Here is a 225,701-nt window from a genome sequence, read left to right as displayed (position 1 = left end):
TGGGGGGCCAGGCCATGTAGAGCCTCAAAAACAAATAAAAGTACCTTAAACTCAGTCCTATACTTGACTGGTAACCAATGCAGGGATGCCAGTATAGGTGTGATGCTGTCTCTCTTCCTTATGCCAGTTATTAGCTGAGCAGCAGCATTCTGCACTAGTTGCAAGTGAGACAGGGATGACTGGCTAACACCCAAATAAAGGGCATTGCAGTAGTCCAGACAGGAGGAAATCAGAGCGGTTGTGACAGTCTTCAAGTCATTGAATGAGAGAAGTGGTTTCAATTTGGCAATGTTTCGTAGGTGGAAATAACAACCTTTGACAACAGAATTAATTTGTTTATCAAATTTTAGAGCCGAATCAAAAATAACACAGAGATTTCTGGCATGAGAATGAAGGTAAGGGGCCAGGGGCCCTAAGAGATTAGCTATACCCCCACTGGAGTCGGAGGGACCAAATAAAACCACTTCAATCTTACTAGCATTTAACTGAAGATAGTTTTGTGCCATCAAAGTATGTTTGAATGAACTGTACAAGTAAATAGCACTGAACTCAAATGACTGGTCTTAAACAAACTGACAGCCCTGCGTCTAGACAGTGGACGGAGTTGAACTGTGTGCAGGGGTGAAATCAGGACAGATGTCAAATGGAAACAATACCATCTGCATGGATCGGTTTGCATATAAGGACAGTCATTTCGGTTGACCTGTGTTCAGTCTCTTGATGCCACCTTGGTTAAGAGAGGCTGCACCCTATTCGGCCGAATAGCGAGACTTTGTCTCTGTTTGCTGATTGCGGTTGGTTGTTCATTTTAATTTGATTTAATTTGATACTAGATACTAAATTCCTTAAATCTGAGAGCAAGCTCAGTGTTGTTAATCAGCCTGTAATTTCTTGTTCCTCACCACACAGCAAAGTTTTTTTTGCTTCAACACATACAATGGTGGTGCAGACAACCATCAAAAGAAACATACTTTATTGTAGTAACCTGGGCAATGTTTCGAAAAGGACGCATCATCTTTGCTGAAAACTTATGTTTGATGCTAATTATAAAGTGAAACGAAATGACAAGTGGTGGTCTGAGGGTGCATGTATGTCAACACTATCACATTCATGTCATTGAATTAGTTTCCATCAAAGTGTGTGAGAAAGTTGTCTGAAATGATAACCTGTCAAAAAATTCTTAGATGCACTAAATATGATGTTAGAGGGGAAATAAAAGACCAAATTAAGACGGGCTGTAAATGCACCTACAGTTTATTTTACTCAATTAAAATCAGAAGATTTTATTGGCTCTTGCAATCCAGTTTCTTCTTCATTTCATGGCTCAGTTTTCCAGTACTTTGCAAGTTTAGGGGATCGGTTGCTTAATTATACATTAAAATAATCAGAAAAATCATTCATGTAAGTGCAGATTGAGGAGCATTTAAGCAACATTTAGTTCTTATCTTTGGTCCAATAAGGACTAAAATGAAGTGTTTTGCCTCTCAAGACTATCCAAGTTCATTTTGAGCAGTTTAAGGTGTTTATCAGTTGATTATGTCACAATACTAAAGAATGTGAGCCACTGTCAACCTGAGTTCATTTTAGAGGAGTCATGACACAAACTTGCTACCATATATATACTTGAAGCTTTAATTACTGTAATAATCGCAGCATCTGTGTGGTTTTGTGCGTGTCTTCTTTAGAAGTGTGTCAGGTTGTTTCTCAGAAAGATGTTGACATGTTGGTGGTTTGAAGTGGCAAAGAGGGCTATAAAGATTCTCTGACGAGGGACGGAGGTCTGATAGCATCATGACCCCTCACACACAAACAAACACACACACACACACTCAGAGTATTTACACATACAAAAATAACACGTAAGAAAGTATGTCATCAGTACTGCTCTCAGAGGGTTGGAGTTTAAAAGCAACCAAACCCACCTGAAGACGATCATTCTGCTGTTACCAATAAATATCATCTGTCAGTTTGTGCAGTCAATCAATCAGCTACCATGAGGATCCTGACCATCACTCTCCTCCTGCTCTTAGTGTGTCTGTGCGCCCTCCCCAACAGTAAGTACTAAACATCATAACACTTCAGCTGCCTCTGTTGAGCTTTCTCTCATTTTCTTATGTTTTAAGGTTTTAGGCCTTGTCTTGTCAGAGAACTTGGGCTAGTTCAGGATGTGAGTCTGTAAAGACACTGTATGTGATAACTGGGTAGTACAAGTTAATTAGACTTTAACGAGTATGTGTGTATATTTATTGCTAATAATTAGAGATGCAGCAATGTGGAGTTTCAGGGCTGAATTGATAAACCTTTATCTGTGTGTTGTAACTGAAACTGATAACCAATAATGTTAATCAGAGCACAATAAAGGCTATTTTTATGTTGACAGGTTTATTTTTCTAATATATCACTAATGTTTATGGAGCATTTACCATCTATTTATTGTAAACTTGTTTGTAATAATCAAACATCAGACCTTGTCTACTTATTGACAAGCATATATAAGCTACAAAAATCATTCACTCGTTACCAAAAGCCTTTCAACTCCACATTTTAGAAAAGATTCAGGTATTTTATTTCCTGTCTCAGCCTCAAAGTCTACAAGAATTCAACTTACTTAAGATATGTTGCTAATTTGGCTCAACAATTAGTGTTTGTGTTCAGCTTGTTCATAACAATTCACTATTAGCTTTAGATTAGATTTTCAGTCATCCAGGTCATCGTTCACCCACCGGCCAGTTTATTAGGAACAATTGTGCAATCTAATGAAATCCAATACAACAGCTCTGCCATAAATTCTACATTTATGAAGCTTTTACATTTTCAGTTTTTGTTGACATTGTCAGACAGGTGATAATTCTACTTTATGTTTACTATTGAGGTCGTAGTGGGTTGTGGTGGTGCACTGGAGTGCATTATATTGAATGCTACTCCTAATGTTTTGTCTACTCTGTTAACATACATGAGGAGGGAAAAATACAGTGGAAACCGCATATAGTGATCAAGGTTACAGTGATCAACCGCTTATATGGATCAAAAAGCTCAGGACAGAATCAGCCCTATACAAATGCTGTTTAAATAATTTGATTACAGTAATCAATAGTCGGCTTACAGTGTTCCTTTTGGGTCTCTTCATACATAATAACATATAGAGAAAGTAAAATTAAACCACAGTAATTCTATTTTCTTTTTACCTTACTCCGATAATATACCTATGATGTGTATTTAGCGGCTGCTGCATTATTAACATTTTCTTCCTCTCATTCACCAGCTTTCTTTCTTCCACTGCTTTTGAAACAGTCAATAACATTCAGTAAATAGCGAAGCTGCCCGTTTCATTACTTTATATTCATGTAATAAATATACAGATGCCAATTAAATGGTAATCTTCATGAGAAATTAAGAAATAGAAATGGCTTATAGTGATCAATTTGATCCGGACAGAAGTGATCACTTTAAGCGGTTTTCACTGAATTACTAAATGTAGAATTCATGGCAGAGATGTTGGATTGTATTGGATTGTATTAGTTGCACATGTGTATCTAATGAAGTTACCAGTGAGTGTAGATCAGTGGCGGCTGGTGACTCAAAAAATTGGGGAGGACAGGAGGAAAACCAACATGGAATCTTACAACAAACCACATCAAACTATATCATTGTCCCACCTGATGAAATCGGAGGGGCAATTTTATATGCCAATAAAACAATTTGCTTGAGTGGTGAAAAGGCTGCTTCTTTAAAGACATTTAGCATATACATATTGTTTCTAAACAAAGAAGAGCTCATTTTAGCCATGGAGTGGATCAAATGTGTCATTTTACCAACAAAGTGAAATTCAAATTTATAGTATTGTTCTATTGTGACAACAAATTTATGTTCTCATCAAAAACAGACAATATATCACATGATTTACACGTGTTTCCTATATAAATTCTTAGTATACAGACATATATAAAGTAGCACAAAGCTTATAATGTGATACAGGTTCAGATCAGTGCTGAAAACTAAAAAGATTGAACACTAAAAACATCTAAAAGTGTAGGTTCACATCAGAAAGTATTAATGCATGTATCAAATACATGACTTACACAAAGCTGACATGTTAACACTAGGGGTGTTAACATGAACACAAACCTCACGGTTCAGAAAGTAACACGGATTTGAGTCACGGATCAGATCATTATTAGGATCAGCGGAAAAAAAGGGGGAGACAAATAAAACTTTGTTTTCTATTTATCTGCAACACACTTACAGCCAGAAACAGCAAGGAACTTTTGCCCATGGTCTTAAATGAAAACAACATTTAAGATGTCCAATGTTTAAATAAAAAATATTCAATGCTCAGTTATTGCAATATGAGGCATGAAACCTTCCTCTTTTAAACAGTGAATGAAACAGCTTCTATCCACATCATCAAAACTTGATAAACATTCACCGCTAACGTTAGTTAGTGGCTCAGCTGCAGCACATTAAACAGCAGGTAAACACGACTCAAATGTCACATCGGACCCGTTAGACACTGGTTTGATCATTGCTCTTCAAAATCCCTGTTAACGTTAGCGACATGCTGTCTGTCTATGACTTGTACTTACAGCAGTTTGTTTACTTTGTCTTAAATGAGACATTAAATTTTGCAATTAATCCGCAGTTCATATACCTGCCGAACCATGGGGGGGGGCGATCCGTACGGATCACGGATCAACTACAATCCGTTACACCACTAGTTAACACTTGTTATTCTAGTTACTATAAGCTTATTACTCAATATACGGCTCAGCTTAAAACAAACTAAGGAAACTGTCAGAAGCAAGCAGCCAGACCTCCTGCACTCATTCACTAATCATACAACATCAACAGGTGACTGAACAACCACTCAATTAAAAACGAATGAATGAGTGAGTCCAGACAGCTCACTGTAACTTCAACAAGCAAACTAACGTTACCCACAACACATTATATGATCTCTGCTGCATTCTTGTTTAGGAGATAATTCACACAACTGCCACACAGAGAGACATTTAACCATCAGAGATTAAATTAGCGACCAAAGAGACAGAGAGAGAGAAGCTGTATCTGACGCACGTTATCTGACCTCTTCTTCTTTCTATTATGGAGATGAAGTATTCATGTTATAACATCCATTTGTGGCTGTTGGTCATCTTGTTTGTTAGTTTACAGAACTTTATGGCTGCTGCTTAACCAGTCTGATATCATTAGCAACAATGACAAACAAGCTAATTCTCCTGGTTGTTTCTCCGGTTGCTTCTCTCTCCAGCTTCCCCGGTCCTGCTGCTGCTGCGCTACACAGTCCAGATAATTTCTCCCGTTAGCTTAACAACAGTCCTTAACAGTCCTTCCATGGATGTATAAAGAGTCTTTCAGGCTGCTACTACAAGCCAGCTGTTGCATTGGCTAACGCAAGGAGCTATCTACTGCTGCTACTCTGCCTTATAGTGGAGAAAATTGAAGATGAATTCTGGAAACTATCTTTGGATCAACTCAATGTCAATATTACATTCTGGTTGTTGATTGGTTAGAGAGGACGTCCTCCCTTGGAGCATCATTTTACATGTCATGGCCAATCACAGATTAGCATGAAAAAAAAAAGAAATACAATAAGTCCAATGTAAGAGAGCCCGCCCTGCGGAGGACAGCAGGCACCTGTCCTCCTCTATCCCCCAGTCCACCTCCACCAATTGCCCCCCCCCCCCCCCCCCCCCCCCCCCCCCCCACACACACACACACACACACACACCACCACCACTTCAAACACTGCCCTTTCTCCTCTCGACCTGTAGGTGTCGCTGTTGAAGTATTTTAAACAGAATTTCAGTAATAGATTTTTTCCAAAGAACAGAGAAAAAATACTTTATAAATAATACTGAGACTTGTAATGGTTTATTTCAACCAAATATTCTTTTTTATATTTTGATCTCCCTTTTGCCTCTCAAAAGATAGAGGATCAACTTCCTCTGCCTCTATGGACCAGCCTCCATTGGTGTAGATTCAAAAAGTCAAGAGCAACTGGACTTGTTTTAAATTCTTGAAGATATTTTCAAGAATCTAAAACAAGTTCAGTTGCCTTTGACTTTTTGGATATACAGTAAAAATTTGCTATTAGCATAACAAGTTTAAAACATGCTGTAGATAATATTTTGTCAAGTTTTCTATTAACATTAATATTATCCATTTGTATATTCTGTTAAGTAAACCAATAAGAAAAAAAAGAATTAAAAAATCAGACTATACTTCTGGAAGTAAAGTAAAAACCTGCCTCTATTTATTATTTTGCAAGAAAATGCATCTAATTTGTAGAGTTTAGAGTATAAAAGTGGAATAATTATTCACCTTTTCAGTTTTAAGTTCTAATGCAACTAATTGATTTTTTTTCAAAAAGTTACAATAAAGAAACAATTGTTAAAATTGCCACTTAATAATTCAATATGCGTATATCTCTAATCTTCTATCTTTAGCACATTTTCAAACATAGTTGCATAGTGCTTGTTCTACTGTTTACATTTGTTTACAAAGTAAGATCTGTGAAACACTTTGAATCGCACTGACCTGTATGAAAGGTGCTATACAAATAAAGTTAGATTGATTGACAATAAAAACCAACAGAGGAAACAATAAAACAATAAAAATAGTAAAATAATTTGATTACAAAAAGTCAACAACAGTGAATTTAAAGGTCTATATTTATATTCTTGGACTCTACTGGAATATATTTGTATGATTTACAGCTAAAAGCTCCTTATTGATCCTATACTGGCCCTTTTATGCAACCTCTTGCAGCTGTAGAGTCTTGCTTCAATAAAAACTACAAACTGGGAAAGACCTACGTTTCTAAGTTTTTAACCCCTTTAGAAATGAATCACAGCCTGATGTCTATATGAATAAAGAAGTATTAGTGTTGAATCTTGGACCGATCACGTTGTCTGGGTACCTCCCAGTGTGTAACAGTGTGTCATGTTTGTTGTATTGATGAGTAAAAAATTAATTCACAGTGACTCTCCCTGTTTGTGTGAAGGTCTGGCACTTTCTCCCTTATTTTCCTGCTGCACGACAGCCTATGCTCTAAGGAAGACTGATATTGGGCCAATCAAGGCGTGTTATGAACAGCATCCACAACCTGTTTGCCGACACCATGCCTTCCTGTACGTACAGCATGTTTTTTTGAACATGTCTTTAAACATACTAAACCTGAGTGAATCTGTATTCATCTCTTCCTAATGTCATTACTGTAATCTGCTGGAAAACTAGTCGAGAAGAACTTCATGATACCAGAACACCACTCAGTGACATGAAATCATAGCTGTTTCAGGGTTAAATATACTGTATTACAGGATACTTGAGCTTCATTCAGGTTTGGTTGCATAAAGGAATCTGTCAAATGATGAATGTTTGTCTGATATTCGACACTTAAGACACTGCTGTAACAACAGCAGAGGAATACTGGGCTCTCTTCAAGTCAATATTTAATAAAAAAAAAACACAGTGGGACTAATGTTTAATAAGGTGTTGTGGATAGAAGCATCAGCCAACATTCAGGTAATAATAAAAATGTCTAATTGTTTCATTTCTCTGTTTCCTGTTTCTAGGATTATAACCGCCAGCGATGAGTATAAATGTCTCAATCCAAATCTCCCGTGGCTCAAAAAGGAGATAAAGGAGGTGAGAATTAGCTGTTAAAATCTGCTGGGTTAACAAATGTGATATATTACGAGTACATAGTGTGCTATAGTTAGAAGGTCTGGAGAATCAAAATAGTTTCGAACCTTGCAGGATATGATGAATTTCATTTTTACCATGTTGACAAATTTCACATTTTTGCATGATCAACTGACCTGTTGTGCGTTTACTAAAATATTTTAGGTTTTGCTGGCTAAAAAATTGGAATTAATTAATTAGAAGTGTTCCAGTTAAACAGTCTCTATTTTCCCTATGATTACTGCCAAGCTGTAAAGTTCTCTGAAATTATTTGAAACCATAAAAACAAAATACTGTATTAACTGAACTTTTCCAGCCAAGGATTGGTTCACACTATTTCATGGTCCTAATTACTTCCATGCAAGTATCCTGGAAAGAATAATATAATTTGGTACTGAATTTAGGGAAAAACAGAAAATTCCCTCAATTCTTCAATTTAAAGCCAAGTAAATATTCATTCATTATTCATTCATTATTGAAAATTACATGTTGAATTGTATTCTTACTAGTGATGTGCAGAGAGCCCAGTATTTATATTTATATTTGTAGCAAAATTATTTATATTTGTATTCAAATAAAAGTGAAAATAGGTGAAAAAAATCCAGGTTTTGTTTTTATCATGCTTTTAATTTTAGGACATTAAAGTGTTAAAATAAGTGTTAAGTGTTTTAACCTTTCTTTCTGCCTCTCTGCACCACAGGGAAGATTGAGGTGTCCTCCAGAATTCTCAGGCCGAAACATGCAACCTGTGCAAAGTCACAGATTTGAAGTCCTGGATGAAGATGATCTGGAATAAAAACAGCAGCCCAGAACAATTTCTGATGATTTACTACTTATTGCTTTTACTGAAATATCAAGATGTTTCAAGCAGAGTTGTTCTTTTTTGGGAGAAATAAACCTGAAGCCAGAAATAAATCATATTAAATTAATTTGAAAAGTGACTGACTGTTGTTTTTCTACATTTATAAAGTTCACTTTTAGTACAGGAGTTCATAGTAGCAGAGCAGATGGACCCAAATGCAGGAGACATCAGGCACAGGAACTGAAGAATTATCTTTATTAAGTCTCAGAAATGCAGGCAAAGCAAAACTGAACAGGACAGAACAAAACTGAGCTACAAAGGATCCAACAAGACTGAACTAAAACACAAGACTGAAATACTAAATGAACTAACGAGGAGATGAGGTGCAGGTGGGGAGATGGGCTGAGAAACTCAAGTGAGGGGAATGAGGAGATGAAACAGGAGAACAGGAAAGAAGCTGATAGGCTGGAGAAAACACTGAGAAAAGGGCAGGGCCTACGAGGCTGAATGCAGGACAGGTGTGAGGGAAAAGCAGGCTGGGGAAGAGCACAGGAAGACAGGAGGGAAACAGTGCAAACAGACAACCAAAAACACAAGCAGGCTCAAGAAAGCCTTAAATACCAGCAGGCCAAATACAAACAAGAAACACTACAGAGCTACGTGGGCTTAAAGTCCCAAAACATAGATCTGCTCCATGACCCAAAAACTGATACATCACCAGTTGGAGGGTGAAAAGTATGAAAAACACTAAACCTGCAGCTCAGAGAAACCAGCCTGAAAACACATTCTCACAACAATCTTGTCATAAAACAAATATTCTCATTATTAACCAGGTGAAGACAAAAGTATTTCATATTTCACTTCAGTTCTGTTTGCTCTTCCAATCGAGCACATGTATTATGAACTAGGCAGTAAAATGTGTGGACAAAGGTTCAATGCAACAAGCATCAGTATCTCCACTGGTCCTTAAATATAATCTGCAACATATCTTCTCTTCTGTATCTTAACAGAATACAATGCAATGCAATGTGAAGCAATGATATACACTTACATGTCATTCCATGTTATCTGAGCTTATGATGAAGTAACATCTGTCAGTTACTGATATCAGTAGTAACTAAAAACCAGCTGAGCTGCAGTGGAAGTTTAGTATAGTGATCACAGTTACAGTGATCAACCACTTATATGGATCAAAAAGCTCGGGGCAGAATCAGTCCTATACAAATGCTGTTTAAATAATTCGCTTATAGTAATCAATTGTCCGCTTATAGTGTCCATTTTGGGTCTTTTCATACATAAAAACATATGGAGAAGAAAAAAATTAAACAACGGTCATTCTGTTTTCTTTTTACTTTACTCCCATAGTACACCTATAATGTGTATTAAGTGGCTGTGGCACCATTATCAGGCGTTGCAACAGCTCCGCAGGGTTGTGTGGAGGTGTGGGGTGTGGGTGTTTATTTGTAACCACCGTGAAACAAAATATAAGAAAATATCATTTTCTTCCTCTCATTCACCAGCTTTCTTGTTTCCACTGCTCGCTCTCCTCATCCATTTTCTAGCTTGCTCAACCACCGCTTCTCTCTCTCGCCTTTTTTAAAATGAGTCGAGAAGCCGTGTTGATCATCGTCTCCTTAACAGTCATGTTGCTTGATTTCTTATATCAAACTTAACCATTGAGATTAACTACAGCCTTGACTAAGAAAGATATCACATGAATAAAGAAGAAGAAGACACGGATGTGAGAGTGAAGTTCCTAAATTTAGATATTTTGGGGGGAATTCTTAGAAGGAGACAAATTATGGAACTGAAAAAGTGCTCAAAAGGCTCATTTATTAAGTTATTGTAATAGAGAATGAAAGTAAACACAGTGATTGAACTCTAGACAAGCAGCAGAGGTCAGTAATTGTGATGGATGTTATCTCGCTTTGTGGAAGTGGGTTTTAAGCACTTTTAGCACAATATTGATTTGATCTCCTTCAAATTTCCAAAAAAGATGCGAAACATAATGTGTGTTTTCATTAAACATACTCAAGTGGATGTAACAAGACTGAAAGAGGCTTTTCATCACCTCTTTCCTCCTGAGATGTATTTATAATTTTTTAAGTATCGGTTTTGTCTCCTTCGTCCAAACTGACAAGTTATTATACATTTTTTTCTTGTTGTAAACATTTATTGCATTATTAGAATAAAAGGAAACACAGGGATACACGCAACATGTGTTGTTGCACTCTAGACAGGCAGCTGTGTTGCTCTTTTTGTTCTTCATTTTTTGATGTCCTGGTGGAGTGGAGCTCTGTAACGGTGAATTGCAGCCAAGTGCCAACCTCCGAGGCTGAAAAATGAAGCCAATGCGGAAGTGCTAAAAACCTGCATTCTATCTAATGGCCATCAGGGGGCGACTCCACTGGCTGCAAAAAGAAGTCAGATTATATGGAATTCTATGAGAAAATGACTTCTCACTTGATTTATTACCTCAGTAAACTGTTTCCTAATGAGTTTATGGTCTCAATCACTAGTTTCAAGTCTTTTTCAACACAGAATGATGTTCATTTTGTAATGGACCCATTTAGATGGAATTAGACGATAAAGCAGGATATGCTTTAGGACGTGGCTACATTGTGATTGACAAGTGGCTACCACGGTGACAACGTTAGTTATGTAACGTAACCATGGCGTACAGGCATAGCTGCTGCTATTTGTGTTTTCAGTTCACTAAAGTTAATTGTAACATTGTGGTCGCCTAAATAAAATCTTGTTCAGCATTTGGTTGTAATAAAAGACCCATCAATGAGGTTTGATGGGTCAAAAAACAGGCCAAACGGTTTTAGGCCTGTTTTTTGCTAGCAAAAATTAGCATTAGCATTAGCATTATCACTGTTAACCATAGATTGTAAATGCACCGTGCTTACCAAGCTAGCAGCCAAGCGTTTAAAGAAGTCATATTCTCCACATTTCCAGGTCTATATTTATATTCTGGGGCTCCGTTGGAATGTCTTTGCATTGTTTACAGTTAAACACTCCTTATTTATCTTATACTGGCTCTTTGTGCAGCCCTTCAGTTCAGCCTCTGTCTGAAACAGGCAGTTTTACCTCCCATCCCTTCCTGATGAGCCCACTCTGTCCTGATTGGTTTGCTTCTGGAAGCTTCCTCCGACTCCGGAGACTACATAAACAAACAGTAGTACACGTTAACAACATGTGGAACAACCTTAGCGGCAACATTAGCAACAAAGACTACAGAACGGACGCCATTTGTGGGCATGTGAAAACAATCTAAGTTTTGGAATTTTAACCATGTTCAACATTCAACATTATAAAAGTATATAAATAACAAAAATTCACAAAAAGCATGTCTCCTCTAAAACTTTATCACTAAAACATATCTAAAACATATCATATTAGCTGGAGCCCAGTGTGACCTTTGACCTGATGAGCACTGAACCAAGCATCTTGTGTGGGGTCAACGACCTGAGATCAAAGGCTTCAGTACTAATAATGTAGTGATGTTACATATAACTAGAAAAAGCAATTTCAGAAGAAATTGTGTGTGATTGCTGAAAGCTCAATAATACTAAAATTCTACCAAGACTAACGTTGCCTGCAGGAGATCCAACTAACAATTTCATGATTATAAAACAGCAGTGCTGTAAACTGAGCTAACATGTGACACAGCGAACTGTCAGATCACATTTTCATATTCGGACTTTTAATTGCATAAAAAATAAAGGTTGCAGCTCTTACATCCTTATAATATTTGGAGCGCTGGAGTCACATTGCATGATGGTACATAATAAACATGATAAGCAACTTTGTTTATAAGAGCAGATTTATGAGGAGCACTGCTCTCAGAGGACATCGAACCCAGAACTGTAATCTAACAGGGAAAGCTGAGCATAAACAAGGCGAAACCACAGAGCCAGCAGGGGAATCATTGAAACACAGAGAACAAATTCACATTTTGTTGAGGAAAAATTGATTTGTGAAGTTTCTAGCTCAGAGGTTTGAACATTATTAGTGGTAGCAGGACTTGCTGAGCATGAAGAAGTGAGAGGAGACACACAGCCTGCAGTGGCCTTGTGGCGACATTTTAAGGTATATGTGCTTAATGAGTTAAAACTGGGGATGGAGACATGTTTAGAATGTTTTTTCTGGTCTAAAAATATCTCTGCTCTGCACTCAGTCTGATCACGACACACAGATGAGGTCTGAAAACTGCTGTTGGACTTAAATTGCTCCAAAATTACAAAAGGTATCACAACACAGAATACAACTTTGAAAATTCAAAGTTTTATGAACATTTTAAAGGAGCAGTGTGTAGTGGCACCTAGTGGAACAGACTCGGCAGAAATGGAATATAATATTCATAAGTATGTTTTAATTAGTGTATAATAACCTGAAAATAAGAATTGTTGTGTTTTCGTTACAGCCCGGCTCAATTCAATATTACAAAGGTAAATTTATTTTAAAGTAAGTACTCAAAACAAACAAAAATAATAAATGGGTGGTGTAAGTCTGTAAAGTTAGTAATGTAGGGAGTGGATGAGTGAGTGAATGGTTAGTGGGTGTTGTATTGTGAAACAAAGGAAAAAGCAACGCAGCAGTGTGTCGGGGGAGAGAAGACAGACAGACACACCTGCTCAGGTGTGTCCAATAATGCTAATCACTGTTCCCTCAGGAACCTGTTCCTGCTGACAGAGAACACAGCAACAACAAGAAGAGCAAAGCAGAGAGACTGTCACACCTTTATATCTACATAAAGAATCCACCATGTCGCACTGCCATGTTTCTAAAGTAGCCCAGATTAGACAAACCAAACACTGGCTCTAGAGAGGGCCATTTTTTTGTAAGTTTCATGGCAACTGTAGGTTCTCTTACATGCCACTAGATGCTACTAAATTCTACACACTGGTCCTTTAAAGTTTGAATGGGGTCTGTAGGATAGGGGACATCTGAGCAGTTGAGTTTCAACTCCCTTAGTCTGCCGTTATACATTTTGATGTTTAAAAAGTAACATAAAATTGCTGGAATATGTTAGAAAACAGAAAAGTAATAGCACACAACTGCTGAATGAGCTGCACAGTTTGACTTTTGAATGTTTTTTGCTTTCAGCAATCACACAATAATAAAGATTGAAGAGGACTTAAGTGTGATTGATCTCAATATGTCATCTAAGTCTGCCCTTAGGAGGATGAAGGCGAAGGAGAGTCACTATGAGTGCATGACTGAGTGAATGAGTCAGTCAGTGAATATCAGTGAGTGAGTGAGTTAATGACCGAGAATAACTCAGTGAGTAACTGAAATGTGTGTCAGATCTGTGACAACACCCATGAAGACATTACAAAGTTATGTGTTTCCACTTATGTCATCATTATCAGTTATTTTCAGCCAAGGGAATCTGAGGGTGGATCTGCAGCAACCACAGCTGTCCCATTAGTCAGGCCAACACAGACACAGGAGTAATAATCATAATAATAAAGAGCCTAAATATTATTTAAGTTAAGCAATACTTTTATAAAAGGGATCTCATTTTACACATAAAATCAGATGATTAGTTGATTAATTTCATGATTAGTACAAGTACAGTTACCAGTTGTATGATGTCTTAAGTGGCTCCGGAGAAGCTTTGTTATCTGAGGAAATAACCCTGGTGATGTCATTATGACGTCATCAGGTTATCTCAGTTTGGGACAAGAAATGAAGACAACAAACGTTAAACAGAGAGCCTTTGTCACACAGTGGAGGTGTGGATTTTGAAAGATGTGGTCAAGTAACACAAAGGATGGGTCTGACAAAGAGGTATGATTATGCATTATGGGAAGTGTAGGATTCAGCGGTTTTTAAACCTGACTCATAGTAGGAACTAAAAGTCAGGACATTTCAGTTGCTTCAATTCTCACCATTCATTCAAAAATCTGTCTCTTCTGAGTCACAACTTCACAGAAGTGCAGTGGGTCACTGGAGAACTACTTTAAAATCACCACCATACATAAGACATTGTGGATAAAAGAGGAACTTCACCAATATTACACATCAAACTGTGTTTCCAGGCAGTGGGGACTTCTACTGCATGCGAAAATAGTAGTATAAAGCTTTTGTGTCTCCAGAGGAAGCTGTATGAAATCTGATAAATGGCCTCAAGTGATGTCACATGAGTCAGCGTCAGTTAGGGCTGAAGACTACAAGTTTGAAAATGACCAGACCTCTGTAGCTCTTCATCTCTGCTGGAGGCAGCAGCTCCAGGATACATTATATCTCTGTCGGCCGTGGAGTTGCATTGTGGGTTATGTGCAATGCTAAATCGGCGGCGTACTCTTAATGGATTTCATTCTTGTCTCTGAATGTCCACCACGCCCCCTCGCTTTCTTTGCCAATCTAAAAGCTTAACCAAGTCAAATTCAACTCAATTAAAATCCACTCCATCTGAATGTCTTACAGCTTGATGGGTGAAGGACACATTGACGTCTTCTTCTGCAGAGTTGAGATCAATAAAAATCAGCTTGTGAGGACAAAGGGTGGGATGGATATATAAAGGGTGTGGACCAAATGTACCTTCAACCGAGGTACATTTTCTAGTGTTTTCCAGTGTTTTCAACTGCATCTTAAAGTCCTACTATGGGGAAGTCTGTCCAGGGTGTGAGGGAAGGTGGTCTATCTCCACCGTGCAACCAAAGATTCATGTGTATCTCCACAAAGATGGAAAGAAAAACAAACTAAAACAAACTTTGCTTACCAGAGAAAAACTTCACTCACAAAACTTGCAGCATGCTCATGTAAACACGGACAAATAACAATCCCTTAAATAGCTCCTACAATCAGTTTATGAACCATATCTCTCTCAGGGGTGTCTGTAAGACATTTAACAAGCAAATAACAATGTTACTTGTATCAGTAGACAACATATCTGTACAAACATGACTTTAAATATTGCTCTCCAACTTGCCAAGAAAGTAATCATATCAGAAATAAACAAATTATAATCAACAAAACATTTTATCACAATAATCCCCCCCCCTCATATTTCCTTTAACCCATTACATCCTTGGTGGTGTGACCTACAGTCCATAACCAAATGATATTCTGTTTACTGTCATAGAGGACAAAAGAAAATATTCACATTTAAGAAGCTAAAACGTAAGAAATGACTCAAAACAATAGTTGCTGATTAATCGACTAATCATTGCAGCTTTATAGTGTGTCGTCCACACACAGAAACGAGGCTTCTCAAGCCCGAAAACAGCCAGAATATTGTGTGTCTTGCTTATTCAACGTGGAACATGTCTTGTCTGATTGAGCCAAGAGTTCATCTGTTATAACCCACTTCACAGACTCTTAGCCTGACTGAAGAGCTGACGCAAGCTGTGCCTCATCTGGAGGGGAGATGAGGGATGGAAAAAAAAAAGGAAAGGAAGATCAAAAGGGAGGACAACAGATATGAGAGGAGTAGTAAGAGAGAGCACAGATTGATAGAAGGGTGAAAGGAGGAGGGATAGATGGAACAGCAGATGGAGGCTAATTGAAAAGATGGAGGTGAAAGAGAAGTACAGGACACAGGAGGACTGTTGTCTGTGTACTGTTTCTGGTGAGTGGATGATCCTCTTGTGCTTCTATCTTTCTGAGGACAAAAACCTTGGGAAGTTTCTGGATAAAGGACGGGGTTAGACTTCTGGTTGTGAAGGTTAAGGGTATGGATAGATTTCGGGAATCTATTATTGCACAAGCAAAAATGTGCAAATATGTGTATGTGGTTCATTTTCCCAAGGCACAAATGCAAGTCATGCAGGCACAAAAGCACAACGTCAGGGGCACTAAGGGTGTTTGAGAAAGTTATCAGTACAATATTGACCCAAATCTGTCAGAAGAGTTCCCAGTTTCCAGCTGCAATACTGGAGGTTTACTTTAAAGTTTACTGAGCAACATTGCTGCCAAATGACGTCTCTGTTCAGTTTTGTTCAAACAGACACAACAGTAGGCTGCAGTATGTCTGTCTGCAGCTGAACATTTCACAACCCATGGAGGTTTTCATTTTTGAATAACATCAAATATCTAATTACTTTTGTTGTTTCTAATATGACAGTTAAATGCAGAAAACACAAATATTGCTCATTTTTGAAAATGGAATAAGTCAGACTTTGAAATGTATAAAATACCTTGACCTGCTTTTCAGCACTAGTGGTTTCCTCAATCTGCTGCGTGTGGCAGCAAACAATTCAGCTGTGTGGCAAAATAAACACAGGGCTGCAAACAAAGTCACTAACATACAGGTTCAACTAGTGTCTCGATCAGACATGCAGGCCTCCACCAACAAAAAAAGACAGCCCTGATGTTTACAGCTGCAACAAGTCGATCGACAGAAATTTAATAGAAGACTGTTTTTTAAAAGTTTATCTGAAGTTAATATGAAGCTTCAGCATCCAAATGAGTCAAATCAAGTAGATATCTTTCAACGTTACAGTCTTTTTAGTACCAAAGTCCCTCTTTTTGTTACTATACTTCCACCTGCAGCTCAACAGGGAAACACTGTCCGAGGAAACACAAAGAGGGAATTTGATGCTAAAAAGACTGTAAATGTGTCAGATATCCACTTGATATGACTGCTGAAGCCTCATATAAGCTTCACATCAACTTTTGAATGACTGTGTGGACACACTGTGGATTTTGGCCTCAATCGCTTACATTGAAAGCACATTTGAAGGATCTTTTAATATCCAGTAGGAAAACCTCTTTCACTGTTCATATGTGCACCTGACTGTTGCTTTAAGATGCACTTAAAAAATTGTGAAACTGTCCTTTAACACAGACCCCAAGGTTTTCTGACAAATTACGGACTGAACTGTGAGCACAGGCTTATTTAACTCTATAACACAGCAGGAAAGGTTTGTTTGTTGTTTATAAAAGTATTTCTCAGAGGCAAAGCTGTTCTGAGAAGTTTTTATCACCTTGAAAAGGGCAAAGAGTAAAAGAAGAAGAAGCTCAGCCCAAAATCTGCACTTTTCTCATTGTAATCTGACATATTGATGAATATCTCAGAAAACTGTACAGTACAACAGATGATTGACATTTTTTTTTACCATCACTCAGGATGAACTCTTCCAGCTGATTGGACAAATGCGCCCCTCGTTAGCCTGTGCTGCTGCTGTTTGTGTAATATTTATATCTCATATGTTTCTTACAAGTTTTCCAGATATCAGTCTTGCTTGTCTTTGTCTCTTCTGACTTCACCAATGAGATAATGTCAACCTCTCAGAAATAATTGCACTCCAGTCGGCCCCAGTCCAAAATAAACAGGACCCCTCCCAGAAGAAACACGAGGCCTCCCAACAATGAATTAGTTTCACCCTCAAGTTTGTTTCTTCTATTTACCAGCGGAGGAACATGCGCTCTTCCTCATTGACCTCTGACCTCTCATAGCATGGGTCAGTGTGAACTGTCAAGTGTGGATAAACACACACTGCCATGGTGGGCTTACTGTGGCCAACGGAAATATAAACACTAGATAAGAACAAGAAGAAGTGAGAGAGAGTTTAAAACCAGAGTTCTTTTTAGTTTGTGGCAGAAATACTGTAGAGAAGTAAAGTTTTTCACATCAACTAATCTTTCTAATCGTTCATGACAGGTTTGCATCGCTTATTCTTTCCACTTTGTGCGTCTGATGCAGGTTTCAAACATGATAAACAGAATAAAACTCAAACTTTTTATGCAAGAAAGACAAAGAAACCAGCCAGCTGTAACGGAGTGTTAATCGATTGTGTGTTTTTATTTTTATCAATAAAGTTGAATCCTAAAACAGCAGCACTGGGAATAATCTCTGCAGGTTTCAGACATTTTATTCAATTTATTAAATATTCTTTTGGTTACAGCAAAGAAATATATAAGCTGGTATATAAGACGAGGACACACCTTCCACAGGAGAATCGAGATTAAAGGAAGTGTGAGAGCATTTGAAAAAAATGGCTCCAACTCATCAGAAATAATATCTTAAGCCCATGAAATGAACAAAATTAAACAAAAAAATTAATGTCAATGTTGCGTCATAATGCAGCTTTATTATGAATCCATAAGCTCTTATTACTTACTCTCTTTTTATTTGTTTTTATGCTTTGTTTGTTTCCCAATTTCTTATTTTTTTTCTTTTTTTTGCATCTTTTCTTCCTCCTGTTTTTTAATCTGTTTTGTTGTCATTGTTGTTGTTGTTGTCTGTGTATTTGTTTGTGTGTTTACTGTCTCATTTCTGCAACGGCATTTGTAAGATTACGTGAGCAAATTACAAGACTTTTTTTTAAATACTAATTTTTTACGCCTTTGTGGTCAGTTTAAGTCATTTTCCGCTTAGTTTCATGAGGAGGAATTGGTAAATTAGCACAAACCATCATTACTGTTGCTATGGTTACCTGCGGTTTATTGTTTTTCTCAGTTGCTTTGGCCATTTACCATTATTTTTACCATTTTTACCATTTGTAAATGTTTTAGCACATTTAGGCAAATGATTATGTACAGTTGTGTATAATTTGAACAATTACTGGCTGTATATGTCTTTGTAATCAAAATAGATTATGTTTCAATAGTTTTACTCTCAAAAATATGTTAGATTTCTTTCATTGTGTCAGTAATCACATGCAGAATGATCCATCTAACTGTCAAAATCTGCCGAGTTCATTGATGCACTGATATGTAGACGTCTAAAACTGCTAAATTGATAAATTTGTTATCAGGTGAAACTCGAACTTCACTTAAGAACGCACAGTTTTTCACATCTTAGATCAACCGATGGCACCTGCTGTCCAGTCAGCTTACAGCTGTAAGTCATGGGTGTAAAACACAATCATGGAACTTGAAGGCAAACAGAGTTACTACAGTTTGTAGTAACTTTGGGCGAGGCAACAGAGGTGTGAAGTGGAGGTGTGAAGTTTACCATCAACGACAAAATCAGATGTCTGTGCCTGCTGCAGTGGATGCTGCTTGTGATGACATAACAGAGGAAGTGTGGAAGTGTGCAGAGGATGGTTGCAACATGCGAGACGAGCAGTAGGTGTGAAGCCAAACAGAAGCGGCAGGATGTCCCGTGATTCCAAGTATGTTACTACACTGCTGCATATAGATATCAGATATTTTTCTGTTTACTGTGCTGTAATGTGTTTTGTTTTGACCATTGCAGGAAAATGAAATTGTTTTTCCTCACATTGCATGCAAATCTAAGTGATCTTTTGCTTTACACAGTGGAAAATGTCTACTGGTACAGTAGACATTCAGTGTTAGAGACGAGAGAAAAAAGAGAAAAACTGTAATACACTTTTGTGAGTCAGAGCAGCAGCTGCTCTATTTGTTTACATTTGCTTCGGCACATTTCTCGCAACATTTTTCAAGTTCTCAGCACTGAATATGCATTTCCCAAAGCAGCTCATACATGCAGGAAAACACTATAGTTAACCTGCAAAAAGCTGTAACTCACCCAAAACCTTTAATCCATGCTTCAAAATTAAGTTATTGCATCAATGAATCGGTCAAAGCCACTAAAATGACACGTTCTTTTGACACTGTTTAAAACTAAAATGTTTAGATGTTTGGTCGGAGTGACCGTGGACTCTGGAAGTTTGTTACTCATCTCCTGATCTCCACAGTCTTGTCCTCCATGCTTTCACTGACACTGAATGCCTGCAGTACCAGACTGTTGTTTTTCTGAAGCTAACTGACTGCTGTTGTGTGTCAAAGTGACTCTTCAGATGCTAATTTCAAGAATACAAGGTTTCATATTCCACCATGTAAAGCAAAAGAGCTTTTAGATTTGCATGTAATGAGAGGATAAACATCTTTATTTTCCTGCAATGGTCACAAAACACATTACAACACAGTAAACAGAAAAATATCTGAAAATTGAAAGACAACATAGGCCGACTATATGCAGCAGTATAGTAACATACTGGGAATCACGGGATATCCTGTCACTTCTGTCTGTTTGGCTTCACACCTACTGCTCGTCTTGCATGTTGCAACCATCCTCTGCACACTTCCACACTTCCTCTGTTATGTCATCACAAGCAGCATCCACTGCAGCAGGCACAGACATCTGATTTTGTGGTTGATGATGGTTGATGAAACTTCACACCTCTGTTGCCCCCGTCCGATGTTCATCTGAGCAGCAGCTCCTCCATGTTCACAAACTGTAGTAACTCACCTGTAGGCTGACTGGACAGCAGGTGTCATTGGTTGATGTAAGATGTGAGAAACATTTGTAAGTTCCAGTTTCGCCTGACAACAAATTTATAAGTTTAGCAGACTTTACGACCACTGAAACATGGACTCGGCAGATTTTGACAGTTAGATGGATTAATCTGCATGTGATGACTGACACAATGAAAGAATTCTAACATATTTTTGGGAGTAAAACTATTGAACTGAGAAGAAACATAATCTATTTTGATCACAAAGACGTATACAGACAATAATTGAAGATAATTGTACATAATCATTTGCCTAAATGTGCTAAAACATTTGCAAATGATAATAAAGAATGAGAAATGCTCTTTCTGTAAGAAAATGTTGTGAAGAATTTCACATATTTCCTGCACTGGAACACCTGGTTGTGTGTTATTGTTTACATGAGAGACAGAATATCACAGAAAAATCATCAAAAACAGAGTAAACAACAAACATAAACACTCTTTTCTTTTCATAATCAGTTTTCAAATACCAATTCAGCATTTACATGTTTATGTATGTCAGTATGTGTTTGCACTAGAGCTGCAACAATTAGTCAATTAATTGATTAGTTGCCTACTATTACACTAATCATCAACTATTTTGATAATCGATTAATCATTTTTTAAGGAAAAATTTCCAAATTCTCTGATTCCAGCTTCTCAAATGTGAATATTTTCTAGTTTCTTTAGTCTCTATGACAGTAAACTGAATATCTTTGAGTTGTGGACAAAACAAGACATTTGAGGATGTAACGTTGGACTTAAGAAAAGCTGATCAACATGTTTCACCATTTTCTGACATTTTATCGACCAAACAACTAAAATAATCAACAGATTATATGAATTATAATGAAAATAATTGTTAGTTTTAGCCCTAGTGTGCATGTGTAGGTATGTAGGTATGTGTCTGCATACCTGTGGGACAAAAAACAAACATGACGGGTTCTACATGATAAAAGCTTTTATACATAAAACATATGTGGAGTCACAGGTTTACAGTTGTGGTCAAAAGTTTACAGATGACATCGATGCTCAGTCTCGACCTCGTGTGCATGTACACAACCAGCGTTTAATACACTCGACTGTATAAAAAAAACCAACACATAAAATACATAACAGTCAGTCTCTGTACAAGGTAATAATGTTTTATTTTTGGCTGTTTTGAGTAGAACTGAAACCCTGTTTGTGCCATTTTGGATAAAGTCCAGTGTTCTGTACATGTTCTGTTACGCTGATGTGTCTGTTAGCTGATATGATTCTTTTAACTGAATTTCACATATTATACAGAGTCCTCCCTCGGAAAAGTCTGGAAAACCTGCCAGGAAATGTTATTCCCCACCCATTTTCATTCAGTCGTTTATTTAATTTAACGGCAGTTGTGATAAGAAGGATTTCAAATAATTTCGTCCCACTAAGGTGTAGACGAGTTTCAGATGCTTTTCCACCCTCTCAAGTGAAATTATAGCCGGAAAGTGAAATTGAAGGCAGATTAAATCAGAAATACAGAACTCTCGCCTTTCAGAGTCCCATAGTGGTTGATTTCTGACTTTGGCAACAACCGCTACACATGAAAAATAACATAAACAATCAAATGGACCATCAAGATTCACATGAGCTACAGTAATATATATATATATATATATATATATATATATATATATATATATATATATTTCCTGAACTCCCAGATGAAGCTTTATCATCCCATTAGGACAGTAGGGAGGCTCGGGTAAATCTGAGGGGTCTTGAGATGATTAACAGGAAAGGAAAGCAGATAAACATATTTCTGATACACAATATTACATTTAATATTTTCAGAATTTTCTTCAAATATTTGTTGTTTTTTTCTAGTGAATTACTGGATAATTTTTACCAGTTTTGGCTATATAGTAACAAGGGAAAAAAGTAAAGTTTTGGTTGAACTGGTCACTACCAGTATGAAACCAGGGATCACAATTCATTTTGAATGATCTCATGCGTTTCCTATACGGAGCTCCAGGAGGCTGACGAGATCAGTTATTTCCCAGCTGGTCGTTTACATCAAACATAAACAGATCTGCCAAGTCTGCATCATGTCATTTAAAGAAATAACTTCATGATTGTCAAAATCAGTGATTCTCCACCTCATGGTGTAATTCCTTTGGTTATCAATAAGATCAAATAACATATTACTAATATATCATTTTTGTGTCCTGTTTTTAAGCTTCATTGTGGTTTGATGCAGGCATGAACTTACTATTAAAGTTAATAGTTGTCTTTTTACCTCCAAAACTGATGTATTTTTGGAAGTTAAGCCTTCATTTTCAGCCTGTAGGTTGTTTGTATGATGTTTGATCATGTGAAATAGTCCAAACAGAAAAAAAAAATGTTCTTGTAATTGTTTGGGGAAGTTTCCATTCTGCATGATATTGCAGGCACTGTTTCATGTGTGGATGGTTTGGAGTTGAGAGATGTTGGGAACCAGTGTGATAATACGTCTTCAATAAGAGTTCCTTCACCTCAGAAACTCAGTCCCTGCAGAAGCAAATGATATGTTCTGTAAAAGTGTCCTTGAGTTAGACTTCTGCATTCTGAGTCGCTCTGAATACGAGCCGCAGTTCTGTGTTATGGTCAGATCACGACGGTCTCGGTCTGCAGGATGGACTGGGCTCGGGATTTTCGGGGGGACTGGGAGGAGTTTTCGGCGCCGTTTCGGCTGAGTGACAGGGTGTGCTGCCTGTAGTCCCGCCCCACGTAACGCTTGAGAGACAGACTCCTCCACGTCCTCCTCAGCTCACTCTGGACCTTTTTGAAAAACACAAAAGCTCACGTCACGGGTCTGTGAGGCAGAAAATTATACTCATATTCATAAATACAGAAACCTGTGTGTGTAGGCTCACCTCGCTGTTGAGGAAACAGTAGAGGACCGCCACGATTAGACCCTAAAACACACACACATACAACATCAGTTTGTGGTTATGCATGAAGAGTTTTCGATTTAAAAATGACAAGTACTGTGCCAACAAAAAGGCTTCTGGCATGAAACTAAAAATGACTTTTAATATAATTATTAGCTGCATATTTTGAAGCTTTTCACCTACAAAACATTAACATTTTAGAGGACATCTGCACTGCCAATGGAGCAACTGAGCATCAGATTAGGGCTGAAGTGAAGCCTTTATCAAATCTACACAACCCTATTTTCCCATCTTGTTGTATCTAAATGACTAATGGGGACAAATACTTTTGAAACTGGTCCAGTATTGAGCGAGAGCGCTTCAGCCTGCAGCTGCGAAACAGGTTGTAATGTAATCATTTCCTGCAACAACTCAACTCTCGCGAGATTTCAGAGTGAGCGAGACTTGGTTAGACATAATAACAAACAGACCGGATTAAGCAAAAGGTAAAGAAAAGTATTTTATTTCTCTGGATGATCCTTTCTATAATGTTGTCAGACACTTATAATAACAGTCTGAGCCTGTCAGAAATGAAAGTCAAGGACTTTTAGTGGACGCACATTGACGGGACGCTATTGCGCCGTCGGATTACACTGCAGCCTGTTTTGCAGCTGCCGGCTTTTCAAAAGTGACCTTCCTTACGCTGGTGGTTCTGTACCTGGAAGGATCCGAGGCCGAGGTCAAAGAAGATCTTGATGTGTTTCATGTTGTTATCAGTCGGCTCCATCATGTAGACAAACACCACGTAGTTCACCCCAAACAGAGGAATCAGCAGGAGGGTTGACTTCGCCAGACGCCTGCAAAACACACACACACACACACACACACACACACACACACACACATAGTGCTGGATCACATCAAGTTTTTAATATGAAATGTGAATATCAGTGATATCTTTTATACACTTTTATCTAAAGTACATTTTTGACTTTGGATTTGTAATGTTTCAAATTGAGAGCGGCGTTTTGGGAGTGTACCTGTATTGTGATTGCTCGTTTCCTCCAACATCAGTGCAGCGCAGTTTCTGCACCAGGATACGGATGATACTGATGAACAGAATGAAGTTAATCTTGTGGAGAAACACAGCAGAGAGACGGAAACATATTAGCAAACGTCACTTCTTCAACATCAGAAAGATCAGAATCTGTGACTTTGCTAAGCAACAAAATATGTCTTGGTGATTTTAGAGTAATTTTAACAATTAGTATAAAGGCACAGTAAGTACTTTATACTTGTCATCAATGAATTAAAGCAGAGATGTAAATAGAAAAATAAAGATCAGGATGTTTTGATATGAAATGCTGAATGATTGAATCTGTTTTCAGATTTTATCCCTGTGACTGAGCAGCCATTAGACTGTTTATAAATGCTTGTGTTGGATGGTAGAAGCACTGAGATATCACACTATAATAATAAGAAAGGTTCGTAGATGTACTGTATATGGAATAGGGAAGAGTGATTAAGTTTCAGCTAAAGTGAGGCATAGCAGGTGAAAAGGTTAAAGGTTAAAGAGGACATATCATGCATATTTCCAGGTCTGTATTTTTATTCTGGGGCTCTACTAGAATATATTTGCATGATTTCCAGTTGAAAAAACTCCTTATTTATCTTATACTGGTCCTTTATTCAACCCCTCAGTTCAGCCTCTGTCTGAAACAGGCTGTTTTAGCTCCTGTCTCTTTAAGGCCCCGCCTCCTGATGAGCCCACTCTGTTCTGATTGGTCAGCTCCTGTGGGCTCAGGAGGCTACGTAAACAAACTAAAGTAGCAGGATTTCACTTCTTTTTCTTGTTCTCTAGTCGAAATATAAACTTCTCAAATACATCGATACATGTTTGAGCCTGAATCTGATCCGAATAATGCAGAGTGGACAACGTGACCAACCTTAGCGAGAAAGACTAACAGACGGCTGTTTGTTCTGTACGTTCACCTCAAATTTTGGAACTTTCATGTTCAAAATAGAGATCCAACATTATAATAGTATTTAAATAACAGAAAATCACAAAAAAACATGATATATCTACCTTCAAGATGTAATAGAATCCAAAATCTACTACATAACTTCTGTCAAAATATTCCAAACAATGATCAAAAACAACAACAAACAATTTCAGTATTTATGAAGTTGAAACAAGACATTTGAGAGAAATAATCCATCATAAAGAATAACTGCTTCAGTTAATAATATGTGCATTTTAAAATAAATACTGTGTTAGCAAAATAATGTGAATAACAAAATTAAGTCACGTTATTGAACTTTAGAACAGAGTTTCATCATGATAAGATGTCGGTGCGACAAACTGGCACAAAACTCACAATGACAGACGCCATGATGGGCCAGTTTAGGAGTCTGAGGGGGACGGGGTCATCGTTGGTCTCCCAACACCTGGAAACAAGGAAATCAATCAGTGAGGTTTTCACGAGTGTGTCAGTGTTTCTAAAAGCTGAGTTTATCTTTACTTGCTATATTAAGTTGTTCCAAATTGTATTTTGTTTACATGTTTAAGTGTTTTTTTCAATAACATGAGGAAGCCAGATTTTGATATCTACATTCTCGTGTGTTGTTCAGGTCTCTGTCTACAGGATTCACTTTTCAATTAGTCAATAATGAGTAGATTGTCAGAAGATTAATCTGTAATTATTTTGATAATTAAATAAGTGTTTCAATCACTTTTCCTGCAAAGCTGGTTCCAGCTTCTCATATTTGACAATTTGCTGTTTTGTTTTTCTCATATATGACAGTGAATTGAATATCTGAAGGTTTCAGACTGTTAGTCAGACAGAACAAGTAAATAGAGGATGTCACTGTGGCCTCTGAGAAATTGTGAATGCAATTTTTTTCACCATTTTTTAACATTTCATAGACAAAACAATTAACTGAATAATTGAGAGGATAATCACCAGATTAATCCATAATAAAAAAAAGAATCCTTATCTGCAGCACAAATCAAAATAATAAAGTTTTTTTGTCAGAAAACTTTGTATGTCAGAGAAATCTACTTACAGTGGAAGTGATGGGGGACAAAATCCACAGTCCTCCTTCTGTGCAAAAATGTATTTAAAAGTTTATCTGAAGCTAATATGAAGCTTCAGCGTCCAAATGAGTCAAATCAAGTAGATATCTTTCAACGTTACAGTCTTTTTAGTGCCAAAGTCCCTCTTTTTGTTACTATACTTCCACCGCAGCTCAACAGGGAAACACTGTCTGAGGAAACACAAAGAGGGAATTTGATGCTAAAAAAACTGTAAATGTGTCAGATATCCACTTGATATGACTAACTCAGACTGCTGAAGCCTCATTTAAGCTTCAGATAAATGTTTAAATGCATTAAATGACTGGGTGGACACCATTGTGAACCTATCCTTTAAATTGTAGGAGCATGTAATTCTTCAAATTACTGAAGAAAATGAAAATCACCCAAACTGGATGTACACAGTTTTAATCTGATATGTGAAGTCTGTTTTTTTTTTCAGTTTTAAAACCAGCATCAGAGGAAAACTATCTTTATGAATCCTGGCTGTGCTGCTGGAGGCCACTAGAGGCTGACAGTCTTCTTGTTTATTCAAATATCACACTTTGCTCACATTGCTGCCAGAGCAGGAGGTGCAGACTCACCTTGTGTCCTCGAGCTTTATCCTACATATAACCCAGGCCACCGTGAATACAAAAGGGATTCCTGAGAGAGAGAGAGAGAGAGAGAGAGAGAGAGGAGAGGAGGAGAAAGTCTGTTTAGATTCTCAGTCTACCAGACACTGAACATCTTCATGAGGTGCCACACAGGAAATATGATGTCTACGCACAGATACACACATGTACATTAAACAGCCGGGGCTGGATGGTGATGCATTAGGGAGGAAGTGTTGGTAAAGTGGTGATGGATGGTGGAAGGAGGTGTCACATGGCAGCGGCTGAGGCAGAACGGAACTGAGCGAACGCAGAGGCCAAGAGACTGTTTATGACCCGGCTTTTCTTTAAATACTGTACACTGGTCCACTTCACCAGCGTGACGCACTGTTCGTCGCTCTGTCTGTTGCTCTGTCTGTACTGTATGTGGGCGTCGACATGTGAGTGTTGGGTTTTTTGCAAGAAATGTTGTGCAAAAATGATGAAATGGGCTAAATCGTGAGTTTAAATTGACAACATGCTTATAGATTTAAGATATTTTGATTGATATATATTGATATATGGCTCCTTCCCACTACTACCTCAAGTTTTTTCCACTATAACTTATATAACTTATATACTTACATATTACATTGATTTTGCATATATTGTAAGAACTTTGAGTGTATGGGTATATATATATATATATATATATATATATATATATATATATATATATATATATATATATATATATATATATATATATATATATATGCTATTTGTATGTATACTGTATATATAACTGAATTGTGTTTTTTTATTTCTTCTTTTAGTCATGCTTTTATATGCTTTGCACTTTTTTATTGACAATTTTATTGTTTTATTCTATTCTAATTAAAAATATTTTAATATTTGTTAATGCATTTTCTGTGCGTGTAGAGTCAAAGGGCTACAACTGCATTTCATTGTGTAATCCTGTATAAGATTACAGCTTTTTCTCTGAAAATGACGCTATGAGAGCGCTGAGAGTGAACCAGAACAGTAAAGTTGTAGCCGGACAGATGAACAATGAGCTGAAACTCACTATAAAGCTCCGTAAAGCCGAGAGGAGCTGCAGAGTCACTGATAATTCTCTGTAGGTTCATCACTACGAGCCACAACCAACACATTACACACTGACAAAGCAGCCTCTTAACATCCACCCTTTTTTGAAAAAAATGTTGGCATACCCAAATGGAAAAGCTTATAACAGAAGAACTGAAAGGCCAGAATGTATTAGACTTCATTTGAAAGGTGACATCTTCTAGTTTCTGGAAAGGTGCTTGTTTAGCACATCAGTTCAAATATGGCTCAAAAAAGTGTTTTTGGTCCTCGTCTATAATGAGTCATATTTTGAATAATAATAATTAGGACATGCTTTATGCCAGAACTATGCAAGTCACCACATACCTTCTACATCTGGTCAACCACATCTGTATAAAATCCCAGACCTCTAGGTCTAACCTTATGGGAGCTACGGAGTTTTTAGTTGGCGGTGTCACTGGTCTCCCCAAACCTCTCCAAAACATCTCAAAGAGGCCAATTTGTGCCTATTGGTCATTACTGCGTGATGCTAAGCCGCTTACAACTGGCTTAAGCAGGTAACTGGTGACCTGGTGGATGTTAAGAGGTTACTGTATGTCATTTAGGAAAGAGAGAAAATTCTGGTGACAATCAGTACAGTTTATGTGCTGCTTTAAGTCCAGTAGTCTGACCTCCTCACTCATGTTTTCAGATCATTTTTATTCAAGTCAACACTAAACTGGCTAAATATCTTCTTACTTCTCTGCACAATTTTACATCATAGCCAATATCAGCAGTGTGCATTGCTATTTGTCATTGCAAAATATGTGAAAGTTACTTCATGAATTCAAACATTTGTACAATTTCATATTTTTGAGAAAGACGAGATGTAGTCATGTCACTGCATCTCCAAATTTCAGTTATAACATCTTTTTTCTTTTTTGTTTCAAGTTTCAAGGTTGGAAAAGAAATTTATTCCACTAATTTTATACACATTTCCTCAAAAGTCAGCCTGGTATATTTGGTATCTTAGAAAACTTGGGAATCTCAATCAGAAATTAAAATAAAGTTGACTGACCTGCTGCCAAAGTCCTACCCGCCTCAGTGCAGAGGGTTTTAACTTGGTGGGGGGGAAATGTTTGGGGATGATGATCAAAACTAAGAACAAATAAGAGCCAGGTCGGCGTCCTACCCCAGCCGATGAGCATGTACATGGACAGGCGGATGGAGTAGTTGTGGATGACGAGCAGCAGCGTGTGCAGGTAGAGACCCTCCACCAACAACCAGAAGAAGTTGGCCATGACGAAGCAGTTGAAGAACACCAGACTGGCCTTACAGCCCACCTGAAACAACAACATCATTTATTACAACAGTTCAAGCTGAATGTAGTGACGTGAAATAGGATGGTCTGTTTAAATAGTTTTATCTTGTATATTCTGTTTTCTTTTGTATTTATCTGATGTTTTTATATTTATACGTTATGTTGTGTTCATGTGTTTTTTGTGCCCTTCTAGGAACTAATTTTTCAACAGATTAATTTAATGAAGAGTTCAAGAAGATGACTGACTCCATGTTTAATTCAACATCATTCTGTCCATATATGAGTGATTTCTGGAGGAGGATCACCATAAAATAAATCATCTGGGAACCATGAATGTTTTTACCAAACTTTGCTCCAATCTATCCAGAGGATGTTGAGAAATATCACAGAATGAGGGAAAACTTTGACCTGCTGGTGGCACTAAAGGAAAGGTCAGAGGGTCACCAAAATCAGTATTGATCCTCTGGGGAACATGAATGTAGACCAAAGTGGTGGAGCAACTGACTAAAAAGTTTACAACTAAAACAATAAATGATATGGCTGCAATTTTTTACATTTTTCATATTGTCAACAAATCTGTAACTTGTGTATACGTGCATCTATGAATGTGGATGTATCCTGTATGGATGTCTTTCATGTAGACATGTTGTGGATGTGTTCTGTATTTATGTATCTATGTATTCATGTAAGGCTCTGTACAGAATGTGGCAACAAATTTCCTTGAAGGACAATAAAGAATCTATATATCTATCTATCTAGTATTGTATAATATGTGTATCCAAAGCCTGATATATCTTATTCCTCTGCGCTGTAGACATTGGCACGTTGTTTTCCTATAACTAACTATTAAAAACACGTCAGTGAGTCACACCGCTGCTCTGGGTGACATGTTCCTTCATCATGAAGAATTTGGTTATGTTAGTTTGTTTAGTAACGGCTCCAAAGACTAATAACAGCGATCACGTTTTCAGTCTCTGGATAATAGCTCTGTGTAAGGCAGACGCCACTGAGCATGTGCGGGAACGTGGCTTCACTAGCTTGTTGTGCTACAACCTCTTGACCTTTTAATTTTCTTAAAGAACTTCAGTACGAATAGTATTAGTCTATGAAGCCACTTCTCAACAAACTAATGCGTCCAAACTCTTTGTAAATGTAGGAAGAGTTTGCAGAGTTTTTGCACAAGGTCTACAGCACAGAGTAACAAGCTATATCAAGCTTTGGATAATTGTGTTTTCAGGAATTATATCCATCATATTGTATAAGAACTTCAACAGTAATAGAAAAGTTGACCGTAAAAGTCCTTTTAAATATAGTAAAAGTAAAAGTGTGTGTGTGTGTGTGTGTTTGTGTGTGAGGTCACCAGTGAGGGTTGAGTGCCGCAGTCTGTGTTTTCTTCATCGGGGAAGTCGTCTGAGAAGAGCAGAGTGTCTTTAGTCAGCACGGTCACGGCTCGCAGCATGAACGACACAAACAAGTTCAGATGGATGTAGTTCCTCGTGCAATGGAGCCTCCTACACACACACACACACACACACACACACACACACACACACACACAAAAGAATGTTAAGAAGTGTGTTTACAGACGGTGTCAGAGTGTGAATCAATCCAGTGATGGATGTGGTATCTAAACACACTGATAGCAGCCGAGTGAACAGCTGGAGCCGATCCAGGCCGAGCTGCAGCGTTCATCAGTCTCCCACGTTTCTACAACAAACTGTTATCACCCCCACCACAACATGTAGCGTATAGGTTTATATTATATATGCAGAGTTATCCTAAACATAACCTCAGTTAATATATCCAGAGTTATTTCTGCATGTTCTGCAGACAAATACTGATGTGTTTGTCAGTAAATGTCAGATGTTTGCACGCACAATGTCGTCTATTGTCGTGAATGTTTATTAAAATTGATCTTCTGCATAGAAATACAAGACTTACAGAGGTTAAGTCTGTATTTAACTTCACTTGGAGGAGAAATATAGAAAGATAGAAAAAGACTAATATAAGTACAATTACACAGGGATAAAACATACGCAGTAAGAAAAACAGGAGCATTCAAAAACATTGTCCACATTGAGTTTCCTATCTTCCCTCCACACACACAGTTTAAAGACTCGACTCACTGGTTTAACTGGTGTGGTTGTGTGACTGGTGGGCAGGGTGGAAAGGTGAGTGTTATGTGTTTACCTGAACAAACAGATGATGATGGTGCTGGTGAGCAGAGTGATGAAGGACAAGCTGTGACCCAGAGTAGACAGAATCTTTACCACCCTGTAGAAGACCAGCTGGACACACAAACACAGGAAATACATTAAATAAGATTAATTAAATATTAAATGTAGAATAAGAATCATTAAATGTGGAATCTGAGCCTTGTTATTGTATATTTTTTATTTTACTTGATTGAATCATCATTTGTTGAATTAAGTTTGTTTCTATTGATGATATTTAACAGAAGCAGTTATGGTAAGTTATTATTTGTTCAAAATATATAAATCAGTGTATACATATATAAAGGAAATATAAATATAATCTGGTTTGCAGTCGCACTTTCGGTGAAGGCAGGAAATGAAAGCCACAAGGAGGTGCTGCTTTCTGCTTTTTAACTTTACTCATAATTAGATTTTTATTTTCATAAAGTCAATTTAACTTCTTAAAACCAAATAATAAATGAATAAATAAAGATGTAACATTATACTCATGTCCCGCAGGCCCAACCGGTCCCAATATATCAAATATTTATTATATTTTATATTATTATATTATATTATATTATATTATATTATATTATATTATATTATATATGCTCAAAATATACACATTCACACTATTGTCCTTCAAAGGTTCATTTATGATACAGAGCAGGTGTGAAGATGGACGAAGCAAGAACAGGAACATATAAACCCCAAAACTCTTCATAATAAACCGACCTGCATAGAACCACCACAGAATAAACATGAATACAACTCAAACACCCAAACAACACTACAATCTCTCATCTGCGTCAAACAAAACCAAAAACCCCAAAAACCCCAAAAACACAAAAACCCCAGAAACACAAAAACCCCAGAAACACAGAGTCCATGACAGGAAGTCTGTGGGAGGAATGTTTACAAGGTGGTGTCTCAAAAACTAAAACAACTTAAAACATGGGACCAATAGCGCCACCATGTGGTCAATTATTATGTATTTTATGTAACTCATGACCTATGTATTAAAACAATATTTGCACAGTGTGTTCCTTACACAATGCTGATAGAGGCCACATCCATTTACACCTGGAAATAATATCCACCATTTAGGATTTTTTGCTTCTGTTGGCACATATTTCATCTCATCTTCACCAAACTTGGTAAATATCATATTTAGGTGACCCTGAACAAAACTCATGAATTCATTTCAGGGTATCACTTGCTGTTTGTCTGTAATTGGTTGCCAAACTTTTGAAGGTGTAGATGATGCCTGTAACGGGTCAGAACTCTTGAATCCTAAGTTGGATTGCAACTAAATTTGGGAATGTTGAACATAAAGCTGAACTGCACAAGTGTATAACATTTGATATAATTCTACCCAAAATAAAGTAACATTATAAGACGATATTTCTGCACTTCTGATGTGTTTAATAAAATGAATCTTGGTACAGAGGTTCTCCATGAGAATCTGCACCACATACTGAATCATGACACCAACAGCTCCACCCTGTGGTCATAAGTAAAACACCACCATACTACTTATTAACTGCTATATCTCTTAAATATAATATACCATGGTGACCGAATTCTGCAAGTTATACTGATGGGGAAGCTGAACAAGTGTGTTGTATTTGCAGCAATGCTTTGCAAGTTATTTCAGCTCTCAGCATTTTCTGCAGGAAATGCATTTCTAGTTTTATTTAGTGTAGTGATATTTGTATATATTTTTGTTCATTCACACACACACACACACACACAACTCATTGTGTGTGTTTTTGTGAGCTACTTGTGTTGTTTTTGTCATTTATGTGATAGCTGCTGAAACACTGAAATTTCCCTTGGGGATAAATAAAGAACTTTATCTATTTAAGCATTTATTTGTATGTTTATTTGAGTAATTAATGATCTCTGAATTGATTTTTTTTTTTTTTTAACAAATTCTGATCATAGAGAAAAAGTAGAGTAGAAAAAGAAAAACATCTTCCTGACTGAAGAGCTTCTGTTATTTTTTGTTGTTGTTTTGTTTTTAGAGTGGAGAAGATCTTTAAGAATAAGAGCGTGGTCAGAATCTAGTCTGTTTAAAAAAAATCACTAACGCTCCTCAGACTCTTAAGCTTGACACACAGCAGGGGATCTGGACCGTGAAGATGTGTGTGTGTCTGTGTGTGTGTGTGTGTGTGTGAGAACGTCGGTGCCTGGCGTTCATCGCTCTCCCATCATCTATAAACAACATTCCCCATGTATGACACACCATCTGGCAATTAACTGGACACACACAGAACATATATACATTTAGACACACATGAGCCTTTTCACATACTGTTAAACACACGTTTAAATGCATGTAAACAAGCAGCTTTACAGTCACAATAACACATCACTTACACGTACAAATTAACAAATTCATATAAAAATAACACAGACACACACAAGTGGAAAGTCTTGAACATCCACTTATCCAGCTGTTGTACTTAAGTATCATCTTGAGACGCTGTCTGGTGTTTCATGTAAAGATTTCCATGTTTGGAGACTTTCTACATTTCTGTGTCTTCATCTTTCTTGTCTTATTTTACTCCCTTCGTCCCTCCACGCCCACTTTCATCTGTCTTCTTCTTCTTTCTGTCTTCTTTTCTTTTGCTCTGTCCATGTTTCAGTATTTCTTTTCTGTTTTCCTCTTTGCTTTGTTTTGTTTTTGTACGTCCATGTTTTCTTATTTCTTTCCATCTTTCTTTACTTCCTTTGCTCCTTTCTTCTGTTTTCCTCACCTTTTCTTCCTGCTTTAGTCTTTTCTTCCTTCTTTCTGTCAGTCTTGATAATGTTCTTGATGATGTTCTTCTAGACAATGATTCCTTTTTAATTTTGATTCTGTATATTTCTTAACTTTTACATAAAGCACCTGTAAATGTGGCGGTATTTCTCTATAACATTAAATATCCATTATAAAACATGCAAGGTTTGAAAAAAAAACATCCTAAGTTACTGTTTATGAAAAGTTCATCAGGACTGTGTGGGTGTGATTTGAGCAGATTCGAATCCAGATGTTCAGACTTTACTACACTTGCGGACTCGTGGACTTAACGGCCAAGTTTCTGGGACGTTTGCCGTCCAAATCCACCATCCATCAAGTCCACATGGACTGTGGTGGACATCGCCACTTTCACTTCAGTCAAGGGTTTCTTTCACCACTGTATCTGAGGCTAGACAGACAGTCACAGCCTGGCATCGGAGTCTCATTCCTGAGTTTGATTCTCAGGCCCGCTGGCTGGGAGCTGATGACCTGCTGGCTCTGGTCTGCTGCAGCCACACTGCCTTCTATGTCCAAACACATCTCCATCCATAAACTTTGGCTCGCTCGCTCGCCCTTTCTGTCTTCCTCTCTGACATCAGAGAATTAAAGCGATGTTGAACTTTAGCAGCTCTCTGGCCGTGATAGAAGTCTAAATCTGGTGGGCTGCCTTTATATTTTGCTCCAGAGTCATGACCGAGATTAGAGGAGCGTGAACCATATTTGTCTCTGCGTGGCATCGTAGCCATGGATCTCTGTCAGTATTTCAAACTAGAAGACTAAAATATCTAAAGATAATGTGTGTGATTGCTGACAGCTGCTGCAGCTGCTGCTTGCAGGTCCAGCTGCTGAAAGATTTACAGCAAGATGTTTCACTTCACAAAATTCTAAATCTCACAGAGACTCCAGTGATCAAAACCTTGTAAACTATTCCAATATTTCAATTGCACATACTCACAAAATTCTGTTCTGATAGATCTTTGTCAGCATGGTAACTTTTTAATTATTGTAATGTAGCACCGCCTACAAGTGAAACACCATCAAATTTTGCAGGACTGTTGGGGGTTTTCGTGCGAATATGCCACCAAAAATCATCTGCAGTTGAATCACTTACACAAGATGTTGGTGTTACCATGTTTGAATATGCTTAGCGTGTCATATTTAGTTACATGAGCATGAGTTACGAGACAAAAAACAAAGTGCTTCATAACTGACCATATGGTGGCGCTGTTGGCATCACGTTTCAATATATTGATCACACACACCCAGGAGGGAGGACTCATGGTAATAAGTTATTAGCTAAAACGCAATCAATACAACAGCTGACCACAAGGTGGAGCTACTAGTTGCTAACACAATTATTTGCAAATTTAGGTTAAAATACGATTAAAAGCACAATCCATTAAGATAAAAACAGAGCAGTCAGACTTCTTACTTTCATGGTTTGGACTTGGTCTCTTAGTTCTAATGAAGGAAAGTCTTAATGCTACATCTCATAATGATATTTTAGATGATAGTGTGCTTCTTTCCTGTTTCAACATGTGAACAAAGCCAGCTCCATGAAGAAATGGTTTTCCCAGTTCGATGTGGAAGAATTTGACTGATGAGTCCTGACAACAATCCAACACCTCTGGGATGAACCAGAACACCGACTGGGAGCCATTCCTAACGTGAGAAAGTTTTTAGTCTAAGAATAATTCACAAAACATTTTAGCACTAAAAGTACAGCAGCTCCTCAGGCTGAGAAATATTAGAGGAAGTCATTAAAACCTGGAAAAATACAACAAACTTTTAAAAGCATCAAGTTAATTAGGATCAAATCACCAACAAACTGAAACTCTCCGCTACTGTGATGCTGGAAAAATGCAGTTCACAAGGCTGATTAATTTGGAATATTTCAGCCATCAGTCAGAAATATTCATCAAACCAAAATGCTCTTCAGACTGTAATTTATTTTCTTTCTGTTAATTAAATAATCACCAACTGATTTAATGGCCACTTTTTTATGATCCGGTGAAACTGGTGCCATATGAAGAATTACCTCATTAAAGGATGAAGATTTCTCACAATATGAACATGCAGATGCTGTTTATTGCCAAAATTTTATCAATATTGATCAATATTTTAATATGTTTCATGTATGAAGTCTGTGACACAACATACAAAATATATCAAATATTAAAATCGAGTTTACTACTAAAGCCTGGAAAACTACTGCAACACCTTTCCTGTGTGGAATCATTTTAAATATTTATTTATTTATTTATAGTTTTCTATCAGAAAAGAAAAGCTACAGATGATGAAGTTTCTCTTCATCCATGTTTTCATAAACTGCAGCTACCAGGAGAATCGTTGGGAGACAAACAGGTGGATTTTCCAGCGTGTCGGAGACGTTTGACAGAGGTTTGTTATGTGAACTGATGTTCTGTGTAAAACAGAAAAGACAAACGACGTGTGATGTTTGAACGTACTGTAGCGTGACGGCGTCGTCTTTCATCTCCCACAATCCTGAAGCTTGCAGGTGTGTTTAGCGCCGAGTCAATAATTTACATTCTCGGCTCCGATTTGTGTTAAGTTATTTTCTCACGTTGCCACTTTACAGACAAATTACTGCAGTTCAGTTCCTGAGTGGTGTGTTTCCCTCGCCTCGTTCTTCTTATTAAAGTTGGCAGCTTTACTGTTATATCTGCTCTCGACAGCCTGCAACAAACAGCTTTTCCTCCGTTTAATTTGAAGTTCTTGAGTGGAGCCGAAAATAAGTCTTTGCTTTCTGTTGAAGGGAAACATGAGGGAGTAAAAATGAAGGTGATTGGTTGTCGCTTCAGTGAGTTAAAGGAGTTAATCATGTGAATTTTTCGGTCATGATTTATAATAATAATAATAATAGAGAAAATAGTTTTTTGTTATAGTCTTTAATTGCATTGTTCGGACAACTTTATGAACTGTATTATCATTTAAAATCTGTCAGTTAAAAATTAATATTTTTATGTCTAAATTTAAAACATGCAGCTTAACGTTTGTGCCAAAATATCTTAAATATCATAAATACATTCAGTAGTTCAAACGCTGACTTTGTTTACTTTGTTTTCTCTAAAGATTTATCAGATACAAACTTATAGTTCAAAAGATGAACAAAAAATGAGTTAAAGTTGGACGTATTCTGCACATTTCAAGCTCTGTATTTATACTCTGGGGCTCTACTGGAACATCTTCACATGATTCACAGTTAAACACTCATTATTTATCTTATAATGACCCTTCATGCAGCCCATCAGTTCAGCCTCTGTCTGAAACAGGGTTGTTTTAGCTGTTGTCTCTTTTCAGAATCAGAATCTGTTTATCAGCCAAATATGAAAGCGTACAAAGAATTTGTCCACAAACGTCACATATAAGAATATATATATAAGTATGTAATGAAATATTAAAATTAACAAAGTACACAAGTACTAAAAGTGCTCAAATTAAATTAAAAATTTAAAACTTAAAATCTATTTACAGAATGTAATAATAATAGTTTTGAAATGGGATATAAAACTTTAAATATATAATGTCTGTACAAAGATAATATGGACAGTGCAAGAATTAAATGTGACATGTGCAATAAATAATTAAATTACATAACAGTGGAGGTCGGATGCATATGAAATATATATGAGAGATAACAGCACTGTTCAGCTATTTAATAGCTTCTTTCCAGAAGCTGCTCCTGTGTCTGCTGGTGGAGGTTTTTATGGACGAACCCCCCCCCCCCCCCCCCCCCCCCCCCCCCACCCTCCCGCTGAGCCCGCTCTCTTCTGATTGGTCGACTTCAGGAAGCTTCTGCCAGCTCCAGAGGATACATAAACAAACTATAGTAGTCGGATCTCACTTCTTTTCCCTGTTCTTCACTTAAAATGGAAACTTCTCAACATGTTGGATCCTGAATCTGATCAACGTGAACAACCTCAGCGACAAAGATGACAGAACAGACGGCTGTTTGTGGGAACGTGTGAACAATCTGACGTCTTTTGACTCGCAGAGAGCAGTTTTACATACGTCCACCTCAAGTTTTGGATCTTTTACCGTGTTTAACATGTGACATCTGACATCATAAAGGTATAAAAATGATTTTAAAAAAAGCCTCTTTAAAACCACTCAAGTTAAAGATAGAACTTTATAAATCCAAGATCACTAAATGGCATCCTGTCTTGTCTGTTGAAAGTCTGTTGAAAACTAGTCAAGTGTGATGATGAAGACAATCAGCTGTATCTGCTGTGTGTGTGTGTCTCTCTCTCTCTCTCTCTGCGGTGTGAGCTGTGAGTGCAAGCGGTGACGTCTGGTCTCAGCAGAATGTTTTCCAGACGGAAAACCTCCGTCTCTTCAACAGGAAACAAATAGAAGCTTCACTGAGAGTCTGAGAGCGGGAGTCCCACACACCTGAGGGGCTCTGGAGAGGATCAGGAACCAGCTGTGTGTCTCTGTCTGTGGGTATCAGGGCTGTTCAAACTCATCTTTATGTTCTGCTGTTATGTGTATCAGTCTCTGTTCTGGGTTACTCACCTTCTCTTTGTTTTTTGTTTATCCCTGTTAGCTACACTGTTTTAAGCTTTGCAACTAAACAAAAACAAGCAAAACCATTTAAAGTAAGTCGACTCAGATCCTCGCGGTCAGAAACCAGCAGACACATGGATCAGTGTCAGGAGCTGAAACTATTAGAAAACATGAATCCATCAGAGCGGCTGCTGCACTGTGACAGAAATAAAGAGCTTTGATGTCGAGTTAGATCCAAAAAAAAAAAGCAAAGCGCTCCGTGACTGATGTCAGAGGGGTCATGTGACAGTCACAGAGGTATCAGAGGAGAGAATATTACAGCCGACAGCAGGTGATGTTACACCATCAGATGCAACACTGTATGATGCTGGACAGAGAGCTGCAGAAACAACCTGAAATATAGAAGCTGCTGCATCAAAATATGCCAATAAAAATCATAAAATCTAAAAAAAAAAAACAACTCTCACTAAACTGGCAGCCATGATGATGATGATGATGATGATTCCAAAGCTACAAATTAATTCAGATTAAGACATTATAATTTTCTGTTTCTTTACTTTTTCTCCTATTTTTTTTTTTATTGTAGTGACTTGATTTATCGTGTCTGAACAGTTTCAGTAAAGTTTCTTGTGATAGATTCAAAATTTCAACATCAGTTAAAAACAAAACTCAACAAACATCTGATTTTAGTTGCATCTAATGATTCTTGTCAATATCGAACAACATGTCAGTTGTTTTTCCAGTTTCCCAACAGTCTAATACTCAAATATATTAACTTTACTATGACAGAAAACAGAAAACAGCAACAACAATTTGGATAATTTCAGCACTTCATCTGATTTCACAGGTATCAATCCTAGACTCAAACAACGGAGAATATAAAACACTGCAGTGGACGATGTGGATAAAATCCTCTATCACATTATATTTTATTTAAAATAACCAGATATGAATAGATTATGATTGATTCTTCCCCCTTGTGAAGAAAGTCACGACTCGTGCGACCGGTCTTCTATATCAAAGCCACAAATCTTGGCTTGGAATCTGTTTTTATACGAGTGATTCTTGCAAACAATCCGACTCCAGTCGCCCGTTTTTTTAAAAACTCAAACTGTTTTTATACGTGCATCTAAATATGTCATCTGTGAGAATGCAGCTCCAGTTTGAGCCAAGTTCCTGCACATACCGTTATAGTTTATATGAGAATGTTTATCAGTCTGGCATATGTTTCTATACAAGGCAATATTGCACAAACTGCCCCCTTATCTGTTTTCTGTGTTAATCTCTACAATATCAGCAGCTTCAGGAAGGCAAATTATGTATTCGTAGGTCACGTCATCTCGGTGTGAGTCACAGTTACAGTTTTATCAAAGGTATTAGATTGTTGTCTTTACTATCATACGTGTGGAGGATAAGAAAAACAAATTTGCAGAACGCATATATCCATTTACCAAAACCAAGGCTTGAAAACTGCAGCAAACATCTGCAGCAGCCATATGTGAGCATGTTTACACACACGCAGCAAAAGAAAAACAGTCCAGCGATGAGAAAATATAGATACTATAAACAAGGATGTGACAGACATGTTGAAAAGAAAGGAAAAGGAAAAATATACACACACGTACCCGTCGTAGAGCAGTTTTAGATGCAAGATGAAGCGTTTTAAGACCTGAAGAGTTTTTAAGACCTAAATTTCATGATAATCGGATACACAGTTTGACTTTTTGAGAGTTTGAAGCGTTTTATAATTCAAACATTGCTTCAGCCAATTTTTCTCTGCTTCTTCAGAGACATTAATAATTTTTTTATTGATTTTTCTTCATTTAACTTGTTTGTTTGAACATTTTGACACTACAGAGATACAGATACAGATGTTTGGACCTCACATGGTTTCTTCATGGTCTTATTTCACTGCTACAGTCATTTACTGCACATATTCCAACACCGTTGTTGTAAATCTGACTTGTTAAAACCAAACTCTCTTCCTGTTATACTGACATTATTATGACTGATAATAATAATATGATGGATCAACCCTTCTAGACAATGAAGGCAATCTTGTCCAGTCTTTCTTTTGCATTTGGGCCACTAATTTAATATAAAAAGAACCTTTTCTTTTGCACGTAGATAAGTTTGTTTGTCTGTAGACTTGCCTGGTGAATCGAACTGGATGATCCTACTGACAATAATTGTGTGTGTATCCAAAGCCTGATATATCTTCATACCTCCGTTGTTGCTTAAAAAAAAAAAACTATTAAAAAGTCGTTAATGAGTCACACTGTCGTACTGGGTGACACACACACTGTAGTTTATTTTGACTCAATCCTACACATCCTGCTGCCAGAAATACTCACTAGAGCACCAAATGTGGATTCATCCGCCGCTGAAAGTAGTCCCCAACAAATGCACAGTTTAATCCCGTTTGTTTGTTTGTTAAAAACCACAGCGACCCACCGTTTTAGGATATTACTGAGCCTTTTTTTTTTTTTAAATGAAACTATATATTTGTGAGCTGTTTTTAAAGATTTACATCATGTGCTTGGAGCTGAGATAAGTCTAGAAAGTATTGAGAGACAGATGAATGCACTTCTACGTCTTTGTAATTTACAGAACAAGACCGTAAAGTAAAAAGTAAGTCACAGAGAGCAGGAAGAGTGTGTGGCATGAACACAATAATGGTTCCGGATATTCTCTTAAACCTGCATGTTACTCACTTGTTTAAAGCTCAGTATAAACCAAAGGCTCCTGGAATGCAGCCGTGAACACAAGCAATAACGTAGAAGGTCAGAAAATAAGCTCCGTGGCATCACACAGGATGCTTCGGGGCACAAACACACATAAATACACACCGACGCAGTCGACAGATAACACAGTGAAAAGGGCAAACTGTAGGAGGTGGCCCCTTTTTTTCTCTGCAACCACCTGCAACATTCACAGAGGAAGATATTCAGCTGTGCCATTCTGCTTCCTAATCCTCTGAAGAGTTGGCTGAGGGGTAAAAAAAAAAAAAAAAATCTCTCCACTTCACCTTCATCTTGTGAAGAAGCAGATATGGGAACAGACGAGGGCGGATTAGAGAGCAGAGAGTGCCGTTTAAGCCAGTGTCTCGCCGCAGGTCTTCACAAAAGATACATACTGTTTGAAGGTTTAGTACAAATGCAACTGATGGCTCTTTTCCAACACAGGTTCTTTCTTTTTTTTTTTTTTTTAGGGACTTGTGAACTTTACTTGCATTTCAACTGAAGTAACCCAGCTCAGGTTATGGTTCCTGGGCTGTATTTCTGCCAATAAACAGTCTTTTTTCTTGTCTGATGCCCTCAGAGAGACGACAGCATCAACGTCATCAATGAAAACTCATGAAAAATGGTTGTTGACGCCGCGTTTCTGCAACAAAAACAAGACTAAATCTAAAAAACAAGTAACATTTGAATAAAAAAGATGACGAAATGATTTAAGTTTTGTCAAAAAAAACAAAAAACTACAAAACAGTGCAAAAGTTTTAGCCTCTAAAAGTAAAAGAAGTAAACAGAAGAAACTTAAATCAAATCAATATCTGCTGTGAGCAGCTTCGCCTTTAAAACAGCAGCAATTCTCCTCGGTTCACCTGCAAAGGCCGACCAGCCAACACTTTATATCAGCGGCTCCACTGAGGATCTCTCCTGGTCCCTGAACACCTCGACCGAGAGAGAGCTCAGCGGAGGATGTGTCGGGGGCACCGTTGATGAGCCGCATCACTTCCTGGTACGTCAGTTGAAGCGCATCTGACCGGAAGACCTCGCAGCGAGTCGTGAGGATGGCTGAGAAGGTCATTGAGGTCTCGCTCCCCTCCAGTCAGGTCATTTATCAGGGCAGATGCAGAAAGAAAGGCCTCTGTATTGTAAACGACTCCCCCCACGCCCCCCCCCCCCCCCACCCCTCTCATGGACTGTTTGATCACCTGCCAGATGAGGCTCCATAAAATCAAACAACCAGAATGTGCAACAGCTTCTTCCCGCAGACCATAAGACCGTTGCACTGCACATCCAGCACAATATATTACCACTTTAACCTGTTGAGTCTTTTATTAGAGGAAACACTGGGCTGCTATATTATCTCATATTTTATATTATCTGTTTAGGCTTTATTTATTTTGTTAACATAGCACTGTGCTGCTTTTTATTGAGTCTTTTAATTGTGTGTTTCTAGGTGTGTTAGTCCATGTTTTGCACTCTGATCCTGAGAAATTTGTTCTACTGTATGTGTAAATCTATATGGATGTGGTTGGAATGACAAATAAATTTGGAAACTCGGCAGGTCGGTTGTTCCTGCATTTTGGAGAAGTTGCCACTGTTCTTCTGTGGATTTCATCGTCTGAGCTGCTTCTGTCTCTTCATGTTAATCTCAGACTGATTCTATGATGTTCAGATCAGAGACCATCTGTTGCAGGACTCCTTGTTCTTCTCGCTGATGAAGATAAGTCTTTATGACTCTGGCTGGATGTTTTGGGCTCATTGTCTTGCTGCAGAATGAATTTGGGACCAATCAGACGCCTCCCTGACGATGTTGCATCATGGAGAAGAATCTAAAATGCATAAAACTTTTGCACAGTATATATATATATATATATGTATATATATATATATATATATATACTGTATTATGTATTTAGTGCTGGTGCACAAATTTCTCTTTTTCAGAATTTCACCGCTTGAGTGAGAGCGAGAGAAAAACAGAAGAGAGTGACAAGATGATTTCTCCTTTTCATTCATTCAGTGACTCAAACATCAGAGTCATGCAACAGTAAATACAAAGGACGCTGGACGACTCTGTGCTGTTGTTTCAAACCACATTGTCATTTTTTCTACCCGGCTCTTTCAGATGTTTTGGAAATTCAAACAGGAATGCACGACAGCGACTTTTAATTACTAGTTTACTTCCTGGGAATATAATGAAGAAAAGGGTCATGATTCAGTTATTTTCAGCTGCTTATTCTTCATTAAATGTCTTTTACTGTATATAATCCTGCTATGACAGCACAGTCACTCTTGTATTTCTCTCTACAAATATATGCACAATCATTTCCACTGAATTTGCGGCAATAACTTTGACACTTTCACCCAATAAAGACACAAACTTTAGTGTCATTTTTTTGTTAAGAGGAAAAACAGACAAATCTTCAATTCAAGCATTCATCATAAAAACATAAAAACATTCCTCCTCTTATCTATTTTTCTTTCTTGTCCCTCAAAGACACATCTGCTCTGCTCAGTTCTTCTCAGATACCTGCATCCAAAACTTAACATCCAAACCCTTTTCAGTTCGAGATGCCAAGCTAATTTCTCAAAACCACAGTTCGCAATCCTGACCCTGAAGAGCAGCGCTTCCCTTATCTTTAGGTGTATAAACACACACTTCAGATGCACACAAACACACTCAGGACACGATGAAGGAGACGGATGATTTCACGGAGGTCTGAGGAGAGAGCTGTGAGATCGGCTGCAGGTCAGAGATCTGTCAGCCAAAAAAACCGCTCCCCCCCCTTCTCCGTCCACATATCTAACCTTCCTCTTCGTTTATCTCTGTCAGAGCGTCTTCTACGAACAGATAAACACACACACACACAGGGACGCTGACACACTACGCTGATATGAAATCAGCTTTTCGTTTTACCACAGCGTGTGTGAGCGGCGATGTTGAAAGTAACCTGAAATTTATCAGTGATCATGAAAAGCTGCGTCAGGGATACAAAGCAATACAGATAAAGATCAGAGTTAGTTTTAACGAGAGTATTTTGTTTGACTGGCTTCAAGAAGGTTAGTCAGCTCCTCTTCAAAGAGATTGATTTGTTTTTGGTTTTAGCCTCATCCAGAGTCAGTAAGACTGTGTCCACACTACGCTGACTATTTGTAATCGTCTATTTTGGCCCTCTGTCTGAACTAAAACAGCGTTTTTCTCCCCTGAAAATGAAGCTTTTCCAAAACAGCTCTCTTGAGTGTGTAAATCTGAAAATGCAGGCTTGGCGTCGTAGCGTGTACGAGGAAAACTGAGCTTTGTAAAAACACTGATATATCAATGAGAAAACAGATGGTGGTAGTAGTGCAGTGTTTCATTGGAAGAAGAAGAAACACAACCACGATAACAACAATGGCGGACGGCTTCACGCGATGTTGTTCTCTTTATTGTTGACAGCTTGTTTAGAGACTCTACTCTTTATAAAATTACGTCACGCTTTGTAATTGATTGTTAATAACTTGTGTGTCTTATTAAATGTCATATGCACATTGTTTTGCACAAGAAAAGAGGCATTTATGACAGTTTCTTAGCTAAAGCTTCTGTGTTTTTCTTTCTGCAGCACACACAGACGTTACAGACAGATAAACTAGTCTGTGGTCGACCCTTTTTTAAACCAGATCACTGAAACAAGGTCTGTGCACCACAAACTGCATATCAAGCACTTTCTCCTCTGCTACAAGGGAATTCACACGTAGGCTTCTTCACAAAAGGAACACAAAAGGAAACCATTGTGGTATCAAAGCTTGTGCTTAGCCTTTATAGATTATTGCTCTAAATCCTTTCAACTCTGAACAAAAATGTTAAAAAATGACTTTAAATCAAGAAAGCCTAAAGCTCCTGAAGCACACTGATAATCACAAGAAAGGTCCTAAAACCATCAGTTTAGTCTTCAAACAGCAGATCAGCTCAACATGCAAAGTTGGCCTGTATGTGTAGCTGTGAATTACAGGCATGAATACAACTGTTAATGCAACAAATATGGAAAATATAGTTTCAACAATAAATTCATATTTACCCAGAGAAGAGATGAATCTGAATAAAGAAGCATTCATAACTTATAAGACTATTTAATTTTCTTGTTTCCTGGTAAAAAAAACAAAATAAATGAGCGAGTACTTCCCTTTAATTATAACCAAATTACTGGAACTAAAACAATTAGGCAATTAATCAATAATCAGCGAATCATTTAAGTCATTTTTCAAGCATTTGCTGGTTCAAATGTGAGGATTTGTTGCTTCTTTAAGCAAACTGTGATTGTAAATTGAATATGGATTAATTCAACCTTTACTTATAATATATCTAATATATACACACACACATATACATATATATGTTTGTAATAATATATTTGGTTACAATTGCAATTTGAAGACTTTACTGTGGGTTATAGGAAACTGTGACAAGGCATCTTTTACCAAACCATGAACTGATTAACGGATAAACAACAGATTAATTGTTAGTTGCAGCCCTAAAATTAACTCAAAATGACAGAACTTATAAAACACAGCATCAGCTTTTCTTTTTGCAGTGACACCAACTAGTCAATTTTGAGATGTCATCACTTGTGGAGGGTCGATAAACCACCATCTGACCTTCTTTTGCACATTTCTCACAACTTCCTCTTACATAATTTAATGAGGGGTTTTTCTCAGTAGCTACAATCTGATCAGACCATGAACCTTTTCCTTTCTAGCTCACAAACAAACACACACACAACACTTCTGCATCACGCATACATTCTTCATCATCACCACCATCTAGTATCTGCACCCACAGACACATGCATATACATCTCCTGCAGGAAAGCGGGGGATGGGGACTCACCTCGTTGGGTTCATCTGTGATGTTTGACCAGCAGACGAGGTTGACGACGGGGTAAACATCCGACCAACCTCGCTCTGTACAGTTCCTGCTGAGGTGACCTGAGACAGACAGACAAACAAACAAGCAGAGAGATTTATATCATATATATTTATATTCTTACAATCCTCCAGAGCTGAAACTATTAGTCAGTTAATTAAATAGTCGTTTGAGTCATTCGTTCAGGCAGAAAATTCACCGGTTCCAGCTTCAAATGTAAATATTATTCATCTGTGATAATAACTTAAATATCTTCTGATCTGTTGGGCGAACAAATCAAACAATCTGAATATCTCAGCGTGTGCTTGGGGCATTTTTCACTATTTTCGTCCAAGTGATAAAAAGATTAATTGGTAAAACATCATTAGTTGCAGCTCTAGATTATGACTGCTAGCAGCTGTGAGAGTTGCACCAGAGGAAAAGCTGTGTTGTTGTCTGAATCAAAAGGACAAAATGGGATAAATATAATAATATTAACACTAACACAGTCGATTCAGACAATTAAAAAGGAGCTTCACATTGTTCTTATCTAGCTAATTTAGGCTTAATTTCCATTGATTTGGTGTCTTGGCTTGTTTCAGTCTTGGAATAAAGTGTGATACATCACCATACATGACAGAATAACAGAAGGTTTTCCTGTCAACATGTTGTGAACGCAGCATTAGAGCCACACTGCACCGCTAACGTGGCTAAAAAAATGTTAAATAGTTTGGTTAAAACTTCTATCCGTCACCCAAAACAGTCACAGCTGACGACTCTGGCTACTCAGTCTTTATTCATGTGGATAGAAGCAACGTATCCACCGTCTGAACTGGAAATGAAGTAGTCTTAAGTTGATGAGTTACAGCTGTGAACCTATTAAGTAGAAATGTAGGTATAAATAAAGAGGAAGCATAGCAGCAGACTGGAATATTGGAAGTCCTCAACTGTTGGCAGCAGTTGTAACAGATTTTGTTTCTTGTTGTAAATACAATTGATTTGTTCTCTACAACATGTTTACTAATGAGCCTGTTGGCCGGCGGACAGTTTGTTCACATTAACTGAGTTGAACTCTTAAAAGTATTCCAGACGCTATTTGCTTCATTACATTCACTCAGAGGGAATCTGAGGAAGCAGCGTGTGAAACGCAAAGTTTGCTCCTTTTGTTTTTTAATGTAATCCGTTTATAAAATAGTGTCAATCCTGGTATCCTGGTGTGTGCTGGAATACTTTTTTTGATTTACTGGAGTTTATCCTGTAAAATAAACAGATGTAAATACAGTGAAAAAAGACATACACCTTGTCATGTAAATGTAACAGTAATTTCACATGTCTGAATAAACAACTTTTATGTAAAATTATTACCACTGTCGACTCTCTAATAAAAGGTATCTGATCACTTCCTTCACATGATACATTCAGTATAAAATCTCAAGAAACAACCAACCAAGACAACAAATAAATCATCTTTAAACCTACAATAACTGATTTTTTATCCACTTGTCCACTGACTCATCATCAGCTTTTAAGTTGATATGTTGAACTTGTTAGCAAACAGTTGCTTATTTCCACATCCAGCAGTTACGGAGCAACATTATCATTCATTTGGAGTCGTGTGTCTGTCCACCTGGTGAATATAAGTCCAATATTCACTCTCTTTTAGCTCTGTTTTTGGTCTCCACCAACTCCTGAGGGAAAAATCTGGCTCTTTAGCTGCTAAATGCTCCACTATGTTCACCAGCTAGTCTACAGCTAGCTGTAACAGCTTTTTCTCTGAAAACAACGCTATGAGAGACACTGAGAGTGAACCAGAACAGTAAAGTTGCAGCCGGACAGATAAACAACAAGCTGAAACTCACTATAAAGCTCCGTCAAGCCGAGAGGAGCTGCAGAGTCACTGATAATTCTCTGTAGGTTCATCACTACGAGCCACAACCAACACACTGACAGCTCACATACATTGTTATAATAAAAATATGGATTATAGCCGCTTTACACTTAACATCTGTAAATGCACTGTAAAAACGTGTTAAATATTGAGATATTAATAACCCGTCAGAAACAAGGTGCGTAGTCGTTGATTTCCACCATTAACAGCGTTTCACTGTTGTGCTTTTATAACAAAAACTGACACCTAGTTGCTGTTTCTACTCTATACTTCACAGCTCTCAGCAGAGACAGAACAAGCAGTTTTAACGTGCTGACGGACAGGAGAGACAGAATATTTAATATTCACGGTCTCAGTCAGTGACTTTTGAAGTTAAAGCAGCAGTTGCTCTGGTGTGTTGTGCTGATTACGCGCCTCATCCGTTAACTGGCTCGGCCTAATCCTTTCCATCTCTGGGGAGGAGGGAGAGAGGGGGAGGCGGGTCGTTGACAGATGCTGTGGAGGAAAATCACAGAGAAAGTCGGACAGCCCAGATGCCGTCAGCTGCCCCGCGAATAATTAGACTCATTAACAGAAAGAGCCCGAAGAGGAGGAAAGAAAGCGAGGGAGAAGAGAGGGTGGTGATGGAGGAGAGAGGAGAGACGGATCAAATAGAAAGATGGGAGGAAGGGGAGGAAAGGTTCAGGAGGACAAAAGAAATGAAGAAGGAAAGCAGGACAACAGCTTTAGCATCACGAAACTTTCAAAACTTTTAGTTCTTTTGAAAATACAACAGAGTAACAAAATATATAAATATAGATGTGTTTCTGTCAGATGAGACCAAGTCAACAAACATGAAAAAATAAACGCTTCAGGAGTTATTTTTCTTCAGAGTCAGCTCCTGTTGGTCAAGTTTTACTCTTATAGAATGAAATATTTTGTAGTTCTCGATACATTTTACAACTATAACTTTTTTTCTCAACATAACTTAAGGCTTTATACCACTATAACTTTTTTCCTCCCAAAAATCAAGACCTTATTCGTGAAATATTACAACTCATCTCATAACCTTGTAGAGTTTTTTGTAAAATTACAGCTTTCTAGAAATATTATGACATATTTTCATAGAATTTAGCTAATTAGGCTCAAAATTACAACTTTATTCTAAAACTCTATTTTTTTCCCCACACAGAGGCCCTTATATTGTCTGTCTACTGTCAGCTTCAACTGTGTCTCGTAAAAACAACATTCATATACATTTAATTTTCAGTAGCAAACATGTTTGTAGGACATGTGACGCCACCAGAAGTGCATTTTTACAAATATGACAAGTAAATGTTTTATATGAAAGTATCTCCAAACTGTTACCTGTCACTATATTTCATTTGTCGCCCTACCACATCCACTAACTGAAGCATGACTGATGTTTTTATTGGTTGTGTTTAGGCAACACAAAGAAAGTCTAAAGTCTTTCCCTAAATTAACCAAAGTAGCCTTCGCTAAAATCACAAAGGTTTTGTATTCTAACAGCGACTGCTGTAACTGATCCAATTTAGCAATAATACACGAGAGGGTGTGCTTTACCCAGCTAAACCCAGCAGAAACGTCAGATAGGTCGGACCGCCGTGTTTATCTATATATCTTCAAATGTTTAAGTTACGGCTGAAAATGACGACAGAAAAAACAAGTTTGCCGAGTTCACACGTCTCCACAGTTCAAATCAACCACCAGTCGTCTAACCAGAAATGTTGTTCTTGTTGTTGTTGTTGTTGTTGTTCTTACGTGACATCACGGTCTGTAGTTCTGATGAATGACGGAGTAATATTTTTAGTGATGAGGTTTTTTTTCATTTGAGCATGGCGAGGTGTGCTGTCAAGCTGATTTGAGCATGTTCTAAATGTCTAGTTGACCAATCAGATTGCTACATGTTGGATAATTTGTCATAGATTATGGAAAAGAAACTCCATTTTTTCACAAAGGCAGATCATTAAAATTTAATCTGGATGTGAAACAAATGCTGCCAGTGAACATAATCCATAAAAAATGTATCTGACAAAGTGAATTAATTGTAGGCTATATAACATATTTTGTAAAATACGGTTGCTTCTTTTGAAGAGAGTCCTGGTCAAATTGGTAGAAATGCACTTTAGTATATTTTACTGCAGCACGTAATAATCATAGAGCACCCTGATAGGTTTACAGGTGCTAAAAACAACATTTTCTGTGTCACAACATACTGTAATAACAAAGAAAATACCATAATGAGGCAAATAATTCACAAGGACAAAAGCAGAGTTGACAATCGTTTTAGATATTTTAACATTTATCAGAGACACGTTTCAGCCGTTTAGCATTTAAACTCTTCTTTTGAGCCATTTAAGACAAACTTGAGACAAATATTTTTCCATTTCAATACATTTTCTCTGTAAGTAAGAAAACTTTTAGGAAATTGGTTCAGTTTTCATAAAAAAGAAAAATGGATTAAAGAGAGAAAGCGCGCAGACGCTGAAAGTGAAGGTGAGGAAGGTCAAGACAAGGTCAGAGAAAGGGGCTGATGGGAGAGGAAAGGGAAGCAGAGGGAAGGAAAGGAGGAGGAGGGATGAAAGACATGCCAGCTTGTAATGTGCACAGATAAAAGAGGACGGAGACGATCAAAGGCAGACGGATAAGAGGTGATCAACATGTTGGATGGAGCCGAATGAGTCGACTGAAAGACGAGAGTTTGCGAAACGAGCAGCTGGAGGGAAGGAAGCGTCTGGCCGAGGTCGAAGGTTCGGACACGACAGTCAGAACGGAGTCAGCTGGTTCAGTTCAGGACAGAGATGCATGCAGGGAATTATAACTGTTATAACTGGAATTATAATTATTATCGTAGCCTTTCAGTCTGAAATGAAAATCCAAACTAACTGGAGCTGAATGTGAAGACCAGCTTCAAACCAAACAGAACATGATGTTCAAAGCGGGAGTAGAAAAACAAACATTTCAAACCTGAATACAAAAGTCAAATCTGACAAAAAAATAACTAAAGAAGCAACTACAAGCTAGCAGCCATTCAAAACCCCCTAAAAAAACCTACTAAGCCTTAGCAAACATTTTCATCCACTGGGAATGAAAGCACTACAAACACCTTAATAACAACCAGTATGTGGCAAGTTACTTGAAAAATGTGATCATTTACACATTACATATTACTCATTTTAGCTCTGTCAAAGGTGCCTATTAACAACGTCAACGCCTCCACAGCCAGATGTTTCATCTTCTGTGTTGAAAAAGGAAAGGGAAAGGAGACACATTGTTCTCACAGCCTCCAACTCTGAACTAAACCAGCTGATTCTTTTTTTTTTTTAATTTAGATAAGATAAGTGATTAACATGAAAACACATATGACACAGTACAAACGGGAGAAGCCAAGAGAACCAGACAATAACCCAACAACAACATGAGCAAAAATCATAAAATTCAAATAAATAAATAAAAATGTGGCTTAAAACTAGATGATCGTGTGTGTGAATAGGTGTTATGTGTGTTTGTGTGTAAGGATTTAGAGGAGAGAGAGAGAACAAGAAAGAGAAAATAAAAAGGAGAGCTGCGGTGTTGTTGGGGGGGGGGGGGGGGGGGGATCTCTGGTTGGGTCTCACGGACAAAGAGGCGCCAGGATGAAACCAGGATGAGTCAGGACAGATTTTTTTTCCACTTCTATTCAACCACTTCATATTATGTTCGTTTGCTCGGTTGATTCCTGAACGTAGCCTTGCTGACATTAGTAAGCCAGCTAAGAAGACTCAACATGTAAATAAGACAACTCCGGAGTCGCTTTTCTCCTCTTTTGGTATCAAACTTCCAATCCCCTGCACCACCTTACTGAACCAGTTTGTCCACTGAGGATGAACTGATATCAACCATCCATCAAACTACTGGTAAACAAGACAACCCAAGAACTGCCATAGTAATGGAGCGTTACTGGGATTAGTAACTGTAATGTAAATCAAATCGTAATCTGTTACACTACTTGTTACCGATCACATTACTGTAACATGTTAGAAACACTGGTAATAATCTACTGAAGCAACAACCTTGAAAAGCCTAGCAACCAACAAGGTACCTCCTAGCAACCATGTTGATCACCTTGGCAACTACTCTCTAATAAAGACATACAAACTCTTTTATCAGCAATATATTGGCTACCACTGCAAAATGCATTTGTATCTTTAACTTACAACTACCGTACATGTACCAAAGCTGCAACTAACGATTATTTTCACCATCAATTAATCTCCTGATTACTTTCTTAATTAATCGATTAGGTGTTTTGTCTATAAAATGTCGGAAAACAGTGAAAATGTCCTTTATAATTTCCCAGAGTCAAAGGTTACTTCTTTAAATGTCTTATTTTGTCCAAAACCCAAAGATATTCAGTTTACTGTCATCAGATTTATTCTTGGCATATTTGCTTAATAAATGATTATTGACTATGATTGATAATTGATTGATATGATAATAGTTGCAGCACACAATATGTCTTCAAGTACTATATGTTCTTATTTCCTAACTGACCCATGTTACATTTAATTTTGAGATACAAAAGACAGAAGAAAGGAATTGTAAGCAACCACCTAGCAGGTTGTTAGCAGTTAGCTCTTCAGACACGCACATCACAGAAAGAACACATATACGTATGTCTGTAAAAATGTTCTAGTTTGAGTAATTAAGCACCAAAATGACACCCCAAATCCTTCCACATCCACTGTGACAACACAGTTTAGCAGCAAGATTTGTAAAATTCCCAAACTTCCCCAAATTTCTTAAACATGCATAGACTTTTCCACATTCCCAGATATGAGTGTTTACATCACATATGACAATTAATTCTGGGTAAGTGTGTGTGTGTGTGTGTCCATTGTGGATGGCTGGACGAAGGGCCGGAGGAGGAAGTGTGTGTGTGTTTGAGATGAAGCTCACCATTCTTTCCAAACAAAAGTTGGACGGGGGAGGGGCAGGGGAGGGTTATCACCTCGTTGACTTCTGCGTTCCGCCAACAAAAGACGTTGTCCCACTCGCCGCGGCATCCTGGACGAACACACACACACGTTAGAGGCATAATTTAGACTTGTCAGAGCTTCCTGTTTGGCTGAGCTACTTGTTTCTAACCAACTGATCCTGTGCGTGCTGCCAAATAAAGATTCAGGCTATAAATCAAGTCACATAAAAGACTCTCAAGTCATATCAAGTCTATTTTATTTATATAGCACCAAATCACAACAGAAGTTATCTCAGGGCACTTTTCACATAGAGCAGGTTTGGACTGTACTCTTTAATTTGCAGAGACCCAACATTTCCCCATAAACAATCACTCGGCGACAGCAGCAAGGAAAAACTCCCCTTTAATTGGAAGAAACCTTGAGCAGAACCGGGCTCAAGGTGGGCGGCCTTGACCAGTTGGGTTGAGAGAAGAAGACAGAGGGAGAGAGAAACTCTCCAAAACACATTTTACATTTGGATTTACATTCAGTGGTAAACAAAAATTCATTTAAAAGTTGACGTGAAGCTTATATGAGTCTTCAGGAGTCTGAGTTAGTCATATCAAGTGGATATCTGACACATTTACAGTCTTTTTAGCATCAAATTCCCTCTTTGTGTTTCCTCGGACAGTGTTTCCCTGTTGAGCTGTGGTGGAAGTATAGTAACAAAAGGAGGGACTTTGGCACTAAAAAGACTGTAACGTTGAAAGATATCTACTTGATTTGACTCATTTGGACGCTGAAGCTTCATTTTAGCTTCAGAAAAACTTTTAAATATGTTTTTGCACAGAAGGAGGACTGTGGATTTTGTCCCCCATCACTTCCATTGTAAGGTCATTATGAACAGATCTTCTAATGGTCAGTATGAACAGGAGGAATGATTACAGCAAGAAAAAACATGTTTCACTGTTCATTTTGGCAACTGACTGTTGTTTTAAGACTATTTGGGGAATATTATTTTACGGGGAAAAGCAGATCCTTAAAAGACCAAAGCCTAAATGTTATTAAATATTACTAATACTACTCAGTCTGTTCTTACATGAATTATTTAAGCTTTAACTTAAGATATCACTCTTGCAAATTAAGGCAATGATCAGACATTAAATGGAGCTTTGAATTGGTTGTGTTGTGGTTTTGTGCAAAAATCTAAATATATCTTAAATAAAAGAATTTAAAAAGTATTTTTTATTCATTGTGTGATGCAAGATTTTATGACAAATCCTGATTTTTTTATAATTATACTCTCCGGCTGGCAGGAGAGAAGCTTCATGGTGCGTTTGCATTTTATAACTGAACTGATACCAGGACGCAGACTTTTTATTTCTCTGACGTTTTCACATGACAAAAGCATTAAAACACGAGTCTTGCAGGTAAAACATGTAGCTCGTGTAGCTGTTATATCAGTTTAGTGTGGGGCGGCTGTTCTGAGGGTGCGCTTGATTTGACTATAACTGCAGTAACTGAGTATAAGCTTCCTGAATTTGCACTCAAAATGTTGTCAAAACTTTCATTTATAATTTCCACTGCAGTCTCCATGATTATCGCCCAGGAAAGAGGCAGGAAAAAGTGATTAGATATATCAGGAGAGCACACAGTTAAAGCATAACAATAAAGAATAACAATCACTGACAAAACACTCAATATGGAGTGAAAAACAAGAGACATCCGCAGAGTGAAACAGATGAAAGAGCAGGAGGAGTTAACAGATAATTAGAATAGTTATAATTAGAAATAAAATAAGTTCTCTTTCAAATCAAACATCCCAAGATATGAGTGGAAAGTATCGTTCTTTCAACTGCATTTATAACCTTTTGTTTCTCAAACGTAGCTCAACCATCTCATGTGATGCTACTTCAGTACACATTACCAGCAAATATTACTGGGACCACTACAGAAAATTGCAGATGAACATTTAATATCCAGCAATTCACATTATAGACACTACTACTGACTATCCCTGTAACACACTGGCCACAGTTTCACAGATTAACCATAAACGGTCCAGACGTATACGAGGTTTTGACCTCGTCTTGTTTTTTACTTATTCATACATGTTATTAGCAACTAGAAATTCATCAAGAATTATGAGGATATTTATTTTTATTTAAAGCTGAAAATAATTGAAATGTTTGACTTCTAAAACTTGACACTGCATCACTGATCTGACCAGTTGATACTTAACATATCTGATGGTGGTTTGTCCTTTAAGATACAATTCCTGTGAGTGTAACATACTGATAAACACACACGTGTATCTGCAGACGTGTGGGAAAGAAACCGCGGTTCACAAGCTGCAAACCAAACAGATAAAACCTTTTTTTATTATCACTGTGGTGAAACACTCAAACATACATGACCTGTAGAAAATGTACTGTGTGTGTGTGTGTGTGTGTGTGTGTGTGTGTGTGTGTGTGTGTGTGTGTACTTCCTGTGGTGCTCACGACTCTCGAGTATTTGGTCTGAGAAGTAAATAAATGATTCATAGAGTGTTGCAACACCAGCTGAAACAGCGCACAGACACACCCTTCTCCTCCTCACAAAACTGACCTCAGTCAACGCGCACACACACACACACACACACACATGTTTATACTTCTGTCTTTGTGACGACCCTCATTGTTATGGTTTTCCTAAACCACTTACCATCACCTTAACATTGCAATTAAATGCATAACCCTAGTGGTGCAAAGTAACTAAGTACATTTACTTCATTTCCATGTGATGCTACTTTATACTTCCACTCAACTACATTTCAGAGGGAAATATTGTACTTTCTACTCCACTACATTTATTTGACAGCTTTAGTTACTTTTCAGATGAAGATTTGACACAATGGATAATATAACAAGCTTTTAAAATACAACACATTGTTAAAGATGAAACTAGTGGTTTCCAACCTTTTTGTCTTTTGACGTCTTACAAAAAGCAGTGTGTAGTCGGGGTCACATTTCACATGTCTATGAGTTGTTAACAGCTCCACCAAATAGTGATTTTTCCCTCTAAACTTCTCACATGCTTTCATTTCAATAAATGTTCAAATGATCCAATATTTCAGCAAAAATCAAAGATTAGAGAAAAAGTCCAAAAACTGAAAACAGATTTGTGTATCAGAACTTTGTTTTTTCTTCTTTCCTCTCCCATTAATCATCTCACCACCCCTCAGATTTATCTGCTGACCCTTTGGAGGGCCCCGACCCCTAGGTTGGGAACACTGGACTAAACTAGCTAACTGTATATAAAGTAGTGTAAACTAGCTCCACCTCCAGCAGCTACAACAGTAACATGCTGCTCTAACACTGATGCTTCACTATTAATAATCTAATGATGTCTCCCTCCACTGCCTAACCCCAAGCCTTACACTAAACTGAACCAAAACCCAATAACCCTAAAGACAGCCCTTTAAAAGTATGTCCCAGAGTGAGGACCTGCCAAAATGTCCTCATTTCCAAGGTGTGAAACTCAAATTGGTGCTCACAGAGATAGATGTACAACTGCACACACACACACGTACAAACACACACACACACTCAGGGACTTGAGTTTCCACAACTTCAGAGGACATGTCTTTTCACAGAGACTTACCCTAACCTTTCCTTAACCTTAAACCAAGTCTTCACCCTAAAATTTTATGGTTACATTATGGAGACTTGTGTTTGTCCCCATAATGTAGCTGTAGGAGGCAGGTCCCCACAACGTCAGTAATAAAGGTATACATAGTATCTATGTTATGAGGTATTTTTGGAGTTTTTGTTCCTGAACATACCAACACTGTTAGTCATCAGTCATATGATGGGATTTTCAAACAATTCCTTGTGTGTGTGTGTGTGTGTGTGTGTGTGTGTGTGTGTGTGTGTGTGTGTGTGTGTGTGTGTGTGTATACATCTATCTTTATGGGGACCGATTTTAGTCATAGACTTTAATAAACAATGAACTTCATTTACAAAGTGATTTAGAATCAGGAAAACAACATTTCAGGATTAAAATGAGGCAAATACTGAACAATATAAGATAAAAACAGCAATACTAGACCTTGAGAGTGAGGACATCTGACATATTCACTTTGGGACAAACTTCAAAGGGCTATTTGAGGGTTAAGAAAGACCTGGTTTTATGGTTTGACTTCAGTGTCAGGTAGAGGTTGGGGTTGGGCATTTAGTAGTGATAGTCTGTCCTCACAAGGATAGAAATGTGTGTGTACCTGTGCTATTCTGTAGCTTCAGTTGTGTCAGACAGTCATTCTTGGCTCTCTGCATCTCCCAGATGAACTGGCAGTGAGGAAACTTTCCATTAACCTGTTGGGACGGGAGGAAATAAATATTATGAATATTATCTCCAACATGAACAAACCTCCTGTGTCAGTCAAAAGTTCAGCTTCTCGCTCCCTATGTCTCGGGCTACATGCCAGTATACAATATTTGATAAACGTGCTTCAGTTTTCTGGACTAAAGTTCATGTTTCTGCAATCTACTTGCTGCTTTTCTGCGGCTTTGTCTCTGAGGATTCAGGGAGGGAGTTTTTGATAAGTGTGCCCTCATGTCCTCAAATTGTTAGCAGCCAATACATTTATTGCATTCCCTCACTTTAGTCATTTGTACCATCATGATTTCATTTTATTCCAAAAAATTAATTAACTGAAGCTTTCAGGAGTTCCACAAGAGATTTTACAAGCTGCATAACATTTGCTGTATCAACATTTTTACAGTATAATAATGTGTTATCTAGTGCTGCAATGATTAATCAATTAAACAATTGATAGAAAATTTCAATAATCACATAAAATCACAAAAATGCCAAATATTTGCTGGTTGCAGCGTCTCAAATGTGAGGATTTTAAGCTTTTCTGTGTCATACATGATAGTGAACTGAACTTCTTGGGTTTGGATTGTTGGTCAAACAAAACAACAGACATTTGAAGAGGTGACCTTGGGCTCTTAACACATTCTAACAGGAATTTTTCCATGTGGTTAATGTAAGTCCAATATTCACTCTTTGTTAGCTTTTGGCTCTTTATCTGCTAAACACTCCACTACGTTTACCAGCTAGTCATTAACTGTGTTGTGTTTGCCATTTGGTGCTGAGCAGGTAGTGTACAGTGGGTTCTTAGAGCTTTTTCTATGAAAACAGCTGCCTGCTGCGACCAAAAACAACACTATGAGAGCGCTGAGCTGAAACTCATTATAAGGCTCCGTAAAGCCAAGGGGAGCTGCAGAGTCGCTGATAATTCTGTGTAGGTTCATCACTACAAGCCACGACCAACACATTAAACACTGACAGCTCAGACATTATTATTTTTAAAAAACCTATTATAAGCACTTTAGCCTCAACAAAACCTCTCAAAATCTCTAACCCAAACAGTCCTACAGCAAAACTTACAGCAGCTTTCAGCCTAGCTTAAAATCTCTGCCATTGCTGGCCGGTTGCTCAGGGTAGCACTACTTCTTCCTTCTCTCATGTTGGACTGCTACAGTGACTCACTATCGCCTCTTGAGGTACAAAGTGGTATTACGAAACAGGATGGCCGGGGCTAGCTGGTTAGCATGCTAACTTCAGTAGCTATCTCTTCAACACAATGCATAGATGTCTTTGACGTAATGTCAAAACTATTATTTCTTCACATTCTGTTGACAATTTTAGTTAATTTTTGAATGTTTTAAACAAAAATTCTGGCCAAATCTTACATAGCACACCTTTAGTTAAAACGGGAAACTGGGATTTTTCTGAAGGCTCTGATATATCGGACTTGGCACTTAATAATATAGAAGTGCCTGAAAACCAAGCACAAGTCCATCATTCAATGTAATTAAACCCATATTTATTTGATATACTGTAATTTTGTCAATGCACAGTATTTTAAACCATTACACGACCAACTCAGTTATCATACAACCTTCCTGAGTTGTCCTTCCTGAGATGACGTATACGCACGCAAGTCCTTTTAATGGAGAACACACTGACACAGGACCAACAGCCTGGTATGAGTCAGAGCCACCTCACATTTGGCTCACTTTGGACCCAGTTACTGCCTCTCATGTATTAGCATGCATTCCTGTTAAAGGTAATCATCTGTTTCTCTAGAAGACGATTAACCAGAAATGAAAAACTCAAAAGATTTTTAACCCGTTTCCCGAGCTGCTACTCTGTTTCCAAGTAGCCGACCAGCTGCCACCTTTGTTTTGATTCGGACAGTCTTTGGTGACTCTGAAAATACCATCAGAACAGCTCTAAATGTCTCTAAGTGCTTCGCAGACAAGACTAATTATCAAAAAATCAGCCCAAGCATAACACGAACACCTCAGGTAAATACCTTGGTCAAAAAATATAAATAATAAACTGCCCCATCCCAGAGCGCTGCTTTCTGATTATTGACTGAGTAAACAAAACATATACTGTTTCCTATCCAAGTAGCCGACCAGCTGCCACCTTTGTTTTGAGTCTTTGGTGACTCTGAAAATACCATCAGAACAGCTCTAAATGACCTTCTGGCTTTTTCAAACCTTACTGGTTAATTATCTTTTAAAGAAACCAATGGATATCTCTATGACCCGAAAGTATACACAAGAATACTAATACGTGAGGGGGAACAAACTGAGGCTTGTTTTACATGTGCCAGAACAGAGCCTAGTATGTCAACACTGACTCAACCAGACTCTGGTTGTCACCTGGGAAAAAAGAAAGTGAAAATAAAAATAATAGGAAGAAAACAATTTGTTTTGCAGAGCTGTATTTGTGCTACAGAAGGCTTTTTTTTACAATTAGATATAATCATCCAGAACCCCCCCAGCTTTACATTTTAATTAGCCTCATCACGCCAACTGTACCGATTTAGCCACAGTTTATGGTTCTCATGTTTTATCTGATAAACATTACTTTGCCACCTATCAGCCCAGAGGCCGGTGTGTGTGTGTGTGTACAGCTGACTGTAACCAAGGACACACACTCAAACAGAGTGTAAACAAAAGGCAGCGTGAACAAACTACACAAAGAGAAACACACTCAAACCAAATGAGTCCATGTGTCAACTTTACCCCATTGATATACGGAGAGCGTGTATGTGCTGGGAGGTCTGTTTACACAGAGATATATCGGTGCTCTCAGCAGCATTTCAGACCTGTCAGTGTGTTTATGCCTCACACACACACTCCTCAGGCTTTCTTTATGTCCCGTTGGGATTCGTCTGTCCACCGAGCCGATCACTCTTATCTTATTGACCAATTAAACACCACTTCACTTCTATCTTCACCTGACCAATCATAGAAGATGGCTTTTAAAACAACGCTTTCACACCTGTGGATGCTAAATGCTTCGCAGATGAGACTAATTATCAAAAAATCAGCCCAAGCAGAACACAAACACCTCAGTTAATTACCTTGATCTACCTATTGAAGATGGAAATCATCTAGTCTAGAATGCTTCTTTCTGATTATTGACTGAGTAAACAAACCATGTACTGTCACAGTTTACTTTGAACACTGGCATGGGAGTCATCAAATATCTTTATTGGTCTTCAACTTTAGATGGGCAAACACTTGCTATAGAAAGGACACAAGATAAGTAAATGAATAAATAATAATAATAATAAAACAAATGTCAAATTGTATGTCTGTGTCTCTCAGCTCCAAACACACTGTTTCCTGTTGAAGACTTTGAAAACTGCTCTCAAATATATACTTTAATTTTTAAAAAGACCCAACAATTTGGGTCCTAAAACAGCTGGACATTGTAGTTTTTTAGATACCTTTACTCAAACTGAAGGAAATGATGCATTTGTCGGGGACTATTTTCAGCGGCGGATGAATTCACATTTGCTCTAGGGAGTATTTCTGGCAGCAGGACAGTGTGTGTGTGTGTGATTCAGTCAAAATAAACTACAGTGTGTGTGTTCATGCTCATGAAGGAACATGTGACCCAAGTGAAGGAGAGTGACTCACTGATGTGTTTTTAATAGTTTTTGGATAAGAACCGAAGTCTACGGCACAGAGGAATAAGATACATCACTTACCAGTAGATCAATTCACTGCTGGTTTTGGTCTTTTAATGGGATTTGCTCACAATGGAAATACAAATAGAATATGACCAGACTTAACTTAAGGTTCAGCCTGTCTGCTAAACTTCAAATGCACTTTGAATTACTGCAGGACTGTTGGGGAGAAGCTATATTTGGAGACCTTCAACAGAGATCTTAAACTCGTCTAAAATATTTTATCTACTATAACAACACATACTGTACATTGTAAGAGTTACTGGTCACTGTAATCGTTCTTCCTGTCCATACATGGCTGCAAAGTTCAGCCAAAGCTAGTATATGAGGCTTCAGCAGTATGAGTTCAACATTTCATGAAGGTATCCTCTAAAATTCCAGTTTTTTTAGTAACAAATTCACACTTAATGTTATAGTTTCTCCGCTGTGGCTCAGAAACAAAACTCTGTTCTGAAAGCACATAGCAGGAATTTCATACCAAACACTTGATGTGTCTGTCTCAAACTGTTGAGGATTGATTAGCTTCAAGTAAAAAGGATGTAAATTTTGCCCTTATCACTTCCATTAGAGTTTAGGAAGGGATTTCTTTGAGGCCAGTCCGGACTGTGGGAACAATTACAGCAACCTTTCCATGCACATATGGGCGTGTCAGTGTTGTTTTAAGATAGTCTTGGAAAATGTGAACTTATCCTTTAATTGTTGTATGTTGACTAGTGTGCTGATCATCTGGTCCAGGACGTCCACCTCAAATATGAAACAGCAGCACGTCTACTGACTGTTTCGTCAAAACCAGATAAACAGTAAACAAACATGGACATCTTGGACGTGATGTTTAGTCTGAGGTCTTCTTTCTTTCTAAAAGTTATAACAGTGAGACTTCAAAGTTGACTTTAAAGTCCCGATGACTCATTCTTCTAGCAGATATTACTCTCAGCGATGATTTTACAGAAACAGGTCAGTTTGAAACGTCTGCAGATATTTGGCTTCATAAATTTCTTTTTTGTTCCTACAGAAGCTGTTTGGACAATTTATCCTTCAGTGGTTTCAGAGAAAGAAGACATCTGAGTTAGAAAAACAAACAAACTCACAGCGTGTTTGCTTTTCTACCATATTTAACCAAGTTTACACTGACATGTGGCGGAAGGATAATGAATTTAAATTTCAGCGTAAACAAATCTTTGAAATCCAAAATAGTTTTTATTTCTTCTCACAGCCTCATTATTTGCATTAGTGTGGCAAACATTTCAAAAGACAAAGGCTTTGCACACAAATTTGCACACTAGAAACATTTTTTCCAGCCTTCCAGTTAATAAATACTGATGTAGACTTCAGATATTCCTCATGGGGACGCTGTGTTCTTCACCAGGTTTATAGCTCATTAGAAAATTTCTGATTTGGATTAATGTCTTTCCTGATTCCATTTACTTTCTGCTTCTCAAAACAAAAACTATAAATAGAGAGGAGCAAAGGGCAGAGGATAAACCATTTGACCTTATTCAATCCACCGCTGTCTAACAAACAACATAATCTCAGTCATCAAATGAGCTCTAATACACATAAACACACGCAGATCCATTACGAGGAAGTGGACAAAATGTTCTGGATTAAACTAAACTAAAGAAAGTTGGTTTTTTTTTTCCCCTTCCCAGTTTGTAATCCTGAACCTGGTCCGACTTCGACTCCGTCCGAAAATCACTGATCAGACTCGATCTGTTCACAGAGAACAAATCGAATCAACGTCCAGAATAAAAAAAAGTATAATCTGTTTTTAGATGGAAACATAAATGCCCTCAAGCTTTTGTACACTCGTTCTGACCATTAACAGTCAAAACGAAATAAGACAAAAGGGCTCTGCAGCAAACAAGCAGACACACAGGGGCACATGTTAACAAAGATGCAATTATTTTCTTTGCGAGAAGGAGCAGATTTAGGCCAGAAACCCTAATAAGGAGCAAAAATTCAATTCCCACAAAACCCTCCTTCTTCATGCTATAAACTAAAGTTGTATTAACAATCTGCTTTTCTTCATGATGTAATATTTTTAGAGAGCAAGTAAGCAAGAAGAAATATTAATCATAGATTTCATATCAAGCTGCAAAACAGAAACATACTAAGAAAAAATAAACTTTTTTTTTTTTTTTAAAAAAGCCAGAAAAATTTGTCTCGCTGAAAATCCTGATTGATTTTTCTTCAGCTCTGAGTTGCTCTTCGCCTTTCTGCAGTGTTGCATCAGTCTTGTGCTTGAAATGAAATGATGAGGAAAGGAAACATACAGTGTCATCACTGTCACTGTTTATTTTGAACACTCATGTAAAATACTTGCAGGGGAATCATCAGTCTGATCGATTTGGAAATTGAAAATTAATAAATTTGGCCATCATCATCTGTTTCTACAGATCTCAACCCAAAACCCATTGGTTCCTATTGAAGATGTAAATCATCTAGTCTATAAAATGTTTTCAAAAACTGTTAAAAATGGCATGAGATGAGAGTAAGTGTGGTAAAGTCAGCTTGGCCGAATAGCCACGTCAATCATCTTTCTCTTAAATGTGATTGGGCAGGTATTTATTACATAATAAATTCCCTAGTTTAGCCCCGTCCAACTGCAACCCAGTAACAAGGGAAAGGAGAAAAACTTTCTAAAGAATTACAAAGGATATGTCAGAGGTTATGTTCTCATTCTTTTTAGGTGTTTATTATATGCACATTAGATCCCAAATTACATGATTAATAGCCAATCATGGATTTGCCTTTCCAGAGGCTTTAACACTTCTGAACCTTTGTGTGTTTGTGAAACTGAATGTTTGGAAATGGAAAGGTATATTATGATTTGTCATGTGGTCATCCTGGTTATTGTTTCTTCTTCACCACATTTCATAGTACTTTTTACTACAGGTACAGTTACTTTTCAGATGAAGACTTCACATTAAAGCTTATAGAATAAAACATAGTTTTTCTTGTGGCTCCTTACAAAAAAAGAAAGTCCAAAAACTGAAAACAGATTTGTGTATCAGAACTTTGTTTTTTCTCCTTTCTTCTCCCATTAATCATCTCATGACCTCTCAGATTTATCTGGTGACCATTTGTAAGGGACACGACCCCTAGGTCGGGAACCACTGGACTTAACTTCCAAAAAAGTCCAGCTGTAGCAGCTACAACAGTAAAATGCTGCTTACACGCTGATGACTCATTTTTCTGCAGAACCAGTAAAACATTGTTGCACTGCTATTTTTACCTAAATTAAAAGGACCTGAGTACTTCTTCCACCACTGTCAATCTGTCTCCTACTCAAAGACTCTAGTCTTTTTGTGTCTTTGCGTCTATTTTAAACATCACAGATCAACTGGGTTTGACCATAGACTATAAAATAATGGATATAGCCACCGTGACGTTACCCACGGTGGTTTGTGGACTCTCATTCTGAAGTTTGCATTTTGACCATCCCCATCTTGGAGTTTTGGAGCCAGAAGTGACCATATTTGGATGGGAGAGTGGAGCTGACCCTAACACTAGCTGCTAGCATGGTTAGCACAGTGCATTTACAGTCTGTGGTTAAACAAGATAATGCTGATGCTAATATTTGCTAGCAAAAAACTGAACAGAAAAAAACTGAACATCAGCCTCCGTAGAAGGTCTTTTAGTAACCAAACACCAAACAAGAAATGTTCTAAATGTTACAATTAACTTTCATGAACTGAAAACACACGGAAATAGTGACTGCTATGGTTACACCTTTATTCTGTGAATCTGGGGTTACGTTACCTAACCAACGTTGTCGCCATGGTAGCAACTTGCCTGTGGCACCCAAATGTCAGTCAAAGCGTCCACACCCTTAATTATGCAAAACTTTAAACTTTAATAAAACTTAAACAGGTGAGTTATATAAAACTTTACCTGTACAGTTGTCATGAAAGGGGAAATGAGCTATAGAGACCAAAATTGTTTTGTGTACCAGGCTTTAAACCTGATTATTTCTGCTGTAAAGTTGGGCATTTTAACATGGAGGTCTTTAGGGATTGACTTGCTTTTAGAGCCTCAAGTGGCCATTTGAGGAACTGCAGTTTTTGGCGCTTAGCGTTGGCTTCATTTTTCAGCCCTGGAGGTTGCCGCTTGGGTTTGACAACATGTGAATAGTTTAGTGATGTTACTCTGCAGGATAATCCCACTGAGTCTGTCACCTGCTGCAGCTTTGACAGTGAAACATACAAAAACCAACGTGGGATTAAATCACTTCCTCTCTGCTTCGCTTTAATAATCTCACTTTGGGTGGTGAACTCACAGATTCCATGCAAGGGCTGTGATTGTTTTGTTTTTTTAAATATCTATTTTTAAACTCTTATGCAAAGCTTTTTGCTTCTCCTTTACCTTTGTCTGCTGTGAAAATATCAACTTATATTCTTTGACATACAATAAATAACAATTGCCAGTTGTTAGGTCTTAGAAACATAAATGATCAGCACTTAAAATAAAAATTAAAAAAGTCCTGCAAAGCAAGAAATTTGGGGTTTTCTCAACTTTTTCTTTTTTACAGTAAAAGGACACATATCAAAAAATAAAGCAAATTGAAAAAGTTTATATAATAATAGAAAGTAAAACTCAGACTATATGTCTTTCATGGTGTGTCATGTGTCTACAGCCTCCTGATATCAGCTCACACAGCAGCAGGAATCTTCACTCCACACACCAATAAAGGAAACACAAGTCATTAACCTTTAGCATAAGTACATGCTGTACACACACAGGATGCCTGCACACACACACACACACACACACACAGCTGATTGGCTATATTTCTTCACTGCAAAAGTCTGACGTTGTGAAATTCACACTTCTAGCAGATAGAAAGCACTGCAGGTGAGGTATGTCAGGGAAAAGTCTAAGAGTCAACAAATCTCATGTTTGGATCCAAACCAACAATGAACTGAACTACTAACAAGTATTTAGTGTGTATCCAAAGCCTGATATATCTTATTCCTCTGTGCTGTAGACCTCCAGACCTCCAAAACACGTCGGTGAGCCACATCACTGCACCGCTGCACCGGTTGACATGTTCATTTTCTCTATTAATTGATTAGCTGTTTGGTCTTTAAAATATCAGAAAATGGTGAAAAGTGTTGATCACCGTTTCCCAAAGCATCCTCAAATGTCTTGTTTTGTCCCAACCAACAGTCCACAACCCAAATATATTCAGTTTACTATCAAAGACGACTAAAGAAAGCAGGAAATATTCACATTTAAGAAGCTGGAACAGAGAAAAATTACTCAAAATGATTAATAGATGACCAAAATAGTAGTAGTATAAAGTAGAATGGTGATAATAGATGCAGATGTTGTAGTTAACTTAAATTACAACAGTTTCACCTTTACAGTTCGGATCAATTGTGTTTTGAGAGTTTCTAAATCATCAGTGACTGTTCTGCTGATTCTGTCAGACTGACTGACAGAAGATAATAAGTACATCTGTGTTTTAAAGGCTTTTCAATGTCTGTTTACATCTGTTATGTTTGTGGAAACAGCGACAAACAGATTAGGGTAATTACTGTAATCGTTTTATCTATAAAATGTCAGAAAATCTGTGAAAAATGTCCAGTAGGTATTTAGACAGCTTGTTTTATTCAATTATAGCCAAAAAACCCCAAAATATTCAGTTTACTTACAGATGTGACAAAGAAAAACCTCTATTACTCACATCTGAGGGCCTGAAACCAGCCAATTTTTTGGCATTTTTGCTTTAAAGATGACTAAAACGATTCATTGATCATTAAAATAGTTGCTGATTAATATTCTTATGATCGACTAATTGATTAATCAACTAATCATTGCAGCTTTAAAACAGATATTTCTAATTATCTTTTGAAAAACTCACAAAATACATGTTTTCCCACTAAAATTCAGGATCTTATTATCATATTTTCTAGTTTTTTTTTAAAGAAACTTAACTGAGCCCCTTTCTCTCTTTTATGTGAGTGACATCACTTTTACAACTACTGACATAAAATCTGATTAAATCATCCCTTGAAGTCGTCCGATGTTAGTTTTCAGATGTAAAGCTGCAGGGACACTCCTGCTTCTCAGCCAACACTTGATAATAACTTCTATAAAGGAGCTGATGGTCCAGGCTGCTAAAGGAGTCTAAATATAGAGTCGAGTCTACGTGTGAATCAGGCCTGAAGATTAAAAATTCACCAGCAGCTACTGTAGAAAGTGGATCTATAATTAATGTTTTCACGCTGTTAAACAGTGAAGAAACAGACGCAGTTTTATCCAGAGACCGAAGGTAAAGTTTCATCAGTCTGCAGGCTGATAAAAGGTCCAACCGTTGTTTAATTGATGACACTGACAGCAGAAGTGTGAAGATTTAAACAATATAAAGTTATAAAAGCGCCTCTCATGCGCACAAAAAGCAACTTTAAAGGTAGGAATATTAGAGAAAATATAAATAAAACAGGTAAAGTCACTATAAACTCTGTTTTAGGGAATATTTTGCCTCATAATACTATATTATTACTATAAAGTCACTACGGGAGTAAGTATGTTGAGGTATTAGTACAGAAAATACCGTAAAATCACTTTAAACCTCTATTTTTTGAAAGGTATGACACATTATTTCTACATTTGAAAGGTTTGTGGCATTTTAAGATAAAATTACAGTTAATGTGTTAATTGTACATGTAATAATAATATTAATATTAATAATAATAATAAAAGGTGAGGGACTGACCGTGTGGATGAGGGTGAAGCCGAGCAGAAGCAGAGCGAGCCGGTGCGTAAAGGACATCTCATCCAGCGGAGGGTGAAGCCCACCTGAACTGCTGCTGTCACTTCATCTGCGGGTCATCATCAGTACGGAAACACGTCAGGTCAGTGTCACTAAATCTCAGGCTGAGAAAAACATCCAGTCAGACTGAATTTAACGCGCCAAATCTTCTTATTTATTTATTTATTTATTTGTTTGGAGCGTCGATCACCAGTTTTACGCACCGTTTCATTCACTGCAACATCACTGTGGATCAGTTTGGCGCACAAACAAACAAAAAAAAGATTCAGTGTTTCCAAAAAAATGAAGGTTTGAGTTAAATACTCATCCGAGTTGTTTGTGTTAAGAGGAGGAGGAGGAGGAAGAGGAGGAGGTGTGATAAGTCCGGTGTGTGGAGCTGCAGTGAGGCGGTGGTTCGGTTCACTCCCCGTTCACTCTCAATTCAGAGCGCGTCCCCGATACACGTTTCTCTCGGGACACCCCGGACTGGTGCGCGTTCCCGCCGGAGCTTCCTGGGATCTCCGAGTGTGTGTGTGTGTGAGAGAGAGAGAGAGGGAGAGAGAGAGAGAGAGAGAGAGAGAGAGAGAGAGAGAGAGAGAGAGAGAGAGAGAGAGAGAGAGAGGGAGGGAGAAACAACAACAGCGACCTCTTGTGGGAGAACTCAATTCCTGCAATATTAAAAACTCAATGTTACAGGAGCTTATTGGTTCCCAAATGCTGGTCCTGGGGCTCTCATAGGGTCTTTAATTTGTGTTCCACGTCAATCAAACTATGATCACATCTGCTGACTTTTTGTTTAATTTATTTTCTTTAGAATAAAATAGAAAAAAAAACATAAAAAGCAACAACACAAAAGCAGCACAAGTATAAAGCACACGACTGTCCAAAAGTATGAAAAAGATTTAAATAGACACATAAAACATTAAGACACAAACATGAAATACTTAAACCTTAACATCACTTCAGAATGGACAGACTACAGCCTGAGCTGCAATGACTGATCAATTAATCAGCAACTATTTTGTTAATTGAATCATCATTTTATATTTTTTTTTAACAAATATGCCAAAACGAGCTGCTTTCAGCTTCTCAAACGTGATGATTTCATGCTTTTCTTTGACTGAATTTCTTTGGGTTTTAGTTGAATCTGTAAATTTCTTTAAAGGATTTTTTCCCATACTGCTTGACAGCTTTGCATCGACACTATAAACAGAATGAACCTTTATATGAATGAACCATGACGTCACATGTTAACATTACAGACATCTTACATTTATTTAAATTACACAAGATTCACTCTGATGTTTGGTTGCAGGATAAAACTAAACCTCACCTGCAGACATCTGGTTGAATTCACTACATTTACAGATATGTGAGAACGAATAAAAATCAGAGTTGCATTGTGGGTAATGTAGGCGCAAGCAGGTTTTGACAAGAAAGACAAATCCATGCAATAAAAGACATGACGTCTCTGGTTCTTTTGCATCGATTTTGATTTTTTTTTTGTCCATCGTGTGTCTGACTCAGGAGTGAAATGCAAAATCTGTGAAGTCTCTTGTTCCTTGTGGGCTCATTATTTGAATGTTCCTGTTCTTATTATATTGATTTATTACTGACCTTTGATGAATTATCAGTTATCAGTCAGACATACAGTTATTTTCAGTGATTGAAGCAGCTTCCTCACTGCAGCTGAAGATGAAAATAAAACTCTAAAACCTAAAAATGTGAATTTATTTACTTATTTTGTTTTATTTAAAGCTGCTACCAACCACCTCAGAGAACTCCATTAGTGTTTTTGGTCAGCATTAATGTCAGTGGTAGCGACAAAGGTGCATTTTAAGGTCCAAACATCAGATAACATCCACAGGAAGCTGTCACAGTTTAAATGGATGATGGTGGAAAAGAAAGAAGGAAAAAGGTCAGAAGGTCACTGAAAACATGATAAATCCTCCTCTGTGGACCATGAACAGTAGAAGTTTTTATCTGTTTAACTACTTACAGAGAGATACTGTACATGTCAGTGTCTGTGCTGGAGGAAAGGTCACCAAAGGTCACCAAACGTGAATCATCCTTTGAGCATATTGGACGTCGCTGTAAATTTAATGTCTGGTATTTGCGGCGGATGAAAGAACGCAGGAACTTCCCTCCGTCAGCTGAAACCACAGATCATTTAGTCATTTACGACTCTAAATACATAATCGACTGAAGCTTTTACTGCAGTTACAGTCCGATCAGACACACAGGAGGAGAGGAAATTAGAAACAGAAAGTAAAAAGATAAAGGAGGAAGGAAAAAGTTGATTTTTACACTAAACAGTTCAATGCTTAAAGACGCTGAAACTGTTTTATTGTGTCTGTTTCTGATTGTTGCTCTTTTATGAGCATTCCTGTAAATAATGTTTGGATGTATGAACTTGACTTGTCTACTTTTTTCTGGTTCCAGTTTCTATTATCAGCAAGAGGGAGCCAATAAAACCAGTCAGCCTCTGGGAAAACTGGGAGAAGAGAGAGAGGGACGGACAGAGAGGAAGAAGTCTGGTTGAGGTGAAGTAAATACTTCAATTAAGCAATTTTAAGTTGCCAAATAACTGTAAAAGTATTATTTTTTCTCCATAAAGATATATATAGTTATAGTTATTTCCAACAATATAAAACATATTAAGCTGGTTCAACTTAGAAATTTAAGCTTCTCTACTGAATTAACTTAACTCAGGTTTAATAATTCCTTCAAAGTTATCTCATGAGTTTCATCCATTCAACCTTTCTAGAATAATTCAGGTTGGTGCAGAATTATTGTCTTTTGCATGCAGTATCTTGTGCACAAAAGAACAACAAAGTGTCACAAAGCAAAAACAAACACAACCATTAAAATGCAAAAGATACAGATACAGATCTAGTCGGTGGTAACTTTGAAATCCAAACATTTAAAGGCCTTTTTATCAAACTGTGTTGAATTTGTGATTTTCTACAACAAAGAACTGCGGTAGAGATGTAAGATAAACAGGCTGAAGGGTTTTATGAAGACTGCAGGTCTCTTCTCACGCTGTTGTTTGACCCACAGCCGTCACCTGTTATGAATATTAGAGCTGCGTCACAGAACAGTGAAGTGTAGATGATGGTATTTATATATTTTTTTTTAATTTAAAGAGTCACTTCCTCAGTTGTTTCAAATAACTTACAGATGTGGCTGCTGCAGCTGGAGCCACTTTGTACCAAAGTCACACAGCAAGTTTCCATCATGTGTTTTCTTCAAACTACAAAAAAGTAAGAGTCTCTGAGATTAAAACTCTTCCAACAATACATGCTGGGAAGACTGTGATATGGTCAAAAGCTCCGGTACAGTTACTAAATGGACCTTGTAGTCAGACTGTTTTGTCAGAGAGACGATTCAATATGACAAGAGATTATTTAAAAACCTGTAAACATGCCTTAAAGGCTACCAAACAATGCACTGGCCTTGTTTCTCCAAACTAAAACTACATTTCCCATAAATCTTTGCTGCCTCTCTCCAAGAATTGCAGGTTGCTATGGCTACTGTTTAAGAATACAGTTAAATTTGTAATATGTTTTGATATATTTGTTTTATTTTAGGTAAATTTAATTAAACAAAGCAAAATATACAGAGAATGTTTTAAATATGTGTGTAGTCATGGAGACAGAAACCAGTATGAGGAACCTCTGCGGTCAGTTATCAGTTTAAAAGCAGGGAGTCGCTGACAGGAGGATTATGGAGGAGATAAAGAAGAAGAGGATAAAAGATTAAAGAGAAAGAAAGAAGGATCATAAAAAAAGAACAAAGCGCAGCAGTGACGGTGAGTGAAGTGTGTTTGATGATTCTCGCTGAAGTTTCTGGTGGATCCTCGTCGATGTTTTCGGGCTGAACGCAGCAGAATTAAAAATGTTTGACCTGAAACAACCTGCAAACACAACAACCTTCACTTTCTCAGGGATGCTAATTATAGCACCACCGCTACTTTTCAGCAAGACATTTTTGATGTTTTATAAAGAATTTTACTTCATTATTAGCCATATTTAAGATTTTAGGACGTTTAACATCACTTAGAATCGAGATAAATGTAAAAACTAATAGAATATGTATTTAATGTTGGTAAATTACACACTGGAAGACTAACAAACAGGTGATTATTAAAGTGTTAAACATTCAACTGTGTTTAATGAATCAGGAATGATTCAAACCTCATTAAATATCAAAATGACTTGCTGAGACCTGCTGATTGTTTTATAAACTTTGCAGCCTTCTGATTTTACACATCAGAGGACAAACCTGAGAAACTTTTCATCTTTCATACAAACTGTGATCAGTTTCTGAATTGAACGTTTACATGACAAAAATGTTCAGCATGAAAAGCTTCTTTGTCCGTTTACTTGGTTCTAATCATGTGACTATTAATCTGTCCAGATGAAGAACAGCTGGAACCTTTAAAGTACGTATGACTCAAGTTTCTGAGTTAATTTTAAATTATCTTCCAGACTCACTTTTTCTGGTTTCTGGTTTCTGGTTTCTGGTGGAGATGTTTTGGAATTTTAATCAAAAGCTGAAATTGAATCAGTAGGTGGTCGCATGTTGCATGTTTGTTTGTTCGTCAACATCAACAACTCATCTAAATTCAAACAAACTAGGAATGAAATTAAATTTCTTGATCATTTCCTGAAAACTCTTGTTTTCTGTGATTCTTTAATTATTGGAGGCAATCAGGAAGATGAGATTCCTGAAGGGAAAAAAACACAGAGCACTAATTATTTAATGAAGAGCTCTAATTACTAAATCAAGAGCACTATCAAGTCGAGAGCACTAATTATTTAATGAAGAGCTCTAATTACTAAATCAAGAGCACTATCAAATCGAGAGCACTAATTAAATCGAGAGCACAAATTATTAAATAGAGAGCACTAATTATTAAATCGAGAGCACTAATTAAATCGAGAGCACTAATTAAATCGAGAGCACTAAATACTAAATTAAGAGCACTAATTATTAAATCGAGAGCATTAATTAAATCGAGAGCACTAATTACTAAATTAAGAGCACTAATTATTAAATTGAGAGCACTAATTACTAAATTAAGAGCACTAATTATTAAATTGAGAGCACTAATAATTAAATCGAGAGCACTAATTACTAAATCGAGAGCACTAATTATTTAATCAGAGCACTAATTATTTAATTAAGAGCACTAATTATTAAATCGAGAGCACTAATTATTAAATCGAGAGCACTAATTACTAAATCGAGAGCACTAATTATTTAATCAGAGCACTAATTATTTAATTAAGAGCACTAATAATTAAATCAAAAGCACTAATTATTAAATCGAGAGCACTAATTAAATAAAGAGCCCTAATTAAATCAAGAGCACTAATTATTAAATCGAGAGCACTAATTCAATCAAGTGCACTAATTACTAAATCGAGAGCACTAATTATATCGAGAGCACTAATTAAATCGAGAGCACTAATTATTAAATCGAGAGCACTAATTACAAAATTGAGAGCACTAATTAAATCGAGAGCATGAATTATTAAATCGAGAGCACTAATTACAAAATTGAGAGCACTAATTAAATCGAGAGCATGAATTAAATCGAGAGCACTAATTATTAAATCGAGAGCACTTATTAAATTGAGAGCACTAATTACAAAATTGAGAGCACTAATTATATCGAGAGCACTAATTAAATCGAGAGCACTAATTATTAAATCGAGAGCACTAATTACAAAATTGACAGCACTAATTAAATTGAGAGCATGAATTAAATCGAGAGCACTAATTATTAGATCGAGAGCACTAATTAAATCAAGAGTACTAATTACTAAATCAAGAGCACTAATTACTAAATGGAGAGCACTTATTATTAAATCGAGAGCACTAATTACTAAATGGAGACCACTAATTATTAAATCGAGAGCACTAATTATTAAATCAAGAGCTGTAATTACTAAATTGAGAGCACTAATTAAATCAAGAGCATTAATTACTAAATTGAGAGCACTAATTACTAAATCCAGAGCACTAATTAAATTGAGAGTACTAATTACTAAATTGAGAGAACTAATCATTAAATGGAGAGCACTAATTAAATCGAGAGCACTAATTACTAAATCGAGAGCACAAATGATTAAATCTAGAGCACTTATTAAATCGAGAGTACTAATTATTAAATCGAGAGCACGAATTATTAAATGGAGAGCTCTAATTATTAAATCGAGAGCACTAATTACTAAGTCGAGTTCTAATATAAATCAAGGGCACTAATTACTAAATTGAGAGCATGAATTATTAAATTGAGAGCACTAATCACTTAATCGAGAGCACAAATTATTAAATCGAGAGCTCTAGTTTTTAAATCGAAAGCACTAATTACTAAATCGAGTTCTAATTATTAAATCGAAAACTTCAAACACCAAAACGTCCACAGACTCAGGACAAACTAATCACATGACAATAATGATAAAATGAATGAGAATAAACTAAACTCAGACGTTAACATCCCTCTGCGGCAGACTGCTTTTGTACAATCTGCTGTTTCATTTACGTCCATCAAACACTTGAAAATGCTTCCAGCTCTTTTTCCTCATCGTGCAAAAAAATGGATATTTAGCAACCAGTCATGTCGACGCTAATTTCACCGTGATTTAGAGTTTAAATTGTAATGAACTGTAGTTCTATAGTTGTGCTGGATGAATGTACTGATATTTATATGTTGATGTGTGCTTTTAGATTTGTCTGCACAATTGTTAGTGTTATGGAGAGTGCAATGTGTGTGTGTGTAATGTGTGTAAGTAAATGAATGTTTATTATCTGTTGATAAGTCTGTGTACCTGCAGATGGAAATGAGCTATTAGCTAAATCTGGCATAAATCATCTCCTCTTATTTTGAGATTTATGTTTTTTGTGCATGGTCTTTGTTTGATAAAGTCCAAAAAAAACAAATAATACTAATAAAAATAATAATAATAAACAGTCTCGGTTGTAGCCAATCAAAGCACTTTATTGCACTGTATAGTGTGACGGTGAGCCAATAGCAGGCTCTTATAAAAGTGTCATTTAATCTTTTTTATCATGTGTACAAAACAAGTCACACACACTTGTACCGTACAAAATCAACACTATTTACATACAATATACACACACACATACATACACACCTAACACACACACACACACCCAAACACACACACACCATGCGGTCTCTCTCTCCCATCCAGCCTTGAACACACAGACGAGTCCTCTGATGGGATTTCCTTCTTGTTCAACATCCTCCACCTCTTCCTCTCTCTCTCTCTCTCTCTCTCTCTAACACACACACACACACACACACACACACACACTCAGGGACTGAAACATGACCGCTACGCTGCTACCAACAAACCCAAACTGCTATGTTAGCCAAACAAGCGCTAAGCAACTTCTGATATGCATAAAGATTTTTTTTTTCTTCTGATAAAAAGACAAACGATGATAAAAGACGATGAGAACGACGTCGACAAGAAACAAAGAAGAAGAACGATGAGATGATGTCATTAGATACTCTTTTTTTTTTTCTCCACAGGAATGTAAACAAATGATGCATTTTTATGAATTATTTTAAATAACGTCGACACTTTGAATAAAATTTTCTATATAACCTGCAGCGTCCCTCCAAACTGTGCAGGTAATTCTCATATTTCACAGCTAGCCAAGAAAGAAGAAGTTTTTTGGGATAAAGTGATATTTTTAAATCTTATTATAGTTAAATATTTATCTTTAATCTTCTGTATTCTCACTATATTTCAAGAGTCAGTGCACATCAGGTGGTAACTGTTGTACCAAAGCCCAGAGGACGTTCTTTACTGGGGATTCTTGTCTTAGATGAAAAAAAATAAACACTTTCTTGTTATTTGTGTCAGAAAGATGCTTAAATGCAGACTGTTATGCAGGTTTTTGCCATATAACTTAAATTAATCACAACTTTTTTTATTATTTTGCTAATGAGATGTTTTCACTTCTTACCAAGAGGTTGTTATTCTCATGAAATTATGTAGATTTCAATATAAAAATATTAAAATCATTGACTAATATTTAAAATGTGGAAATGTTATTGATAACAGATCAGATCAGGAATCTCCCACAATAACAACCAACGTGCTAATTAATAAGTAGCTGTTGTTCATCAGTATCTGTCTGCTCAGGTTCTTCTAAGTTTCTAGTTTCATTAAGTCAACTTTGTGCTTGAACTTAATTTTTAGGAAACAAACACCGAGCAGAGACTTAATATTTCTAAGTGATGCTGCAGTCTGTTTTCATTTTATAATCACAAAGAATCTAAGTGTCCTGAAATAAAAGACTACGAGATTGTGAAAAACAAAGAAAAAACAACTTTTAAATGTTTCACAGCATCGACTGAGTGAATTTAATTAAACCAACTAAAATAACATTTAGTCGTCGCTATTTTTCAGTCAAAAATAATGTCACCATGTTTTTCAAATGTATTGTTAAAAGTTTTGTATTATTAGAATGAAGGCTGTAGCTACAAGTCATGGACATACAGCATGTTGTTAGCAGTGGTATTAAAGAGTAAGAACCAAACCAGCATCTAACGGGTCCAAAGTGACACTTGCAGGTATATTTACATGTTGTTTAATGTGCTGCAGCTAAGCTAATTAGCTATCTAGCTGCTAACTGTTAGCGGTGCACTTTTCCCCGGTGAATGTTTGTTTGGCGGCTCGTTCAACAAGCTGCAGGATGAGACGTGTGTTCATGTTTGTAAGTTAGATAAGAAGAAGACTTTAGCAGGAAAGCTAACGTGGGTTGTTGTTGTGTAGCAGGATGCAATCAGGCTCAGTGTGACCGTCTGCTCTGAATATGACAGAACGGCAAGTTATCACTTTATGCAAAGATTTGATTGGCTGTATGGAAATAAAGACTCCAGCTATGTAAAAAAACACATATAAATTATTTCACTAAAGATTCTCAAAGGAGAACACAGGACAAGTCATTCACAGAGCAGATATATACGGTGCAGTAGACAAAAAAAAGTTTAATGAAAGTAGTTTAATTTCAGTTGGACTTGTTGAATGTAGAGAGGATGAATCCCTGCAGTGAAGAACGTCTTTTTAGGCCTTATTGCTACAGCTTTCCCATGTAAACTTTATCCGGAGCTCCCTTTATCCCAACAGCAGCTCTCTGATTGGCTGTTTTAAACAAGTAAATGTAAAACAACTGCAGCGACACCTCGAGGCCGTTGAGTCTTCAGTTCCCTTTGATCTTAAACTGGGACTACAACACCTCGTTTCCCATAAACTCCCTTTTAAATAACAATAATCTTCCCTTCTTTTCTTTAATATTCACAGTGCACTTTGCTCGATAAGAAAGAAAGACGCTTTGGGGACTGAATTTCACAGGTTTTTACTGCAAGTAATTAAGTAAGATAAGTGAAAAGCCGGCTGACTGATATGATGAAAAATGATGATTAATGTGCATGTTGGAATTCTGATTAAAATAACTACTTTATTGATAGACATTGCACTTGCTTTTTGCTTAAATTTGTGGTGTTTTTATTTGCCATGAAATAGTTTAGAGGTCAGAAAGATCACAAGAGAACAAAAGTAGATTCAGAAAAGATAAATCTGTGTGATTTTTCTGAGACACTTTGGACACTGAAAACACATCCAGTTGTGTGGGGGTTTTTTTGTGTGTATTTTTTTGTGTGTTTTTTTTTGGGGGGGTGGGGGGTGTTTTTCAGTGTTTCTGCTTTTTCAAGTTTTTTTCATAAAAGCTTTTCTTCTTTGATCGTCTGTGGATAAAAATCTGTTTGTAGTCGGCGTTTGATTCACATTCGAACTACAGAAAACGTCCCTGTTGCACACATGAACACAGACGGATGAACACACTCACATACACACACACTGCAAACACACACACACACACACACACACACACACACACACACACACAGGGTGCGGGTGGAGAGAGCTGCATATAGGGGCTACTATACCTCATCGTGTTTTCGGTACCTCTCCATATAGATTATTATGTCTATGTACAATATTTATATTTTTACAATAATCTGGCTGCCCCTGTTCTAATTGAAATAATACCACAAATCTGGAAATTTTTTTTTTTTTTTTTCTTTTTGAATCGACCAGTAAAACATGATGACAGATACAGTCTTTATTATTTTTCCTCTCTCTCTCTCTCTCTCTCTCTCTCTCTCGCTCTACTTTTACCTCCTAAAAACGACACGCGGCGTGACGAGCGGAGCTGCCGCCCTGTACACAGTGTTTCCCCTATAAGGCTTTCTACAGTGACAAGCTCCTGGTCAACGGTCACGAGATTAAACGGGGGTGTGAAAAATGGTCATACCACCACTGAGCAATCAATCAATCAATCAATCAATCAATCAATCAGCCAATCAATCAATCAACCAACCGGCACAACACGACTTTTAAAGAAAACGGACGACTTAAGACCACACACCATATGCAGGTTCAAAAATACAGTACATCTTGATTTTTGGGGGGGGGGGAAATAAATGAACAACAACGGCGATATGCACGGCATACAAACGCATGCTCGCTCTCTCTCTCTCGCTCTCTCCTAAACACACACACACATACACACACACAGTCACACACACACACACACACACACACAGGCTACATGTTGTAGGCCACGTAGATGGGGTCTAGCTGGTCTTGTAAGAAGCCGTCGCGGAGGTGCATGCGCTGTTTCTCGCCGCGAGAGTTGATGGGGATGACGCCGATGTCCGTCACCACGACGACGCCCACGATCAGGTAGTGCTCCTCCAGCACCGCCTTGGTCACCATGGGAACCAGGTCCAGGGCTTCCTGCTCGGAGCCCTCCAGCTCCACCACCACCACCAGCAGGTTGGTCCAGGGGAAGACGGCGCTGAGGACGACAAAGATTTTATTACTGGATCTATTTTTTTTTTAAGCTGCAGTATTTGACTTGTTTTAGCCACTAGAGGGCAGCAAAACTCCAGATTATAAAGTTGTTATCCAGCAGACACAGAGCGACATGTTCATCCAGATATCTGGCTCTTTAGCTGCTAGATGTTCCACTTTCTTCACCTGCTGGTCTCTAACTTTGTCTTTCTGCTGTTTGGTGCACAGTGGATTTATCAGAGCTTATTTGCTGAAAACTGTTGCCTGGAGACGACACCTCGAGAATACTGAGACTGAACCAGACATTAAATGCACCATAAAGGCAAAACTATGAACTGAAAGAGGCTTAAAAGCTTCACAGAGCTGCAGAGCTGGTTAAAGGAGAAGGTAAGAAAAGTCGTTCACATCAGAGAAACGACAAACATTTGATAGTTTAGCTTCTCAAATAAGAGAACTGAGTTTTTACTTGTATTACATTTTTCTTATATTTTTCTTTTCTTATTATCCTGTAGTAAATTAAATATTTTGGCATTTTCAGTATCTCCTGATGTTTTATAGACCAAACAATTCATCTAGAAAATAATCTGTAGATTAGATTAGTTAGATAAATTAGTTGCAACCCTACAGTCAACACTATAGATGTAGTCAGAAACACAGGTACAGATAAAACCTTTAAATGCTGTTTTTGTGGGTAAAATGTCTTCTCTTGGTTTGAAAATTGGTTTGAAGACTGATATTGAAGTGGTTTGAACTACAGCAGGTGGGTAAATAAACCTTTATGCCCCAAACTGGTGGAAGTTAGAGTTGTTCCAAATGAGGATATATACTATACTTTATATTATGAGACAATAGAAATCTGCCACATCAGATTTTACTGAGAAAGTACAGTATCTAGTCCTTTAAGATCTCTTATTTCTGACTTTGTGCATCAATGTGATGAAGTACTCCTAATATATTAATATCACAATATACAGTTACTGGGGTGTAAACTGAGGAAGCCCAACACACTGGTTGATTTTCACGTGTGTAGAAGAAGAGGACAAGCTGAAAAGCAACGTTTCATTACTCTTAAAACATTTCAAGAAAAATAAAAAAGCAAGAAACATCTATTTGATGTTTCCTTCATGTCTTTGTTGTAACCTACCACTCCATGATGCTCTTGTGCGCGCGGATGACAGAGGTCTCGATGTCGATGGGATGGTACCTCATCCCTCGCAGCTCCATGGCCTCCTCCAGCGCTCCGACCACAAACAGAGCGTCGTGTCTCTCTGTTCACACGACAGAGAGGACAGAGGACAGAGAGAGGAAACGTTGGTGCTGGTGTTGAGAATTAGAAGAGAAAACGTGGGACAAAGAGAGAAAAATGACCTCCGTTGGCGTCGGTGAGCTCGGTGCGGCGCAGGAAGCCCAGGTAGCCCGTCCTCGCCCAGACCGTCTGAGTGTCTCCAAAGCTGAGCCTAGAGTTGAAGTGGTCGGACTGGAGAACCTCTTCTCCGTAACCGCTGTAGTAACCGCTGCCGTTATGAGCGCTGTGCACCCAGATCTGCAGGACGAACACGACAGTCAGAGTCCAAAAATCTGTTATTATATTATATAAATATATTCAAGATGCTGCCTGAAACTGAATTTAAACTTTCAGTAAAGCAAAAAGTGAATATTTCAGAGTGGAGGAAAAAGACAGACTGGCAGCTGCAGCTGAACTAAACTTCAAACTCTTAATGTAAATATGTCTAGAAATAAAACACTCAGGGGAGAGAAGGAGGGAACAAAGAGACAAACAAGAAACACACAGAGGGACACTGAAGAGAAAAGAGAGAAAAGAAAAGAAATATAGACAGAAAATGTCAGAAAGGAAAAGATGTGTGATAATAAAAGGACAAGAATAAATGAAAAGGACAGAGAGAAAAGAAAACATCTGAGAAAAGTTAAGTAAAGAAAAAAGGAAGAGAAACAAAAAGACAAAAGAGAAAAGAAAGAATGAAAAGACAAAAATAAAAAGGAAAAAAAGACAAAAATGAAAGAGAAAATAGGAAAAGAAATAATAATACATTTTATTTATAAAGCGTTTTTCAGGGAACTCAAAGAAAAACATTTAACACACAACATTAATTACACATTAACAGCAGTTGTGAAAAGGTGAGTTGAGATTAGTGATTTGATCGGTGAGGGAGGAGGTCTGGTGCTCGGTCCCGGTGTCAGAGGAGCGAAGGCTGAGAGGAGGAGGAGGAGGAGGTCAGACAGGCAGGAGGAGGTCTGGGTGTGGAGGGTTTAGTGAGTGAGGAGAAGGACTCTGAACTGGACAAGCAGCCGCTGGAGGTTCTGGAGGAACTGGAGTTTATTTAGGACTGTTGATGATGTCATAGAAATAATATAGAAAAGAAAAGGACTGAAAAGAAAAGAGAAAAAAAGAGAGAAAAAAATAAAAGAAACAAACAGAAAAACAAAAAAGAGAAAGTTAAGAAAAAGAAAAAAGACCAAAAACAACACATAGACAAGAAAGAAAAGAAAGAGAAAAGGAAAATCAAAAAAGAAAAATAAATAAATAATATAGAAATAAAAGAACAGAAAGGATGAAAATGAGAGAGAGAGAAAAGACAAAACAGGGGAAAAGGGAAAAAGAAGTAAAAAGAGACAAAAAAAAGAAAAGGAAGAAACAAAAAAGAGGAAGCTGAGAAAAGTAAAAGAGAGAAAGAAAAACAAATGAGAGAAGAAATAAGACAAAGGAAGGAAAAGAAAGACGATAAAAAGAAAGACGGAAAAACAGGAAAATGAAATAAAGAAAAAGAAAAAATATAGAAAGAAAAGGACAAAAGATAAGAAAAGAAAAAAATAAAAGAAAAAAGAAAAGACAGAAAGTAAAAAAACAGTAAGAAAATGAAAGGAAGAACAAAAAGAAAAAGACAGAAAGAAAAAGTAAAGATAAAGAGTTTATTTGTGGCGACCTCTCCGAGGTGCGAGTCTCCCAGCGGTCCTTTGGTCTCTGGGTTTGCGATGATGATGCGAACTCCGGGCAGGATCTGAAATTTTTAAAAAAAAGATAAATAATAAGTCAGTTGCCACGGTTACGGCTTCTCTGTGAGACTTTGCTTCTGTCATGAATACGTCTCACAGATGTTTAACTCAGAGTCACACTTTAAATTTCAAGTGTCAGTTCACGACATCGTCTCTCTGATGATGTGACGTTAAATAAAAAGCTTCAACAGACACAGAACAACAGTTTATAAGAGAGAAACACTCTGTTCCTCCGATAAACAACCTCTTTATCTCTGTTCTCTCCTCCCACATACAGTGAGTCAAAATAAGTAGCGGGCTGATCGATGAATGACGTCCTCTCTCTCTCTCTCTGTCTCTCTCTCTCTCTCTCTCTCTCTGAGCGAGCGAGTATGGAGGAAGAAGAGACACGAACGTCTCATCAAACTCTGAGAACAGATCCGTCGGTGTTCAGGACTGCTGTTAACTCATGAAACCAGCAGGAACCTGATCCATAAAACTGTTAAACATGAGCAGAGCTGCGACGGTTAATCCATCGCCAGCTGTTCTGATGATTGATTTATTGTTTTGAGATGTTTTTTAAAGAGAAAAAGCTTCTTAAATGTGAATATTTTCTGGTTTCTTTAGTCTGCTGTGACAGTGAACTGAATATTTTTGGGTTGTGACTGTTGGTTGGGACAAAATAAGACATTTGAGGATAAATCTTGGGTTTTATTAATTTATAGACCCAAGAACTAATCAATTGATCAAGATTAGATATAATATCTAATGATATTTCTGGGTTTCCATTTGTGAAAAATCACTTCAGGCTGATGTTTATCCATATTTAGAATTTATAACATTTAATAAATGGTTCATAACACGATATAATCCACCTGTAAGCAGATATAAGTGTTTATGAGGCTGCTGTATAAACTGATAATGAATGACTGTAATAAAACACAGTTGTAGTTATATATAATATAATCCTTATATTTACATTATAGTGAACTATAAACCATTTATTAAATGTTTGTTTACTGCTTATAAATGCTAAATAGGGGAACTTAAAGAGAACTTGTTTTGTAACCACGTTGGTTGCTGGTTTATTACAGAAATGATTTTAAGATTTCACTTCATGACCTCGTTCCAGACTTTATCTCTTTATGCATCTCTTTAATAACTTTCCTCTCACCAACCTGTGAGCAGTCTGAGGTCATCAGACAACAACATGTCGACTGTTTCCTGTCGACGTCTGACATTAAAGAGACAGAACAACCTGCCCGACGGATTCAGATTTGCAAAATCAGATAAAAATCATCTTTTAAACTGCTTCTGAAAACACATTTCTGTCAAAAGGTGACCGAATTAATCTCCGGCTTTGATAAGTGATAAATAAATATTTTTGTTATTATTTGTCTTTCAGCTCTTTAGCTCATCAGACCTCACCAATAAAATGTATTTAATAAGAATTTAATAGCATTTACAATTGTTTTATTTATAATAGTTATAGCCTATAACCCTTTAGATCTATAGAGCATTATTAAATTATTCATTTACTGTAATTAAAGTAATTAGTTACAATCATTTAGAGACAGCGCCTCATTAGGAAGTGGTACCAAACTCAAAAATGTTAATTAAGAGGCATTTATATCAGCACATTTAGATTTTCTACACTTTAAAAAAACTCTTTTATGTTATTTAATAATGTAATAATAATAATTTCCTTGTTTTAAAACTCATTTCTTGCTTTTTTAACATGTGACACTGTGATGTATTTAGGTGGGAAAGTATTCAAGAGAGTTTACTGTTATATTCTCTATATACAGTATTTCATAATGTGTTGTTTCAGTGCTCCGGTGTACAAAATAAACAAACAAACATGTTAAATAGTAATGTATACAAGTGAAAAGCCAGATAAAGAAAGGTGAGTGTGGATGTTCAGGTCATCACACATATTAAATCGTATCTTAGACAACAAACATGAACAGCTGATGTTTAATTAAACAGTCATGAATAATGTTTGGTTGTTTTTTAACGGGGAAATGATCATTTCAGCAGTGATTTTGTGTCTCATGTCTGCAAACGTTTACTTGTATTTGTACAAAGTTATGGGACCAATTATTGTTCTGGTTCCTCTGTGCCGACTGTTATATATTTAGACTTTATGCAACGCTGTCAGTTGCTAAGAGATCTGTAAAGAAACTGAAATAAGTGTTGCTCGGGGATCAGATGAGTATAAATGTCATCTTCTCCTGGAATAAAAGCAGCAAATGTGTGATGCTGCTGCAGGAGGACTCAGTATCGTCTCTAACTAGTGCTGTAAATCTGCTGCAAAACAGTATTTTTAAAAGGTTTTTTGGGGACATTTATTGTCATTTTTTTTCTGGGTTTGGTCAAAAACACCTGTTACCGCCTCCTCGATGCCTGAATTTTATTTTTAAGCCCTTCTTTTAAACAGTATGATTGAAGTTTGTCTTTCAGATCAGAGTTCAGTTTAGCTCAGCTTAGTTCAGTCGGTCGTGACGTCACTTGATTCAGCATCATGATCACAGTGTTAACTTCTTCTTCTAGCTAGACTGTTGTCCTTTTAGTTATGGATGAGAAAAGAATTTAAAGGACACATATTCTGCATATTTCCAGGTCTATATATTAATATTCTGAGGCTCTACTGGAATATATTTGCATGATTTCCAGTTGAAAACTCAGCCTCTGTCTGTAACAGGCCATTTTAGCTCCTGTCTCTTTAAGCCCCGCCTCCTGATGAGCCCACTCTGTTCTGATTAGTCAGCTCCTGTCGGCTCCAGAGGCCATGTAAACAAACTACAGTAGCAGGATTTCACTACTCTTCTTGTTCTTTACTTGAAATATAAACTTCTAAAAATACATTTGTACATGTTTGAGCCTGAAATATGCTAGTTGACAACGTGAACAACACACGGAAACAAACTTAGCAACAACAGACGGCCGTTTGTGGGCGTGTGTGAACAATCTGACGTCAACACGAAGAGGAAGTAGAAGTAATTTTTACAAACGGAGCGTTCAGAGCAGGTTGAAGCCCTGACTTTTGACTTGAAGGCGACACATTTTTTTTTACATACTTTCACCACATTTTAACAGTATAAACACAAAAAGCACGACGTGTCCCCTTTAATAACAACAAAAATAAAAGTACAAGTTGTGATTAGATGGTGCGGTATGTGTCTAAAGACAGCTGGGACACCAGACATGTCGTATTAAATGTGCTCTATAAATAAACTGACGTGACTATTGTCTACTGAACGTGGGCGAGACATAAACACACTGTAGGCTATGATATTTTCCTCCTGTGCCATCTGCCCGCCTGTGATGACTGATGTACGGAGGACTCCAAGTCAAAGTCATATTGTTGTGATCAATTATTTAGTTATCTCAAGTATACGACCTTTTGTTTTCTTAAGATAACGAAGCAGTTATCACGAGAAAACTACAAGATACAAACATTTCTTTTAACCAATCAACGAGGTAACACTCTTGGTAACAATCCAATAAACGTGATGCGATGCTCTCCACACCCACGTATCCGCAGACGGGAAGGGAGGATGTTTCAGGGCTCGTCATGGACTCGAACCAGCTGTCTGTTTTGAGTCACCGACTGTGGGAGGACATTCAGTCCGGAGCAGAAATAATCCTCCAATCTTCTGTCCTTCAATTTGCGGCCATTTTTAGTGCTTCTTGTGTGTCTCTGTAAAGGTCTTTTCACTGTAATCTGGTTTCCCTTCATTTAAAATGTTCCTCAGTGGAATAATGAAAGTTTAATTGTAATATTTTGAAAACAACTTCCACTGTCTGATATTAATTCCTTGTTTTTTACATAAATGTCACCCAAACCTCTTAAATGAGGATCCCAGGAGATCGTCTGTGGTTTTTAACATGATTGAACTGACTGTGTGGTTTGTTTTTAAGATTAGATTTATTTTGTTGTGTTTTGGAGCTTGTATTTGGCAACATAACTAGATGTTACTGTATGTAGACGCTTTAAAACTTCTGCTCATCTAAATCTAAATCAAACTCACCTTTCCAGACTCCATTAAAGGCAGACTGTGTGGAGAACCTCGCTCCACTAACCGAACCCTGAAACACACACATGTGGAAATGTCACAACTGTATAAGGTGAAGAGCAACAAAATAAAACAAGTTCCTGTATATCATAATGTCATAGAGCCATGTGTGTAGGATCAAAAAGTCTTAACATGAAAAGAAAACCAAAGAATCCTGAACATTGTCCGTCTCTTGACTCACTTTAATAACACATTTCAGTCCTTTTTCTTATATTTTCTTTGCATTGTTTTCTTGTACATGTGAATAATTTTGTAATATAGTGATTACTGACTGTGTGTCTGCAGCGCCTTCTTTTACCATAGACTATAGTGTAGATTGTGTCATATGTGATTTTGGGAACATTTTCTTATCTAACATCCCTGGAGGGCCCTGTTGTACAATGTGAACCATTTTTATAATACTTACATATCAGTGTCCTGTTTGTCATTGACCTTCATTTATATACATATTGGGAGGAGTTGCCAGCGTCCTCTGATTGGCTGGAATAATTGGCAGGTAAAAAGCCTTTATGTGGATGGTTGTTTGTTTGTGTGAATTTCACCTGATGAAGGTCTGAAACACGTCGTGTTATTAAGGTGAGTTCAAGTGATCGACAGTTTGCTGGATTCTTTAGTTTTATTTTCAAGTGAAGAAGAAGAACCAAAAAAATAAAGAAAGCTGACGAAGACGCAGTCGTACCTGTCATGGCGCAGCGCCCTCATGTCCACATAGACGGTCGTGGGGTCCGGTCCTGAAGTGCCCTGCAGCCAATCAGAATGCAGACAATAAGCATGTGATCAGAGACTCAGTGTCATTTGACATTGTAATTCCAGGCTAAAAACTTTCTGATATATTAGTTTTAAGGAAAAACATAAATTTAACTAAAGAAGCCGAAGTTCTCAATGATTAAACGTCTCAACACAAGCAGCTTCACAAGGACTTTGCCTTCATAGAATTTGCTCTAAAACCTGAAAAATTTTGCAGCAATTATTGATCAAAGAATGAATAAACAAGATCTGATTAGAGATTCAATGTCAACTTTCAGTAGTTGACGTTTCTCGATATTCTGTGTTAAGGACACATTTCAGCTGGTATCTTAAAAGCCTTTACGGTGACTAAACAGGATGTAAATAAATAAATAAATGACTTTACATATTGGTCAAATCATTGTGAATTAGCACTTTGTCTTTGTGCTACAATAACATCATCTTAATAAAAGTTGAGGAGGAAATATTACATGTTTTTCAGCACATGGATTAAGTTAATTCAGTTATTTATGTGGTTGTTAAGTCTCTAAATGCAGAGCTACAGATGAACAATACTCCATTTAAAATGTGTCTTAAGTCACATCATGTACAGCTCAGAGTTCAGACGCTGTGTTTACCTGCAGGCAGATGGCCAGGTTGACTCTGCAGCCGAAGGCCGTGCTGACGGATCGCGGGTGAAGGCCGAGATCTTTGAACAGTTTGGAGAAGGAGTGCGTGAGCGACATCCTGGGCCTCTCCTCTGCCACCACCACGCAGGCCCGAACCCGAGACAGATCCAGACCCCGAGCCTGGACGGGAGGACAAACAAAAAAGGAGGACTGAGGAACATCTTTTATAAAAATCTGTCTGAGGGTTTTTATCATGAAACTGATCAGTTGGTAAAACATTTGATTCCTCTGCGGCTGAAGAGGAGACATGTGGGCGTTAAATGTAATACAGAACGTTTTAAAAGGAGCAAATGACAAAGGTGTGTTTTGTAAAAAAAAAAAAAAAAGCAGCCAAGTAAGAAAAGAACATTTCTACTTTTCACTCAGCGTTCGACCTTCAGTCTCCATGGAGACGTAGAGAAAGATAATCACTAAAATTAACTCTGCAGCTTCCATCAGTGACCAATCAGAGACGTCTGCGGCTTTAACTTCAGCACTTACACGTAGCCTCGGGCTGAGCAAACAGAGAGAAACACTTTATTACAGCTGAGGACGGACGAGTGAAGTCAGTTAGAGTCAAGAGTCTGCAGCTTTTCTTACTGCTCATGTTCAGCTAAAAGACAAACTGAGTGCAGCTGTAAAGATGCTTTTTAATAAAAAGTGATCGTCAGCCACAAGTGAGATCTTGTTGGCCGGTCGGTTTGTCAGTGAACGTGCGCAACTCTTTGCTGCTGCCGTCAAGATTCGTGACGGTTCGACTTTTTCAAACTTGCTGCCTTGACTCACTTAGTGACCATGGCAACCACAGAAACCACAGCGAGAGAGAGAGAGACGTATGACTGGTACGTGAGCTTCCTGAATGATCTTCAAAACAAGAGAAAAGATCTACGAAGAGAAACAGTATCAGCTCCAAAGTCTGATATCCTGTTCGCATGTCTCAATCATCATTTCCTTTATTCTACGTCACAACCAGCTCCATGTAGCAGCAGGATGAGATCGTACTGGTTGGACGGCAGCAGCTTGTGCTCTACAGACTGGTAGGATGGGAGGTAACTGGGAGTCGATGTTGCCGAGCTGAAGCCACGGTGGCAACCGCTCGCCGATATAGTGACATCACTTCTCCCAGCAAAGACCTACCTGACCCCGAGTGTCCTGAGTGCAGATTAAAATATTTGAATCAATATTCAGAAATAACGATTAACAAAAACTGCCCCTGTAGCTAAAATGTTTTGGGAACTATGAAATCCTGCAGGAATTACATTTATGAATAAATGCAGAGACTTAAAGCTCCTTTAGTGAAGTGTTTCCATGACAACTAAAGAACAAAGATGAGACTCAGATTAAAATGCTGTCATTCAAATGTTATATTTACTGTAGATGGATGTCTGAAAAGAGACAAAAAATGATATAGTTTCAGTTTTGTCCATATAGTTTAACTCTGCTTACTATTTAACCATTTAGTAGCTTTAGTAGTATTTTGGCTACATTAACTGTTTCTTAAGTGCCAATAACTTAAAATGACATTGACATCCAATGTAATATTTTAAATATCGATAGTAGTGACAGCAAGTCCTTGCTTTCAGTCTGAATAAAAGTTGTTGTAGCAGTAATGATGCTTCTGAGATCCTAAAAAAGGTTCCTACAGTGAGAAAGAGCTCATAAACTGTACATGAAACCAGTGTCACAAATGTATTTGCAGGTATTTCCAGTGTTGTTGTTGTTGTTGTCACTGACCTTGAGCGCTTCGGTCTGCAGGCCGAGCCCTTTGGTGCAGAGCTCCATGACGCTGTAGGAGCAGAAGGTGTCTCGCACCCTCAGCTGGCTGACGGCCAGCAGCCACAGCGCCGGGTTGGACTCCAGCTCCACCGGCGGGATCAGGATGGACTGGTGGCCTGAATACACACTGCAAACAACACACACACACACACACACACACACACACACACAAACACTTTATTCACAGAGCCCTTTAATGGATACATGCAATAAAAATGAATCTGCTCCTGTTACATAAACAGTCTCGTTGACATCAGAATGTATTTTCCACATAGACCTGAGAGCCAAAAGCACTTACTAACAATAAGGTGCAAATGTGAGTTATTATTGCTTTAAAGTCATTGAGACGTTCTCGTACCCAAAGTGATTTGCAGTCTGTTTTATTTATAAGACATTTCAGCAGCAGGAATCTGCTCTCGCCAAGTTCAGAACTTCTGAGCAGAGAATTTAAAAATCAACCACAGCGAAAGATTTACAGACGATCGAGACGAGAGAGGAAAGTTTCAGACGGACGGACGGCGGAGCGTCGCATCACAACAGTGAATCTCTCTTCTTTTTATTAAAGGAGGCCAGACGACCTCCTGACATCAATCTTCATGTGACTATCAGACACTTCTGTGATGAAACAAGACTGTGGTGAACTGCAACGACAGTATTTGATTATTTTCCTTTCCTAGCAGTGAATTCTTTTATCAGTGATTATAAAGAACATATATTAAATGGCCAAAACTATATGGACACCCGAGCATTGGAGTCAGATTTATGGGCATACAGGTGCTTAATATGCACAGACTTGGAGTAAACAGAGAGAAGCTTCCTGGATTGATGTTTGGATACTCTGCATATATCTGATGGTTTAAATGAGGATTTTTTTAAATAAATATTCATTGATTTGATTTATTGAACAGGACAGTGTGCAGTATTAAGCATAAATGATGCACTGCGCCAGAGTTAGCTTGAAGTTAGCTTATTCACGGGAAACTATTGTGCATTTCGATGGTTTGCCAGATGTGTCTTACTTACCGAGGAACTGCGGCAGAAAACATGTTTAAACAGGCACTTTAACATTATAATAATGTCAATTAATGTGTATGTAAGTGACTAAAAAATACATCATTTAAATGTATTTAAATAATGTACTGCTATTCATTCTTCAAAATTGACAGCTGCTCCTCCTACAGACTGATCTGAATGTGTATTAATATTATTATCTTAACATTATTAACTGTGCATCACAGAATTAGAAGCACTCACAGACAAGTTCTTTAATTTTATGATTTTAGTGTATTATTACCAAAATAAAAGACAGTAGTTATACAAGTATTCATTCATTCAATAATACAATAAAATTATAAAATTAAAAAGTTAAACTTCTATGATTATACATGTCAACATAAATGACATGAGGAGTACTGTTCACTCTATGAAAACAGTTTATTACAGACTGGAAAGTGTGGGCATTTACTAGGCAGGTATGGTTTAATGAAAGCTGATTTGCATTATGGGAAATGTAGGATCCAGTATTGTTGGAGCTTGAAAGTCAGGATTTCTCAGCCTCTGTTGATTCTTTTTTTAATGCGTCTCTCACATAGAAGTGCTTCACTACATCGCTGGCGCACACTTTAAAGACTGATATACATATTTAATAGTGTGTACGTCTGCGGGGGGGACGGACACAAACCTGCAGAGACACCAGAGGACAAAGCCGAGGCCGCAGTAGGGATCCAGACAGATGGCCACTTCTCTGGACGGGTACAACTCACACTGCAGCTTCACCGACCGGCAGAAGGCTCCAACGGCATTATGGGACATCTGGAGAGAGAAGGGTGGGAAGGAGAGAGAGAGAGAGAGAGAGAGAGAGAGAGAGACAACAAACACACAAACACACACACACAGACAAAGAACAGGATAGAAAAGACGGACGGTTAGTTTGTAAATTCACAAGATTTATATCCGATACTTTAACAAATGCATCTCCTTTAATGTAAATTGGAGGAGGATGCAGCCTTCACTCTGATGTTTATTTCATACAGGGATATAAACAAAAGGCTTGACGTTTCTACTGTTTGCCAAATGTGCTTTTATTCTGCTCTTTTGTCATGTTTACTGTCTGTACTGTGTGTCGTTTGTCGCGGCTCTGACAGCTGAATTTTCCTGCGGAATGAAAAAGCGATGAATAAATGAAATAAGGAAGGGGAAGGTGGCCCGGAGACTGTAAGCGGTTTGGTCGGGTGATGAGGATTAACAGCTGAGCTGACCTGAACTCCGGCCAGCATGCCGGTCGTCGACACACTGAAGTCCAGATAGGCCAGGCCGTCGGGGTTGGTGGGCTTATACAGAGCGGGAGGCTTCTTCTTTGGCAGGTCATCTGCAGTACACACACACACACACACACACACACACACACACACACGCATATTTGTTTTATCACACTCAAGAGCACAGTCTGTTGAGTTGCATTCATTTCAGAAATACTGACCTCAAGCTGAACCTAAAACACTACTAACTCAGCTTGAGCTGTAATGTAAGAACATGTGCTGTTGTCGTGGAAACACTGTTACACGGCTGATACTTTAGTCACACAGACCTTTAAAGTAGCTGCTTTAAAATATACCGAAACTTAATTTTTGCAAACATCATCTGGAGTTTAACACAAAAAAACTAAAGTCAGGTTAAGTGAATGTGACCTGAACTGTATTTTACCACCAGTGTTTCCCATACATTGATTTATTTGTTGCGGCTCACCACAATATCAACACTGACCGCCACATATTGATTTTTCTATTTTTTTTTACTATTTAAAACGGGTAAAATCTTATTTCCTTCCAGAGCTGCGTGCAGCTCATCGATTGGCTCTGCCCCTCTTTGCCCCGCTCACTCGCTCTCTCTCTCTCTCTCTCTCTCTTACAAACATGTCTATGAGCATCCCCTCCTCTCCGTGCACGCTCTGAACCAAAAAACATGATTATGCACGAGAGGAAGGACTGTCATGAACACCTCTGCATGAATCTGTCCAAAACTGATGCATTCAATTTAACTCTGATAAGTTCCCGACTCTTCTCAGTAAAACTCTTCAAATAAGTTATTAGCAAGCATGTAAGAAGCCCAGTTAGTAAGGATAGCTATAAGTTAACATTAGAATACAGCTGGGTTGTCGCTGTAATAATTAAATTAAGAGAGAGTGGGTGTCATGCTTTACTAGCACATGTAGATGTATGTGTATAAGGGTGACATGAAACACATTCCTGCTAATGGTTTTAATGTTCCAGTTCAGTCACTTCTTGTATTTTCCAGCATAGATCCATCAAATGTTCAGATAAAATACCTGAAAACACCCGTGTGAGTGTGCAGGGTTTGTGTAGTGCAGGTTTGTGTGTTTGTTTTGTGAGAGACGGGCTGCTGTACCGGTGTCGAGGACAGGCGGCCAGTTCCTGATGTCCACCGTGGCCATGGCCTCCTTGGAGCGCAGCAGCTTACAGATGACCGCCGTGGTCATCACGCAGGCCGAGTGACTGACCTGGAGAGAGAGAGAGAGAGAGAGAGAGAGAGAGAGAGAGAGAGAGAGAGAGAGAGGTCAGAGGTCGTCTACTAGACAGCAGCACTGGAGCTGGAAGGGATTCGGTGCCTCAAACAACAAAGGACATTTTAGCAGAACAGAAGCTTTCTGACGAACGAGACGGATCAACACAAAAAAGAAAAACAATAATAATGTCATGTACTGTCTTAAATGCTTTCAGAACATAATGTTTAGTTCATGCAACAATTATTAAAAAAGTGTTTAAAGGTTCACTATACAATATTCATTCCCACTAGATGTCAGCAAACAACTATTTGCTATGTAAAGACATAGTGGAGTCATGGCAACCTGAGCAGAGAATGAAGTCACACTCCTGTTTCTCATATTACAGCCAAACAGTAGACTAACATACTGAGGTGAGAAACAGGCAACACAATAACAAATAATCTTGATCCATATTTGATCAGCTCTGCCTAGTCTGACAGTTTGATCTGAGTTTACTAGAGTGTGACATCTAGTGAGGCTGAATGTTGTATATCGCACCTTTAAATATTCACTGATAAGCTAAAAAAATCTCAGCGTAAAATCCCTTAAATATTTTTTTTTGATGAGACTCTGACCTCGACAATCATCTTGACGGTGGGCAGGGTGGTGGAGATGTTCTGAGGGTGAGGCGGTCGCACCGTGATGGGAACACAGCCGGCGTACAGGGAGCCGTAGAAGGCTGCGATCAGGTCGATACCTGCGGGGGACACACGGGAAGAGAGACGTGTGAGCGTTTAAAACACTCAGAGTCTTCAAATGTTGTTCTGTAAACATCAGATGTAACATGTACCTGGTGGGTAGACCAGAGCCACGTGGTCTCCCTCCTGCAGACCTCCTCGCTCCAGCAGCAGAGCCGCCACTCGTTCTGCCCTCTTATGGAGCTGCAGACAGGTGAGAGAGCTGGACACCGCCCCCTGCAGGACGGGAGGGAGGGAGGAGTTATAAACTACATGAGGAGTTCAGCCAACATAAATAACAAGTAGTTATCAGCTCTATTTGTTACAAAGCTTCTCTTCTCTTTGTTTTTTTGTGTAGGGTCCCTTCCACATGAATATATGTCATAAAAGAAAATAAAAATAAATCCCACTACAACCCCAGTAACACTTCTACAGCCAGTACACAATCAAACCTCAGTTTTTAATCTCATTTCTCACAGATCATATGAGCTGTTTCTGGACCACCATCTAATTTATTACAGTTTTAAGATGTTTCATTGTGAAAATATCATGTTTGCAGCTAAATGTCGAGGGCTTCCTGTAGTAATTATGTTGGAGGTGTGTCGTAGCAGCAGCAAACAACCAAGAGATAATAAACAACATGTAGTAAAGCGACGTAAAAAGGAAATTATATCTCAGGAAACAGAAACAAAAATTCAAGTAGCAGTGACTAAAATGATGATGCTGGTCACATGACTGGATGTGACTTCTATGTAAAGTATTTACAGTATATAAAATTAACACAGGATCTATTAAATCAATAATTAGTCAATATAAATTGGTAGATATACATATATTCTCGGGTAAATGTCTTAAAAAAGTTATTTTATCTTCTGTATCTATGGCCTCTTATGTTCATATGAATGTAAAATCTAAATTCTTTTTAATTTAAGGAAATATATTTTATCTACTTCAGACTCTTTTGTTGTGATTCAACACTGACTTGGAAAATATTATTTGTACTTTAGTCAAAAAAACAGGATCATATGACTGTGTGTGTCGGATCTTATTTAATATAAACTATAAGTGTGGTAAGAGGTGTGTGTGTGTGTGTGTGTGTGTGCGTGTGTGTGTGTGTGTGTGTGTGTGTGTGTGTGTGTGTGTGTGTGTGTGTGTGTTGTTACCCGGGAGCTGAGCAGAGTGTAGAGGACGTGGTCCGGTGTGGTCTGAGCTCTCCACTGCAAAACCTCCGACAGGAACAGGAACTAGAAAAACACAAGACGTCATCACACACATGAGGTGCGTTGAATTTCATCACCCTGACGTGACAGATCCTGCATCTACACAGACTTTCTTTGTGCAATCTGAGTGTATTTGTTGGACACATTTCATCTTTCAGGACTGAGGCTGAAATTTCAAACACTTAATATAACTTTATCGGCTTTAAATTTGTTACCTAAACTACATAATATGAATAACAGAAGAGCTGCACCGAGCGGTTTCACAGAAGCCATAAAATTCTGCCTTTTACCCACAAATTCTACCAACATCAGCACATAAACTTGCAGACCAGACATGAGGAGTCCACGTCAGTATGTGCTTACTCACCAGCCGCTGCTGACAGAAGCAGAGCGGCTGAATCTCTGCCTTCTGTCCGTCACATTTTAAGTGCTTTTAATCAATATCACAGACTGAGAAACTTCAAAGGAGCTGAGAAACAACCTGCCGATACTTCAGAGCGTCTCAGAAAAAACGCACATACGACTAATGAAACCTCTTCTTCTTCTTCATCATCATCATCATCATCATCAGGGAGTTGAAACAGTGATCTGCCTGTTTGAAAAGTTTATCGGCTGCTTATGATGGTGAATCAATCAGAGCTCCTGATATATGAGTTTATTCAAGATTTCAAGCTTCATAAACCCCAAGAAAACAAAAAAATCTCTCTCGAGGCACAGAGGAAGGAGTCGCTCTTCCACCAAGATAAAAACATGATATTTAATTTATCTTTTTAATTTTCATCATAAAAAAAGAAGGAAGACATACAGTAGAAGCCTGGGCTTTGAACATATACTAGTGTGTGATTGTTTGACCTTGAGGAAGGCTGGCGTGCAGTGATAACTCTCTTTTAGGGTTAGGGTTAGGGCTCTTTTAGTCCTGGTTAATAGTCGGGATACAGACAGGAAGTGCATCACAAGTTCCCAGCTGAGATGAACACTGGGATGTTGCACTTATGTGAGATGCATCTAAACCACAAAGCTTTTAAACTTGTTTGCTTTGTGATGACAAATGTGTGGAGTTCAGAGCATTTTATCTATCATGACATCACTGCTCCTAGCCTTATAGAAAGTGTATGTGTGTGTGTGTGTGTGTGTGTGTGTGTGTGTCACCTGGTCATTGTCATCAGTCTGTCCCAAATCTCTGCCGCTGGCCTGAGCGATCCTCTTCCCTGACACCAGATTCCCCACCATCACAGAGGCAGGACCGATCTCTGCAACACACACACACACACACACACACACACACACACACACACACACACACACACACACACACACACACACACACACACACACAGGATCAGCACAGCAGTCCTAAAGAGTGTCATTCATCAATTTCATTCCTATAATAATCAAAAGACGCAGAAGAAGAAGACGTCCACCTGGCTGTTTCTGCCGCGGTTTGGGCAGGTTGGTGACGCAGGTGTGGGGGCACATGAGGACGTTGCAGGGGTGCAGCCCCCCCTCCAGGTACAGCTGCTTGATCTCTGATAGGTGGATGCCGCCCAGAGGAGTCTTGGGGAGGGTGTTGGCCGGGACCAGAGCCAAGCAGAACACGCCCACCCCGTGGATGCTGTCTATGGCCTTGAGAAGGGAAGAGACGCACGGAGGACAGTCAGAGGACGGAGGGATGATCTGCTGGAATGCGGTTTAGGGTTCATTTTTGTCAATAAAAGGGATTTTTACAGACTGCTAATGACGGATACTGTAAAACAGCCTCGACTGCTTCTACATCAGACTGACTTTTAGTAGAAAAACAGTCTGAACGCTAGAAAAATGAGTTGATTTTCACTGAAAAGAGCAAATTAAGTCACAAATGCTGGTTTCTTACACTCATTTTTCATTCATACATAATCATTTTAACATTATTACAGTGTTTATTACTGAATATATTTATATTACCCATTTCCAGTGTTGCTGTTCTGAATTCTTGTGTGATTTTCTAAATTTTACGCTGCTGGTTTGAGCAGAAATTGCAGCCTCCAGTATCAAATTTTAAAATATCCGTTTTAAACGAACATTAACGTTTCTAGTATTCAGGCAGTGAGTAATAATAAAAAAATGTTGAATGCTGGATTGTTGCTATGGTAACCCTGGTCGAGGAGCTTGCGTATAAGTTTTGATTAATTGCTTTTGTGATCAGTGATTTTTATCTTGTGAGACACAAAGATGGATCTAAGAATCAATAAGTGCGAGGACACAGAAACACTTTGATAATATGATGCAAATCAACTCCATGAACCCATAATAAGGCCTCGTTTGTGAAGCTTCTGATGCTCCGTTTTTGTTGAGAGTTCGTCACGGTGACTTAAAGGGCAGGTTCACAATTTTTCAAGCGTGTCTTAAACCAGCAGTCAGGTAGAAAAACCAGTCTGAACGCTGGAAAAATGAGTTGATTTTGACTGAAAAGAGTGAATAAAGTCACAAATGCTGGTTTCTTACATTCATTTGTCTTGTCTTTCATACATAAACAGCATAAAAACTACAAACAACCACAACCATTATTACAGTGTTTATTACTGAATATATTTATATTTCCCATTTCCAGTGTTGCTGTTTTGAATTTTTGTGTGATTTTCTAAATTTGACGCTGCTGTTTGAGCAGAAATTGCAGCTTAAAAACAAATTAATTTGAAATACCTCCATTATAAAATTTCAAAATATCCGTTTTAAACGAACATGAACCTTTCTAGTGTTCAGGCAGTGAGTGATAATAAAAAAAATGTTGAATGCTGGATTGTTACTATGGTAACCCTGGTCGAGGAGCTTGCATATAAGTTTTGATTAATTGCTTTTGTGATTTTTATCTTGTGAGACACAAAGATGGAATCAACAGGCTGTTAACTGGATTCCAGAGCTGTTTATAAGAATCTCTGTTACAGTTTTAGGGGGTAAAAACTGTATTGTATAGTAGAAGTATTGTATTACTGGTGTCTTGCTGAATGCACATCTCTGTTCTAGCTGCCGTACTTGATTTAGGCTGACAAGTGGAAGTCAACATGAACATCCCGCCTGGTGCGACTTCATCACCGTCCTCTTACTCTTTGCACTGAGCCGTACAGGACGGGACGGCGGCGTGTCAGAAGTGATCTACCTGCAGCACGCGGCTCATCCACTGGAAGCTGTCCTCCTCCGTGGAGTCGGGTCTCTGCTCGGCAACCACCACGATCCTCTCATCCCTCAACACCGTCACAGAGAACACCGCTATCCTGCAGGATAGGACGAGAGGAAAAAGACAAACTCGTTTCTTTCTTTCTCCTCGGCAGCTGTTACTGAGCCGACACGTTCAGGACGTACTGTTTAATATCTGATATCAATCAATCATCCACAGTTGATGTGACTAAAGCTTCCTGACTGCAGCTAGAAAGCAATTTATCTACTATATTAGACAGTGAAAGTAGTGTCTGATATAGTAGTCTAGTCTTCTGACCACTCAAAGCACTTTTATACTACAGGCCAACAGTCTCCCCTTGACACCCATTCACACACTGATGATGCTGCCTTCAGGAGCAGTTTGGGGTTCAGTATTTTGCCAAAAGACTCTTTGGGATCGAACCACTGATCTTCTAATTACTGGACGACCTGCTCTACCTCCAGAGCAACAGCCGCCCCTGAAAACCTTCCTCACCTGCTGTAAAGAGCTGAAACAAGACATTTTTATTCCACCAATTAACTAACTCAGGTCACTTTTACTGCACTTATATTTGATTAAGCACTACACACTTGTGTCATCCTTTATTTTCCTTTTATCTATTTATGTATTTATGTATTATTTTGACATGGTCCTGTGAGGAATGGTGTATTATTTATTCTTATGGATATGATTAGAGTAACAACTGTTATATAATAATTGCTGTTTTAGAAGCTTTTTCTATCCTGATAGTGACAAAATTAAAGAAAAAAATTGAATTTTAGGCCACAAAATTGTTAGATTTGAAGATGTGGAATATCAACCAAAATCATTTTTATTTTATTAACATAAAAAGTATCAAAATCTCACACTAGAAAAAGTAAAAGTTTCCCATTTCAGCTGAAGATATTATTGCACTTTCAGAATTTTCCAAATTAGAAAGAATCGACTAAATTTTGGGCCTATAATTAATAATTAAGTTTCTAATAACATAATAGCAAACTGAGCTGAAACGTACCCCTGATCAATATACATACAGGTATGATTTGTTCTTTTTTTTGTTTGTTTTTCTTTTAAACGCAGCTGAACACGATGCAGGACGAGCAGAAATTTAAACCTTCCTTTTCTATTAAACACTTGTGAATCTCTTCACAAGGAACCGAAGCAGGAAGAATTATCAGCATCAAAAGTATCAAACGTGTCTTCAGAATAAGTAAAAAAGCAGTAGAAAAGTCTTTCAGCCTAATCAATGAGTCTGATAACACTGTCATAACAAACATCACCTCAGATCTGAAGAATCTTTATAAGGTTGTTCTTACTTCCTTTTAGCTGCTTCAAAGTATTTAAACACATTAAGACGTGTAAAAATGTGTAAGAAAAGGAGAGTCAGCAACAGTTTGTGAAGAAACACAAGAACTTCTGATTCCTTCAGATCTTCAGGTTTTTAAGTGTCACAACAGAGACGAACAGATGGAAACTCCACCGCAGATGGATCAGAGTTGGTTTGACGCAGGTGTGTCACTCTACCTACTTCATTCTACTTTTTATTGAGCGTTAGTAGAGCTATACTGGGGGATGTTACTGGAGGTTCAGAAGTATACTGGGAACTCAAACATGCATGAACAAAACCATCTGTACGTACAGGAAAGGAAGGATTTCACACATCATGTTTATTGGAGCAAACAGACAAAACCACACCCTCTTTAATCCTGATATAACATCTACGTTTTATCTGTGAATCAAACTTGTGATAAAATGCTTCATATTAAATCTGTAATCAGTTTAATCTTTTCATGTTTAATTCAGAGGATCTTTGTGTGTTGGCTCGCTGCTTCGGTACCTTTAAATAGCTCCAGAAAACGTCATCAGACCCTGTCGGCTAAAAGATGGATTTCCTCCTCGGTGGCCGTGGACACAATTAAACTTCACTCTATTACTGTTTCTGGATTCATCCACTATTGCTCTACTTTATTAGATTTATTATGTGCGGGGGTATTGCTCATTTATCAGTGTGACAGTAACTGTGCCGGCGTCAGACATCTGGCAGGTTTTCAGCTGCTGTCGATGGGAACGATGTTAAAAACTGTTCAGTTACTCTTGTTGTGACTTTGAGACGTCCCCCTGTGTGTTCAGCAGCGACGACGTGCGTTCGAATCCCTTTTCTCCGCGTTTGAGTCTAAATCTCCTCTCGCTCCGTTCTGAAAAAAAAAAAACACACTCACCTTCCCCTGTAGACGAATTTCATCGGCTCCACCGCCAGCGCCGTGGCGACGATGTCGTCGGCGTTGTGCCTCCGTCCGCTCACCATGATGAGTCCGTCCATCTTGCCGGTGATGAAGACCAGGCCGCCGGGGCCGATGAAGCTCAGCAGGCCGGTCCGCACGAAGGCGTACTCGCTGATCAGCCCCCCGCTGGAGCTCACCGGGTAGACCTGCAAACACACACACACACACACACACACACACACAGGCGTTCAGCTGCAGGGTTGCCATGGCAACAAGCCAGCACTAGAGCTGCATGACAGAGCCAGAATCAGATATTTTCAGACAGTATTTTTAACTTCGTGCCTTTTGTATTGATAATGTCACACTGCTGGTCTTCATAAGTTTAATGAAACAGACGTAAAAACATTAAGAAGAAAACAAGATGAATCGTTCAGTCTATAAATAATCACATTATGCTGGAGTGACATCATTAAATATCTTGATTTGAGTGACCAACAGTCCATAAAACCAAAATTTTCAATGTACCAATACTGCGATTAAGACATTAGTGTGATGTTTACATGGTTTAATAATCCTGTTTACATGTGTCATATAGGTAGTTTGATTATCTATAAAGAGCTGTGACCTTGAGTAGCTTTGTTTACTTCCTGTTGTTATGTTCTATTAGTTTTAGGTCAATAATGTCATTAAATATCCAAAAATATTCAATGTACTATAATGTGAGAGCAAGAAAACCAGCAAATTCTCACGTTTGAGAACCTGGAACCAGCAGATATTTGGCATTTATGCTTGAAAAATAACAAAATAGTTGATAATCTATGATTATAATAATTAATTCGATCAACTAATCAATAAATCAACAAATTGTTGCGGCTCTATTATCACAAAATCTTAACAGACCTGCAGAAATAATCCATTTAATCCATTAAATTGTGATTTTACAACATAAACTCCTCAAACTTCCAGACATGTTGTTTCTTCTCATTAAGAAGAAAACAAGATGAATCGTTCGGTCTGTAAATAATCACAATATGCTGGAGTGACATCATCAAATGTCTTGATTTGAGTAAATAACCCAAAAATATTCAATGTACTATAATATGAGAATAAGAAAACCAGCAAATTCTCACATTTGAGAACCTGGAACCAGCAGATATTTGGCATTTATGCTTGAAAAATAACTTTGATATAAATAACTCTGTGATTATAGTAATGAATTTTCTTTCAATCAACTAATTAATTAATTAACTAATTGTTGCAAAATTGTGATTTTACAACATGAACTCCTAAAACTTCCAGAAATGTTTATTTCTTCTCTGTTTTGCTTTCCGTCATCATGTTTATCATCATTACATCACCTGGAGTCACCAGTTACACATGTGCACCTTTATTTTATGTATATGTACATAATCTGACTGGCCTCAAATAATGAGAGTAAGATCAGATAATCCACATATCTTACTGCCATTACTTCAACTAAGAGCATAATCACATTCACATTAAGTTTGCATATAAACGTAGCCAACGGGGTCTTCTATGTTACACTGATACATGTGTCGACCTGGTATTTAAAAGCATTTTACTGTCAAAAAAAAAAACAACAATCATAAAAAAAACAGACGCCGCGGGCCGCCCGCCTCACCTCAAAGGTGTTCTTGGTCATGCCGGTGAGGCCGTAGTAGGAGGTGCCGGTGGCGATGGAGCAGACGCAGAGCTCGCCGATCTCATCCGTCTGACAGAGCTGAGGGACGCCTTCAGGCTTCACCACACACACCAGGCCTGAGAGAGGGGCGAGAGACAACGAGACAAACAGACACAGAGAGAGAGAGAGAGAGGAGGAAACACTGGTGAGTGAATAAGACACCTTTACTAAAGCTTGTAGCTGTAATGTTCACAAATTAATCTGAGAAATCGCACCTTCAAAAACACAACAATAACAATAAAAAATAACATTTGAAAGTCTCTTTTTCAAACAGTCGCTGCGAGTCGTTCGTATCCATAAAGTGACTTCACGAAACTTCATGAGCCGTACAAAACAACAGGCAGTAAAAGAAAACGAAACGATCGTCCATAAGAGGAAAAACCGCTGCAGTAAGAAAATCACCTCCTGTCTTTTGAGCTTTATACTAAAATACATCAGCAGACTCGTCAGCCCACCTGCTGCCAATACATCTAAAAGACATGAGGGGTAACTATGGAGCGCTGCCTGTTACTTTGTTCTGGAGGATATAGAGTCATTTCAACGTGAAGAGGAAGGAGACTGACCTTTTATTGCTTTGATAAATTATAATAAACTCTTTCATATCAAAAGAAGAGGCTTTAGTTTACTCCAGATCATGTTTAACCTTGTGAAACACCTCAGAGATACGATATTAATCTTCTCCAGCTGAGAGAACTGATTAAATACAGACCTCGACCTTTTAACACAGACTGAGATTTGACTTGTTTCCATACACGAGGAGAGAGAGAGATGATGATGATGATGATGATGATCCCACCTGTTACCGTTTTCACTGCGCTGCACCTGTTAGTCACATTTTTTTTTCAAGAGTTTGAGCTTAAAGTAGGTTGTTCTGACCCGATTATGACGTCGGCGTCTGTCTGTGTCGACCTAGAAGAAGGTTACTAGAGGAGCTGGAAGGAAGCAGTGCAGCGTATTCGTTAATATTTTTGGATTATGTTATTGAGAGTTAAGAAAGATCAATCTGTAAATGAGATTTATGGATTTGAAACGCTCTATTTTGGTAGAAAAGTCACTATTCAGGTTCCTCCTCGATGAAGGTGACACTTAATTCCCCCCCCCTCCCCTTTTTTTAATTCATCTTCTTCTGTGGTGGCAGCAGGTGTAGTTCCCGCGGTGAACACCGGGTGGCGGTGGAGTTCACAGGGAAGCTCAGCGTGATGTTTGATTAGCTTGTGGCAGCCTGGTGCGTTTGATCACCGGGGTTTACACGTTCCCTTCTGCAGATTACCGCCTTCTTTGTGGATTATAGGAGACAGACCTTCACTTCCTCATGTGCGGATTTCTATTTACATTCAATTCATCTGGATAAACGGACTCACAGGGAAAAAACAAGATGAATTGTCTTTGACGGTTTTCTGCTTCGGCCTCACTGACTGAAGTCTGTTCACATGGATGTAATAATACAGTAAATATGAATTAAGGTAATAAAAAGCTGAGAAATGTCGCGACTCTGTCCTCGCTGACATCTCGTTATTCTGTCGTATTAAAAAAGAAATAAAGCTCAGATAAGATTCTTCTCTCCCACAACTTATTTTAAGTTGTTAAATTTGTGATATTGGTTGTTATTACTTATTTAAAACATCACTTTAAGTCTACAATATGTTAGAGACACACTAAGAATACTTTACTCATGTTATTGTGAGCTTAAGAGTTATTTTTAAGGGTTAATACACATCGTGAAGTTTAAGAGCGTCTGAATCAGAGGGGCGCTTCTATTTTAACTGGCGCAGCTTTTATAGTCTTTACGGTAGACGGTGAAGGTTGAGGGAAAAAGACGAGTGAGACGGAAGTTAAACACTTTATTTAAACATTTTATTTATTTTCTCTTATTTTCAAATGCTTCCCTATTTTATTATTACATTAAACATATCAGCCGTCATATATATATGTTCAGTTCTATGTTACGTTGATTTGACAGTCAGGTATTGATTACATGCAGATGTTGATACAACTACGAGGCTACTTAAATATATATCACACTAAATAGTTAAGACATTATGATCTTCTGGACCTTTGCTTCAAGAAATTTTCTCTTTAAATTAAATTTTAGTTGAATACCCCTGCTCTAAATAAAAAATGTCAGTGATTCTAGCTTCACAAATCTTAATATTTTCAGCTTTTTTTCCTGTTTTATCTGCCAGGATGTTCATGAGCTCAGAGACAGTCAAACATGTTCAGATAGTTAGTTTAATATGAGAGAGCAGGTGTGAGTCGTTTCAGGTCTTAAACTGAATGTCAGCGTATAAATAATGTGACTGAGCAGATGATTTATTATGTACTAAAAGCTTCTTTATGTTCTTTATTATCTGTAAAAACTCAGCTGATTGGTTTGCAGTCACATTGAAAACTCTCCTCTCTTTGTTGTTTTTTTTTCTTTCTTTCAGACGTTTGAAGCTCTTGAAAATGTAAAGCAGAACCCACTTAACTCGCCCAGTGATGTGGAGAGAGAGAGAGAGAGAGAGAGAGAGAGAGAGAGAGAGAGAGAGAGAGAGAGAGAGAGAACTCCCGAAATTGGACATTAATGAAACGGAGAGGCGACACACTTTCACACCCTTACAACAAATTTTACGATTTAATGGACTTAATGGATTTTTTGCTATTCGGTGCGTGACACCACTGAAGACCGATAGTTTCACTCTCGCTCAGGTGGTCACATGTTTATACAAGCACACACACACACACACACACACACACACACACACACACACTTCCTCTTTAATTCTGTTATCTCAATCAACATGTAATCCCAATACTGCACAACTAACATTTCTAAGTTCGTCTTTCTTTTAATTCACTTTCTGAGAATCAAGGCTGGATATTATCTCATACATGAGGTTATGTGTTAAGATAAATTATTTTAAAGGAATGTTAACATCTTTTATCATTCAACAAAATAAGCCAGATGTTAAATGTTGTCAGAACACAAGCAGCTGTGCAGGAATTTAACCTTATAATAAATAACTTCTTGATCATCTGATGTAGAAACATTGATCTGATCAGGACATTCAGTTGTGTCTCTGTGCTATGGACGCAACACACAGCTTTAAAATATCATCACACATCAGTGGGTATTTGATGGAGCTCACGCAGAAAAACATTTTAATCAATAATATAATTAAATTAACAAAGACGTCACGTATCTTTCTCTCTCCATCACGTCCTGCTGTGACAAGGATTTTGTGCTTTTGAGAAGTTTCTCCCGACATCAGAAACATCCTGCTTCAACTATTAAGATATTAAAATACAGACCCCGCCCACACACACACACACACAGACACACACACACACACACACACACATCCACACACACACACACACACACAGACACACACACACACACACACACACACACACATGCACGTACCTCCTGGTGTGACGGTGCCGACGTCCTGCACGGTGAGCACTGACAGACGTTCCTCTGTGTCGACTCGGACGACCCCGTAGCTCAGACCCTGCATGGACAGGACGCCTCGGCCTGGAGGCTGGCTGCTGTCCTCCACTGGCCTGGAGACCACACACACACACACACACACACACACACACATTATGTGTTTGTGCATGTTTGCATACAGCAGGTGAGTGTGTGTAAATTTGTATATTTGCATATTTCTGTGTACGTGTGCTGAAATGTTTGCATATTCATGTCTTTTGTGTATGTAAAGTAGGGTTGAGAGATCGTGTGTGTGTGTGTGTGCGTGTGTGTGTGTGTGCGTGTGCGTACCTCCTGATGGCCACCGTCAGGGCCTCGGGGGAGCTGGCGCAGGGACAGATGACCTCGCCTCTCAGCCCTTTAGTCTGAAAGACGTTGAGGAAGGCGTCGCAGGACGAGATGGACCCTGACGGACAGAAACAGAAAGAAACTGTGATCGACTCCTGACATGAGCTCAGAAACCAATCAGCCATCAGCTGAGTTTCTAAAAAGTTGTGATGAATCAAATATATCGTTCCCTGAATGACAAGATACACTCAAAGCACTTTTATCTTAAATAATTACATCACTGGAAACCGTTTCCTTGTGTTTTCAGTGCAGGAATGCAGCTGATCCATCACAGCGAGCAACATGATGCCTTTATGGTTTTATGTTGATGTGCAGTAACGTCGTGATGGAAACACAGTCATGAGCGGGAACCAGTTTGAAAAACCTCACTGGTGGTGACGGATGCTTCAACTTCAAGCCTCGTCTCACACTACATACTGATCAATACAGTGTGTGCTGTAACTTATATTCATAATATGCTGTTTTTACAGTTATTGTGCAATAAAATTTTGTACATTTTTCCACTTTTTATTAATATCACTGAATGGTCTGAAGCTCCGAGCTACATAACAGATCTGCTGACCCCCGTACGAGGCAGCCCGCAGCCTTAGATCCTCAGGTGGGGCCTGAGGATTAAATCTGAAGGTGCTTTTTCCATCAGGACCCCTCGACTTTAGAGCGACCTGTCTGAGGAGATAAGGCTGCAGAATCAGTCACTTCTTTTAAATCACTTCTTAAAACCCAGACTTGCTTTTATGTAATGTTGTCTTTAGATCAACTTTCTTTCTTTATTGTCTTTCTTTGCCTTCAGCCATCTTTCTAAGGTCAGATCTGTTATTGTTTTCAGTTTCATGTCTTTGCTTTTACTTTGTCTGTCAAAGCACCTTGTAAACTCTGTTTTTAAAAGGTGCTATATAAATAAAGTTATTATTATTATTATTATTATTTTTTTTTTTTAAGGCTTTCTTCAGCCTGCTTGTGTTTTCTATGTTTCCCTCCTTTTTTGTTGGGTGCTTCTGGTTATTCTTCTTTATTTATGTGAGAAAGTCTAACTTGCATCAGACTAATCTATGAGCAAAATGAAGACTGGCCTCACACTACAGACCAGTCTAAAACACCTTAATGAAACCAGCTCCTGGTTTTCACTGTAGTGTTGTTGGATCCTTTGTTCAGTCTGCTCCGTCTGCTCCGTTCAGGTCGGTTTTAGCTCAGCCTGCACTCGAGCCTAAATAAAGATAATCTTCACTTCCTGTGTCTGATGTTTCTGGCTTCGCTCCACCTTACAGGACGGGGTTGTGTTCTTTCAACTTAAAATAAAATAATAAAAATATAAAGTTTTGTAGTTGTGATGTCGCAGTGCACTTGCGAGGTTTGAAAACCATCCTCGCTCAGAGCTGCATCATCACCTCACTGAACGCTCGCTGTGATGGAAAACTCATGTCAAGTGTTTCACGTCTGTGCACGTCGATATTGAATTGATACCGACGGCTGCCTCGAGACAGAAAGAAAGAACTTGTTATGATCTGCAGTAATGAAAACATTACGGAATTTGTAGTTAATGGTCCAAACATATAAAAGCACCAGTACGGACCAGAAAATTACATCATTTCCTGGTTTCTAACTGCCATATTTTCAGTTTTTCAACTCCAATTAAGCTCATTCCTATTCCTGTGGAGTGACCCAGTTTCCCCCGATTTCCCAGGAGAATTCATCCATTTCTCTGACATTCTCTATCTCAAACACGCCTCTCTAAAGTCCCCCGTGTCCCCCCCCCCCCCCCCTCCCCTCCCCACCCCCCCGTTAGTGAGAGAGAGCTCTGCTGCTGCGGAAGCTGAGCGTTGACATTACAGGGGTTTGATCCGTCGGCCACCAGCAGCATGCGCAGCGAGCTCAGGTTGATGTCCTTCTGGTCTTTGTGGGCCACCAGAGCCCAGTGCATGTCTCTGGACTTCACACAGGCCACCTTGGCTGCACACACACACACACACACAAACACACACACACGCACACGCGGAGACAGACAGAAAAGAAAATTAGCATTTAATCTATTTGACAGACAGGTGAATGGAGTGAATTGACCGAGCTGACTGACAGGTGGAGTGTGTGTCTGACCTTTGTACTGGCAGACTTTCTGGATCCATGACAGAGGGTTGACCTTCATCAGCGAGTACGGCACGCTGATCACGTGCATCATGTTCATCACGCTCTGCATGATGCACACACACACATAATGACACATTAACATTTAAAGCTGAAAGGACTTGATTTAAAACTTGCACAAATACTCATGTTTCTGACTCGGTTTGTGTGGATTTTAGTCGTTATCACCTGGATTTTGTCATTAAAATATTAAAATACAGGATTTAATTTGTAACAACACTACTGCAGCTCAAATATCACCTACAAAGCTTTAAAAAGTAACATAATTAATATGACGTTGGTGCAAATCTTATCATTTTATCATTTTATTGCTGTAGATCTCCACCCCCGTCTTCATCATTTATACTCCCACCTTCAGTGCTCAGGGTGTAAAATAAACAGGAAACGAGGGTCATGAACTCTGACCTCTGACCTCTAGAACGCAAGTCTTACCGTCAGGATGCCGTGCCACAGACCCACGTCCTTCTTAAAGTCTAGAACGTTCACTATGGTCTCAGCTGCAGACAGAAAAGGGAGAAAAAAAGGGTTAAATCATTAAAGTCTGTCCTGTAGACTCTGTGTGTGTGTGTGTGTGTGTGTGTGTGTATGTGTGCGTGCCTACCCTCGGTGTAGCTGCAGGACTGGGTGAGAGCCTGGCAGTGTGTGAGCAGAGCGATCCTGGTCACCGTGACTCCCAGCACGCTGCCGTCCTTACAGGTTTTATACTGAGAGAGAAACAACAGACGGATCATTGAAACGAGAGAAGAAGGACAAAGTCTAACGAAACCCATGTTTTATCTTCAACTAGGAAAATACAGGCACTTTGAAATGGATGCAAGTTGTTAAGGTGTGGATATGGAAGGGTGCCCAGTAACATAAAATACATTTAAGCAAACTAAGCTAAGATAAAGGTCACTAAACTGCTCTAAACTAAGAAAAAGTGCTTTTAAAACGTCAACAATGAGCTGGATCTGAGGTCTTTCATGTTAAACTCTACTTCAAATATGTTTAATGCTTTACTTAAAGACGTCCTCCACACATGTTTTTAGATAAATAATAATCAGTTGTGTCTAATCTGGTTTTTCCACACAAAAAAAGTCCAATTAACACATTAAGAATATTTCAAATGACATCTTCTTCTTCTTCTCAATAAAAAACATCCAGAATCTATGAACATGAATATTTTTAATTTAAAAAGTTTAACTACTGAACACTATTTGCATACTCATAGATTCTGGATTAGACTGGAGTAGATGACATTTTAAGATTTTTTTATATCAACATCATTGAACTTCTATATAAAACAACCTCTTAAACACTGTTTTTATGTCTTAAAACCCATCTGGAGGCATCTTTAACCAAATTAAGATAAGATAAGATAAATACACACTAATGCTGTAGAAAAATATTAGAAACTAAGCAAAGCAAATATAACATTTTATTAGATCTTCTTCACATTCCTCTGAAATTTGTCTTAATTCACAAGCAAACTGTGTTCTCATACATATGAGACTAAAATGAGGTGATAATTAAACCTGCAGAGCAGAACTTTAACATATAAATGAACATCTGTGACATTAAAATTCTTGCCAAACGAGCCTCTCAGCGCCAGATAAATCTCTCAGTGTTTCACAGTATACAGAGTTTTTAAATCTCATGTCTGTTTGGCCGTTAATCGTGCGTCTCCTCTAGACTTTCCAGACGTCATCAGACCGAATGGATCAAATTCTGTTGACTGAAAACAATTTATCCAGCGTTTTACAGCAGCAGCAGTAGGTTACAGCCAGTATGTACTGGCTATCAGGCGTACTGGGAGAAATCCCGGTGGGCCGTCAAAAATATGTTTTTCCCGGCCGTCTCTGTGTGTGTGTGTGTGTGTGTCATTGCGTATGTGTTAGGCCGTATTCAGAACAAATCAGGCGTTGTGGTGCATCGCCGCAGGGCTGAGCGGAGGTGTGTGTGTGTGTGTGTGTGTGTGTGTGTGTGTGTGTGTGTGGGGGGGGTGGTGGTGGTGTTTGTGCTCTAGAACGTCACCGCTGTGAAACAATCAGAAAATAACATTTTATTGATCCGATTCACCGGCTTTCTTTGCTCCCTCTCTTCATTCACTCTCTAGCTTGCTCGACCACAGCCGCTCCCTCTCTCTCTCTCTCACGTCTCATGAGCCGACAGAAAAGTCTAATTTTACTTTTAACATTATCAAACAAAGAGAAATGTCCTCCCCTCGTCCTGGTGACGCCTCCCTTTACTCTCACCGCCAGCAGGGGGAGACAAAAGTCCTGCACTAAAGCTTTAACATGTTTTATTGTGTTGCATAACATAAAGCTTAAAACATCAACCGGCAGCACGAGCAGCAGCCCTGTGGTTGGTATGACGACCAGAAGAAGACACTTTTTAGCATTAGTTAGCCTGTTAGCTCACCTCTATGTAAGCGGTGTCGTTGTTTGCGTCTTTGATGTGAGGGAACCAGTCTCTGGGAGGTTTGGAAAGGTGCTTCGACTCCGTGACGAACCACAACAACTTGGGCCAACCTGCAGAGAGAGAACAGAGAGGGTGATTTATAATTAACAAAATATAGTTTACAACTCAAGTTTTTAGTTGCAGGTGTCATATTTAAGGTCAATAACACATTTTCAGTCTCTACTCTCTCACTCGTTCTCTACTTCTCTCATTACATGAACAGACCGGCCGAGCACCCCCCCCCCCCCCTCCACAGAGAGAAAACAATCCAGCTATGATTGATGATTTTCAATCCCACCTTTGAACTGTGGGATCTCCCCTGTTGCGCTCTTGGGCAGTCCCTTATGGCAGGCGTCACTGGTCAGCGCCACGGTAACGCCACAGCTGCCCAACAGGAATCCGATCTGCTGACTGCCGGCATCCTATTGGACGATACCATAAATTCATTTAAACACGAGACAACAGATCATTAAAAAATGCATCTTCTTCTTCAGTTACTGAATACTTTGTGGTTTCATCTTTCACACAACCTCTACAAAAACACACATATATATACACACACAAACAGTTCAGGTGTTGCTGATAAAGAAGTGCTGCCGGCTGCACTCCTTCTCCAGCTGTTAACAGAAATTTTATGGAAAATCCTGCAGCACAAATGCAGGATGGAGGGGGGGGGGGGGGGGGGGCGACCGACATGCAGCTGAAGGCATTTTCTGCTGCAGCAGTGATCATTCTGCAACCATGCTGACCCTGCACCGGTCACACTGCTGCACAGACAGTCAGACGTGAGCCAAAGAGGGTCCAGAGTGAATCAAAACTACAGCAGACACAACTGACTGTTAAAATAATTAAGTGATATGACTGAGTTCCTTTCAGAAAGCTTTTTGTTAAGGTGGGAATTTCCATCTTTCAGTGATTGTAGGTAGTCACTAGATCCCAGCGGTTGAAGGCACCAAGATCAACAGTTGTAACCTAATTAGTTGACAGTGTTTGTTCTGTGATGTAGGGCAGCTGGAGGGCTCGTTTCTTGTGTTTCCAACATTTCTGACTTGTTGTTTTTCTGCTCTTTGTTCAGACGGGGGATAATTTCCTCAGAAATACTTGTTGCAGGCAAACAGCTGAAACCGAAGATTCGAAACATTGTTTCAACAGTTTCTGCTGTATGACTGAGATGTCCTCACGAACAGGACTGAAATCAAACACAGCAGGAAGTCTGGAGCTGATTCACTGCTGGGTACCGTGTGAAAAACAGACATGGATGAAGCTCTGACCTCCCGTACGGAAACTAATCAAGCTGCAGATGCTAAAGATCAGCTACGGAGAGCGTTCGATTTGTTGTGCGGGACAGCCCGGTGACTTTTTAAACAACATGCAGGTGGATTTAATGTGGTACCTTGCGACTTAGGGGAACCTCTATGGGAACAGGGACCACCTCAGCCAGCAGACAGCCGTAGAAGGCCACCATGAAGGCCACGGGGTCGTTGTTAGGGAACACCAGCGCCACCTGTGGGGGGGAGGGGGGAGACAGCAGATAGGGTCAGAAACACCATGAACGCATATCAGCCCATTTCTGAATCAGAGTTTATGGCAGAGAAAATAAATCTTATGAACATCTGAGCAGTTTCTTAACAACAAATAGATATAAAGTTGTATCACTGTGAGCTAAATACAACTATTTAATTTGTTAGATGACTAATATACACCCTCAGCTCTTCCTTCCTGTCTGAAAATGATTTTTGACACAAATATCTTGAACATAAGGCACCAGAGAGGTTTAATATGTGAACTTTAGCTGTGTTTAAAGGAATAGTTTAAATCAACAACCCTCTCATATCTGTACTATAAATATGAAGCTACAGCCAGCAGCTGGTTAGCTTAGCTTAGCTTAGCATAAAAACAGCTAGCGGCTCTGTCCAAAGGTCACAAAATCTGCCTCCAACCTCTACAGCTCACTAATTAACACGTTAGATCTCGTATGTTTAAATCTGTCGAACAAAGATGAGGGGTTATGTGCAGGTTGGAGTTCCCGCTGGTTGCCTGGCAACTGGTGCCGGCCAAGAAACGGTCCCTGTGAAACCACAACTTGTCATTTTTTACAAAGGCTGCAACTAATGGTTATTCTCATTATCGATTAATCTGCTGATTATTTTCTCGAATTATCATTTTGTCTATTAAATATCAGAAAATAGTGAAAAGGCCTGTTATGACAAAGAAAAACATTTTAAAAAATCACAAACACCAGCAAATCTTTCAGCATACTGGCTTTAAAAAAATGTCTAAAATGATCATTTGATTATCAAAATAGTTGCTGATTAATTTTCTGTCGATCAGCTAATTGATTAATTGACTAATCGTTGCAGACTTTGTTTTTTTCTACGTATTAAACTAACAAGGTAATTAACAAGATGTTTATTGGTGAGCTTTAGAGCCAGGCTAGTTGTTTCCAGCCTTTATGCTAAGCTAAGCTAAGCTAACCAACTTCATATTTAACAAGCTCTCAGCAAGAAAGCCAATAAGCTCACAGTATTTCTCAAAATGTTGAACTATTCCTTTAAATCATGTGATTACAGCTTTCAAAATAAAAGCTCAGATTCAGACATTTTATATCATTTTCACAAACGAAATAGAAACGTCTCAACTTCAACATCATCATATATAAAAGACAGTCTTACATTGCTGAATATTTGCAAATAACTTACAACATATTGACCAAACTAACGACGCCGCCACAGTGAAACGAGCACAAAAAAAAAAAAAAGAGAAAGTGGAGAAAGTGTGACTCACCCGATCGCCCGGTCGCACCATGGGCTCCTGCTTGCTGCCCAGTTTGTGGAGGATGTTGTAGGCAAGCTTGATGCTGCGAGACCACAGCTTCCCTGTAGGGAGCAGGACACAGGATACGAGGGTGTGAGAGAGAAAGATGGAGAGGGAGACGCACAGGATATGAGTGTTGGTTGTTCTTGGGTTTCTATTTTTGAGGACATGCAGTCGATAAAAGAAGAAAAAACACGTCAAACGATTGAAGAGCTCTCAGCAATCTGGAGACTCATTGTTTTTGGCATCAGTAATTTGAGGGTTGTCTTTATGTTTACTGATACATTTTGCAAATTGAATCCTGCTAATAAAGTATGTGCAGGTCTGCTAAGTGTCTAATCATGGTGTTTCAGAAGCTTTTCAACTTAATGATTAATGTTATTTAGTTTTACTGCTGTTTGATCATGAAAAAAAGACACTAAATCTCAGCTTCAACCTGCAGGTTCTCTTCAGGAAAATGGTTAAAGTATCAATATCTGATCCCTTCTCCTCTGATCGTGACTTATTGAGCTGTTTGACTCAACTTTCTCCCAACTTGTAAAAACTCAAAATGCTTTCTTTTCTTTCACAACATTGCAGCATTCAGCTCTGATTAGTTACAGTGAAGCAAAGACAGGATGTGATCAGTCAAGTACTGTCAGACAGATAATAAAGCATCATAATCAATTAGGTTACTTAACAGTCGCCCCACTTTTCCATACTGTTCTGAGTCTTTATTTCAGACAAGACAAGAACCTTAGATTTTATAAAGAGGACATATTCTGCACATTTCCAGCTCTATATTTATATTCTGTGCAGGGGATTTCCTAACCCTAACCCCCCTAACCCTAACCCCTTAACCCTACCCTAACCCTAACCCCCCTAACCCCTACCCCTAACCTCTAACCCTAACCCCCCTAACCCTAACCCCTTAACCCTACCCTAACCCCTAACCTCTAACCCTAACCCCCCTAACCCTAACCCCTTAACCCTACCCTAACCCCTAACCTCTAACCCCCCTAACCCTAACCCCTTAACCCTACCCTAACCCTAACCCCCCTAACCCCTACCCCTAACCTCTAACCCTAACCCCCCTAACCCTAACCCCTTAACCCTACCCTAACCCCTAACCTCTAACCCTAACCCCCCTAACCCTAACCCCTTAACCCTACCCTAACCCCTAACCTCTAACCCCCCTAACCCTAACCCCTAACCTCTAACCCTAACCCCCCTAACCCTAACCCCTTAACCCTACCCTAACCTCTAACCCTAACCCCCCTAACCCCTACCCCTAACTCCCTAACCTCAAACCCTAACCCCCCTAACCCTAACTCTAACCCTTACCCCTAACCCCCATAGCCCTAACCCCTAACCCTAGCTCTAACCCCTAACCCTAACCCCATAACCCTAACCCTAACTCTAACCCCTATCCCTAACCCCCTAACCCCTACCCTTAACCTCAAACCCTAACCCCCCTAACCCTAACTCTACCCCAAACCCCCTAACTCTAACCCTAACCCCCAACCCTAACCACCTAACCCTAACCACCCTAACCCTAACCACCCTAACCCCCTAACCCTAACCCCCTAACCCCTAACCCCTAACTTTAACCCCTACCCCTAACCCCCCAACCCTAACCCCTAACTCTACACCAAACCCCCTAACACTAACCCTAACCCCCAACCCTAACCCCTAACTCTAACCCCCCTAACCCTAACCACCCTAACCCTAACCCCCTAACCCCTAACTCTAACCCCCCTAACCCTAACCACCCTAACCCTAACCCCCTAACCCTAACCCCTAACTCTAACCCCCCTAACCCTAACCCCTAACCCTAACCACCCTAACCCCCTAACCTGAACCACCCTAACCCTAACCTGTGATTTCCAGTTAAAAACTCCTTATTTATCTTATACTGGTCCTTTATGCAGCCCCTCAGTTCAGCCTCTGTCTGAAACAGGCTGTTTTAGCTCCTGTCTCTTTAAGCCCCGCCCTCCTGATGAGCCCACTCTGTTCTGATTGGTCAGCTTCAGGAAGCTTCCTCAAGCTAGCCTCCAGAGGCTATGTAAACAAAATATAGTAGCAGGATTTCACTTCTTTTTCTCCTTCTTTACTCAAATATAAACTTCTCAAAGCCCAAATCTGAGCTGAAATTGGTACAAATCAGCACACAGGTGGGATTCAAACATGTTGTATATATATATATATATATATATATATATATATATACATATAATAATAACTTCATTTGTATAGCACCTTTCATACATATAATGCAGCTCAAAGTGCTTTGCCTCATAAATCAGAATAAAACATTTAAACAAAAAATACAGTAAAGCAGGGAATAATAGGAATAAAATTTCATAAAAGATTAAAAGACATAAGTTAGATTCAATAAATGCAGGAATACAGACTGCTTATAATATATTATGTATATATGAGAGCAGGCTCTACATTTAGGAGAAAGTGTTTAAATGTTCTTCTACGAGCCATTAAAAAGTTAATTTTGTCTCAAAAGCCTTCTGTCCAGAGCAGCTTGGAGCTAAAATAAACTTAAACAGCTTATTTTAGTGCAGCACAAATTAACAAAGTAAACAAACAGACATGAGGTTACCATATGTGAGGACGTAGAGGGGCTTCCCTGCCGTGTCCAGGCTGGTGAGGCAGGGGGCTTTTGGGGATATGGTTCCCCAGCGTTGGAGTGCAGCCTCAAGGGAGGGAGGCCAGTTGGTGACCACCCCCAGCGCCTCGCCGCGCACCGGCATCATCTCCGCCCCCTCCGGTCGAGGCTGATTGGGGTCCGGCTGCTGGACTGGAGATACGGAGAGAGACAGATGGTGTCATCAGCTCACAAAACCTTTACTGTTCATAGTTTGTTTACGATGAAAACACTCCAAAGTAACTGGCAGCTGTGAGGAAGCTGTAATCACACTTAAATAAACTGATAATTCATTAAGTGTACTTGTTATTAACACAGATGTAACGTGGGGAATGTGTAAACTGTGATTGGACAGCTGATTCTCTTTAATATGTATCTCAGGCGAGTGAGTAGTAAGGATGAGAGAGGAAGGATTTGGCAGGATTCAGCCTTGAGCCATTGTCATAAAAAGTGATTCCTGTGTGAACCGAGAGCTTTAACCGCAACATCAACCCCTCAACTCTACTTTATCTTGCATGACCACACCACAATTATTTACAACACGCCATAAAATGCATTCAAAAGATACTGGAAACTGAAAACATAACACTTTCTCTAAGACACAAGGAGACGTTTCAGCATCGCGGACAAGAAATAAAGACGATAGAAAAGATCTCAAGAATCCTACGGTTTAAATGTAAAAATAAAAGTGAAGATTTTATATGAACCATTCTGATTATCTACGTCATGACTCTTTTCCACAGTGTGACACTGATGGAAATGTAAGATGTCAAAACCTCGTATAAATCTGAACCGTGTATGAAACGCTGGAGGGTTTTCAATTTGAAACGGATACAGGAAATGGCGGCATTCAGCCTGAGGAACGGTGTAACTTCATCACTCAGTCACGGACTTTTTGCGTTTATAGGGGCTGGACCGGCTGTTGCAGTCCAGCCAAAAAATGGCAGCTGTACATATACTAGGACAGTTAAAATCTATGGATACTTCCTGTAGTTTTTATTCCAACCACAAAAGCCAAAACACTAAAAGTAATAACAGTTAAGTTTTTTTTTCAGTTTGGGGTGGATGACTGTTACTGTTATTACTGATTATTACTTCCTGTATTTCATGCCTTAAGCTGCTCCAACATCATATCTGCTCAAAAATGATCCAGGAATCAGAATAAATGGTTTCTTTTTTGCATCCAGATTACCTCTAAGTCTGAGTCTTCACCTACCAGCACAGGCGCTGGAACCATTTAGAGATATTCTGGTGATATTCTATGTTTTCTTACTGTCAACAAATCCCATGAAAAGACACAGACCAACAACGAATCTGTTCCTACTAACAAGTATTGTGTGTGTGTGTGTGTGTGTGTGTGTGTGTGTATATCTAAAGCCTCGTTCCTCTGAGCCCTGTTCATCCGCTGTCGTCCAAAAACGATTAAAAACACGTCAGCGAGCCACACCGCAGTGCTGGATGACATGTTCCTTCACTACAATGAACTCATACACTGTAGTTTATTTTGACTCAGTCCCACACACACACACACACACACACACACACACACACACACACACCGTCCTGCTGCCAGAAATACTCACTAGAGCACCAAATGTTGCTGAAAAAGTCAGACCAGCTGAGTGGTTTCTTTTATATATAATGAAACTATATTTGTGAGTAGTTTTAAAGGTTTATGTCTTCAATAGGAAAGTCAGAGACGGACTAACACGCTGTTGGTTTTGAGCTTTTCATGGGATTTATTGACAATAAGAAAAATATAAAACATCAGCAGCCTAATCCATTAACTTTCCTATTAGAGCGCCGTGGTAGTTGAATGGTTACAGCGCATGATACATAACCACCACATCCCTGGTTTGACTCCGCCTGAGGACCTTTGTTGCATGTCATGCCCCCTCCCTTGTTTCCTGTCTGCTTCTCCACTAACAGCTGTCGATTACAAGGCAAAAAATACCCGACAAAATCTTTAAAAATAACTTTTATCTCTCTGCCTCTGGACTTTAAAAAGAAACTCCGACGGCTTCGAAGTGTGAAGACAGATCAGGTAATGTAACTGAAGACAAACAGAACAGACAGATGACGGCCTCTGACCCTCTAGAAGTTCGTCAAAGTCATCGACAAAGAACTCTCGTAGCGGAGGTCTGCGAGGCTGCTTCAGCGTGTTCACCAGCTGCTGGATCTTAGCCGACACACGACTGCTGACTGGGACACCTACAAAAGGGAAAAACCACACGCATGGAGACATGAGTATCACGGCAGCGACAGCATCACCTTCCCTTCAATCCTCGGTAATTTATGGTAAAAACAGACTAGATGAGGGCCTTAAACACGCCGTTAAGAGCTTCTTAACGTCTGCTGTCTGCGGTGATGAAGATGATGCTGAATACATTTTAAAGTGACTTTGCATATTTAACTGTCCGTAAGCTGAAAATATGCACATTACAAAGCGTAAATGCTGTAAACTACACTTAAAACTTACAGTATGTACTTGTGTACTGGATGTTAGAAACGTTTCTCTGAAGAATATATTAAGTAAAGCGAAGCGGAGGCTGTTCCTATAAGTTTAATAAATATGCATCATGTCTGTATTAGACCTGCTGTATGTAAGAAAACAACGTACACACCGTAAACAGAAAGCTGAAAATACAGCATCAGGAAATCTACATTTTAACCGACGAAATGAAAAATATGAGGCGAGAAGAAGGAAAAGTTGACAGTGATGACAGATCAATTACGCTGAATTAATTTGTGTTCTGTTATTTCAGTTTTTATTTTCTTATTTCTACATTATCACTTATTTTATATCAAACAGCTTTACAAAGAACATCAGTGTTCATGATTAAAGTAGACTAAAAAAAAATGACGATTATTATCATTATCCATTAATCTGTTGACTGTTTTCTGGATCAATCAATTAGTCGTTTGGTCTATAAAATGTTAGAAAATAATGAAAAATGACGATTATTGTTTCCCAAAGTCCAAGGTGACGTCCTCAAATGTGTTTTTTTATCCCGACCAACCAAAGATACTCAGTTTACTGTGATAGAGGACAGAAAATATCCACATTTAAGATGCTGGAATCAGAGAATTTGGATTTTTTCTTCTTAAAAAAAGACTAAAAATGAGTCTAAGTCATTACAAATGGTAAAAATAAATAATCTAAACCGATAAAAACATGTTGTCTTTGTTCCTCCTGCAGGTTCTGAGCCTCCTACGAGTCGCTCGTTAATCTTTGATCATTTCATCTTCAGTTACGATGCTTTTGGGGAAACGATACACAGCGGTTTGCTGGTTCGGATCCCTGCGCTGCACTGACTATAGTGAAGGCAGCAGACTTCCTTTCCTTTCTGTTTCTTGAGCTTGTTCTGCAGTAATTGTCTCACAGCTCGTCTGAGCAGCTCTCACTTATCTCACTGTGTGATTGTGAAGCTGGAAAAGAACAGAGATGCCTCGTCAGCTTTCCTTAAAAGTAAAAAAAAAAAAAGACCAATCTGTTCGTCCAGAGGAGTGACATCAACAGAGTAATTGGTCAGTCCTCTAAGGCTGTGGTCCAATTTAAGCTCACCTCCTGATTAAAGAGTTTCTATTTTTATCCGTCTGTCTTCAGACTAGTTAGAGGCTCCGGCAGGATGAAGGTGTTTAGTCTTACCGTCGCCCGTCTCCATGCGCTCGGCGTTGCCGTACTTCTGCGTGTTCCTGGCGATGGTTCCCATATTGGCCATGTGGTGACGCTCGGTGTGGGAGTGGGACGAGTCCGACGAGTAGCCCGTCACATCCGGGGGGGCCGAGTGATTCTCTGGAGGGAGACGCAGAGTGGAAGAAGAAAGTGAAGCGAGCAGATGGAGAGAGAAAAAAAAAAACAGGCTCGACAAACAGACAAATGGCCAGCGGTGAGACGTTGTTCATGACTGTCGTTTGTTTTATAGCTTCTACACAAAATGAAACACTTTTTTGATGGCAGTTTTTAGTTCATTTGGATCTGAGGTCTGGTGTGACTGGACAGCAATTCAACATCTGTCTTATAGCTTATTAACTGAGAGTACAGCTGCAAGAATTGCCAACTATTAATTAATTGCCAACTATTAGGATAATCAATCATTTGTCATGTCATTTTTTTAAGAAAAAAGTCAAAATTGTCTGATTCTAGCATCTCAAATGTGAATATTTTCTGGTTTTTTAGTCTTCTGTGACAATAAACTGAATATTTTTGTCTTTTGGACTGATCATCTGAGGAACATTTCTCACCATGATCTGACAATTTATAGATCAAACAACTAACTGATTAATAGAGAAACCATTAGTTGCAACTCTAACTGAAAGCACATTTTATGATACAGAGTGTAAATTTTGTACATTAAACCTGCTTTTCCAATCACAATCAGATCACATTTGACTGAAAGAGACAACAGATGCTTCATTTAAAGAACCTAACGTGGTTAATAATAATCGCAAATCATTCTTAATGTCTTAAAATCAATATAAAAATATGTCTTGTGCACCTTTAATATGTCTGTTTGCCATTGAACAGCTGATAATTGGCTGAAACTTGAGTCTGATTAAGACATTTCCAGCCTGCACAGACCTCATGTCAGGTAAAACTTTTGAATATATTTACAGGTGTTGGGTCGGGACGTACCGTCTGACTCCAGCGGTGGAGGCCACAGCATGTCAGATCCAAACTCGCAGGATCGTCGCAGAGATCCTCCGTTCTCGGCTACGCTCAGAGCTCCCTTCCTCTTCAGAGACAGGTGGCCGATGCCTGCGTGAACACACACACACATACACACACACACACACACACACACGGTACAGGTGTATTAAACTGGAGGAGTAAATAACATTAAAACTAGGACAGACAAATCAATGTAACAGTGTGTCAGGTAGAAACGATGAATGAATTATGAATGAAAATTGATTATAGCGTAATAAATGGAGCCATAATAAGAAGCTGCAATGGGGATCTTACTGGGAGTAATACTGTATGACCAGTATATGGTCCATCAGAATATATAGGATTTATATATATACACATAAGTAAAAAAGTACATTCATTCAGATTATTAGATTACATGAACCAACTGTATGAGAGTGTAAATTCTATAAAACTAAAAGCTATAAACCAGATATATTCAGTTTCAGTATCTACACTCAGGAGATCAGAGGCTCCACAGATCTGATTAATTGCAAATTTATTTGAGGATAAAGGTATTTGTACCACTGGAGGACAAAATCAGCTAAAACTTGTATTATTGTCTCATTTTATGGCCCCGTCGTAAAGAGAGGCCATATGTCAAAATGTAGTTTTTAGTTTTTACTGTGCTCTCTTGGTGAATCTTCCTAAATAAAGTTGTTTTTAATCTAATCAACCATCCAACTGACACCATGACGGCAGGTACGTGTGATTTTCCAGAATAGAAACACTGGACAACTGAACTTGGAGGTGAAAAGGAAACACAGACACACACATGCATAGAGGACAGCAGGACGGAGATCAATATGGACCCAACAGCAAATTCATGTCTGTTAGAGCTGCGACGATCAGCTGATTAATCTGTTATTTGCTCCACAGAAAATTAATCGGCAACTATTTTGATAATCATTTAATAGTTTCAGCCATTTTTTAAGCAAAAAATTTGACTGTTTGATGTTTTTCCTTGTCATATATGACAGTAAATTAAACATCTTAACCCTCGGGTCAAAATTGACCCGGGAGGACAACAGGTGTCATTATGTACAGTATCCTGACTAAACTTTTACATATACCAGTCTGCTATAATCCATCAACATATTTTCCTCTGATCTCAACTATAGTTAAAACAATTCATAATTTCTTAGTCAGGATACTGTACTGATACTCCCGGGTCAAAATTGACCCGATGACAACAGGAGGGTTAAGACTTTAGACTGTTAGTCAAACAAAACAAGCAAACTGATGACGTCACTGTGGCCTCTGAGAAACTGTGAATGCAATTTTTTTCACATTTCAGACAGTAAACAATTAATTGAAAATAATTAAGATAATTAACAGCTGTTTGTTGCAGCTCTAATGTCTATACTGTATGTACCCACATGTATTAAAACACACAGTTGAGCTGAATGAAGATATAAAAGTTTAAGATTTGAGTTCTTCTTTTCTCACACACACACATTCACACACACTTACACACAGTCCAACCGACCCGGGTGAGAACCAATCAAATCTTACCGTGGTGTGACTGTGACAGGTGGCTCTGCTGGTGGTGCGACTGGCCCAGGTGCGTGTGCGCCAGGTGCGTGTGCGCCAGGTGCGAGTGCGAGATGTGCGTGTGCGCCAGCGAGTCGGCCAGCCGCCCTGCGTTGCCGCTGCCTCCGCTCTGCGTGGACGAAGACGAGGAGGAGGTGGAGCCCAGGTGGGCGGGGCCTAACTGGGAAGGGCGACTCATCCAGTGCTCCATGCCCGACATGTCGTCGCCCGGCCCCGCCTCCTCCTCTGAGCCCGACGACGAGTCTGAGCACAGGGGGGACAGGCCTAGTGAGAGTCAGTGACCGCCGTTATTCGTTAACATCATGTAAGAAATTATTATTATGTTAAGACAACAATACAGATGTTTACAGTGAGCTGGATTAACACGATTTCACTTTTTATAGTTCTGTGTGGCTGTAAAATGTGGACAAAACCATCAAAAATGTGTCATGTGAGGAGAAAGATGCTTATACAGGAGAGAAAAATCTGTGTTTTCATATCAAGCAAAGCAAACCTGCGATGACTTTGAGACTTAAACTGAAATACTGTGGTGTTTACAGTCACATGGACACTTGTGTGATGAGTTGCAGCTTGTTTAGACTGTAGAAGTGCAGAAGTGTGTTTGATTAACGAGGCCGTCCTGCAGCACACGGCTGAGTTGAGCTCTGACGTATGTGTTGGTTTCATTAGGTAGAATCAACCGTACAGTGTTATGAGAGGAGGGGAAGCTTTCTGCTAAACAAGTTATACAACAATAACCATCTATACAAGTTTATTATATTTATATTTAACATTTAGTGTTAGATATGCAGAATAATTCTTATCAGTCTCATCAAGAAGAACCAAGTTTTAACCATCTGTGGATCAATAATAACACTAAATTCAACATGTCTGTTGATTTTTGTCCTGAAAACCAGTTTATCTGTGTATTAACACCAGTGACTGGACTGGTGTGATGCATTGTGGGATACATTTGGCTCATAATACAACTTCTGTGGTGTGGTGTTAGAAGGAGTGTGAATCAAGTGTAGTTTTTTTATCCATAAATTCTTAAGATACTTGTCTAATTATCTCATTTATATACATTAAACACATATATGAAGGCATCTAACTTGTCACTGTGAGAGGAGAAATACCAGACTGAGCATAGAAGCATCTTTTATGGCTGGAAAACGGTTAAATCGTTTAGTTTACAAACCATTAACTGTGTGATTAGTCTGAATATGGGTCATATCTTTAATCTTTACTCATATCTTTACCTCACAACACTTGCTCATCAGTGTGGATACTGGGACAGAAGTAGGTAATATCTACCTACCTGGATTCAGTATTATTATTGAGCTTTATAACATGTATATTATGTTGTTTGCTGTGTTCGGGTTACGTTTTTACACACAAACTTCACTGGTGTTTCAACGATTATGAGGGAGACTTCTTAATGGAAAAGTCGACGCAAAAGTTCACCCAAAACTACATTTAACTATTCAATTAAAAAGTATCTATATGGTCCGATCGCAGAGATATGAATTTCAATTTCAGGTTCACCTCAAGGACTCAAGGACATGCGTATCTTCAGGACTGGAATGATGAGGTTTATAATAACACTGCGGCAGAGCGGGAACAAATCTCTGCAGCCAGATTCCAACATCTTATGGTTAACAGAAGAACGGAGGCAGCAGATTAAAGGACACGTTCACGACTTTTCAACTGTGTCTTAAAACAACAGTCAGATGCCCAAATGAGCATTAAAACATGTTTTTTCTTGCTGTAATCATTCCTCCTGTTCATTAGAAGATCCCTTCATAATGCACTTCAAAGTTTATCTGAAGCTAATATGAAGCTTCAGCGTCCAAATGAGTCAAATCAAGTAGATATCTTTCAACGTTACAGTCTTTTTTGTGCCAAAGTTCCTCTTTTTGTTACTATACTTCCACCTGCAGCTCAACAGGGAAACACTGTCCGAGGAAACACAAAGAGGGAATTTGATGCTAAAAAGACTGTAAATGTGTCAGATATCCACTTGATATGACTAACTCAGACTGCTGAAGCTTCACAGAGACTTTTAAATGCATCACTTACATTGGAAGCACATTTGAAGGATCTTTTAATAGCCATTATGAACAGGAGGAGCTGCTCGGTTGTCTACATACTTTTGGCCATGTAGCATAGAGGTAATTAGGGTCAGCAACCATTTCTATCTACATCTGATAATGATACATAAATCTGAACCAAGCATTTAAACTGAATCAGTAACGAAACGGCTCAAAGGAAGCAGATCATGATTCACCACTTTTCACTGTTGAGGTTTTATGACCTCTGACTGACAGACTTACAGACTCTCCCGAGCTCGCAGACCCAAAATGTCAATAATTACTCAGCTTAAGTAGAAGAGCCACAAGAACCTGAAAGCTGTTCAAACCTGCTTCAGGCTGCAGAAAACAGAGTTTACTTCTTTAAAATGGGAGTTAATTATCTGACCACGAGGCTGATTGAAGGCAGAGGACGACTCAGCAGCCGTCAGTCAACGTGACTTCTTCTCTAAAACAGTGATGGACGATGCTGCAGGGAAACATTATAAGAGGTAGGCGAGGCTTTAGGGAGACGTCAGGTCTGCTTCTCAGAAAAGGTTAAAAAGCAAATTAGCAGTGAACAAACTTATTACATTTCCTTCATTAAAATCCAATCAAAGCTGAAATGATCCTATCAACTCATATCGGTGGTAAAGGTCAGCTTCGCTGTCCCGTTTCAGCTGACTTCTCGTGGTTAGAGAGTGTACAAAAAAAACACAGAAAATTGCTAATAATCAGTATTTTTCCTATTTGCCGGCGGCTGGCTGCGGCGTTACAACCGTGTGTGGTTTGTTTTTACTGTAAGTCCGTCGGTGAGGTTTCAATGCCTCAGAAAATGTGCATGTTTTGCAATTTTTTGGGTTTTTTTTTTTTTTTAGTGAAACGAGTGTGTTTCTGTCAAAACGTCTGAGAGAAGCAGAGACACAGCATTACAACATAATCCTGTCTGGGCACTGGGCGAGCTGCTCTGGGGTCAAATTTTAGGCTTAACACAACCCAGTTCAGCTGAGATCACCACTGCTTGTGTGTGTGTGTGTGTGTGTGTGTGTGTGTGTGTGTGTGTGTGTGTGTGTGTGCATGTGGATGTATGGAGAACATAGTTTATTATTCTCCTCGCATTTTTCTCTTTCTTTCCCCTTCTTTTATACGACTATTTCAAAGTCTCAGGAAATTTATGTTTATCTAATAATCAAGACGCTGTGGGTTTGACATTTGACCTTTTGGTTGTTTGTTGTGTTGGTGGTCTTTCTTGACATAAGAAACAAAAAACAGTTTCAGTTATCTGGATTCATGAACGTATCTCAGCTCACTGGTAAACAACAATATGAGTGTGTGTGTGTGTGTGTGTGTGTGTGTGTGTGTGTGGATGTATGGAGAACATAGTTTATTATTCTCCTCGCATTTTTCTCTTTCTTTCCCCTTCTTTTGTACGACTATTTCAAAGTCTCAGGAAATGTATGTTTATCTAATAATCAAGACGCTGTGGGTTTGACATTTGACCTTTTGGTTGTTTGTGGTGTCAGTGGTCTTTCTTGAAATAAACAACAAAAGACAGTTTAACAGATTAACTGCATAAGAAACAACCACAGTTATCTGGATTCATGAACGTATCTCAGCTCACTAGTAAACAACAATGTGTGTGTGTGTGTGTGTGTGTGTTTTCGTATGTGTGTCGTCACCTGGAGGTGTGTACGCATCCATGGAGGTCTGCACCACCAGAGAACGTCTTTTGGAAGGCATGGGCACGGCCACCTTCCTCTCCACGTGTCGCGCCAACACGGCCTGCACCGCCTCGGTGTGGACGTCTGAGAGAGAGAGAGAGAGAGAGAGAGAGAGAGAGAGAGACAGAAAAGGGAGAAGACGACATTTTCCCGGCTGAGTTCAAAGTTTTACTGAATTTGTGTGTTTTTGTGCAGGAACTAATCAAATGTCAGTCTTTGGAGAACAACATACTGTAGCTGAAGTAGAGACGTGACAATAACACTAGTAAAATATCAATAAAAACAACTATAACTGCCAATGACTTTGTATTTTCAAGAATTTTTCATTTTCAGCTGATGCGTCAATAGTCTGAACTTAAAATTTCAGCAAAGCTAAATGTGTTTATTTCCACATCCAGCAGTTACGGAGCAACATTATCATTCATGTGGAGTCGTGTTTCTGTCCACCTGGTGAATGTGAGTCCAATATTCACTCTCTTTTAGCTTCTGTTTTTACTCTCTACCAACTCCTGAGGGAAATATCTGGCTCTTTAGCTGCTAAATGCTCCACTATGTTCACCAGCTAGTCTACAGCTAACTGTGTCTGTTGGTGCTGAGCAGGTAGTGTAACTGTGTTACTATGGAAAATACTGATTATAGTCGCTTTAAAGCTTTAAAAGTTTTATAATCCACAATTTCAAACACTTTTTATCTATATTAATAAATCTTGTGATCCACTGAGCATCACCTATAAGAACAGCTGTTTCCTGTTTGTCTATGCGGCGGCGGTTCTGTACCTGATCGGTAGCGTTCGTCTCTTGTGCCAGAGGTTCGCCGCCGGTGGAAACGGGCAGCAGCGGGAGGGCCGAGCGGGGCCCGATGAGACATGGGACCCTCCATTCCTACAGAAATAAACAGACAAGCAGGCGGACAGACACACACACACACATACACACACACACACACACACACACATATATATATATGTATATATATATATACACACACACACAGACACACACAGACACACACACACATGCACATACACGTTTGACAAAAGCAATAGATACAGTGCGAAAAAGAAAAAACAAACATGGAGATGATTTGATACGGCAGAAAAATCAGATTTTTCTGAGTTCAGAAAAAAATGAAATAATTCAAAAAAAAATAACATAAAATAATAAAATAATGTGACAAGTGTATCGCTGCCCTCAGTATTTCATGACCCAGCTACAGCTATCGTACGTCCCCGTGATAAACGATGAACATAAACCAGATTGTGTGATGGATGTGTGTGTGTGTGTGTGTGTGTGTGTGTGTGTGGGCAGCGACAGCGCGTTCAGATACAGAGGAGAGGGCCCAAGCTGAGCTCTAGGGAGTCTTAACCTACATTCACTAATGGCAGCAGCTGAATCGATCGAGTAGAGAACAGGATCATCGCATCTGTATTTGTCATGATACCAGATCGATACTCCAGTAGTGGTATGGGAATATTTTATCTGAGGAGAGGGGCGGGCGGGGTGTGTGGGTGGGGTTGTTGGGGGGGTGGGGGGGGTCAGAGGTTGCTAAATTACCTCCAGCATGTGGAACATATGCCCTGATCAGCTTGGACCTCTTCTTCTCATAACCCTTCTGAGTGATGTCCCCTGCAAACAGATAGAGATAGAGAGTGAGAGAGAGAGACAGAGACGGCTGCGTGGGCTGATTTTGTAAAAAAAAATTTATAAATTAAATGAATCTGATTCACTTGTTTTTATATGTTCAAATTACAATTTTCAAAATAAAGTTCCGAGTCTGGCCTGAGAGGCTTGTAGGATGTCACCCAACCTCCTCTGTCTCTCTCAATCATTTAACGTCTAGACTGTTAATTAAAGATGAAAATGTAAAAAAAATAAATAAATAAATAAAAAATGTGATGAATAATGATGGAAATGTAAAAATGTGCAATAAAGAATAAATGTAAAGCTTTTTCATAGATTGTTCAACCGTATCACATGGTGTTCATCAGAAAGCTCAGTAGAAAAGATCAGTAAGTTGACCTTGAGTCGTCAAGAAGGTCAAGAACGAACCTTCGCGCTTAACTTTAAAAGTGAACGTGGATGAAAAGTTCTGAAAGTGCTACAGATGAAATCAGCATGTCAATAGATCCGTCTCCATGACGACCGAGCCAGCTTCATAAATGGATGAGTGGATGACGGCGTTATCTTCTAGTACGTAGGGATGAGATTTTTTTTATCCTTAACATGAATTAAAGCATCACTAAAGTATTTTCTTTTCATTTTTACCTCCATCTGAGTTTCCAAGTTGTAAGCTGACAGGTTTCTAGCTGATTTTTTTGTCCACTGACTCATCATCAGCTTTTAAGTCGATATGTTGAACTTGTTAGCAAACAGTTGCTTATTTCCACATCCAGCAGTTTCGGAGCAACATTATCATTCATGTGGAGTCGTGTTTCTGTCCACCTGGTGAATGTGAGTCCAATATTCACTCTCTTTTAGCTCTGTTTTTGGTCTCCACCAACTATCTGGCTCTTTAGCTGCTAAATGTTCCACTACGTTCACCAGCTAGTCTACAGCTAACTGCAGCCAAAAACGACACTATGAGAGCGCTAAACAGTAAAGTTGCAGCCAGACAACTAAACAAAGAGCTGAAACTCACTATAAAGCGCTGTAAAGCCAAGAGGAGCTGCAGAGTCACTGTAGGTTCATCAGTATAAGAGACAGGGCTGTGCAATATGACCAAAATCTCATATCCAGATGATACATATCACCATATAGCACATTTTCTGTAAATTCAATGAATAAATAGTTTCTGGTCCGTGTCAGACTTTTCATACCCAACCACGTCCATGTGACAGAAGTAGCCTCTCTTTTTGGTGGTTATTTACCTCATTTATGTGCCCTCCTTTCATTTCAGCTCTGCGTTTCGCTGTCATTTATGGTGGCGCTACTCTCATCTGCTCTCTGCGGTTCAGAGCGGGCGGAGCTGAGCCCTCCGTGTGTGTGTGTGTGTGTGTGTGCTGCACACAGCGCAGCAGAGGAGAGTCAGGCAACTACACTCGTTTCTTTACTGTAAGTGCAATAAAAGCTTAGCAAGTAAAAAGCCAATAAGAGTAATTTATTCGTTTAAAAGTGAAGAGTGTGATTTAATGATGGTGAGTGAGCTGTCTGTATCTGTGTATTTGTAATGTATGTTTGTGATGTAACAATGTCTTTGTATGTATCCTAATAATAAATTCCATTCATAATATGCAACGACAGACATGGTAAATATCGTCATATCTCATAGTCCTAATGAGAGATATAAGATAATATTGATTATAGCTGCTTTAAAGTCATACAAGTTTTTGTTTTTCAATAATTTTGCCAACCAATTTGGTGCTCATTTTGGAGTTCATTGTGTCTGTTTTGTGTCTCCATGGTAACTATTGTTGCTAATGCTAACTCCCCTGTTCTTCTTCTGGGCTTTCCAAACAAACAACTCCTGTGACCCCGAGGACTTTCCCAGGAAAGACAAAGCATTCATGAGCCAGTCAGAGGCTGAATGGATTTAGTTTTACATCAGTGTCTTGAAACTGTCTGATAAACAGGTAGAATTACACCGTCAGAGGTTTTTACTTGTTATGTGAAAAAGACTTTAAAACTTAGTAAAGCAGACTCTTCAGATCAGTGACAGCAGTAGAGACGGGAGGATGGACAGACGGAGGTCAGTGTGGAGGGCCGGCCGTGGAGAAGCTCATTACAATCCCTGAGGGGGAGGTTTTCGTTGCCTAGGCAACCCCCGATGCCTCCCACCCACCCCCCTCTTCACAACCACCACCACCACTTGTCAATCACAGCACCCCAGGGTCCTCACAACAGGGTTAATATGAGCTAATACCTCCTCGTTTGCCCTCATTAAATGCTGCTAAACCGCCTCACACCAGTTCGCTAATTATTGATTCTTATTTGATTGCTACAGAGGCGTTTAACCCGCCAAAACCAAACCAAATCAGATCCAACTGTGAAAGACAGTAAGAGTAAGAGTGAATGTTATTCTCCTTGAAACATGTGGACATAATTAACAGATGTTTTTGCGTAGTATTTTAGTCATTTGATTTTCTCCTTAGAAAATGCCTCAAAACAATGAATCAATTAAAATATTTGGGGACTAATTAATGAATCGACTAATCGTTGCAGCTCTAGTCTCAATACTTTCTGACTTTCCTACTAAAGATGTAAATCAGCTCACAAATATGTAGTTTCCTTGCTTTAAAAAAAAAGCAAATAAATGCACCTCAAACTGGAGGTGCATTTATTTGGGACTATATTTTCAGTGGCGGATGAATCCACATTCGGTGCTCTAGTGAGTATTTCTGGCAGCAGGACGTGTGTGTGTGTGTGTGTGTGTGTGTGTGTGATGTGACTCACTGATGTATTTTTAATAGTTTTTGAACAAAGGTGAAGGTTTGTGTCACGGAGGAATAAAGATATTATCACAGACTATATGTGTTAATAGATCAATTCACTGTTGGTTTTAGTGTTTTAGAGGAAAAATACAGAAGTAGAGCTGCAACGATCAGTTGATGAATCTATTAGTTTATCGCCAGGAATGAATTGGCAACTTTTTTGACAACTGATTAATCATTGAAGTCATTTTTTTTAAGCAAAAATGCCAAAAAATGATCCAATTTCCAGCTTCTCCAGGTTCAGGATTTGCTGCTTTTCTCCGTTTTAAATCACTGTAGAGTGAAATATATTTGAGGTTTTGACTGATGGTCGAACAAAACGACACATTTGATGACATCACCTGGGAGGTATGGAAAATGTGATGGATATTTTTTCAATATTTTATGATAGAAAAAAAACGATCCATTGAAATTAAAAATACAGAATATCACCACTGCAAACTACCTTCTTCACTTTCCATCTTAAGTAAAAACATCTGTCTACAGGGCGAGAAAGTTGCTCTTTTCTTCCCAACAACAATCAGCTTGTTTCAAAAAAAAAAAAAAAAAAAATGTGAGTCACGTGTTGTTTTGTTGTTGCTAGTGAGCTGCTCTGTTTCAAGCTGTTGTTGTTGTTCCGTTTGAAATAAATGAAATTATCACACCTGACCGAGGACAGTTACTCAATCTGCCAAAAGATGAACTCAGCTGTTTGCATACAGATTGTTTTTTTTGTTTGTTTGTTTGTTTGTTTTGTTTGTTTTGGGGTTTTTTTTTGGCTGGAGGGCACAGATGCGGTTGTGCATCTATGCATACAAACAAATTACAGCAGCGAACAAACATGGACAAGTTTTTCAAAAGTGGAATCGCAGCGCAGATCTGGTTTCAGAAAGAAAAAAACCTCTTTTGGTCGAACGACGTGTTCCTGAGGAAGTCTACAAATCAAGATCACAAATCTACACTCTCCAAATCTACACTCCACAAAATAGTGTTGCAAACGCACGACTGGTCGCACAAAAAAAAAAACACACAGTGTAGAAGAAGGAAGCAGGTCTGAAGAGGGAGAGTTTTACTGAGAGACTGAATGACATGTGGCCGAAAAACAGAGAGAAGGAGGAAAAGAATGAGTGTCGGATATCCATGTGTTCATGAATGAGAACCAAACTACTCAGACAGACGGATGGATGGACAGACGGACGAATAGTTGAACAGACAGATAGATAGATAGATAGATAGATAGATAGATAGATCAGATCTTTAAAAACAGAGAGTCAGAGAGAGAAGGGTATGTGTTTCACAATCTGACCATGGAGAACGGCCAGAACATCTGGGTCCAATCTGCTCATCTGTGCTGCTGTGTGTGTGTGTGTGTGTGTGTGTGTGTTATATCAGAGTGAGGAGGCCTTTTCTCAGATCAACCGCAACATAACAACATTCCTGCTTCTTCTTCTTCTTCTTCCTCTCTCCCTCTCTCTCCCTCTCTTTCTCTCACACACACACACACATACGCATGGTCCATGGGGAGACGCCATCTTCCGCTCGCAGCGCAGTCGAGCAGGGAGGGAGTTGCCTAGCAACGGTTCTCCTGGAGAAGGCCTGAGACGGCCATCTTGGATTTGGAGCGTCAGATGTGAGAAGTGGGCTAATGATACCTGCCAGGGGTGAGTGCATATGTTTGTGTCTGTGATGTGTGTGTGTGTGTGTGTGTGTGTGTGTGTTTGTGTGTCATACCGTGTGTCTGTATTGGCAGCCTAATTACTTTCCTCCTTCCTCTCGCTCTCCCTCTCCTCGCCGCTCTCTGACACTCGGCTGTTTTAATGGCACACAGCTGAGAGAGAATCGATAGCGGGCCGACTGCAGATTGGAGTTTTTTTCCGCCCGCTGTGATCGTGTAGCCCGAAAGGTCTGAGCTTTCAACACCGCTAAAAACTCTCCCCAAAACTCATTTTGGCAGGTTCACCTCAAACCCGTGAGGTCGTGTGAAGTAAACATATCATACCTGATGTTTTCTGACTCAGCTCGTGTTTCTCTCGCAGGACATTATCTCCATCTTTGGATGTTTTTCCACCATGCAAAAAAAAAATGACCCAGAATGTGACTAAAAGCTGCATCTTCTGATTATTTCCACCTGCTTTGCTTGTTTGTTCCATCAGAAAAACAACCATCATGATTTCTCAGAGCCCAAGGTGCCGCTTCAGTCCGACCGACAGTCAAAAACTGAAAGACATCATAAAAAAATCAGCAAATATTCACATTTGAGAAGCTGGACGCAGACATTTTTTTGGCATTTTGGCTTAAAATGACGATTACTTGAGGTTCGTTTCACGTCTGTCAACTTATCAATTAATCAACTAATCCTTTCCTTTCTACTGAATCTTATCAATCGATGATCAGGGCAGCATGAGAGTGTTGAACTCAACTGTGTCGATCAAAACTAACTCAAGTACTTCAAACTGGCGACGTATATCTGGTCTTTGATCAGAGTTCTTGATTTTAATTCTTATTTTTTAAAATTTGCTGTTTTTGGAAGAAAAAAAACTGTGAATATATATTAATATTTCTCAAAATACTTTGAGAAAAGTGTTATTTTGGTATTGTATCATTTTCAAACGATACTCAACTCTGTCTGTGATGTTTGATGCATTCTGGGAGTTATTCTGTGATCCAATGTTTTCATTTTTTACCAGATTCTTCCTTAAATCTTCCTCTTCGATCACTTCCTACATTTCCCAGAATGCTCTGTACTCTTACCATTTCAAACATATGTGGTAACTCCTTCTTTGATTCTTACGGCCTGATATTAAAACATGACATTTACTGTGGACAGTTATGATTTCCAAAACATTTTCTGCTTCAAACACACGTCGAGCTGCGTGTTGAACATCGGTATTTGTTTGCTATCGACCAATATAAGTACTGAAAGTTGTCACTGAATTTCTTGTCAGATTTGGAATCTTGTTTACTTTGATCACAAAATTTGAGGAGTTTGGCTTCTTTGTTAAATGAAAAAAAAGGTTTGGAGGAAGCAGTATAGTTATATATTCCAGAGTATTATGTTGGTGTCAGCATCAAGATTCAGGCATCATATCAGCTCATTAGTCAATGAATAAATGTCAAACATTAGCAGCTTTTAGTCTCTCAAATGTGACAATTAAGTGTTTTTCTTTGTCATAAATGATAGTAAACTGAGTATCTTTGAGTTTTAGACTGTTGGTCGGACAGAATAAGACATCTGAAGAAGTCGCCTTCAAAAAGACATCCCGTTAGCTGCAGCCTTAAGCGCTCGTATCAAACAATTTCATCTCATGTGAAGCTGTAGAGATGCGTGTGCTGCGTGTCTGACCGGTTGTCAGGAGGAAGACGAGTAAATCATCAGACAACTCCACTGAAATACCTGCACATACCGTCACAGACAGTTGATTCTGTAACACTTTTGAAGCATTTTCATGATGTATTTTTACTACAAAGAGAAAAGAGATGAATGTCAACCCCCCCCCACCCCCCCTTTACCATCCCCCATCATCCTCTCTGCTTCTCCATCTTTTCATCTCACACCGTTTGTCTCTGCTGTCGTTTTCCTCAACATTCTGCTTTTATTTCATCTCTCTCTCTCTCTTTTCTTATCACATCATCATAAACAGCCCAGTCCACCCACAAAGCCACCATGGTAACCAAATCTACCTCCAGCAGACACACACACACACACACACACACACACACACACACACACACACACACACAGAGGACTGAAGCATGCGTCATGCGTTGGGACCTTGGGCTGTCACACTCACATGCAGGGACCCGTGTGGACTGTGGAGCGTCCACTGCTGGCTGTACGACGCATGTGTCCACTATAGAGCCAGAGGGCCACACACACACACACACACACACACACACACACACACACACACAAAAACACACACACACACACAACGGCAGCGGCAGCAGCCTTGTGTCACGTCCACAACGTCACAGAAACAGAGAAGCAGGGCGTCCTGGTGAATCAGTGGGTTAAGATGCCGTTAATGTAAATACAGCACGACATCCTGGGACATTTACAACTATTGATTATTGAATCTATCACTTACTTTTCCAATTCATTTATTAGTAATTTGCTCTTCAAAATGAAAAAAAAAAACCTCTTTAAAGGATATGTCTAGTGATATTTTTCTCATGTTTGGATCCAAACCAACAATGAATTGATCTACTAACAAGTATCCTGTGTGTATCTTAAGTTTGATACATCTTATTGATCCGTTATTGTCCAAAAACTATTAAAAATACATCAGTGAGTCACAGCGCTGCTCTGGGCGACATGTTCCTTCATCATGAAGAGTTTGGTCATGTTAGCTTGTTTAGAAACGGCTCTAAAGACTAATAACAGCATCATGTTTTCAGTCTCCGGAGAGTAGTTCTGTGTAAGATTGACGCCACTGAGCGTGTGCATGAAACGATTAATTGATCAATTATCTAAATAGCTACAGATTAATTTTATTTTTGACAACTGCAGCTCTACTTGTGAGATGTTCGTTGACATAATTGATTAAATCGCAGCCCCACAGGCAACTCTGTGCTTAGTGAAGCTGTTTTCACCTGAAAAATGACACTAATAGTTCAACAGTCATCAATTAAGACTCTAATTTTCAGTGATTCAGCACCGGTGACGCTTCTCTCTTCACTTTGGTCTCATTAAAAAGGTTAAACTGTCAAATTTAAACAGACAGAAACACACACAAAACAACAAAAGGAGGAAAAACTGCTCAGAGCTTCTTTAGAATCACTTTGCTTCACTTCATTTTTCATGTCGTCGATTACAAAAAGTTTTATCAGTAAGTGTTTTCACTGCCCCGTAGAACAACATGGGGACAGTTTGGCTCATTTATCAAGAAAAACTGCCAGAAATTTACTTGCTCGAGCTTCTCTAATGTGAGGATTTGCTGCTTATTTCTGTTTTGTATCATTGTAAACTGAATATCTTTGGTGTTTGGATCGTTGCCCGGACAGAACAAGCTATCTGAAGACATCACCTGGGAACTTGTGATGCATTTTTATCACTTTTAAAGACTAAAAGACTGGCAGGAAAACAAATTACCATATAAATCGATAATGTAAATATAGCAATAATACATTTTCCTGTGTTTTAGTTCCTTTGGGGTAGAGGTGGGGCATCTGTGGGTGGTTAAAGTAATAATCTCAAACATTTTCATTTAAATAAACGTCTGTTGAGTCACTATCTGTCACTGAATGATGTAACACATTGGTGACTGAGCCTTTGGCCCACTGAGGAAAGCCTTTGCATTTGCAGTATTATGAGTATTAAGAACTTGGTGTCTGTGGTGACATTCCCGCCATGCATTCAAAATCACAAGCACACAGTTAGTGACGTGTTTTCCGTCACCCAGTGGTGGTCGATCCACCAGAGAGGGTAGGCGGAGCTAACTCAACAGCGTTTTTTTCTGGTCTCTGCTGGCGTGACGTCACACAGGCGACACCTGCAATTACCGCTTATCGCCATAGGTGCCGCCAAAGAGAACAAACTTGAATCTTTGAGATTGTTACTTTAAGACACAACATATAACATTAAAGTTCTCAGTTTCCTTTATTGCAAAACAAAAGGACAAATCATTTTAAAAAAGTTTAGAGTCGGTGTTCTGCTGGATCAGGACTTGAAGAAGAATAAAAACATCCTCCAAACATCATCTGGAGAAGCAGGAAGTGGTGCTTTGTGTCATGATGATGACAGTAAACGTGTGTGCTCACGACAACCTGCCAGAGTTGTAGAAGAAGAAGTTGTGAGATCACAAGATGTCACAAAGCCAGGAGAGAGTCTGTGGAGTCGAGGAGTTCAGGGTTCAGGTCAGTCACCTGTTCATGACAATAAATACACTATTTATTTATTTTATCTTACAAATTCTTGGCTTTCTCTTTAAAGCACCAATGTTTTCCTGTTAGATCTCTTCTCTGATTGGATATCTGACTCCTTCTACACTGTGACAACCTCACTTTATTGTTTTGTATTGATTATAAAAGAGAAAAGAAGTAAATCAGTGATGCTACAATTCCAGGGTTTGCCAACTGAAGTCAGTGAAGGTAACATGATATTTACACTCAGGGAAAAAATAGATTTTCTTACATATTATTTTGTGTTTTTTGAACAGAGTGAAGAATGAGACAAACTGAAAATCTAAAATTATCAATATTAGAAATCTGCTCCTTAAAAAACTACAAAAACCATCATCGTAGCTGACTGACAGAGAATGAATTGAAAGCTATTTTGATCAATTTGATCGTTTTGAGACATTTTTTAAGAAAAAAAAAGCCCAAATTCTCTGGTTTCAGCTTCTTAAATGTGAATATTATCTAGTTTATTTAGTCTTCTATGACAGTAAACTGGATATCTTTGAGTTGTGGACTGTTAGTGAGGACAAAAAAGACATCTCAGGTTGCATCTTGGGCTTTGGGAAACAGTGATCAACATTTTTTACCAACTTCTGACATTTTGTAGAGCAAACTAATCAATTAATTCAAAAAATAATCAACAGATTAATCGATACTGAAAATAATTGTTAGTCGTAGCTCTAAATGTGTAAAATGTGTTTCGGTAGATCAAGTCTTGTAGTTGTTCAGGAGTTCTTATGATAGTTATGAACATTTTGAGCGATTTGTATAAATTTAGTTCTGTCTTGTTCATGTAAAACCCTGATATTGATTTTCTGTGATCTTCAGTCAATCAACCTTTGATTCATGTTTTCTGTCAGCAGTCAAATTACACAACACACCCACACATCCAGCCCACAGTTCTGCTCTGTTCTGTCTGATGAGGCTCAACAGGCGTTTGATGGAGACGGACGTCATTTCAAACTGGCTGCACAACAAACGCCTGACAACTGCTGCATTCTGAAGACACGCCGACGCATCGCTCGCCGAGCTGTCACTGCTTGTACTTCCGATTTTAAACCGTCAAACACATGGCTTTTGTTCTGCAAACTTCTATCAAATTTAGCTCACAATAATTGACTATTGAGCGCGTATCAAACCTCAAAACTTTACTGGTACTAACCGAAATGTGCAGTATAGAAAGTACCAAAAAGATGTCATCAAATGTCTGATCATATTCAAAGTCTTGTTTACTTTTTGATCAGACATAAATTTGGATTTTGCCAATTGTAGACTGTATTTTATTTAGGAATAATACAAACCAAACCACAACCGTAACCAGCCCTGTTGACTGAAGCAAAACCTCCATGCAGTAGCATCAAGAGGCGGCAAAGTTACTGATCATCTAAACCGCTGTGCAAAACCGATTGATTGGTCCAATTTCTTCTCAATCGATTCTTGCTGAATAGTTTCTGAACTAAAATCTCAGATCTTGCATGAACAGAATTTTTTTGGCCACTAGTTTTCAGCAGAAACAAGTAGTGAACACAACACTGACATATCATCAGCTTTTAAGCTAATATGTTTAACTTGTTAGCAAACAGTTGCTTTATTTCCACATCCAGCTGTTACGGAGCAACATTATCATTCATGTGGAGTCGTGTTTCTGTCCAGCTGGTGAATGTGAGTCCAATATTCACTCTATTTTAGCTCTGTTTTTACTCTCTACCAACTCCTGAGGGAAATATCTGGCTCTTTAGCTGCTAAATGCTCCACTATGTTCACCAGCTAGTCTACAGCTAACTGTGTCTGTTTGGTGCTGAGCAGGTAGTGTACAGTTGCTTTTTAGAGCTTTTTCTCTGAAAACGACGCTATGAGAGCACTGGGAGTGAACCAAAACAGTAAAGTTGCAGCCGGACAGATAAACAATGAGCTGAAACTCACTATAAAGCTCCGTAAAGCTGAGAGGAGCTGCAGAGTCTCTGATAATTCTCTGTAGGTTCATCACTACGAGCCAAACACATCACACACTGACAGATCAGACATTGTTACTATGAAAAATATTGATTATAGTCACTTTAAAGCTTCAAAAGTTTTATAATCCACAGTTGTTAAATTCAAAATTTTTATCTATATAAATAAATCTTGTGATCCACTGAGCATCACCTAGAAGAACCAGTAGAGAACCAGCGTTTCACATACATTCATTTGTGGTGGCCCACCACAACATCAGCATTGCCCACCACATACTGATTTTCTATTTTTGGAGCTGCGTGACCCGCTCTCCAGCTCTCACCCTCTCACAAACGAATGACAACAAAGTCATCTGTGAATAGCATGATGTTACAGACTCCAGTACAGTAGGTGGTGGCGTGCATCTTTAATGTTGGTTTGTAGTCAGCAGTAAAACCAAAAAAGAAGAAGAGGGGTCTGAAAAGTGAAGCCAATGCGGAAGTGACTTACATCTGCATTCTCTATAATGGCCAGCAGGGGGCGACTCTACTGGCTGCAAAAAGAAGTCCAATTGTATGGAAGTCTATGAGAAAATGACCCTACTTCTCTCTTGATTTATTACCTCAGTAAACTGTTTCCTGATGAGTTTATGGTCTCAATCAATAGTTTCAAGTCTTCTCCAATGCAGTATGATGTTCATTTTGTATATTATGGTCCCATTTAGAGTGAAATAGATGATAAAGCAGGATATGCTTTAGGGCGTGGCTATGTTGTGATTGACAAGTTGCTACCATGGCAACAACGCTGGTTAGGTGAATTTGGCGTAACCCCAAATTCACAGAGTTCAGCCGTAGCCGTTACACATTTTGGTTGCCTGAAAAAGTTTTGTGCAGCGTTTGGTTGAACTAAAAGACCCTCTAAGGAGTCGGATGTTCAGTTTTTCCAGTAAGTACATTTTGTTTTAATGGTTTTAAGCCTGTTTTTCTCTAGTGAAAATTAGCATTAGCATTACCACAGTTAAGCATAGACTGTAAATGCACTGTGCTAACCAAGCTAGCAGCTAGCGTTAGGGTTAGCTCCAACCCCTGTCCAAATATGGTCACTTCTGGCTCCAAAAATCAAAGATGGTGACGTTCAAAATGCCAAACTTGAGGCTGAAAAGTCAGAAAATAGTGACAAATCAGAATTCCCCAGATTCAAAAGTAAGAGCACAAAATTATTCAATTTTTATGTCACTGACAACGACATAAAACTGTGAAAAGCAGTAAATCCTCACATTTCAGAAACTGAACTCAGCTTTAAGGTTATACTACCGCTAAAACATCTCATTTATAAATCAAGAGACATTCACTTCGCTGGAAATTTGCCTCCAAAAACACAGCAGCTTTATAATCACTTTGTTTCATTCACTGATCAACTGTAAGTACACAACATAGAATAATTAATCATGGATTATTCATGAACACCCCTTGTAAAGATGGTAATTTTGCAGTGTGATGCACTGCAGATACAGAAAAACAAGCCTACACTGACCCTGAATGCACCGCTTTAGGGCACAGATGCACATTGTTGTTGTTTGTATGCACACACACAAACACAAACACACACACACACAGAAACCTTAGCTGCACTGCTAATGGAGAAAATATAGAAACTGCAATATGGCATTTTCCAAAATCCCCAAATCCGCAAGAATCTAGAGGTGAAACACATTTCGCCCTCACTGACTCAAATAAATATTCAATACAAAAAAAGCAAGATTTGATACGATGTGAAATATTTAGCAGAGGGGAAACTGTGCCGTCACTTTTACACCTGAGCAGCACTTTGTTGATTAAATATGCATGTGTGGACATTCTTTCATTTTAAATCAGTTTCTCTTTGTTTGTCCTGGTCAGACAGTTTAATATTTAACACCTTCCGACTGATCCCACGAGGTTTTAGCAAAAAAACCAGTCCACACAAAAATCTCCCAAAGACATCAAACACACCAAAAGACTATTTTACAGCTTCATCATATGAAGACTTTAATGGTTACTTTGGGGTCTGCAGGACATCTCAGCGCTGATGTTTGCTGCCTTTTGCTGTTTCTCAACCCAGTAGAGCAGCTTTGAACCAACCGTCCTGTAACAGAAAGCTTGCCGGTTCCCTCCCGTCGACATCCAACAAGTCCATGGACATCTCAGTTTGTCTCGTCTGCTTTCTCTGCTCGCTGCAAGTCACTGTGCATAAGAGCGCCAGCTAAATGCTCCCAAACGCTGGAGAACGGCGCCTTAATGCCTAGAGGTCACGGTAATACGGCAGAGATGAACTAAGCGAGGGAGAGGCTTATCTGCCTCAGCTCGGCTGATTGCTGAGTTTATCTAATAAACAGGTGGAGCACCGGCTCGTCTTCTCAAAGACGAAGAATAAAAAGTTTCATCCCGCAGCCATACACATCAAATCTGACAGGAAATTGTTGCCTGAGGTTCGTTTCTCTGCTTCTCAATAACAGTAATGTTGATGTCCTGTAACACTTATTGGAGAGCAATGAAAACTTTCTTAATCCAGCAGAAGACTTGTTTTACTTTCATGCCAGCAGGCGTTTGGTAGAGGGTCTCAATTTTGCTGAACTGTGATGTGTTTTAGCTCTAATGAGTGACGGCACTGCTGCTGAAATAATAAGTCAATTATCAATCACTGGACAACAACGTTGAACATCAGTTAATGTCATTTATAAGGCAAAAACGTGAGACTTTTTCTGATTCTAACTTCCCAATTGTATGAATTTGCTGCTTTTCTGTTGACAGTTTCTGTTCTTAAACTCTTTCTGAGTTTCAGGATATTCTTGATATTAATGCCAGCATCCTAATCTTCATCTGGCAGGATTTCAAGATGTTTTATTTAATTCAAGAAAAACACCAAAATTGGGGCAATAAAGTTATGATTTTTCAAGCAAAAATGACAAACATTCTCTTATTCCAGCTTCTTAGATGTGAGGACTTGTCGCTTTTCTATGTGTCATATTAGTTTAAATTGAATTAGGACTGTAACTAACAATTATTTTCATGATTGATGTATCTGCGGATTATTTTATCGATTAAAATGTCAGTAAATAGTGATAAATGCCCAATATAATTACAAAGAGCCTAAGGTGACGTCTCTAAATAGCTTATTTTGTCCAGTGAACAATACAAAACCTAAAGATATTCAGTTTATTATAACAGAAAACTCAGAAAACCAGCAAACATCCACATCTGAGAAGCTGATGCATTTTTGACATTTGTTGCTGTCAGTTGATCTATTAATTGACTAATTCAACTCTAAATTCAATATCTTTGTTTCCTTTGTAAGACAAAAAAGAAGAGCTGCAACAATTAGTTGACTAATTGATTAATCATTCAACAGCAAATTAACCACAAACTATTTTGATCACTGATTAATCATTATGAGTAACTTTTTAAAGGGGACCTATTACGCTGATTTCCAGGTCTATATTTTTATTCTGAGGCTCCGCTAGAGTAGATTTGTATGATTCACAGTTAAAAAAAAACTCCTTATTTATCTTATACTGGCCCTTTATGCAGCCTCTGTCTGAAACAGGCTGTCTCTTTAAGGCCACTCTGTTCTGATTGGCCAGCTTCATGAAGCCTGCCCAGGAGCAGCCGTATCAGAGTCGTGTTAAGTTACCGCCGATGCAAACCCAACATTTCCTGCTTTACTGCCTCATATTAAAGGGTCTATATGTAAGAATTTTGAAGCAATTTACATGTATTAATCGCTTTTTATTGCCAAAGAGAGAACAGGTTGTAACGTAACTTAAAAAATTAGCCCTTCCTTGACTTTCTCGGTTGTCTATAACAGCCTATGGACTGATTTCTATATGAAGGCCCCAGGCTGGATTTTCCATAACGTTTTTGCGCCCTACCAAGTGCTTTGCCTCTCTCCTGCTAACGTCAACAAACGACCGGCATAACGACACAACAACACAACAAGAACGGAGTGAGAGATGCTTTGCTGAAACACGGTGCAAAACACAACATTAGAAACCTTCTATGTTATTATGAGAAGTGTAAGCGAGGAAAAAGACAGCACCTGCAATAGACTCGAACACAAGCAACAGGATGTTGACTGCAACAGCCACCGGTGTCACTAATGAGAAGGAACTTCTGATTCTTACAAATAGAACCTTCAAAATCTCTTATATGACAAAATAATGGGAGACTTTTATTGTGAAGAACTTACAGGAAATGAAACATGTTCCTCACCGAATTGGCGGAGCTTCAATAGCGGCACTAAAAACCGGGTGACAAAACAACATATGGAGATATTTGGAGCTCTTTGTTCAGCGGATCAGTAAGAGATTATGTAAGGAGGACTAGTACAAGCAGAAACAGCCACAGCGATGATGATGTTTGATGAAGAGCTGCAGACGACCAGCACACCTCCAACAGGTAATGGAGTCATGGCTGGGCGTGACTACCCTCAAAACAATGGAAAAACACCATGATGTTAGCATAGCGGAGCAGATGACCATATAAAGAAATCCACCACCTCACTTTTACATATGTTTACCTCATTATTTGACACTTTGGCCACATTTAATATGAACATCCAACATTGTAACATTACATATATATGATTTAAAAAATAAGGAAAAATATAACAGGTCCCCTTTAAAGTAAAAAATACTAAACTTCTCTGGTTCCAACTTCTTAAAATATAAATATTTTCTGGTTTCTTTAGTCTTTTATGATGGTGAATTGAATATCTTTGGGTTATGAACTGTTGGTCAGGACAAAACAAGACATCTTAGGTTGCATCTCGGGCTTTTGGAAACAGCAGTCGACATTTTTCAACATTCTGACATTTTAAAGATTAGACGACTGATAGAAAAAACAGCCCTTTGAAAAAAGCAACCTGAAGACATCAACCTGAGCTCTGGAAGCTTCTGATGGGCATCTTTCACTGTTTTCAGATTTTTTTTGAGTATACGATGAATCAGTTATTTTTTTTAAAGCTCTATACAAATGAAAAGGCAAGTTAAAAACTGAAAAAAGAGACTGTTTTTCTTTCCCTCCCGATTTTAAGCCTCTTTGAAAATATGCCATCCATTTACACGGACTCATTTGCAACCGGCCGTGACCGCACACACCATCGACACACAAACCAGTAGCCGACACCTTCTCAGCCTCTGTTTTGATGATCGCCAGTGACAGACACACACACTGACACGTCCATCACACTATCAGGAGGCCCGTCAGGCTTCTTCTCACTGTGATCCACCAATAACCCTGTCAGTCCCACACACACACACACACACACACACACACACCTGAATGTTTGGAGTATTTCATGCGGGTTTGACGTTCGGCCATGACGTTTCCACTTCCTCCCACCGTTTCCATCATTAATAACATCTGCCAGCAGCAGGTTCTGCTCTGATAAACACTCTCGGCAGGATTAGGAGCTCCTATCGGCCTGCAGCTGCCTCGGTGTGTGTGTGTGTGTGTCTATGTGTGTGTGTGTGTCACTGCAGTGAGAGAAAATAAAAGCTTTTATGAATGATGAGGCTGATCAGAAGGAAACGGGACAGTTTGATGTATAGAGGTTTGACTAGTTTCAGGGATTTCAAAGGCTGGGGCTGATGTTTTTGGATTAAAGCTGCGGATTCTTGATTGACTGTGCGCCTGAACGTATAAATTTGACCCTTTTCATGTTAAATTATGCAGCATTTGCCCCAGAATTTACACCCCGAAACCCGGCATCTATTCTACAGACACCGTGGTGTTATTTTCAGCCGCACATCACCGCAGGAGAGGCTGGTTTACACTGCAGGTTTTTGCAGACCTGACAAAAGTGACAGACGGGTAAAAAAAAAAACTGAATCTCCGTCACCTTCAGCCGCCCAGTATTTCATTTTTACTGCAAAGCAAAAGCAACACACAATTAACTCCAGTCTGAGTGTGACAAACCGCAGTTAACACAAATCTGTATGTGACTCACACACACACACGCGCGCACACACACACACGTTTATCCACAGGAAAATGCACATTTCAGGCAACAAGGTGGCTCACATCCAGCATGTATCTAGGCTTCCTCTCTCACAATGTAGGCCTTCCCGAGCCGGTATGAATAAAATATGCCATCCCCATTATATAAGGGAGAAATACCCTGTTCCTATCCGAGATGGGATGTATTGCAATAACGGCAGGGTGGATTGCTGTGATTGAGATTCAATGGCCCACAGAGAGAAATAGAGAAAGAGAGAGAGTGTTTGTTGTATCTGTGTATGGAAAGAGAGGAAGGGGAGGTGGAGGTGGGGGGTGGGGTTGGAGGGGTGTGTGTGAGGAGAGGGGTGGGGGGTGGGGGGGGGTTGAAAAATATTCCCAAGCATCCCTCCTCATCCTCAGCTGCTCTGCAGGCCCAAAAAACACAGAAGCAGGAGGCTGAGATCACGGGCATCAAACGCCAAACTGTCCCTGTGTGCTGCTCTGTCACGCAGCGTTGCATCGCAATGCTATTATTAAACCCGACCACACACACACACACACAAACACACACACATAAACACATGCATGCATGCAGGTAGGCTCCCCCCCCCCCTGATTGTGTCAACATCTCAAGGTCAAACAACGGGCTGCTTTTCGGACCCAAAACGGGCGAACGTGCCGGTTGGGTGTTGTTTTTTTTGACTGCACCGCCGCTGAGACAAAGAGCAGCGGCCGAATCCCGCAGTGTGTTCCCGCTCTGCCCTCATCCTCTCCCGGCTACAGAGAGCTGGCCAGGCCGGTCCCTGGCTGACAAACATCTGGATGGGAGGAGCGGGAGGGGACGAGAGGAGGAGGAGGAGGAGAAGGAGGAGGAGGAGGAGGGGGTCGCAGGAATGAACGGTTAGATTCCGTTAGTAGGTAGGCTCCCGGTGTGGACGGTGATGATGATGATGATGATGATGATGATGGTGGCGGTGGTGATGAGATAACGGGATAACGAGGGGAAAGAGGAGGAGGAGGAGGAGGAGAGGGAGGGAGGGAGGAGGGGGGGAAGAGGCTTTTTTCGCACCCGTTTTATTAATTTCTTACCCTCTGACAGCTCCAGCTCCAGCTCCGCCAGCCGGGCTCGGATCTCCAACGGTATCGGCGACGCCTCACGGTCCGCCATTCGGCTTGTACCGTAGAAAACACCTCCCCGGTTTAACTACCGCCGCCGCCGCCGCTGCTGCTCCTGCTGCTGCCTCCTCCTCCTCCTCCTCCTCTCGGAAAAGGGAGAGCTTCTCCTCGGCGGCCCCTCCTCGGCGAAGACTACGAGGCGTCGAGGGAGAACAAAGAGGATAAATCTGGGTCTCGTCTTTTAACGGGGGCCCGCCATGGCGCCCGGCTCCTCGAAATCGGTAAAGACCCGGCGGTTTGCTCGGTCGGCTCTCTACGCTGCCGTTGCGGTGGTTGTGTCGGGCGGTAGTGATGATGATGATGAGGCTCGCGCAGACCCCGAGTCAGCGCCGTTTGCAGCTTCTTGCCGCTGGGGTCACGTGACTGTACGGAGGAGGGCGGGAGGAGGCGGTGCCGCTCATCACCGGCAGGGGGCGCAGCGAGCAACCACACCTACAGTTACCGCATTAACTACACCTGAGTCAACTGTTTATACGTTTAATTACAGTTTTAATTAGAATTTAACTTATTATTTTAATGTGCTGCACAGTCTGTTCTCTACTTACTGTTTACCTTTTTATATTGATGTAATTTTATTAGATTTTTGGGTAGTTTTCGACATTTTTTTAAATAATTTTATTCCCTTGCTTGCTCAAATCTCTTAGTACCTGTTGTCTCGTCTGTATCACCTAAGGAAAAGATGGGTTCACAATTTTTCAAATCTGTTTTAAACAACAGTCAGGTGTCTAAATGAGCATTAAAACATGTTTTTCTTGCTGTAATCATTCCTCCTGTTCATACTGACCATTAGAAGATCCCTTCATAATGCACTTACAATGGAAGTGATGGAGGACAAAATCCACAGTCCTCCTTCTGTGCAAAAATGTATTTAAAAGTTTATCTGAAGCTAATATGAAGCTTCAGCGTCCAGATGAGTCAAATTAAGTAGATATCTTTCAACATTACAGTCTTTTTAGTGCCAAAGTCCGTCTTTTTGTTACTATACTTCCACCACAGTTCAACAGGGAAACACTGTCCAAGGAAACACAAAGAGGGAATTTGATGCTAAAAAGACTGTAAATGTGTCAGATATCCACTTGATATGACTAACTCAGACTGCTGAAGCCTCATATAAGCTTCACATCAACTTTTAAATGCATTTTTTGCACAAAACTGTGGATTTTGGCCTCCATCACTTACATTGAAAGCACATTTGAAGGATCTTTTAATAGCCAGTATGAACAGGAGGAATGATTGCAGTGAGGAAAACCTCTTTCACTGTTCATATGGACACCTGACTGCTGGTTTAAGACACACTTTTTAAGACACAAAAATTGTGAAACTGTCATTATTATATTTTCATTTAAATAATATATAGGTCTAATAGGGATTAATCATTCAGTATATCACATACAGTATTTATGAATGTTTTAATAAACTCTTTTTTGTTTTGTGTAATATGATTTTAAAATAGACCTTGGTGGCTTTGAAAAATGTATTTAAAAAATGTTCCCAAAAATGTTTTTCTTACACTCCAACTACACCTGTAGCACCTTTACTCCATCTGAAACTTCATCTCATTGTAGGGATTAAAACTCATGTCAATGCATACACTTCAGTTTGAACTGTAGCTGTGATGGAAAAGCATATTATTCACATTTTAAAACATTTTAACTTGATTAATTAATTTTTTTTACATAGTTTCAGAGGCTCCGTATATGTCAAGACAATTAAACTGCTTCAAATGTTCCAACTGCAAATTCTCAGCTGTGAGACCATCTACATTTTCTTCAGATAATTTAGCCTTTTCTAGTCTTTAATGAACATTTTTCATTTTAATCGTATATATGCTGCATTATTAATGCTGTATATTTATATACAGCATGTGCCGGTGAACTGTTTTGTGTTTTGTGACTATTTTTAAAAGCTGTTTAAAATAAGTGACATGTTTCTAGCTTTTCAACCCAGGCCTTGTTAAATATGTTTTAATCATTATTTTATTAATTATTTATGATTTTCCAGACCACAAACTCACCAGTAACTTCTAATTGAGCTTAAACACAGCCAACAACATGTAAAAATATATAGAAATAAATCTCACTGGAGATGTTCTACAAATAAAAATTGCTCACAAATTTCACTTTTCCTACAATTAACACGACTCTGTTTATTCAACATCTGCATGTGGAACCTGAAATGCCTGATGTGATTAAAATTAAAAGTCAAACTGTGTTTAATTGAGTCCAGTATGACAAGCCTAATGTGACAGTGACACAAACTGTTACGTGTGCACCACTTTGTTCTTGTAATACTCAGTATTTCATTAGTAGTCTTCATCGCATTCATTAGGCCTATTGCCTACCAGGAATCAAATCTTCTTCATTCTAAACAAGTGGTGGGATCACATAATGGAGTTTATGAGCGCTGTGATGTGACACATGTGCCATCTGTTGGCTGTAAGAAGGAACCACAACCAGCAGCATGGACGTCATCTGTTATTTACTGAATGTATGATGCTTTTTCTATGTGAGAGTGTTCAGTGCTTTGTGATGATCATGATGAAGAAGCGTCCATGTGATGGTGGAAGAAGTATTCAGATCCTTTACTTAAGTAAAAGTACTAATACAGCACCGTAAAAATACTCCATTACAAGTAAAAGTCCTGCATGAAAAATCCTACTACAGTAAAAGTACATAAGTATTATGAGCTTGATGTAGTTAAAGTATTGCAGTAAAAGTAGTGGTTTGGTCCCTCTGACTGATATATTATTATATATGACATCATTAGATTATTAATAGTGAAGCATCAGTGTTAGAGCAGCATGTTACTGTTGTAGCTGCTGGAGGTGGAGCTAGTTTCCACTACTTTATATACAGTTAGCTAGTTTAGTCCAGTGGTTCCCAACCTAGGGGTCGGGCCCCTCCAAGGGGTCAGCAGATAAATCTGAGGGGTGGTGAGATGATTAATGGGAGAGGAAAGAAGAAAAAACAAAGTTCTGATACACAAATCTGTTTTCAGTTTTTGGACTTTTTCTCTAATCTTTGATTTTTGCTGAAATATTGGATCATTTGAACAGTTATTGAAATGAAAGCATGTGAGAAGTTTAGAGGGAAAAATCACTATTTGGTGGAGCTGTTAACAACTCATAGACATGTGAAATGTGACCCCGACTACACACTGCTTTTTGTAAGACGTCAAAAGCCAAAAAGGTTGGAAACCACTGGTTTCATCTTTAACAATGTGTTGTATTTTAAAAGCTTGTTATATTATCCATTGTGTCAAATCTTCATCTGAAAAGCAACTAAAGCTGTTAAATAAATGTAGTGGAGTAGAAAGTACAATATTTCCCTCTGAAATGAAGTGGAGTGGAAGAATAAAGTAGCATCAAAGTATCAAGTTACTTCCCACCACTGATGTTCAAAACAACATAAACACAAAACATATTTAACTTCAAAGGCACTTCTTTAATATTTGCTCAGTATTATATACATCTGTACAGACAAAGTAACATGTGCCACAACCATAGCTGCTGTCTTTCTCCATGACAACTGTTTTACATTTAAAATTTTATATTTTAAACAAAAGAACATTGGACTCAATACAATCAAATTCAAGTTCTCAAATACAATTCAAGTTCTTAGTGCGGAATCAGCGCTTGCTTACAGACACTAACTAACCTGCCCAGCCAGAAAAAAGCATGCTTCCCTTTATGTGGCGACCTGAAATGAGCCCACCTGTGTCCAAAACCCAGCTCAGTGTCACCTGAGCAGACGGAGACTGGGAGACTAAATGGTGACATCAGCTGGACTTAATTTGTCAACACAGGTACAGATGTTTACAATCGATAAAGCCTAAACACACAAAAGCACTCATCTATCATAAATAAAAATATCACATAAATTAAATCCTAAAATGAAATTAAAAAAAAAAAAGAAAATCATGCAGAGATAAAGGATTGATGTACAGTGCTTTTCAAATCAATACAGAGATCTGATCCTTCCGATACTCACTAATACATATTGGACCTTGGTTCATTACAGGCCTTGACGTCTCACCAGCATTTGAAAGACTAATAGAAACAAACTGGGTGACTCCTCTGGTACTAATATTTAGAGAAAAAGCATCATGTGTGCCCACAGCCGCTCTGTAGACGAAAGAATAACACAGATGTATGAAAAGAAACAAAAACATCAAAACAAGTTCAGAATCATGTCGGAACATCCTGTACAGCGAGAAAAACATCCAACACACACAAACAGCAGGAAAAGAAGTGCCGCTGCCACCAGCTAAAGAAACGAGGCTGAATCGAGATGGAACCTGGTTCTCTAAACTGATCTGAACTATGAACCCATAAATAAAACTAAACAGAAAGTAGCAGATCAAACTGAAACGTTGGGCTTCGATGTCCTGAGTGGTTAAGCGACCCGGGGACCCGCATCAGCCCATCCTGTCCTGAACCAGCCAGCAGTCAGACCCACCCAGTTCACAGCAGTACATGTCAGCAGTATTTATCTGGGGTTCAAGATTCAGACCGAAATTTAGTCGATTTAAAGTTGATGTTCAGTTCAATAAATCCCGACGATCTGCCCTGATTATTACACCACATGTTAACAGGCAGCCTGTTTGTATGATTGGACATTACAACAATACATTCTAAGCTTATACAACACTCATAAAGAAGTTCATAAGTGTCTTTTTCTTCGTCCTATGTCATCACCGTGACAACAGAGCGGGGTCAGAGGCGTTCCCCGGATAGGTCGGGATATGCTCTGTCTCGGAGGAGGCGTGGTCGGTGGGCGGAGCCGGCTCAGCGGGCGGTGCCGGCTCATTGGGCGACGCTCTCTGGCAGATCTCGGCGTAGCTCGGCTTCTTGGACTCCTGGCCAATCAGAGCACAAGGTGGGGTCAGTCTGTGTCACACCTGTCCTCTTCTGCACGTTAATGGCTTTCAAGCAGAGAGCTCAAGCTGATCTAACATCTCCGCTATCCTTCGAATTTTATTTACCTTATCACCTTGGTTTCTGAGCAACAAGACCAAAACACGTGCATGTTAACGATCACGTGATTTAATATCTGTCTTTTGTCGCTAGTGGCCTTCAAATGTCAGACGCTGCTGCAGGTCTGTGTATCCTAAAGTCATGTAATCATGTACCACATGTTCTCAAAAGAGTTGTGGATTATTAGTCTTTTTAGCTCTGAATGGTTCATACAATTTTGGTAATTAAGTTTGGTGATCTGATGGTTTGATGCCCATATCCATTATAACAGGATGTAAAATTAAGTGTAAAACAGTGTATCACATATTACTACTAGTACTAAAACTGGATACTTTTCACTGAAGTCAAAAAAAGCAGTTTTGTTACACAGAAACATCGGAGAAGTCGTACTTGGAAATTTGGAAAATACGTGGCAGGTGATTGGATGATCCATCTGTCAATCACCGTCTAACCTCGTGAGGCAGCTGGTTTCATGAGATCATGTGAGAACGCTCGTAGGACGCTGAACGGTCCGAACCGCTGGTGGTTCAGACACAAGCGCCTAACTTGAAGCTTCACAAGAAGGATTCTCACATGATCTTGTGATGTCGTGACCTCGTGAATCCAGCTGCCTCGCAGGGTGACGGACGGATGGTATCGAACGCTACGGAGTTGTTGAAAGTGATGCTGAGAAGTCTTACTGTGACTGGTTCCTGTATGAGCGGAGCTGGTTTGGCCTCGTTGGTCGTCTCTGTTCTCTCCTTCACATTCCTGCGGAGACAAAGATCCAAATAAAAAAACCACTTTCACACCTCTGCAACAACATCACATGTACATCACGAACCTCATGGCAACTGAAAAACCACCACATGTCCACATATGAAGGACGAATAAGGAAGATAAGTGGGGGAAGCTTGTTGTGCTGTGAACTAACCTTGAGGGATATTAGAGAATGAATCATGACAGTTAATGCAGCAAACTGCTCTGCTGGTAAATCATCATCCAGCTGCTCTCTCAGATACTTACTGCTGGGAGACTGGCTCAGGCTCTCGTGACATCACTGGTACTGGTGTGCAGAGGCTGCTGCTTTTGATTGGACTCTGATGGAATAAAGTCAGTTTAACCATTAATGCTTGTATGTGTGTGTGTGTTTGTGACCAATGTTAAGGCTTTATACAGTGAGGTTTTCAGGACTGTGAGTATGAAAGCTCGAAAGAGAGAGAGAGAGAGAGAGAGAGAGAGAGAGAGAGAGCTGGTTACCTTGACGCTGCCGTTTGCTGCAGGTAGCGTTGCTATGGCAGTGTTTGCCGGAGGAAGAGGAGGGAAGCTCGTCAGTCCAAGCTCAAGAGGAGGAGACGGCTGACGAGGAGGTGACTGATTTGGTGCATTCTACACACACACACACACACACACACACACACACACACACACAGAGAGAGTCAATGCACATTTTCAGCAAAGTGAATATTACAAACAAATGTTCACTGGCTGCTTACACGATTGTTTCCAGCAGATCTGTCCCATGACCTCATGTTCTCTCTCCTCCTCTGGCTGAAGTTTCCTCTCCTTCAGAGCAGAGATAAAGCAGAGTGGTGATATTACTGCAGCTCCAAGTAAATACTGATTTATATTTCTGCGCTAAAGCATCACTCAACCTACTGTATGCTGGAGGGTTTTTCTGTAGGTACAGCTAACTTAAAGAAATACAACTTATGTAGGTTCGTCTTCTCATATAACTCTGTAGACGATACATCACTCTATACTGCAGCACCCACGGCTGTAACTACGGCAACACCTCCATGATGAAGTACAATTCAAGCTTAAATCAAATTCACCAGCTGTACTGAAAACTTTTACTGCCTCTATCATGGGTTCTACATTTTTCCTGCTTATTTTGGTTTCTATTTGCATGTTTACAGTTCGTTTGCTGAATCCTATCATTACCTTTGATGCTGCTTTGGCCTAATCAGATATCACAATGTGCTTTGTTTTTAACAGCCACAGGTTTCTGCATTGACACTCAAGTCCCAACCTTCTGAGAAATGAGTTGATGTTTTGCTACCTTCCTCTATCGGAAGTCGGTGGCACGAGTTGCTTGTGGGGCTCCGTCCTTCCACCTCTGGTCTGACGGCGCATGTTGCCCCGTGACCTCCCTCGACCCGACTTCGGAGAAGAGGAGCGTTCCTCTGGCGTTTGCTCAGACGGGTGAGAGGAGTCGTTCTGATGGACCTGCCAGCGTTCCCCAGAGTTCGACCATCTCGAGCCTCTTCTGCAAGAGATGAATTATGAATGCCAGCCGGCGCATGTTCACACCCACATTAAGACATTTTAACAGCTAATAAAAGAGGAGGCGTGCAACTAGTTTCTTTCCTGACAATTATTTAAACAACAGAGACAAGACAGAATGACAAGTAGCTACCTCTGCCTGTGTGGGTTGCGAGGTTTGAAGTTAGAAGCTGCTGGGAACCCATTCATGAAGTCATTCATCATCTGTGGATGCTACAGACAAAAAAAAACAACAGCTTGATGGAAACTGAATCACACTGCTTATGAACTATTAGCCAAAACAAGGTGAGAAGGGACCACAGAGTTACTGCTCACACATTAAATGAGCCATAAGCAGCAACAGTATCCACAAATCAAAGAAAACAAAGATGGAGGAGCAGAAAATCATTCTTTCTAAGCATGTTTCTATATAATAAGCTCTTCTTATAAAAGACAAATTGTTAAACTATTATCCTACAAAAGAAAGTCAACATAAGAACAAACCTCAGCACACTCAGAGTATTGTGATGCAGCTGAAGGCCACACCTCGTTGGTGAAATCATACAGCTGTTGTGTTGGCATATGAAAGGATGTCGGGGGAAAGTAGGAGCCGTAAGGATTGTTGCAGTTGTCCAGCTGGGCGGGTCTGTAGCCGTTTTTTGGAGCATAGGAAGCGACTGCCATGGTTTTGGCCTTTATCCTCGCCATGATCGGCTTTCCCTGGAACACCCGAACCTCCTCTCGCAGGTACTTGTAGGCCTGAGGACGAACACAGAGCACTGCTAACAGGTGCTTACAAACATTCATCTGAAGTTCTGATGCTCTTCTGATATATTCTTCATATATGTTATTAATGTATCTAATAGGGCTGGGTTAAAAAAAATAAATAAATAAAAACAGCCACGACATCTCTCCTGTTGCACAAACGCTTTGTGAGACAATGGCAGCAGAGTTTATGTTTTCCAGAGGTAGTAGTGATGTTTACAGCCGCCTCATTGACACTGACTGCCTGGTGATTCAATTTAAAATAGAAGTTGTTGTTTATAAGCTGCAACTAAAGAAAGCACTGATCAGGTGACTCAATACTCACTAACTATAGAGTCTGATGAGTTGCACTATATTCTGTTGGCTGCTGTGTGTTCATGTTTAAAAACATTACTTTAATGTAACTGCTTTGGGGTCAATTCTTAATGTAAACATTCATATTTTTAATTATGCACCAGGTAGAAGGTTCCCTGTACAATTTACAGCATTAGTTCTCATATTCAACTGATCCCCGACCCAATCACTATCGAATGGAATCAGGAATCAAATCAGGACCTTGTGAATAGGAATGAAATTGATTTGGGAATTCCGAATCGATACCCAGCCCTAGTATCTACAGATATTCATCTGTAACATCATGATTTTACATATTTGCAGTTTGCTATCTGGTTTATTCGGTACAAACAACATCTATTTGTCCAGGAGGCTCTTCCTGAAGTTTCCTCCATTTTTTACCTGTTGAAGGTATTTTAGGGAGGTTTTCTTTATTTAAATCAAGGGTCTAACGTTAGAGGATGCTGTACAGACTGTAGAGCCTCCTGAGGCAAATTTGTGATTTGTGATATTGGTCTATACAAATAAAAATCAAACTTCTAAAGCACAAACTGACAAATTTTTTTTTTTTAAAAAGTGGACAATTTGAACATTTCATTCTAAAATGATCATTTTGTTCCAGATGAGAAAATACTTTGTCGGTATTCCAACGAACCTGTTAATTTACACTCAAACTTATGTATTTTGATTGTCCTGATAGTCCAAGAGACACAAATACATGTCTGAAATAAAGCTGCTCATCTTCACAGAATTATGTTCTTGTCTCACACCAAATATTATCAAAGTTTTATCTTTAACTATAAGGAATATAAATTAGAAAAAGTGTGTTTAATAGTCTCTGTTGTTGTCTACTCTGATGAAAATTTCTAAACATTAAAGCATAACTGCAGTGATATACAGTACATAAACAATAAGACGACAACATGGTCAGCTGTATTTTACCTGTTGTGCGTCGGCTTCTGATTTAAAGGTGACAAACCAGTTATCGTTGCTCACAAACTCACAGCTCAGGAACTTGGGCAGGTTCTCTCCGTCAAAAAGAGCCTCCACCTCCTGCACGACAACAGAAGTTAATATCCCACAAACTGAGAAGTGTCAGTCTGTTGTAAAAACAGCAGCTGAATAAAGACTGAGGGGAGAGGAATCTGGTTGTGTTGGTGTGGTGGATGGCCTCTTGCCTCACGAGGTGTGGTGTCAGGGATCTCACGCAGGATGACGACACATCGACTCTGGCTGGGTCGGACCTTCTCACCGCACGGAGCCACCTGGACCAGCGGCAGAGCTGCCAGGCAGAGAAAGAGAAAGATTCAGAGACAACAATAAACCTACAAATAATTCATTTACAGTTTATGCTGTGTAGAGCAAGAAAAAATTTCTTTAATACTAATAGTCCTGATTAATTAATAAAACAAATACATTTGAATAAAACAATAAATGTAAACACTGACATTTCAGAATGTCAGAGATGAGGTTCAGGTCCGTGCTGAGACTCTTGATCTTGTCGAGGCTGGCCAGCGTTGAGATTGAAATGTACTGGTCACTGTCCATCTGAGATTTGAGGTACAGGTCGCTGCCAAGGTGCTCTCTGTGGAGGGACACAACAGCTGGTCAGAAGAATCCTCTAAGCAGAAATGTTTGAAGAGGTTACTAAAGGTTATGACAGGTACACAAACATGTTGGACGGCCAAACAAAAGAAAAGACAAGGAAATGAGGTCAAATAATGCTGCACGAAGGGAAAAGACAACCAGATCAGACATAGCATCAAGTATTTTTTGTAGTTTTATCAAAGCTTTTATTATGTTTTTATGCCTCTGATATCACATTGTGTCCCGAATGAAAACTGTCAGTCATCATCTAAATATCTGATGATATGACTTCTTCAACAGGACAAACAGAGATGATGTTCAGAGTTCTTACCTGGTCAAGCAGGACTCCAAAACTGTCCTCAGCTGTTGTGTGATCTCATCTAAAAATCACAGGAAGTCATTACTACATCTGATCTGACAGTCAGTGCTCCTGTTATTTGAAAACTTTTTTTTTACTGTGGTATAATCTGGGAAAAAACACCTAAACTGGACAGATACCTGTGACAGGTGGGTCACTGGGCTCTCCGTTAACTAAGGGAGCTTCAGCAGCCAGCGTCTGGTACTCTGCTGTGCTGGGATCAGTCTCAGTCAGGCCCATGTTCTCCAGCTGAAACTCTGGCACGTATCCTAAAAATGAACCCATCAGTATTTTATCACCACAGCAGTACCACAATCTGCAAACTCCGTTAGATTAATGAAAATCTAACATTGAAGACAGGATTTATCCTGGTTCAGGATGAAAGTAAAAGAGTAAGTTGAGTCTACCTTCATGATTGATCTGATCGCTGGGGAACTGCAGCCACGGCTGCTGAGCCTGTGGGAAAACTGGGCCAGCGACGTCCAAATTAAAGTTGTGATTGGTCCATACCTCAGCGTCAGGGTTAAGGCTGGGGGCTGCAACGGGTTCCTGAAATGAAAAGACACAGTGTGCATAATATTAATCTAATATGAAACATTAAGTCGGATATATACAGAACATTTTGACATGAGTAATTCAGAGAACGGAGCAAATGAATATAACTGTTAACAACAGATGTGCAGGTGATTCAAGTCAAGAACAGACTGAAAATGTCTATTAGCAACTCTCACTGAACCTGATCAATCCAAAAAAAGAGTAAAATACACAGAACTAAATGATATTCAGTCTCACTCTAAACTGAAACAGTAATTGCTGTTTTTTATTCTTCTTCTTCTTCTTCTTCTCTCATTGTTACAAAACTGTGAAAATCATCTCTGTATAAAAGGTCTTGCAGATGTCTGTGTGAATGATCACTTGTTATGTATCATCTTTGTAACAAAGAGTATAAAAGACTGTCTGCTAACATCCAGTAGAAGATATTTAGCTGTTCAGTGCTTGTCTCTGCTCTATTCATCAGTGTATTAATTAACTGTGTCATCTATTGAGTAGAGGTGCGGATGTGGACGATTCAGCATCGATGCAGTGACAGAACATAATCTGGATAATGAGGCCTACATGAAAAACAAAAACACCCCCAACCCTTCTGTTAATTTCTAATTAACAGATTTTACTGTGACAATAAAGTTGTAAAGTTTCCTTCCAGGAGCAACGTCGCTCTCTTGCATTGAACTGTGGGTGAACGTTAGGCTAACGTTAGTTTTATATATTGGGAGATATGACAGGATGAGGCAAAGATCAGAAGCCGGTGATAAAAAATACACCAAGTATTTTGAAAGCGGACATCTGGGCACATTTCGATGAAGAATACAGCGAACCCAACTAATCAGCCAAGAATTGAGGAGGCCCTGTCAACTCTGACATACAACTGGTCCAAACTGGGTCACACAGATACTGGTATTGAAGGGATGCAGCTTATTATATTATAGACTGGAGTAGTCTGATTTTTGAAAGCACTTTCTAAATAAAAAGGGAGCTAAGATTTATCTGACTGCTTGTATGCATCGCGAATCATTGACAGGTGAATCGTAATCGAATCGTGAGGCCGCTGAAGATTCACACCTCTACCACTGAGACACCCTGAACCTCAAGTAAAGTCTGTCTTTCCTCAACAGTATCACATAAAAACAAAGACAGCAAACTGACTTCACTCAAGCTGTCTCATGTGTTGAGTGAACACTTACAGACTGAGTGCAGTCTGTGTGCCAGTCCCACACACAGGATCCCTGAGGCATCACAGTACTGTAGGGATAAGCTCCCAGCAGAGCCATGGAGGGCTGGAGCTCTGAGACCGAGGCCGGGATCAGCTCTGCGTCGGCGCCCGTCTCGCTCTCACCCTGGCCGGGCTCGGCATCGGACGTTCCCTGGGCCCAACCCCCGCAGCTGTCCCCAAGACCCAGTTTGATCCAGGGGTGGGGATAGAGGCGGCAGACGGAGGAGTCCGCGTCCTCTCCCAGCAGTTCGGACACCATCTCCCTCATCCCTCCTTCTCTCTCTCCGTCCTCGGCGGCCGCTGGCGGCTCGTGACCCAGGAAGTGAATCACGTAAGACGGAGTTGAGGCGTGCACGTCGATCTGACCTGGATCCACCGTGATCATGTTGAGGTCCTCCTGGCAGTCTGAAATCGGAGCTCTGTCGTCATCATAGATAATATCATTAGGAATCATGTAAGAGTCACAGATGCTGGTGTCAACGCAGACCTCCATGCTTTTGGGCAGCGTCTGAGTTACTGTAAAATTCTCTGGAGCAATATCGCTGTCAAGTGCAGGTTGCTCCTCTGGTGACATCTTCATCTTGTTAATTTCATCCAAGAGATTTCCATTTGATGAATCTGAAGGTTCAGACAAACTATTAGAGGCTTCGTGCTGTAGGATGAGGTCGACATCTGGCTTCAGACAGTCAGAGGAAACACTGGAGGGAAATATTTCAGAGGTTGGCTGATTGTGGGAAAGTTCTTCCACTGTATCTGCAGATTCAAGCTCGACAGGCAATGAAAAGTGTTGATCAATCTCCTGTGCAACTGCTGCTTCTTCTTCTCTTTCCTCACATACTGGTGGATTTACCTTCAGTTGGATTTGGCTGCATCCACTCTCAGTATTAACTTCAGTCTCTGAACTAAACCTCTGCTCACCTTCCTCAAAAGATGTGCAGGAGGAAGACGGAGGCGGAGAAGAGGAAGTGGTAACAGAATGCTCACTTTCAGCAGCAGGAGGTTGTGAAAGAGGACTGTGACACGAGTCCTCAGTGCTGCTCTCGTGGTCCTGAGGAGAGATGCTTGTATTTACAGCTGTGCAGTCATCACAGTGCTCAAATGTCATGTTACATTTTTCATCACTCGTCTCCGGGTGAGGGCTGTTTTGTGCTGTTTCAGGTAAACCGACTGTAACATCACCACTCTCAACATGTTTGCTGTCCTGACACGTTTCAGGTTGGGGCTTTTTGGTGACCTGTCTGTCATCTCCGCTCATGAGGACGTCCTGAAAAGCCTCATTTTTAAGAGAAACCAGCTCACCGTCAGTTTTTACATCACCGCCGTCAAACTGTTTGTCACAGTCGTCCAACCTGGAGTCGCTTTGCTCAGCGGGTTCGACATCTCGACCGGGAGGCTTAACGCTGCTCAATTCAAACGTTGGATCGTTGAAATTAAAATCTAATTTGTCAGATGTGGTTTTAGTGAAGTCTGAGAGAGGCGTTGGATCTGGGTGGCAGGAGAAGGCGGTCAGCTCAGTGGGCAGTGATGACACAGCGGAGATGGTGGACATCGACGACACCTCGGTGAGGCTCGTATCTGCTGTGCTGCTGTGACCGACGTCCTCTCCCTCGCTTCGGCTTCTGCAGATACTCACAGAGATGGCCTCGCTCTGCGGGGAGGGTTTATCTGGCTCGATCTGTCCTCCAGGCGGAGGCAAACTGTCCTCCTCCTCCTCCTCCTTGTGCGGCGCTTTGAAGTCAAGCTTTGAAGAACTGAGGCTCTGACTGGAAGTATCCGACTCAGAAGTTTCAGTGGCTGGCTGTGAACTTTGGATGTGCTTCTCTGGTATGAGGTCGGACTCATGCAGACAACTGTCCGGAGGATTAAAGCCAGAATCTACAATCTGATCTGATTCTTTCTCCTGGAAGCTGACTGATGTTTCCTTTGTGGCATTAAAGACGTCGTCTGCAGCTCTGCGGTCCTCCAAGAACACACTCTGCTCCTCTGAACACACACAATCCTCTGTAACTATCTTTTCTTCTGACCTCTTCACACTCTCGGCCTCCGCACATTCATTCTTCTTATCCACACATGTATTTTCATCTGTGTTTGACGTCATTAAAGTGTCACTCGTGGATTCATCTGTATCCTTCGCAGCTGTCAGACAGTTCAAATCTCCAGTATTATCAGGGCTGTCCGGTTCAGTCACCTGAGGGTCCTCGCTGGTTATGGGACTGCTGGTCAGGGGCAGCGGGTCGACTAGCTGTGGGGATACAACAGGAAGTGGTACGGTGGTCTTTGACAGGACAGTGGAGGCCTGTTCTGCGGCATGTGACTGTGTAGCTGGTTTCTCATCATGTGACAGTCTGGTCATTTTAGATTCTGTGGCATGCTTCTGGTCGCAGGCTGTGGATGCCTCTGTGTGTGATTGGCTGAGGACCGGAGACTCCACTATGCAGGGCAGAGCAGCTGTTTCTACTTCAGCTGTGTGCAGTGAGTGTGTTGCTCCAGCTGTTTGGGATTGGCTGTGATCATGGTCGTGGTCAAGGTCATCGGCGTCAATGGAGCATATGCTGTAGAAGCTCTGGGTCCTTGTTTTGAAACCCTGACCCAGCGTTGTCGTGACGACACAGACTTCCTCGCCGTCTTCATCCTTGTGGTCAGCTCTGGGGGAATCCCGCTGCGTCTCCCAACGCGTGCTGACCTGTGGCAGTGGTTGGTCACCTGACACCTCGCTCACTCCGATGTTGCTCTGCCAGCTAGCAGAGGGTAACCTGGCGGGAGCTGACCAAGAGCCTGCTGGCTTCTCCTGCCCATCTGGGAGCTGATTGAACCATAAAGCTCTGAGTGTGGCATTCTCCAAAATCCTCTGTCTGGCTGGACTCTGTGTGGGCACCTCCATATAGGGAGCCGGTTCACAGCTGGGCCTGGCAGTGTGTGTCACGCCTGCTGCCGTGTCCGTGTTTGTATGTATGTTTGTGCTGGTTGTGATAATAATAGCCTGCTCCTCCTTGTGAGTGCTCCCTGGTTTGAGATCTCTCTCGCTCCGCTTGGTTTTGTCGCTGCCGACCGAGGCCTCCTCTGTGTAAACTTTGCTGTCCGGTTCTAGAGGTCTCTCCTCATCTTGCGGCGGCTTACACTTGGCCCGTCCGTCTGCCACGCGTGTCTCCTCTTCCTCCATGCACACATGTTGAGCTACAGCCGCAGCGTGTTGCCTGACCTGCTCTGTCACCTCATTCAGCCCATCGTGGAGTGGGGGCTGTAACAGACCTCTCCTCTCATTCTGCAGGCCGGGGTTGAGCTCCTTACTAAAGCAGCACCCCATCTTCTCCGGCCTAGAGTGGGAATAAAACAAACAAGACTGCTATGGCCACACACAGTAAGAGCCTAAACAACACAAGACAAAATCATGCGCAGCTCCTCACGATGGCTCAGCCACATGCAGAAAGAGGAAAGACCCTCTACTCCCTCCTGCTTCGCCCCCTCCCCTTCCGTCCCCGTTTTCCCCTCCCCTGCCCAGAATAGTAAATGTGAAGGGGCTCACATGTCCCTGCCACTCAACAGAGGGCTGCACACCACTTTGTGTGTGTGTGTGTGTGTGTGTGTGTGTGTGTGTGTGAGAGAGAGAATGTATGTGGGAGCCCTAGTTAGGCTACAGTTAGAGAGGGGTCAGCACATGGCCCAGTGGCCACCAATCACAGAGCAGGACTGCGGCAGTGTCCACTCCTCCTTCCTCTCATCCCACCATTCACTTCTCTCTCCCTCCCACTGACATCTTTCCTTTTCACTTACATCAGTTTCAGCTTCAGCTCCCCCCTCCCAGCCTCCCTCCCTGTCTCCCCTGACAAGGCCACTAGGCCCCCCCCCCCTCCCCGGGCCCCAGGCATGCATGAGTGGTTGTCCGGGCCCCAACAATCAATCAGATTACTCAGTGGTAGTTTTTTTTCAATAATACATTTCTATAATGATGCTTTTTTTAAAGCATAATTTGGTTTCCAGACTGAAATCTGACAGTGATTCCGAACAAGTTCTTCTATCTGGATCAAGGACCAGATCAGAGTGCTGTGAAGTTATGATGCTTTAGGTAGATGAATATTAATGATTAATATCAAACTACCTGGTAGCAGTAGTATCCAGGAACCAGCGCTCCAAGCGTTAACTGCACCTGTAGATCAGCTGGACACAGTGGATTCTGGTCTGACGTCATGTGACACGGGCTGTTGGGCAACTTCACGGGACGAGTGCTGCCGCTGTCGATGGTCACCACGGAGACTGGCGGGGGGGAGGAGGAGGAGAGAAGGAAATGAGTCACAACACCAGCTGGCATGATGGAAACACTTGCAACAACTAGATCACTCAATATGGACTAAAAGTGAAAGTGTCCTGGTGAAAACTGCAGGCTGAAGAGCAGCAGAGTAAGAGAGTCATCATCTCATATTTAAGAAAAGCAGAAATCTATGGTGTGTGTGTGTGTGTGTGTACAAGTAACGACTATTTAAATTCTAATTACATACTACTGTGTGTAACTTTTTTAAAATCAATTAATACTTTACTTAAGTATAAAACACTGTCAGAAATACAGACAGAATAGAGACAGATGACCAGCAGGAGTCACCAGAGCCAAACCATAGCTGAACAACCTAAAATAAACTATTTAATTTATGATCATATGACACATAGAAAAGCAAGCAGTTCACATCTGTCAAACTAACCAGTAAATTCTTGTCATTTTAGCTTGACCAGTGATTTAAAGGATGGAGCATTTATCATAATAGTAATCAATTGATTTCAGGTGATCCACAAACACATTAACTGATTCATTTCATTATAATTTCAGCAATAATTTCACACTGATCCTGTTTGAATCACCAGTGTGTACATCTATAACAAGTGTGTTGATTAGAGATGAAGCACGGTTTTGATAATCAATTAGTTGTCATTCTCTAAAGCTGTTTCCAGTTTCTTAGTTGTGAGGATTTGCTGCTTTTATTTTAAATTGAATATCTTTGAGTTTTGGATTGTTTGTTGGACAACTTTGACCTTTCACAACTTGTGATGAGCATCTTTTACAGATGTAACATTAAATGAAAAAATAATTGACAGATTAGTCGACAATGATGATGTGTGTTAGTTGCAGCCCTAGTCACAATATTGTTTATAGTGCTTATTATTAACAGAGTGACTACAGGCCTGTCTAAATAAAATAATCATATAAAAGCAATTTTCTCAACAAATCTAAACTTTCTTTTAGAAATGACATCAGATGGACGCCAAGCAGCGCATTCAGAAGAGATAAAGATCACAAACTATCAGCTATGAAAACAACAGAAACTAAAATGATTACTGAGTTTTTTCTGCAACACGACTAAATCAGCAGCTCAACACTTCACAAGCCAGTGTTACAAAGAACACAGTAAGTCTAGGGCTGCAACTAACAATCAATTTCATTATCGATTAAGCTGTTGATTATTTTTTCAATTCATGGATTTGTCGTTGGATCTATAAAATGTCAGAAAAGAGTAAAAAATGTGGATTACTGTTACCTAAAACCCAAGATGTGTTAATCGTTAGCAACTAATCAATTAATCATTGCAGCTCTAAGTATTTCCATACTGGCACGTCTGATTAAAACAGACACTGTGACCAAGCCTTCGTCCATATATTGGAAGATTAAAACACTTTATATTTGTTGATAAAGAGCTGACATTAACCTTTATGGGATGTTTACATGTTTGACACCACAAATTAACTCCTCATTAGTTTCTGGTCAGCCTCATCTTAACTGACACCAACTGTTATTAAGAATTACATTTCCAAAGCCTCTGGTTAACAAACTTTCCAAACTGTCTTTGAAAATGTTCAAAATATGTTTTTTCTACAACAAGATTAAAACTGCGGCTAAACATCTATCACACAAGTATATTAAAAATAGAGAGTGTGACCAAAGCTTTTATCCACGCAGTTATTAAAGGGTTGAATCACTTTTTATAATTCTAGGTTAAGATAACCTTTTACTTATCTTTCAATAGTTAATTATAACCTTAAAGAGTTGCTGCATATAATTTCACCTCACTTTTTATCAGAATTAATAAAATTCTGATAAAAAGGATCTTTTAATGATTTTTAATATAAAAACATGTTAAACAAATTACATTTCTCACAACTTCATTGACACTTTGCTTACTGTACACACTTTTCTACACTTTTTTGCAGCTAAATATATGTTTCCCATTTAAAACTGATTAAAGCAGACACTGTGACTGAGGCTTTATCCATGTATTGGAGGGTTAAAACACTTTATATTTGTTTTGGTTAACTGGTTGACATTAACCTTTATGAGATGTTTACATGTTTGACACCACAAATAAATGAGTCATTAGTTGTTTCACTTACACTAACTTATTGTTCCAAAGCATCTGGTTGACAAACTTTCCAAACTGTCTTTGAAAATGTTCAAAAACATGTTTTTTCTACATGAAGAAGACTGACTCAGCAGCATAACATCTACTGTACAAGTATGATATAAGTGTGACCAACGCTTTTATACACGCGGTTATTAAAGGGTTGAACCACTTTTTATAATTTTAAGGTGAGTTAACATTTTATCTTTTATCTTTCAGTTGCTGAAAAGAAAAGTTATGAGCTGCTGCATATCGTCTCACTTCATTATTTTAAATCAGAATTAATTAAGGATTATGTTTAATGTGAAAATGTGTTGACAATAATAATAATAATACATTTCTCATTAACTGGACGATTCCAACTCCACTGACACGTTGCTAACTGTTATTAACTGCCACATTTCCCCTCTCATTAACAAACTTTTCTGAACTTTTTTAGCTAAATATGCTCAAAATATGATTCCCAAACAAAACGACTAAAAACAGCATTTGCAGCTGAGTTTTGAAGCCAAACGTCCCTCTAAGTTTCTAAGTAAAATCTTTCATTAGCTTACTTCGATGCTGTTTCGGTGACGGTCTTCTCGGCTGACAACCTCAATTAACCCTTGTTAGCTTTTAGCTGGAGGGAGTTAAATGAAGGAAAAAACAACACGCTTTTTGTGACAAAGTGTAAGTCAAGTTAACCGAGCTGATAACCTTTTAACTTCCTTCATTTAAACGGCATTTGAGGCGAAAAGCAGCAGCTAACCGAACCGCTTTAACTTGCCGTTAACATTAGCTGGTTAACGTCCATAAATCGAACAGTAACAATAACGTTAAACGATGCTAACGGTTACCGCCAGCTAAAGTTAATGTTGTGCTAATATAGCTTAACTTTCTTGAAAAAAAGCGGAATCAATCTCAGTATTTTATTACTCACCTGTCACCTTTCCTCTGCTGTGTTGAAGTCAAGCTTGATTTCTTGCTCTCTTGTGGTGTGTTTGTGTGACTTTCTGTTTGTCTGCTTCCATAAAACCGCCTGTTTAGTTTACCTCCACAAACCACACACAAACTCTCCAGTTGCTATGGAAACTGTACGTTGCAATAAAGTCTGAAAATTAAAATATAATAATAATTAATAATCATAATCATAATAATAATTTCTGCACACCTGCAGGGCTGTGATCAGGATTTTAGAAATACTGAGGTCATGTGTCAGTTCCACAGGGTATGGAAGTTTAGGAAGGTCAAAATAGTTTATTTTTTTATTTTTTTTAAGCAACTGAATATATGACAATATATGAAACTGAACCACTACAGAATACTTGATGTTGAATTTAACATCAATTTATCATTGAAATATTTTACCTTGAAAACCACTTATTTACATGTATGTGGTTTTAATTATAGTAATTAACTTAATTACCATAGCAAATTCACGCATCAATTAATCTGCTTCAATTAATTAATTATTCATTGGATCTATAATATGTCGGAAAAGGGTGAAAAATGACACTTACTGTTACCCAAAGCCCAAGATGTAACTTTTAGAAGAGAGATATTTAGAAGAGATTTAGATTTAGAAGAGATAAAGATCACAAACTATAAGCTATGAAAACAACAAACATAAAAATGATTACTGACAACAAGACTAAATCAGCAGCTCAACATACACTGCACAAGCCAGTGTTACGAAGAATAAAGATTATCATTATCAATTAATTTGTTGATTATTTTCTCAATTCATGGATTAGTTATTGGGTCTATAAGATGTCAGAAAAGAGTGAAAAATGTGGATTACTGTTACCAAAAACCCAAGATCTGACCTAAATGTCTTGATTTGTCCTGACCAACAGTCCACAACTCAAAGATAGATTTTTTATTCCACCTGGGTTCACAAATTCAGATAGAAAATTTAAGTGTCTGTTGCATGTCATCAAGCATTAAACTTCCATTTCTTGGATTACATGAGTGTCAGAACATAATTTAGGACAGAGGTCTAATCTAATCGACTCTTTGTAGACTAGATTTGGTATCCTTGTTAACCTGCACTGTAAAAAAAAAAAAAAAAAAAAAAAAATTAATTTCACAGAAATTTACTGTATTATTTTACAGTTGTTTTTGTTATTTCTACATTAAGTGTAAACACAGTAAGTTATTTTTATTAAAAATATTCCCCAATAAAATAAAGGCTGTAATCTGTAAATTAATATAATGGAATATTATAGTTTATTTTAACAGGATTTTTCAATTATTTAATGGTCTTGAATGTTACGTTACATTGAATTCTATGTAAAAATACAAATAATACACATCCTATTACTGAATGTAATGTAATGTAAAATTAATTTTTTACTTTAAATTTAATGTGTAAAAATTTTTTCTAAAAAGTTAAAAAAAGTGAAAAAAACAATTACCGTCAAATATTGGTAAAAAAAAAAAAAAAAACCTTTAGTTATTCTACGAAGAATTCTTTTTAAAAATACAGATATTTACTGTAGGCATTATCTGCATTTTTACTGTTGTAAAATAAAAACAAAAAAAATATAAAATATTGGTAGAATGCTAAATAAATGTATAAATATGCACAAAAAATTAAAAACATTGCAGAAATACCTAATTTAAATAATGGCTTGTTTTATACAGTATTCTGTTGTAAATTCATAGAATTATCCAATTTATCCTTAAGACTGCCCCATCAAAACACAAATTTCTGGATGTAAAACACAAAAAAATTATGTAAAATTATATTCAAATTATCCTCCTTTAACACCCATTAATGGTATCTTGAGAGCTTTAGGCTTTAATTGTATGTGATTATCTCATCTATTTACAGTAATTTCCTGGTAAAAAATATTGGTTTGATACTGTACAAAAAATAGGATCATGTGAAAATGGCTTACAAAAACATAATTTTAATAATCATTAACTTATATAAACATCATCTGAAAGTAATTACAAGCAACTATCCAATATGAGATTTACTGTATATAAATAGTATTTGACAGTAATTACAAGCAACTATCCAATATATCCATCTGACACTTTTCTTCAGAGGGATATTTTTTGTAGCTCCCTCAATTTGTTTTGTGCATTGCATTGTGGGAGAATATTATCCATCAATAGCACACACAAAAATAAATCAAAAGTCAATTTTGTCACTTTTTCCATTATGAACACACTAAACATTTAAACCTGCTGTATACTGAATGAGTGATCCAACTGTAGTTCTGCAATCTTTTTCATTTTTTGTGCAGATTTATACATTTGTTTAACATTCTAGCAATGTTTTATAATTTTCTTTTTTTTCTTTTATCATTTTCTTTTTATTTTATTATGGTTGGACTGTAAAAATGTAGACAATGTCCAAAGTAAATATCCATATTTTTAAAATAAATCTCTGTAGAATAACTAAAGGTTTTTTACTGTTATTTGACGGTAAGTGTTTGGCAACTTTTGCTGCCAGACTTTTTACCATTTTTTTTACGATTTTTTTTTTTTTTACAGTGTAGATGTTCCGATGGATGATCCAATTAGAATCCTGAGCATTTTTCCAAAAAAAAACAAAAAACAACTGAATTTGATCAACTTGAATGTAGTTCGTTAAATGTTGGACACTATAACCCATGTGGGTTAAGGTTTGGAGAAACACATTTATATTCTTCCAGAAACTTAGTCCACCAGCTAATTGACTTCAAGCTTATTCACGGGACTTACCAACAACTCCAAATGAAGAAGACTGATAACCTGTACCGCCACATCTGCAGTATCAGAGCTGTGGGGACAGTGTCACTTTGGGACTGCCTTTTTCCAGATTTTGGACGGAGGTTTTCATATCCACTGCTTTAAACACTATAATCATTCCCTCACCAACCCTATTTCTTCTTAATGACAGTTCCCTACTGCCGGCAGCTATCAGTCCCCCAGCGCAGACTCCTCCTAGCCCATCTTACAGCGGCAAAGAAATCTGTTCTCCAGCTGTGGTGCTTTCCCACACTTCCACTTTTTTAGCACACGGCTGGATAACGTTGTACATATTGCTATTCATGAAAAATCATATGTCAGGTTACAGGGAGCACAAACTCATACTATAAGGGCACAGTTGGACTGATATGACTATATCTTTCTTTTCTAATCCAGGTACACATCCTTTTATGTTTTATAGCTAACCTGTACATATACCACATGTAAAATCCTTATTTTTGTATTTTAGTGTTATTGCCCAGCTGTCTTTGTTCCTCTTTTGTTCAATATTAAATGGTTCACAACAGAAATATTGGACACTCAGATTTTTACTTAAAAAGAAGAAAAAATACTTAAAATCGAGTTTATGACATTGCACCATGTGAAATTACCTTCTAAAATCCACAATAAGAAGAGTGACCTCAGTGTCCTTAGTGGTGCAGCAACTACAATGCATAATGTCACTTTTACATGAACAAGATAAAAATTTAATGAGAAAAAAATAATTATGTGTACAGTTGACTCCACTGATATCATTCATCAGAAGAGAAAGGTATTTTTCAAAAAGCACATTTTTATTAGATTTTATCCAAATCCAGTACTTCCCTTTGGTTTATGGGAAAAGATACAGGTATAAACAAAAGTGTACTAACCTTCTATTAGATGAACAGAAAGAAGATTCACATGTACATATTATTAAAAAACAAGAGATTAGATTCCATTCATATAATCTCAGACTCGACCAACTCCTGTGAGACAAGGGTTAGGGGGAAACTGTGCACAAGTACAGAGTTCCTACTCAGGCTGAGTGACTCTAGTGCTTTTATCTGAATCTCTCTTGCAAATAATTACTGATATATCTGGAGCTGCATGTGTGATCAAGAGTTAATTCACTGAAGTGTCTGGAGCCCCCATGGAGAGGAGGAATCCTCTCTGTTACAAGTTGATGGAGAGTTTGTAGTGCTGGATCAGGAGTACAGGCTCCAGTAGATGATGTTGAAGAGCAGGTAGGACAGAGGGAAGGCCAGGCGGGAGTATGAGTCGATCATGTAGCTGTGGCTTAGCAGCAGGTCTACGTTTTCACGCACAGACCGCTGCCGGCGGAGGCGGGTTCCCTCCAAGGGACGGATGTCTTGGTTTTGGGTCGGTGTAGTGAGGGGTTCAGAGGTCGGGGTCGCTGCCATCCGGGGGAATGGAGTCAGCTCAATGTCGTTGTCATGGAAACAGCCGTCGAAGGCCATCGCCTGGCTGGCATTGAAGGTGGATGGGAGCTGAAAAGGTACAGAAAGCTGTATTCAGCAGAGGCAGATAACATGATGTTCGATATTCTAATACAGAGTGTATTATTATAGTCACGTGTGCCTCCCTGCCAGTTAGGATTTGATTAAAGGGGACATATCATGAAAATTTCCAGATCTATATTTTTAATCTGGGGCTCAACTGGAATATTTTTGTATTATTTACAGTTTAAAAAACTCCTTATTTATCTTATACTGGCTCTTTATGCAGCCCCTCAGTTCAGTCTCTGTCTGAAACAGGCCGTTTCAGCTCCTGTCTCTTTAAGGCCCCCCTCCTGATGGCCCCCACTCTGTTCTGATTGGTTTATTTCCCGGAAGCATCCTCTGGTTCTAGAGCCTACGTAAACAAACAGTAGTAGCAAGATTTCACTTCTTTTTCTCATACTTTACTCACAAATGTCAACTTCTAAAATACATCCGTACATGTTTGAGCTGAAATCTGAAATATGAGAGTAGACAACTCAAGCAACACATGGAAAACCCTCAGCAACAACCCTTGCAACCAAGGCTACAGAACAGATGGTTGTTTATGGGCATTTGCTCGTCGGAAAGGTAGAAAAAAAACATCACAAACGGAGCCTTCAGAGCAGGTTTTTGATTTTTGACATTTTGCATTTCTACATACGTTAACCTCAAGTTTTAGAACTTTGACCATGTGTAGTATATATAATTGACATGATCATAACAGTTTATAAATGACAGAAAACCTGAAAAAAAGCATAATATGCCCCCTTTAAAGCTAAGATTGGAAGTGTAGGCCAACAGGTATCCTCTACTTTCCACTCCCACAACTCCTGCATCTACCAAATCTCAAACACACCTCTGAAATTTATTTATGCATCTTACACATCCTCAGATGAGATTCTAATCATGTTTATTACTATTGGTCACTTTGTACTCACGTTATTTAGGTCCTGAATTAATTAATCAAATTAAGTGCAAGTGACCATATGTGGATCTTTTTTTAATTAATGTATTAATTGTTTTATCTGTAAAATATCAGAAAATAGATTTAATGTTAACCGACCAACGGCCCAAATCCTAAAGATGCTCAATTTCTTATTATATGAGACAAGGAAAATTCTCAAATCCTCAAATTTGGGAAGCTGAAACCAGCAAATGTTTGGTGTTTTGCTTGGAATAATGACTGAAACAATTAATCTGTTCATAAGCAATCAAAATAGCTGCATCAATATTCTGTCGACTCACTAATAACTAATTGTCTCACCTCTTAAGTATTTCATTACAATTCTGCTTCAGAATCAGAGCAGTGATGTGAAATAAAAGTATAAAGTAATTAAAAAAATGTGAAGTTTACTGGAGGGCAGCATTTAAAGTGCTCCATAGTTTGACCTGATGTAATGCCTCTGATTGGCCACTAGAGTGAGACGTTGTGCAAGTATGAGCTGATTCCTTCTCTGTGTTGATGTGAGGTGTAGTAGTCTCTCCTGTCTCCTGTGCTGACCTTCCCCCTCTTCATCTTCCTCATCTCCTCCAGAGTGGTGCAGTAGTTCACAGCCGCGTACTCGATCACAGACAGGAAGACAAACAGGAAGCTGGTCCACAGGTAGATGTCCACCGCTTTCACATACGACACCTGCAAGCACATACATGAACAAAGTCATGGGTGGAAAAAAAATCTGTTCAATATTCACAATAATCAGTGAAAAGGGAGTAAACTTTGTGGATGTTGCACATTTCAGCTGATTATAGTTAATTAAAATTACAAAAAGAAACAATCCTACTGTAAAAAACACGGGGAGGTTATATGTACAGTACAATGCAGTATACATCAAATTAAGCTCACAGAGCAGCTTCTTAGGGCCCCTCAGCCTCCTGGGAATCCCAAACAAATTCAAAACGTGGACTCCCTTTGGCTGCAGGTCTTGAAAAGTCTTTAAAAGTATTGAATTAAGTTCCAAAAAAGGCCTGAGACAGTATTTAAAAGCTTAAAATTTCATTTACAAACATCTTGAATATTGTTTTCTTGCATGGTGCAGACATTAAAATTAGTTTTATGTGTTTGTGGGCTGCGTGGAGACCACAAGTGAGACTGGTGCGACAGCGGATTGAGCTGCAGGAAACCGTTAAATCTTTTTTTGTTGGAGTCTCAGTCGGCATCATCAGACCTGCAGCAAACACTGTTACTGCTGCAGCTACAGGAGCAGGAAGCTCATCTACTCACTGGGGACAAGTGTCGACTGCAGCAGAAACTTAAATTAATAAAACATTATAAAATTTGTTAATCTATCCATCAATTTTCTGCCACTTATTGGGGTCCAAGTCATGTTATTTGATTGCTGATATTACTAGGAATTATTGTTGTATGCAGCTGCAAACTGCTGACAAAAATGTGATATAAATGCCAATAAACACAATTAATTGTCTTATTGTTTCTACTGAATTGATTGACTGTGAAAAATGTATTGAATTGTATTATATGTGTTATTTGAAAAGTCTTATATTTAATGTCATATCACTGCAGAAACTCTGGTTGATTTTACGTCATAATTTAAGTATTTACAGATAGATCTCTTGATTAGCTTCATGGTGGTATCCATTATTATAACAGATAACACATTTTGGAGGTGCTCCACTAAATTGAGGTAATCCATCATATAATGTCCAATTCTTATTATTTTTTTGTACTTCTTACTGTAAATTGTTTCCACTTTCTATAAGAATGACTCTGCACAGGACAGATGTTATTGAAGTTATAGCAGCTGATTTTTCAAATTGTAGTTTATATTTGCTGTGTGCATTTACATATTTTTCTAATTATCAAATTATAATCTTATAATCCGAGCTCTACATAAATAAACAATAATAAGAGCAAATTGTAAAATCTGTGGGTGAACAAAAGATGGTAAACTTTAACAGATGAATGAAATGACATAAAACTAAAATTCAAGTGAAGGCAAGTAAACAAACTCATGAAGTTACACTCACATACTGTAAAAACAGGATGAGTCATTTAAAAATTGATTTAAAAGATGTTTATGACCTCATTTCCCTGAACAGGTCGTTTCAGAGCTTCAGGGCCCTGAATACAAAGACTCTGTCTGCTCTGGTTTTAAGACAAAAGACATCTGAGGATCTCTAGCTACATACAGGCTCACGGGAGGGGGGGTTAAATGTCTGAAATACAGTATGAAGTGCTTTAAATGTAATCAGTTAGATCTTAAAAACAAACAGGTCAAGCCTTGAGAGCCCACATAAGCATGCAGACATGCACTGAGGGCTTCCTTAAGGCCTCCTGCACCCACACAAACACACAAACACACACACACACAGCTGTTACCTGCGGCATGGAGGACGACACTCCTGTGATGATGGTGGACATTGTGAGCACTGTGGTTATACCTGCAGGAGGAGAAAGCAGAGGTGTGTTTCACATCACAGCACGCTTGTTTTCAGACATAACATCACCTCTGACATTTGGTGGGTGAGTTTTGTGAAGACTGGTCAACTGGTCAGCTTATCTGTCCAGTAACGAGAATGTAGATACCGATGTCAGTCAGAACGCTTCACACACTGATGTCCTGTAGAAGTTATAAAGATTATCTGACTGATCTGACTTAAAAATATTATTCATGTCAGCTTTCAACAACCAGGAAGTTTGTATTTTTCCGACAATCCCAATATTTCTAGCTGAGCAGTAAAATATCACATTTAAAGTGTCTTTAGAACATACAGACATGGATTTCTCAACCTCAAGGCAGCCAAAGATTCCTGTTTAAGGTATCTAACCCTAATTTAATGCTGTTGTGATCATTTAGAACAGAAGTAAGATTTACACTTTGCAAAAACACTTGTTGGTTAGAAATTAACTGTATGATAGTGTGTGATGTGTTGGTCGTGACTCGTAGTGATGAACCTACAGAGAATTATCAGCGACCCTGCAGCTCCTCTCGGCTTTACGGAGCTTTATAGTGAGTTTCAGCTCATTGTTTATCTGCAACTTTACTGTTTTGGTTCACTCTCAGCGCTCTCATAGCGTCGTTTTCAGAGAAAAAAGCTGTAAAAAGCCACTGTACACTACCTGCTCAGCACCAAACTGCAAACAGACACAGTTAGCTGTAGACTAGCTGGTGAACATAGTGGAGCATTTAGCAGCTAAAGAGCCAGATATTTCCCTCAGGAGTTGGTAGAGAGTAAAAACAGAACTAAGAGAGAGTGAATATTGGACTGTTTGCTAACAAGTTCAAAATATCAACTTAAAAGGTGATGGTATGTCAGTGTTGTGTTCACTACTTGTTTCTTATGACCCCAAAATCTGTATCTGTGTATATGTGTGTATATTCACGTATGCGTTACCCAGAGAGACTCGAGCGGGAACGGCCCTCCTGTCGATCCAGAAGGAGACCCAGGACAGGACGACCATCAGCATGGTGGGAAAGTACGTCTGCAGCATGAAGAAGAAGATGTGCCTCCGCAGGATGAAGTTGATGAACAGACGATTGTACCAACCTGACGGAGACACACAGGCTGTTAAGTGTTTTTTTTTAGCTGTAAATCATACAAAAGTATTCCAGTAGAGCGTATGATTAAAAATATAGGCCTGGAAATGTGTGTGAACCATCCTCTTTAAATGTGCTCTATAAATAAATAAATTGACGACTATGATTTTCTGTGAGTGAACCTCAAGATTAAAACTTCATTCAGCTTTCACTGTGATTTATTTCAACAGTCAACCGCTTCCTGCATCTTCCTGAAGACAGAAAACTCGGCCCTTTCAGTGTGAATACAGGTTAGTCCACACACACACACACACACACACACACACACACACACACACACACGAACAAACAAAGACCTGTGCTACTGTAGAAAGCCAGGCCACTGGAGGGTTGGAAATGCTCGATGAAGAACTGAGACAAGACGATCTCATCCGTCCTCAGAGAGTCGTTCCCATTCTTCCAGTAAAGCATCAGGTCGTTCTCATTATACGCGTCTGTTTGGAAAAAGAGAGAAGGAGGTTTTCAGTTTCACAGAAAACAGGAAAGATGAGGTTATCCTTCCGCTCACTCATTTGTTTCTGCGAATTACTTCATGATTTAATAAAACTGATGACAGTATGATGTGTTATGTGTGTGTGTGTGTGTGTGTGTGTGTGTGTGTCTCTCACAGCTCTCCAGCTCCAGCGAGCAGTTCTGCGTGTCCAGAGGGAAGCTACTGAAGTCCATCGAGCAGAGAGCCGTCACAGTGACCCTAAAACACACACACAAACACACACAAAATACAGCTTTCATAACAGTTACACCTGCAGACTTCATCCATTGTGTCCTGGATAGACCTTTCTTGCTGTTGCCATGGAAACCTGAACATAACCGTCCTCTCCTCTCTCTCTCTCTCTCTGTCTTATTTTCTCAATTTATTCAGTTTCAGTTACTGTTTATAAGTCTTACATGTGAATTATATTATTGTTTTTGTTATTAAGCTTTGGCTCAATGCTTGGTGAGTGTTGACAGTTAATTATGGGTGTTTTAAACCTGTAGTTTGTTTGCTCTGGTCTGAATCTTGGTTCCGTTTCTTTTTCAAGTGAACAAAAAAGCATCACTACAAGCCAGATGAGAACGTTCTCTCCTCTCATTGGTCAGATGTGTCCGAGGTGGGAGTGAGAACGTAAAAACGCACATGAAGTCTGATCCTGAAGACGCTTCAAACTGCACAAATATCAAGAGGGCAACATTCTTTATTGTTAGTTCAGGTTGGATCTTGATTCATTCTCCAGATACAAAACACACGAGTACACCTTGTACTCGGTCAGATGGAGATCGGATCATGTTCCCACCACAAATAAACCGCTCCGGAATTTGTTTGCGACCGTACAGAGACCACTTCCTCTAAAGGGTCTCAGGAGGGGAGGGGGGGGAGAGGGAGAGGGAGAGTGGGGGAGGGTGGGGGGCGACAAACCAGAGTCAGATTCAACTGGACTTAACAACACAGGTTTGAAAACACCCTTACTTAACTAGTGCTAATTTACAGTTTGGATGTTGACAAGAACACGATTTACAGGTTGGAAACTCTTAATTACATGAACTCTGATATGACATGAACGCAGCATAAGCTAACGCTAATAAATGTCTATAAGGCAGAAAGCTAAAGTTGCCTGAAGGGCTGAATATGAGACTATGGGATGGATACATTTTGCAGTTCATAACATTACAACTACTGATAGTCAACTGTCACTTATGTTCAGATAACACAACAAAGGGTTAAATTACTGTAAGAGGACACCTGATAAAACATCCTTTTGTGCCTGTAAGTTCTTATTTATATTTCATTGGCAGAATCTTTGCCTTCCAGACTGTCTGCTTTCATCAGTAGCCTACCTCCATCACCTCCATATTTTAACCTCCACCCACACCTGTCCTGTACCTGACGCTGTAGAGGATGTTTCCGTCGGGGTAGACCCGCAGCATGATGTTCTCCATGGTGGTGTCGTGGATGAAGGAGCGTTTGGAGTGGACGAAGAACACGTCAGGAACCCAGATCTTCTTCACCAGCCGTGAGTCAAACGTCCTGCTCTGGTTGTTACGAGATGGAAACGCCAGCCGCTCGTCTTTCCAGTAGTGACGCAGGTATAGAGTCATGGTGAAGTCCTTTAGGAAACGTAATACCAGACAACTGAATCATTTTCAAATCTCCTTATTTATGGAAACATAGGGGAGAACGGGGTAACATGAGACACTTTTTACATTTAATGATTTTACTACAAAATGAAAGTATATTTTTTTCAAATAGTTACTATATATACCTCAGATTGTTGTCTACCCATGGAAATTAAAAGAAGTTATCTAATTATTATGGTTTTAGAACAATGACCCATCAAAAAAAGTTAGTCCAATGGCACAATTTGCCCCAAGGTAGGAGTAAATTGAGCGCTCTATGGGTAAATGGTGTTACCATTAAATACTGATATAAAAATGACACAAAATCAAACAAATTTGAGTAAAGATTAAACTGTGATCTTTCTGTGTTAGCTACAGAAAGAATATTTGTGTAAATGTGCTTTTTTGTATACAGACAGGTGACAAATTAAAGGAAAAACCGGTCCAGGTCTGAATGTTTGACCCCTACAGTAAGAAGGTCTGGTGGCTCTGTTATGCTGTGGGGGGCATTTTACTGGCATGGTTTGGGTCCACTTGTCCCCTTAGAGGGAAGAGTCACTGCTAATCAATACAACGTTGCTCTGTGTCATCACTTTTATCCTATGATGAAACATTTCTACCTTGATGGAAGTTGTTTCTTCCAGGATGACTGTAGTGGAAACTTAAGATGACACAGAGAGCAAGTTGTCTTTCAGAGTTTTATTGCAATATCCAGAATACATATTTGCAAGTCCAGATCTCCCAGTTTGCTTGGCTGAAAAGATATTGAATGAAGTTCAGTGTTGGTACTTGCATATACAGCCACATGCATCACAATCATCACATATTCATCACCCTAACAGTTACTTTTAGTTAATTCACCGTATCTCTAGGGAGTTTCTTTCAGTCTCTGCTGAGAATGAAGAGTTGAAGGCCAAATCCTTATCTGCCTTTCCTCCCTGCACATTCCCTCTAAAGTTACAGTGTTTAGAGTTAGGAACATTTTCACACAGGAAGCAGAGATCATAAAGTCTTACAGTGTAACATAATCTTAAGACAATAACATAAGTGTATATATTTCCATTTCAATGACAATGCCCTCATTCACAGGGCACGAGGGGTCACTGAATGGTTTGATGAGTATGAAAATGATGTGAATCATATGCTATGACCTTCACAGTCACCAGATCTCAACCCAACTGAACACCTATGGGAGATTTAGGACTGATGTGTTAGACAGCGTTCTCCACCACCATCATCAAAACATCAAATGCTGTTCTGGTGGTCCAACACCTTACTAAGACACTTTATGTTGGCTTCTCCTTTAATTTGTCACCCGTCTGTATGTACAGCTTGTTTGTGTGTGGCTTAAACTTAACATTAGTTAACAATTAGGTATTTATTCATCAACACTATAGCACTTGTAACAGTGATCAAACATTAACATGAACAGGGTCTCTGGTCTCTAGAATATCAGAAAATAATTTTGGGGGTAAATTGATCCATTGACTCAATTGCCCCAACATCACTGGCACATTTTACCCCACAACCTCCATTTTGACAAAACTGTTTCACACAGTGGTTCAGAGCTACAGTTATGTTGAGTTTATGACCTTGTTTTGCAGCTTACACTGACTTAAATTAACATGTAATAATGTCCATAACTTATCTTTTTTAATTAAGATACAAGACTGATAACTTTAGTAACATGATGAATTCACTTGCTCTCCATGTGCTTGAGTCCAAGATGGATTGATTAAGATGAGCTATACTATCTTAAATTGTGGTCACATGATTACTTTTGCTGGTGGTTACCTAGATAAACGGGGTGGCTCTATTTACCCCGTTCTCTCCTACTATAAAAGCTTTTCAAACCTTATAAACCTTCTCTTTGTAACAGGGTCTGTAACATGGTGTCACTCTTATTTTGGGAGTATTTGGAGCTTAAAAGATTTAGAATCTGGTGTGAGATGGATGAGATGGACGTTTTTCTGCAGTCTGCCTGAGGAGAAAATATTACTGAAGCCTAAAGTGGGGGACGGACCACATGCAGATTTTTACCATTCCAGTCCTGGCTGCTATAACAACGCCTTCCCCTCCACCATTTATCTCTCTTGGTTGGAGTAAATCACTTGTAAGTGGCCAGTCGAGTTGAAAGCAGAGCCATCACGGGGTCAGAGCCCAGATAAAGCGAACCGACAGGAAGTGATGTCAGGCCGGCCTTCACCTTAATTCAGAAGAAGACGCCACAACCTTTTTGAAACCCTCTGAAATCTTTAAGTGGACAAAACCTGCCAGAGGTGCAGATTTTGACCCTTTGAAGGCAGGTTTAAATATGTCAGAACACAACTGTTGTGTCTTAATTTTTTACCAAAAATCAGGTTTGTTTTAAAACATCTTGCCACACAAAGAACGAAAAATACTTTTGAAGTGTCACTTATTCAATGAAGATTCGAACCTATTTTTAATACTAAAAGTTTAAGATCTAAAATAAAGAAGTGAAAAAATGACCAGTCATAGAATCATACTGTTAATGTTAACAGATATATGAACATACCGTACATGTTATGACATGTTTTTTTCACACAGGTTAACTTACTTATATTAATTAACCATTAATTGATTGAATTGTGTACATTTTCTGCCATTAAACTACACAGAGCATTCACTAGTAGATAGAAAAGGTGTAAAAAGTCATGATGTGAATGTTTTTCATGTCATCAAAGCTGCATGAAACCACCAGTTTGGAAATAAATTTAGAATAATGTGACAAACTGAGTCCTCACCATGTTGACCTCTGAGATGCTGTCGATGCTCTCCACCTGCACATCAATGCCTACTGGGATGGCTGCGCCTAAAACAGCAACAGAAGAAGAACATCATTACCATACTGGCCTGAATATAAGACAATGTTTTATTCCAAAAATTACATTTAAAAAAGTGGGGTTCATCTATTATTCGAGCACTAAACAATTATGTGTTGATCAGATCAGATATTCTTTTTGAATGGAGAGAATACCACCAGCTCCTACAGTGAGTGTTGCATTATGGGTTGTTTGTAGCCTTAAAGGGAAACTTAGGTATTTTTCAACCTGGACCCTATTTCCCATCTTTTTGTGTCTAAGTGACTGATGGGGACAACAATTGTTGAACTTGATTGAATATTTAGCTGATTTTTACAAGTCAAATCTCACGAGATTTCGGAACGAGACTTCTCCTTGAGTGAGACTTTGTCTGGATTACATTGTCCTCTCCTCTGTGTCTCACACAGACACACACACACACACATAGAAACACAGAGCAGACAGCAGTGGAGGACAGAGTTGACTCAGTGAACCAGGTGAAGTGAAAAATAATGTTTTACTTGAGTTGACGACAACTACGCTCGTTACTGTACTTTATCAAACCACCTGTTCAACAAGCATAAACATGTACAAAAGCGATATTTTCACCTGCTTTGCCAGCAGTGTCCCATCCACCGTTGCTATGTTTTACACAACCACAGTGTGCTGTTTAAGCTAATAACACAAACGCTGTCAGTATGCAGCCTAACTGTTTATGTGAGTTTGCCATGTATCTTAAAATTTGGCAAATTCTTGTAAACTTAGCTGCTGGCTGAGACAAACCACCCAATACACATAATTCACAAGGACTGCAACAACACACTAAGAATACAACATGAAGAAAGACAAGGAAACATATGGCTCTGCTCATCCCTGTATAAAGGTAAGCCTGTTTTTAATTCAGATTGTATTGGCTGCATTACATATTGTCCATCATGGGATGACAAATTAGTCGACAGAATTACTTCATGATTAGTGCAGCTCTCTGATAGACTGTCCTGCCAGTGCGGCACCCATGAAATAAATAGTACAAGTGAAGTGAACAACACTGATGTATGTATATATTGTGTGGTTATGTGTAGATTTGACTATGTGTGTGTGTGTGTGTTCATGTATGTGTCTGGAGTAGGATAACTTGTGTTCTTTTGTTTTGTTTTCTTTCTAAACTTGTGAACATTCAATAAAACACTGTAGTTTTGATATTGGAAACAACATATTAGGGGTTATGGGGGATATGACAATATTAGATCGTGAACGATTCAAATGTCTCAACAATCTGCCCTTCCAGAGAGATCGTTTGTATCGTGCTACAGTGCATGTTATCAGTTCAGCTCCGTGATGGAGCGCAGTCTGCTAGCAGGAGGCTAACGGATAACAGCACCGACATGGCGAGCACTTCATACCACATCTCCAATCTGCTGATGAAATCTACAGCAGTTTAATGTCCTGCTAGGAAGCTCACCAGCTGCACATCATGTTAAACTGACAGCTGGGATGCAAGTAAACGCCATCGTTTGGCAGTTAGCTCGCTTGCTAACTGGTAGCACTAACTTCTGTCATGCCGCAAGCTAGCATGATGTCAGCTCAGGTGTACTGTGTTGGTGCCTTTTTTAACACATGCTGCTAATTATTCGAAACGCTTCTACACAATGTCAACTGTTTGTTTGTTTGGTTGTACAGTTAGTTTGGTTTCCCGCTGCGATAGCCATTAAACACTATGGCTGTCACTACTTTTTTAATGCAGCTGTGCATGCCTGCTTTTATTTATTTGTAGAATTGTTCTAATGTAATTTTATCTCTTTCATGGGTGTATGTTTATGTGTATGTGTTTTTGTGGACATGTAAGGAATTGTTAATTTGTCATATTTCTTAAACAACTCAATGAATAACCACGATGCTTATTATGCTTAGTATAGAGAGTTGTATTTCTTTTTATTTTATTCTTTTATGTTACATTTGTTGGGGCACTCTGTTGGCCACGGGGCCTTTTGCCACCACAAAGCTCGCTTATTGGCTCAGCCTGCTCAGCATGTTCTATGAAATTTGATTGAAGTCCAACCATGTTTGTGTCTAAAGCAACAACCAAAAAAATTCCATGGCCATGCTGGTCTGAAACCACCTGACCAGTTACACCAGTATGGCCATGCTGGTCTGAAACCACCTGACCAGTTACACCAGCACTACCAACCTGGCTGCTCCACCTCTCAACCAGCTACACAAAACTGGTCTACCAGCTGATCACCAGTTAAACCAGCTTGAACAAACTGGCCCACCAGGTAAATCCAGCAAGACCAGCTAATGACCAGCTAAAGTTTGAAGCTGGTTCTAGCTGGATTTTACAGCAGGGTGATTTGGCATAAATATTTTCCCCAGAGAGCACAGGAAGCTGCAGTTTATTTCAACTACTGGTATGTATATTTTTAACATTTTGACACCAGGGAAACTCCAGGGAACAGCTAGAGTACGATAAGGCTGTCTGATGTTCACTGCTGTTAGTTATTAGTTTGATTAATGGTTTACAGCCTAATAATGTGTGTTTGTATTGATTACTGATGGTGGCTGATTGTACTCAGTTTCTAATTGCAGTATGCAGTAAATGATTGACCTTTGTGTGTGTGTGTTTAAACTACTTTCCTAACATGATGGTTTTATTAATGACTCCTAATGAAACTTGAAAGCTCAGCATTCTTGTGGCCATTTATCTTCCCTTTCTATAATTCACATTTATTCACCCTTCATTTTTCTGTATAACATGACTTCCTCTTTTATTTACTGGTTTTTCACATTTGATTTCAGGCCAGTTGGAGAAGTTAAACCTGTGAATTTCTGCCTTTGTATAATTATCCAGGCTGCTGCTGTTGTTTTTATACTGTATTTCATGCAGTTTGCAGGTTTCCAAACAGAAATACTCCAACATCCAGCAGCTGAAAGTGCTGTGTCCAGATAGTTGGTGGTTGAAGGTGGTTGATGTGGGGCAGCTGTATAAACTGTGTAGCTGTTTTAAGTTGTAAAAATACAAGAACAGGACGACACCTTTTTTGTAAATAGTGATGCTGCAAGATCTCCAGTCTTTGCAAGATCTTTTTCCATCCTAAAAGAATACAACTCTGGAGAAAATACTGAATATTTGTTAATATTTGGTATAAAATGATATGAAAATTCAGTAGCTTCGATAGCATCTCTTCAATCCTATCACCGGTGTCGGCTCTCAAACCTAATTTTGGTCAAACACTGGTAACAACATCCTTTGTCCTCACCACCAGCTCACCGCAGCCACCCACATCTGTCTTCCACGCTCCCCCACTGCATCCGCCTCATTAGCAGATTAAGCTTGTTTAACCGCTAAACCTGAACAACCTGATTTGTGCACACAAACAGAGCAGAAATAGCTAAACAGCTCAAATCCCCCCTCCCCAAAAAAACCCACACTTCAATCACAGCTACTCAATCCCTGTTTGCTGCTCTGCCTCCACAAAGTAATCATGACTTAACAAACTTTGGGAAGTTTCAGGACATTTATCCACCCCGTAACAATGTTTGATGGTCCTGTTCTTTTCCAAAAATCTACTTGGCTAATTTTAACCCGCATTCCTGCCTCGACCACAAACATGAAGAATGATTTCATAGTCGTCTTAAACTCATAAACACTTCCAGGCTGTTCATTGGAATCAATGTTAAAAGCTTAACAATGAAAGGAATGCACTGCAAGAGTGGCTGACTGTCAGGTTACAGAACTGCAAAACCAGTTCTGTCAAATTTAAATTTTCACCTCATTCACTGAGCTTGCTTCTAATGGGAAAGATCTAGGCTTCACAAAGTTGTTGTTCAAACAGCATTAAAATGACTATTTTAAATGTAAAGTAGGTCCTAACTACTTGTTGAAATATAGTCATTTTAATGCTAAATGAACTGTTAAATGTAACCCAGACAGCTAAACATGTGTACAGCGATGCCAGCTGCTCTGTCGAGGCTGTACTTTGGCACAGGAGACTCTTGCCTTGGTGAGAATTATTTGTGGTAAATTGACCCACTCGACCTCTCTCTGGCCTTATGAACCAACATCTTTTCCATATGTGTGTGCTTAGTACAGTATGTAGACTATGTGTGTGCGTGGATAAGTATGTATGTGCACAGGCGCCTGGTTATGTTTTATAATGAGGGAGCAAACATGGAAAGATACATAATTGGTGGATGCGGACCATGGTCCTGCCCTAGGAAAAAATTTGTAATTTGGAACAAATTTTCTGCATTTCTACACCACATCACCTCTTGGATTAAGTCAAGAAACAGCCATCTGCACTAGTTGGTCACAGGTCAGTGTCCTCTTTTCACACCACAACATTATCAGTTATGAATTTGTTTTTCATTGTGTGAGAAAATGGACGTTTGGCGTGTGAAAAGGCTCATGGTCAGTGTGTGAGAATTGGAAGCCCTGGACTGACCACTGTGTGAGCCAATACGTTAGTCTAATAGAGCACAGTGACTGTGGGTTTGCCAATATTGATTTATGAGTTTTAAATTAAAAATGTTACAACAGACACATTTTGGCAGGAACTTATTGTTATGTTTTTACTTCATTGACATTGAGCTGTGCCTTTGTTATTATGTTCTTATTATGTTATTATTTCTCTGAGCAGACATTCTGATCAGAGGTGGTGGAAATGTTTTGCTTGGCAAAAGATCCACACATTCAAGAATTTGAAGGAAAATTATGTTAATAAATCTATGATGCAGAGACTGGAAAGTAACCGAAGAATCCTTAAATGTGATTTTCAAAATCTGATAAATTAGGTGAAAAAATAAAGAAATACAGCAGGTTGATTCACAAACTTAACTATGTTTTCCTCTTTACAGTACAGTTTTACTCATTTTCCAGTGACAGTTGTGTTTTGTTCTTCTTCACTTTGCCTTCTTTTACAGTACAACTAGACAAGCTAGCAAGGCAATCAAAAACTAGCTTACTGACACCTCCGACTGTCTCCGTTGTCCATTGAGAGTCTCCCTCTTTATTGCAGCAATGATTTTAGCTACAGTAAATGCTAACTTCAGTTTGCTACAATGCTCATAATGGCTGTTATCATACTAATGTTTTGCAGGTATAATGTTTGCCCTTGTCACTATCTTAGTTTAGTGTGTTAGCATGATAGCATTTGCTAATTAGCACTATGATATACAGTTTAAAAACTCCTTATTTATCTTATACTGGCCCTTTATGCAGCCCCTCAGTTCAGCCTCTGTCTGAAGCATAGACATCCAACATCATAACAGTATATAACTAACAGAAAATCATAAAAAGCATGTTATGTCCCCTTTAAGGGATCACTAGAGTTACTGTAGTTCATTGTGAGGAGAATATGAATGTGTGTACCAAATTACATGTCAATCCATCGAATAGTTGTTAATACATATCACTCAAAACCCTAAAATATCAACCTCGTGGTAGCACCAGGCAGCAGGCTTCATTATCTGATGACTGTTAATGTTTGTAGGAAATGTCATGGCAATCCAGCTAATAGTTGTTTTGATATATTTTAGAGTGGACAAAAAATGACACTGGCTTGATTAAAAAGTGTCATTGTTCTGTCAGATTTAACCCACTTTTTTTTTTAACCTACATGGCTAGTAAGGATTATCTGTGGCTTGTTCATACATTTTGTTAATTCTGGTATTGCTGTAATCACAGGTAGTCATTGGCATATTAGAAATTGATTTATTATCTGTGTTTGTGAGTGTGCGCACACTTCTGTTTTCAGGTTTTTAAAAATTATTTTAGTTTATTAAACTCAAATACAAAAGAGAAAAAAGTAAAAATCAAGACAATGCCGGTGTCTTTTGAACTGTGAATCTCCAAAACCATGTCTGCTGGTTTAGTATGCATAGACACACACACACACACAGCCTCACTCTCACTGGTTTTGGGTTTGTCTGCGACCTCTGTCTGGACGTGGTTTACCAGGTTACATTCCTACTTTCAACCTCAAAGACAGCAAGAAAAAAAAAAGACGTTCTTGAAAGTATGTATGTGTGTATTTTCTTGCGTGTACCTGGATGTAAAGTGTGTTAATTCCACTTGAATGTTAGCAGGACCGACAGCTCAATAAACACTTTATTTAATGAAGTTTATCTGACAGCCAGGACCATAAAGCTCCTGCCATAGCCCGGCTTTGTCCTGGAGTGACTCGTAAAACCACCAGCAGTGCAGACTCAACATTTAGCGTAGCCCCGACAACGACTGCTGTTGGTGAGAAAAACCTGGAACAGAAGGTCACTTGCTCTCACTTTTTTACTTCTTTCCTTTTCCCATGTCGCACCCAGTTAGTGTATGTTTAAGACGTGAGGCAGGACTTTTATAGAGAGACTAGTAAAAGGAGGTCAAGTTCAACTCCCAAGGTTCAGTATTTTTAAAGTCCCCGTCCTCTCAAAAATAAGTTTTCCTTCTTGTTCCTTCAGTTGGATGTGTGTTGTGTGTGTTGTGCTCGCTTTACATCTGATTTTAACATGTGTACCTACCAGCAGGATTTGTGACATCACAACTAGTTTGGTGCCAATCGTGGTCCAGTATGCAATTTAGACGTGTGTGATATGGAAGCTTGAAACCTGCAGTGCACAAACACTGAGAATGGACTTACAGTGAAGTAGTTAGGACTGTAATGAGGTAATTTAACCTTTTTTTGTGGTATTAAAGGACAGGTTCACAATTTTTCAAGTATGTCTTAAAACAGCAGTCAGGTGTCCATATGTAACGTCCATATGTTATATATAGTAACAAAAAGATGGACTTTGGCACTAAAAAGACTGTAACGTTGAAAGATATCTACTTGATTTGACTCATTTGGATGCTGAAGCTTCATATTAGCTTCAGATAAACCTTTAAATACATTTGTTGCACAGAAGGAGGACTGTGGATTTTGTCCTCCATCACTTCCATTGTAAGTGCATTATGAGGGGATCTTCTAATGGTCACTATGAACAGGAGGAATGATTACAGCAAGCAAAAAACATGTTTCAATGTTCATTTGGGCTCCTGACTGTTATTTTATGATAGACTTGAAAAAATGTGAACCTAGGTGTAGGTGTCAAGGCTCGTGTTTACCTGTGGACCATCGTGCATGGAGGTAAAAAACACAATTTATTACTGTACAATTTATTAGGGATGGAAAACTTTTAAAAATTGTCTTAGTGCTTCTGCTGTCTTATCAACATTTGTTCAGCATCAGCGTTCATGGATCTGTCATGATGTGTGGATTTAACCTTTGGAGGCAAATCAAATTTGTGCTGTGCTTTCATGTAGGGTTCAAATTTGGTGAAATGTGAAACGTGTAAATTCGCATCATTGACCAAATAGACAGAATTGACTGATTTACACTGAATTGCCATTTTGTTTTCAGAAGGAGAGAAAGTTGGAAGTAATGTACCTGTTCCACCAATGTCATTTTTTTTCATACTAGCGGTTGCAAAAAGCATTTAACATCTGTTATGTAGACTGAAGACATATGTTGGTGTAAGGGTAACCACCCTGAAAAAACAAATTGAGATCACATCTGGGCTACAAGAAAACTTAAAAATGTAATTACTCTCAGGCAAGTTCTGAGGTTATAAGTCTGTTTTCTAATTATTTCTAAGCAGATTTATGGACATGCAGTATATCTGTGATCAACATTGTGGTAATGAGATAATAATATGCTAGAAAGTGCCACTGAATCTAAAAATATGTTTATCATGTCTGTGTGTTCAGACAAGTTTGTCTCTCATTTGTTCTGAGGAAAAAGAAAAACACTTACTGAACCTGTTTCACCATGACAGAAAATCACAGCCTCGGGATTTAAGTGTCAGGACTGAAATGGATGGTGAGATTTTTCTTATTGACTTAGCTCATACCATTAACCAATTAAGTGACTGACAGCTACCTCTTGTCTCTACAAGTTTTACATAATTGAAGTAAAGGAGGTGCAGTTTGCATTTCCAGAGCGTGACCTGGAATTTGTTTTTTCTGCACATGACCCCGTATGGCAGCAGAAGGTTTCTGTTTAATTTCTTGTCTGTTGCACAGATTGTCACCAAATCCAGCTCTGGTGACATTCTCAGTTTACCCCAATAACATAAAAATCTTGCCTGATGCAGCTTTAAGGCCATTATTTTTTTGTCCCAAAATGTTTGTGTGCTCAGCGTTTTAGAGTGAGTCGTTTAATCCCTGAACACAACGCTGCAGATGGATCAATTCATGCAGTCATAAGCAGCATAATGCAGCTTTAAGGTCTCAGGATGTTTCTGTCCAGCCCCCGTCGAGTGTTTTCATTCGAGTTTCCATCCCCACCAATCAAAGGAGGGGGAAAGGAGAGAGGTGGAGATGGATTAAGAGGTGATTCTCTGGGCAGCTTTTGGAGAACATAAACAGACATAAACAGTCAGACTTCCACACAATCCAACCTGACTCCGCCCAACCATGCGTAACACTGAAACACTGTAATGTAATCAAAGCTGTGCTCACAGCCTGAATCTGTAGATTTTTAGCCTACACACACATACACACACACACACATATATAGCCTTTATTTACTAAACCTATAAAGGACCAAACCAGTGATTGTACATGTTAAAGCTCACTTACTACAGTAAAAATAACATATGCTTCACATCACGGCTGACCATTTTGGAAACTTTAGGATGTATTTTCCCTGCAGTTCCAGACAGCCATTGTGTTCATTTAATTACATTACATTACATTAAACTACACCCACCCACACACATGCATACACATCAGAGGCACTTCCACACATAGACAGAAGAAGCTGAGGGTAACAAAACCAAAGTTGTCAGGGTTATAATATTGTTAATTGATTTGAAAAGTCTCCTCTGTATTATCATACATCATTTGTCTTGCATTTTGGCTCCGTTTTCAGACTGCCACTAACCAGAACCAGCAGATACAAATACTCTTTTTTTACTCTCTGCTACTACTCTGGCAAATGCAATTCAATTTTAAAATTGAATTGCAGTTAAGAAGCTGAATCTTGCAAAACGCTTTGTTATGGTCCTTTTAACTAAAAATACAGTATGTCTAGATAATTAGATGTGCATGTCATGAAAAGTACTATTTGGCCTGTGAAAATGTGCTCTGGAAGGAGCACTCCAAAGTTTAAAACTTAACCTTGATGATGTCATAGAGATGTCATCGGGGTTATCTCATGTTGGACTTGGAGACCACAAACCATTAACAGAAAGCCACAGTTGACTCACCGGCTCCAGGACTCTTGTCGGACTATTGTTGCAATAGTTGAGTTTATTGTTACTTGATTATGATACCTGGCCTGTTAGAACAATGTAGCTAAAGTAGCCAACTTTAGCCCAAGTGTGCAGCGCCCAGCAAGCTAGTGTTAGCTTCGAGGCAATACCCTGCACCCTGTCAAATTTTCCAAAATGTACGGACAGTTAGGCATGTTTTTCCTGTCAACCACAGTAGCAAAAAACTCTCCCTCAAGAGCAACTTTTTAAACCTTTTCATGCTGCCAATCCTCTTTTTTTATGACAGGAATGAATCTTGCAATTAGACCTAAGGTTGATTACCTGGAACTGCAGCGAGGCGAGGTCACATACTGTAACAATAAGAGATGCAGCAAAAATATGGCAGCCTCTGGCAAGCCACCAGGATCTGCTTGTAAATCAATTACAGGCATTTGGTGTCATGATGTGTAACGTGGAAGGAATGAGGTGGTCTGATGTGGAGTTATAGCACAAGTTTGTGGGGATTCATTTAAGTTTATAGACATCCTTTAAAGGTCAACCTAGATATAGATATACTACAAGCCCATAACACGTGCAAGAAATAACATAAAAATGTCACATGGGGTATTTCTGGATCTGAGGAGGGAATGGTTTTGATTCTTCAGCTTCTTGAGTGACTCACACACACACACACACACACACGGGGCTATAGGCTTATCGGAGGCAGAAAAAGCTGAGATTTCCCTCCTTTTCAGGGTAAAATTATAGTCCATGGAAATGCCACAGGGCCGTGGGGCAGACAGTGGTGCTTTTGTTGTCCCCAGCCTGAGCAACAGGCAGGACCACAGACGCATGCAGGACACCAACCAACCATATAGACTAAAGAGGAGAGGAAGAGGGAGATATGATGACAACAAGGAGGCTGTGTGGTATGTATCAGGGTCAGAAAGGCACAAAAAACACTGAGACAAGCTCATAAAAGTCCTGGAATTAAACAAGAGAGTCAAAATGTGCTTGATAGGACGGGAACCAGTGGTGGAAGAAGCACTGAAAACCTTTACTTGCAGCTCAAGACTTGTGTTCAGATCTCTACTTTAGCTAAACAAATATTAGCAGTAAAATCTACAAAGAGTAAAGGTTACAGTAGTTTTAATAAAAACCTTGTAGATCATTTCTTTGTTGGGATTATCCTGCTTTCAAATCATTTAAAGAATGAAAGGAAGAGACTGTTGTCACAAGAAAAATGACACCATTGTCCTTTGTTCAAAAACTTAAAAAGACTTATGTTTACATTTTGGTGATGTGCTGCCTCTTTTGGTCATTCTTACAATGACTGTAAAACCACTTAGGTGGGAATGATTGATTGGGGACACAAAGTTCCCCAGGCTGACACTGGAAACCACAGTTAGCATCCTGACTCCTACCATGAAATTTTATACAGACATTCATGTTTCTCAGAGGACAGATCTTACTGACTTTGGTGAACCTCTGACTATTCCTATAGTGCCACCAGCGGATTAAAGTATTCAGTTATCCTGTGAAATATTGAGACTGTCCTCCCATGAAAAACGACACGATAGGTCATAATATCAGGCGCCCAAAAACGAGATATAGTTACGTTTGAGTGACAGATGCCAGTGGTGCAATGGAGATGACATCTATATACACAAATTTCCTCATTTGGAGGTGGCGCATTGGGTGGATGGAGGCTTTAACCCAACAGTGGACTTTGCCACAGGAGAGAGTTGTTTGTTTCCTGTTTTCAATCGCGAGTTGAGATATTTTTTAAAAAAAAAAGCATAACTACAATCGTCCCCTAACATTAACCCTGTGGTTATTATTGTAGCCATGACGACAAAGTCCACCTAAGTTTCAGGAAGTATAAACTTTAGCCTGCACCACATGTTTCTCTAACCTTAACAAAGTGATAATTTTAACCCAAACCATGATCTCTCCCTAAACCGAACCACAGCGGTGTCACATCATAAAACATTATTATTTCCTAACAGTGATGTGTAATGGTTTCGGAAAGCACAGACAATTTGTTTGATGTTGTCCTGCCAATATGTCCTTCTGGAAACACATGGTTGAGCCAGGTATTTGGTCATTAAATTTGGAGGACTGGTTGGAAATATTGCAACATCAACAACATGGATTGGTACAGAATTTTGCTCATGGCTCTTAAAAATCTTCTAAGGGAGCTGTCATTTGACTATAGCAATATTTGTCTCATCTTGGATGTAACATCTGAAACTGCAAAATAACTCCAGCCATTAGATAAATGTAGTGGGGTAAAATGTACAATATTTCCCTCTCAAATGCAGTGGAGGAAAATTAGAAAGCCTCCCAAAAATGGAAATATATGTGTAAAAAGGTGTACTTGTGTGAGTAAATGTACTTAATTTCTCACCTATGTATGCTAACAATGAATATCTCTTGATAGTGCCTTTATATATATACACAAAGAGTAACTTATAGAGTTACAAAGTACATCTTCCCAAGAGCTTTTAGTTCATATATCAGTATAATTTTCACCCATAATCCCTCTTATGAACTACCAGCTCCAGTAAATGTCCTCTGATTCTTCTTATACATGAAATCATGTGGCATTTTGCGTCATGTGCTTGCACGGAATATGTTTCTTTATGCATGGATTGTTGTGTGTTTGATAGTGATGATCTTCATTGCAGACAGCAGTTTGTTTCCCACCCCTCCATCTGCTCCAGACTTGGAATATAATCCAGATTAATGCACACGAATCCCCCCGACCCACACAGTGCCCCCCACCCCACCCCCCACCCCCACACACACACATAGAGGCACTCATTATATTGCAGAAACACACACAGGAACACACAATCCCATTTTAGTGAGCACACAGAGTCCTACTGTATTTCAAATGCTCAGACACACACACACGCACACACACTCGTGCTGCCACACAATGTAGTGTAATCTGGGTCAGAGCTGGCGATTTTGGATTGACACATCCGTTGTCTGGGTGACCCAGTGCCCATCCTCACATCATCAAACCACTGCCTACACATCATCATCATCATCAGCGTGGGACGAGAAGTGCTTTTTTTTTGTTAGACGATGTGTGAGTGAGTGGATTAAATTATCTGGGATCTGAGATGAAATGAGGTGTGTGTGTGAAGCATCTAGTGCAGTAGTGCAGAAGTGTAGTAGTGCTTGTAGTTAGTGAATGCTGCATGCCGCCTTGTGGTTATTATTGGCCCTGGGGAGGCACTGCAGGAGTCTTGGTGGTAGAGAGGGTCTGTACTGGCAGAAGGAGGCTTACACACCAGGCTCCTCTTTTCACCCTCTATTAAGGAGGCTGTTTGTTACTCTCTGCTTACAGCTATTGCCGCTGGCTAGCCTCGTTATCAGAGGGTGAAAAGAGGAGCCGAGTGTGTACTATACAGTACAGTACAGAGCCTCTCCACAACCAAGAGTCCTGCAGTGCCTCCCCAGGGCCACACATGGAAACTGGGTATCTCAGTGTGCAGACCCGCCACTGTGTGGACATGCCCCAGCACCCTTCAACCACTGTCCCAGCTATAGGCAAATAGCCCCACTGCCATGTGGTAAGTCTGTTGAGACAAAGGCTAAGGGAGCACACCCTGACAGAAAAGCAATGTGCTGGGGGAGCGCAATAGGCTGGCCTGGATAGACAAAGGACCCGGCAGCCTCCTGCAGCCAAGATTTGCGATTGGTTGTCCTGGGACCATCCTTACCACCGGGATCTACCTCATCATGGTGAGGACAGTGCTAATTGCTTGTGCAGGTCTCCACATTTGACCACAGTGAACAATACCTGGTCCTTACATATGGTTGAAGTCTGATGGCGATGGGGTATCTGGCAACAGGAGCAGGTATGAACGGACCGGGAGCTGTTAGTCAGAACCCTGCATGGTAGAGGCACAGGGTATTTGGTCACTAATAACTGGGACTGAGTTCCAGCTGTTTTCAGCAGACCCCCGTGTGACTGAGCAGCCCTATTTAGGGGCTGCACTGCTAACCCCAACTGGAGAAGGGCCTAGAAAAGGTCTAAAAATTGCCAATTCAATCACTCACCTGGATAGGTTACTGTGCCTATCGGGTCATTCCACTACTGTGGTCGCAATAGAAATAATTCAACCTAAAACTGGCAACATGGAATGTGAGGACTCTCCTGGACTTGTATGGCATCTCTGACAGATTTCACTGCAGAACAGCCCTGATCACTGCTGAGCTGAGGGGCTACAACATGAACATTACTGCCTTGAGTAAGACCAGGCTCCTGGATGAAGGAGGATGGGGTACACCTTCTTCTGGAAAGGTTTCCCCCCAGGTGGACGACATCTCCATGGAGTGGGACTGGCCATCAAAAGCACCTATCTACCAAGTCTCACAGAGACACCTGTTGGCATAATGAAAGGCTAATGACCCTTCGTATCCCCCTGGCAAAGAAACGTTATTCCACACTATGCTCCAACTTTGCCATCTGAGAATGAGGCCAAGGAATGCTGTTATCAGGCACTGGATGAAGAGTGACAAGATCCTCTTGCTTGGGGACTTCAATGCTAGAGTGGGACAGAACAACAGGATATGGAGTGGAGAGCTAGGTAGGCATGGTATTGGCAAGGTGAATGCAAATGGCATGAGGCTACTTACTCTTTGTTCTGAGCATAACCTTACCATAACCAACACCAGCATCCAGCAGAAGGCAAATATAAGACCTTGCGGATGAACACTCTCTATAAGCATTGGCACATGATTGACTTCATCAGTATGAAACGCAGTGACATCAAGGTCAGCAAGACTGCTGGACTGACCTTCGTATGATTGTGGTTAAGCTCCATATGAAAGTGCTTCACCTCTTGTAACTGCAAAATCCCAACAGAAAGTGGGTGATCTGTGTCAATGCTGCCTAAATTGCAGTGTGGATTTAGGAAGAAGAAAGCTTCAGGGAAAGTGCCAGGAGGAACATCAGGACCTGTTTATGGCCTTTGTTGACCTCCCCAAAGCATTTGACACTGAGCAAAGAGAGCTCTTAAGGGATGTCCTCCTCAGGTTTGGCTGTCCCAAAAAAAAAAAACATCCTCCGCCGGTTTGGGTGACCATAGGAGGACAAGAGTCCAAGTCCTTCCTTGTACAAACAGGGGTGAGGCAGGGGTGTGTGCTAGTGCCATTAACATTTTCCTCCTGTGTGTCACCAAGACAGCAGCAGTGACTGTGCTCTTGTGGCACATACTCTGGAGGATCTTCAGAATGTCCTTGCTGTGGCAGCACAGCAGGATGGGGCTGACTGTCGATACCACCAAGACAGAAGTGGTCTGCCAATGGAGCATCCAATGGAGTGTCCCACCCAGTCTACCTGCCTTCACTGTTGGTGATGAACAGCTGTCAATAGTGCCATCTTTCAAATATGTAGGGAGCATTCTCTCTGAGGATAGCAACACTGACAATGACATCCAGAGCCACATTAAACAGGCATCAGCTGCCTTTGGGAGACTTTGGCGCAGGGTCTTCCAGAACAAGAACCTTCATCCCTCCACAAAGGTTGCTGTATATCAAGCGGTCTGTGTCACCCCCCTCCTCTTTAGCTGCAAAGCTTGGTTAACCCACAGCTGTCACATCAAGTCCATAAAATGCTTCCACATAAGCTGCTTCCAGCACATCCAGGGAATTACCTGGCATGAGCATGAGCATAAGGAGGACCTGGGGGATGTTGCTGCTGACTGTATCACTTGGCAACAGCTGTGTAGGGATGGGGTTCATATGCTGGAGATAGAGAGGACAACCAGAAGACAGTAGAACAGAGCCAGGAAAAATACAGGCATGGTTGCCACCACGACCACCACATATACATGTCCCACCTGCAATAGAACTATGTGGTCCAGGATAGAACTGTTCAGATGTCAAAGATTTCACCTTTAAAGGAGTGGACGTCGTCATTGGATTTCGATGGACAACTGAAGAAGAGGAAGAAGTGTGTGTGTGTGTGTGTGTGTGTGTGTGTGTGTGTGTGTGTGTATGTCTGACCTCCGAAGCCTGGTCTCATAGCGAAGTCATGCTCCTCAATCCTCAGCAGCTGTTCACTCTTTATAAGGAGTGTTTTGGTGCTGTCCTGCTTCTTCAGTTTGTAGTCAATGCGCCTGCAGAAACAACACACACAAACACACACACACACACACACACACACACACACACACACACACACATTCACAGAGACAGTGTGTTAAGGGATTAGTTGGTTTATTAAGGCTGCAACAAAACACAGTTTGTGGTTTTCCTCCCTTCTCTCCCTCTCTCCACCTCCCTGCTGCTCGCTCATTCACTCGCTCTCATCCTGCCAAAAACCATAGCCTAAATCAAAGGTGAGGCACATCTCCATGAACATATCAACACACATGCAAGTGTACACACGTTTTCTGACACTCAAAGAGTTTTATTATGTTCACAACACAAAACATTCCTCAGTGCCACAGTGCCAGCAGCTGCTGAGAGTGTATCACTCAAGTATCGTTAATAAGCAATTTACATTACATTTACCATGAGTCCTCTCCTCCTGAAGCTGTATATAGAGAGCCAAAGTCAAACCAGAACTTCCAACTTCTCTTCAAGAAGAGGAAAAACCTCATTAAAAATCCCATTAGCGTGTAACCATGCCAATAGCTGAAAATCCATCCTTGGAACAGAACCTTTCTTTATAGTATGTTGTAAGGCTCGCTTCATATGTTTAGATGAAGGACTTTAACTTTAACTTTAACTTTAATCAATATTTTTTTTTTTAGCGGCCTTTAAAGAACCTCATTCCCTACAAGTCGTAGACGTGTGAAGCTGCACGTAATAGCTCGATAGAGGAGGCGAGTCCATGAGTGAGTCAGGAGGTCACGGCGAGTTCAGACACGTCTGTAACAACAGTAGGACAGAGAGGAGTCTTTACACAAGACGGATTACAACTAGAAAGATGCATTAGACTGACTTTAGCAAAAAGAGTTGGGGAGTTTTATGGATATGGACAAAACCAACAGTGACATAAGTACCCGCACTTGTAGTTCTTTTAATGGGAGCTGTAGTTTTTCTTTGTGCACAATGAAAACTTAACAAAGGTTTAAATTTCTGATAGCAGCTGCTGTAGTGGATGCAGAGCAGTCTGAGTCTGCATTGAATTACAGAAGCTAGACAGGAAGTGGTGTCATGACTTTGGCTCTCTATTAAAGTTAGAGTAGAAGAAAAATGGCCTCTGACATTTGTTGTAATATTGTTGTGTGTTGTAATATAACACACACACATGTTTCCAATAAGTGACACAGATTTACAAATTTAAATCAAAATGATTAAGATTAAGATTTTTTTGTCGAACTCCTCTTTCCAAAGTTATGAATGAACCTTCAGGCTCAACACACTGGAGATGCTTGAAATGTCTGGATGTGATGTAACATCATCTACGTACGTTTGCAACAACAAAACAAACCATGAAATGCCAAGTACATTTCTTCTTGTCAACAGTGTTTGAGTGTTTTGAAGTGCTGCTGTCCTCACACAACATAAAATAAACATGTTTTCACTGTTATATAAACTATAAACTACTATATATGTCACATTCAACCAGGAAAACCCCAACGAGACGACATTCAGACGTTCAGAATATAAAAGGTGTAATTATGGGCTGAGAACGGCTGCCTCACAGCTGTTATACATGCTGCAATCTGTGTGTGTGTGTGTGTGTGTGTGTGTGTGTGTGTGTGTGTGTGTGTGTTCCGAGAGGGGGTAAACATACACACACGTGCGGCACACAGGTGAGCACACAGCGTTAAAAGCGATAAAAGCTGTTTGAGATTTTCTTTGCTGACAGATGAAAAGCCTTTTTGAAAGTCACACACCTTGACCCAAACAAACAGGAACACACGCACACACGTGTTCTTCGATTATTGTCAGAAAATGTATTTGAGCCAAATCCCATTTCCATAATCCCTTAAATTAACAATACAATCCCCCAAAACAAACCCAATTTAACCCTCATCACCGTAATTCAATTATGTCGACATGTTTTTTTAAAATGTATTTTTAACAGTTTGTTGTTCTTAGAATGAAAGAAAAAAGGTCTTTGGAAATATCATAAATGCTCTGTTTTGTTGGCTTGATAGCAGCTGGCAGGCTACCAGTTTTACACTGTACAGAACATGGTCAGACAGTGTGTCACTGACAGGGATTTTTAAAGGACTAGTGTGTAAGATTTAGTTACTATTACTGTAGCAGACAAAAAAAAAGCTATTTAATTTCAGCTGACCGCTTTTCCCAGAGTGAACTTGGACAAAAGTGAGGATCAAAGAAAGGAAAAGTCCTTTTTTTTTTACCACTCAGAGAAAGCCTCAGAGCCATAGATGATGAGGATAGCCTGGCTGCTACTGTCGACATCAGCATTCAAGTATAACCACTGCTGTAACACTATACTGAATACACACACACACACACACACACACACACACACACACACACACACACACACACTTAGTCATTCAAGTCCAATTTAGTCATTTAGTGTTCTCCTTTTGGACTACAGAGCATTATCAGTGATCTCGCAGTTACTCTAAATGAACTGAAATTAAACATTTGGAAATGTACCAATTGGTATTTTATGATGACAGGTATTTTGACAAGTCACAGAAAGAAAAGTACAGGTGTAAATAATCAAATTAATGATGTTTGTATTCCATTTAGATGCTTGTCAAGACGGTATTCAAGTTCCATGAATTTATGATTACATGCTGTACACTTTCTGGAGCAATAATAATAACAGGCAGTAAAAATGACTTTTATGGCAGCGGTTGAGGTGAAGTGAGCTTTGTGCATGAAGGTGTGTGTGTGCGTGTGTGTAATGTGTAATAAAATGCAGGGGTATTAACATTATTACAACACCTTAGTCAAAAGCTTCCTTGTCTCCAACAGTGCATTGAGTTTTGCAACCTGCAGTTAGTCACTTAATCTGAATATTTTCCACTGACGATAGAAACTTTACATGAATGGTTTCACGAATGCAATCAGTGGTGGGAGAAGTATTCAGATCCTTTACTTTAGTAAAAGTATATAAGTATTATGAGCTTGATGTAGTTAAAGTATTGCAGTAAAAGTACATAAGTATTATGAGCTTGATGTAGTTAAAGTATTGCAGTAAAAGTAGTGGTTTGGTCCCTCTGACTGATATATTATTATATATGACATCATTAGATTATTAATAGTGAAGCATCAGTGTTAGAGCAGCATGTTACTGTTGTAGCTGCTGGAGGTGGAGCTAGTTTCAACTACTTTATATACAGTTAGCTAGTTTAGTCCAATGGTTCCCAACCTAGGGGTCGGGCCCCTCCAAAGGGTCAGCAGATAAATCTGAGGGGTGGTGAGATGATTAATGGGAGAGGAAAGAAGAAAAAACAAAGTTCTGATACACAAATCTGTTTTCAGTTTTTAGACTTTTTCTCTAATCTTTGATTTTTGCTGAAATATTGGATCATTTGAACATTTATTGAAATGAAAGCATGTGAGAAGTTTAGAGGGAAAAATCACTATTTGGTGGAGCTGTTAACAACTCATAGACATGTGAAATGTGACCCCGACTACACACTGCTTTTTGTAAGACGTCAAAAGACAAAAAGGTTGGAAACCACTGGTTTCATCTTTAACAATATGTTGTATTTTAAAAGCTTGTTATATTATCCATTGTGTCAAATCTTCATCTGAAAAGTAACTGAAGCTGTCAAATAAATGTAGTGGAGTAGAAAGTACAATATTTCCCTCTGAAATGTAGTGGAGTGGAAGAATAAAGTAGCATCACATGGAAATACTCAAATAAAGCACCTCACAATTGTACTTAAGTACAGTACTTGAGTAAATGTACTTAGTTACTTTCTGCAACTGAATACAACTGCAGAAATTGCACAGAACTCAACCTGTATTCATTCATTCATTCTAACAGAAGCTTCAGGAAAGCTGTCTGTTGCTCTTCTCTACTAGAGAAATAAAACCTGTTTTTAAGAACACGCTTTTGCTGAAAGTTCCTGGTAAGAGCAATAAAAACAGCACAGTCAGTATTTTCATTTTTTAGGCAAACCAGACATGTGTAGAAGTGAAATTCACATAAGGGAAGTGAAAATGATTAAACTATGGGAACCTCAGTGTAAAAGTGAAATCACAGCTTCCTGCACCTCCCAAAGAGTGACTGAATAAACTGTTGTAAGTTAATGGAGTTACTAAAATGGCTACCATTAGCTCATGCTAAGCTGCATACAAACTGTGAGGATTTTCACTCCACAGGCAACAAGTTGTTTAAATAGCTAGTGTCAAAATGTGGTTGTTGTTATTGAGTCCTCCCATAAAAGACAGTATTGACACAGAACTGAGGTATTTTAAAATAATGCATGTTTTCAGGCCTCCAGCGTTCCTGAAGTGAAAGGCAGATTCATTTTCTCATAGAAAATGTGACAGTTGGAGCAGGTCAAGTCTGGGATGGACATCTTCAGTACAAAATATGAACAACTGTGTTTGAAAGTATCCGGTTCTTTCACTAAAAGTCAACTGTACTAATCCGTGGACATAAAAACTGGCTGCCAAAGTGCATTTCAGTAAGAAACATCCAATCACAGAGCTTCAAATTTAGTTTCTTTAGTGGTTAACTGCGAGCTGAGACTAAAAATTACACATAATAGAAACATGATTATATATAAGTAGTTAAAAACTGCTCACTGTCAGATTCTCAGCCAATTTTGGAAGAATGCAACAACTACTGTGCAGTGTTTTGTTTCCAGTTGCAACAACGAAGTATTTTAAATTTGATGCAGCTCTGACCAGCTTCGTCGTGGGAGGAGCTATTTTGGGCACTGCTGGTTCCCGAGGTAATAGCCCCAATTATTTTTCCCACAGACATTGTTACGTGACTCTCAGTTTGGGCTCTATTACAGCTTGGTTGAGTCATCAGTACAAACTCTTCAAGTTGAAACTCTACAAGTTGAATCATCAGTACAAAAGAGGAACAACTGTGCTAGAAAATATTTGGTTCTTTGATAAAAAAAAAAAAAACTCAATGGTACAAGACTGTGTGCATAAAAAAAATTCTGGGAAGAAGTCAACTATGACTTCCAAGGTGCATTTTGGCAAGAAACATCAAATCACCAACTTAAAATTGGATCATGTGTGCTGCCAACTGTGGGCTGATTACGCTGTTGAGAAAACTGATTTTACATTAGCCTACTTTAAACCAATTTAATTTCATGTTCTGGGTTAATTTTGAAAGAATTCAACCACCACAGTGCAGCGTTTTGTTCCCAGTTGTAACAACAAAGTCTTTTGAATGTGCTGCAGCTCTTACTTCTTCCTCAAAGCAACGTCAGCTGAGACTCACGGATATTGTAGTATTCAGAGCCATCCACCAAACTGACAATAAAGAAGAATGAACAATATCCTCAATATTAGTTAACATTCAACTCAGGACTCTTTCCCGGATAGTGTAACGATCCTATAGGTTTATATTTTGAACACTAGTTTCAATTATTTCAACTTCATTTCTGAGAAATCAAGTTTTGTCCGTGATTTTCAAGGACAAAACTCAGAGTAGAGGTGTGAATCAGAATTAAACACTTTTAAAAAATTAAAAGTAAACTGATCCAAACTGAGGATTGTAAAATCAGTTTTCTGAACACCGCAATGGCACTGTTAGCTGTGTTTCTCAGAAGTGTGTAGCTCCGGCTCTGATAAGTGAAGAAAATGCAGAAGTGCCTTAAACCTGCGTTCTCTCTAATGGCCAGCAGGGGGCGACTCCACTAGCTGCAAAAAGAAGTCTGATTGTTTGGTAGTCTGAAAATGACCCAACTACTCACTTGATTTATTACCTCAGTAAACAGTTTCCTAATGAGTTTATGGTCTCTGTTGCTGATTTCAAGTCTTCCTCAATACATCATGATGTTCAGTTTGTAAATTATGGCCCCATTTAGAGTGAAATAGATGATAAAGCAGGTGATTGACATGACACTGCCACAGCGACAACGTTGGTTAGGTAACGTAACCATGGTGTAACCACAGATTCACAGGGTATAGCCGTAGTTGTCGTTATTTCTGTGTTTTCAGTTCATGAAAGTTAATTGTAACATTTTGGTCGCCTAAAACAATCTTGTTCAGCGTTTGGTTGAACTAAAAGAAGGCGGATGTTCAGTTTTTCCAGTAAGTGCATTTCAATTTAATGGTTTTAAGCCTTTTTTTTTGCTTGCAAAAATTAGCATTACCATTATAGTTAAGCAAAGACTGTAAATGGACTGTGCTAACCAAGCTAGCAGCTAGCGTTAGAGACAGCTCCACCCTCTCGTCCAAATACGGTCAATTCTGCCCCTAAAAATCCAAAATGGTGACGGTCAAAATGCCGAACTCGAAGCTTCAAAATGGCGGTCCGTAAACCAAAGGGTGACGTCATGGTAGCTACGTCCGTTTTTTTTTTTTGTTTGTTTTTTTTTTTTTTTTACAGTCTATGGTTTCTCGCTGTTTCTTGCCAAAATGCACCTTGGGAGTCGTAGTTAACCTCCACCCTGAAGATTCTTGTTGATCCAAGCCGTAGAAGAGTTCGAACTGAGAGTCGCAAAACGTTGTCTGTTGGAAAAAAGAATCGGATTTTTACGCCCAAAACAGCTCTTCCTACTATGCAACTAAACGACTCTTTTACAAACATGCAGTTGTACTCCTTAACACCTACAAACATACTTTGATGTGGGAAATTTGAAATGACACTTTACATCAGCTCCCCTGACTTCCAGTTCTAAACTTTCTGAGAGAAACACCAAAGAAATATTCTGCTCCTAAGCTGTGAATACAGTGTGAGTGTGTCTCTGTGCGTCTCACCCTCCAAACTTGAACTTGCTGTTTTCCCCGAGAAAGACCTCTTTGTGCTTCCTGCGCCCGGAGCTGCGACCGCCGGTCACCATGGCAACAAGGCTGGCCGCGGCAAGGGCCAAGCAAGTCAGCACGTCCACCTTCATGTTTCACAGGTTTCCCTGCCACAGTGGACACAGCGCCAGCATCCCGGCTGCAGTGACCCCCACCACCACCACCACGTCTCTGCAGTCAACCGTCCACACCGTCCGGCTGACTAATGCTGCTGGTTGTGGTGAAACATCCCACAGTGGCTGGAAGTTTCCTCAGCCAGAGAGCTCCAGAATGAAGGCAAATACATGAGATTCCTCTCGCATGCATGTATTTGTGTTTATTTATGTATCTTTACATCCATGCATGCAGCTCTTCACTCTCCAGCTGAACATACTGAGCCTGCAGGTTGATGATCTCCAGGAATCTTTGCCTTCTGGTGTCGCCGCTCGCTTTCTGGCACTCACTCCTCTGCCGCAGTCTGTCTCGGTCTGTTTTATCTGTGGTTTTGTGGATCTTTCTATCTCTGATTAAAATCGATATGAATCTATTCCTCGCAGCGATAGAGGAATGACACTAATTCCACTCTAATCCTCTTATCTACAGCCACAGCAATCTTTCACTAACCTACAAACTGAAACACACACACACACACACACACACCATCAGTAATCAGGATTTTCTCAGCAGGACAATGAAAAACTGGCACCTGGTGTGATTATATGAGGTTAGCACACACCTCCACCTCGTGTGTGTGTGTGTGTGTGTGTGTGTGTGTGTGTGTGTGTGTAGAAGGGTTTTTGTGCGAGAAAATGAATCACAGGTTTGGAAGCAGCTCAAACAACAAAAGGTCGTCAAGATCGGCCGAGGTTTAATCCGAGCTGGAGTAGAGCGAACTGCGTCTAATCCGGCCTCACCTCGCGCCTTCCTCAGTTTACACCTCTGGAAGACATAATCCAACACACACACACACACACACACACACAGACAGACACACACACACACAAATAAATATCACATGCACAAAAATACAGACGATACACATGAACACGCAGTAAGCAGCCTGACATGTCATACAGCTACAAACACATAAATGCAAAATAACGTTTGCAGTAAGAAATGTTGCTGAAATAATTTTCTGAACAATTTTTAGGTATTACGATAATATTTAATGTGTTTTTTAAAGAAATGTTCTCTGATCTGACGCCCCTAGGACAACATTTGTCTGTTGTCTGTCTCCTCCAAATCACTGTTGAGGAATAACTACGTTTTATGATGGGACGACACTGTGGTTAAAGGGGACATAACATGCTTTTTGTGATTTTCTGTTGTTTTGGTGTTAGATGTTAAACATGGTCAAAGGTCCAAAACTTGAGGTGAACGTATGTAAAAATGCTCCCTGAAAGTCAAAAGCCAGAGCTTCAACCTGCTCTGAATGCTCCGTTTGTAAAGTTTTCCCAGTTACTGAATTTAATGATCTTGGTGTGACTCTGGATCCAAATTTAAACTTTAAGAAACATGTAAAAAAAAAAAAACGGTTAAAACCATAAAGTACAACTTAGAAAATTTTAGACATATTAGAAACTGTCTCTCTTTGGACACAGCCAAGATATTTATGCAGCTATGATTCTTTCCCATTTGTCTTATTGCATCACATGTTGGCGGCAGGCTGGAGAAACAGCCGTAAAACCTCTTGAGTCCTTATACAAACAAACTCTAAAAACTCTGGACAAAAAGCCAATGCATTTCCGTCACTGTAGGGTACTGGAGAAATATAATTTACTGACCTTTGACAATTTTAGATTATTCTCAAATTTGTGCCTAGTTTATAAAGTTTTAAATGGTTTGGCCTCCCCCACTATGTGACTTTGTGTTCACTCGCTCAGTAAGTTCTATTAGATCCTCCAGAATATCCTCTATACAAGATTGTACCAGAGCATTTCGTCGCACTGCATTTGGGCAGTCAGCTTTCTCTGTGAAAGCCACAACTCAGTGGAAAGTCCTGCCTGATGATATAAAGAGCTGCAGTTCAATCAGTACATTCAGAACCAGGTTGAAGAATCTGCTGAAGGCTGCTCAGCTCTGTGGCCGCTGAGTCTGGATTTGATCTCATGGTCTTCTCAAATAATCTTGCTTTTGATTTGACATGCTTTCATTGTTGATTTCTGGTTGACATTGTGGGTGTATGTGATGTGCTGTTGTGTGTAGCTTTGTATTTTGTACAATGAGTCCTGTGTGTTTTTTGCTTTGTACTGTTTGTTATTGTGCTGTTACATGTTTTAATTGTAAGGGACTGCAGATGAAAATTAGCTTTAAAGCTAACTCTGGTGCAGTGCATTAAATGTTAACATTTATGTTTAAAACTACGTTGTCCCAATAAATACAAAACTGACATCAGATTGTTCGCACATATCCACAAATGTCTGTCTGTTCTGTAGTCTTTGTTGCTAAGTTTGTTCTATGTGTTGTTCACTCTCATATTTCAGATCAGATTTCAGCTTAAACATGAACTTGAACAGAACGAGAAAAAAAGTGAAATCCTAATGCTACTGTTTATTTACATAGCTTCCAGAGCTGGAGGAAGCTTCCTGAAGCTGACCAATCAGAACAGAGTGGGCTCATCAGGAGGCGGGCCTTAAAGAGACAGGAGCTAAAACGGCCTGTTACAGACAGAGGCTGAACTGAGAGGCTGCATAAAGGACCAGTAGAAGATAAATAAGGAGTTTTCAACTGTAAAACTGTAATAAATAAAGACCTGGAAATGTCTATAATACATCCCATTTAAGGTTTGGTTAGGTGTAAGCACAAAAATAACTTGGTTAGGTTGAGGAAAAGATCATGTTTTGGGTTAAAAGTACTACTTTATTAGAGTTACCATACCAACCATGTAGATTAAGGTTTAAGTGGACCATTGTTTTTTGGGTTTTTTTTAATGAAAATGAACAGCAATCTCCTGTGTTTAAGTCCGATGTGTTGTTGACCCATCCACCCATCCTATCCTCCTCCCTACGCAGCCTTTGTCGCTCTATTTTTACCTCACCTGATTTCCTCTTTTGGTCCCGTCAAAATTATTATGGCTGCTAGAGGGCGTTTTGGGGCACTTGCTGAAACAACTGATCCTGCCGTTTATCTTGGGAGGACGGTCTTGGTTTGGAGCAATGAGGAATATGGAGAATTTCTTTTTTTTATATCTATGGAGCCTCAGAGGGGCCGTGGAGAAAAAAATTAATAAATTCGTGCTCTTGATTTAATGGAATTCAACCTCATGCCATTCTCTCATCTGGTGTACAACCTCAGTATGAATCGCTTGGATTTAATAAGGTTTTACTATGATCTTGGACTAAGATGTGTGGATATACTTTAAGCACAACATGTATTATATCCTCTTAATACATCCATGGTGGTGGAGTGCCTCCTGGTTGCCTTGGTTTCAGCTTGGATCAGTAACTGAGGTTACAGGGGAAGCAACGTCAACAAACCATACAGTCAGTCGCTTTCTTCAAACGGCTGACTGAATGCATTTGGTGCCCCATAACAGAAAGGAACAGGCGAAGTAGATCAATCAAGAGCACAAATTATTAGACGGCATAAATTAGTTTTATTTTCTCTGCGGCACCTCCAGGGCTCAGAGAGTGGAGAGATGACAGGAGAGAGAACGACATACAACAACAAAGGCCCACGTTACGGTTCATGATCAGCGTCTTAGCCCCTAAAGGCTTAACCAGGGCGCTCGTAACATAAACTGAAATAATACAGCTATTAACACTGAATTACTCACGGCTTGGTGAGATAATAAAACAGTGCTGATTCATTCATCAGTGCTGATCTGTATACTGGTAGTTGCTGCCTGAATGAACCTTTATTGTTGTGTTTCATTGCTGTTTTAAGCATCAGTCAAAAAGCAAGTCAGACACTTAGCACCCTCCCCTCCCTTATTATCTCTACTGGTCTTCCCCACGCACTCCACTGGAGCTGCTCAGTGGCTAAAAGGTCAAACTGGTTGTACTGGTGCAACGTGGCAGGGCTTTCCCAAAAAAGGGAACAATACACTCAGCACAACTTCCCAGGTTGCACATCTGCATCTTACATCTCCCCTGTTTTCTTTTCAATCGAACTGGACCATGTAATGACTAAATGATGACGTGAAGATGACTAAACCATGACTGCAAGGTGACTGACATGGAGCAGGAAGCAAATCCGGTAAGATAAAACATTTACCTTTGATGCTCATGTTATTTGGCAAGCTATGTGTGAAACTCAGAAATGTAAGCCAACCCTTTACTGTATCTTCAGTGTGTGTGTGTGTGTGTGTCAGTGAGTCTTTCCCAGCCTCCCTGTTGGCTGTTTGACATACATTTCATAGCACATAGTACACAGCACTCACTAAAACAGCTATGCACTTTGAAAACAAATCCCACTGACATTTGATGGTACTGCAGAGGAAACACTGTCCTATAGAGGGTCGTATGTGTGTGTGTGTGTGTTTATGTGTGTGTTTGTGACTGTGCCAATCACAACCAAACTCCACCCATTCAGAGGGTGTGTGAGTATGTGTGTGTGTGTGTGTGTGGACCGACCTTACTCTCTCTGCTGTGCCTTGTGCATGGTGAAATGTGTGTGTGAGTGCAGTCTATTCTCTAAATAACCTGTTGATCCAGTCAAGCTAACACTCAGTCTCAGGAGGCAGCAGGCTCAGCTCTTCACTTCTTCCTCTTTCTCCTGAATTTCATCTGAACTGGAGCTGCTGCAGAGTCACGGTAAGTCTTAGTTTCTTTTTTTTTTTTTTTTTTTTTTTTTTTTTTGGTTTTCTCAGCTTTGACGTAGATTTCTCAGCACATCCTCACACTGTGACAGCCCTACGTGATATCACAGGTCTATAAAAAGTTGGCGTTGCGCTGGCTGTAATTAAGGGAATCTGTTTGGCTTTTACTGTTGATGTCCAGGAACGTCTGTAAGTTATTATACTCACAAAGTGTTTTCTATTAGTATTACAAGAAATACTATTACTACTACTGCTGCTGCTACTACTACCAATACTACTAATATTGCAGACATTTACAAAGTTGTTTAAGCCTGTCACAGAAGAAGAATCTGATCATTTTCCCGTGTCATTTATATCTTATGTAGGAGCACTTTGGTTCTGTGATGAGCTCTAAAGCTCTGCAGAAACTTGTAAAAACGTACTTTTCATTCATTCACAAACTTAAAGCAGTGAAGGTCTAATGAAAGCTGAACTGGTGTAGTTTTGAGATAAGCTGCGAGTGCACCTGAGGTCAGAGTCACTGCTAAGTCATTGCTGGGCTCAATAAACTGGTCATTAATACAACATGTCATCTCAGCGATATGTGTTCCCTCTTTAAAGGGAAGGACATAACACCTTGTGTAGTATTATAAAAACTGAAAGTGATTTTGTAAACATGAAAAAAGTTGGTTACTTTTTTAAAAAAAAGGGCCTAAATCAGGATTAAATTCAGGTTTATAGCTTTTCTTTTCTGTCTCTTGCTATAATGTTGTTTATGATGTTTTTTATGTGTTATAAGGGAAGATGCATGTTATATATCTGTTCTGTGTAATACGTGACGGAGCAAATGTTTGGCTCGACATGAAAATATAACTACAGAACAAAGCGATTATATCTTGTTACGGTTTGTTTACGAAGCAGCAGAGTGACTGATTTTAATTGATTTAATGGTGCATTTTCTCGTATTTTCTTTAAAATAGTTTTCTGTAAATGTGACTTTCACATTTCACATTCAGTTAAACACAAACTAGGACTGAGGTCAAAGTTAATAATATCTAATTAACGTGTCTATAATGCAGAATTAAGTGTTAAAAAAGTGTTATTGTATGTTTTAGAGGCGGCACAGTGTAAAGCATGTTCATATTCTTCTTCATATGTCACTTGTTGCTTGTTTGAATTTTAATCTAAAGCACAATAAGTTTAAGATGAGCTGTTATAGCGTCTTAATATCGTTAATAAAGGTGTTGTTAATACTGAATAAGGTGTTTAAGATGCGGCAGTGAGTGTAGTGTGATCATTGACTTACTGTTGCATTTTCTTGTATTTCTTTTAATACATGTTACTTATTTAAAAGCACATTAAGTTATTGACTACATTTTGGACGTCAGATCAGCTGTTTTACTGCAACAAGGAAACATTCTCTCTATTAGTTAACTTATTTAGAACTGAGATCATTTATTTTTTGATTTTTTATTGGTTTCTGTAGAATCTTACACATTTACACCTTTACTTTTACCTGAACTGTTTGCAGAGCAGGTTTTGTCTCTGCAGAACATAAAAAGTGACAAGCATCATCAATCAGCTCCTCAAGAGAAATAGACAAACTCGTTTGGTTTTTTTTTTTTTTTTTTTTGCGGGACACAAAAGCAAAAACAAAAGTCTCTTGCTTCGGTCGCACTTGCTCAATCATTGCTGCACGTTTGCTCAGTCACCAAGAAGAATTACTTGGAAAAAATCCAAGTGCTGCCCTTCTTCTCCAGTCAAAAGGAAGGCATCAGCTGTAACTATGAGATGATGTGCTCCCTCTGGACTGTATAACACTTGAAGAGAGTATTGTCTTCAGCTCTAATGCAGGAAGAATCCAACATAAACACGAGACCTCTGACAATGACGCCCGCTGCACGCCTGGCTCCCCTCCAGCCATCAAACATCACAGCTGAACATCATCATGACACTCACTTTCTTCCCTCTTTCCTCGCTTTTCAAACACGCTCTAGTAAACTTCCTTAACCTCAAAGACTAATTGACTTCTTTATGAGCAGCAGGATACGTCACATTTCCTCTCGCTCTTTGATGCGCGGTACCAAGTTCACCTGTGTTTGTTTTGGAGCCTCGAGATAGTGTCAAGATAACCAGAGAAGCTTTTATTGTGCATGAACAACAGACGTATCCTCTTCCTTTTTGCCTCCCAGCTTATCATATCCATCTAGAGATAAAAAAGAAGGGCTCGATGTGGAGGATAAGATAAGATGAAGACATGACAGAGATGAATGCAGAGAGATGGATGGAGAAAGAGAAGAAAGAGAGGCTGCTTAGAAATGCAATCTTGTCCACTGGATGAAAGACTGCAGGGCTCCAGCTGCAAATCTCACTTTTATTTAGTATTTTTCGATGATGAAAAGGAAGGTTTGGGCCAAATCCTCATCGCTCATCACAGGATCAAACCGCAACTCCTCTCAGAAAGCTGCACATGTTCTGTCATGTTTCATACTGACTGTTTTCCTGTGTCCATATCATCAAGAATGTGTCTCTAATTATGCTTTTCTCTTCATTTTTTCGCCTGTATTTGTGTGTGTGTGTTTGTATTTGTGTGTGTGTGTGTGTGTGTGTGTGTCTGTGTGTGTGTGTGTGTGTGTGTGTGTGTGTGTTGGCAAACCACCCAGGGAGATCCAAAGAAAAACCTGCTGGAAATAGAAAAAAAAGCCAAGTGGAAACCCTCAGCTGAAATCACCAGAGTGGAAGAAGCATGGACTGAAGACTTGTCTGCATGTGTTTCTCTGTGTCATCATAGTGTGTGTGTGTGTCTGTCTGTGTCTTAAATGCTTGTAGCTGAAAGGAAATCATGTTAGCGATACACACCTTGGCCTGTTTCCTCCTCTGGATCAGCTTTGCCACGCAGGACAAAACGCCAGGTAAGACACAAACGTCCCTTTGTCCGGCAGCCGCCACTGATCCGTCAGCAGGGAAACTTTCACAGGGATTAACAGACTGAAAGGTTTCTTTCCGAAATGTGATACACAGATCCAGTTTGTAAGGAAAATATAAAAATCTGAGTATCGTAAAGCTGCAGGATGGCAAGAGTTTTCCTTTTTTGCAACAGAGAAGTGTCCCATGTGAGTCAAACGTTTCCCCTAAATTAAACTCTGACGTCAGGTATGAACTCAGGATGGAAATATTCTCCAACCACGGCCAGTGAAAAAAAGCAGCTGGCACTTTAAAGGAAAATTGTCTGGTCTGACCATTCCTAACAGCTGAGATAACATGCGACTTACCAACTTTATTACTGAAATCTGGAGATGCACAAAATCACAGTTTAACTGAATAAACTTATTTGGAAATGACACAGAAAGTAAAAGCACTTGACATGTCCAACATCGAGAGACATAGAAAAAGCGTGTGAACCAACACGTATGATGCATGTATGGATGTTTTGGTGTGAACTTAAATGTCCACCTTAGATTTCTCTTCCAAAGCAGTACAATGAAACTGGAGTTTTGTTTATAGTCTGTTTTATCCAGCAGTGATCTCAGCAGTGAAACTGGTGAGTAAATTGTTTCAGGATGGACAAAACTTCAAAAATAGGAAACAGGTGTTAAAAAAAAAGCTGGAAGACTTCTCGTCCCCAAATGTGCTACGTGGCAATTTGATTAAGCATGAATTATCTTAAAAATATGCAACATATAAGCACAAAACTGCAATAATGAAAGTCTTGACAAAGAGAATTGTCCCAAGAGAAGATCAAACAGGACCAACTGTCTCCGAGAAATTACATTTATATATTATGAAACTGTTTTCTCAGTTATGTTGTGCTGACAGTTGCTTCCTGGATTATGTTCACAGGCAACGTATTTTTAGATGAATGAAGCACTACATTTATATACTGCACTGAAGACATCCTGAGTCTTAGTTTTGGGACTTTTTAGGATAAGCCTTAAAGCACCAGTGTGTAGAATTTAGTGGCATCTAGTGGAACGGACTTGGCAGAAATGGAATATAATATTCATAAGTATGTTTTAATTAGTGAAAATGAGAATCGCCGATATTTCTATAATAACAATGTATGGAAATGCGCTCACTGTAGTTGTGCAAACTCCTATTTATTTTTTATTGCTACAAACCAGATAACGCACAGTATATCTGGAGCGTTCGGGGGAAGTTGCCCGCTATGTCTGGTTGGTAATTCAGCCTTGACTGATGCATCATTGTTTCTAGTTAATGACATATTTCAATTTCAAACTTCTGCTTCACAAAGTGGCCTCGTGCAGATTTAAAGTCATTGTTCAGTATTGCTAAATTTAAAGTATGCAAGGTGACTTTGCTGAGCAAGAACATAAAGCGGATTAATGTCATAAAGTCTCATAAAGTTCTCATAAAGTAACTCATAAAGTGAAATATGACCCCTAATTGACCTCTGTTCATCACCAAGAACAGAACAGAATAGACTTCTGCCAATCTGGCAGTTTATTAAAACATAAAATACACACTAAAACTACGTAACAAAAACACGCAAACACAGTGTGAAAAATCCAATTAATTAAGAAGCTGCAGAAACTCAGACGACTCTCTGGTGCAGCTGACACTGACCTGAAAATGATCAAAGTCACCTTTTCACAACAGGAAAGAGTAAACTACACTGAACTGTATGAGTTCATACTGTAGATACAACAGAAACATCTGAGCAAAAAAAATCATTATCCCTCATAAGGCTGTAAGTAATGATTATTGTCATTATCAATTAATCTGTCGATTATTGTCTCGATTAGTCGTTTGGTCCGTAAAATGTCAGAAAATGGTGAAAAATGTTGATCACTGTTTCCCAAAGCCCAACCCAAAAATATTCAGTTTACTGTCGTAGACGACTAAAGAAACAAAAAATGGTTGATTCATTTTCTGTGGATCGACTGATTGATTAATCGATTAATCATTGCAGCTCTATGCTAGAATATTAACACCACTGAGACTACCATTTGGCAGAAGAACAATGCTTTTCAGTTCTTATATCTGACATATTATTCGATACTGTTTGATACTGCATTCCTAAATCTAGTGTTAAGAGAGTTTTTGTTCCTTCATGTTCCCTGAAAAGCTGTTAAGATTGTCTTATCACTTATTTTGTGTAATGTCTCATTTACTGGTTAACTCCTCATTTGCTCACCAATCAGTGAAAGTACGTAGTAAATCCAGATCAAGTGTTTACTTTTAAAAATACCGGCGGTACCTTCAACAGAATCCCTATTTGCTCAGCAAATTGTTCAGGACCTACTGCAAGGGCAAGAAATGTCACGTTAGAGTGTGACGGGAGCCGGATTTCACACACGTCACCAGGCAGGTAAACAGGTTGGTGTTGTCCAGGTGTGAGTCAGAGATCTGAGTCATGACTCTGCTCCTGTCAACGCTGTGATTATAAAGAGAGAAGAGTAGGAATTAGAGGAACAGCTGTGAGCATGAGCTGGCAGAGCAGAGCGTCAATCATAACGCTGTCAGCGAGGGCCGAGGTGGGGGGAGGGTGGTGAAAGAGCCACTCAGGTGATAAAGTCCAATCGTTCATCTGTAAATTAATCATTCTGTTTTTATACATGCGAAGCACTTGAAAACAAACTAATCCACAAATAAATAAGAATCTTTTGGCGCAAAACCAAAGATCTGATTCCAGTTTTGGCTCAAAACACCCAACAGTCTGAACCAGTAAGAGGGAAAGAAAAGGTTCGGCGGCTGATCCGAGCGAGATATGAAAAGGGTTTTACAGAGAAGAGGAGGAGGTGGTGGTGTGTGTGGAATTCAAACCTGAGCTTTGCAAATATTTCTAGGAATCAGAGTTTCTGTCGAGGCAGGAATAATGCCTCTGGTTGAGTTAACTCAGCACTGAACTGCTGCTGCTGTAGGCTACGGGGTCAAAGTGTGTTCAACTTCTGGCCACACCTGAATTAGTGATGTCACAGCAGGTGTTTTGTAGGTGACAACTGGTACAAACTGCCCTCTTATACAAGTCTCAAGTACAAGTATTGCATTCACTAAGGTAAATAAAATTGTAAACCTTACCCCCTTATTATGACTTACTAGATTTCATAAGTACGAGAGCAGGATCTCATGATAATAAGACACTGACAGATGATTGAAAACATCTTCCATGACATAAGCGTAGGGTTGCAACTAACCATTATTTTCATTGTTGATTAATTTGTAGATTGTCTTTTCAATTAATCAATTAGTTGTTTGGTCTATGAATTGTCAGAAAATAGCGAAAAATACCCGTTATAAATTCCCACAGCCCAAGATGACGTCTTCAAATGTCTTGTTTTGTTCGACAAAACCCCAAAATATTCAGTTTACCATCACAGAAGACAAAGAAAACCATAAAATCCTCACATTTGACAAGTTGGAACCAGCAAATTTTGAACATTTTTGCTTAAAAACTGAGAAAAGAATTACTCAATTATCAAAATAGCTGCAGATTAATTTTCTGTTGATAAACTAATCAATTAATCCACTAATTGTTGCTGCTCTACATGAGTGTAAAGTCGAAATTAACTGAGTTTAACTGATGTTTCTTAACTCATCCAGAATTATTTATCAGTTGTACTTTGCTGATGGAGAGTCCTGGGTATCTGAAATTATGCTAACATAATTAACTAATGTAGAACACTGAAGAATCTGAAACTCTATATAATCAGTTCAGAGCTGTATTATCATGTTAATCATGCTCATTGGGCAGATATAATCACCTAATGCTGAGAGAAGCTATGAATTGTTCCTAATAAATAGCCTTCAGCTCTGCTATTTTGGTACCTAAAACAACTATCAATATTTATTTATTAAGTTTTATTTATTCAGGAAATCTTTCTTTTGCATGAGAGACCTATTAAGTTGTCTTGTTTTGTTAGTTAGCATAGCAGCTAGCTTATGGCTCCTATAGAAAAGCTTAGGAAAGCTGTTTATCAGAGGTGGGCAAGTTAACCCGGTGCATGTTTCTTTGTCTAAAATACAGTTTGAAAATACTTGTGATAAAGCATAAATCTCACCTTTGTGCCACTTGTAAAAGTAAGTTTTTCTAGTTTGAAGAAGGGAGAAAAACACCCACCACGACTGCGACTCTCACCACCTGCCAAGTATCAGCAGGTGTTTTCTATCCTCCGGCCTCAGGGGGCAGCAATGAACCCATTACGACGATCTTTTAATAGCCAGTATGAATAGGAGGAATGATTACACACTTGAAAAACTGTGAACCCGTCCTTTAAGTTGTGGCACAGTGACACAGATGCTCTATCAGATGTGTTTTCAAACGGTAATTTTCGGTTTTACCATATAAAAAACTCAAAGGATGAGGACTAACTGGTTAGTTTGGCAAATGTATGTCTCATTAACTGCCCCACCTTTGTTAAAAAGCACTTCCTTAGCGTTTCTATGGCAACCATCCATGACTGTCTCCTGCGCAGTGAATAAAAAGCATCAGGTATGTAACAGCCAGAGACAAAACAATCAAATTCCAAATCTATTTATATGAATTTGGATCATGTGGTGTGTGACATACAGGAAAGAAAAGTCACAAAGTCTCACAACACTGAAGAATACTCCCTTCTTTATCACATTTAGATAAAGTACAATATTTCGAGCACAAATCGGCTCTTCATCAGCTACAGAAGTATCAAACTGTCCCTCTCATGGCTACAATCACAGGATCAGTGCACACCAGTTAATTTGTACACTCAAATCTGTAAAAACAAACCTAATTTATAATCTCATTCATATTGGCTACAGAAGCATTCTTATCTTGTTGAACTGCTGTTTGGATAATATTTCTATCAAATTACAATGATCTGTTTTCACTCAGTCAGGCATATAAAAACTTGTAAACGTGTAGAAGTTATTTCCCCCTGTGTATTTCCCAAGAATAACGTTTGACTTCCTGTTCTGTGCAATACTTTTGGTAAACGCCACAAAAGTTTAATCATCACTGCCAAGATGATTTATCCACCACCACCACCCTCACTGTGTGGTAATAAAGGGGGGTTGAGTGTAAGATTAAAGAGAAATTCCCCCTTTTCACAATTAATTTGGCAAGTATAGTCTTATATTTAAGAGTTTAAGAGTGCAAAGTTTATCTCTAAAGGAAACAATACTTAGTTTCCAAAATAGAAAAGATGCTTTACAGATAGAGTAGGTGGATTTGGATTCATATTTCACTCATGAATAGCTTGTTTCTCAAATATTTACTGATCATCTAATGGGTTTTAAATGAATGATAATTCAATAGGACTCGATGGTCCACTGGTGTGTTTTATTCCGAAAGTACAGACAGCAGTAGATTCATCATCATTCCTCTAGTTTACAGCTTTCAGTCACAGCTTGTGTGCAGATGTGACCATCCACAGCCGAGTGTTTCCTCCTTTAGTTTGGTTTGTTATATCAGGTGAGAACAGTGCCATGGAAACTCAGAATAACAGCTTGCAGTTTGTTAAAGAGCAGCGTAATCTGAACCGACTAAAAGAAACAACTCCAGGCTGGTGTTTCTGGAGGCTGACCTTGACATTTGATAGGCGACAGTTCCTCGTGCTCGTAAATCTGTGGACAACAAAGAGAAGTTTACTCTGATGCTCATTGTCATCAGTTTCCTTGTACAGCTCGATTACCAACTGGTCACGCTGGGTCCCCAAAAAGCTCAAAAATCTGCGTATCAATTAGTTTTTGGTTATTTATTCTTTATGAATTTGCCTGACTGAAGTTTAATATGAGCTACGGTTGGTCCTGCATTAATCTTCTGGGTTCTGTGCTCACATGGTAAACATTCACCAATAAAGTTGTGTTTGATCAAATTACCACAAAGTAATTGACACACAGAAATCATGGGAGCAGGTGGTTTTAACCCAGATCAGGAGTGCTGGTTGGTTTCTGGGTCTGTGTGCTGCTGTGTGTCAGTATTCAGTTATCTAACAGGCACCGTTACTCTCCACCACTCCTGCAATCAGGTGTGACGACCAATTGTCTGATAATTTTGCAACTGTAATTAAACACATAGAAATTTGAGTTATATCAATATTTAATAACTTTATATCAACCAAAGAAAATATGGCTACAACTAATCACATTGATTATTTACTCAATTAACTCATGATGATGGTTGGTGGTTTTGTCTATTAAATGTATGTAATAGTAAAAAAAAAGGCACATTATAATTTCTTAGAGCCTAAAATGATGTGTTCAAATGTCATGTTTTTTTTTATTAACAATCCAAAGTTTACTATCACATACGACACAAAAAAAGCTTCAAATTATCACATTTGAGAATCTGCAACCAACAAACATTTGGCATTTTTCTTTCAAGAATGACACAAACGATTATTCGATTATCAAAATAGTTGCTCATTGATTTTTTGTTGGTCGACTAATCGACTAATTGTTATCATTGACCTCAGTGTGACCTCATCTTGAGTCTCTCTGTTGTGTTTCAGATGTCACTGTGACGTGCTTTGTTTCGGAGGAGTGCGTGCTGCCCTGCAGCTTCCAGCCCGGCAGCCAGGAGACCATCCAGTGGTTCAGACAGGATGTGGTGGTCTACAAATTCAAACGAGAAGACGTTGATGATGACGACGACGATGACGATGATGATGATGATGATGATGATGATGACAGCAGTGAGGAGCAGTTTGAGCACGAGCAGGTCGCTGGACGTGCCTCCATTTTCCCTCATCTGATATCACGAGGAAACGCCACGCTGATCCTCAGGGGGAGTGTTCTCAAGGACAGGGGCACCTACAGGTGCCATGTTCGCACCTCGAAGGGCGAACACAATGCAAAAGTCATCTTGAAGGTGGAAGGTGAGTTCAAACACAAAACGGACAAACCAGAACTGTGTGATAGATATAATATGTCTGGATGAATTCAAAAGCCAGTGATGGAAAGTAACTAAGTACATTTACTCAAATAGTGAACTTAAGTAGAATTTTGAGGTACTTGTGCTTTACTTGAGTATTTCCATTTGATGGAAATACTGATGGATTTCACATGTCTATGAGTTGTTAACAGCTCCACCAAATAGTGATTTTTCCCTCTAAACTTCTCACATGCTTTCATTTCAATAAATGTTCAAATGATCCAATATTTCAGCAAAAATCAAAGATTAGAGAAAAAGTCCAAAAAACTGAAAACAGATTTGTGTATCAGAACTTTGTTTTTTCTTCTTTCCTCTCCCATTAATCATCTCACGACCCCTCAGATTTATCTGCTGACCCTTTGGAGGGGCCCGACCCCTAGGTTGGGAACCACTGGACTAAACTAGCTAACTGTATATAAAGTAGTGTAAACTAGCTCCACCTCCAGCAGCTACAACAGTAACATGCTGCTCTAACACTGATGCTTCACTATTAATAATCTAATGATGTCATATATAATAATATATCAGTCAGAGGGACCAAACCACTACTTTTACTGCAATACTTTAACTACATCAAGTTCATAATACTTATGTACTTTTACTGTAAAGGGATTTTTCATGCAGGACCTTTACTTGTAATGGAGTATTTTTACATTGTTGTATTGGCACTTTTACTTAGGTAAAGGATCTGAGTACTTCTTTCGTCAGTGTCAAAAGCTAAAATCATCTGCTGACTGTGGTAATAGTTAAGGAAAGGAAAGAAAAGGTCCATTAACTGGACTTTTGATATGAACCTCTGACCTTCAGGGGGTGAGATTGTATCGAAGTGATGTGATTTGTTATTTATACCATGTAAGAAAATAGATTACCACAATCAAACTCAATCAACTTTATTTGTATAAAACCTTTTGTAAATGTTAGGGCAATTTAAAGTGCTTTCTAGATGACTGACAAGTCAATAGTAAAGCAGTACAAATGTAAATGGTAACAGTAGCTTGTTATGCAACATATCACAACCTCTTGACTTTGTACTGAAGTTCTTTGAGAAATTTCCAATGTAGTACAAAGTCAAGAGGTTGTGATATGAAGCACAACAAGCTAGTGAAGCTGTAAACATAAGCACGTTCCTGCACATGCTCAGAGACGTCAGCCTTACTCAGAACTACTCTCTGGAGATTGATCTCTGTTAGTCCTTGGAGCCGTTTCTAAACAAACTAATGCAGTGTGGCTCATTGATGTGTTTTTAATAGTTTTTGGACAACAACGGAGGTCTACGGCACAGATGAATAAGATATATCAGGCTTGGTTTGGCTCTGCACAAGAGATTTATTAATTATATTATATTAATAACAAAAATATAGAAAATAACCAGCCTTATCCTTTAAAACTCTCTAAATTTGACTAACAAAAGAAAAACAGTCTGTTGTCTACACTGTAGAGTCTGAACCTTTTACACCCTCTGCTGTAGACTAGAACAAATGTGTTCAACAGTGCTGCATTAATTGACTTAAAACTGCCTTTTTAAAAAATTTTTTTTACAGTTCCCCCCTTTAAATTGCATACTCCTAAAGCCTTAATTCCAATCTTCCCCTAAACTTTATGCTCAGTTTAGCAAAATTCACAATTTTTTAAGTGTGTCTTAAACCAGCAGTCAGGTGTCTGTATGAACACTGAAAGAGGTTTTCCTCGCTGTAATCATTCCTCCTGTTCATACTGGATATTAAAAGATCCTTCAAATGTGTTTTTAATGTGAGTGATGGAGGCCAAATTCCACAGTGTGTCCACACAGTCATTTAAAAGTTGATGTGAAGCTTATATGAGGCTTCAGCAGTCTGAGTTAGTCATATCAAGTGGATATCTGACACATTTACAGTCTTTTTAGCATCAAATTCCCTCTTTGTGTTTCCCTGTTGAGCTGCAGGTGGAAATATAGTAACAAAAAGAGGGACTTTGGCACTAAAAAGACTGTAACGTTGAAAGATATCTACTTGATTTGACTCATTTGGACGCTGAAGTTTCATATCAGCTTCAGATAAACTTTTAAATACATTTTTGCACTGAAGGAGGACTGTGGATTTTGTCCTCCATCACTTCCATTGTAAGTGCATTAGGAAGGGATCTTCTAATGGTCAGTATGAACAGGAGGAATGATTACAGCAAGAAAAACATGTTTCAATGTTTATTTGGGCTCCTGACTATTGTTTTAAGACAGATTACACAAACTGTGAACCTGACCTTTAGGGAAAGTGCAGTTTTCCAAAAATTATTTTTATACCAAGGTTTATAAGAACTGTCTGTATTGTTAATGGAGCTCAAATGTTATCTTAATCAAAATGATATCACCCACTGCCAGGCTATATTGAGCTCTGGTATTTACAGTCTGTCATCAGGGACTGCTGGGAAACATTTTAGCATGCTGGGTTTGTGTGTGTGTGTGTGTGTGTGTGTGTGTGTGTGTGTGTGTGTGGACCAGGTATTCCTCATGTTGTGGGGACTCACCCCCCTTACGAGGACAAAAAGCATATCCTCGTAATGTAAATAATTAATTTTAGGGTGAAGATTCGGTTTAAATTTAAGGTACATTTAGAGTTATATTAAGGTTAGGATGAGTCTCTAGGAAATGAATGTAAGTCAATGTAATGTTCTCTGATGTGACAAAAACACGACTGTGTGTGTGTGTGTGTGTGTAGCACCCATCCGAGGCCTGTCTGTGGAGCTGTCAAGGCTGAGTGGCTTTGAGGAGATGAGGTGTATCGTCCGTAATGTCTTCCCGGCTCCTCGCGTAACCTGGGCGACGGAACCGCCCACTTTCGAGGACCTCCGACCAATCACGCGCATGCTGGCTGACAAACAGGGGCTGTACACCGTTGACAGCCGGCTCAAGATGCTGAACAGCCAACCAGCCCTCATCTACATCTGTAAAGTCACCACTTCCTACGGTGGTCCGACTTGGACCGCCTCGCTCAGGGAGAGAGGTAAAAAAAATTGAAATTTTATGGTTTTATGTGTTGAAAAATGACTGGGTTGATAAACCAAAATTCTTCTCTGGTAGCAATACGAGGAACTGATAGGAAGGATTTGACCGTCCCCTGCTATGCCCCTCCTTACCTGAACAACCCCTCCCTCGACTGGAGCTTCTCCAACGGCGAGGAACCCGCTCACATCCTCACCTACAACAGCCGCACGGGGCACATCGTCTCCTCACCACCCTGGAACAGCCATGTGGAGCTGGACGCCTTCAGGGTCCCGTTTGGAGACGGCTCCCTGCGTCTGATGGACCCCGAGCACTCGGAGCACTCGGGCAGCTACACTTGCACGTTCGCCATGCAGTACAACACACACACCGAGCGCACTGATGTCAGTTTCGACGCTCCTGTCGGTGAGGTCACAAGCACAAACAATATGCACAATAAACCTGCACAACATTAGCAAGTTCAACACTGGAACAGGATAACGGATAAGTAGACGAATCCCATGAAAAGACTAAAACCAACAATGTGTTAGTCCATCTCTAAAAACCTCCCTGTCTGTGGCCCTCAGCTCCAAGCCCACTGGCTCCTACTGGAGACACAAATATATAGTTTCATTTTTATAAAAGGCTCAGTAATATCCCTAAAACAGCTGGCTACTGTAAATGTGTTTTTAGCAAAGACACTGGAATAAACTGTGAATTTTTTGGGGACTATTTTAGGCCGTGGATGAATCCACATTTGGTGTTCTAGTGAGTATTTCTGGCAGCAGGATGGTGTATGTGGCACTGAGTCAAACTAAACTACAGTGTGCGTATTCATGGTGATGAAGGAACATGTCACCCAGTACAGCGGAGTGACTGATTAATGGTTTTTTAATAGTTTTTGGACAACAGTGGAAGTCTACTGAACTGAGGAATAAGATATATCAGGCTTTAGATGCACACAATACTCGTTAGTAGGATCAGTTCATTGTTGGTTTTAGTCTTTTAATGAGATTTGTTGACAATAAGAGAAACACCAGAATTATCCTTTAAATGACTGTACTGGTGGCTTTGGATACAGACAAATTGTCTACACTTATACACAAATGTTTATCATTTACCAGAACTGAATTTTATTTTTTTTTATGTTGGTCACAGCAATAACTCTTTCCAGCAACATTGGTTTAGTATTCTTATCCTAAATATCTCTCACTTTTTTCTGTCTCGTGTCAGAACTCTTAACTGCACAAACTTGAGGTGAACATTCCATTAGCATCATTGACGCCCCTAAAATGTCCATATAAGGCCACCTGTGCTGCTCCATTTGTGTCAAGTTTCATTCACAAAAATGTTCCCAAAGGGTAAAAAGAATAGTTTAAGGTTGCTACAGTCAGAAATCAGCTGACACGTTTATCAGTGTCACATCAGAGGAGCTGAAACTGTTAGAAAATATGAATCCATCAGAGCAGTGCTGTACTGTGACAGAAATAAAGAGGGAACACTTTGACATGAAGTATTTTTAAAGCAAAGCGCTCCATGACTAATGTGAGAGGCATCATGTGACAGTCACAGAGGTATTAGAGGAAAGAATATTACAGCTTACAGTAGGTGATGTTACACTGTCAGCTGCAGCACATGATACTGGTGACCTGCAGAAACACCCCTAAACCAGCTGTTTACAACAACTACAGACATAAACATCAGCACATCAAGAAACTGGCAGCCATGATGATGATAATATATTGAACAGAACATTAAAGTTTGTTTTAGTTACATATTTTATTTGACTTAATTTTGGTATCGTATTTAAACTCCAAATTTATTCAGATTAAGACATTATGGCTCTAAGTCAAACAAGTGTCTCCTCTTGTGAAGAAGGTCAGACTATCTGTTCATGACTCGTACGACAGGCGTGAACTCGTAAATTTGGTTTGTGCAAAAATGCACAGAACACATTTAAACAGTTTTAATATAAACTTCTACTTCTGTCGAAAGTTGTCTCAATGAAAACTGATCACAGCGAGTTTTGAGGATTTTAAAGGTACACTACGCAGGATTTGTTGGTTAGGGTTTGTAAACACAGCGTTCAAAGTTGGCCCCTCCTCCCCGGTTCGACTGTAGTGAGCGAGAGAGAGAGAAAGAGAGACAGAGAGGTAGAGAGAGAGAGAGAGAAAGACCAGTGGTGGTCGAGCGAGCTAGAAAGTGAATGAAGAGAGCGAGTGGTGCTGGCAAGAACAGAGCAGTGAATCAGATAAATAAAACATTATTTTCCGATTATTTTCCAGCGGTTATGTTCTAAAGCACAAATAAACACGCCCATACCTCTGCACAACCCTGCAGGAAGGTGCCGCATTGTCGGATTTTATATGAATGCTTCATCCTGTCCACTGTAGCCTCTCTGCTATGTGTGGGTGTAGCTCAGTCCTGCCCTCAGTCAACAGACACACAGACCTGCTGCTCTTTATACATTCATGACACAGAGACAGAGAGCAGAGCAGAGCAGAGGAGAGAGAGAGACACAGTGATGTAACCTGGTCGCTACGCTACGAGTCCCGACCTCACACCCTGCACACTTTTATTGGCTGGGGGCTACACACCCACTGCCCAAAGGCTGACACCCAGACACGCCTGAACACAACAAAATAATAAGAAAATAAGAAAATTCAGAGTCTCTGCAGATACATACAGCACCACACACTTCTAGGCAAGGCAACTTTATATGTATAGCACATTTCAACAACAAGGCCATTCAAAGTGCTTTACATAGACCATAAAAGGCATCAAGACAGAATATAAAAGCAACACAAGCAAAAAGACATTTAAATACAATTAAAAAGTGTTACATTTGGAAATAAAAAGAAGCTAAAAAGGAATAAGACAGATAAAACGGGAGAATAAAACTTCTAGTGGGTCATAAGTGATGATTGAGAGGGATTATTTTTGTATGAGTCTATACCTTGTTTTTTTTAGGAAAATCCTGCATAGTATACGTAAGCACGTCTAAGTTCTTCTGGATCATAGTAAAATAAAGTAAAACCATTTGCTGCTTGATAGTAAAAAATATCAGATACTTGATAATAAATTTGGTCTGAATAAATGTTAAAAACTCACTCAAGTAGAAAGATATGAGAAAAATAGTATCCTCAGTATGAAGTAAGTGGATAATTAACAATAATATTAGTATGCAACATATGACAAATTAGGTTATAATATTAGAAAAACAACATGCATGGAAAAATTTGACATTTACACATAAACAAAAATTCAGTTATTTGTTATTTCATGTACTAATGTGTATGTATTTGTTACCTGTGTGCAGCTAATCGAAGTACATCAGAGAATACATCTCATTGGTGGATTGTCGGTCTGGTGATTGCAGTGCTGGTTCTTGCGCTGGCGGGCATGCTGGCCTACCTGAAGGCAAGAGGTAAAGACAGACTCCAAGAGAAGAACGAAGACAGCCTGACCGCACTGAAGACACAAGACATACATATCACATATAACAAACATGTCACATATTAGAGGAGGAAAGCAACATACAGTCTTCATCTGCTGGATTGAAACTATACCTCCATGCACAGACTTAAAGGACCAGTGTGTAGGATTTAGTGGCATCTAGTGGTAAGGTTGCAGATTGCAGCCAGCTGAATACCCTTCCCTTTCCAAGCATGTAGGAGAACCTACAGTGGCTGCAAAACTTGTGAAAAACGCAAAAGGCCTTCTCTAGAGTCAATGTTTGGTTTGTAGAAACTACTGTAGAAACATGGAGGTGCAACATGGTGGCCTCCGTGGAAAAGGACCCGCTCCCTCTGTAGATATATAAGACTCATTCTAAGGTAGCGAAAACACAACAATTCTTATTTAAAACATACTTATGTATATTTTATTCCATTTCTGCCAAGTCCATTCTGCGAGATGCCACTAATCTTACATACTGGTCCTTCAAACTGGGAGTTGGTGGAAATAGTTTCGGATGTCTAGTTTTTGGTCTTTGGTTTTCTATCATCATTTCTACACTTTACAGTAGATTTGGAATGTACTATATGAAATTCAGTGTTTTGTTAAAGACCCATTTTAGTTTTGGTCAGATGCAATATTTTATGTTGAAAATGTTGAACTATTCCTTTAATTAAGTAACAACTGCATCGTGGTCACAAGAGTAGGGCAGCAACCAACAATTATTTTCATTATTGATTAATCTGTTTGTTTGGTTTTTTTTGTCTTGATTAATCAATTATTATTTGGTCTACAAAATGTCAGAAAGTGGTGAAAAATCGTGATCACTGTTTCCCAAAGCCCAAGGTCATAGAAGACCAAAGAAACCAGAAAATAATCATTTAAAATTAAAAAATTTAATTAAAAAAGAAATTCCACAGAGGGTTCTCCACCAAAATGGATAAATGAAATGAAATCAAATCAAATCAAAAATACAATTACAAACTGCTGGGGTTTACAATTATTCAAGTGAGGTAAAGTTTCTACCATCTTATTGCAGAGATGAATAGCAATATTACCAACTAACTAAAGAAAACACTGGTTGACAGAAAATTAAGATGACTAAATGGCCGTGCTGCAAGTTCAAAGTGATGGAAGAAGTTTTTGGGTGTTTTACTCAAGTATAAGTATTAATACTACTATACTACTTTTTGTGAAAAAATACTAGATGGAGAAAATTACAAATTGCTACTGAAATTCAGCTTTAACTTAAAACTTGTGTGAGGTGAAATGTTGTGTTCCTTCATAAAATATTACAATATAAAGCTGACCTGAACTAACCTGTTCATATCCAAATACTGAATCTACATGTGGCTACATACACAAAGCTTGTCTTTCTTTTCCATTAATTACAAATATTTTAATCATAGAGAAATATGTGGAAAAATAACTACCCATAGACTATTTATATTACACCTGCCTCTACACACCCACTCCAGTTGCCCAGCAACCTACTAATTTGATCCGAGTCAAGCCTGTTTTCGATGCATTCTGGGAAATGTAGGAACTCTCTAACTGAGGGGCTAAGGGTCAAATAAAAGCAAGAAAAACAAGAAAGTAGAACAAAAGATCTGAGGCTGAGAGAGTTTTCTAAGACTTTGGATAATGTTGTGTGATTGAAATCACATTTTAGGGCTTTTAAATTCAGAATTAATTACTGATTTCTTATTTCAGACATTCTCACACACTATGTCTCTCTTTTCTGTCCTCAGGAAGCACCTCAAAGGCCAGAAACGACCCTGAGGAGATGACAGAGCTGCGTTTAGTCAAAGGTTGGTCATCCAAAATTTTAAATATCTCACTACCGCACTACCAAGACTAGACACTAGATGGAGCCAAATAATAACTTAAAATAACTCTGCTCTCTGTTGCTTCAATAGAAATGTCTTCTACTGTGTGTAACTGTGAACCTTTACAACTCATGGATGATAACATTTAATCTACCATCACTGATATTAATAGTGAGGACAAAATATTAGAAACACCTCTCAGTACAAGGCAACATAATTCAACAGCAGCACAAACTACAGCCTCAAAAATGACCATGAATTGAATCAACACCTCTTAAAACAGTTCAGCAAATACTGAACATTAATGTCTGTATGATGGATTTACTGGTGAGATGGTTAACAGGATATAAAAGCAGAAAAAACATGTTTATACAACAGAAAGTTATATTTATTTCTTCAGATTTTCTCTCTTTCTCTTTTTGTTTTTTTTTCTTGTGAGTTACTGGATAATTTTACTTCTTTAGGACTTAATATTCAAACGAAACCAAGACATGAATCACTCTTTAATTGAATTGTCAAAAATGATTTGGAACCACTGTATTAAACTACATTAGTTTTAGCTAGCATACATGATACATAAGAGTATTTTAATTGGAATAGTTACCGTATTGAGTAATCTTCAGGACCACGGATAAACATAAAAATTAAGAAAGTTACAATGTTGGAGTCTGGGTTTTCACACTTTGTTCCTTAATCCTATAATTCAGAATTGATGTTTTCTTATTCTCACAGACCCGGCAGCAGACAGTAAGATGACCCAGAGCAGCCCTTTCACTGTTGGCGGCACCAACGGACAATCAGACGTCCAGACTGGATCTCCGTTAAGATGATGCTAACAAAATACTGACAACAAGCACAAGCAACAACCTGGCAACACCTGAACTAACAAAATACCGACAACAAGCAGAAACAACAACCTGGCAACACCCGAACTAACAAAATACCGACAACAAACAGAAACAACAACCTGGCAACACCTGAACTAACAAAATACTGACAACAAGCACAAGCAACAACCTGGCAACACCTGAACTAACAAAATACCGACAACAAGCAGAAACAACAACCTGGCAACACCTGAACTAACAAAATACCGACAACAAGCAGAAACAACAACCTGGCAACACCTGAACTAACAAAATACCGACAACAAGCAGAAACAACAACCTGGCAACACCTGAACAAACAAAATACCGACAACAAGCAGAAACAACAACCTGGCAACATCCGAACTAACAAAATACCGACAACAAGCAGAAACAACAACCTGGCAACACCCAAACTAACAAAATACTAACAAACACACACAACTTCACACTGAAGAGCTTCTTAGAAACTAGAGGGTTTCTTCTTCACAGAAAGTTTCTTTAAGATCTTTTTATTTACAGATAAATGATAGCATACACTTTCAGATTACTACTTTGGCATATTGGGTGTTTCTAATGAGTAACTCCTCTTGCTTCTCTCTGGATTTTAGAGGAAACCCTGAGCTGCTACTTTTTAGAGTGCACATGCTGACGTGTAGAAAGTGCACTCCAAAAATGTAAACACACAATACTTTCAACGTCTTCATGAAGGGTTTGTGAGCCCTGATAGTGCAGCTATGAATCTGATCCAAGTGTTCTTTCAAGAAACTCTTTTGAAGAACTCTGAAAGTAGCTTCTGCTGAATTTCATGGCGCTTCCACCACAGGAAACTTTTGCAGGGGTTCTGGATGACATACATTTGCTAGTTCATGGCCCCAGAAAAGTTCCTGCTCAAGGGGTTGTACTTCCTGATGGCCCAGGTACTACTGGGACAAAGTTTGCAGTGCACAAACCTTGCGGTGGTTTGTTCACTAGGTGACACCGGGACAAGCCAGGGGCTGGAAATTTCTTCTAAGTTATTAGTCGTCAACTGTCCCGCTCTTGAAATGCAGTGGAAAAAAATCAGGAATGTGCAAAAGAGACTAATAGTTCCTTATTTGTGGCTCCTGAGTTCCTGGAAGTATTAAGTCGAAAAGGGGCATTAGAGGAACTCTGAGGCTCATTGGCAAAGTTACAAGAAGGCTGAGAACCAAAAAGCTGCATCACAAAGCCCATGAGCTCAGTGTGTAAGAGGCTAAAATGCAAGAAAGAGTGACTTCTGTGTGAATTTTATGATGTTTTTAAACCAGGTGAAGATGTCGTCTTTTCTCTTGAGGTCTCAGCCATCAGCGTTCTGCTCTTGGACTTGTGTGCAGGGTGGATGTTGGATGATTCTCAAAAACAAAAAGACTGACCTCATGTTCTCTACTACCTATGGAGTCCTGCTGCATGCAAACCTTAACGTCTCTGAACTTAAAGGACGCCTTCTGGGAATC

The 225,701-nt window shown here is 39.2% G+C and overlaps 4 protein-coding genes and 2 long non-coding RNA genes across 11 annotated transcripts; 2 read left to right on the top strand and 4 right to left on the bottom strand.

Moving 5' to 3' along the window:
- Positions 1 to 21,666: 21,666 nt before the first annotated feature.
- LOC122973031 (vasoactive intestinal polypeptide receptor 2-like) lies at positions 21,667 to 68,889 on the bottom strand. Of its 2 annotated transcripts, XM_044340476.1 has the most exons (14): positions 68,594 to 68,889; positions 68,334 to 68,439; positions 57,833 to 57,926; positions 53,576 to 53,683; positions 46,735 to 46,832; positions 31,819 to 31,916; positions 30,989 to 31,139; positions 29,500 to 29,650; positions 27,255 to 27,315; positions 25,955 to 26,024; positions 24,617 to 24,708; positions 24,295 to 24,433; positions 23,580 to 23,621; positions 21,667 to 23,484 (listed from the first exon to the last, which is right to left on the bottom strand). In XM_044340476.1, exons 2-14 carry the CDS (start codon positions 68,388 to 68,390, stop codon positions 23,311 to 23,313), a joined length of 1,335 nt encoding a protein of 444 aa, XP_044196411.1. In that variant the 5' UTR covers positions 68,391 to 68,439; positions 68,594 to 68,889; the 3' UTR covers positions 21,667 to 23,310. The 2 variants fall into 2 exon arrangements, with proteins under 2 accessions (XP_044196411.1, XP_044196410.1); XM_044340475.1 differs by having other exon boundaries at positions 68,334 to 68,889.
- Positions 68,890 to 78,088: 9,199 nt separating this feature from the next.
- LOC122972607 (disco-interacting protein 2 homolog C-like) lies at positions 78,089 to 146,039 on the bottom strand. Of its 3 annotated transcripts, none has more exons than XM_044339842.1 (38): positions 145,231 to 146,039; positions 127,485 to 127,556; positions 126,708 to 126,812; positions 125,890 to 126,015; positions 122,124 to 122,426; positions 120,555 to 120,677; positions 119,568 to 119,714; positions 118,010 to 118,129; positions 115,874 to 116,071; positions 113,251 to 113,342; positions 111,860 to 111,970; positions 110,765 to 110,888; positions 110,428 to 110,537; positions 108,629 to 108,731; positions 108,460 to 108,524; positions 107,980 to 108,073; positions 107,716 to 107,835; positions 105,832 to 105,946; positions 105,475 to 105,614; positions 102,009 to 102,145; positions 100,364 to 100,572; positions 98,106 to 98,220; positions 96,394 to 96,595; positions 96,122 to 96,222; positions 94,916 to 94,996; positions 93,866 to 93,989; positions 93,651 to 93,772; positions 92,919 to 93,030; positions 91,772 to 91,881; positions 91,195 to 91,325; positions 89,472 to 89,640; positions 87,708 to 87,878; positions 87,023 to 87,084; positions 86,299 to 86,356; positions 82,216 to 82,290; positions 80,642 to 80,816; positions 80,418 to 80,541; positions 78,089 to 79,277 (listed from the first exon to the last, which is right to left on the bottom strand). In XM_044339842.1, exons 1-38 carry the CDS (start codon positions 145,307 to 145,309, stop codon positions 79,025 to 79,027), a joined length of 4,878 nt encoding a protein of 1,625 aa, XP_044195777.1. In that variant the 5' UTR covers positions 145,310 to 146,039; the 3' UTR covers positions 78,089 to 79,024. The 3 variants fall into 3 exon arrangements, with proteins under 3 accessions (XP_044195777.1, XP_044195778.1, XP_044195779.1); XM_044339843.1 differs by having other exon boundaries at positions 122,124 to 122,405; XM_044339844.1 differs by lacking the exon at positions 127,485 to 127,556.
- A 2,700-nt stretch (positions 146,040 to 148,739) lies between these two features.
- LOC122972380 (la-related protein 4B-like) lies at positions 148,740 to 164,892 on the bottom strand. 3 transcript variants are annotated; one of them, XM_044339421.1, is made up of 16 exons: positions 164,650 to 164,892; positions 161,447 to 161,601; positions 155,987 to 156,128; positions 155,720 to 155,848; positions 155,553 to 155,601; positions 155,083 to 155,219; positions 154,813 to 154,916; positions 154,577 to 154,687; positions 153,041 to 153,295; positions 152,691 to 152,770; positions 152,334 to 152,540; positions 151,768 to 151,837; positions 151,532 to 151,660; positions 151,298 to 151,371; positions 150,973 to 151,042; positions 148,740 to 150,174 (listed from the first exon to the last, which is right to left on the bottom strand). In XM_044339421.1, exons 2-16 carry the CDS (start codon positions 161,534 to 161,536, stop codon positions 150,010 to 150,012), a joined length of 1,812 nt encoding a protein of 603 aa, XP_044195356.1. In that variant the 5' UTR covers positions 161,537 to 161,601; positions 164,650 to 164,892; the 3' UTR covers positions 148,740 to 150,009. The 3 variants fall into 3 exon arrangements, with proteins under 3 accessions (XP_044195356.1, XP_044195357.1, XP_044195354.1); XM_044339422.1 differs by lacking the exon at positions 164,650 to 164,892 and adding an exon at positions 164,285 to 164,374; XM_044339419.1 differs by lacking the exon at positions 164,650 to 164,892 and adding an exon at positions 157,322 to 160,664 and having other exon boundaries at positions 161,447 to 161,534.
- On the top strand, positions 164,323 to 173,375 carry LOC122972383. Its single transcript, XR_006399738.1, has 3 exons — positions 164,323 to 164,399; positions 170,469 to 170,537; positions 173,292 to 173,375. It is a non-coding gene; the product is annotated as an uncharacterized LOC122972383 (long non-coding RNA).
- LOC122972381 (gamma-aminobutyric acid receptor subunit rho-3-like) lies at positions 168,032 to 201,442 on the bottom strand. Its single transcript, XM_044339423.1, has 10 exons — positions 200,493 to 201,442; positions 193,656 to 193,768; positions 178,350 to 178,417; positions 175,352 to 175,575; positions 174,099 to 174,181; positions 173,787 to 173,924; positions 173,288 to 173,440; positions 172,272 to 172,333; positions 170,436 to 170,567; positions 168,032 to 168,943 (listed from the first exon to the last, which is right to left on the bottom strand). The coding sequence occupies exons 1-10, from the start codon at positions 200,627 to 200,629 to the stop codon at positions 168,641 to 168,643; spliced, it is 1,413 nt and encodes a 470-aa protein (XP_044195358.1). The 5' UTR covers positions 200,630 to 201,442; the 3' UTR covers positions 168,032 to 168,640.
- On the top strand, positions 173,383 to 174,190 carry LOC122972382. Its single transcript, XR_006399737.1, has 3 exons — positions 173,383 to 173,460; positions 173,661 to 173,720; positions 174,101 to 174,190. It is a non-coding gene; the product is annotated as an uncharacterized LOC122972382 (long non-coding RNA).
- Positions 201,443 to 225,701: the final 24,259 nt, after the last annotated feature.

Source organism: Thunnus albacares, chromosome 21, assembly GCF_914725855.1.
Source record: "Thunnus albacares chromosome 21, fThuAlb1.1, whole genome shotgun sequence".
NCBI classification, from domain to species: Eukaryota; Metazoa; Chordata; class Actinopteri; order Scombriformes; family Scombridae; genus Thunnus; species Thunnus albacares.
The sequence above is the reverse complement of the archived record's forward strand: the minus strand, read 5'-3'. Positions and strand labels throughout refer to the sequence as shown.

Excerpts from the sequence above, each read along its gene's own strand:
- LOC122972381 (XM_044339423.1), bottom strand. The coding sequence starts at position 200,629 with ATGAAGGTGGACGTGCTGACTTGCTTGGCCCTTGCCGCGGCCAGCCTT. Across the intron at positions 172,334-173,287 it reads TCCCGCTCGAGTCTCTCTGG|GTATAACCACAGTGCTCACA; the intron begins GTAACGCATACG and ends CTCCTCCTGCAG. Across the intron at positions 168,944-170,435 it reads GGAAGATGAAGAGGGGGAAG|CTCCCATCCACCTTCAATGC; the intron begins GTCAGCACAGGA and ends GTACCTTTTCAG.
- LOC122972607 (XM_044339842.1), bottom strand. The coding sequence starts at position 145,309 with ATGGCGGACCGTGAGGCGTCGCCGATACCGTTGGAGATCCGAGCCCGG. Across the intron at positions 116,072-118,009 it reads CTTTGACGAACTTCTAGAGG|TCCAGCAGCCGGACCCCAAT; the intron begins GTCAGAGGCCGT and ends CCGTATCTCCAG. Across the intron at positions 111,971-113,250 it reads TGGTGCGACCGGGCGATCGG|GTGGCGCTGGTGTTCCCTAA; the intron begins GTGAGTCACACT and ends TCCCCCCCACAG.
- LOC122973031 (XM_044340475.1), bottom strand. The coding sequence starts at position 68,390 with ATGTCCTTTACGCACCGGCTCGCTCTGCTTCTGCTCGGCTTCACCCTC. Across the intron at positions 53,684-57,832 it reads GAAGCTACAGAATAGCACAG|GATGCCGCGGCGAGTGGGAC; the intron begins GTACACACACAT and ends GTGTTCGTCCAG. Across the intron at positions 29,651-30,988 it reads GCGGCACTCAACCCTCACTG|GTGGGCTGTAAGGCCAGTCT; the intron begins GTGACCTCACAC and ends TTGTTGTTTCAG.
- LOC122972380 (XM_044339419.1), bottom strand. The coding sequence starts at position 160,654 with ATGGGGTGCTGCTTTAGTAAGGAGCTCAACCCCGGCCTGCAGAATGAG. Across the intron at positions 153,296-154,576 it reads CAGAAGCCGACGCACAACAG|GCCTACAAGTACCTGCGAGA; the intron begins GTAAAATACAGC and ends GTTCGTCCTCAG. Across the intron at positions 152,541-152,690 it reads CGCAACCCACACAGGCAGAG|AAGAGGCTCGAGATGGTCGA; the intron begins GTAGCTACTTGT and ends CATCTCTTGCAG.